Source organism: Euphorbia lathyris, chromosome 4 (assembly GCF_963576675.1).
Source record: "Euphorbia lathyris chromosome 4, ddEupLath1.1, whole genome shotgun sequence".
In the NCBI taxonomy this organism is placed as follows: domain Eukaryota; kingdom Viridiplantae; phylum Streptophyta; class Magnoliopsida; order Malpighiales; family Euphorbiaceae; genus Euphorbia; species Euphorbia lathyris.
Window position 1 is genome coordinate 68,900,435 of NC_088913.1, and position 288,358 is coordinate 69,188,792.

The following is a 288,358-nucleotide window of genomic DNA, read 5'->3' on the forward strand; positions in this document are numbered from 1 at the left end:
TCTGTCTGACAGAAAGCTGGTCTCACAAGCTTCATATATATAGATATATGGACAGTTACATGGATCCGATGAAAGGTAGTTCATTAGGATTGGAGACCCGACTTGAGATAACAGGATGGGTAGATTCTTCCTTGTCATCTGTTCATCTCATTGGTATTAATAGGTATAAATAATCCTCAGACTCAAAGGAATGTTAATTGGTATTCTGGATTACGAAATGTGACGCTTTGACTCTGGTGTAACACGATCCTTAACAGAGATGACTCTGGGGTGTGAACAGCAGACGTTGGGTATCACAGGAAGTGATTGCGGGATCGTTATACATTGGATTGAGCATTTATCACTCCCGATAAATGGGAGATATGTCCATGGATCGCTTGTGGAAGTCTTGACTCTAAATCCTTGCAAGGTGATAGCTTGAGATTGAAATGAGATTTCTCTTAACCTATCTAATTAGAGTTGACTCGGCCAGAACAAGTAAAACGAACGTCTCGCTATATGTGACTTGACATCACCCATAGTAAGATTCAGTTCAAGGATGTAGTTGATAAAGGATCGAATTAAACCGTAACTAATACGGAAAGGTCAACGACAGAATCAACATGTCTTCTTATAGCTCTAGGGGAATGATTACGGACTTGCTAATCACATACTCTGTACATCATTCCGTTATGCAAAGATTAAATATAATTCTTTGAAAATTATTTAATAACGTTGCATACGGCTAGAAGCGATAAGAACCTAATGGGTCACACATAAGACTTGGAACCCAAAAGAGAGACAGATGTTAATTAATTGATGGAAGCCCAATTGAGCCCAATAAGGCCCAATTACCATGGGGGTCGAAATTTATGTATATTAGATACATAAATAATTAATTTGATTTTATCAAATCCTAATTAGATTAGGATTATGAATTAAATTAATTAAAGGATATATAAGTTAAGAGTTTTAATTAGATTATATTACTCCTATTATTATCCAATAAGGTTATCATTATTATCTTTTATATTTAGATATATTAATAGATAATAATTAAGAATTCTATTCCAAATTGAATTCCTATTAAGTAACCTAATTCTATCTAACTAGGGTTTAGATACAAGTGATTATAAATACCCCCTACTAAGGATTTTCGAAATCCACTATTGAATTTGAGGAGAGAGAATTCGAACCCCCCTAACCGAGGATGAGTTTTCACCGCTTCCATCCGTTCAATTGATTTTCATCTCTTTCTCTTCATCCTTGATCATGTGTTGATTAATTAGAGACAATCTACTTTGGTTGTTATAAACGGTTGATTCTAACTTGATCTTCCTTTGTTTTGTTTTGTGCTCGGGAACTCGAAGTAAGAGTTGTGGGCACTTCGTTTGCAACGGTAGATAGAACATCTAAAAGGTATTCCTTCTTATCCCTCTTTGTATGAAATAACGATTAACGGATATTGGGGTTAATGGAAATAGGTTAAAATTTTTATATTTCCGCTGCTATACGTTAGCCTATTTTCCTTCAGTGGTATTAGAGCCTGCGTTAAATCCGTTATTTCATATATGAAAATTTAGAAGTTTTTCAATCAGATTGAATAAATATTTATAGTTAGGTTGATTAACAAAACTGTTTTGATTAATTAGTTCTAAAAGATAGATAAGTTTTAATTAATTGTTAATTAAAATTGGTTATGCACATGTTCCTAATAATTTTGGTTGATAATCATTATAACAAAATCTATTAGTTTTATGGTTAGATTGATAAAATCAATTTTATTCATTCTAAAAGATAAAACGGAAAATCTATAATAGATTTTCCTATTTTCTGAAAATCGTTTTAAAACTGATATATATATATATATATATATATTATAAAAAAAAATATATTACAGCATGGCGCGACCCGACTACTGTCGCGGTTGCTGCCGCTCGGCAGCAACCGCGCGCGGCGCCTGGCCGCCGCTGCCGGCGGGTCAAACGCCCAGGGCTGCTGCCAAACGGCAGCAGCCCACCCTCGGACCCGGCCCGAGACCCACTTAGTTTTTAAATCGTTTAAAAACTAGTTTTAAATATATATATGTATATGTTTCAGAAATTAATAGTTTTCTGTTTTGATTATCGAATGAAAATTTATTTAAAAGTTTGTTTTACCTATTTGTAAATAAAAAATATTTAAATGAATTAAAATCAAAATAATTGGGACGTGCATAATTAAAAGTTTTGTATAGTTATATTAATCTAAAAGTTTAATATAAAAGGATACGAAACTATTAGAAGTAAAATTGGATGAAAGTTAATTTGTTGAGTTAATGTGATTAACCTAAATATTATATAAAATACTTATGTAATCAACCAATTAAATTTATTTAATTGAGCCTATGCATGTTTGGAGTTATGGACATATTTGGACCCTCTTTTAGTCTTTTGGTATTTTTGAAATAGGGCCTGCGAGTCATGCATTTCTACTATCTATTGTAATTTCTCCCCTCATCTAATTCCCTTCAATTCAATTGAAGTTTTCTTTAGTAGTATAGAAATTAATATGTAATTTCAAGGCGCCATGGAGAAGACGGAGGACCTAAAGAGAAATATGTAATAGTTAGTATTTCCTTAGGTTTGCCCTTTTATTTAAATGATATGTCCATAACGCCAATGTATGTGTCTGATGTATGCTAAAGCAAATCAAGATTAAGTTAGATTATGAGACCTAAAATAAAATCTCTCATTAAAAAGTTAAGTAAATAAGCAAGTTATTAAAATCGGTTGCCCCTCCCTAATATTATAAGTACTGAGGGTCTTTGGGTTGTTGAGTAAACTCAAGCTCGGGGTCTTACGGTAACACCTGAATTATCGAAAATCATTTTTCATGAATATGGGGTAATACTTAAATTAGATTATGATAATTGGATGAGTAAACTCATGTTTTCATAAACTAATGGGCAATACGATTGGGATTAATATGAATAGCATATTAGTTACTAATGTAGTTAGTAACCCAATAACCTAGGAATCACATTAAAGATGTGATTGATTACATGAATCTACCTAACGAATGAGACTATCTTGTTGAGTAAACTCAAGGCGAAATCTCAGGAGTTAGGATCCTAGCTCACTAAAGGATTTGTGAAATTCTTCGAATTAATATGGAGGGCTATTAATTTGGTAAAATAGTGGGAGCAATCTGAAATAAACTAAAAGGCCTATAATTTTAGATTGATGTACTTTAAAGCAAATGAATAACATATGTTTACTCTTTCTCACTCTCAGGTTTAATAAAACACTCTTAAAATCATGACTAACACCAATTTGCAAAACATTCTTACCGATAACAAGTTGAACGGTTCAAACTTCACTGACTGGTTTCGTAACCTCAAAATTGTTTTGAAGTTCGAAAGGAAAGGGTATGTACTTGATACACGGATACCCCCTTACCCAACGGATGATGCTCCTTACTAAGAATTTTATGCTTACTTGAAGCATAAGGTTGATGACGATCAAGCAGGAGAAATCATACTTGCATCTATGACACCGGAAGTTAAAAGGCAACTACATTCATATATGGATGCCTATTCCATGGTCAAGCACCTAAAAGAGTTATTTGTGAATCATACTCGGTGCGAACGCTTCGAAATAACAAAGCAGTTATATGGATGCAAGATGCAAGTGGGCACATCTGTAATGGCACATTGTGCCAAGATGATTAGCCTTATCACCAAGTTTTCTAGTATTGGAAATGCGATGGACCATGAACTAAGTGAGAACTTACTTCTTCAGTCCCTCCCCGAGAGTTACTCGCAGTTCATCATAAACTACCAAGCGAGTGGCTTGCAAACCTCTCTTGAAGAGCTTGCACATATGCTCGAGACAGTCGAGCCCAATATAAAAGAAAATGAGGAGATACCAAGCCTTACTATTGAAGGATCAAAGAAAAGGAAAGGGATATCTCCCGATCCAAACCATCCTGAGAAAGGCAAAGAGGCAATGCTCACCGAAACAAAGGGAAAGGAATTAAAGAAACCCAAAGGCAAGTGCCACTTTTGTGGTGAAATGGGGCATTGGAGGAGAAATTGTTTGCTGTACCTAGCTACCCTCAACATCTGGTATGTTTTATATTGAAATAAATACAATTTCACAGTCTGAATCTTGGGTACTTGATACCGGATGCGGATCTCATATTTGTACAAATATGCAGGAACTAAATCAGACTAAGAGCATCTCCAACAGCCTCTTAAGTTGGCTCTTAAGTTAAAATTTGAGGAGGGAGAATGAAAATTCATCTCCAACAGCCTCTTAGTGGCTCCTCAAATCACTAAGAGCCTCTCTCCACCTCTTAGTGCCTCCTAACTTCATTTTTTATTAATAATTTATTATTGATGTGTCTCTCTCCTCACACTATTGGTAATGTAAAAATAAAGAATAATCTTAATAATAAAATAATAAATAAGGAGTGAATATAAGGAGCATTGTTGGAGATGATATATCTTAACCACTCTTAAATCATTAAGAGTCAATTATTTATATTATTTTTAGAGAGCTCACTAAGAGTCTCTTCGAGATGCTCTAAGGAATTAAAGAAAGGAAGCATAAACTTGCGAGTAGGAAATGGAGCAAGAGTTGTCGCCCTCGCAATTGGAGATTATGTTTTAAATTTGCCCTTTGGGCTTGTAATAGAATTAAGGAACTGTTTATACGTTCCACAAATGTCTCGTAACATTATTTCTATTAGCCGTCTCGTTGACGACGGTTTTCATATTTCAATAAAAGAAAACCATTGCGATTTTTATAGAGATTCGATCTTCTATTTTTCAGGAATATCACAAAATGAGATTTATGTGTTAGATGACAAAATTTCTATTTTCTCAATTGATACCAAAAGACATAAGCTAGATAATTCAACTTACTTGTGGCATTGTCGTTTAGGCCATATAAACAAAAGACGCATGCTTAAGCTACATCAAGATGGGCTTATAAATTCAATTGATCCTGAATCATTGGAAACGTGCGAAGCATGTTTAAAAGGTAAAATGACAAAGACACCCTTTAGCAATAAAGGTGAGCGTGTATCAGACACTCTAGGACTCATTCATTCAGATGTATGTGGTCCTATATCAGTCCAAGTAAGAGGAGGATTCCGATACTTCATAAGCTTCATAGATGACCATAGGAGATATGGTTATATCTACTTAATGAAGCACAAGTCCGAAGCTTTTGAGAAATTCAAATGCTTCAAGAATGAAGTAGAAAATCAATTAGGAAAGAAAATAAAGACACTTCGATCAGATCGAGGTGGCGAATATCTTTCAGATGATTTTCTGAATTATCTAACTGAATGTGGGATATGCTCACAATGGACACCTACCTATACACCACAACACAATGGTGTATCTGAGAGGAGGAACCGTACCCTATTAGATATGGTACGATCCATGATGAGCATAGCGTTACTTCCAAAGATATTCTGGGGCTATGCCTTAGAAACCGCCCTCTTCACCCTAAATCGAGTACCAACTAAATCCGCTAGTTCCACACCATATGAATTGTTCGTTGGTAGGAAACCCGTGTTCTCATTCATGAGAGTATGGGGTTGTTCAGCATATGTCAAACGCATCGCGTCTGACAAACTAGATTCTAAATCTGACAAATGTTTCTTCGTTGGATACCCTAAGGAAACTATGGGATATTACTTCTACCATCCAGATGATCAGAAAGTAATAGTATCCAAACACGCAACCTTCTTAGAGAAAGAGTTTCTCGAAGACATAGAAAAGGGAAGCATGATTGAACTTGATGAAGTTCAAGAACAAGAAACACCAACTGAAACAACAGAAATGGTTAAGGAACCCGATGAAGTCCCATTAGATGAGACTCAATTGCCACCCCATTGTAGATCACAAAGAGTTCGTGAACTCCCTATTAGATATGGTTTTCTAGTGGGAGATGATGATCAGGTTCCCGTGTTAGACGATGAACCCGAAAACTACGAAGAGGCTCTTAACAGTCCAGATTCTAAAGCATGGCTTGAAGCCATGGATTCTGAAATGGATTCCATGTATACCAACCAAGTGTGGACTTTGGTTGATCCACCCAAAGGGATAAAACCCATTGGGTGCAGATGGATCTTTAAAAAGAAGACCGACATGGATGGAAAGGTTAGCACCTACAAAGCTAGGTTAGTAGCGAAAGGATATCGTCAGAAACAAGGAATTGATTATAACGAAACTTTCTCTCCTGTGGCTATGTCCAAATCAATCAGAATAATGCTTGCTATTGCCGCTCACTATGATTACGAGATTTGGCAAATAGATGTGAAAACAGCTTTCCTAAACGAAAACCTGCTTGAGGATGTATACATGATGCAACATGAAGGTTTCATATCAGAGGATGCAAACAAAGTTTGCAAACTTCAGAGATCCATTTATGGACTCAAGCAAGCATCTAGAAGCTGGAACAAGCGTTTTGACGAAACGATAAAATAATTTGGTTTCGAACAAAATAGCGAAGAAGCTTGCATTTACAAGAAAGCAAGTGGGAGCTCTATTGCATTTCTGATATTATATATGGACGATATATTATTAATGGGAAATGACGTAGCTCTACTACAGTCGGTAAAAGTTTGGTTATCTGGTAACTTCTCAATGAAAGACCTCGGTGAAGCAGCTTATATACTTGGCATAAAGATCTACAGGGATAGATCAAGAAGACTGCTTGGTTTTTCACAGGCTACATACATTGAAAAGGTGCTAAAGAGGTTTAGCATGCTTGAATCGAAACGAGGTAACTTACCCATGCCACATGGAGTAAAGTTAAACAATCATCAATGTCCTAAAACCGATGATGATAAGAAGCGCATGGCTGTAGTCCCGTACGCCAGCGCAATCGGTTCGATTATGTATGCTATGCTATGCACTAGACCTGACGTAGCGTTCGCGTTATCTGTAACGAGTCGTTACCAAGGAAATCCGGGAGACGAGCACTGGATTGCCGTCAAAAAAATTCTTAAGTACTTGAGAAGAACTAAAGATATGTTCCTAGTGTACGGAGAAGGGGATCTGAAAATAGAATGATTTTCAGATGCAAGTCATCTCACAGATGAGAACGATTTTAAATCCCAATCAGGATACCTGTTTATCCTAAATGGGGGCGCGGTCAGCTGGAAGAGTTCCAAGCAAGGAAGCGTAGCTTTCTTTACGATCGAGTCAGAGTATATCGCTGCTGCAGAAGCAGCAAAGGAAGCAGTTTGGATTAGAAAGTTCATTACTGAACTTGGTGTGGTGCCTGACATTGTAAATCCGATTACACTATACTGTGATAACAATGGAGCCATTGCGCAAGCAAAGGAACCAAGGTCTCATAATGCATCCAAGCATTACCTTAGGTGATACCACATTATAAGAGAAATTGTGGCAAGAGGAGATGTGAGAATAGAAAGAGTACCTACAGAGGACAACGTTGCAGATCCGTTGACAAAGCCCTTAACCCAGAAAGTACATGAGCGTCATCTAACTTCTACTGGGATAAGTTGTAGAAACAATTGGCTTTAGTCCAAGTGGGAGTATGTTGGGGTTTAGTGTCCTATAGACAATTGTTCTAGGATACAGACCTAATGTAAATGAAGTGTTCTTTATATCATTTGTTTTAATGAGATATATGTTTTATAACTATATAAAGGCAAAACCCTTTTAAGCACTAAATAAAGTCTAATAAAAGGAAATCCGTAAGTTTGTTTAAAGTGATTATAAAGTGTTCATACAAGCATGAAGTGAGACAAAACTTTATAATAAACTAATAAACTTAAAACCACCCCAAGTCAAGCAATATGTTTAGGATTGACATATCGCGGTTGAGACTTGCATGTAACAGTGTCTTCTGTCTGACAGAAAGCTGATCTCACAAGTTTCATATATATAGATATATGGACAGTTACATGGATCCGATGAAAGGTAGTTCATTAGGATTGGGGACCCGACTTGAGATAACAGGATGGGTAGATTCTTCCTTGTCACCTATTCATCTCATTGGTATTAATAGGTATAAATAATCCTCAGACTCAAAGAAATGTTAATTGATATTCTGGATTACGGAATGTGACGCTTTGACTCTGGTGTAACACGATCCTTAACAGAGATGACTCTGGGGTGTGAACAGCAGACGTTGGGTATCACAGGAAGTGATTGCGGGATCGTTATACATTGGATTGAGCATTTATCACTCCCGATAAATGGGAGATATGTCCATGGATCGCTTGTGGAAGTCTTGACTCTAAATCCTTGCAAGGTGATAGCTTGAGATTGAAATGTGATTTCTCTTAACCTATCTAATTGGAGTTGACTAGGCCAGAACAAGTAAAACGAATGTCTCGCTATATGTGACTTGACATCACCCATAGTCATAAGATTCAGTTTAAGGATGTAGTTGATAAAGGATCGAATTATACCGTAACTAATACGGAAAGGTCAACGACAGAATCAACCTGTCTTCTTATAGCTCTAGGGGAATGATTACGGACTTGCTAATCACATACTCTGTACATCATTTCGTTATGCAAAGATTAAATATAATTCTTTGAAAATTATTTAATAACGTTGCATACGGCTAGAAGCGATAAGAACCTAATGGGTCACACATAAGACTTGGAACCCAAAAGAGAGACAGATGTTAATTAATTGATGGAAGCCCAATTGAGCCCAATAAGGCCCAATTACCAAGGGGGTCGAAATTTATGTATATTAGATACATAAATAATTAATTTGATTTTATCAAATCCTAATTAGATTAGGATTATGAATTAAATTAATTAAATGATATATAAGTTAGGAATTTTAATTAGATTATATTACTCCTATTATTATCTAATAAGGTTATCATTATTATCTTTTATATTTAGATATATTAATAGGTAATAATTAAGAATTCTATTCCAAATTGAATTCCTATTAAGTAACCTAATTCTATCTAACTAGGGTTTAGATACAAGTGATTATAAATACCCCCCTACTAAGGATTTTCAAAATCCACTATTGAATTTGAGGAGAGAGAATTCGAACCCCCCTAATCGAGGACGAGTTTTCACCGCTTCCACCCGTTCAATTGATTTTCATCTCTTTCTCTTCATCCTTGATCTTGTGTTGATTAATTAGAGACAATCTACTTTGGTTGTTATAAACGGTTGATTCTAACTTGATCTTCCTTTGTTTTGTTTTGTGCTCGGGAACTCGAAGTAAGAGTTGTGGGCATTTCGTTTCCAACGGTAGATAGAACATCTAAAAGGTATTCCTCCTTATCCCTCTTTGTATGAAATAACGATTAACAGATCTTGGGGTTAATGGAAATAGGTTAAAAATTTTATATTTCCGCTGCTATACGTTAGCCTATTTTCCTTCATTTCATCCTTTCCAAAGTTCGTATGGGGTTTTCTTAAGAATAGGTCTAACTAAAGCCCTATTGAGTATGTAGCATGCTGTGTGGACAGCTTCACCCCAGAAATACTTTGGAAGCCTATTTTCACTCAGCATAGTCCTAGCAATTTCGACAATTGTTCTGTTCTTCCTTTCAACGACCCCATTTTGTTGAGGCGTTCTAGGAGCAGAGAAATTGTGGTCAATACCACCAGCTTCACAAAATTCGTCAAACTGTTGGTTTTTGAATTCTCCACCATTGTCGCTTCTAATATGAGCTACTTTTAGCTCTTTGTCATTTTCAAGCTTTTTAATCAATGTGGTGAACATCTCAAATGTTTCATCCTTGCTACTCAGCAAGATAATCCAAGTATACCGAGAGAAATCATCTACAATGACTAAGAGAAATTTCTTACCGCCCAAGCTGAGTGGTTGGATAGGTCCGAAAAGGTCCAAGTGCAGTAATTCCAATGGTCTCTTGGTTGAGACAATGTTTTTACTTTGAAAAGACTTTTTCGTTTGTTTACCTTGCTGACAAGCATTACATAATTGATCTTTTTCAAATTTCAATTTGGACAATCCCTCAACTAGTTGCTTTCTAGCTAATTTGGCTAGGAGGTCCATGCTTACATGACCAAGTCTCCTATGCCATAACCAGGAGTTATCCTCTTTAGACACTAAGCATATATTTTTGGAAAACTGTTTTTCTAAACTCAACATATATACATTGTCAACACGAGGGGCAGTTAAAATCAAGTTATTTGTTTTTCCCTCGAGTATCTGACACTGAGTAGCATCAAATATAACCTGTCTACCGCTATCACAAAGCTGAGCTACGCTCAATAGGTTGTATTTGAGACCCTTAACTAAGGAGACTGACTCAATAGTGGGGCTACCTCCGATAGTACCTGATCCTACTATCTTACCCTTCTTATTGTCTCCAAAGCTTACGTTTCCACCTCGTTTAAGCTCAAGTGTGATGAACTGAGTTTCATCACCAGTCACATGCCTCGAGCATGCGCTGTCAATATACCACAGTTTTGACTTCTCCACGCACCTCAGGCTCACCTGCATTTTGAATCATTCATCTTTAGGTACCCAATTCTTTTTGGGTCCTCATTTGTTAGCATAAACAGGTGCAAAGTCATGTTTTAACTTATGACGGCAGACTTTTATTGTGTGGCTAGCTTTACCACAGAAGTCACAGAATGTTACCCTCTTAGGGTGACTTTGTTTTTGGTCAGCACCATTGTGCTAAGCATGCCAACATACCTTAGTGGTATGTCCTTTCTTTCCGCAGAAGTCACATTGGACAATCCACTTGTTATACCAACACACATCTCTTGTGTGTCCCCTTTTCCCACAATAGTCACATTGAGTGAACTGTCTATGCTGACTAGTACCTGGGTACTCAGCATGGGATTTATTTTTGTTTGAGCCTTTAGTTTGGCTCTGAAGATTTGTGACATCCTTTCTCAGTTTCTTTGAATCTGATTGGACCTCCGAGACATAATTATGCATAATTTCCATGTTGCTATGCAAGGTTGAGTTGTCTTGGAGAAGATATCGGAGGTCACTAAGTTTTACCTCTTCAATCTCGTCACACCGCCTGCTGAGTGCCTTTATTTTCTTGTTACACTTTTTAGTTAGTGCATATAAATCACTCAGGGCGTTAATCATTTCTTTTCTAAGAAAATGTAAGGATGTTACCTCATTTGAGTATTCCTCCTGCTCAAATTCTTCAGAGAGGTCAGCATGCTCAGATTGAGTGTGGTCAGCGGCGTCATCGGCCATGAAGCATATGTTTGCCGACTCAGTGGCTTCAGCTTCTGACGATGTTGAGTCGTCACTGTCACTCCATGTGGCCACCATTGACTTTTTGCTTCCCTTCTTGTATTTCTTTAGATTAGGCCAGCTTGACTTAATGTTCCCAGTTTGATGGCACTCAAAGCATGTGACATATTTGGAGCTGTCCTTTTTGTATTTGTCACTGGACTCAACTTTGTACCTGTCGCTTCTTCTGAATGGCCTCTTGTTGTTCTTTTCATTCTTTCTGAACAGCTTCTTCATCTTCCTTGTGAACATGGCCATTTCCTCATCGTCCGATGAGTCAGCTTCGATTGAGTCAGCTTTCATGACAAAGTGATTTTTGTTTCTTGTCTTCTGACTTTTCTTTTGCTTCGAAATTTTTCATAGAGATCTCATGAGTCAGCAGAGATCTGATCAGCTCGTCATATTTATATGTGGTCAGGTCCTGAGCTTCCTCCACGACAGTTTTCTTAGCTTGCCAACTCTTAGGTAAGCTTCTCAGGATTTTCTTCACCTGTTCTTCTTCAGTGAAGTTCTTGCCGAGCCTTTTTAGCTCATTTATGATGTTGGTGAATCTAGCGTTCATTCCAGAGATGTCCTCATTGTCGTTCATCTCGAACAGCTCGTACAATCTCATATGTTGGTTCACCTTCGACTCCTTGACCTTGCTTGTACCTTCGTAGGTTACTTCAAGCTTTTTCCAAATCTCCTGTGCTGACTCGCAACCTGAAATCTTATTGTATTCTGCAGCATCTAACGCACAGTGAAGCATATTGATAGCCGAAGCATTGTTTTGTAATTTTTTAAAGTCATCTTCTGACCACTCAGTTTCACTCTTAACAATTTTCTCATTGTCAACAGTTTTATATGACACATATGGGCCTTGAACTATTGCAAGCCATGCACTCATGTTTGTGGCTTGAATAAAGTTCTTCATCCTATTCTTCCAGAATGTATAATTGGATCCAAAGAATAGGGGAGACCAACTAATTGATAATCCCTCTGGGAGTATCTGTGTTGTTTGGTTCCCGGGAAGGAAACGAGTGCTGTTCTCAGCCATTTATCGGGATCAGCTCAAGATTGTTAAATCTTTGAATAATGAGCTATTTGCTCTGATACCACTTGTTGGTCCCGTTTGATCAGTTCCAAAGGGCGGGGGGGTTAGGAACTAATGTAACTTTTTTGATTTTAATTAAGCTGACTTAATATATTTTCTTAAGTTTGTCAACTCAGCTTTGGTCAGTACGGCCGATTGTAGCGTAAGATAGCTTTAGCCAGATATTGACTAGAGCTATTTTACATATGAGTTGGGAATTGACACTTTTGTGGTCAGCTTCCAACTCAACACTCTTATTTACTCAATATCAATTTAGACAATTTATATGCTGAGTAAATATAACAAGCAACACATACAGATATATATATATATATATATATTGAGAGAGTTAGAGATTACTCAGCATGACTTATCCTGGTTCGGCCTCTTCGCCTACGTCCAGTCCCCAGAGTCCCTCCGGGCTTTTGAAATCCAATACTGAGCTCTTTAAAGGTAGAGCACAAACCGTTTACAAGGCAGTTGAATATGCAAGAGTACCTTCCTCTATTCGTCTACTCAACTCCCACTAAGTGCTATAACCGAGCACTTAGGTTTCTCTACCACTAAGCACTCAACACCGAGTACTCAACACAGTTCTCTCAATAATACAATTGATACAAACTTGTTCTTTTTCAGACAAAGAACATTTTAGATGATTACAAAGATCACTCTAGCTTTTACACAAGAATAGAAAAGTTGGTGTAAGATCTCTTTTTGTTTTGATGTGCTTTTTGCTTGTATTTTTCTCACTTGTATTTTCTGTTAATCGACAATGATCCAAGAGGTTTACTTGTCTCTTTATAGTTGCAATCTGAAGATCAAATCATTTGAATTTGATTTGCCCGTTGAATCCAAAACGGCTCTTTTGGGAGATAAGGCTCTGGTCAGCTTCAGGCTTGCAGGCTAATCATGTCGTCTGATTTCCTCAGGTGCCAGGCTTGTCCTTTTCTTGCACTTTTGTCTTCTTGTACAGGTTTCGTCTTTTAGCTAACGGACGTTTGACCCATGCATCTCGAAATCATTTTTGTGCGTAATTCCGAGGTTCCTATTATTGGTTCAGACAGTTGTCGGACTTGTCTTTTAGCTAACGGATGTTTGGTGCTGTCCTGAAGATCACTCGGCATGACTTTGTTATTCATTGTCTTCTGATTGTTGTTAATCCAGATACTGACTTCTCTTTTACTCAGCTTCCATGATCAGCTTCATTCTGCAAGACATAGTTCGAAGACTCTTCTATTCTTGATACTGAGTTTCACTCCACTCAGCTTCTTGATCTCTAAGCTTCTGTTCCAAAGATGACTTATCTTCTATTATGCCGAGTTCCACTCTACTCAGCTTGTGATGTGATCTTATGCTGGCTTTGTCATGCCTTACTTTTTATTTCTATTTATATTTATATTTATACTCAACATTGAACAAACATATTAGTATAATCAAATCAAAGCACTTAAGTTTAATTGTCCCTTAATCATGGATTAACTTAAATGATTTTGCCAAATCAAAATCGTGTGGAAAGGTGTTTCAACAGCACTGGCTTCCAATTTCCAAATGTAAGACCCAATTTGGAAGTACCTCGTAGATATTTGAATATCCACTTAACTGCTTCCCGATGCTTTCTACTCGAATTTGACATATAACGGCTAACAACACCTACTACATGAGCTATATCAGGCCGTGTACACACCATAGCATACATCAAATTTCCTACTGCTGAGGCATATGAAACTTTATCCATCTCTTCCTTCTCTTTCTCCGTAGAAGGTAAATCTTTTCGAGTGAGCTTAAAGTTGGTAGTAAGAGGAGAACTTACCACTTTAGCTTTATCCATGTTGAATCTGCAAAGCATCTTTTCAATGTACTTCTCTTGTGACATTTGCAATTTCTTGGCAGTTCTATCCCTGGTAATCTTAATGCCAAGAATATGTTTTGTTGGCCGCAAATCTTTCATAGAAAAAGACTTGCTCAACTCTTTCTTCAATTGGGAAATTCTTCCAGCATTCTTGCCAACAATTAACATGTCATCAACATAAAGCAACAAAATAACAAAGTCATCAGGGTCAAACCTCTGAACAAAAACACAGTGATCTGAAGTAGTCTTTCGGCAACCTTGCTCCCCCATAACTGACTCAAACTTCCTGTACCACTGACTTGGTGCTTGCTTTAAACCATATAGATTTTTCTGAAGTGTACACATACCCCTCTTTTCCTTTCACCTGAAACCCTTTAGGCTGCTCCACGTAAATCTCTTTATCTAAGTCACCATGGAGAAATTCAGTATTGACATCCATCTGCTCAACCTCCAAATCAAGACTAGCTGCTAAACAGAGAACAACTCTGATAGATGTCATTTTCACAACTGGAGAAAATATCTCATCAAAGTCAATACATTTCTTTTGACTGAATCCCTTGACCAGCAATCTAGCTTTGTACCGTGGTTGTGAAAAGTTCTCTTCTTGCTTCTTTCTGAACACCCACCTGTTCTTCAAAGCTCTATTTCCCTTAGGCAACTTCACCAACTTAAAAGCATTATTCTCATACAAGGACTTCATCTCATCTTCCATGGCATCAACCCACTCTTTCTTGTGCTCATCTTACATATCTTCTGCATAACTCTCGGGTTCTCCCCCATCGGTCAACAACACAAACTCATCTGCAGGATACTTGGTGGAAGGATGACAATCTCTAATAGACCACCTAAGTGGAACAAATGGTGGACCATCTGGTACTGGTAACTCATGGATAATCTCATCCATCTCTTCCTGTTGTGGAGCATCAACATCATCAATACCCTATTGGTCATCATTCTGAACACCATCTCCTACATCAACATATCGAGGAGGAACTGGATCCAAGTCAATAAGGCCATCTATCTGCTGAGGAGCTGTCTCAACACTATCAAGAATATCATCAATATGCCGAGGAACTGACTCTACCTTCTCAACATCTTTCAAAGTCTGATCTTCCACAAAGATAACATCTCGGCTTCTCACAATTTTGTTATGAATTGGATCATACAACTTGTAACCTAACTCATCTTGTCCATAGCCAATGAACACAGACTGTCTAGTCTTCACATCAAGCTTAGATCTCTCATCTTTGGGAATATGCACAAAAGCCTTGCATCCAAAGACACGTAAATGATCATAAGAAACATCTTTGCCGCTCCATACCTTGTCAAGAACATCAAATTGTAAAGGAACACTAGGTGTAAGATTTAGTACATATACCACAGTGTTGGGGTTTAGTGTCCTATAGACAATTGTTCTAGGATACAAACTTAATGTAAATGAATTTTTCTTTATATCATTTGTTTAATGAGATATATGTTTTATAACTATATAAAGGCAATCCCTTTTAAGCACTAAATAAAGTCTAATAAAAGGAAATCCGTAAGTTTATTTAAAGTGATTATAAAGTGTTCATACAAGCATGAAGTGAGACAAAACTTTATAGTAAACTGATAAACTTAAAACCACCCCAAGTCAAGTGATATGTTTGGGATTGACATATCACTGTTGAGACTTGTATGTAACAATGTCTTCTGTCCGACAGAAAGCTGATCTCACAAGCTTCATATATACAGATATCTGGACAGTTACATAGATCCGATGAAATGTTGTTCATTAGGATTGGGGATCCGATTTGAGATAACAGGATGGGTAGATTCATCCTTGTCACCTGTTCAGCTCATTGGTATTAATAGGTATAACTAATCCTCAGACTCAAAGGAATATTAATTGGTATTCTGGATTACGGAATGTGATGCTTTGACTCTGGTGTAACACGATCCTTAACAAAGATGACTCTGGGGTGTGAATAGTAGACGTTGGGTATCACAGGAAGTAATTGCGGAGTCGTTATATATTGGATTGAGCATTTATCACTCCCGATAAATGGGAGATACATCCATGGATCGCTTGTGGAAGACTCGACTCTAAATCCTTGCAAGGTGATAGCTTAAGAGTAAGAAATACAGATTTCACTTAACCTATCTTTTTTAGTTGACTCGGCCTGTACAAGTAAAACGAACGTCTCGCTATATGTGACTTGACATCACCCATAGTCATAAGATTCAGTTCAAGGATGTAGTTGATAAAGGATCGAATTATACTGTAACTAATACGGAAAGGTTAACGACAAAATCAACCTGTCTTCTTATAGCTCTGGGGGAATGATTACAGACTTGCTAATCACATACTCTGTACATCATTCCGTTATGCAAAGATTAAATATAATTCTTTGAAAATTAATTTAATAACGTTGCATACGGTTAGAAGCAATAAGAACCTAATGGATCACACATAAGACTTGGAACCTAAAAGAGAGATAGATGTTAATTAATTGATAGAAGCCCAATTGAGCCCAATAAGGCCCATGGACATAAGGGGGTCGAAATTCATGTAGTAATATACATGAATAATTAATTTGATTTTGTTAATCCTAATTAGATTAGGAATATGAATTAAATTAATTAAGAGATAATTAAGTTAGGAGTTTTAATTAGATTAATATACTCCTATTATTATCCAATAAGGTTATTATTATTATCCTTAGTATATTAGATATATAGTGAGATAATAATTAGGAATTCTATTCCGAATGGAATTCATATTCAGTAACCTAATTCTATCTAACTAGGGATTAGATACAAGAGATTATAAATACCCCTTCCCTTGAGATTTTCGAAATCCAAGCAAGCCATACCATACTTGTGATTTTCGAAATTCACCTAGTCCAAGATAGAGAAAATTCGACACCCCTAGTTCGAGGACGAGATTTCTCTACGGCTTCGTTTGATCAATTGATTTTCATCTATTTCTTTTATCTTTGATCTTGTGTTGATTAGTTAGAGGCAATCTACTTTGGTTGCTATTCAACGGTTGATACTAAATTAATCTTCTTGTGTTTTATTTCGTGTTTGGGAACTCGAAGAAGAAAAACAAACAAAAGGGAGAAATTCGTTTTACTACTCCTACATCAGGTCAGTTCACGATTTCGCGGATTCCCGGAGATTGAACCGTCCGATCGTCGTGATATTTGGACAGGAGCTTCTAGACATATTATTCCACGTTTCCACCGAAGGGATTGTCTTTCGGAGTTCTGGAAGTTCTGTTTCGGATAGGGGCCGATTGGTAGACAGTTTCTATCTCTTTTGAAGTTGTGGGCACTTCGTTTGCAACGGTAGATAGAACTTCTAAAAGGTATTTCTTCTTATCCTTCTTTATATGAAATAACGGTTAACGGATCTTGTGGTTAAATGGAAATAGGATAAAAATTTTATATTTCCGCTGCTATACCTTAGCCTAATTTCCAACAGTGGTATCAGAGCCATCGTTAAATCCGTTATTTCATATATGAAAATTTAGAAATTTTTAAATAGGATTGAATAAATATTTATAGTTAGGATTAATTAACAACTTGTTTTGATTAATTAAAACAGATTATGCGTATGTTCCTAATTATTTTGGTTGATAATCATTATAACAAAATCTATTAGTTTTATAGTTAGATTGATAAAATCAGTTTTATTAATTCTAAAGATAAAACAGAAATCTATAGTAGTTTTTCCTATTTTCTGAAAATCGTTTTTATATATTTTAAATACATATGTTTCAGAAATTGATAGTTTTCTGTTTTGATTATCGAATGAAAAAAAAAATTCGTTTAAAAGTTTGTTTTACCAATTTGTAAATCAAAATGTTAAATGAATTAAAATCAAAATAATTGGGACGTGCATAATTAAAGTTTTGTATAGTTATATTAATCTAAAAATTAATATAAAAGATACAAAACTATTAGAAGTAAAATTGGATGAAAGTTAATTTGATATGTTAATGTGATTAACATAAATATTACATTCTTTCAAAAAAAACATAAATATTACATTCTTTCAAAAAAAACATAAATATTACAGAAGATAGTTATGTAATCAACCAATTAAATTTATTTAATTGAGTCTATACATGTTTGGAGTTATGGACATATTTGGACCCTCTTTAGTCTTTTGGTATTTTTGAAATTGGGCCTGCGAGTCCTACCTTTCTACTATCTATTGTAATTTCTCCTCTCATCTGATTCCCTTCAATTCAATTGAAGTTTTCTTTAGTAGTATAGAAATTAATATGTAATTTCAAGGCGCCATGGAGAAGACGGAGGACCTAAAGAGAAATATGTAATAATTAGTATTTCCTTAGGTTTGCCCTTTTATTCCGTCTCTGGCTCGACGGAATAATTTAGATGATATGTCCATAACGCCAATGTATGTGAATGTATGTGTCTGATGTATGCTAAAGTAAATCAAGACTAAGTTAGATTATGAGACCTAAAATAAAATCCCTCATTAAGAAGTTAAGTAAATAAACAAGTTATTAAAATCGGTTGCCCCTCCCTAATATTATAATTCAGCCGGCAGTGCTGAGGGCCTTTGGGTTGTTGAGTAAACTCAAGCTCGGGGTCCTTTCGGTAACACCTGAATTATCGAAAATCATTTTTCATGAATATGGGGTAATACTTAAATTAGATTATGATAATTGGATGAGTAAACTCATGTTGTCATAAACTAATGGGCAAGACGGTTGGGATTAATATGAATAGCATATTAGTTACTAATGTGGTTAGTAACCCAATAACATAGGAATCACATTAAAGATGTGATTGATTACATGAATCTACCTAATGAATGAGACTAGCTTGTTGAGTAAACTCAAGGCGAAATCTCAGGAGTTAGGATCCTAGCTCACTAAAGGATTTGTGAAATTCTTCGAATTAATATGGAGGGCTATTAATTTGGCAAAATAGTGGGAGCAATCTAAAATAAACTAAAAGGCCTATAATTTTAGATTGATATACTTTAAGCAAATGAATGACATACGTTTACTCTTTCTCACTCTCAAGTTTAATTAAACCCACTCTTATAATCATGACTAAAACCAATCTGCAAAACATTCTTACCGATAACAAATTGAATGGTTCAAACTTCACCGACTGGTTTCGTAACCTCAAAATTGTTTTGAAGTTCGATAAAATAGGGTATGTACTTGATACATCGATACCCCCTCTCCCTGCTGATGATGCTCCCATTGAGGAAATTGATGCTTACCAGAAGCATAAGGCTGATGATGATCATGCCGGATGCATCATACTTGCATCGATGACACCGGAATTACAAAGGCAACATGAGGAAATGGATGCCTATTCCATCATCATGCACCTAAAGGAATTGTTTGGGAAACAAACCAGGTGCGAACGCTACGAGATATCCAAGTTGCTATATCGTAGTAGGATGCAAGAGGGCACATCTGTCATGACACATTGTGTCAAGATGATTGGCTACATTACCAAACTTTCTAGTATTGGATTTGCGATGGATAACGAATTAAGTATAGACTTAATTCTTCAATCCCTCCCAAAAAGTTATTCACAGTTCATTATGAACTATTAGATGAATGACTTGAAAACCTCTCTTGAAGAGCTTGCAAATATGCTCAAGTCAGTTGAGCCCAATATGAAGAAAGACAAAGCCATACCGGCTCTTGTCATTGAGGGATCAAAGAAAAGGAAAGGGAGCTATCCCAATCCTAATTATCCCAAGAAAGGTAAGAAAGTCGTGCCCTACAAAGCTAAGGGAAAGGAAGTGAAGAAGCCCAACGAAGAGTGCCACTTCTGTGGTAAAGACGGGCATTGGAAGAGGAACTGCAAGGAGTACCTAGCCTCCCTCAAGAAGGGAAATGGCGGTGCTTCAACATCTGGTATGTTTTATATTGAAATAAATACAGTTTCACTGTCTGAATCTTGGGTATTAGATACCGGATGTGGATCTCATATTTGTACAAATATGCAGGAGCTAAATCAGACTAGGGAACTAAAGAGAGAAAGCATAAGCTTGCGAGTAGGAAATGGAGCAAGAGTTGCCGCCCTCGCAATTGGAGATTATGTTTTAAATTTGCCCTCTGGGCTTGTAATAGAATTAAGGAATTGTTTATACGTTCCTCAAATGTCTCGCAACATTATTTCTATTAGCTGTCTTGTTGACGAAGGTTTTCATATTTCAATAAAAGACAAGAGTTGCAATTTTTATAAAGATTCGATCTTTTATTTTTCAAGAATTTCACAAAAATGGGATTTATGTGTTAGATAACAAAATTCCTGCTTTTGCAATTGATACCAAAAGACATAAGCTAGATAATTCAACTTACTTGTGGCATTGTCGTTTAGGCCATATAAACAAGAGACGCATGCTAAAGCTACATTCAGATGGGCTTATAGATCCAATCGATCCCGAATCATTGGAAACATGCGAATCATGTTTAAAAGGTAAAATGACAAAGACACCCTTTAGCAATAAAGGTGAGCGTGTATCAGACACTCTAGGACTCATTCATTCAGATGTATGTGGTCCTATGTCAGTCCAAGCAAGAGGAGGATTTAGATTCTTCATAAGCTTCATAGATGACCATACCCGATATGGTTACATCTACTTGATGAAGCACAAGTCAGAAGCTTTTGAGAAATTCAAATGCTTCAAGAATGAAGTAGAAAATCAATTAGGAAAGAAAATAAAGACGCTTTGATCTGATCGAGGTGGCGAATATCTTTCAGATGATTTTCTGAATTATCTAACTGAATGTGGGATATGCTCACAATGGACACCTCCCTATACACCACAACACAATGGTGTGTCCGAGAGGAGAAACCTACCCTATTAGATATGGTACGATCCATGATGAGCATGGCCTTACTTCCAAAGACGTTCTGGGGCTATGCCTTAGAAACTTCCCTCTTCACCCTAAATCGAGTACCAACTAAATCTGCTAGTTCCACACCATATGAATTGTTCGTTGGTAGGAAACCCGTGTTTTCATTTATGAGAGTATGGGGTTGTTCAGCCTTTGTCAAACGCATTGCGTCCGACAAACTAGATTCGAAATCTGATAAATGTTTCTTCATTGGGTACCCTAAGGAAACTATGGGATATTACTTCTATCATCCAGATGATCAGAAAGTAATCGTATCCAAGCACGCAACCTTCTTAGAGAAAGAGTTTCTCGAAGAAACACAAAAGGGAAGCATGATTGAACTTGACGAAGTTCAAGAAGAAGAAACACCGACTGAAACAACAGAGGCGGTTGAGGTACCCAAAGGAGTCCCATTAGATGAGACTCCAGTGCCACCTATTCATAGATCACAAAGAGTTTGTGAACTCCCAGTTAGATATGGTTTTCTAGTGGGAGATAATAATGAGGTTCCCGTGTTAGACGATGAACCCGAAAACTACGAAGAGGCTCTTACTAGTCCAGATTCTAAATCATGGCTTGAGGCCATTGATTCTGAAATGGATTCCATGTATACTAACCAAGTGTGGACTTTGGTTGATCCACCCGAAGGGATAATACCCATTGGGTGCAGGTGGATCTTCAAAAAGAAGACAGACATGGATGGAAAGGTTAGCACCTACAAAGCTAGGTTAGTAGCGAAAGGATATCGTCAGAAGCAAGGAATTGATTATGACGAAACTTTCTCTCCTGTGGCTATGTCCAAATCAATCAGAATCATGCTTGCAATTGCCGCTCACTATGATTATGAGATTTGGCAAATGGATGTGAAAACAGCTTTCCTAAACGGAAACCTGCTTGAGGATGTATATATGATGCAGCCTGAAGGTTTCATATCGAAGGATGCAAATAAAGTTTGCAAACTTCAGAGATTCATTTATGGACTCAAGCAAGCATCTAGAAGCTGGAATAAGCGTTTTGACGAAACCATAAAACAATTTGGTTTTGAACAAAATTACGAAGAAGCTTGCATTTACAAGAAAGCAAGTGGGAGCTCAATAGCATTTCTCATACTATATGTGGACGATATATTATTAATGGGAAATGACGTTGCTCTCTTACAGTCAGTGAAAGTATGGTTATCTGGTAACTTCTCAATGAAAGACCTTGGTGAAGCAGCTTATATACTTGGTATAAAGATCTATAGAGATAGATCGAGAAGACTGCTTGGTCTTTCACAGGCTACATACATTGAAAAGGTGCTAAATCGGTTTAGCATGCTTGAATCGAAATGAGGTAACTTACCCATGTTACCTGGAGTAAAGTTAAACAATCATCAATGTCCTAAAACCGATGATGATAAACGACGTATGGCTGTAGTCCCGTACGCTAGCGCAATCGGTTCGATTATGTATGCTATGCTATACACTAGACCTGACGTAGCGTTCGCGTTATCTGTAACGAGTCGTTACCAAGGGAATCCGGGAGACGAGCATTGGATTGCCGTCAAGAACATTCTTAAGTACTTGAGAAGAACTAAAGATATGTTCCTAGTGTACGGAGAAGGTGATCTGAAAATAGAAGGATTTTCAGACGCAAGTCATCTCACAGATGAGAATGATTATAAATCCCAATCAGGATACCTGTTTATCTTGAATGGGGGCGCGGTCAGTTGGAAGAGTTCCAAGCAGGGAAGCGTAGCTTTCTCTACGACCGAGTCAGAGTATATCGCAGCTGCAGAAGCAGCAAAGGAAGCGGTTTGGATTAGAAAGTTCATTACAGAACTAGGTATGGTGCCTGACATTGTCAATCCCATTACACTGTACTGTGATAACAATGGAGCCATTGCGCAAGCAAAGGAACCACTGTCTCATAATGCATCCAAGCATTACCTTAAGCGATACCACATCATTAGAGAGATTGTGGCTAGAGGAGATGTGAGAATAGAAAGAGCACCTACAGAGGACAACGTTGCAGATCCGTTGACAAAGCCTTTAACCCAGAGAATACATGATCGTCATTTAACTTCTACTGGGATAAGTTTTAGAAACAATTGGCTTTAGTCCAAGTGGGAGTATGTTGGGGTTTAGTGTCCTATAGACAATTGTTCTAGGATACAAACTTAATGTAAATGAATTGTTCTTTATATCATTTGTTTAATGAGATATATGTTTTATAACTATATAAAGGCAATCCCTTTTAAGCACTAAATAAAGTCTAATAAAAGGAAATTCGTAAGTTTATTTAAAGTGATTATAAAGTGTTCATACAAGCATGAAGTGAGACAAAACTTTATAGTAAACTGATAAACTTAAAACCACCCCAAGTCAAGTGATATGTTTGGGATTGACATATCACTGTTGAGACTTGTATGTAACAATGTCTTCTGTCCGACAGAAAGCTGATCTCACAAGCTTCATATATACAGATATCTGGACAGTTACATAGATCCGATGAAACGTTGTTCATTAGGATTGGGGATCCGATTTGAGATAACAGGATGGGTAGATTCATCCTTGTCACCTGTTCATCTCATTGGTATTAATAGGTATAACTAATCCTCAGACTCAAAGGAATATTAATTGGTATTCTGGATTACGGAATGTGATGCTTTGACTCTGGTGTAACACGATCCTTAACAGAGATGACTCTGGGGTGTGAACAGTAGACGTCGGGTATCACAGGAAGTAATTACGGAGTCGTTATATATTGGATTGGGCATTTATCACTCCTGATAAATGGGAGATACATCCATGGATCGCTTGTGGAAGACTCGACTCTAAATCCTTACAAGGTGATAGCTTAAGAGTAAGAAATACAGATTTCACTTAACCTATCTTTTTGAGTTGAGTCGGCCTGTACAAGTAAAACGAATGTCTCACTATATGTGACTTGACATCACCCATAGTCATAAGATTCAGTTCAAGGATGTAGTTGATAAAGGATCGAATTATATTGTAACTAATACGGAAAGGTTAACGACAGAATCAACCTGTCTTCTTATAGCTCTGGGGGAATGATTACGGACTTGCTAATCATATACTCTGTACATCATTCCGTTATGCAAAGATTAAATATAATTCTTTGAAAATTAATTTAATAACGTTGCATACGGCTAGAAGCAATAAGAACCTAATGGATCACACATAAGACTTGGAACCTAAAAGAGAGATAGATGTTAATTAATTGATAGAAGCCCAATTGAGCCCAATAAGGCCCATGGATATAAGGGGGTCGAAATTCATGTAGTAATATACATGAATAATTAATTTGATTTTGTTAATCCTAATTAGATTAGGAATATGAATTAAATTAATTAAGAGATAATTAAGTTAGGAGTTTCAATTAGATTAATATACTCCTATTATTATCCAATAAGGTTATTATTATTATCCTTAATATATTAGATATATAGTGAGATAATAATTAGGAATTCTATTCCGAATGGAATTCCTATTCAGTAACCTAATTCTATCTAACTAGGGATTAGATACAAGAGATTATAAATACCCCTTCCCTTGAGATTTTCGAAATCCAAGCAAGCCATACCCTACTTGTGATTTTCGAAATTCACCTAGTCCAAGAGAGAGAAAATTCGACACCGCTAGTTCGAGGACGAGATTTCTCTACGGCTTCGTTTGATCAATTGATTTTCATCTATTTCTTTTATCCTTGATCTTGTGTTGATTAGTTAGAGGCAATCTACTTTGGTTGCTATTCAACGGTTGATACTAAATTAATCTTCCTGTGTTTTATTTCGTGTTTGGGAACTCGAAGAAGAAAAACAAACAAAAGGGAGAAATTCGTTTTACTACTCCTACATCAGGTCAGTTCACGATTTTGTGGATTCCTAGAGATTGAACCGTCAGATCGTCGCGATTTTTGGGCAGGAGCTTCTAGACATATTCTTCCACGTTTCCACCGAAGGGATTGTCGTTCGGAGGTCTGGAAGGTCTGTTTCGGATAGGGGCAGATTGGTAGACAGTTTCTATCTCTTTTGAAGTTGTGGGCACTTCGTTTGCAACGGTAGATAGAACTTCTAAAAGGTATTTCTTCTTATCCTTTTTTATATGAAATAACGGTTAACGGATCTTGTGGTTAAATGGAAATAGGATAAAAATTTTATATTTCCGCTGCTATACCTTAGCCTAATTTCCAACAGACAGTACTCAAAGTTTCGCCCTAAAATGATCTAGGCAACCTTGCATGGGACAAAATGCATCTGACTCTCTCAACTAGAGTCATGTTGGTCCGTTCTACGAAGCCATTCAATTGTGGAGTCTTTGGAGGAGTCTTTTGGTGCCGAATACCCTGCTCTCTACAATAAACATCAAAGGGGCCTATATACTCACCTCTAGGGGTGCACATAAAAAACCGTAAAACCGAAAAACCGTAAAACCAAACCGAAACCATACCGAAATAGAGGTTAACCAAAACCGATGGACTAGTGTATGGTTTTTAATTTTCTAAATTTTGGTTTCGGTTTCGGTTTCGACATTTTACTAACCGTCGGTTTCGGTTAACCGACCGAAATCAATTAAAAAAATTAAAAAATAAAAAATATATTTTAGTCTTAGGGTTTCTCATTTAATTTAATTTAAAGTATAAATATTTTAGTCTAGGGCTTATTTCTTTTTCACTACATTCACGCAGCCACCTTCCTGCTCCACAAAACAAAACCCTCGATCTCTCACTCCCGCTCACCACCGCCGACACCTGCTCTCATCTTCTTCCTCTCTCAACAAGTCTCGATCGGCGGCTGCTTCTCTCTCACTCACTAGCCGGCGACGGCGCTTCCTTTCATCTTCCTCACTGGTATGTTTCTCTCTCACTCACTCTCGGTTGTAGTTCATCTTCCGTTTAGCTTCCGTTCGTTTTCTGTTGTTGTAACTTTTCCTTTTTTGGTATACTCTGTTTAGCTCATTTTTCCGATTGATTTTTGATCTTTGTTTCAAACCAAGTTTGAGAATAAACTGAATGTGATAAAAAATAAATTAAAATATGATAAAATATATATATACATATATATATATATATATATATATATATATATATATATATATATATATATATATAAGAATGTGGAGTTGGAAAGGAATAATAGAATGTGGAAGATCAGTTGGAGATGTTCGTGGTAACAGAGGGGGGGATGGAGGGGCAAGATAATGTCTGATATTGTAGGATGTCAAAGGGCCCAATATTCCTCTGGATATTACTAATATGGTCCCCAATCAATATCTATACATTGTTCATTGCAATTAAAAATGTAAGAAGGAAAAATCATCTCCTTATCCTTTAAATGGAATTAAAATGTAAAAAGGAAAATTAAGAAAACAATTAATAGCAATCCATTAAAAGCATGAATGTTGGTGAAGAGGTGGGTTTGATGTTAGGTATGTCATCAAGTAATGTGATCAAATATTTTTCCAGATGTGACTTTTTTTTAAAAGAACATTTAATTTTATGCTTACACATAGTTTGAGAATAAACTGAATTTTATGTGAGATTTATGCATATGTTAAGTTAATTGTGTTGTCTACTATGAGAAGTATCATAGTTAATTCTATGAGTGAAGTAACTGATTTCTGATAAATTAATCTATATTTTTTATTTTTTTTATCTTCAGATGTCAAGTATCGGAGATAATTCAGGTACAGGTACTAATACTAGTGAACACACTAGTACGAATCCGGAAGCGGAAGAGGAACAAACAAAAACTCCTACTTCTAATGATGTTAATGCATCAAAACCACCACATCCAGAAGAAAAAGTGCGGCAGGGAAGATCATGGGTTTGGTTGCATTTTACCAAAGTTCCTTGTTCAGTTCCTAAAGATCAAAGGGCCACATGTAACTACTGTAAGAGATCTCTTTCATGTCCAACTTCTAGTGGCACAAGTTGTTTAAGTAGCCATTTGAGTAAATGTAAGAAATATCCACCCAATATGAATAAGAATAATCAAGGAACATTAGCTTTTAACCCGGAATCAAGTGTTGATGTTAGTTCACTTGTACCTTGGAGATTTGATCAAGATAAATGTAGAAAATACCTTGCCTTGATGATTATGCTTGATGAGTTACCTTTTAGGTTTGTTGAACACCAAGGGTTTAGAGATTTTTGTCATGTAATGCAACCACTTTTTATTGTCCCTTCACGCACAACAATAGCTAGAGATGTTTACAGTTGCTATAAGGGAGAAAAATTGAAATTGAAAGGATATTTAAAGGATTTGTCTTCAAGGGTTTGTCTTACTACTGATTCATGGACTTCCAATCAAAATTTGTGTTATATGTGTCTCACTCTTCATTTCATTGACGATGATTGGAAATTGCATAAAAGAATTATAAATTTTTGTCCAATTTCTGGTCATAGTGGTGAGGTGATTGGTAAGTCTGTTGAGAAGTGCTTGCTTGAATGGGGAATTGAGAGAGTCTTGACTATAACTGTTGATAATGCAACTGCAAATGATGTTGGTGTGAGTTACTTGAAAAAGAGATTGAATAGTTGGAAAGGGAGTGTCTTGAATGGTGAATACTTACATATGAGATGTGCTGCTCATATTTTGAATTTGATTGTCAAAGATGGTTTATCTGAAGTAGATGATTCTATTGTAAGGATTCGTTCTTGTGTTAAGTATGTGAGTCTTCTCCAGCTAGATTGGTAAAATTTAAAACTTGTGCACTTCAAGAGAAATTAGATATCAACAAACTTTTATGCTTAGATGTGGAAACTAGATGGAATTCCACTTACTTGATGTTAGAATGTGCTTTGAAATTTGAAAAAGCATTTGAATTGTTGATATTTAAAGATGCTAAATATGCTAGTGATCTTAGAAGTAAACATGGTATACCTAGTGATAGAGATTGGGAGTATGTTAGAACTTTGTTGCCTTTTCTTGAAATATTTTATAAGACTACATTGATTGTGTCTGGCTCATCTTATGTTACTGGCAATGAATACATGACACAAATTTATGGTCTTGGGATGATGCTTTCTTCGATGTGTGAGAATGGTGAGTTGGGTTTGAGGTTAATGGCTGCTAAGATGAAGAAGAAATATGATAAGTATTGGGGTGATGTGAATAATTTGAATATTATGATGTTCATTGCAGTAGTCCTTGATCCTAGACATAAGATGGAATTGGTTAATTGGACTATTGATCAATCATATTTGGGTCTAGATGCTATAAGCTTGAAAGAGAAAGTGAAAGTAGTTTTATCTACAATGTTTGATTTTTATTGTGAATCAAAGACCGCAAAAAGTGTTTCAGAAACAAGTGGGATAAGTCAAGTTTGTAGGGATGTTGAGGTTGCAAAAATGAAGGATGGTTCTGCTTATATATTTGGTATGTTCAAGAAACAAAAGGTGAATGTTGGGGGGTTAGAAGTAAAATCTGAATTGGAGAAGTACTTGTCTGAAGATTTAGAGGAAAATAGTCCTAATTTTGACATATTGAATTGGTGGAAGGTGAATTCCATTAAATATCAAGTTCTTGGTATGATGGCTAAAGATGTATTGGCTATTCCAGTGTCCACTGTTGCTTCTGAGAGTGCATTTAGTGCTGGAGGTCGAGTACTTGACTATTTTAGGAGTTCTCTTACTACTCGTTTTGTGGAAGCACTAATTTGTGGGCAAGATTGGGTGAAGCATCCTACAACTGCATGCAATTTAATGGAGCAAAGTTCAATTGAAGCAGAGATTGCTCAAATAGGTATTAATAATTTTGTTACTTTATTTTATTTTGTTTTGATTTTGTCACTATTATTTATAAATATTGATATAAAATATTTATTAACATTTGTATATTTCTTATTTTTCAGAATCTTCTTGTGTGACAGATGATCATTCTATAATCTTGATTGATGAATGAGTTGGCATGTTAGGTAATTTTATATTTGTATTAAAGTTATAAGGTTTTTTTTATTATATGAACTTTGAATTTGATTATTAATTTAATATGCAGATTTGACAAGATTGGTGATTTGAAGAATGAAGATCTTACCCTATTAGTGTTGAACAATATGTGTTATTAATAACTTTTTTTAATTATTATGTCTATTTGAATTTATGAATGTTTGTTTATGTGCCATTTTGAAACATTATCTATAGCTCAAATCAAACATGTTGCTTTCACCATATAATTTTTTAGGCGTTTTTTAATCTTTTATTCATCATGTTTGATTATTATTTGCTAATGGTTAAAAACCGAAAAAAATGGTTAACCGACCGAATAATTGGTTAACCGATTGATGGTTAACCGAATTTAATGGACTAGTGTATGGTTAGTATATTTAAAAAACCGAAAAAATGGTTAACCGACCGAATTAACCATAATGGACTGGTTAACCGACCACGTGCACCCCTACTCACCTCTATTATCTGAATGGATACACTTGAGCTTCTTCCCAATCTGTCTCTCAACCAATGCTTGAAACTGCTTGAAAGCATGTAACACTTGTTCTTTTTTCTTCAATGTGTACACTCACATCTTCCTTAAATAATCATCGATGAATGTAACAAAGTAGAGAGAACCACCAATTGTCCTAGTTGATATAGGACCACACACATCGGAATTAACCAGATCAAGTATCTTCTCCTTCCTGTGAGGAGGATGACTCTTAAATGAAACTCTGGCCTGTTTACAAGCTAAGCAGCAGAACATTTCTTCAATTGTATATTCTCTAACCTAGATAGCTTCTTCTTGTTTGACAAAATAGACATGCCCTTTTCACTCATATGGACAAGTCTTTATGCCACAACTCAACCACATCATAATTCTCCACCGCATTAATAATGCTCTTGGAGACCTTTGGATGTGCCATGTACAACTTAGAGTGCTTACTTCCTCTTGCCACAGCTAAAAAATCTCGAGTGAGCTTCCATTGACCATTACCAAAGCTGTTGTGGTAACCATCATCATCAAGCAAGCCTATAGAAATCAAATTCATTCTCATATCTAGAACATGTCTCACATTATGTAACACCACCTCCATTCCATTATTACCCATATGAACATCACCATGATCACCTGGTGTGTAGGATGAGTAAAAATCTCTACATGATGTAACATGACATGCAGCACCACTATCAATAACCCAACTCGAATCATCATAGGCAACATTAATAACATCACAATCACCACAAATCCGAAAATTATCAGTAGTAGCATTTACCTCAGCTTTCTCATTACCACTGTCATCTTTCTTCTGATTGTTTTCAGCACCCTTCTTATTGTGTTTCTTCAGCTGTCTGCAGTATCTTCTGGTATGCCCCTTCTTACCACAATGGTAGCACTCAACATTAGCAAACTTACCCCTGGAACTGCTGCGCTGTTTCCCTCTGTTACTCGGACCTCTGGTCTGACTTCTCCGCTACCTCTATATGACTAAGACGTCTAACTGTGAAGACAAACCTTGTGAGTTTCTTCTAATCTCTTCATTCAACATGTTTCCCTTAGCCAATTCCATGGAAATAATCCCATCTGGTGCAGTAGGGGTGCACATAAAAAACCGTAAAACCGAAAAACCGTAAAACCAAACCGAAACCAGACCGAAATAGAGGTTAACCGAAACCGATGGACTAGTGTATGGTTTTTAATTTTCTGAATTTCGGTTTTCGGTTTCGGTTTCGGTTTCGACATTTTACTAACCGTCGGTTTCGGTTAACCGACCGAAATCAATTAAAAAAATTAAAAATTAAAAAATATATTTTAGTCTTAGGGTTTCTCATTTAATTTAATTTAAAGTATAAATATTTTAGTCTAGGGCTTATTTCTTTTTCACTACATTCACGCAGCCACCTTCCTGCTCCACAAAACAAAAACCTCGATCTCTCACTCCCGCTCACCACCGCCGACACCTGCTCTCATCTTCTTCCTCTCTCAACAAGTCTCGATCGGCGGCTGCTTCTCTCTCACTCACTAGTTGGCACCGGCGCTTCCTTTCATCTTCCTCACTGGTATGTTTCTCTCTCACTCACTCTCGGTTGTAGTTCATCTTCCGTTCAGCTTCCGTTCGTTTTCTGTTGTTGTAACTTTTCCTTTTTTGGTATACTCTGTTTACCTCATTTTTCCGATTGATTTTTGATCTTTGTTTCAAACCAAGTTTGAGAATAAACTGAATGTGATAAAAAATAAATTAAAATATGATAAAATATATATATATATATATAAGAATGTGGAGTTGGAAAGGAATAATAGAATGTGGAAGATCAGTTGGAGATATTCGTGGTAACAGAGGGGGGGATGGAGGGGCAAGATAATGTCTGATATTGTAGGATGTCAAAGGGCCCAATATTCCTCTGGATATTACTAATATGGTCCCCAATCAATATCTATACATTGTTCATTGCAATTAAAAATGTAAGAAGGAAAAATCATCTCCTTATCCTTTAAATGGAATTAAAATGTAAAAAGGAAAATTAAGAAAACAATTAATAACAATCCATTAAAAGCATGAATGTTGGTGAAGAGGTGGGTTTGATGTTAGGTATGTCATCAAGTAATGTGATCAAATATTTTTCCAGATGTGACTTTTTTTAAAAGAACATTTAATTTTATGCTTACACATAGTTTGAGAATAAACTGAATTTTATGTGAGATTTAGGCATATGTTAAGTTAATTGTGTTGTCTACTATGAGAAGTATCATAGTTAATTCTATGAGTGAAGTAACTGATTTCTGATAAATTAATCTATATTTTTTATTTTTTTATCTTCAGATGTCAAGTATCGGAGATAATTCAGGTACAGGTACTAATACTAGTGAACACACTAGTACGAATCCGGAAGCGGAAGAGGAACAAACAAAAACTCCTACTTCTAATGATGTTAATGCATCAAAACCACCACATCCAGAAGAAAAAGTGCGGCAGGGAAGATCATGGGTTTGGTTGCATTTTACCAAAGTTCCTTGTTCAGTTCCTAAAGATCAAAGGGCCACATGTAACTATTGTAAGAGATCTCTTTCATGTCCAACTTCTAGTGGCACAAGTTGTTTAAGTAACCATTTGAGTAAATGTAAGAAATATCCACCCAATATGAATAAGAATAATCAAGGAACTAGCTTTTAACCCGGAATCAAGTGTTGATGTTAGTTCACTTGTACCTTGGAGATTTGATCAAGATAAATGTAGAAAATACCTTGCCTTGATGATTATGCTTGATGAGTTACCTTTTAGGTTTGTTGAACACCAAGGGTTTAGAGATTTTTGTCATGTAATGCAACCACTTTTTGTTGTCCCTTCACGCACAACAATAGCTAGAGATGTTTACAATTGCTATAAGGGAGAAAAATTGAAATTGAAAGGATATTTAAAGGATTTGTCTTCAAGGGTTTGTTTACTACTGATTTATGGACTTCCAATCAAAATTTGTGTTATATGTGTCTCACTCTTCATTTCATTGACGATGATTGGAAATTGCATAAAAGAATTATAAATTTTTGTCCAATTTCTGGTCATAGTGGTGAGGTGATTGGTAAGTCTGTTGAGAAGTGCTTGCTTGAATGGGGAATTGAGAGAGTCTTGACTATAACTGTTGATAATGCAACTGCAAATGATGTTGGTGTGAGTTACTTGAAAAAGAGATTGAATAGTTGGAAAGGGAGTGTCTTGAATGGTGAATACTTACATATGAGATGTGTTGCTCATATTTTGAATTTGATTGTCAAAGATGGTTTATCTGAAGTAGATGATTCTATTGTAAGGATTCGTTCTTGTGTTAAGTATGTGAGATCTTCTCCAGCTAGATTGGTAAAATTTAAAACTTGTGCACTTCAAGAGAAATTAGATATCAACAAACTTTTATGCTTAGATGTGGAAACTAGATGGAATTCCACTTACTTGATGTTAGAATGTGCTTTGAAATTTGAAAAAGCATTTGAATTGTTGATATTTAAAGATGCTAAATATGCTAGTGATCTTAGAAGTAAACATGGTATACCTAGTGATAGAGATTGGGAGTATGTTAGAACTTTGTTGCCTTTTCTTGAAATATTTTATAAGACTACATTGATTGTGTCTGGCTCATCTTATGTGACTGGCAATGAATACATGACACAAATTTATGGCCTTGGGATGATGCTTTCTTCGATGTGTGAGAATGGTGAGTTGGGTTTGAGGTTAATGGCTGCTAAGATGAAGAAGAAATATGATAAGTATTGGGGTGATGTGAATAATTTGAATATTATGATGTTCATTGCAGTAGTCCTTGATCCTAGACATAAGATGGAATTGGTTAATTGGACTATTGATCAATCATATTTGGGTCTAGATGCTATAAGCTTGAAAGAGAAAGTGAAAGTAGTTTTATCTACAATGTTTGATTTTTATTGTGAATCAAAGACCGCAAAAAGTGTTTCAGAAACAAGTGGGATAAGTCAAGTTTGTAGGGATGTTGAGGTTGCAAAAATGAAGGATGGTTCTGCTTATATATTTGGTATGTTCAAGAAACAAAAGGTGAATGTTGGGGGGTTAGAAGTAAAATCTGAATTGGAGAAGTACTTGTCTGAAGATTTAGAGGAAAATAGTCCTAATTTTGACATATTGAATTGGTGGAAGGTGAATTCCATTAAATATCAAGTTCTTGGTATGATGGCTAAAGATGTATTGGCTATTCCAGTGTCCACTGTTGCTTCTGAGAGTGCATTTAGTGCTGGAGGTCGAGTACTTGACTATTTTAGGAGTTCTCTTACTACTCGTTTTGTGGAAGCACTAATTTGTGGGCAAGATTGGGTGAAGCATCCTACAACTGCATGCAATTTAATGGAGCAAAGTTCAATTGAAGCAGAGATTGCTCAAATAGGTATTAATAATTTTGTTACTTTATTTTATTTTGTTTTGATTTTGTCACTATTATTTATAAATATTGATATAAAATATTTATTAACATTTGTATATTTCTTATTTTTCAGAATCTTCTTGTGTGACAGATGATCATTCTATAATCTTGATTGATGAATGAGTTGGCATGTTAGGTAATTTTATATTTGTATTAAAGTTGTAAGGTTTTTTTTTATTATATGAACTTTGAATTTGATTATTAATTTAATATGCAGATTTGACAAGATTGGTGGTTTGAAGAATGAAGATCTTACCCTATTAGTGTTGAACAATATGTGTTATTAATAACTTTTTTTAATTATTATGTCTATTTGAATTTATGAATGTTTGTTTATGTGCCATTTTGAAACATTATCTATAGCTCAAATCAAACATGTTGCTTTCACCATATAATTTTTTAGGCGTTTTTTAATCTTTTATTCATCATGTTTGATTATTATTTGCTAATGGTTAAAAACCGAAAAAAATGATTAACCGACCGAATAATTGGTTAACCGATTGATGGTTAACCGAATTTAATGGACTAGTGTATGGTTAGTATATTTAAAAAACCGAAAAAATGGTTAACCAACCGAATTAACCATAATGGACTGGTTAACCGACCACGTGCACCCCTATGGTGCAGAGTTAGACAATGACATTCTGAACGTCTCCCAAGAGTCTGGTAATGTACCAAGGAGCCATAAAAGCCTGTACATCCTCTTCAAACTTGATCCCCATTCCAGAAAGCTGATTTATGATTCCCTGGAAGGCATTCCAAAAGCCTGTACATCCTCTTTAACTTACCCTTATATACTCCTAGGATTAAAGCATAGGCCTAACCCAAATTAGGCTCCTCATTGGTCAGAAAAGCTCAACATGTTGTTCTTCTATTTTAGTTTTTGAACGATGGTGTGTATGAGAGAATAGACAAAATAGGTTTTTTTTTAACACATACATACATAAGTATATTAGTATAAGTATTGGCTATTTATTTTTTTATTTTTTTAAGAACTTTATTTTTTTAAAGTACATACAATATATTAATAGTGATGTTATATAATATATTAATTTTTTTAAATATATATTTATTAAACGGTTTAGTTAACCGTTAACCGCAGTTTTTGAACGCTCTAGCCCGAAACCGAAACCAGTACCATTCTATTGTTTAAACCATTAAGAAAACCACCGATTCGGTTAAGCGCTTTTCCGGTTCAGATTATCGGTTTTCGGTTCGGTTACCGGTTTATTTGGTTTTTTTTTCCCACCACTAGATTGGGCTATTTTATATATTAAGGGATAAAGTTTAATGATTGCTTCATTATCACACCATAAATTCATTGGTTTTGTGTGTATAAATCCAAGTTCGTCGAGAAGATGTCGTAACCACACAAGTTCACATGTAGTTTGTGCTAGAGCTTGATATTCAGATTCGGCACTGGACCAAGACACTATACTTTGTTTCTTGCTCTCCCAAGAAATAAGATTTCCCCCAACATCACAATAGCTCGTTGTAGAGTATCTATTTGAAAGATCCCCAACATAGTCTCCATGTGTGAACGCTTCCGCAATATGGTGACAATGATTTCTATACAACAAGTCTTAGCTAGGAGTCCCCCTTCAAATATTTCAGAATATGAACAAAAACATCCCAATGCGATGTCCTAGGTGAGGTAATGAAATGACTTGCACACTCACCAGAAAAGCAATGTTAGGACGAGTGATTGTTAGATAATTCAATTTCCCAATAACTCTTATGTATTTCTCATGTATCCCAGGCAATTCACCTTTATTAGCTTTTAATTAACTTCACATTTGGTATCACATGAGCATCACAAGTCTTTGTTTCAATTAGTCATGCATTTTTTTAACACATCTAGACAATACTTTCTCGAAGTGAGACAAAAAGTCCTTTATTGTTGCGGGATACTTCTATTCCCAAGAAGTACTTTAGAGATCCAAGATCCTTTGTTTGGAAAAGTAGGACTCTTTCAGTTTCATGATTCGAGTACCAACATTCTGAGTGATCAAAATGTCCTCATAGACAACCACTAAAATACAACTAGAGGTAGAAGTGGAAAAGAAAATAGAAGAATTATATGCACTTCGTTGTAAACCAAATACCACTACTAGAGTGCTAAAATCTCCCAAACAAGGCACGAGGAGATTGCTTCAAACCATATAATGACTTCCTTAGCTTGCATACCTTCCCAAACCCCCCTTGAGAAACAAACCCAAGTACCCTTCTTCACATAAGTTTCCATTTAAGAAAGAATTTTTGATATCAAGCTGATGAAGCCAAGTATAAGTAGCAGCTAGAGAGATAAACATCAGAACATAAGCGAGTTTGGCAACAGGAGAGAAGCTATCAAAATAATCAAATGTATGAGCATAACCTTTAGTAAACAATCAAGCTTTCAATCAAGTAACAGTATGCATCTTACTAAGTGAATACCCATCTGCTTCCAATAGCTTTCTTTTGAGCCGGAAGAGCAATAAGATCCCAAGTATGGTTATGTTCTAGAGCCATCATTTCTTCTTTCATAGCTTCTAGCCAACCAGGGTGACCTATAGCTGATGGAACAATAATAAAATCTAAAGAGGCTACAAATGACTTTCAAGAGGGTGATAAGGCAATATATGAAACAAATGAAGAAACTGGATGGGTGCAAGTATGTTTACCTCTCCAGAGAGCTATAAGGAGATCAAGATGAGGTTCAGAGGAAGGTCCAAGATCTAGAGTTGAAACAAATAAGGGAATACTGATGTTCGTACTTGGAGCAGGTGATGTAACCACAGACTGCATACGACGAGAATAAACCTGATGAACAATAGGCCAAAAAGGAGAAGTAACAACATGTTCACTTAGAGTATATATCATAAAGTCATCATAAGTGTTAGCAGAGGATAATGACGAGGTTTAAGGAATAAAGCGTTGGTCCCTAATACGATAGATTAGTTCTAAAGGAGGGTTGGATAGAACTAATGGGTAATTTAAAGCCTTTAGAAACTGTTTTCTTTTAATTCGATATGCAACACAAAGGCGACTTTAGTCTACTGAGTTTTCAGTCTATTAAGATTGGTTCTGCTTCTGATACTTAGACTCAAAGGACTACTCTTTTATCAAAGCTGTTGGTCCCTTGTGAGGTTAGATTAGTTCCAAATGGGGGGGGGGGGAGCATGAGTGGAACTATTGGTTAATTTTAACCTTTAATAAAAAAATTCTCTTATCGTTCAATGGCAAACTATGCCATTTTCCCTTTCACATGACACAAGATACATGACGAACATTTGTTTTTGTGTCGTCTGATTATTTTTCATGGAAGTATATTAAAAGTATGTCATCTGAAAGCGTAAATGTAAACCAGCTCAATTCACATGTGGCCTTCCGATTACACAATTCTGTCATCCAATACTTAAAATTTACTTAATCATCAGATGACACTTGTGATAAATGACTGTCACTGTATGCGGAAATATAAAATTTTATCTATTTTCATTTTTTAAAGATCTGTTAGTCACTATTTCATACAAAAGGGATTAAACAAGTGTAACTTTTCTGATAATCTATCTACCATTGCAAATGAAGTGTCCGCTAACTTGTTAATCGTGTTTCACGAACAATAAAAGCAATAGAAAAGAAAACGTTTATTATCATCTAATGAATAGAAAACTAAATTGGTTGTCTCTAAACGAATCGACACGAGATCAAAGAGAGAGTAAACTAAAGGACTAATTAGACGAGTGGTGTTCGAAAGAATTTATTCGCTTTTATTTAGTTTGGTTGAATTCTATAGCCCTAGGGGGTATTTATACTCTCTTGAATATTAATCCTAATCACATCTATATGTAATATAAAACAGTAACGATGAAGCTGAGGTGTCACTTCCTCCTTTTTTACTGATAAAAAATATAATATATTAACTTTAGTTATATTATTATATTTACTTATAAAAAGATTATTTTATCCGTACTATATCTAAGACTTCTACAGAATTTAAATTAATCCCTAAAATCTCTCTAATTCTCTACATATATATATCTAAAAGTTCTACATAATTTAAATTAATTCCTAAAATCTCTCTAATTCTCTACATATATATATCTATATATAATATAAAACAGTAACGATGGAGCTGAGGTGTCACTTTCTCCTTTTTTACTGATAAAAAATATAATATAAAATATAATATGTTAACTTTAGTTATATTATTATATTTATTTATAAAAAGATTATTTTATCTGTAATATATCTAAGAATTCCACAGAATTTAAATTAATCCCTAAAATCTCTCTAATTCTCTGCATATCTATATCTAAAAGTTCTACATAATTTAAATTAATCCCTAAAATCTCTCTAATTCTCTGCATATCTATATATAATATAAAACAGTAACGATGGAGCTGAGGTGTCACTTCCTCCTTTTTTACTGATAAAAAATATAATATAAAATCTAATATATTAACTTTAGTTATATTATTATATTTATTTATTAAAAGATTATTTTATTCATACTATATCTAAGAGTTCTATAGAATTTAAATTAATCCCTAAAATCCCTCTAATTCTCTGCATATCTGTATCTAAAAGTTCTACATAATTTAAATTAATCCTTGAAATCTCTCTAATTCTCTGCATATCTATATATAATATAAAATAGTAACGATGAAGCTGAGGTGTCACTTCCTCCCTTTTTACTCATAAAAAACATAATATAATATATAATATATAATATATTAATTTTAATTATATTATTATATTTATCTATAAAAAGATTATTTAAGGTAAATGTAAAAATAAAATAATAATATTTAATTTATATAGCACCTTTATATCATTAATTGTAATTATTATATTATATTTTTGTTAATATTTATATGTTAAGATGAATCTGTGCATCGCACGGGTCAAAAACTAGTTAGGTTAAAACTCATAATTAGAATCATATTCGGAATAGGTTTACTAATTAGATAAATAAATATCATTTTTATCTTTATTTATATCTACTATAAGTAAATAATAATCCTAATTAGATATTTATTAATATTAGGAAATTAATTTAAATAGACATATAATCACATTAAACCTCCTAATTAATATTATCATATAATCCATTAATTTAAGCATTACTATAATCTAATTATAATTATCAATTAAATTGAATCAAACCCAATATATAAAAATTTCAGCCCCCATAACTTCCACCCTCTCAATTACTATTCCGTCATCCGATTCCAAGTGCTATGTGCAACCGAATAGGTTCTTACCGCTACTAATTCTCCACAAGAGGCCATGGATATATCTTTTATCTATAAGGAGTGACAAATGCTCAATCTAATATTAACTATCTTGCAAGTACTTTATATACTGCTGAATGCATGCTCACACACACCCTAGTGCCATCCGTGTTATGGATTATGTTTAAACAGAGTCTCAGTACGACACTCCAGAATCTAGAATTAGTAATTAGTGTTTATTTGAGTGCGATGATTACTTATACCTACTAATACCATTTGAGATGAAACAAGTGACATTTAGATAAATTCATTCATCCTGTTATCTCAAGCCGGGTCCCTAATCCTAATGAATTCCTTCACCGGATCCATATAACTGTCTAGATATCCGAATACCTAAACTTGTGAGATGACCTCTCTGTTCACAATAGAATATATTCTTGTATGCAAGTCTTAACAATGTTAATTCCTAAACATATTAATTCACTTAGGGCAATTTTAAGTTTATTGATTTATTATAAAGTATAGTCTCACTTCATACTTGTATGAACACTTTATGATTACTTAAATAAACTTGGGATTTCTTTTATTTAACTTGATTAGTTTTGAATAAAATATCAATGCATTTATATAGTTGAACATACTATATCTCATAAAACAAATGATAACGAATGATTCATTTACAATTAGTTTATATCTTAAAACAATTGTCTTAGAACATAAAACCCCAATAGCTTGATTTCAGGAGTGAGATCAGAGGCTTGATTTGCTGTTATTTGCTCAGTGGGTTCTTTAGGATTATCAGAGGTTTCCTCAATCGTTTCAGCAGTAGTGGTTTTCTCAATTATTTTATTCACATTAGAAGTGGTAGGTTTATTGATGGCTTTGAAGGTCACTATTAGCGCCATATTATTATATAGACTCTAGAGTATAGTGCAAGCCCCATTATATGTTTTTCTAGCCTTAAAACCCTAGTTTATAGCGTGTTCTGCTCATTATGTGTCTAATAAGCGTTTTGAGTTATTTCAGGAACAATCAGGCATGAATCGAAGGAAAAAGGGCAAAATAAAGCAAGAAGCTCGGTGAGCCATCAACTGCTCGGCGAGCTACACCATCTACTCAACGAGTCAAATGTTGAAACAGAGTCAACCTAGAAAAACCATCTAAGAACACATGTTACTCGGCAAGTCGAGACATACTGCTCGGCGAGCTATGATACCTGAATATTCCTTTTGCACGCTTAACCCTTTTATTTTGTTCTCTATTTGTGGAAGAAAGTCTAAAATATTTTTGTACTTTTTCATTACTCACATTCTAAGGTTTATATCATATACATGTCTTAATTATTTCAAAATTGTTCTTAGTTCTTCACAAAAAATAAAAAAATAAAAAAAATATCCTAGAGAATATATTCTTTCTTGAAAAAAAAAAAATAAAGCAAAAGAAAGAAAAATAAAAGAGAAGTAAAAAAAAGAAACAAAAAAATAACGTAGGAATCGAAAATTCTTCCAAATTAGTATGACATGTAAAGCCTATGTTTGTTTATGTTAAAAAAAACTTCAAGTCTTTGTTATCTTTTTGTTGATTTTCTTTTTATAAATAAACAAAAATTTTGATTCATTCACTAGTGGAAAAATGGCTATTTGCATCGGCCTATTTACATCGGCCCTTATAAAATACGATGCAAAAGAGTCATTTGCATCGGCCCTTTATAAAGGACCGATGCAAATGTCATGATATTTAGTATTTGCATCGGCCCTTAATAGGGACCGATGCAAATAACTACATTATTTGCATCGGCCCTTTCAAAAGGGCCGATGCAAATATTAATTGAATTATTTTCATCGGCCCCTTAATAAGGACCGATGCAAATAACTGTATTATTTGCATCGGTCCTTTATAAGAGACCGATGCAAATAGTACTAATATAAATTTAAAAAATCAATAAAAAAATGAGGAGGGTATCTGTAATTAATTATGGTCAATTTATAAAATAGAAAAAGTTAAGTATAAATTTGGATTTTAGGGTTAATTTCTAATTTTCAGCCGCCTCCTCATCTCCCTCTTTCCTCCTCACAGGACCTAAGCCCAACTCCCTTCCACGGCTGGGTTTTCCACCTCCGACTACTTCATTCTCCCTTGTCTTTGTTCGTGCTCTCTTCTTATTTCCTCTCCTCTTGTTTCTTTAATCTACAATACCGTCTTCCTTCAAGAAGGCGCAAGGAGGACTGTGTTCATCCGATCGAAATCAGACAAAGGTTCCCTGGGCGGTTAGGATCTGATCTTCAACTGTGATACTTGTATTTCTCCTATCCTCAGTGATTTTGATTTATTTCATTTGATTTGAGATTTGTGTGTATAAGCTGCTACTCTTTTCTTTTCTCGAATTATTTCTCTTAGGTGTTAGCACTGAATTGGATGATGTGGCTAGTTTCAGTGAGATCGTTCATGATACTGTTATCTTCCATGATTTCCAGATAGGTTTAATTTTCTTTCAATAATTTAAATTCATTTTAGCTAGTATAAAGTGAAGCTTCAGTAATCAGTTTTACTTGTTAATTTTTTTTAGTTGCTTGATTGATTGTTAATTCGCAATTTTGATGCAGGTTTCCTCTAACTGCAGCTATTGTTAGCTCTTGGCTACTTTTAGGAATTTTAATGGTGGATTTTGGTGAGATAAATTTATATTGATTCGTCATTCTTCTATTTTACTATATGTTAATTGTTTGATTCAATCCTCATCTTACAGATCATTTCAGAAGTCTCTCGACCAAATACCTTGACCATTATTTTTCTCCTAATTTCATCTTCAGCTCAAACGACTTCTAAGATCTAATTGTTTTTTTTGTTCAAACCTAACACTGAACTTTAGTTTTTGATTAATCTTTAATTTGATGTTCTTTTGCTTTCCTAGATATGCTTTGTTATTGCTGTTCTGGTGTAACTAACGTGATAAAGTGATAATCGCACGAATAAGTGGATTTGTATATTAAGATTCCTTGGTATTTTTTTCTAATCATACATGGAATTATATCAATTTGCGTTAGCCAATTTTAACATGGCCAATTATTGGCATGATTTTGGAATCATATTGGTTTATTGTACTCAGGTCAATAGCATTCTCATTTAAACAATTCCATATTTATCAATTTACTTCACACTATTAAAGATGCTGATGATTATTATTATGTGCAGTGGCTTTTAGCAAACTTTGACTTTCTTTCTACAGAGGATACCAATTCTTGGCTGGATGTTTCAACAACCTTTTATCAGGTGAATAAGTTAGCTTTATTTCAACTGTAAACATTGCTCTTTAGTGGTATAAAATCTGTCTTTTATTTTCCAAGGAACTATTTTCATGCTGCAAAACACAACGTTCGCTGGAGAGATGTTGATGAATAGCATATGCTCTAAATTTTTCATCTTACAAATTAAATAAATATTATCTATTATCAAGATAGAAGAGATAATTCTTTCATTAGTGTTTAAATGTATATAAAGAGTACAGAGGTTGATACTGTTAGGGGTATTTTACCCATATCTTTTAGCGTGATTTACGGTTTAATTTGAGACTAAATAAATAAGTTTAATTACAAAAATAGAGTGTTTTAATAAAATAACATAGTAAGAATAAAATTCGTAGTGTTAATTAATTATCTTTGTTTTTGGTTGAATTTATGAAATAAAACGTCAAGCTAACTCGGCTCTCAAGAATTGTATTTCAGGTACGAGCAAGGAGTGGAAATCTACCAAAATACGTGGGGCGTATCACTCTTCACGCGAGGCGTGAAACATGAAGTCAGAAATAATTGACCTATCCACGAGCACCATGTGGAATCTAGTCAGCATACGCGAGGCGTATGCCAACCTACGCGAGGCGTATGACACATGTCAGAAATGATAAGCCCAATCCTGAAAGTCAGACTGCATTGTCTCCTAGGTCAATTATCGGTACGCGAGGCGTGTTTTGGGATACGCAGGGCGTACATGATGTATTTCAAGCAATAAAACGCCAGGAGCTCAAACACGCGCGGCGTATATCACTATGCGCGGGGCGTGTTTGAGACAACAAGATCCAAATTGGTCCACATGCAGGAGATTTCTGACGGAATGGGCATACACGCAGGGCGTACACCACCATACGCGGGGCGTATTATGGGATTTCTGCACAAAATGATGTTCCTCCATGCTTGCACATTGTGGAATTACAATCTTGCCCCTAGCTTGATCTATAAATAAGAGTGACTAGCACTCATTTAAAAAACACACACCTTGTACATAGCTACATTTTACTTCTTTTGATAGAATTCTTGTTGTTTTAGTTTTAGATTCAGTTTTTATGTAATAAAACCCTACCACCTTGAGAGCTTGTTCATTTGATCCGTCATTCGTCAAAGTTCCGTTCCATCCTCGTTCACCAAGCTCGAGAGTTCCACCTCCAAGAGCTAAGAGATGGCCTTGAGTCCGGTTAGCTAGTTCCGAGGGCCGATTCTCCCCTCTTCACTTGCTAACTAGCTTGCACTCTTCCTATGTACTAGGCTTGGTTGTACTCCGCATTTACGCTTTCCATATTTATAATATATGATTTGGAATTTCTGTTTCTATATACGTGTTGATGTTTATTGCTTGTTTTGATACTCATAATTGACTATTGTGTAGGAGAACGCGATTTCCGACGCCATTCGGGCTATCTTTAGGGACTCATATAGGTGTTGCCTTACCGGATGTGACAAACCGAAAACCGTAGGAATTGACAAGCCACGGAACTTACGGACCCTAGTTTCTGGTCCCCAGCATTAGACACGCCTTGACTAGGAACCACGTAGTCTAAGTACTTCACGGGTCGGTCGAACTACACGTAGTCGTCTTTGCAAGAGTAAATTGTCAACCGAATATATTCGGAGTTATTGCATATTATATTTATAACTTATCGTCACCCATATCATTCCTTAGAGTTTTCCGTTACATAAATCTGTCTCACCAATAGGTTAGGAGTAGTTTGTAGTTGTGTCTCACACCAACTCAAAGTATTCACCGCTTAAATAACGTATAAAACCGAGTCGTTTAATACTTGCAGTTATAAATCCCGTGGATTCGATACCCGGTCTTAATCGGATTATTACTTGATACGACGGGGTAAACTTGCCCCTAAGTAGTGACGTCTAGTAGATACAAAGCACTTAGAAAGACCACATCCACAGTCATAGCGCAATCATCATAACATACATTTCGTCGTAAAGAAATACGACCACTAGACGGCACGCATCAGATACTAGATAGACTTGTTAACAAACTAAGATATACACAAATCCTATATTTACGGTTAACCAATTTAACAAAAAGATAGAGTTGGACTTTATCAACTCTTATCTCTAATATGCCCCCGCAAGTCGGACGTCCTTTCGGTGAGTCCGATCTTGGCTAGTAAAACATCAAGTCGTGGTCTAGAGAGTGGCTTTGTGAGGAAATCGGCAAGTTGATCCCCAGTTGGAACATGTGTGACCCGTAATGAACCATTTTGCACTTGTTCCCGAATGAAATAAAATGTAATGGCAAGATGCTTCATTTTTTAATGGAACACCGGATTTGCACTTAAGTGAGTGGCGCTTAGGTTATCACAATAAATAACTGGAACTTGAGACACAAGGACAGCCAATTCGGTTAACAAGTTCCAGACCCACATCAATTCTGCTATGGTTGCTGCCACAGCTCTGTACTCGGCCTCTGTGGAGGAGCGAGCTAGTGATTTTTTGTTCTTCGAGCTCCATGAGATGGGGGTTCGGCCTAAGAAGACAACATGACCCATTGTGGATGTATAATCATCTTTCTTTCCTGCCCTGTCAGCATCAGAAAAAGCATGAAGAATAGGTGATGACTCACGATAGATTGTAACCCCTTTATCTAGTGTGCCACACAGGTAACGCATTAGACGTTTTAGAGCACACCAATGATCACTGGTCGGACAATGCATAAATTGTAACAACTTGTTGACTGCAAATGCAACATCAGGTCTTGTCAAAGTGAGATATTGGAGACCACCAACGGCTGCCCGATAATCCTTGGGTACATCGAGTGGAGTACCTGAAGTTGCAGTTAAAGTTTGTGTGACTATCATGGGTGTAGGGGCTGGCTTCGCATCCTGCATGCTGAGTCATTCAAGGAGGTCCAATATGTACTTCCTTTGACTTAAAAATAATCCTGTAGATATTGGCATTACTTCAACGCCTAGAAAGTATGATAGGTCTCCAAGATCCTTCAAAGAAAACCTGTTAGCCAAGTCCCTGATAAATAAATCAAGGTCAGAAGCACTAGGACCAGTTACAATTATATCGTCGACATACACAATGAGATAAATTGGATGAGGCATGGAGTGTAAAATAAATAGTGAGGTGTCTGAAACTGCTCTTTTGAAACCAAGGCCAAGTAGAAAATTTGTCAACTCGGTGTACCATGCCCGTGGAGCTTGTTTAAGACCATAAATGGCCTTCTTTAGCTTGCATACATGAGTAGGGAAATTAGAGTTAACAAAGCCAGGAGGTTGTGACATAAATACTTCTTCATGTAGAGTACCATTCAAGAAGGCATTATTGATATCAATTTGTCGAAGATGCCAACCTTTGGTGACCGCTAAGCTTAGCAATGTGCGAATTGTAGCCGGCTTAACTACTGGACTGAAAGTTTCGGTATAGTCAATGCCCGGTCTCTGTTGAAATCCCTTTGCCACTAACCGAGCCTTGTACCTCTCAATTTCTATGTTCTTAGTGTATTTAATACGAAAAATCCATTTGCAATTTACTTGGTTATGAGTTTGTGTCTGAGGAACCAAATCCCAAGTGCCAAGTTTCTGAAGTGAGTCAAGTTCCTCCTTCATTGCTTTTCTCCAAAGTGGATCTTTTAATGCTTGGGCTACTGTTTTTGGTTCTGTGAGGTGAGGCTAAACCGAGGTATTGTGTGCATACTTAGGATTAGGTTTGCGGATGTTGTTTTTGGACCTTGTAATAGTCCCTGGTTGTGTGGTGTTAGTGGCAGTAGGTTGAGTTGGAGGAGAGGGTAGGTTTGGTGGTGTAGTGAAGTGGGTTGATGGGGTGGGTTGGGAGTTGATAGTGGGCTGCTGTTCAGTAAGAGGTGGAGAGGGCAACGAGGTGGTTTGGCTTTATACATTAGTGTCAGAGCTGGCAGGGATAGTGGGAGGAGTTGGGCTTGTGGCAAGTAGTGTTGGAGGAAGGCTGTGATGATTATGCTGGTGAGGTTGAGGCAGAGGCAGTGGTGCAGAATTTGGAATAATGGGTAAAATGATAGGAAATGGGCACCAAACTTCTGGTGAGGGTGTTGGAGGAATTATAGGAGATGCAGTTAAACGAATGTATAGGAATTCGGTTTCTACAAACCGAACATGACGAGATGTGTAGACCCTATTTGTGGATGGATCTAAACAATGATAAGCACTTTGAGTTTTAGAGTACCCAATAAACACACATGGTTTGGACTTTGGGTCTAGTTTGTGTGAGGTATAAGGTTTAAGCCACAGGTAACACAAACAACCGAAACTACGAAGTTTGAGATAGTTTGGTGGAGTGTTAAATAGACAGTGGAATGGGGACTTTCCTGTAAGAGTAGGTGTAGGAAGTCGATTGATAAGATATGAGGCAGTTGTGAAGGCATAAGACCAAAATTCCATAGGAAGGTGAGCATGAGACAATAAGGAAAGGCCGGTTTCAACTATGTGACGATGACGTCGCTCGGTAAAACCATTGTGTTCGGAAGTGTGAGGGGGTGAAGTTAAGTGACAGACTCCATCAATTGTGAGTAAGGAGGCTAAGTCTTCATATTCGCCCCCATTGTCAGAGTATAGAGTTTTTATTTGTTTTTCAAAATATTTTTCAACTAAGGCCTTGAACCTAATGAACACAGGTTTTGTATCAGATTTCTTTTTGAGGGGATAAAACCAAATGTACTTTGTAAAATGATCAACAAAGATAACATAATATTTGAATCCATCTAAAGAATAAACTGGACATGTCCATAAATCTGTGAAAACAAGCTGAAGAGGAGCATTTGAAGTTAAAGTGGATTGACTAAATGGGAGCTTATGGCTCTTATTACATTGGCAAGCATCACAATTGAATGTGAATGAACTGGAAACATGAAGATTGAATTGAGAAACTAAATTTTTAAAAATAGCTAAAGATGGATGTCCAAGCCTATGATGCCAATCAATGGCTGGAGCTTTGACGGTGGATAAGGCTAGAATAGATGAGGAAACTGACAACTCATACACTCCCTGCCTAGTTGGTCCCTCCAAAAGATGAGTCCTCGTGAGACGATCCTTGATAACAAAAGAATCAGAAGAAAATTCTATTAGGAGGTTATTTTCTGAGCATAATTTAGAAATTGATATGATGTTTCTAGTCATATTTGGAGCACATAAGACATTAGAAAGACTTAAAGATTTAGAAGCAGTAGGAAGTGTGAAGGATCCTATGTGAGAGATGGAGACACCCATACCATTGCCTATGACAATTTCCTCTGAGCCATCATATGGGTGATGCAAAGCAAGATTGGCCATGTCATTGGTAACATGATGAGATGCTCCTGTATCAAGCAACCAAAAGGGGGAAGGGTTCCCTTGAGTGGTCATGGCCATATGGGCCTGAGGGGATTGAGAGGTGTTGGATGATGGTGGTAGAGTGGGTCGAGCTTGAGGAAAGCGCTCCTGGAATATGGTGCAACAATAGAGTGAGTGGCCAAAGGCGTGGCACATTGACATTTGCCTTGATAACCCTGCCCCTTAGTATAGTTTGTTTTATTTTGGTAGTTGCCAGAGGGTTTTGGGTTGTTGTTAGGACGGTAACCATTGTCTAATTGGCGGAGGGCAGCAGGCTGGTGGTATCGAGTGGCAGTAGGATGGGCAGTAGCAGGTAAGGGGGTTAAATTCAAATTGGATTGAGTACGCACACTTACCTCTCGGATGAGTAGTTTTTCATGGAGATCATCAAAGGTAATCAACGTGTCACGAGCATTGACTGCATCTATAACATATTGATAATTAGAATCAGCTTGTAAACCTTCAAGAATAAGTTCAATTAGATCCTCCGGCTTAACTGGATCCCCAAGAATAGCTAGTTGATCGGCACACACCCGGATAGCATTCATAAATTTAGACACTGATTGACTGCCTTTGTTGAGGAGCTTAAAGTTGGCTTTGAGAAGCTTAGCATGACCACGAGATTGGCGAGCAAAGGTGTGTGCTAAGATGTCCCACGCTTCCTTAGCCGTGGAAGCACGAGAGACAAGTGGCACAATTGTAGAATCTAACGTACCAATAATTGGGTGAGATCCATCAAGGAACTTGAACAAACCATAGCCCACCAGTGTTGCTTCAAGCTGCAATTTCCATGACAAATAATTGGTGGTTGTCAGTTTGAGAATGTTTGAGAGGGAGAATATGACCAGAGGATGACTAGGTTGAACATCATTCAGAATAGTATTGTTTGCCATAGTTGAGAAGCGAAGGCAGAGTAAAGGGAAAAAAAATTAGGTTTAGGTTTAGGTTGAAACCTGCTCTGATACCATATCAGGATAGAAGAGATAATTCTTTCATTAGTGTTTAAACGTATATAAAGAGTACAAAGGTTGATACTAGATAGACTTGTTAACAAACTAAGATATACACAAATCCTATATTTACGGTTAACCAATTTAACAAAAAGATAGAGTTGGACTTTATCAACTCTTATCTCTAATATCTATTTATTATTGAGCTAAACAATTTATTTCTCCGTGTTATTAAAGTTTGTAAATTACGCAAGGTACTTGAAAATTGTACTAATGTCCCATTTTTTATTTGCTCTTATTCCAGGAAACAAGGTGGATGCCCAGCCACATTGTTGCTAAGGATGAATGTGGAAATTTTTTAGGTGTTGTTCCGCTCTATCTTTTAGGTGGAAATATTTATGGTATCGTATATTTTAGCAATTCAAATGCATGCTACACGAGCTGTGAATTAGAATCTAATTGCATTATCATATTAGAATCTATAGCATTCACATTAATGTATTATTAGATTCGAAATTCCATGCAAACTATTTGGTATATTTTCAAGCTACCCAATTATACATATGTATATGAAAATTCTCCATTTAATATATATGAATCAAAGCTATTTGCTATATTATAGAGCTCCATTCAATCCAATTTTTTTTTAAATGACATTTGCATCGGCCGTTTAAAAGGACCGATGAAAATGAGACTACATTTGCATCGTCCCTTTAGAAAATGTGATGCAACTGCTACATCATTTGCATCGGCCCTTTTAAAAATGTGATGTAAATGCTACATCATTTGCATCGACCCTTTTAAAGGGCCGACCCAAATGATGTAGCATTTGCATCGGCCAGCGGCCGATGCAAATGTGATGCAAACACATTTGCATCGAGGGCTTTTGCATCGGCCAACGGCCGATGCAAATGGCCCTAAACGGCTGATGCAAATGGTCATTTTTCCACTAGTGATTTTCTCTGTTTAACTTGATTGAGATTATGCACTAGTGGAAAAATGGCCATTTTCATTGGCCGTTTCGGGACTTTTGCATCGGCCGCAGCGCGATGCAAAATCCCTCATGCAAATGAGGTGATCATTTGCATCAGCCCCTTATAGAGGCCGACGCAAATGATCACCTCTTTTGCATCGGCCCTTTGTAAGGGGCCGATGCAAATGATGTATTTTTTCATGCAAATGTTACAATCATTTGCATCGGCCCCAACGGCCGATGCAAATGATTCTTTATTTGCATCGGCCATATTTAAGGGCCGATGCAAATAATGAATTTATTTGCACGAATAAATTTATTTATTTTTCCATAATTTAATTTCAATATCCCGCATTTCAGTATTCTGTAACAAATTAAAAAAAAAAATTGGATTGAATGGAGCTCGGAAATACATTATATTACTAAGAAACAAATCCCAAATTTTAATAACCATAAGAAAAATTTGTAAATGAGTAATTAGTTAATTACCTTGCCTATATGAACATGAAAGAGATGTCCACATATTATTTTTTTGGTTGTAGTCATCTCTTCACGACAGATAATGCAGGTAGCATCACTTCTGCATAATCAGAAGAAATAATTAACGATGTTGATCCATATAAAGGTTTAATGAAATAGAGTTTAAAAATAATAATAAAAAAGTGCAGCATTAAGCTCTTCAGGTGTAGCTTCTGGAAACCAGTCATTCATGTTTGAATTAATCTTGCGGCAACGAATGTAATCAGCGACACGAATTTTGAAGTTCCTGAACATCTGATAAAGCTCCTGTATTAAGCGCAAAGGCACACCATAGTTCCTACATAATAAAAGTCCAATTCATCAAATAAAAACAAATTAGGACTCATGAACCTTATTAAGCTGATACAGCATAATATGCAACAATAAATTTTAGGGTAAATTCCAAAAAAAACCCTTGTGGTTTGATGTTATTCCAAAAAAAATCATTGTGGTTTGTTAATACAAAAAAAAAGGACTGTGGTTTGCACCGTTACCCGAAAAACGAAAATTGACTTAACACCGTTAAAGTGCTGACGTGGCACAGGGGTAAGGTTGGAAATTCAAATTTTTTTTTCCTCTCTCTCTTCTTCTTCCTTCTTCTTCTCCTTCCTCCTTCTTCTCCTTCTTCCTTCTTCTTCTCTCCTTCTCCTTCTTCCTTCTTCTTCTTCTCTCCTTCTCCTTTCCTTCCTCATTCTTCTTCTTCTTTTTTTCTTCTATTCTTTTTTTTTTTAATTTTCGATTTCCAATTTCCAGATTTCTGGATTCCAGATAAGTGCTCCATTATCTGAACCTCTCTTTTGATATCTTCTCTATCACTTTTATTCGTCAATTTCCTTTTCAATATCGATTTGCAGGCATAGCTATTACCAGTTGAATTCTCAGTGCATAAATAAGTAATCCCAAATTGACCTCTACCTAATTCTTTACCTAGTGTGTAAAATTGCTTAATGTCTTCCAACGGTTTCCCCAAAATCGTCGTCTCCGGTTTAGGAACTGGCCGCGGTTGATGGTATTGCGGCGGTGGCTGATTTTTCCTGAAATTAGCTGCTGCGGAAGCGGCGGAGACTGCGGCGGCGGTTGAATGTCGGATAGGTTGTGGATTTGAATGCATCTGTTTGCTTTTAGCACAACCCATCGATTGAAATTAGACGAAGAACTCAGAAAGGGGGTTTTAGCAATAGTTTAATTCAGATGAAAGGACAGATGAAATTTGAAGCTTTTTGAGCTGAATTTAAAGAGATGCCTATTAAGGACAGATGAAATTTGAAGCTTTTTGGTTCATAGAAATAAGAGGGAATAGAAACAGGAAGATATTAAGAATAATTTTTCATTTTTCTTGTTCTTTTTTATTTTATTTATGCATCTTTTTATTCTCCTTTGTTTTGATTGTAATAAAATGTATAATAAAAATATAACTTATAGAAATCTGGAAATTTTTCAGATTTCGACGGAAATCTGAAAATTTCTAGAAATTTGGAAATTTCCTAAACTTAAAAAAAAAGAAAAAAAAAAGGAAGAAGAAGAGGGAGGAAGAAGAAGAAGAAGAAGAAGAAGAAGAAAGAAGAAGAAGGAGGAGGAGGAGAAGAAGAAGAAGAAGAAAAAGGAGAGAAGAGATGAAGAAGGAGGAGGAAGAAGAAGAGGGAGAAGGAAGAAGAAGGAGGAGAGAGAAGGGGGAAAAAAATAAAAAATAAAAAATCGATTTTCCCGTTTTACCCCGTGCCACGTCAGCACTTTAACGATGTTAAGTCAATTTCCGTTTTTCGGGGTAACGGCGCAAACCACAGTCCCTTTTTGTATTAACAAACCACAAGGGTTTTTTTTTGGAAGAACATCAAACCACATGGGTTTTTTTTGAAATTTACCCTAAATTTTAAACATCATTTTCAAGGAAAACTGAAGATACAAAAGTAAAGTATCATGTAAACATTAGTCTTTTCCACATAAACCTCTTCATGCAAGACCATTATTACATTTGAATTTTCTATCTCCATACCTTCAAAATTCTGTAGACAATTAATTGGCTTAATGATGAATTTGTCTAAAAACAATAGTTGCATAATAAAATAAAAAGCTCAGTATCAGCTTCCTCATCTAAGAGTATATGCAAGTGAAAGTTAAGAGTTAAGAGAAGTGAAAAAATTATCCACTACAATAACTAGAGTAATGCTCAATATAAGACCTAAGAAGGTTTCAATACTAAGAAAACTACACACGTGCACTTCCATGTCTTTGTTCTCCCTTAGTCACTTTCATACAATATTAAAGTCATTGGTATGTGTGCTTGCGAACACAACTATCATTAGAAGACAATTAAGAGACAAATAAGATAGTTACCTTAGTGATCAACTATATGACCAGAAAACACAATCAATTAAAACCCAAGTTATTGAGCTACATACCAAAGCAATTCTTACTAGCTCAAAAGTCAAAGCATAGAAAAATTACATGCCCTTGATCACATGTCAAGCAGATGACTATTCATACCAAGTCCATAAAACCACCAGCTATTCATTCCACCCAAAATATGGACAGAAAACTGGACAGGCTGGTAAGTAAAAACAAGAACAAATACATAGGATAAATATGAAGTGGTTTGTGATACCAATTATCCCTTTTGTTCATTGTGTTTATCTTTCCGTCAGGTACACAGATCAAATGATGGGAAGATAATTGAAACTGAAATTGAAATTTAAGTGTTCTGTAGAAGCCACCTAATGGATCACTCTCTACACTGCCAGTCGTGGCTACATTAATATCAGGGCCTCCAACAAACTTGTATCCAAGCCTTGCCAAGCCACTATACTGTTAGAAAGAGATCGCCCTATAGTTGCCCTATAGCTGCAACCATGCATCCATCGCTTGTAGAACTCTACCCCTCTCTTCATGATTCACAAATTTCCTTGTTCCCTTCTCTAATCCAAGTCTCTCAAAAAATTCATCATCAACCATGCCAGAGAAGTCTACCTAGACCTAGAATCAATATACGTATCATCAGTGAACGAGCAAGTACTAGGAATGCAGTAAACTTTTATGAAGTCATTTTTCATATGTTCGAATAAAATATATCAACATCCTTAAATTTCTATCAATACAAGAACAAATTTTCAAAAAGCCGTTGATATACTGAGGGTATAAAATACTAGTAATAAAAATAAGCTGTTAGACCTAATAGAGCTGATGAAATATTAATTGTCTTAACGAAAGCAATCTAGTCTCAAATTGAAATTGTAAATATTTATATATAAGATAAACTAAATTGGAATCATAAAAGACATATAAATCATTTGAAGGAACTTGTTTAGAACATGTAGCAGATGCAATCTAGGACGATAAATGGAGAAAAAGAGAAAGGTAAATTGATGAGGAATCAGCCTCAAGAGTGGAGTTGAACGGAAGAGAGACAAACGAAGAGATCAAAAGCTGAGCCTGGTGGCACTGAGACCGCTTCAGGGAAGTGTCGCTCAAACGCAGAGGTTGCTTGCCAACAGTCTTTAGAATAGCTAGGGTAGAATATGTTCTTCCCAAATGATTATGGTTCTTTAGGCAGACGGAGGTGGAAAACGCAGTAGGGAAGGCAGCTGAGTTTCGATACTGTGAGAAGGAGACGATAGAAATGGGGAGGCGGCTACAAATAAGAAAGTTAACCCTAAAATCCAAATTTATGTTTAACTTTTTATATTTATAAATTGATCCAATTAATTACAACATACCTCCTTCATGTTTTATTAATTTTCAAATCTATACTAACACTATTTGCGTCGGTCTCTTATAAAAGGACCGATGGAAATAATTCAATTGATATTTGCATCGGCCCGTTTAAAAGGGCCGATGCAATTACTACAGTTATTTGCATCGGTCCCTGTTAAGGGGCCGGTGCAAATAATTCAATTAATATTTGCATTGGCCCTTTTGAAAGGGCCGATGCAAATACTAAATATCATGACATTTGCGTCGGTCCTAAATAAAGAGTCGATGCAAATGACTCTTTTACATCGTACTTTATAAGAGCCGATGCAAATGGTCATTTTTCCACTAGTGATGGAACTATTTATCTAATGATTGAAGCCTAATATTTGAACATGTATCAAAGAAGGGAAATGCTCTAATGTCAATGTTTTAGTTATTGTTGTGTTTTTTTTCATGTTTAGTTAAAGTCTAAATGTGGGGAAGTATGATATGAACTTTATAAATTCATATTCGTATGGTTATTATAAGTTTAAATGTAATGATGTATTGTAAATATTAGTATTTTGTCACTATTTTTGTGTGTTTTTATTGTTTAGGTTTTTAGAAAGTTATTGCCCCAAATCATGGTGTTATGCATGAAAGAAGTGAAGATTTTAAGCTTCTTGCGGTGTTTGCTATAATTATGTGTCGTGAACTCTGCCTATATCACGATTATGCCCTATTGCTAAGCCAGTTTTGTAGTCCTATGTTATGACCACTACGTAGAGAGCGGTTGCAAATCACCCAATTTTGCTAAAAATTTGTGTTACGAAAAGGTTTCATCCAAGAGTCATGTACTTCTAGAGGGGTTTCTTGAAGAGTTGCAACCTTATGGAAAGGTGCATGAAATCTATAAAAAGGATGGACTAGCTCAAGTTAAAGGTCACAAATGATTACATTAAAAGATTAAAAGCAAGATCAAATTCATCCTTTGAAGTGGAGTTTGAAGATAGAGATCGATAAGGAAAACTACAAACATGTAAAAGATTGAGAGATCATCATTCTCTTTTCTACATCTTCTTTTCTTCTTGAAATATTACATACATGCATTGTTATATGAGTAAATTACACCAATAGTACCTGAACTTTACCATAATTCACACTTTGGTACCTAGATTACATTTTGTCTCAAAAATATACCCGAAGTAATGATGACCGGACAATTAAGTATATTTTACCGGTTAATGGCTGGTCAATGCGATTTTGACGAGTAAATTACACTGATGGTACCTGAACTTTACCCTAATTCACACTTTGGTACCTAGATTTCATTTTATCCAAAAAATACACTTCAAGTAAAGATGACTCAATATTTTAGTATATTTGACCGATCAGTGATTGATCAACCCGAGTTTGACCATTTTAAATTACAAATTGAGACCAATCATACACTCAATTAACATAAAATTATAATACTGTCATTTAGCTCATAAATGACAATATTATAATTTTATGTTAATTGAGTGTATGGTGAGTCCCAATGTTTAGTTCATGTTACCCGGTCACTAACCGATCAAATGAACTAAACCTTTCAGTCACCTTTACTTGTGTTATGTTTTTAGGATACAATAAAATCCAGGTATCGAAGTGTGAATTATGATAAAGTTCGGGTACCATTAATGTAATTAACTCATGAAACTCGCGTTGACCGGTAATAGCCGGTAAAAATATACTAAATTGTCCGGTCATCATTACTTCAGGTATATTTTTGGGACAAAATGTAATCTAGGTACCAAAGTGTAAACTATGTAAAGTTCAGGTACCATTGGTGTAGTTTACTCATTGTTATATTTATAACTAGTATTGTTCCCGCGCGTTGCGTGGGTCGATTAGATTTTTGTACAAAAATTTAATATTTTAATATTTTTTTTTTAGTTATATATCATTTGTATATAATGATAATAATTTTTTTGTTTTAAAATAATTTAAATTTACAAAATAGAAAGATTATTTAAAAAAATAACTTTGTATAATTTTTTGTTCTTAAAAAAAAGTTAACAACAAATATAATATATATGCATCGTAATTGTATTGAAAATAATATTTTTCATTAATTAGGTTATAAAATAAAGTAATAAGCAGTTAATATTTTATTTTATTAGAAAAAAAACGGAGCATAATGATTCAAACAACATTTTTCTTCATACAACATTTCGCTTCGTAAACTTTAAAATAATAATAACAAAATATGAGATTAATTAAGAAATATATTAGAATACAATGAAAAACCAAAAATTTAATTAAACTACAACTAAAATTCAACATTATATCTACGATACAAAGAATTACAATCTATATTGAAATGGAAGCAACATTCATTTATTATGCTATAAACTATTACAATCAATATTTTTCTAATGTTTTACATGATAAGACTTTATCAATTTAATATGTTACATATATACATTTAGCCTTTGCAATAAAAAACTTCAATTACATACAAAAAAAATTCATAAGAATTATATACAAATTCATCTTGATGATAATCATTTTTCTTGATGAAATTTTATAATCAGCAAAGTATGCGAATTCAATTATTCATTAGGTTACAATAACCTGATATCTCCAATTGAATCAGCTTAAGGTGATGCATTTTCCTATTTTCATCTCATAATACCCCATCAAGATATTCAATCAATTTGTTCTTCATTCTTCCATTGCATGCTATATCAGTTACGCTCGCAGATATCATTTCTTTGACTTTATTAATATTTTATAATAATTATATATTCTTGAATTTTCGAAAGGAAGAACATGAAACAAACAAAAATGAATAGAAAACAAAAATAAAGGGACAAAAAAGAAAATTACGAGAAAATTATTTTTTTATTTCTAAAATAAGAGAAAATGTCAAGATATACATATAAAGAGGAAAGTGCAAATGTTTTTTGTCCATGAATTAAAATTTTCATTTTTTCTTAATGAAGTATTAAGTTCATAAATTAATTTTAGTTAAATAAAATTAAATCACAATTCTAACCAACAGTATAAAAAAACGTTTATAATTAATATGTGAAACTAATTCTATTTTAGTTAGAGCGATTATGCTCAACATTTTTAGAAATTGAAAAGATTCAAATAATAATAGTTTTAATTTCCAACAACTTGTCCTATGATCATGTTTCATTTCCATCTGTTAAAACTCTTGAAATAAAACCACAGTATAATGGTCAATAACTATATAGGTATGTGTTACAAAAGCGATTGTTCCAATATCTCATAATTAATGTACATTTTCGGATTTTGAACATCAAAATTTATTTTTAGTTACCTTCATTTGAGTTCATATCTAGCACAATCTAAATTCTTCAAGAATAATTGTACACTTACAATCTCTCTGTTTAGAGGAATATGCAAAAAAAACTTAATTTCTTGTTGATGATGATAATAATAATAATACAGTAAAACCTCTATAAATTAATAATTTTGGGACTATGAAATTTTATTAATTTATAGAGATATTAATTTATCGAGTATTAATTTATTAAACTGGCCTAAGTTAGGACCAGAAGAAATTATTATTTTAAAGAGGTTATTAATTTATCGAGTATTAATTTATGAAGGTTTTACTGTAATGTAGAAGATTAAAAATGAGAAATAAACTTAGAATGGTAATAATGATATAATATAATTTATATTTGAAATAAACTTCATTGTAATTATAATATTTCAATACCTCTTTAATTATTTTCTTTAATATGTCTCCAACTTCAATGAACCACTATTGTGTGAAACTTTATATCTATTCGTACGAAAATGCATAAAAATAAAAAAATACGATCCCTATCAGTTGATAAACCAAATTTAAAAAAATTTGTGCACTTCACCAGGTTATGAATTTCAAAAATTAATCTAACTTCAATTAAACCTAACAGTTGAGTTCATATTAAGCCGGAAATCTAAATTTTAGTTAGAGTTGACAATCGAAACGACAACACCTAGCAACATAACTAAAAAAGAATGCAAATATACAAAATCTTTATTTTAGTCATTTTGAAAAAAAGACAAATAAAAAAAACATAGACAAGATAGCGAGAGATATGGAACCTGGGTAACGGCAGAAAAGAAATTTCATCTCTCAAGAATGGAACTATAACAGCTATTGTTTTATAAAAATAAAGCAACACTATTGAAAACAAAATAACTACTACATATGAAAAAAAATAGAATAATTACCTTCAGAAATATAAAGATTTCCTGTAATTTTTGACACCTTTGCGTTTCCTGATTTTAGTTGTCCACATATCTTCTATTTCTATCGGATTTCTTCAACTGGAAATATCAAAATTTGAATTCTCCAAAAATTCTTGAAAAAAATGCTACCAAATAATTTATCAATGGAAACCGCTTCTAAATAGATTTGAATCTTTTAATGAAGTAAGAACAAAATTATAAGACTATATTATTTAAAGTAAGAATAAAATTATAAAACTATATTATAAGAGTATGAAAAACAAAACTAATACATTAAACAAAACTAATATATCATCAAAATTAAAAGTTGATGATGACTTATCTATCATGCTTTATATATATGTTTATTTGTGACGTTTAAATTTTTTACTATATTGACAACTTGTTATCGTCGTAATTTATAGCATTTTTAGTATTTAATGACTAGTTATTTTGTACCATTTTAATAAATTTTAATAATGGTTTTTGTATATTTTCTTCATTTTATGTATCTAAGCCAATTTGTGTGTTTTCTAGGCACTTTCGCAAGGTTTTCGGCACAAATAACCAAGTCGGGGCTTAAGGCGGCAACTCGGGAGTAAAAGGGACCAGAAAAAAGGAGTTTTAGTGACACCCAGCGTGCACTTCGTCGCGGATAGGTGCTGTAAAATAAAGTCCAATTGTTCACACTAGGACAGATTTGACACATTTTCGTATTTTCAACTTATCTCCCTCATACGGAGTCGGATTGAGGAGATTCAAAATGCGTTGGAAAGCTGAGAGAAAGATGAACAAATGTCTAGTAATAATCATCTCCAAATTCGAAGTTCATCAGGCCCAGAAAATTGTCCAAATTTGATAAATATGTTGAAGCCTAAGATTCCTTTCACAATTCAACTCCTAAATTATTAAAATCTTCCCCCATGCTCTCTTAAATGCTAAATTCAGATGATAAGGAGTGGGAGGCCATAAGTATGACTTGGTCTTTGGAATTTTGTGTGCCATTTTACTATAACAGGAGGCCTTGGGTGCCATTTGAAGACACACCAAGCTTAGGCTTAACTTCTCCCTCTATAATGTTACTTTGCTGATTTTTCTCTTCAAAAATCAGTTGTTTGTGTTGTTATAATTGTTGTTATTGTGCTCAAGTTGTTGTTTGTGCAAGAGTTCATTCAATAAAAGTAAGTTTTATGTTATCGAAGAAGTTCATTCGACAATCGTCATTACGGTTTCTTCTAAAGTTTAATCTCTTTTATTACTATGAACTCCATTATCTATCTTTCTAAGGTGTGTTTTAATCTAATCATGGGCTAAAACCTCCTTAACTAAGGCTAAAAGCGGATCTTAACCTTAATTATGTGGTAATTATGTTTAACCTATTTAAGTTATCTTTATCCTTTTTAAGAACTAACTTATGATTCTTAATGCTTGTAAGAGATGGGCCAACTCTCTACTTGAATATAATTAATCGTTCATATTGACCGCAATTAGATTGATTAATCGAAATTCATAAGTTGGACCTAATGACCATTTAGTGTGGCTTATTGGTTTTCCAAGGTTTTTCATGAATCTTATTACAAATCTTAGATTTATTACTTGAGCCAGACCAAGGGAAAGTAATAAATTGAAGGTTTGGAAATAAGAAAACTTAATGCTTCTTTGGATTAATTACTTGAGCCGGACCAAGGGAAAGTAATTAATCGAAAGTTTAGAACTAAATACTCGAGCGGTTTTTCTTGAATCTTAAGTAATCACTTTAGCCGGACCAAGGTAAAGTAGGTTAAAAAGGTTTAGATTTAATCTTGTTACAAATCTTAGATTTATTACTTGAGCCGGACCAAGGGAAAGTAATAAATCGAAGGTTTGGAACTAAGAAAACTTAATGCTTCTCTTGATTAATTGCTTGAGCCGGACCAAGGGAAAGTAATTAGTCGAGAGTCTAGAACCGATCTCGAGAACTATTAGTTAATAAGAAAAATCGTCATTTTAAAAAGGATAAAACAACTTAAAAACGGGTTAAGTGTTATTACCAAGCAAAAATGTTAAGTGAAGCTAGAAGCCTTAGTTTCTTTTATTATAAGTAATCTCTCACTTAATTTCTGTAATTTTTATTTCATTTCTTGCTTAAGTCTTAACTTGGTTGTCTAACAAACTCTACATTTCGGTTGTTTAAATAATAGATAGTAAGCAAAGAGATTAGTACTTATAATCACCATCCTCGTGGGAACGATACTCTACTTCCACTTTATTACTTCATACACGACTAAGGTACACTTGCCTTCACATGCACGTATACGTAAAACGCGCATCAAGTTTTTGGCACCGTTGCCGGGGATAGTAGAATTATAATATTAATCTAGTCGAGCTTCTATTAATTTAGACGTTTTATTTTCCTTTTTTTTGTTGTTTTATGAACACAAGAAGTTTAAGTTGGCCTTTATTATTGCCCGATCCTGAAATTGAGCGTACTTTCCACAGGAACTTAGCTAATCGAAGAGCAAACATGGCGCAAGAGGAATGTTCCATCATGGATGTACTCACTCCAAACCGTTTGGACATGAATTCAAGTATCGTGGAACCTACCATTAGAGCAAACAACTTCGAGATCAAGCCGGCAATGATCCAACGTATACAAAACTCCGGTCAATTTGGCGGAGATCCGAGAGAAGATCCAAACTCCCATTTAAATAAATTTGTTAAACATTGTTCTATGCTTAAGCAAAATGGGGTACCACTAGAAGCTATTAAACTAAAATTGTTTTCTTTTTCTTTAATGGATGATGCAGCTGACTGGTTGGATTCTCTCGAGGCCGGATCCATTGGGACATGGGATGAGTTAGTTAAGAAATTCTTAGCTAAGTACTTCCCTCCATCTAAAACGGAGAAGTACAAAAACGAGATAAGTTCTTTTCGCCAAACCGAGAGAGAGACATTATATGATGCGTGGGAGCGATTCCGTCGACTATTGAAGAAATTCCCACATCATGGATTTGAGAAGTGGCAACAGGTTAGTATTTTCTATAATGGTTTATCTTCCGCTAACTGTGCCACAATTGATTCCGCCGCAGGTGGAAACATCTTTAAGAAGACCCAAACGGAGGCTTATGATTTAATCCAAGAATTGGCGGAAAGGTGCTCTCATTGGCAAGCGGAAAAAAACCTCGAAACAAGAGCGGGAACATATTTGGTTGATTCGTCATCGAGATCCGGCATTGATGAGTTAAATAAAAAATTGGATCTATTAATGGCTAATTTGAACCAAAATAATTTGTGTGATTTATGTGGTTTAAGTGGACATAAGAGTGAGGATTGTCAAGCGGCAAACCCATTTCTTGGGGATACCGCTAGTGCAAACTTTATGGAAAATTTTAAGCAATCTAATCCTTATTCCAACACATACAATAATGGTTGGAGAAATCACCCTAATTTCTCATGGACTAATAATCAAAATGTGCAAAATCCGCAAAGACCTCCACCCGGATTTAATCCTAATGAAAAAAGAAATGTTGGTGATGAAGCTTCGGCTATTGTAACAATTCTTGCAAAAATGGAATCTCGTCTTACAGGTATGGAGGAGTGGAAGAGAAATCAAGAGACGTTTACAAAAGGGCTTGAAACGAGCATAAGCCAATTAGCAAAAGCCATGTCCGAATGTCCTATGGGATCCCTTCCAAGCAACACGGAAACAAACCCAAGGGAGCATGTGAAAGCCATCACATTGAGAAACAACAAAGAGTTACAATCGGCTCCGAGCAAACAGGTAAAAGATACCACGGACGAGGTAAGTACTTCTCAACCTCAAGATTCATCTCCTCCTAAGCTTTTTGTGGATCCACTTGTTCAACCTTACAAAACAAAAATTCCATTTCCCCAAAGGTTGAACAAAGAGAAACAAGAAAAGCAATTCTCCAAATTTCTCGACATTTTCAAGAAATTACATATAAATATTCCATTCGCGGAAGCCTTGGAAAATATGCCCATGTATGCTAAATTTTTAAAAGATATACTTTCCAAAAAGAGAAAATTGGAGGATAATGAAACAGTGAAATGAACGGAAGGATATTCGGCTATCCTACTCAATAAATTACCACCCAAATTGAAGGACTCGGGAAGTTTCTCTATCCCGTGTACTATCGGTGGTATGTATTTCGAAAGAGCACTATGTGATCTTGGAGCAAGCATAAATCTCATGCCATTAAGTATCTTTCGAAAATTGGGTTTAGGAGAGCTGAAGCCCACTAAGGTTTCCTTACAATTAGCCGACCGTTCTCTAGCATACCCCAAAGGGTTTGTAGAAGACGTGTTGGTTAAAGTGGATAAATTCATCTTTCCGGCTGATTTTATTGTTCTTGATATGGAGGAGGATGATCGAGTCCCGATAATTTTGGGTCATCCTTTTCTAGCAACCGGGAGAACACTTATAGATGTGCAACAAGGGAAATTAATTTTCCGGTTACAAGATGAGGAAGTGATTTTTAATGTTTTCAATTCTTTAAAGTATCCTTCCGACAATATTGACCATTGTAACTTTCTTGATATAACAGACGAAGTTGTTAAAGATGTTTTTCAGAATGACATGTGTGAAGACCCATTGGAAAAAGTAATGTTAAATGGTCTCGGGTTAAATCAAGAGGAGGTCGTGATAGATCGAGAAATTGCCAACTTGACTTATGACCCCGAGGATTGCATGTGGATCCGTGACCAGTATGAGAAAATCGTTCGAGGGGACAAACCGAGGCCCAAATCATCATTGGAAGCGCCACCCGAATTAGACCTTAAACCCTTACCATCTCATTTGAATATGCATTTTTAAGTAAAAACTCAAACTTACCTGTTGTAATTTCTTCTTCTTTGACAGGTGAAATGGAAGAAAAATTGATTAATGTGCTCAAAGATCAAAAGAAAGCTTTCGGATGGACATTGGCGGACATCAAAGGAATAAGTCCTTCTATTTGCACACACAAAATTTTCATGGAAGAACAAGTTAAACCGACGGCCCAACCTCAAAGACGCCTAAGCCCAAGCATGAAGGAAGTGGTGAAAACTGAAATTCTAAAACTCCTTGATGCAGGTATCATCTATCCAATCTCGGATAGTAGTTGGGTAAGTCCGGTACAAGTTGTACCTAAAAAGGGAGGTATAACTGTTCAAGCTAATGAAAAAAATGAACTAATTCCGGTAAGAAAGGTAACCGGGTGGCGCATGTTTATTGATTACCGAAAATTGAATGATGCCACTCGGAAAGACCATTTTCCTTTACCTTTCATCGATCAAATGCTTAAAAGATTGTCGAGACATGCTTATATGTGTAATTTAGATGGCTATTCCGGATACATGCAAATTCCGGTTGCTCCAAGCGACCAAGAGAAAACAACTTTTACATGCCCATATGGAACTTTTGCCTATCGTAGAATGCCTTTCGGATTATGTAATGCCATGGCTACCTTTCAAAGGTGCATGATGGCAATTTTTGGTGACATGATTGAAAACTTCATGGAGGTTTTCATGGACGATTTTTCCGTGTTTGGAAAAACATTTGATAGTTGCTTGCATAATTTGGAACTAGTGCTTAAAAGATGTGAAGATACTAATTTGATTCTAAATTGGGAAAAATGTCATTTTATGGTTAATGAATCGATTGTTCTAGGCCATAAAGTATCATGTCAAGGCATAAAAGTAGATCCGGCAAAGGTGGAGGTGATTGCAAAATTGCCACCGCCTAATTCTGTTAAGGCTATCCGAAGCTTTCTAGGACATGTAGGATTCTATAGGCGTTTCATAAAAGATTTCTCAAAAATTTCAAAGCCATTGACCTAACTGTTGATGAAAGATGTTGAGTTTAACTTTTCTAAGGAATGTTTATCCGCTTTTGAACTATTGAAACAAAAGTTAATTGATGCGCCAATAACGATTAGTCCCGATTGGAGTTTACCTTTTGAGCTAATGTGTGACGCTAGTGATTTGGCAGTTGGAGCATATTTGTAACAACGAAAAGATAAGAATTTTCAACCGATATACTTTGCTAGTAGGACGTTGAATGAAGCACAACAAAATTATACAACAACCGAAAAGGAGCTACTAGCAATTGTTTTCGCTTTTGATAAATTCCCTTCTTATCTTGTGCTCTCTAAAGTTATTGTTTACACTGATCATTCCGCACTAAAATATCTCTTATCTAAATAGGATGCAAAACCAAGATTGATCAGATGGGTTCTCCTACTCCATGAATTTGATTTGGAGATACGAGACACGAAAGGGGTAGCTAATGTGGTTGCCGATCACCTTTCACGATTGGAGTCTGAACCACATAAAACCGACGTGCAAAGAGAGATCAAGGAGTTCTTTCCAGATGAATCACTGTTTAGCGTATCAATATTACCATGGTTCGCCGACTTCGCAAACTTTCAAGCAGGTAATATACTTCCTCACGGGCTCACATACCAACAAAGACGTAAGTTCTTCGCCGATGCAAAACACTATCTATGGGATGAGCCTTTCCTTTTTAGGGTTTGTGGACACAATGTAATTCGTAGGTGTATCCCAGAAGAAGAGGTTAGATCTATACTTGAGTTTTATCACTCACGTGAACCCGGTGGCCACCACGGTCCAAACCGTACAGCTGCCAAAGTCTTACAATGTGGGTTTTATTGGCCTACGATCTTTAAAGATGCATATGGGTTCGTAAAATCTTGCGATAAGTGCCAATGAACGGGTAACATATCACGTAGACACGAAATGCCCCTATCGAGTATGATGGTTTGTGAAATTTTTGATGTGTGGGGCATTGATTTTATGGGTCCTTTTCCCAATTCATTTGGTAACCAATTTGTGCTTGTTGCAGTTGATTACGTATCCAAATGGGTAGAGGCGATTGCTTCAGCTACTAATGATGCTCGGGTGGTTACGAAGTTCCTAAAGAAAAACATCTTCACTAGATTCGGAACACCCCGAGCAATCATTAGTGATGGTGGCACGCACTTTTGCAACAAGAAATTTGACCAATTGTTGGCGAAATACGAAGTCACCCATCGGGTACCCACCCCGTATCATCCCCAAACAAGTGGTCAAGTTGAAATATCCAACCGGGAATTAAAGAGCATTTTAGAAAAAACGGTAAATTCATCCCGAAAGGATTGGTCGATTAAGTTAGACGATGCTTTGTGGGCCTATAGGACGGCTTTTAAAACCCCTATAGGTACCTCACCGTATCGTCTAGTTTTCGGAAAAGCATATCATCTACCCGTAGAGTTAGAACACAAGTCGTTTTGGGCTCTAAAGTTTTTAAATTTTGATATGTGTTCTGCAGGAGAAAAACGTTTGATGCAGCTCAACGAACTCGATAAATTCCGCCTTTCGTCATACGAAAACGCGAAATTATATAAAGAACGGACAAAACGTTGGCATGACAAGCATATCATTCCACGAACATTCAAACCGGGGGATAAAGTTCTTCTATACAACTCTCGGTTACGAATTTTTCCCGGTAAGTTAAAGTCGAGATGGCACGGGCCATATGAAGTAACCGAAACATTCCCTTCGGGAGTGATCGCGTTTCAACGAGAAGGTGTGTCACCATTCAAAGTAAACGGACAACGAGTGAAACTATACGAGACGGGACACACAAGCATGAACGACTCCGTCGTATACCTCAATGCCCCGACCACGAGCAACTAGCCACTCAATAAAGTCGAGCTAAACGACGTTAAATTTAGCGCTTGTCGGGAGGCAACCCGATATTCTTAACATCTTTATTTCAATTTTTACTTTTATTTTTTTTTCTTTCAAAAAAATATTGTTTTTATTTTTGACAAAAAAGAGAAAAAAAAATAACATATATATATAATTTTCTAAAGTTTATTGTTAGTTATATATATTAGATTAAAAAAAACATTATACAGCTCCATCTCGTCGAGATGGAGTCCATCTCGACGGGATGGTGCCGTCCAGAGAGTGGACACTCTCTGGATTGTCCATCTCAGCGAGTGGAAACTCTCTGGAATGTCCATCTCGCCCCCCCTCCCCCGCTTTAATTTTTTTTTTAATTATAATATTTTTTTTTCGTTTCTATTCCTTATCTTTTTCTTTGGCCGTTCTCATTTTCATTTTATTTCTTTTTTTTTCTTTTTTTCCTTTTATTTATTTCTTTCTTCTTTTTTATTCTTTTTCATTTCTTTCTTTTCTTTTTCTTTTTTTTAATCATTTTCTTCCTTATTTTGTAGCTCTCAAGTCCATCCCTCTCTCCATCTCCGGTAACTTTTCGGGCGACAACCTCCATTAAGCATTTAATTTCTACCCACAATCAACTCCAGACACTATAATCCTCACAGTTGCCTTCGACATGGAGTCTTTCTATCCTTTACTTTCTACTTTAGTGTTAGTTTTTATTTCGTATTTCGGGACTAAATGCTACACTAATGGGGGATGGGAGTAAAGGATAGTACGTTACTTTTATTTTCAGTAATTGTTATTTTCGTACATTTATTTCAGTCATGTGGCGTACGTCTAATTTTAATGTTGTGTTATTTTGCACTTTATTTTCACTTTTGTGTTATTTTGCACCTTATTTTTACCACCTTTATTTTTCTTTTTACTTTCTTTATTTTGCTTTTAAATAAATGTTTTTGTTAAATAATTTTGAATAAAAACCCCACTCTAAAGTTTTTCTTTAATCGAACAAGAAAATCAAACAAAATTTTGTCTAGAATAAATGTTAAATTTTGATAGGATGAAATTTTATTTGAAAATCTTAAATCTTGTAAATGAATTTTGGACTATTTTGAATACGTAAAGTTTTTGATTTCACTTAGTATTTAACAAATCGACATTTACATTTTGAGGAATAAAATTAAGTTAATTGGCACACATTACCTTTTTCAAAGTGAGTTTTTGAGCCTAATTTAAAAAGCATTCACTAATGCTTCAATTTTTCTCCCGAGTGTTCCATAATTACACGAAACTTGAGAATTTGCATCAAATACCGGTCAAAACCTCACGCGTCTAGCTCAAAACACGACATGATTAATGCCTTCCTTGTTTTACCCCCACGTTTCAAACTCGAAATAGTAGCCCACCTTAAACATATTCTCCGTCGTTCACCCCTTTGAACCTAGACATTCCATTCGTTTCACCACGTTACAAGCCGCATTCCCTTCATAAATACCATTTTTGTTCCCCCTAAATTTACGGGTAATTAGTAAACAATATGCTTCAGATGGTGATTCACAATAAATACGAAATTCAGACAAACACTTCTACCGATAAATAACGGTTATACCTCTCTATTTTCGTATATTTCATACTTTCTATATATATATATATATATATATATATATATATATATATATATATATATATATATATATATATATATATACACATATAAATACAATTCATATTGATATCTATATATATATATAAAGTCAAAAATAAAAATCTATATATATAAATAAAAAATAAAAAAAAAAATATATAGTATCATATAAAAGAAGAATTTCCGTTACAAAAATTCTGAATTTCCGAAAGACAAAATTTTTTTTTGTGAATTTACCTACCCACAAAATCTCCTCTTCTCCATACCTTTACCTTCAACCAACGTTACAACCCGTTAAAGACCTTTTGATCGTGTTTATAGTCAGTCGTGTTTGGTAAAGATTTGGATGACCATGCAAATTTTTAATAGTTAGTGTTTTTATCGGATTTGAGCGAAAATTTAATGCCCTAAACACTTGAGCGTAAGAGTGACTTCCATGCGAGGTGTTTAAATTTGTTCAATTTTATTCAACATAATGAAAAATGTCGGTTTGGAAAATAAGAGTGTAAAAACAAATCATTTTATCCAAAGAAATAGTCCGAGATTTGAATATAGAATTTTTGCTCATTTTCGATTAAAATAATTCCTGTCTTTACGTTAACTTATTCGACGATAAATTTTGTTTTCAGCTTTTCTTTGCTTGAGTACAAGCAAAGCTTAAGTTTGGGGGTGTTGTTATCGTCGTAATTTATAGCATTTTTAGTATTTAATTACTAGTTATTTTGTACCATTTTAATAAATTTTAATAATGGTTTTTGTATATTTTCTTCATTTTATGTATCTAAGCCAATTTGTGTGTTTTCTAGGCACTTTCACAAGGTTTTCGGCACAAATAACCAAGTCGGGGCTTAAGGCGGCAACTCGGGAGTAAAAGGGACCAGAAAAAAGGAGTTTTAGTGACACCCAGCGTGCACTTCGTCACGGATAGGAGCTGTAAAATAAAGTCCAATTGTTCACACTAGGACAGATTTGACACATTTTCGTATTTTCAACTTATCTCCCTCATACGGACTCGGATTGAGGCGATTCAAAATGCGTTGGAAAGCTGAGAGAAAGATGAACAAATGTCTAATAATAATCATCTCCAAATTCGAAGTTCATCAGGCCCATAAAATTTTCCAAAGTTGATAAATATGTTGAAGTCTAAGATTCCCTTCACAATTCAACTCCTAAATTATTAAAATCTTCCCCCATGCTCTCTTAAATGCTAAATTCAGATGATAAGGAGTTGGAGGCCATAAGGATGACTTGGTCTTTGGAATTTTGTGTGTCATTTTACTATAAAAGGAGGCCTTGGGTGCCATTTGAAGACACACCAAGCTTAGGCTTAACTTATCCCTCTATAATGTTACATTGCTGATTTTTCTCTTCAAAAATCAGTTGTTTGTGTTGTTATAATTGTTGTTATTGTGCTAAAGTTGTTGTTTGTGCAAGAGTTCATTCAATAAAAGTAAGTTTTATGTTATCAAAGAAGTTCATTCGACAATCGTCATTACGGTTTCTTCTAAACTTTAATCTCTTTTATTACTATGAACTCCATTATCTATCTTTCTAAGGTGTGTTTTAATCTAATCATGGGCTAAAACCTCCTTAACTAAGGCTAAAAACGGATCTTAACCTTAATTATGTGGTAATTATGTTTAACCTATTTAAGTTATCTTTATCCTTTTTAAGAACTAACTTATGATTCTTAATGCTTATAGGAGATGGGCCAACTCTCTACTTGAATATAATTAATCGTTCATATTGACCGCAATTAGATTGATTAATCGAAATTCATAAGTTGGACCTAATGACCATTTAGTGTGGCTTATTGGTTTTCCAAGGTTTTTCATGAATCTTATTACAAATCTTAGATTTATTACTTGAGCCGGACCAAGGGAAAGTAATAAATCGAAGGTTTGGAAATAAGAGAACTTAATGCTTCTTTGGATTAATTACTTGAGCCGGACCAAGGGAAAGTAATTAATCGAAAGTTTAGAATTAAATACTCGAGCGGTTTTTCTTGAATCTTAAGTAATCACTTTAGACGGACCAAGGTAAAGTAGGTTAAAAAGGTTTAGATTTAATCTTGTTACAAATCTTAGATTTATTACTTGAGCCGGACCAAGGGAAAGTAATAAATCAAAGGTTTGGAAGTAAGAAAACTTAATGCTTCTCTTGATTAATTGCTTGAGCCGGACCAAGGGAAAGTAATTAGTCGAGAGTCTAGAACCGATCTCGAGAACTATTAGTTAATAAGAAAAATCGCCATCTTAAAAAGGATAAAACAACTTAAAAAGGGGTTAAGTGTTATTACCAAGCAAAGAGGTTAAGTGAAGCTAGAAGCCTTAGTTTCTTTTATTATAAGTAATCTCTCACTTAATTTGTGTAATTTTTATTTCATTTCTTGCTTAAGTCTTAACTTGGTTGTCCAACAAACTCTACATTTCAGTTGTTTAAATAATAGATAGTAAGCAAAGAGATTAGTACTTATAATCACCATCCTCGTGGGAACGATACTCTACTTTCACTTTATTACTTCATACACGACTAAGGTACACTTGCCTTCACATGCACGTATACGTAAAACGCGCATCAAGTTTTTGGCGCCGTTGCCGGGGATAGTAGAATTATAATATTAATCTAGTCGAGCTTCTATTAATTTAGATGTTTTATTTTCCTTTTTTTTGTTGTTTTATGAACACAAGAAGTTTAAGTTGGACTTTATATTATTGCCTGATCCTGAAATTGAGCGTACTTTCCACAGGAACTTGGCTAATCGAAGAGCAAACATGGCGCAAGAGGAATGTTCCATAATGGATCTACTCACTCCAAACCGTTTGGACATGAATTCAAGTATCGTGGAACCTACCATTGGAGCAAACAACTTCGAGATCAAACCGGCAATGATCCAACGTATACAAAACTCCGGTCAATTTGGCGGAGATCCGAGAGAAGATCCAAACTCCCATTTAAATAAATTTGTTAAACATTGTTCTATGCTTAAGCAAAATGGGGTACCACCAGAAGCTATTAAACTAAAATTGTTTTCTTTTTCTTTAAGGGATGATGCAGCTGACTGGTTGGATTCTCTCGAGGCCGGATCCATTGGGACATGGGATGAGTTAGTTAAGAAATTCTTAGCTAAGTACTTCCCTCCATCTAAAACGGCGAAGTACAAAAACGAGATAAGTTCTTTTCGCCAAACCAAGAGAGAGACATTATATGATGCGTGGGAGCGATTCCGTCGACTATTGAAGAAATTCCCACATCATGGATTTGAGAAGTGGCAACAGGTTAGTATTTTTTATAATGGTTTATCTTCCGCTAACTGTGCCACAATTGATTCTGCCGCAGGTGGAAACATCCTTAAGAAGACCCAAATGGAGGCTTATGATTTAATCCAAGAATTGGCGGAAAGGTGCTCTCATTGGCAAGCGGAGAAAAACCTCGAAACAAGAGCGGGAACATATTTGGTTGATTCGTCATCGAGATCCGGCATTGATGAGTTAAATAAAAAATTGGATCTATTAATGGCTAATTTGAACCAAAATAATTTGTGTGATTTATGTGGTTTAAGTGGACATAAGAGTGAGGATTGTCAAGCGGCAAACCCATTTCTTGGGGATACCGCTAGTGCAAACTTTGTGGGAAATTTTAAGCAATCTAATCCTTATTCCAACACATACAATAATGGTTGGAGAAATCACCCTAATTTCTCATGGACTAATAATCAAAATGTGCAAAATCCGCAAAGACCTCCACTCGGATTTAATCCTAATGAAAAAAGAAATGTTGGTGATGAAGCTTCAGCTATTGTAACAATTCTTGCAAAAATGGAATCTCATCTTGCAGGTATGGAGGAGTGGAAGAGAAATCAAGAGACGTTTACAAAAGGGCTTGAAACGAGCATAAGCCAATTAGCAAAAGCCATGTCTGAACGTCCTATGGGATCCCTTCCAAGCAACACGGAAACAAACCCAAAGGAGCATGTGAAAGCCATCACATTGAGAAACAACAAAGAGTTACAATCGGCTCCGAGCAAACAGGTAAAAGATAGCACAGATGAGGTAAGTACTTCTCAACCTCAAGATTCATCTCCTCCTAAGCTTTTGCGGATCCACTTGTTCAACCTTACAAAACAAAAATTCCATTTCCCCAAAGGTTGAACAAAGAGAAACAAGAAAAGCAATTCTCCAAATTTCTCGACATTTTCAAGAAATTACATATAAATATTCCGTTCGCGGAAGCCTTGGAAAATATGCTCATGTATGCTAAATTTTTAAAAGATATACTTTCCAAAAAGAGAAAATTGGAGGATAATGAAACAGTGAAATTAACGGAAGGATGTTCGGCTATCCTACTCAATAAATTACCACCCAAATTGAAGGACCCGGGAAGTTTCTCTATCCCGTGTACTATCGGTGGTATGTATTTCGAAAGAGCACTATATGATCTTGGAGCAAGCATAAATCTCATGCCATTAAGTATCTTTCGAAAATTGGGTTTAGGAGAGCCGAAGCCCACTAAGGTTTCCTTACAATTAGCCGACCGTTCTCTAGCATACCCCAAAGGGTTTGTAGAAGACGTGTTGGTTAAAGTGGATAAATTCATCTTTCCGGCTGATTTTATTGTTCTTGATATGGAGGAGGATGATCGAGTCCCGATAATTTTGGGTCGTCCTTTTCTAGCAACCGGGATAACACTTATAGATGTGCAACAAGGGAAATTAATTTTCCGGTTACAAGATGAGGAAGTGATTTTTAATGTTTTCAATTCTTTAAAGTATCCTTCCGACAATATTGACCATTGTAACTTACTTGATATAACAGACGAAGTTGTTAAAGATGTTTTTCAGAATGACATGTGTGAAGACCCATTGGAAAAAGTAATGTTAAATGGTCTCGGGTTAAATCAAGAGGAGGTCGTGATAGATCGAGAAATTTCCAACTTGACTTATGACCCCGAGGATTGCATGTGGATCCGTGACCAGTATGAGAAAATCGTTCGAGGGGACAAACCGAGGCCCAAATCATCATTGGAAGAGCCACCCGAATTAGACCTTAAACCCTTACCATCTCATTTGAAATATGCATTTTTAAGTAAAAACTCAAACTTACCTGTTGTAATTTCTTCTTCTTTGACAGGTGAAATGGAAGAAAAATTGATTAATGTGCTCAAAGATCACAAGAAAGCTTTCGGATGGACATTGGCGGACATCAAAGGAATAAGTCTTTCTATTTGCACACACAAAATTTTCATGGAAGAACAAGTTAAACCGACGGCCCAACCTCAAAGACGCCTAAGCCCAAGCATGAAGGAAGTGGTGAAAACTGAAATTCTAAAACTCCTTGATGCAGGTATCATCTATCCAATCTCGGATAGTAGTTGGGTAAGTCCGGTACAAGTTGTACCTAAAAAGGGAGGTATAACTGTTCAAGCTAATGAAAAAAATGAACTAATTCCGGTAAGAAAGGTAACCGGGTGGCGCATGTGCATTGATTAACGAAAATTGAATGATGCCACTCGGAAAGACCATTTTCCTTTACCTTTCATCGATCAAATGCTTAAAAGATTATCGAGACATGCTTATATGTGTAATTTAGATGGCTATTCCGGATACATGCAAATTCCGGTTGCTCCAATCGACCAAGAGAAAACAACTTTTACATGCCCATATGGAACTTTTGCCTATCGTAGAATGCCTTTCGGATTATGTAATGCCCTGGCTACCTTTCAAAGGTGTATGATGGCAATTTTTGATGACATGATTGAAAACTTCATGGAGGTTTTCATGGACGATTTTTCCGTGTTTGGAAAAACATTTGATAGTTGCTTGCATAATTTGGAACTAGTGCTTAATAGATGTGAAGATACTAATTTGATTCTAAATTGGGAAAAATGTCATTTTATGGTTAATGAATCGATTGTTCTAGGCCATAAAGTATCATGTCAAGGCATAAAAGTAGATACGGCAAAGGTGGAGGTGATTGCAAAATTGCCACCGCCTAATTCTGTTAAGGCTATCCGAAGCTTTCTAGGACATGTAGGATTCTATAGGCGTTTCATAAAAGATTTCTCAAAAATTTCAAAGCCATTGACCTAACTGTTGATGAAAGATGTTGAGTTTAACTTTTCTAAGGAATGTTTATCCGCTTTTGAACTATTGAAACAAAAGTTAATTGATGTGCCAATAATGATTAGTCCCGATTGGAGTTTACCTTTTGAACTAATGTGTGACGCTAGTGATTTGGTAGTTGGAGCATGTTTGGGACAACGGAAAGATAAGAATTTTCAACCGATATACTTTGCTAGTAGGACGTTGAATGAAGCACAACAAAATTATACAACAACCGAAAAGGAGCTACTAGCAATTGTTTTCACTTTTGATAAATTCCGTTCTTATCTTGTGCTCTCTAAAGTTATTGTTTACACTGATCATTCCGCACTAAAATATCTCTTATCTAAACAGGATGCAAAACCAAGATTGATCAGATGAGTTCTCCTACTCCAGGAATTTGATTTGGAGATACGAGACACGAAAGGGGTAGCTAATGTGGTTACCGATCACCTTTCACGATTGGAGTCTGAACCACATAAAACCGACGTGCAAAGAGAGATCAAGGAGTTCTTTCCAGATGAATCACTGTTTAGCGTATCAACATTACCATGGTTCGCCGACTTCGCAAACTTTCAAGCAGGTAATATACTTCCTCACGGGCTCACATACCAACAAAGACATAAGTTCTTCGCCGATGCAAAACACTATCTATGGGATGAGCCTTTCCTTTTTAGGGTTTGTGGAGACAATGTAATTCGTAGGTGTATCCCAGAAGAAGAGGTAAGATCTATACTTGAGTTTTGTCACTCACGTGAACCCAGTGGCCACCACGGTCCAAATCGTACGGCTGCCAAAGTCTTACAATGTGGGTTTATTGGCCTACGATCTTTAAAGATGCATATGAGTTCGTAAAATCTTGCGATAAGTGCCAACGAACGGGTAACATATCACGTAGACACGAAATGCCCCTATCGAGTATATTGGTTTGTGAAATTTTTCATGTGTGGGGCATTGATTTTATGGGTCCTTTTCCGAATTCATTTGGTAACCAATTTGTGCTTGTTGCAGTTGATTACGTATCCAAATGGGTAGAGGCGATTGCTTCAGCTACTAATGATGCTCGGGTGGTTACGAAGTTCCTAAAGAAAAACATCTTCACTAGATTCGGAACACCCCGAGAAATCATTAGTGATGGTGGCACGCACTTTTGCAACAAGCAATTTGACCAATTATTGGCGAAATACGAAGTCACCCATCGGGTAACCACCCCGTATCATCCCCAAACAAGTGGTCAAGTTGAAATATCCAACCGGGAATTAAAGAGCATTTTAGAAAAAACGGTAAATTCATCCCGAAAGGATTGGTCGATTAAGTTAGACGATGCTTTGTGGGCCTATAGGACGGCTTTTAAAACCCCTATAGGTGCCTCACCGTATCGTCTAGTTTTCGGAAAAGCATGTCATCTACCCGTAGAGTTAGAACACAAGTCGTTTTGGGCTCTAAAGTTTTTAAATTTTGATATGTGTTCTGCAGGAGAAAAACGTTTGATGCAGCTCAACGAACTCGATGAATTCCGCCTTTCGTCATACGAAAATGCGAAATTATATAAAGAACGGACAAAACGTTGGCATGACAAGCATATCATTCCACGAACATTCAAACCGGGGGATAAAGTTCTTCTATACAACTCTCGGTTACGACTTTTTCCCGGTAAGTTAAAGTCGAGATGGCACGGGCCATATGAAGTAACCGAAACATTCCATTCGAGAGTGATCGCGGTTCAACGAGAAGGTGTGGCACCATTCAAAGTAAACGGACACCGAGTGAAACTATACGAGACGGGAGACACGAGCATGAACGATTCCGTCGTATACCTCAATGCCCCGACCACGAGCAACTAGCCACTCAATAAAGTCGAGCTAAACGACGTTAAATTTAGCGCTTGTCGGGAGGCAACCCGATATTCTTAACATCTTTATTTCAATTTTTACTTTTATTTATTTTTTTTCTTTCAAAAAAATCTTGTTTTTATTTTTGACAAAAAAGAGAAAAAAAAAATAACATATATATATAATTTTCTAAAGTTTATTGTTAGTTATATATATTAGATTAAAAAAAAACATTATACAGCTCCATCTCGTCGAGATGGAGTCCATCTCGACGAGATGGTGCCGTCCAGAGAGTGGACACACTTTGGATTGTCCATCTCGGCGAGATGGACATTCCAGAGAGTTTCCACTCTCTGGAAACCATCTCGCCCCCTCCCCCGCTTTAATTTTTTTTTTATTATAATATTTTTTTTTTCGTTTCTATTCCTTATCTTTTTCTTTGGCCCTTCTCATTTTCATTTTATTTCTTTCGTTTTATTTATTTCTTTCTTCTTTTTTATTCTTTTTCATTTCTTTCTTTTCTTTTTCTTTTTCTTTTTCATTTCTTTCTTTTTCTTTTTCTTTTTCCTTCCCCCAATTTACCTATTTTAATTTTTTTTAATCATTTTCTTCCTTATTTTGTAGCTCTCAAGTCCATCCCTCTCTCCATCTCCGGTAACTTTTCGGGCGACAACCTCCATTAAGCATTTAATTTCTACCCACAATCAACTCCAGACACTATAATCCTCAGTTGCCTTCGACATGGAGTCTTTCTATCCTTTACTTTCTACTTTAGTGTTAGTTTTTATTTCGCATTTTGGGACTAAATGCTACACTAATGGGGGATGGGAGTAAAGGATAGTACGTTACTTTTATTTTCAGTAATTGTTATTTTCGTACATTTATTTCAGTCATGTGGCGTACGTCTAATTTTAATGTTGTGTTATTTTGCACTTTATTTTTACTTTTGTGTTATTTTGCACCTTATTTTTACCACCTTTATTTTTCTTTTTACTTTCTTTATTTAGCTTTTAAATAAATGTTTTTGTTAAATAATTTTGAATAAAAACCCCACTCTAAAGTTTTGCTTTAATCGAACAAGAAAATCAAACAAAATTTTGTCTAGAATAAATGTTAAATTTTGATAGGATGAAATTTTATTTGAAAATCTTAAATCTTGTAAATGAATTTTGGACTATTTTGAATACATAAAGTTTTTGATTTCACTCAGTATTTAACAAATCGACATTTACATTTTGAGGAATAAAATTGAGTTAATTGGCACACATTACCTTTTTCAAAGTGAGTTTTTGAGCCTAATTTAAAAAGCATTCACTAATGCTTCAATTTTTCTCCCGAGTGTTCCATAATTACACGAAACTTGAGAATTTGCATCAAATACCGGTCAAAACCTCACGCGTCTAGCTCAAAACATGACATGATTAAGGCCTTCCTTGTTTTACCCCCACGTTTCAAACTCGAAATAGTAGCCCACCTTAAATATATTCTCCGTCTTTCACCCCTTTGAGCCTAGACATTCCATTCGTTTCACCACGTTACAAGCCGCATTCCCTTCATAAATACCATTTTTGTTCCCCCTAAATTTACGGGTAATTAGTAAACAATATGCTTGAGATGGTGATTCACAATAAATACGAAATTCAGACAAACACTTCTACTGATAAATAACGGTTATACCTCTCTATTTGCGTATATTTCATACTTTCTATATATATATATATATACACATATAAATACAATTCATATTGATATCTATATATATATAAAGTCAAAAAAAATCTATATATATAAATAAAAAATAAAAATAAAAATATATAGTATCATATAAAAGAGGAATTTCCGTTACAAAAATTCTGAATTTCCGAAAGACAATTTTTTTTGTGAATCTATCAAATAATTGCCCGTGAATTTACCTACCCACAAAATCTCCTATTCTCCATACCTTTAGCTTCAACCAACGTTACAACCCGTTAAAGACCTTTTGATTGTGTTTATAGTCAGTCGTGTTTGGTAAAGATTTGGATGACCATGCAAATTTTTAATAGTTAGTGTTTTTATCGGATTTGAGCGAAAATTTAATGCCTAAACACTTGAGCGTAAGAGTGACTTCCATGCGAGGTGTTTAAATTTGTTCAATTTTATTCAACATAATGAAAAATGTCGGTTTGGAAAATAAGAGTGTAAAAACAAATCATTTTCTCCAAAGAAATAGTCCGAGATTTGAATATAGAATTTTTGCTCATTTTCGATTAAAATAATTCCTGTCTTTACGTTAACTTATTCGACGATAAATTTTGTTTTCAACTTTTCTTTGCTTGAGGACAAGCAAAGCTTAAGTTTGGGGGTGTTGTTATCGTCGTAATTTATAGCATTTTTAGTATTTAATTACTAGTTATTTTGTACGATTTTAATAAATTTTAATAATGGTTTTTGTATATTTTCTTCATTTTATGTATCTAAGCCAATTTGTGTGTTTTCTAGGCACTTTCGCAAGGTTTTCGGCACAAATAACCAAGTCGGGGCTTAAGGCGGCAACTCGGGAGTAAAAGGGACCAGAAAAAAGGAGTTTTAGTGACACCCAGCGTGCACTTCATCGCGGATAGGAGCTGTAAAATAAAGTCCAATTGTTCACACTAGGACAGATTTGACACATTTTCGTATTTTCAACTTATCTCCCTCATACGGACTCAGATTGAGGCGATTCAAAATGCGTTGGAAAGCTGAGAGAAAGATCAACAAATGTCTAATAATAATCATCTCCAAATTCGAAGTTCATCAGGCCCAGAAAATTGTCCAAAGTTGATAAATATGTTGAAGCCTAAGATTCCTTTCACAATTCAACTCCTAAATTATTAAAATCTTCCCCCATGCTCTCTTAAATGCTAAATTCAGATGATAAGGAGTGGGAGGCCATAAGTATGACTTGGTCTTTGGAATTTTGTGTGTCATTTTACTATAAAAGGAGGCCTTGGGTGCCATTTGAAGACACACCAAGCTTAGGCTTAACTTCTCCCTCTATAATGTTACTTTGCTGATTTTTCTCTTCAAAAATCAGTTGTTTGTGTTGTTATAATTGTTGTTATTGTGCTCAAGTTGTTGTTTGTGTAAGAGTTCATTCAATAAAAGTAAGTTTTATGTTATCGAAGAAGTTCATTCGACAATCGTCATTACGGTTTCTTCTAAACTTTAATCTCTTTTATTACTATGAACTCCATTATCTATCTTTCTAAGGTGTGTTTTAATCTAATCATGGGCTAAAACCTCCTTAACTAAGGCTAAAAGCGGATCTTAACCTTAATTATGTGGTAATTATGTTTAACCTATTTAAGTTATCTTTATCCTTTTTAAGAACTAACTTATTCTTAATGCTTGTAGGAGATGGGCCAACTCTCTACTTGAATATAATTAATCGTTCATATTGACCGCAATTAGATTGATTAATCGAAATTCATAAGTTGGACCTAATGACCATTTAGTGTGGCTTATTGGTTTTCCAAGGTTTTTCATGAATCTTATTACAAATCTTAGATTTATTACTTGAGCCGCACCAAGGGAAAGTAATAAATCGAAGGTTTGGAAATAAGAAAACTTAATGCTTCTTTGGATTAATTACTTGAGCCGGACCAAGGGAAAGTAATTAATCGAAAGTTTAGAACTAAATACTCGAGCGGTTTTTCTTGAATCTTAAGTAATCACTTTAGCCGGACCAAGGTAAAGTAGGTTAAAAAGGTTTAGATTTAATCTTGTTACAAATCTTAAATTTATTACTTGAGCCGGACCAAGGGAAAGTAATAAATCGAAGGTTTGGAACTAAGAAAACTTAATGCTTCTCTTGATTAATTGCTTGAGCCGGACCAAGGGAAAGTAATTACTCGAGAGTCTAGAACCGATCTCGAGAACTATTAGTTAATAAGAAAAATCGTCATCTTAAAAAGGATAAAACAACTTAAAAAGGGGTTAAGTGTTATTACCAAGCAAAGAGGTTAAGTGAAGCTAGAAGCCTTAGTTTCTTTTATTATAAGTAATCTCTCACTTAATTTGTGTAATTTTTATTTCATTTCTTGCTTAAGTCTTAGCTTGGTTGTCCAACAAACTCTACATTTCGGTTGTTTAAATAATAGATAGTAAGCAAAGAGATTAGTACTTATAATCACCATCCTCGTGGGAACGATACTCTACTTTCACTTTATTACTTCATACACGACTAAGGTACACTTGCCTTCACATGCACGTATACGTAAAACGCGCATCACAACTCATCAAAAAGACCTCTAAAACATTCTCCTTATTTTTCTCTGCTTCCGCTATTATATATAGTATAAATAGATTATGAGTGATTTGTATTAAATGATTTCGAGTGTCTTAATTTGTTTAATAGAATTTGTTTTGCAAAGTTTAATAACAAACTTCCTTTTTTTTAAACCCTGGTCTTGTCAACTACATATTCTTTCGGTTTTTTCTCTCTGAGAATTTTTTGAAATTCGTAACCACCCAAATTCCTTTCTATCTTCTTCCTTTGTTTTGATTACAGATTTATTTTGTTGTTGTTTAACTGAGAAGGAAGAAGGGGGCTTGTCTTCCTTCTTCCTCACTCACCGTTTCTGTTCTTCTAGTTTTTTTTCTTTGTTTGATAAGTTTTTTTCGTTGGATTTCATATATTTTACCGAATCTCTTAATTCGTTTGATCAGTATCTGTTGTTCATCATCTTTTTCGTTTGTAACCTTTTTTGGTTTAGTAACAACGGAAATGGTAGATCTTATCCGTAGAACACTAGATCTACGGGATTGCAAAAGAAAGGATTCTGATCCGAAAATTCCGAATGGGTTAAATGAAGAAATCAGGACTACAGTTCCTTCTCTGCGAATTTGGAATGACAGGCAATATATGTTCCATTTGTTGTCTGTGTTAGTGGTACCTTTAATGGTTTTTTTTTACTCTTTGTAGTTTATTTCTTGCCCTTGTGGATCATGTATTAGGCATAGCCTATACTTATGTAAGGTTTTATTCCTTACCGTTTTCATGTTATTATTATACTAATCTTATTATCTAATGAAATGTTTGCATTCTCAAAAAAAAAAAAATTTATTAATTAATGTATTAATTGATTAATTAATTAATTAATTTCTTTTGTTTATACATGGATGTATTCAATTAATTTATTAATTGACATTCTTATGTTAGGATTTAATTTTGAAATTTATTGTTATTCAAGATTATAAAGAATTGATCATTTGATATTCGCTAGAGAGAATATTTTTACTCCTGAGATTTATATTTTTATTACTACAAGGAAACCGTGCACTTGTATAAATTCTTTAACATTCATCAACTTACAATTTCCACAACACACCAATTCGCTGATATTTTCACAAAAGACTTGCCAGTAAAGTTGTTTAAGTCTTTTTCTTATCAAGTTCGAGGTTCTCACCATCTGTACTCCAGCTTGAGGGGACTAGATAATTAAATGTAATTTAGGTTTTATGTGAAGGGTAGTTTAGACTTTCTATATTTTCGATATAAATAGTTTAGATGCTTCTAGATTTAGGGTTAACTTCTCATACTTTGTATCTTCATCTTCTCAATCAATATACAGAATTCTCTCTAAGAGTTCTTCTTCAATTTTGTTCATTCTTCTAGATTTAGGGTTAACTTCTCATACTCTCTATCTTCATCTTCTCCATCAATATACATAATTCTCTCTAAGAGTTCTTCTTCAACTTTGTTCATCTTCTAGATTTAGGGTTAACTTCTCATACTCTTTATCTTCATCTTCTCCATCAATATACACAATTCACTTTAAGGGTTCTTCTTCAACTTTGTTCATTCTTCTAGATTTAGGGTTAACTTCTCATACTCTCTATCTTCATCTTCTCCATCAATATACATAATTCTCTCTAAGAGTTCTTCTTCAACTTTGTTCATCTTCTAGATTTAGGGTTAACTTCTTATACTCTCTATCTTCATCTTCCCCATCAATATGCAGAATTCTCTCTAAGAGTTTTTCTTCAACTTTGTTCATTCTTCAAATTTAATAGCTTTTCTCTCATAAGTTACTTTCAATTTCACATAGCTTTTGTAGCAAATAAAGTGTTTTCTCAAAAAGGTGAAGAAGAGAAGTTGCTTAGCATGGCTTCTGACAGGAGGAGAAACAATCAACCGCTGTCTGAACCAGAGAGACCTCGGTTTTTTAAGCTAATTCTTGATGATCAAGGGAAATTGGTTAGTGTTTCTGCTTTTCTTAGTCCTGTTCTAACTAATTATAAGTACTCAAGTAGATTGGATATAAATGGTAATGGTTCATTCATTTTATACAATTTATTTGAAATAAACAGGTCTTTCCAAGAAAATTTGTAAGAAATCATGGACATCATCTGTCAAGCCATGTGATGTTGAAGGTCCCTAGTGGTGCAAAATGGGAAGTTGACGTAATAAAAAGTGACGGTCAGATTTGGTTACAAAAGGGATGGCCAGAATTTGTTAAATATTACTCAATTTCTTATGCACATTTTCTAGTATTTGAATATGAAAAGGAGAATGGTGATTTCAATGTTACAATATTTGATAAAACTGCCACAGAGATAGAATATCCATCCAGTTTCAGTCATGAGAAGAATATGGTTGATGAAGCAAAAGAACCTGATGTTTCTGTTCAAATATCGGACCCGCCATCAAGAAAAACATTGACCCGCCATATTCCCAAAGGTATGATATCTCTTATATATTATCCAAATTTTATTTATAGTTAAAATTCTTGATTGAATGCAGGTAATAGAAAGAAATTGATAGAGAAAGAAAGTAGCAGCAAGGAACAAAACCTTGTACTTTCAAATCCTCCTCAAGCTGCCAAAAACTTTAACTCTCCAAATCCATCCTTCAAAGCACCAATTATATCAGACTGTCTGAATCGTGGGAGATTGGTAAGGATTTCATTCTACACAAATTAAGAAATACAATCAATATAGAGTTAAATTAATGAATTTGGCCTAAACCATATGCAACCTCCTGAACTTGTCAATTTGTTGTATCATTTTGCTTCCTAAACTTTCTGGACGACTTATTTTCCATCTTAACTATTTAAAAGTGGTATTAGCAACCCTCTATTTTCATTATAACGGAAACAAAATGAAGTTCCAACATTATTACTGTCACGTCCGTGTCTAAAATTTTTCGATATAGATTTTGGATTATTAATTAATTACGATTTTAGATTTTAAATATACTGTTGGGTTTAATTTAAGATGTTTAGGTGTAAATTAAAAGTTTTGAATGTGTTTGGCTTCTAGACTTTTAAAACTTCGTTACCTTGTTTTCCGTTCATACCCGATGCCTTTTTGGGTCGGTTGTGACATTTTGGTATCACAGCTCTAGGTTATTTTCTTCTGACCTAAAATGGGTTGTGATTTAGAAATAAAAATATTTTGGGATCGAAATTTTGAAAGTTATATAGTTCGATAGTGAGTTAAAAAAAAAACTCGTAATTAAGAAATTGTAACGATTAATTGTATTGAGTAAAACTCGGTATGAATTTCGAGGACGGAATTCTTTAAGGTGGGTAGAATTGTCACGTCCGTGTCTAAAATTTTTCGATATAGATTTTAAAGAATTAATTAGTTATGATTTTAAATATACTGTTGGGTTTAATTTAAGATGTTTAGGTGTAAATTAAAAGTTTTGAATGTATTTGGCTTCTAGACTGTTAAAACTTCGTTACCTTGTTTTCCGTTCATACCCGATGCCGTTTTGGGTCGGGTGTGACATTATTACAAGTGTTTATGGAATTATTGGAACCAGTATGCATATATGTAACCTCATTTGCAGCAACTTTTACAAGAGAACTTGTGTACTGTCATTACTAACCTCAATTGCAGCTTGTTTTAGTAGTGCACAACCCCTTTTTATTATGATCTTGGTGCTTGCAATGAGAATATGTCATAATTATTACATGGGGTTGTTAATACCCTTTTGAATAGTTGAAGGGGCAACTGGGTCGTCCAGTATGTTCAGGGGCCAAAATGACTAAAAGTGACATGTTCAGGGACTGCGTATATGGTTTAGGCCAATGAATTTATATTGGTTAACTAAAAAAATTCTCTCATGTAATGGTTGGTGAATAAGTCTTACAATTTTGAAAACACACATTGACCAAGATAAAAAATTTAATGCTTGCACTGGAAAACTATACTAAAAGTTCTTAAAAAACTACAAAAATTCCGATTTTGAAAAACTCAATTGCTAGAATGACTTATGAAAATGAGTTCTGTATATTTAAAGTAAAATACTATTACGTAAACTGTGCAGTACATTACCAGAACTTTTTTCAAGAACATCGAGCCAGGAACAAAAGCCACAATGTTAGAGGTTAACAATAGATTTTGGCCTGTGAAACTGCTTAATTATCCACATCTTGGGAGAGCGGCACTATCTGCAGGATGGAAGGCCTTTGCAAAGGACAATTCTCTGAATGTGGGAGATGTTTGCTCCTTTGAAATGATTAATACTAGTGATCAAACTCTGCTGATGAAGGTTTCCATTGCGAGGGATTCACCCATATGTTTACTAACTAATGGAGATGATGAAAAACTAGAATGCCCAGTGTCTAAGGTTGAAGAAACCCGAATTGAAATTCCTGATAAGCTATCAAGCAAAAGAAAAGAGAAATCACCATTATCATCTTCTCGGCCTCGTAAGGATATGAAAAATGTAGAGAATTTCACTGACATGATAGGGGAAGGTATAGAGTTTTCCATATTCTTAACAAAAATAATATTCAATCAATAATCCTGATTTCTTTACTAATGATTGATTTGCCTTGTTGATTTGTAGATACTATCGTTGAAGTAAAGAAAGAAAAGGGTATTCATACTGAAATTCCTACTTTAATCGGGTAAGAATTCTAGCTGACAGTCATATATTAATTTGAGTATGTTGTTCTATAATTTATCCATAAATTTGTACACTAGAATATACCTACCACCTATTCAAGGAAATATATGATGAGGAAAGATGGTGATGCATGGCTCCATGTATTGGATGCGAAAACATGGTCTCTTAAGTACTACATTAAACAAACAATAGCAAAGTTAATGTAATCAGATCAAAGACACTGTTGATAGAATCTTACTATTCGATTGGATTCCGTTCTATTTGGAACTGAATAAATTGTAACAGAATCATACAATTCAATTCGATTCTGTTCTATTTTGAGTCTGATCGTCATTAATGTTCATCAAAAACTTCAGCAACACTAACTACTAAATTCACTATGCTTTAACCTTGTTTGGGAGGGGTTAATGGAAGTAACTGAGAGTAATGGAAGGTTAAATATGAAGTTAACTTTGTTTGGGAGTTGTTTTTTTAGAGTAAATGAAGGTTGATGATATTTAAAGATTTACTTCCTCTAACCTCCAAATGGGGGGTTAATTGGAGTAACGTAAAGTTTTTTAAATTTTTTTGGTATCTGCTGAGTAAATTTAACTTTCTTTCCCTCCATATTTAAACTCTCAAACAGTGTTAAACATTTAATCCCATTGGCATTCTATAAATTAATTTTTAACTTTCCTTTCCATCCATTCCCTTCCTTTTCTTTTATCGCCTTTAACTCTCACCCCCATTAACCTCCAAACTCCCAAACAAAGACTTAGTCTGATTGTTCTTTATCATGTAAACTCAAACTAGTTTCAGTTCATCATTATCAAGTTAACAACAAGATAAAAAAAAAGTTGTTCTAAGTACTAGGTTGATATGATTTATTTTTTTGATATTAGAATTTCATTTCTAAACTAATATTTGATAATATTTTAACTTCAACACGGTAAATATTTTTTTTTATATATCATTCCATTAAATCACAAAGTATAAATACAGTAGGATAAGATCCACAAAAGGAAGAAAATAGACTACAAATAGCAATAAAAAAAATTACAAAGAACAATAAAAACTATAAGAGGTACAAATACAATAAAAATAGAAATCATATACTCATCGTAAGTGGAATCCCATTAAAAAATAACTATAATTCATTCTTCATCATTTAGCCTCTTCCGGATATTCGCATCTGAGTCCTTTTCTTTTTGCAACCACGCACATTTATAGATCCATAACAGGTGTAGATCTGACGGAAAAGAAATTCAAAAAAGTATATAGACTTCAAACTAACAAAAAAAGGTAAATCTAAAACTAAAAAACGAAGATTGAAACATAAGTGATCCTTCTTCCCCCTCTAAGGGGACTAAATTGAAAGCAAGAACCGAGAAGGTAATGGTGACATCAGAGGCAACGACGAAAAGCTTGAGAAAAAGATGAAATGTAGAGAGGAGTCTCTCTCTACTATTATCAACATGGTAAATAATTTATTTCTTATAATTATAATGAACTTGAACTGAATCTTGCAATTTGATTCTAATCATTAGTCACAATTCACAAAATGTGGATTTCGATTCACGAGTCAAATTTGTTTTGACAACTATGGATCCTAATGAAGAACCTGAATTAAAATATTTATATCTTGCAGAACACAACTCATGAATTCTATTTCTAATATTTATGTGCATGATTCTCCTAGCTTTCTATTTCAGCCATTATATGTGTATATTCCTACTACAAATTCATTCATGAATATCAGCTTTATGAAATTAGTACAAACAGAGTAAGAGGAATACAATATCTATATATATATATATATATATATAGTAAGACTATAGAGAGGGATTCCCTTACTTCTTATTCTAAGGGAAGAATAACCTTATTCCAATTACCAAACAATATCATTTTAATTTAATTAAACAAATTCAATTTAATTAAAATCCACACCACCTCTCTCTCTCTCCTCCCTTCTCCTAAACGCGACTCTCTCTCTCTCTCTCTAATATCTCCCATTCACGACCGACTCTCTCTTCTATCTTCCTTTGAACGATTTGCGATTCCGAAATTGATGTTTCTTCATGAATAAAAGAAGGATTAGTTAACACTAACAAGAGCATTTAAATCACACCTCAAGTGAGAATTCTAGTTATGATTTTGTAAAAAATAGTAAAACCAAGAACAGCAGAAAAAATAGAATTTTGGACTCTTTAATTCTGGATTCATTAATTCTGGATTTTGGACTCGTTAATTCCACCTAAAAATAGGATTTTGGACTCATTAATTCTGGATTCCACACCAATTAATTATCGATTCCACTACCCTTATTCCTCCTATTTTTACCACACAATTCTTAGATGAGACGAGCTAATTAATCAAGAACAAACCCAATTCATTTTTACCAAGCCAAACTTGTCATGTTTTAGCTCTTCCTAGAGAAATTGCGGAGGGATTATGCTTGAAGTCCGCAGGATTCATATTACCCCCAACAGCAAAAGCAGAAATCAATCGATTATTATGTGCTACATCAAGACAAAATCGACAAAAAAAAAATGCAGAATCTACCATGAATCAAGATGATTAAATTTTGTTTCATTGATTGAACATATCCATAAACATGTGTTTCATTGATGAACAATCAATGGAAGAAAGAAGAGAGTCGTGAATGGGAGATATTAGAGAGAGAGAGAGTCACGTTTAGGAGAAGGGAGGAGAGAGAGAGAGGTGGTGTGGATTTTAATTAAATTGAATTTGTTTAATTAAATTAAAATGATATTGTTTGGTAATTGGAATAAGGTTATTCTTCCCTTAGAATAAGAAGTAAGAGAATCCCTCTCAGTAGCCTCACTATATATATATATATATATATATATATATATATAGAGGTGAAAATAATATTTAGTAATTTGTAGTTTTTATTGATAATTGTAGCTCAAATTTACTGTTCAATACCCTTAAAATCTAATGAAATATCTTTATTGTGCATATTGTTCTAGAAGAGGGTCTGCCTGCTCACTCGTGGTGTTCGAAATGAAGGAAAAGCAATGAAGATGAAGATTAAGCAGGATGAAGGCTGATGACCACTAGTTGGATAAAACATTGACTCAAATTTCTCTAATCAGCCATCATTCACAAAATTCATTTCCTGAAGACCCCTTTAATGAATGATGTTTTGTAGTGAACAATGATGCAATTGGCAGTGTATCTATCTGTTTGTAGACTGTTTTTGTTGTGTTAGAACAATCTGCCAAGCTCATTACTTCCTTTATCAAGACAATTATTTTGTTTCCTTTGATGTACTATTTAAAGGGTTTTTTAGAAGATCTTTATGATCGGATTTTCACAGCTGAGAATCAGCTTTTACTTTATGAAGTACAATTTCCTATGACGATAGTTTATTCTTCCTACTTATTTATGTCTTTATGTTCGGGTATGAGTGAGTAAAAGGACTAATAGGTGGAAGTTGACCTTGAGTAGGTGGTAAATGGGTTAATTTCTATGATAATATCCTAGACAAATAGAAAAGGCTTAGTCAAATTTTTCGAAAATGGTGACATTTAACAGCGGAGTGTCGCCATTAATCAACTCAAACACGTAAACATCTCCAACCCGAAGAGAATTGTAATTAACAAAGTGGATTACTATAACCAGCTCCAATTTCACACTTCCAGCCCTGAAAAAAGACGTAACCGCCCTATAACCAAAAATTGAAAATTTCAAACCCTCACAAACTCTCTCAAACTCTCCCAAATACATTTTGATCCGAAATCAAAGACAACACGTTTGATGGAGAGCGATCCGTTATCACCGCGAAGAGACGAGAATGACGTTGTCCCTGAAGTCGAGGTATTTTTCCGATTGAACTTCCATTGATTTCTGTCAATTTTTTGAAAAAAAAAATCGCTGGTTCGGCTCTCGGGCGTGTGAGCATCACACCTCACCATGTGGTGGGGCGTTTGAATATTACGCCCCACCATGAGGTGGGACGTGATGTGCATACGCCCCGCCATGTGGTGAGGCGTGATGTTCATACGCCCCACCTCATGGTGAGGCGTGATGCTCACACGCCTCACCACAGGCGTGATGCTCACACGTCCGGGCCTATTTGTGGCTGTTTTTTCGGGTTTAGACATCGAAACATCGTACAAATATCGCGTGTTGGAATGTAATGTTCGTTATTTATCATTTGCAGGAGGTTTCGTTTGAAGATTTTGGCGGAAACGACATTGATTACAGTTCACAGTTTTTTCCCAAACAAACGTTTCAAACATATCATGAAGCTATTAACTGGGCAAAATAGACGGCAATTGGGATCGGCTTCGAGTTAAACACAACGTCGCACAAGACAGGGGGCAAGTCAAAATGGATATTGGTTAAATGTGCTCGTGGTATTAAGAATTATAGAAGAAAAAGTGATATGGATATGGAGGAAGTAGTATGGAGGGATACAAAAACACAGTACCGTGGTTGCAAATTCCAGATAAAGGTTCTGGAAATCGTTGAATTAGGCGGTTGGGTGGTGAATGGGATTGCTGGAGATAAAGGACAACACTGTCATCAGTTGGCTGTATATCGTCAGGGCTACAGACAGATGAGCGGACTAAGCCTGGGTTCCATAAAACTTGTTCGTGAAATGAGTTCAGCTCAAGCTAAGCCTTGTGCTATTTTTGCTGCAATCAAGGAAAAACATCCGGAGGATTACCCGACACAAAGACATATCTATAAGTATAGGGAGAAAATCAGGACTGAGAGCTTTGAGGGTCGTGATGTAATTCGGTCAGTTTTATCGGCTTGCTATAGATAAGGAATACGTACATTGGACGCAAATGGTGCCGGACAGCAATGTTGTGACTCACTTATTTATGGCACATCCTACATCGATCACACTGTTCCGATCTTATTACTTGTTTGTTCGTATGGACTCAACATATAAAACAAACAAGTATAAGATGACATTCTTTGAGATCATTGGAATTATGCCTTCAAACAAAAACTTCTTGATCGCCTATGCAATCATGAAGGATGAAACTGAGGGAAGTTATATGTGGGTGTTACAAAAATTGAAGCTTTTGCTCCAACCTGATGTGCATCATAGTTAGGATGTTGCACTATATTGCCGATGCATTCGGATGATGGAAGACCACCAGAGCGAGAGATTGTGATTTGTCATTTGGAGAGTTATCAACACTACATACGTCTTTATTTAAGACCTGAATTTCGTGATCCGAGTGTTCGTCACTTGGACAATCTATACGCTGAAAGGAGAGCGGCTTGGACTAGATTATATTAGTTTTATGTGTTGTAATTAATAATATTTATTCATAAACTTATATTATTGTTACTGATTTTAGTTAAAATTGTATGATATTTTTAGGTTTTAAGTATAATTCTGTAGTTACGGGTTTAAAGGCTTATTTACGGGTTTAATGGCCTATTTTTTTCCCTTTCCTTCATGCGGGCGTGTGGCTATCACGCCTCACCGTATGGTCGGGCGTGTGGCTATCACGCCTCATCGTGTGGTCGGGCGTGATAGCCACACGCCCGACCATGTGGTTGGGCGTGTGGCTATCACGCCCGACCACGCGGTGAGGCGTGATAACCACACGCCCGTGTGACGGAAAAGTAAAAAAAATAGCTTTTTCACCCCATAACCCATGAGAGGGCATTTTCATCCTTTCACGGGGCTAGGGGTGGGAATTTGGGGCTGGATTTAACAACACCCTTAATAAATGCAGGAAATCTGCCAAACGCTTCCTTCGGAAACGCTTTTCAATTTTTTGATAATTACAGAAACGTTCCCGCAAACGTCTCGTTTCCGTTTCCGGACGTTTCCGTTTCCCACATCTGTGAGAAACGTTGAAACGCTGCCGGAGGAACGTTTCCGTGCTTCTCAGCATGTGGTTTCGCCGATTTGCAGACAGGTACCTGTGGTGTTTTTTTTTTACAAACGCAACCCTTGCAATTGTAAAAAAAAAATACCACAAGTACATATCTGCAAATTAGCCAAACCACAAACATATATATGTAATTAACCCTAATTTAAATTACTAAAAATAACCGTTATAAAAGGTACTTGAATCAAATCATATTTTAATTTAAGTTCTTTAGTATGTTATCGAACTAGATCTTACTTTTTATTGGATAAATTGACCTCATGCCAATTGAAATTTACCCTAATTTAAACTTTAAAATGTAATATAAAAATCACTTAATTTTACACTTTTTAACAATATAGCCACTCGACTTTAATTAACGGCTCAACATAATTGTTAACGACCTCAAAATGAAAACTCTAAATAATTAAAGTTGTTTAGAACCATATTTACCATGAAAACATATTTTTTTATTTTAAATAATCACAATTTTCAGAGTTTTCTATCTCTAAACATTCACTATCTCTCTTCTAACGAATCAGCACTTAAATAATCCCAAAAATAAAAGTAGAGGAATTAGAATTGCTTGGAATATTTTACTAACACAAAAACCTAATATTTTTATATTCTTCTGAAATAATAATTTTAATTCATATAATTTTGAATAGAAATATAATTGTCAAAAAGATAATAGTAAATTTAGATTTATTAATTGAACACTTTCCCACTAAAATATAGCTAGATGAATATGTTTAAAATGTTCTATTTTTTTAAAGAAAAAAATAACATTTTTTTAAGTAAAGAGTAAAAACTGGGGGTAAAAATTTCCTTAAGAAAAGATTAATGAATAAGCTAATTGCAAAACTCATAAAACTAGTTTTTTCAAAATTAGAGGTTTGAGTCCAAAAAGTTCTTTCAAATTTATCTTCATCAAACACAGTTTTGACTAGTCAAAACCTCTAATTATACCTCAAACATCTCTTTACAAATAGTTATTGGTCCTGTTTGATAAATAGCTTATTGGAGCAAAATTAGAGTTATGACCCACTTTATAAGTTTTGACTAGTCAAACTTCTAATAGTGGTGTTAGGTGGAAGGAAGTTTGAAAGAGTTTAGACTTTCTATATTTTTGATATAAATAGTTTAGATGCTTCTAAATTTGAGGTTAACTTCTCATACTCTGTATCTTCATCTTCTCCATCAATATACATAATTCTCTGCAGAGTTCTTCTTCAACTTTGTTCATTCTTCTAGATTTAGGGTTAACTTCATACCCTCTATCTTCATGTTCTCCATCAATATACATAATTCTCTTTTGGAGTTCTTCTTCAACTTTGTTCATTCTTCTAGATTTAGGTTAACTTCTCATACTCTCTATCTTCATCTTCTCCATCAATATACAGAATTCTCTCTAAGAGTTCTTCTTCAACTTTGTTCATTCTTCTAGATTTATGGTTAACTTCTCATACTCCCTATCTTCATCTTCTCTCTAAGAGTTCTTCTTCAACTTTGTTCATATTCTTCTAGATTTAGGGTTAACTTCTCATACTCTCTATCTTCATCTTCTCCATCAATATACATAATTCTCTCTAAGAGTTCTTCTTCAACTTTGTCATCTTCTAGATTTAGGGTTAACTTCTCATACTCTCTATCTTCATCTTCCCCATCAATATACAGAATTCTCTCTAAGAGTTTTTCTTCAACTTTGTTCATTCTTCAAATTTAATAGCTTTTCTCTCATAAGTTACTTTCAATTTCATATAGCTTTTGTAGCAAATAAAGTGTTTTCTCAAAAAGGTGAAGAAGAGAAGTTGCTTAGCATGGCTTCTGACAGGAGGAGAAACAATCAACCGCTGTCTGAACCAGAGAGACCTCGGTTTTTTAAGCTAATTCTTGATGATCAAGGGAAATTGGTTAGTGTTTCTGCTTTTCTTAGTCCTGTTCTAACTAATTATAAGTACTCAAGTAGATTGGATATAAATGGTAATGGTTCATTCATTTTATACAATTTATTTGAAATAAACAGGTCTTTCCAAGAAAATTTGTAAGAAATCATGGACATCATCTGTCAAGCCATGTGATGTTGAAGGTCCCTAGTGGTGCAAAATGGGAAGTTGACGTAATAAAAAGTGACGGTCAGATTTGGTTACAAAAGGGATGGCCAGAATTTGTTAAATATTACTCAATTTCTTATGCACATTTTCTAGTATTTGAATATGAAAAGGAGAATGGTGATTTCAATGTTACAATATTTGATAAAACTGCCACAGAGATAGAATATCCATCCAGTTTCAGTCATGAGAAGAATATGGTTGATGAAGCAAAAGAACCTGATGTTTCTGTTCAAATATCGGACCCGCCATATTCCCAAAGGTATGATATCTCTTATATATTATCCAAATTTTATTTATAGTTAAAATTCTTGATTGAATGCAGGTAATAGAAAGAAATTGATAGAGAAAGAAAGTAGCAGCAAGGAACAAAACCTTGTACTTTCAAATCCTCCTCAAGCTGCCAAAAACTTTAACTCTCCAAATCCATCCTTCAAAGCACCAATTATATCAGACTGTCTGAATCGTGGGAGATTGGTAAGGATCTCATTCTACACAAATTAAAAAATACAATTAATATAGAGTGAAATTAATGAATTTGGTCTAAACCATAGGCAGCCCCCTGAACTTGTCAATTTGCCTCCTAAACTTACGGGACTACCTATTTGCCCCCTTAACTATTTAAATGTGGTATTAGCAACCCCCTATTTTCATTAAAACGGAAACAAAATGGAGTTTCAATATTATTACAAGTGTTTATTGAAGTATTAGAACCAGTCTGCATATATGTAACCTCATTTGCACCATAACTAGGGATGGCAACGGGTAGTGTACCCGCGGGTACCCGACCCTAATGGGACTACCCGTACCCTGTATAAAAGGGTATGGGACGGGTATGGGATCAAAACCATTACCCGTTAGGGTAATGGGACGGGTATGAGAATACCCCCTAGGGTACCCGATACCCGTTACCCGTCATAAAAAAAAAATTTATATTAATAAATATCATTGTTTTTTAGATGTAAGACATGAAATTTAAATCCCAACCATTTATTTTTCAACAATTGAGTGATATCACTAAGCTACTTTATTCTTATTAATTAAGGTTCAATTTATTCAATTTTTAGATTGGTGATTTATTAAATTTATAGTTTGTTAAATTTGTAATATTTTTTTTATTTCTTGATTCTTAACGGGTAAGGGTACCCGCGGGTACCCGCGGGTACCCGCGAATTAAATGGGAAGGGTATGGGATGCAAAAAGTATACCCGTTAGGGTAATGGGACGGGTACGGGTAATTAAAAAATAAAAGGGTAAGGGTTTGGGAATGGCATTACCCGCGGGTACCCTACCCGTTGCCATCCCTATGCATAACCGTGTATGTACTAACCTCATTTGCAACTTGTTTTTGATAGTGCGCAACCCCTTGTTTATTATGACCTTATACAAAGGAACGGAGGGAGTTCTATATATTTAAAGTGAAATACTATTACATAAACTGTGCAGTACATTACCAGAACTTTTTTCAAGAACATCGAGCCAGGAACAAAAGCCACAATGTTAGAGGTTAACAATAGATGTTGGCCTGTGAAACTGCTTAATTATCCACATCTTGGGAGAGCGGCACTATCTGCAGGATGGAAGGCCTTTGCAAAGGACAATTCTCTGAATGTGGGAGATGTTTGCTCCTTTGAAATGATTAATACTAGTGATCAAACTCTGCTGATGAAGGTTTCCATTGCGAGGGATTCACCCATATGTTTACTAACTAATGGAGATGATGAAAAACTAGAATTCCCAGTGTCTAAGGTTGAAGAAACCAGAACTGAAATTCCCGTTAAGATCTCAAGCAAAAGAAAAGAGAAATCACCATTATCATCTTCACAGCATCATAGGAAGATGAAAAATATAGAGAATTTCACTGACATAACAGGGGAAGGTATAGAGTTTTCCATGTTCTTAACAAATATAATATTGAATCAATAATTTCTCAAATGAATATTCCTGATTTCTTTACTAATGATTGATTTGCGTTGTTGATTTGTAGGTACTATCGTTGAAGTAAAGAAAGAAAAGGGTATTCATACTGAAATTCCTACTTTAATCGGGTAAGAATTCTAGCTGACAGTCATATATTAATTTGAGTATGTTGTTCTATAATTTATCCATAAATTTGTACACTAGAATATACCTACCACCTATTCAAGGAAATATATGATGAGGAAAGATGGTGATGCGTTGCTCCATGTTTTGGATTTCGAAAACATGGTCTGTTAAGTACTACATTAAACAAACAATAACAAAGCTAATGTAATCAGATCAATGACACTGTTGATAGAATCTTACGATCACGATTCAATTCAGTTCTATTTCGAACCGAATCTATAGGGTGAATCTAAATTGTAACAAAATCTTAATATTCACAATTGGAATCATACAATTCAATTAGATTCAGCTCTATTTCGAGTCTGATCGTCATTACCAATGTTATCAGAATCGGACCGGACATCAAACCGGATTGGTAACTGGGTCACGGGTCACTTGGTCGGACCGGATGATTCAGATTGGTCGAACTGGATGACGTAATAAATAAATAAATAATATTTATATATATTAAATATATATAACTAATTTAAAATTAATTTTATACATTATATATATCCAAAATAAATTATAAACAACATTTGGTTTGTTATTTTTTTGTTAATTTGAGCCTTAAATATATGACAAATAAATTTAGTGTTCATCAAAAACTTCAGCAGCACTAACTACTAAATTCACTATACTTTAACCCTTGTTTGGGAGGAGGTTAATGGAAGTAAATTGGAGTAATGGAACGTTAAATATGAAGTTAACCCTCTTTGGAAGTTGTTTTTTTGAAAGTAAATAAAGGTTAATGGTAGTTAAATATTTACTTACTCTAACCTCCAAACTCTAACCTCTAAACTGCGGGTTTAAACTCCCAAACGGAGACATTTAACCCCATTTACATTCAATAAACTCTCAAACAAGGTTAATTTTTAACTTTCCGTTCCATTCATTCCCTTCCCTTCCCTTTCCATTACATCCTTTAACTCTCACCTCCATTAACCTCCAAACTACCAAACAAATGGCTTCTTCCCCCTCTAAGGGGACTAAATTGAAAGCAAGACCCGAGAAGCTAATGGTGACATTAGCGGCAACGACGGAAAACTTGAGAAAAATAAGAAAATGTAGAGAGAATGAGGAGTCTTTCTCTCTCTACTATTATCAACATGGTAAATATTTTATTTCTTATAATTATAATAAATTTGAACTGAATCTTGCAATTCGATTCGATTCACTAGTCACAATTCGCAAAATGTGGATTCCGATTTACGAGTCAAATTTGTTTTGACAACTATGGATCTTGATGAAGAACCTGAATTAAAATATTTATATCTTGCAGAACACAACTCATGAATTCTGTTTCTAATATTTGCACCTCGAACAACATGATAAAAGACATGCAAGTTATCTGCATGATTCTTCTAGCTTTCTATTTCAGCCATTATTTGTGTATATTCCTCCTACAAATTCAAACAGAGTAAGAGAAATACAATATCTATATTATATATTAATAATTTACATTATCCAAACATCAAATATATATAGGTAAAAATAATATCTAGTAATTTTTAGTTTGCAGTTTTTATTGATAATTATAGCTCAAATTGACTGTTCACTAGCCTTAAAATCTAATGAAATATCTTTATTGTGCATATTGTTCTAGGAGAGGGTCTTCCTGCTCACTGGAGGTGTCCGACATAAAGGAAAAACAATGAAGAAGAAGATTAAGCAGGATGAAGGCTCATGACCACTAGTTGGGTAAAACATTGCCTCAAATTTCTCTAATCAGCCTGTTGAAATAATGAACTTATAATTAATAGTCTTTAATTTGATTAAGTGGATTATCCAAGAGTCATTTCTGTACTTGTGTCTGTATCTGTATTTATAGAGAGTTAATGTGGTTTACTAAGAGTCATGTTTGTAATCTATAAATACCTATCAATACAAAGTAGTAAGGCAAGAGAATCAGAAGAGAATTTCTTCCAGCAATTATACTCTTCCTCTGTACCTCTGAAAGTTTATTTATTTGATCCAACAAATTGGTATCAGAGCCAGACAAAAATTCTCCTGGAAATTGGGAATCATGGTGAAAAGAGAAATCGCCATTGATTCGTGGGAGACCAAGTCTCAGATTTGGAAAGCTATGCGCTTATGCATAGATGACATCAAAGAACAAGTTGATTCTTTGACCTTTGAGGAGATCCGGAGGTTTTTGGAGAAGGAATTGGGATTGGAGAAATATACATTGGATGGACGGAAGAAATTTGTCATGCAATGTTTGGTGGAATCCTTAGAAAATGATGATGATGAGAATTTTGAGGATTTAGGAGAAATTGGTGAAAGACATGCGAAGGTACAAGAACATGTATCTGATGATGAGGAGAAAATGGAAGATTCTCCTGTGATGGGTCTTTTGCCAGAAACTGATCCAGTCAGTAAGAAGAAAGAAGTTCCAAGTAAGTTCAACATTAGCAAGGCCATGATGAAGAGAGTTTCCTATATTAAAGCCAATTGTGAGGAACTTACAACGGTCCGTCTTTGTCGACTGTTAGAGGAAGATATGGGAATTGAGAAATTTGCACTTGATCCATTCAACAAATATATAAGCAATCATATAGATGACGTATTGCAATGGGCTGATGAGAATTCAGAGTCTTCAGACAGAGACCACGATCAGGATGAAGATGAAGAAGTAAAAACAGAGAAGAAAAATGTGCAAAATTCGGAAGTATCTAAGAAGAGGCAGAGGCTTGAAAAAGAAATCAAAGTATGAGAAGAGAAGCAGAGCAAGCATGTGGAAGAAGAAGCAAAAGACAACAGAAGTGCAGAAGGTATTGAGAAATCCTCTGATAAAATCAAACATGTGCCAGAGAACAAATGTGAAGTCGAGTTAATGAAGGAATCAAGTGAGATGTTTCCCAAAGACATCACTGAAGTTGAAAAGAGGAAGGAAATAGTGAAAGAAGTCCAGGGAACTGACATGAGTAGTATTATGTCAATGTCATGTAGAAGGTGCACTACAAGTTATGTGCCACATCCAAACCCCAAAATACAAGTTGACGATAATAATAGTGATGTTGATGGTACTGACGAAGATGATTGGGATGACGATGATGATGAGGAAGAAGAAAAGGATGGAGATAATAATGTCGATGATGGAATACTCCGTGAAAAGGTCAATAACAATCAAATTCGAAGAAAACGATGGAGATAATAATGGGAATGATGAAAGCTCGGAGTGAAGAGGTCAATAACGATGAAGTTCGAAAATGTAGCAAATTAAGAACTGTTCTTAGTGTTACTAAGGGATAAAAAAATTATAAGTTTAAGGGGGTGTGTTGAAATAATGAACTTATAATTAATAGTCTTTAATTTGATTAAGTGGATTATCCAAGAGTCATTTCTGTACCTGTGTCTGTATCTGTATTTATAGAGAGTTAATGTGGTTTACTAAGAGTCATGTTTGTAATCTATAAATACCTATCAATACAAAGTAGTAAGGCAAGAGAATCAGAAGAGAATTTCTTCCAGCAACTATACTCTTCCTCTGTACCTCTGAAAGTTTATTTATTTGATCCAACACAGCCATCATCCACAAAATACCTTTCCTGAAGACCCCTTTAATGAATCATGTTTTGTAGTGAACAATGATCCAATTGGCACTATCTGTCTGCAGACTGTCTCTGTTGTGTTAGAACAATCTGTCAAGCCCATTCCTTCCTTTATCAAGACAATTATTTTGTTTCTTTCGATGTACTATTTAAAGGTTTTTTCAGAAGGTCTTTATGATCGGATTTTCACAACTGAGAATCAGCTTTTTCTTTATCAAGTACAATTTCCTATGACGATAGTTTATTCTTCCTACTTATTTATGTCTTTATGTTTCAGTATGAGTGAGTAAAAGGACTAACAGATGCTGACCTTGAGTAGGTGGTAAATGGGTTAATTTTTATAACAATATTGTTGTGCGGAATTAATGAAAGATAAATAAATAAACAATCGAAAAACACAGATTTACGTGATTCACCAACGTTGTGTTGGCTAGTCCACGGGCAGAAGGAGAATAGTATTATTAGGAGGCGAAAATCAGATTACAATGATTAGGTTTACATAATGGGTATTTATAATACCTAATCTAACCTAATCCCACTGGAAACTCATGATCCCAATCCAACTAGGAACTCATGATCCTAATCCAACTAGAAACCCATGATCCCAATCCAACTAGGAATCCGAAACCCAATACTACTCCGAATAGGAAACAAGATATACTGATTCAAGGCATTACGATAAATTTTTAATCTCAACCTTGACTTGAATCCTCCTGAAAACATAACAGACTTCTCCCTCTGCCTCAGAGTCGCCCCCACAGGGCACCTAATAATCTCTATTCCCAGAATTTTCGATCTTCACGTTCATTGCAGACATCTTTCTCTCTAGAAAACAAAACCCCGATCGAAAACCAAAGCTCTGATACCAGTTTGTTGTGCGGAATTAATGAATGATAAAATAATAAACAATCGAAAAACAAAGATTTATGTGGTTCACCAACGTTGTGTTGGCTAGTCCACGGGCAGAAGGAGAATTGTATTATTAGGAGGCGAAAATCAGATTACTTGATTAGGTTTACATAATGGGTTATTTATAATACCCAATCTAACCCAATTCAACTAGGAACCCATGATCCCAATCCAACTAGAAATACGAAACCCAATACTACTCCGAATAGGAAACAAGGCATTACACAAATATCTTACACTAAGTAAAATAGTTTAAGTTGAGTATAGAACAAAAGAAATAGAAAAGGCTTGGTCAAATTTTTCTAAAATGGTGACATGTAATAGCAGAGTGTCGACATTAAACATCTCCAACTCGAAGAGAATTGTAATTAACAAATGCAGGAAATCTGCCAAACAATTGAAAGTTATGATTTAACAGGTAGCTCTTCCATTTCCACGAGCACACTTTGTTTCCAACTTGAAACAACAATTTCTCTATGAACTGTTTCTTACGTTTTCCAGAAAGTTCATAAATATACATTTTTTAGAATGTAATTTCTTTCATGAATATTACAGTTCAAGAATGTAGAAGGTGACCCTCATGCCCATTGAAATTTACTCATTTTCACATATTATCATTAAACTTCAAAAAGTAACATAAAAGCGACTCAATTTTACACTTTTTAACAATATAGCCATTCAACTTTAATTAAGGGCTCAAAATGATTGTTGACGACCTCAAAATAGAAACTCCCGAGAATTAAAGTTGTTTATAATTAGAATCATATTTACCATGAAACCACATTTTTTTTTATTTTAAATAATCACAATTTTCAGAGTTTTCTACCTCCAAACGTTCACCATCTCTCTTCTAACGAAACAACGCTTAAATAAGCTCAAAACGAAAAGTTGAAGAATTAGAATTGCTTGGAATATAATGTTAATTAAGGTAAAGTTCAGTGGTCATGAGTGTAACTTACCCGGGTTTTATTTATAATGTTACATAATAGAAATATCCATAATAGGAAATATAAGTTATAATTGGTTGTCATTCCTTAAATAAGATTTATCACTTTTGTAGACTATTATTTTCCATTCTCTTTCATTTCCTGGTCTTCGAGCCTCGCGTTTGACTTCGTGATTTTTTTTAGCTGTAATAATATCATTAAAAGATAAATCTTGCATCGTTACAAACATGATGCCAAATAGGAGCGTGACAGTCCTCAATAAAGACCATAGATTCAGTCAAATCACCTGCCCATTCAGCAAGACAATGTGCAATATTATTACTTTTTCTACGCACAAAAGAAAATGAACAGCTATTCTCCAAGCTCGAACGTCCTCATAAACAAAGCAGAGATTAGAGCACGGAACAGTTTTAGACCAAAGTACATTCACCACTGTTTGCGCGTCCGACTCGAGAATAATGTCATTGAAAGAACAATCCCGTGCAAGGATAATGCCTTCCATGATTACTTGAAGCTCCGCCTCCTCAACGGTCTCGAAAAGCCCAATTAGGTCCCGCCAACGCCATAATTTCCCCCACCGAGTTCCTTGCAATCAAACCAACCTTTCACACAAGACCATTCCCACGGAATTTTGCGTCGCAATTTATTTTAACAACACCGCTCGGGAGTAGAGACCAGAACCTTGTAGGGCTCCAATTTGGATTACAGAGGCTCAGATTCTAATCGCATGAGGGATGCTAAGATGATGACTATTAGTTATCTCTTCTCGGAATATCCCGGCTTTATGAAGCAATGTCTTCGTCCCCATCCATCTGTTCTCGTGCAACCAAGTCTTCCTTCTGAACCACCTCGACTAGAGCAAGACTAGATAAAACCGCTTTTCAGACTTGGATAGTGCCAGCTTACACAAGTTCATCCATCCTTGGATATCAGACGAAAGCATTTTATCCACTCGGACACAGAAATCCGATTGCTTCCGAAGCTCCCTAGTTGCCTTACAATAAACAAAGATATGCATTAAATTGTGAGGATCATCATCGTTACATACCTTGCAGTGGTCAAACCTTCTAATTTTACTTAAAACCTCTCTTTACCAAACTGGGTCGAAGAGTAACCAACATGATACGCAAACAATTCATTACAACAAGGTAAAAGATTGAGTGATTTTTGGGTAAATAATTATAAGGTCCCTGTAATTTTGCCTAATACACTACTTAATCCCTGTATTTTTAGAAATAATTATATAGTCCCTCAGTTTTTGTTTTTGTTAACTCCTTAGTCTTTATGCTATGGTCAATGGTCAAACTATACTAAATAAATTTTAAAATACCAAAATTACCCTTTACTTTATGTTTTAATAATAAAATATCTATTTTTTCTATTTTCTTATTTTTTTCTTTTTTTTTCCTACATAATTACAATCTCTTCAACATAAACTCCAATATAAAGTAATTGATTTATTTATTTTTATACAATTATGGAACTTTAATTTAATAACGTAAAATTTATTTATTTATTGATTTATTCAAGGATCGCTTGTGGAAGACTTGACTCTAAACCCTTGCAAGGTGATAGCTTAAGAGTAGAAATACAGATTTCACTTAACCTATCTTTTTGAGTTGACTCAGCCAATAACAAGTAAAACGAACGTCTCGCTATATGTGACTTGACATTACCCATAGTCATAAGATTCAGTTCAAGGATGTAGTTGATAAAGGATCGTATTACACCGTAACTAATACGGAAGGGTTAACGACAGAATCAACCTGTCTTCTTAACGGACTCTGGGGGAATGATTACGGACTTGCCAATAACATACTCTGTACATCATTCCGTTATGCAAGGGATTAAATATAATTCTTGAAGAAATTAATTTAATAGGTTGCATACGGCCAGAAGTAGTAAGGACCTAATGGATCACACATAAGACTTGGAACCAAAAGAGAGATGGATATGATTAATAGATGGAAGCCCAATTAAGCCCAGTAAGGCCCAAATACTAGGAGGGGGCCGAAATTTATATATGTTAGGAAGGAATTAATTTTATTCCATTAATCCTAATTAGATTAGGATTGTGAATTAAATTAATTAAGAGATAATTTAATTAGGAGTTTTAATTAGATTAATATACTCCTATTATTATCCAATTAGGTTATTTATTAGTATCCTAAATGTATTTGATATATTATAAGATAATAATTAGGAATCCTATTCCGAATGGAATTCCTATTAAGTAACCTATTCCTATCTAACTAGGGTTTAGATACAAACTAATATATATATCCCTCCCTAAGGAATTTCGACTAAGCCCATATCCCTCCCCTTTGGTGATTTTCGAAATTGCTATATTAGTGAGAGAAAAGAATTATATTCCCAAGTTTGTGAACAAGAATTCATACGGCATTCCATCGATTGATTAATCTTATTCATCCCTCTTTCTCTTTGATCTTGTGTTGGTTTATTAGAGGCAATCTATTTTGGTTGCATCTCATAAGGGTTGATTTCATCTTAGCCTCATCGTATTAAACTTTGTGGTTGGAATCTCGGAGAAGAATTGTGGGCGCTTCTTTAACAACGGTAGATTGTTCATCCAAAGGTATTCCTTCTTATCCCTCTTTATATGAAATAACGATTAACGGATCCTATGGTTAAAAGGAAGTAGGCTAAAAATTTTATATTTCCGCTGCTATACCTTAGCCTTAATTTCCTACAAGAACAAGCTGACCAGCCTCTTGATGAGCAGCACGAATCTTCTCCTTCTCACTCAGGAGATCCTAGTCAAACTGTCACTCCACCTCGTAGAAGAAGAAAGTTGGTTAAGGCTAGTGAGAAGCCTGTTAGTGAAGATTTTGTGCCACCACCAACTCTTCCTGACTTTGTCATTTCAAAGATAACCAAGGACCCCTCCTCAGTAAAGCTCAAATTTTTCAAACGCCAACCAACCTCTACTGCATCGGCGTCATTAGAAAAGCAAGCCTCTGTTTCTTCTCAACAGGAACATGCCGACCAAAATGCTTCCGCCACCTCAACCAGTCAGGTTGAGCCGATTGCTGTGAATGCTATTTCTTCAAGCATGGTGCTGACTCCACACACTTCTGCCGTCAGCACAGACGGTATTCGGATTACCACTTCTCCAACTCATCTATCTGCCGATCAATCAACTATACCTAAAACTCAAGTGCAGATTGAAAATGCTATTCCAGTCACTGACCAGGTCACTCCTTTCACTCCTCTTCCTTCCGGTCACACTGATGTCCCTAAAGGCTCACAAAGCTATCTGAATGCCACTGAGTCCGGCAAAAAGATCATTGACTCAGTGCAAGCCTTGATCAGAGACCTTCAACAGTCCACTCCTCCTGCTGCTGGGTCTTCAACTTTTGAGAATACTCAGCTTTCCCAGGTCACTCAACTTCTCAACGAAGTTAAGGGACTCAAGGACTTGCTGAATGTAATTATTACCTTTCAAGCACAGCAAGCAAAGCAGGATTCACTCGCCAAGCTGGCTGAGATCCAGCTGACAACCGTGCAACACTTGAACTCTCTACACCAACAAGTTCAGAAATTGTCATGTGTGAACACCGACTATGCCACTTCATATGAAATCAAGATGCTCTTTGCTCAGCTTCGCACCGAGCAACTCAAGACCAACGAGCAAATGGTTTCTTACAATCAGTGCTCAGTAGAGCAAATTGGTGAGGCTATTCGCTTGCTGAATCTGAATAAGCAAGAAATGGATACTGACGCAATGAAACAGAATAAGATGCAGTCTATCATACAACAAACCTTCAACCACATTCGTCATAACAATATTCAACGTCAGTACTACGACACAGCCCTGTTAAAGACCTTTCACCAAATCTTTGCTGGTCTTACTGAAGCTCTCATCTGGCAAGGCAAAGCTCAAGCGTTTAGAGTCAACATGCTTAGTGCTGCTGAACTCCACATACCCGAAGAGGTATCAGCTGATGGAGTTGCAATTTTTGACGACGTCAATGAAAGCGCTGAGAAACTTAAGGAGCTGTCCCAAGAACTGACTCGAGCTGCCTTAATTGATGCCTTTAGACTTCCTCCTCCTGATGCTGACAAAACGGGGGAGAAAGAACAAGCAGCTAGAGCTCAGCATGAGCGAAGTCAGTCGCAACACAAGAAAAAGAAATAGATAGGCTACCTTAGTATAGACTAAGTCAGATGTAATCTATATGCCTTATCTATAAGTTTTGTTGTGTAAACACTGACTACTATCAATATATCATATCTGCATCTTTTATTCCTATTCCTGAGTTATGATATATGCTAATATATGTTACTGTGTACTGAGTCATTATGTATCTTCAATTAAATCAGCTATGTTTAATACTTATAAAACTAATTGACTGAATCAAATGCTGATAACATGTTTGACATTGACCTATGTGTTTATAACAACATTGTCTGTTAAGAACTCATTGAACAACAAATTACTCAGCGCACTCTATATGATTAAACCTTCCGCTGTATACTGAGTAAATAGAATATGTTTAATAAGCTGACCTATATCTAAAAACTAACCTTAGACTTACTCAATTAAAACTTTAAATGTTTAGAGTAAAACTAAGTCAGTAGCTCAACCCTTACGGGGGAGTTTTCTAAGTTGTAATAGGTCAACTATCATGGGGGAGCTCAATACTGAGTTCTTCGCTGAATAGTTTTGCCAACATCAAAATGGGGGAGTTTGTTGAAACATCTTTCCACATAATTTTGATTTAACAAAACTGTTTAAGTATAATTGAAATACATATTCTAAACATACTAAGTTTAAATGCTTTGATTTATTATACTAATGTGTTTGTTCAATGTTGAGTTAAATTGATTATAAGACACAAGAATTAAAAGGCCCAAGCCCAATGCAAGTGTCAAAGCCCAAGTCAAATAACTCAGTACAACTCGGCCCACGTTTGTCAAAACGTTGCTGTTTTGGACAAAACGCAACTCAGCGGAAGAAGGATCTAGAAGACCTTCGTGAACAACTTAAAGATGAAGCTGCTGAGTAGACTCGACAAACGTACAAGACAGCAGCTGGCTAAGGATAACTTCCAGACAAAGTATTTCCTCTTTGGGTAAAGATCAGACGACACAATATGATGTCTAGTTGACTTTACCATAAAAGGAGAGACAGTCTGCTGAGCTGACCGAGGACAGAAGATACACAAATCTGATTGGCCGAGAGCTCTGAGCAAGTCAGGATGACAACGACAGGAAGCCGTTTCCCTCCAACGGTTATTTCAAAATTCGAAATGACCGATGCCCAGACGTCTCTATAAATAGGGCCATCAGAAGCTTCATTCAAAACAGAACTTGATCAAGCCATTACGCTGACCGAATTTCTACACAAGTTCTGCAAGCAAGAAGCAAAGCAAATCTTACACTACAATTCATACATTTGTGTAAAAGTCTAGAGTGATTATTTCAATCGTCTAAAGTGTCTTAGCAAATCTTTGTATAGGACAAACACTTATCATTTATAGAGATAGAAAGGAGAGGCTGAGTACTCGGTTATAGTACTCAGCAAGAGATTAGGATTGAGTAGAGGTATAGAGGAAGGTACTCTTGTCATACTCAGTTGCTAAGATTGTAAAAGGTTTGAGGCTCTACCTTTAAAGAGCTCAGTAGAGGATTCGAAATCTTGGAACGTGTTCCGGGGACAGGACGTAGGCTTAGAAGAAGCCGAACCTGGATAAATCTGCTGAGTAAAGTATTTCTTACCTTTAACTCCTTATATATATTGCTTGCTTAAAATAACCAAAAACTGACCAAGTAAAGAGGTCAAGTTGAGTTGTGCGCGTTAAACGTCTGAGCTCAGGAATAGACTCTAAGTGCTATCTCCTGACTCAAGCTAAGAAACTGACCTAGTCACCAGTTGACTAAGCAAGTATCTTGCTGTTTACTCAGCGCCGCTGTTAAAACCTTTTTCCTTAGAAAAAGAAGTCTGCCCTAATTGCAAAAAAGTTTAAATAGTTCCTAACCCCCCTTGGAACTATACTTGCAACCCTACAAGGGACCAACATAAAGGCCCAAAGGAAAGTCAAAGGCCCAAGACAACTCGGTCCGTGTAAACAAAACGCTGTCGTTGTGGACAAAACGCAGCTCAGCATGAAGAAGGGTCTGGAAGACTTTCTTTATCTACTTCAGAACGAAGCTGCTGAGTTGGACGAAAAAGAGTACAAGACAGCAGCTGAGCAAGGAACAACTTCAGGACAAAGTATTTCTACTTTGGGTAAAGTTCAGAAGACACAGAAAGCTGTCTGGAAGACTTTGCCATAAAAGGCGAAACATTCTGCCTGTCTGTCTAAAAGCTGCTCAGCACTGACCGAAGACAGAAGATACAATAATCTGATTGGCCAACGGCACTGAGCGTGTACTGAGTGACAACGACATCAAGCCATTTCCCTCCAATGGTTATTTCGAAATTTGAAATAACGGATACCTCAAGTGTCACTATAAATAGGCCTTTCAGTTGCTTCATTTGATGCAGATCTTCAACAAGCCATTACACTGACCAAATTTCTACTCGAAGAATCTGTGTGAAAAAGCAAAGCAAATACTTACACCAATTTCCATATTACTGTGTAAAAGTCTAGAGTGATTATCCAATCATCTAAAGTGTCTTAGCAATTGTTGTTTAGGACAAACTTATTATCATTTCTAGAATTAGAAAGGAGAGGCTGAGTACTCGGTTATAGTACTCAGCAATAGAATAGGAGTGAGTAGAGGTATAGAGGAAGGTACTCTTATTATACTCAGCTTCTTGTTGTAAAATGTTTGATGCTCTACGGTTAAAGAGCTCAGTAGAGAATTCGAAAGCTCGAAACGTGTTCCGGGGACAGGACGTAGGCGTAGAGGCCGAACCTGGATAAATCTGCTGAGTAACATCGTTCTAACCTTAAACTCCTTTAATATATATATTGCTTGCTTAAACAAAACTGACCAAGTAAAGAGGTCACGCTGAGTTGTGTGCATTGAGTATCTGAGTTCAGGAATAGACTTAAGTGCTATCTCCTGACTCAAAGAAAGAAGCTGACTTAGTCACCAGTTGACTAAGCTAGTGTCTTACTTCACTCAACGCGCTGTGTAATTCCTTTTCAAAGTAAAAGAAGTCAGCCTGAACGTACTAAAATTTTAAATATTTCCTATCCCCCCCCTTGGAACTAACCTGTTACGTTATAAGGGACCAACAAGAAGCATAGGAGATGCAGTTAAACGAATGTATGGGAATTCGGTTTCTACAAACCGAACATGACAAGATGTGTAGACCCTATTTGTGGATGGATCTAAACAATGATAAGCACTTTGAGTTTTAGAGTACCCAATAAACACACATGGTTTGGACTTTGGGTCTAGTTTGTGTGAGGTATAAGGTTTAAGCCACGGGTAACACAAACAACCGAAACTACGAAGTTTGAGATAGTTTGGTGGAGTGTTAAATAGACAGTAGAATGGGGACTTTCCTGTAAGAGTAGGTGTAGGAAGTCGATTAATAAGATATGAGGCAGTTGTGAAGGCATAAGACCAAAATTCCATAGGAAGGTGAGCATGAGACAATAAGGAAAGGCCGGTTTCAACTATGTGACGATGACGTCGCTCGGCAAAACCATTGTGTTCGGGAGTGTGAAGGGGTGAAGTTAAGTGACAGACTCCATCAATTGTGAGTAAGGAGGCTAAGGCTTCATATTCGCCCCCATTGTTAGAGTATAGAGTTTTTATTTGTTTTTCAAAATATTTTTCAACTAAGGCCTTGAACCTAATGAACACAGGTTTTGTATCAGATTTCTTTTTGAGGGGATAAAACCAAATGTACTTTGTAAAATGATCAACAAAGACAACATAATATTTGAATCCATCTAAAGAATAAACTGGACATGTCCATAAATCTGTGAAAATAAGCTGAAGAGGAGCATTTGAAGTTAAAGTGGATTGACTAAATGGGACCTTATGGCTCTTATTACATTGGCAAGCATCACAATTGAATGTGAATGAACTGGAAACATGAAGATTGAATTGAGAAACTAAATTTTTAAAAATAGCTAAAGATGGATGTCCAAGCCTATGATGCCAATCAATGGCCGGAGCTTTGACGGTGGATAAGGCTAGAATAGATGAGGAAACTGACAACTCATACACTCCCTGCCTAGTTGGTCCCTCCAAAAGATGACTCCTCGTGAGACGATCCTTGATAACAAAAGAATCAGAAGAAAATTCTATTAGGAGGTTATTTTCTGAGTATAATTTAGAAATTGATATGATGTTTCCAGTCATATTTGGAGCACATAAGACATTAGAAAGACTTAAAGATTTAGAAGCAGTAGGAAGTGTGAAGGATCCTATGTGAGAGATGGAGACACCCATACCATTGCCTATGACAATTTCCTCTGAGCCATCATAAGGGTGATGCAAAGCAAGATTGGCCATGTCATTGGTAACATGATGAGATGCTCCCGTATCAAGCAGCCAAAAGGGGGAGGGGTTCTCTTGAGTGGTCATGGCCATATGGGCCTGAGGGGATTGAGAGGTGTTGGATGATGGTGGTAGAGTGGGTCGAGCTTGAGGAAAGCGCTCCTGGAATATGGTGCAGCAATAGAGTGAGTGGCCAAAGGCGTGGCACATTGACATTTGCATTGATAACCCTGCCCCTTAGTATAGTTTGTTTTATTTTGGTAGTTGCCAGAGGGTTTTAGGTTGTTGTTAGGACGGTAACCAGTGTCTAATTGGCGGAGGGCAGCAGGCTGGTGGTATCGAGTGGCAGTAGGATGGGCAGTAGCAGGTAAGGGGGTTAAATTCAAATTGGATTGAGTACGCACACTTACCTCTCGGATGAGTAGTTTTTCATGGAGTTCATCAAAGGTAATCAACGTGTCACGAGCATTGACTGCATCTATAACAGATTGATAATTAGAATCAGCTTGTAAACCTTCAAGAATACGTTCAATTAGATCCTCCGGCTTAACTGGATCCCCAAGAATAGCTAGTTGATCGGTACACACCCGGATAGCATTCATAAATTCAGACACTGATTGACTGCCTTTGTTGAGGAGCTTAAAGTTGGCTTTGAGAAGCTTAGCATGACCACGAGATTGGCGAGCAAAGGTGTGTGCTAAGATGTCCCACGCTTCCTTAGCCATGGAAGCACGAGAGACAAGTGGCACAATTGTAGAATCTAACGTACCAATAATTGGGTGAGATCCATCCAGGAACTTGAACAAACCATAGCCCACCAGTGTTGCTTCAAGCTGCAATTTCCATGACAAATAATTGGTGGTTGTCAGTTTGAGAATGTTTGAGAGGGAGACTATGACCAGAGGATGACTAGGTTGAACATCATTCGGAATAGTATTGTTTGCCATAGTTGAGAAGCGAAGGCAGAGTAAAGGGAAAAAAATTAGGTTTAGGTTTAGGTTTAGGTTGAAACCTGCTCTGATACCATATCAGGATAGAAGAGATAATTCTTTCATTAGTGTTTAAACGTATATAAAGAGTACAGAGATTGATACTAGATAGACTTGTTAACAAACTAAGCTATACACAAATCCTATATTTACGGTTAACCAATTTAACAAAAAGATAGAGTTGGACTTTATCAACTCTTATCTCTAATATCTATTTATTATTGAGCTAAACAATTTATTTATCCGTGTTATTAAAGTTTGTAAATTACGCAAGGTGCTTGAAAATTGTACTAATGTCCCATTTTTTATTTGCTTTTATTCCAGGAAACAAGGTGGATGCCCAGCCACATTGTTGCTAAGGATGAATGTGGAAATTTTTTAGGTGTTGTTCCGCTCTATCTTTTAGGTGGAAATATTTATGGTATCGTATATTTTAGCAATTCAAATGCATGCTACACGAGCTGTGAATTAGAATCTAATTGCATTATCATAGTAGAATCTATAGCATTCACATTAATGTATTATTAGATTCGAAATTCCATGCAAACTATTTGGTATATTTTCAAGCTACCCAATTATACATATATATATGAAAATTCTCCATTTAATATATATGAATCAAAGCTATTTGCTATATTATAGAGCTCCATTCAATCCAATTTTTTTAAATGACATTTGCATCGGCCGTTTAAAAGGACCGATGAAAATGAGACTACATTTGCATCGGCCCTTTAAAAAATGTGATGCAACTGCTACATCATTTGCATAGGCCCTTTTAAAAATGTGATGTAAATGCTACATCATTTGCATCGACCCTTTTAAAGGGGCGACGCAAATGATGTAGCATTTGCATCGGCCAGCGGCCGATGCAAATGTGATGCAAACACATTTGCATCGAGGGCTTTTGCATTGGCCAACGGCCGATGCAAATGGCCCTAAACGGCCGATGCAAATGGTTATTTTTCCACTAGTGATTTTGATTGAGATTATGCGCTAGTGGAAAAATGGCCATTTTCATTGGCCGTTTAGGGCCTTTTGCATCAGCCGCAGCGCGATGCAAAATCCCTCAATGCAAATGAGGTGATCATTTGCGTCAGCCCCTTATAGAGGCCGACGCAAATGATCACCTCTTTTGCATCGGCCCTTTGTAAGGGGCCGATGAAAATGATGTATATTTTCATGCAAATGTTACAATCATTTGCATCGGCCCCAACGGCCGATGCAAATGATTCTTTATTTGCATCGGCCATATTTAAGGGCCGATGCAAATAATGAATTTATTTGCACGAATAAATTTATTTATTTTTCCATAATTTAATTTCAATATCCCGCATTTCAGTATTCTGTAACAAATTAAAAAAAAAATTGGATTGAATGGAGCTCAGAAATACATTATATTACTAAGAAACAAATCCCAAATTTTAATAACCATAAGAAAAATTTGTAAATGAGTAATTAGTTAATTACCTTGCCTACATGAACATGAAAGAGATGTCCACATATTATTTTTTTGGTTGTAGTCATCTCTTCACGACAGATAATGCAGGTAGCATCACTTCTGCATAATCAGAAGAAATAATTAACGATGTTGATCCAAATAAAGGTTTACTGAAATAGAGTTTAAAAATAATAATAAAAAAGTGCAGCATTAAGCTCTTCAGGTGTAGCTTCTCGAAACCAATCATTCAGTCTTTAGAATAGCTAGGGTAGAATATGTTCTTCCCAAATGATTATGGTTCTTTAGGCAGACGGAGGTGGAAAACGCAGTAGGGAAGGCAGCTGAGTTTCGATACTGTGAGAAGGAGACGATAGAAATGGGGAGGCGGCTACAAATAAGAAAGTTAACCCTAAAATCCAAATTTATGTTTAACTTTTTATATTTATAAATTGATCCAATTAATTACAACATACCTCCTTCATGTTTTATTAATTTTCAAATCTATACTAACACTATTTGCGTCGGTCTCTTATAAAAGGACCGATGGAAATAATTCAATTGATATTTGCATCGGTCCGTTTAAAAGGGCTGATGCAATTACTACAGGTATTTGCATCGGTCCCTGTTAAGGGGCCGATGCAAATAATTCAATTAATATTTGCATTGGCCCTCTTGAAAGGGCCGATGCAAATACTAAATATCATGACATTTGCGTCGGTCCTAAATAAAGAGCCGATGCAAATGACTCTTTTACATCGTACTTTATAAGAGCCGATGCAAATGGTCATTTTTCCACTAGTGATGGAACTATTTATCTAATGATTGAAGCCTAATATTTGAACATGTATCAAAGAAGGGAAATGCTCTAATGTCAATGTTTTAGTTATTGTTGTGTTTTTTTCATGTTTAGTTAAAGTCTAAATGTGGGGAAGTATGATATGAACTTTATAAATTCATATTCGTATGGTTATTATAAGTTTAAATGTAATGATATATTGTAAATATTAGTATTTTGTCACTATTTTTGTGTGTTTTTATTGTTTAGGTTTTTAGAAAGTTATTGCCCCAAATCATGGTGTTATGCATGAAAGAAGTGAAGATTTTAAGCTTCTTGCAGTGTTTGCTATAATTATGTGTCGTGAACTCTGCCTATATCACGATTGTGCCCTATTGCTAAGCCAGTTTTGTAGTCCTATGTTATGACCACTACGTAGAGAGCGGTTGCAAATCACCCAATTTTGCTAAAAATTTGTGTTACGAAAAGGTTTCATCCAAGAGTCATGTACTTCTAGAGGGGTTTCTTGAAGAGTTGCAACCTTATGGAAAGGTGCATGAAATCTATAAAAAGGATGGACTAGCTCAAGTTAAAGGTCACAAATGATTACATTAAAAGATTAAAAGCAAGATCAAATTCATCCTTTGAAGTGGAGTTTGAAGATAGAGATCGATAAGGAAAACTACAAACATGTAAAAGATTGAGAGATCATCATTCTCTTTTCTACATCTTCTTTTCTTCTTGAAATATTACATACATGCATTGTTATATGAGTAAATTACACCAATAGTACCTGAACTTTACCATAATTCACACTTTGGTACCTAGATTACATTTTGTCTCAAAAATATACCCGAAGTAATGATGACCGGACAATTAAGTATATTTTACCGGTTAATGGCTGGTCAATGCGATTTTGACGAGTAAATTACACTGATGGTACCTGAACTTTACCCTAATTCACACTTTGGTACCTAGATTTCATTTTATCCAAAAAATACACTTCAAGTAAAGATGACTCAATATTTTAGTATATTTGACCGATCAGTGATTGATCAACCCGAGTTTGACCATTTTAAATTACAAATTGAGACCAATCATACACTCAATTAACATAAAATTATAATACTGTCATTTAGCTCATAAATGACAATATTATAATTTTATGTTAATTGAGTGTACGGTGAGTCCCAATGTTTAGTTCATGTTACCCGGTCACTAACCGATCAAATGAACTAAACCTTTCAGTCACCTTTACTTGTGTTATGTTTTTAGGATACAATAAAATCCAGGTATCGAAGTGTGAATTATGATAAAGTTCGGGTACCATTAATGTAATTAACTCATGAAACTCGCGTTGACCGGTAATAGCCGGTAAAAATATACTAAATTGTCCGGTCATCATTACTTCAGGTATATTTTTGGGACAAAATGTAATCTAGGTACCAAAGTGTAAACTATGTAAAGTTCAGGTACCATTGGTGTAGTTTACTCATTGTTATATTTATAACTAGTATTATTCCCGCGCGTTGCGTGGGTCGATTAGATTTTTGTACAAAAATTTAATATTTTAATATTTTTTTTAGTTATATATCATTTGTATATAATGATAATAATTTTTTTGTTTTAAAATAATTTAAATTTACAAAATAGAAAGATTATTTAAAAAAATAACTTTGTATAATTTTTTGCTCTTAAAAAAAAGTTAACAACAAATTTAATATATATGCATCGTAATTGTATTGAAAATAATATTTTTCATTAATTAGGTTATAAAATAAAGTAATAAGCAGTTAATATTTTATTTTATTAGAAAAAAAACGGAGCATAATGATTCAAACAACATTTTTCTTCATACAACATTTCGCTTCGTAAACTTTAAAATAATAATAACAAAATATGAGATTAATTAAGAAATATATTAGAATACAATGAAAAACCAAAAATTTAATTAAACTACAACTAAAATTCAACATTATATCTACGATACAAAGAATTACAATCTATATTGAAATGGAAGCAACATTCATTTATTATGCTATAAACTATTACAATCAATATTTTTCTAATGTTTTACATGATAAGACTTTATCAATTTAATATGTTACATATATACATTTAGCCTTTGCAATAAAAAACTTCAATTACATACAAAAAAAATTCATAAGAATTATATACAAATTCATCTTGATGATAATCATTTTTCTTGATGAAATTTTATGATCACCAAAGTATGCGAATTCAATTATTCATTAGGTTACAATAATCTGATATCTCCAATTGAATCAGCTTAAGGTGATGCATTTTCCTATTTTCATCTCATAATACCCCATCAAGATATTCAATCAATTTGTTCTTCATTCTTCCATTGCATGCTATATCAGTTACACTCGCAGATATCATTTCTTTGACTTTATTAATATTTTATAATAATTATATATTCTTGAATTTTCGAAAGGAAGAACATGAAACAAACAAAAATGAATAGAAAACAAAAATAAAGGGACAAAAAAGAAAATTACGAGAAAATTATTTTTTTATTTCTAAAATAAGAGAAAATGTCAAGATATACATATAAAGAGGAAAGTGCAAATGTTTTTTGTCCATGAATTAAAATTTTTATTTTTTCTTAATGAAGTATTAAGTTCATAAATTAATTTTAGTTAAATAAAATTAAATCACAATTCTAACCAACAGTATAAAAAAACGTTTATAATTAATATGTGAAACTAATTCTACTTTAGTTAGAGCGATTATGCTCAACATTTTTAGAAATTGAAAAGATTCAAATAATAATAGTTTTAATTTCCAACAACTTGTCCTATGATCATATTTCATTTCCATCTGTTAAAACTCTTGAAATAAAACCACAGTATAATGGTCAATAACTATATAGGTATATGTTACAAAAGCGATTGTTCCAATATCTCATAATTAATGTACATTTTCGGATTTTGAACATCAAAATTTATTTTTAGTTACCTTCATTTGAGTTCATATCTAGCACAATCTAAATTCTTCAAGAATAATTGTACACTTACAATCTCTCTGTTTAGAGGAATATGCAAAAAAAACTTAATTTCTTGTTGATGATGATAATAATAATAATACAGTAAAACCTCTATAAATTAATAATTTTGGGACTATGAAATTTTATTAATTTATAGAGATATTAATTTATCGAGTATTAATTTATTAAACTGGCCTAAGTTAGGACCAGAAGAAATTATTATTTTAAAGAGGTTATTAATTTATCGAGTATTAATTTATGAAGGTTTTACTGTAATGTAGAAGATTAAAAATGAGAAATAAACTTAGAATGGTAATAATGATATAATATAATTTATATTTGAAATAAACTTCATTGTAATTATAATATTTCAATACCTCTTTAATTATTTTCTTTAATATGTCTCCAACTTCAATGAACCACTATTGTGTGAAACTTTATATCTATTCGTACGAAAATGCATAAAAATAAAAAAATACGATCCCTATCAGTTGATAAACCAAATTTAAAAAAATTTGTGCACTTCACCAGGTTATGAATTTCAAAAATTAATCTAACTTCAATTAAACCTAACAGTTGAGTTCATATTAAGCCGGAAATCTAAATTTTAGTTAGAGTTGACAATCGAAACGACTACACCTAGCAACATAACTAAAAAAGAATGCAAATATACAAAATCTTTATTTTAGTCATTTTGAAAAAAAGACAAATAAAAAAACATAGACAAGATAGCGAGAGATATGGAACCTGGGTAACGGCAGAAAAGAAATTTCATCTCTCAAGAATGGAACTATAACAGCTATTGTTTTATAAAAATAAAGCAACACTATTGAAAACAAAATAACTACTACATATGAAAAAAATAGAATAATTACCTTCAGAAATATAAAGATTTCCTGTAATTTTTGACACGTTTGCGTTTCCTGATTTTAGTTGTCCACATATCTTCTATTTCTATCGGATTTCTTCAACTGGAAATATCAAAATTTGAATTCTCCAAAAATTCTTGAAAAAAATGCTACCAAATAATTTATCAATTGAAACCGCTTCTAAATAGATTTGAATCTTTTAATGAAGTAAGAACAAAATTATAAGACTATATTATTTAAAGTAAGAATAAAATTATAAAACTATATTATAAGAGTATGAAAAACAAAACTAATACATTAAACAAAACTAATATATCATCAAAATTAAAAGTTGATGATGACTTATCTATCATGCTTTATATATATGTTTATTTGTGACGTTTAAATTTTTTACTATATTGACAACTTGTTATCGTCGTAATTTATAGCATTTTTAGTATTTAATGACTAGTTATTTTGTACCATTTTAATAAATTTTAATAATGGTTTTTGTATATTTTCTTCATTTTATGTATCTAAGCCAATTTGTGTGTTTTCTAGGCACTTTCGCAAGGTTTTCGGCACAAATAACCAAGTCGGGGCTTAAGGCGGCAACTCGGGAGTAAAAGGGACCAGAAAAAAGGAGTTTTAGTGACAGATTTGACACATTTTCGTATTTTCAACTTATCTCCCTCATACGGAGTCGGATTGAGGCGATTCAAAATGCGTTGGAAAGCTGAGAGAAAGATGAACAAATGTCTAATAATAATCATCTCCAAATTCGAAGTTCATCAGGCCCAGAAAATTGTCCAAATTTGATAAATATGTTGAAGCCTAAGATTATGTTGAAGCCTAAGATTCCTTTCACAATTCAACTCCTAAATTATTAAAATCTTCCCCCATGCTCTCTTAAATGCTAAATTCAGATGATAAGGAGTGGGAGGCCATAAGTATGACTTGGTCTTTGGAATTTTGTGTGCCATTTTACTATAACAGGAGGCCTTGGGTGCCATTTGAAGACACACCAAGCTTAGGCTTAACTTCTCCCTCTATAATGTTACTTTGCTGATTTTTCTCTTCAAAAATCAGTTGTTTGTGTTGTTATAATTGTTGTTATTGTGCTCAAGTTATTGTTTGTGCAAGAGTTCATTCAATAAAAGTAAGTTTTATGTTATCGAAGAAGTTCATTCGACAATCGTCATTACGGTTTCTTCTAAACTTTAATCTCTTTTATTACTATGAACTCCATTATCTATCTTTCTAAGGTGTGTTTTAATCTAATCATGGGCTAAAACCTCCTTAACTAAGGCTAAAAGCGGATCTTAACCTTAATTATGTGGTAATTATGTTTAACCTATTTAAGTTATCTTTATCCTTTTTAAGAACTAACTAATGATTCTTAATGCTTGTAAGAGATGGGCCAACTCTCTACTTGAATATAATTAATCGTTCATATTGACCGCAATTAGATTGATTAATCGAAATTCATAAGTTGGACCTAATGACCATTTAGTGTGGCTTATTGGTTTTCCAAGGTTTTTCATGAATCTTATTACAAATCTTAGACTTATTACTTGAGCCAGACCAAGGGAAAGTAATAAATTGAAGGTTTGGAAATAAGAAAACTTAATGCTTCTTTGGATTAATTACTTGAGCCGGACCAAGGGAAAGTAATTAATCGAAAGTTTAGAACTAAATACTCGAGCGGTTTTTCTTGAATCTTAAGTAATCACTTTAGCCGGACCAAGGTAAAGTAGGTTAAAAAGGTTTAGATTTAATCTTGTTACAAATCTTAGATTTATTACTTGAGCCGGACCAAGGGAAAGTAATAAATCGAAGGTTTGGAACTAAGAAAACTTAATGCTTCTCTTGATTAATTGCTTGAGCCGGACCAAGGGAAAGTAATTAGTCGAGAGTCTAGAACCGATCTCGAGAACTATTAGTTAATAAGAAAAATCGCCATTTTAAAAAGGATAAAACAACTTAAAAAGGGGTTAAGTGTTATTACCAAGCAAAGATGTTAAGTGAAGCTAGAAGCCTTAGTTTCTTTTATTATAAGTAATCTCTCACTTAATTTGTGTAATTTTTATTTCATTTCTTGCTTAAGTCTTAACTTGGTTGTCTAACAAACTCTACATTTCGGTTGTTTAAATAATAGATAGTAAGCAAAGAGATTAGTACTTATAATCACCATCCTCGTGGGAACGATACTCTACTTCCACTTTATTACTTCATACACGACTAAGGTACACTTGCCTTCACATGCACGTATACGTAAAACGCGCATCAAGTTTTTGGCACCGTTGCCGGGGATAGTAGAATTATAATATTAATCTAGTCGAGCTTCTATTAATTTAGACGTTTTATTTTCCTTTTTTTTGTTGTTTTATGAACACAAGAAGTTTAAGTTGGCCTTTATTATTGCCCGATCCTGAAATTGAGCGTACTTTCCACAGGAACTTGGCTAATCGAAGAGCAAACATGGCGCAAGAGGAATGTTCCATCATGGATGTACTCACTCCAAACCGTTTGGACATGAATTCAAGTATCGTGGAACCTACCATTGGAGCAAACAACTTCGAGATCAAGCCGGCAATGATCCAACGTATACAAAACTCCGGTCAATTTGGCGGAGATCCGAGAGAAGATCCAAACTCCCATTTAAATAAATTTGTTAAACATTGTTCTATGCTTAAGCAAAATGGGGTACCACCAGAAGCTATTAAACTAAAATTGTTTTCTTTTTCTTTAATGGATGATGCAGCTGACTGGTTGGATTCTCTCGAGGCCGGATCCATTGGGACATGGGATGAGTTAGTTAAGAAATTCTTAGCTAAGTACTTCCCTCCATCTAAAACGGAGAAGTACAAAAACGAGATAAGTTCTTTTCGCCAAACCGAGAGAGAGACATTATATGATGCGTGGGAGCGATTCCGTCGACTATTGAAGAAATTCCCACATCATGGATTTGAGAAGTGGCAACATGTTAGTATTTTCTATAATGGTTTATCTTCCGCTAACTGTGCCACAATTGATTCCGCCGCAGGTGGAAACATCTTTAAGAAGACCCAAACGGAGGCTTATGATTTAATCCAAGAATTGGCGGAAAGGTGCTCTCATTGGCAAGTGGAAAAAAACCTCGAAACAAGAGCGGGAACATATTTGGTTGATTCGTCATCGAGATCCGGCATTGATGAGTTAAATAAAAAATTAGATCTATTAATGGCTAATTTGAACCAAAATAATTTGTGTGATTTATGTGGTTTAAGTGGACATAAGAGTGAGGATTGTCAAGCGGCAAACCCATTTCTTGGGGATACCGCTAGTGCAAACTTTATGGAAAATTTTAAGCAATCTAATCCTTATTCCAACACATACAATAATGGTTGGAGAAATCACCCTAATTTCTCATGGACTAATAATCAAAATGTGCAAAATCCGCAAAGACCTCCACCCGGATTTAATCCTAATGAAAAAAGAAATGTTGGTGATGAAGCTTCGGCTATTGTAACAATTCTTGCAAAAATGGAATCTCGTCTTACAGGTATGGAGGAGTGGAAGAGAAATCAAGAGACGTTTACAAAAGGGCTTGAAACGAGCATAAGCCAATTAGCAAAAGCCATGTCCGAACGTCCTATGGGATCCCTTCCAAGCAACACGGAAACAAACCCAAGGGAGCATGTGAAAGCCATCACATTGAGAAACAACAAAGAGTTACAATCGGCTCCGAGCAAACAGGTAAAAGATACCACGGACGAGGTAAGTACTTCTCAACCTCAAGATTCATCTCCTCCTAAGCTTTTTGCGGATCCACTTGTTCAACCTTACAAAACAAAAATTCCATTTCCCCAAAGGTTGAACAAAGAGAAACAAGAAAAGCAATTCTCCAAATTTCTCGACATTTTCAAGAAATTACATATAAATATTCCGTTCGCGGAAGCCTTGGAAAATATGCCCATGTATGCTAAATTTTTAAAAGATATACTTTCCAAAAAGAGAAAATTGGAGGATAATGAAACAGTGAAATTAACGGAAGGATGTTCGGCTATCCTACTCAATAAATTACCACCCAAATTGAAGGACTCGGGAAGTTTCTCTATCCCGTGTACTATCGGTGGTATGTATTTCGAAAGAGCACTATGTGATCTTGGAGCAAGCATAAATCTCATGCCATTAAGTATCTTTCGAATATTGGGTTTACGAGAGCCGAAGCCCACTAAGGTTTCCTTACAATTAGCCGACCGTTCTCTAGCATACCCCAAAGGGTTTGTAGAAGACGTGTTGGTTAAAGTGGATAAATTCATCTTTCCGGCTGATTTTATTGTTCTTGATATGGAGGAGGATGATCGAGTCCCGATAATTTTGGGTCGTCCTTTTCTAGCAACCGGGAGAACACTTATAGATGTGCAACAAGGGAAATTAATTTTCCGGTTACAAGATGAGGAAGTGATTTTTAATGTTTTCAATTCTTTAAAGTATCCTTCCGACAATATTGACCATTGTAACTTTCTTGATATAACAGACGAAGTTGTTAAAGATGTTTTTCAGAATGACATGTGTGAAGACCCATTGGAAAAAGTAATGTTAAATGGTCTCGGGTTAAATCAAGAGGAGGTCGTGATAGATCGAGAAATTGCCAACTTGACTTATGACCCCGAGGATTGCATGTGGATCCGTGACCAGTATGAGAAAATCGTTCGAGGGGACAAACCGAGGCCCAAATCATCATTGGAAGCGCCACCCGAATTAGACCTTAAACCCTTACCATCTCATTTGAAATATGCATTTTTAAGTAAAAACTCAAACTTACCTATTGTAATTTCTTCTTCTTTGACAGGTGAAATGGAAGAAAAATTGATTAATGTGCTCAAAGATCACAAGAAAGCTTTCAGATGGACATTGGCGGACATCAAAGGAATAAGTCCTTCTATTTGCACACATAAAATTTTCATGGAAGAACAAGTTAAACCGACGGCCCAACCTCAAAGACGCCTAAACCCAAGCATGAAGGAAGTGGTGAAAACTGAAATTCTAAAACTCCTTGATGCAGGTATCATCTATCCAATCTCGGATAGTAGTTGGGTAAGTCCGGTACAAGTTGTACCTAAAAAGGGAGGTATAACTGTTCAAGCTAATGAAAAAAATGAACTAATTCCGGTAAGAAAGGTAACCGGGTGGCGCATGTTTATTGATTACCGAAAATTGAATGATGCCACTCGGAAAGACCATTTTCCTTTACCTTTCATCGATCAAATGCTTAAAAGATTGTCGAGACATGCTTATATGTGTAATTTAGATGGCTATTCCGGATACATGCAAATTCCGGTTGCTCCAAGCGATCAAGAGAAAACAACTTTTACATGCCCATATGGAACTTTTGCCTATCGTAGAATGCCTTTCGGATTATGTAATGCCATGGCTACCTTTCAAAGGTGCATGATGGCATTTTTGATGACATGATTGAAAACTTCATGGAGGTTTTCATGGACGATTTTTCCGTGTTTGGAAAAACATTTGATAGTTGCTTGCATAATTTGGAACTAGTGCTTAAAAGATGTGAAGATACTAATTTGATTCTAAATTGGGAAAAATGTCATTTTATGGTTAATGAATCGATTGTTCTAGGCCATAAAGTATCATGTCAAGGCATAAAAGTAGATCCGGCAAAGGTGGAGGTGATTGCAAAATTGCCACCGCCTAATTCTGTTAAGGCTATCCGAAGCTTTCTAGGACATGTAGGATTCTATAGGCGTTTCATAAAAGATTTCTCAAAAATTTCAAAGCCATTGACCTAACTGTTGATGAAAGATGTTGAGTTTAACTTTTCTAAGGAATGTTTATCCGCTTTTGAACTATTGAAACAAAAGTTAATTGATGCGCCAATAATGATTAGTCCCGATTGGAGTTTACCTTTTGAGCTAATGTGTGACGCTAGTGATTTGGCAGTTGGAGCATATTTGTAACAACGGAAAGATAAGAATTTTCAACCGATATACTTTTCTAGTAGGACGTTGAATGAAGCACAACAAAATTATACAACAACCGAAAAGGAGCTACTAGCAATTGTTTTCGCTTTTGATAAATTCCGTTCTTATCTTGTGCTCTCTAAAGTTATTGTTTACACTGATCATTCCGCACTAAAATATCTCTTATCTAAACAGGATGCAAAACCAAGATTGATCAGATGGGTTCTCCTACTCCATGAATTTGATTTGGAGATACGAGACACGAAAGGGGTAGCTAATGTGGTTGCCGATCACCTTTCACGATTGGAGTCTGAACCACATACAACCGACGTGCAAAGAGAGATCAAGGAGTTCTTTCCAGATGAATCACTGTTTAGCGTATCAACATTACCATGGTTCGCCGACTTCGCAAACTTTCAAGCAGGTAATATACTTCCTCACGGGCTCACATACCAACAAAGACGTAAGTTCTTCGCCGATGCAAAACACTATCTATGGGATGAGCCTTTCCTTTTTAGGGTTTGTGGACACAATGTAATTCATAGGTGTATCCCAGAAGAAGAGGTAAGATCTATACTTGAGTTTTGTCACTCACGTGAACCCGGTGGCCACCACGATCCAAACCGTACGGCTGCCAAAGTCTTACAATGTGGGTTTTATTGGCCTACGATCTTTAAAGATGCATATGGGTTCGTAAAATCTTGCGATAAGTGCCAACGAACGGGTAACATATCACGTAGACACGAAATGCCCCTATCGAGTATGATGGTTTGTGAAATTTTTGATGTGTGGGGCATTGATTTTATGGGTCCTTTTCCCAATTCATTTGGTAACCAATTTGTGCTTGTTGCAGTTGATTACGTATCCAAATGGGTAGAGGCGATTGCTTCAGCTACTAATGATGCTCGGGTGGTTACGAAGTTCCTAAAGAAATACATCTTCACTAGATTCGGAACACCCCGAGCAATCATTAGTGATGGTGGCACGCACTTTTGCAACAAGCAATTTGACCAATTGTTGGTGAAATACGAAGTCACCCATCGGGAATTAAAGAGCATTTTAGAAAAAACGGTAAATTCATCCCGAAAGGATTGGTCGATTAAGTTAGACGATGCTTTGTGGGCCTATAGGACGGCTTTTAAAACCCCTATAGGTGCCTCACCGTATAGTCTAGTTTTCGGAAAAGCATATCATCTACCCGTAGAGTTAGAACACAAGTCGGTTTGGGGTCTAAAGTTTTTAAATTTTGATATGTGTTCTGCAGGAGAAAAACGTTTGATGCAGCTCAACAAACTCGATGAATTCCGCCTTTCGTCATACGAAAACGTGAAATTATATAAAGAACGGACAAAACGTTGGCATGACAAGCATATCATTCCACGAACATTCAAACCGGGGGATAAAGTTCTTCTATACAACTCTCGGTTACGACTTTTTCCCGGTAAGTTAAAGTCGAGATGGCACGGGCCATATGAAGTAACTGAAACATTCCCTTCGGGAGTGATCGCGTTTCAACGAGAAGGTGTGTCACCATTCAAAGTAAACGGACAACGAGTGAAACTATACGAGACGGGAGACACAAGCATGAACGATTTCGTCGTATACCTCAATGCCCCGACCACGAGCAACTAGCCACTCAATAAAGTCGAGCTAAACAACGTTAAATTTAGCGCTTGTCGGGAGGCAACCCGATATTCTTAACATCTTTATTTCAATTTTTACTTTTATTTTTTTTTCTTTCAAAAAAATATTGTTTTTATTTTTGACAAAAAAGAGAAAAAAAATAACATATATATATAATTTTCTAAAGTTTATTGTTAGTTATATATATTAGATTAAAAAAAAACATTATACAGCTCCATCTCGTCGAGATGGAGTCCATCTCGACGAGATGGTGCCGTCCAGAGAGTGGACACTCTCTGGATTGTCCATCTCAGCGAGTGGAAACTCTCTGGAATGTCCATCTCGCCCCCCCTCCCCCGCTTTAATTTTTTTTTAATTATAATATTTTTTTTTTCGTTTCTATTCCTTATCTTTTTCTTTGGCCGTTCTCATTTTCATTTTATTTCTTTCTTTTTCTTTTTTTCGTTTTATTTATTTCTTTCTTCTTTTTTATTCTTTTTCATTTCTTTCTTTTCTTTTTCTTTTTTTTAATCATTTTCTTCCTTATTTTGTAGCTCTCAAGTCCATCCCTCTCTCCATCTCCGGTAACTTTTCGGGCGACAACCTCCATTAAGCATTTAGTTTCTACCCACAATCAACTCCAGACACTATAATCCTCACAGTTGCCTTCGACATGGAGTCTTTCTATCCTTTACTTTCTACTTTAGTGTTAGTTTTTATTTCGCATTTCGGGACTAAATGCTACACTAATGGGGGATGGGAGTAAAGGATAGTACGTTACTTTTATTTTCATTAATTGTTATTTTCATACATTTATTTCAGTCATGTGGCGTACGTCTAATTTTAATGTTGTGTTATTTTGCACTTTATTTTTACTTTTGTGTTATTTTGCACCTTATTTTTACTACCTTTATTTTTCTTTTTACTTTCTTTATTTTGCTTTTAAATAAATGTTTTTGTTAAATAATTTTGAATAAAAACCCCACTCTAAAGTTTTTCTTTAATTGAACAAGAAAATCAAACAAAATTTTGTCTAGAATAAATGTTAAATTTTGATAGGATGAAATTTTATTTGAAAATCTTAAATCTTGTAAATGAATTTTGGACTATTTTGAATACGTAAAGTTTTTGATTTCACTCAGTATTTAACAAATCGACATTTACATTTTGAGGAATAAAATTAAGTCAATTGGCACACATTACCTTTTTCAAAGTGAGTTTTTGAGCCTAATTTAAAAAGCATTCACTAATGCTTCAATTTTTCTCCCGAGTGTTCCATAATTACACGAAACTTGAGAATTTGCATCAAATACCGGTCAAAACCTCACGCGTCTAGCTCAAAACACGACATGATTAAGGCCTTCCTTATTTTACCCCCACGTTTCAAACTCGAAATACTAGCCCACCTTAAACATATTCTCCGTCGTTCACCCCTTTGAGCCTAGACATTCCATTCGTTTCACCACGTTACAAGCCGCATTCCCTTCATAAATACCATTTTTGTTCCCCCTAAATTTACGGGTAATTAGTAAACAATATGCTTCAGATGGTGATTCACAATAAATACGAAATTCAGACAAACACTTCTACCGATAAATAACGGTTATACCTCTCTATTTTCGTATATTTCATACTTTCTATATATATATATATATATATATATATATACACATATAAATACAATTCATATTGATATCTATATATATATATATAAAGTCAAAAATAAAAATCTATATATATAAATAAAAAATAAAAATAAAAATATATAGTATCATATAAAAGAAGAATTTCCGTTACAAAAATTCTGAATTTCCGAAAGACAAAATTTTTTTTTTGTGAATCTATCAAATAATTGCCCGTGAATTTACCTACCCACAAAATCTCCTCTTCTCCATACCTTTACCTTCAACCAACGTTACAACCCGTTAAAGACCTTTTGATCGTGTTTATAGTCAGTCGTGTTTGGTAAAGATTTGGATGACCATGCAAATTTTTAATAGTTAGTGTTTATATCGGATTTGAGCGAAAATTTAATGCCCTAAACACTTGAGCGTAAGAGTGACTTCCATGCGAGGTGTTTAAATTTGTTCAATTTTATTCAACATAATGAAAAATGTCGGTTTGGAAAATAAGAGTGTAAAAACAAATCATTTTATCCAAAGAAATAGTCCGAGATTTGAATATAGAATTTTTGCTCATTTTCGATTAAAATAATTCATGTCTTTACGTTAACTTATTCGACGATAAATTTTGTTTTCAGCTTTTCTTTGCTTGAGGACAAGCAAAGCTTAAGTTTGGGGGTGTTGTTATCGTCGTAATTTATAGCATTTTTAGTATTTAATTACTAGTTATTTTGTACCATTTTAATAAATTTTAATAATGGTTTTCGTATATTTTCTTCATTTTATGTATCTAAGCCAATTTGTGTGTTTTCTAGGCACTTTCGCAAGGTTTTCGGCACAAATAACCAAGTCGGGGCTTAAGGCGGCAACTCGGGAGTAAAAGGGACCAGAAAAAAGGAGTTTTAGTGACACCCAGCGTGCACTTCGTCACGGATAGGTGCTGTAAAATAAAGTCCAATTATTCACACTAGGACAGATTTGACACATTTTCGTATTTTCAACTTATCTCCCTCATACGGACTCGGATTGAGGCGATTCAAAATGCGTTGGAAAGCTGAGAGAAAGATGAACAAATGTCTAATAATAATCATCTCCAAATTCGAAGTTCATCAGGCCCATAAAATTGTCCAAAGTTGATAAATATGTTGAAATCTAAGATTCCCTTCACAATTCAACTCCTAAATTATTAAAATCTTCCCCCATGCTCTCTTAAATGCTAAATTCAGATGATAAGGAGTGGAAGGCCATAAGGATGACTTGGTCTTTGGAATTTTGTGTGCCATTTTACTATAAAAGGAGGCCTTGGGTGCCATTTGAAGACACACCAAGCTTAGGCTTAACTTATCCCTCTATAATGTTACTTTGCTGATTTTTCTCTTCAAAAATCAGTTGTTTGTGTTGTTATAATTGTTGTTATTGTGCTAAAGTTGTTGTTTGTGCAAGAGTTCATTCAATAAAAGTAAGTTTTATGTTATCAAAGAAGTTCATTCGACAATCGTCATTACGGTTTCTTCTAAACTTTAATCTCTTTTATTACTATGAACTCCATTATCTATCTTTTTAAGGTGTGTTTTAATCTAATCATGGGCTAAAACCTCCTTAACTAAGGCTAAAAGCGGATCTTAACCTTAATTATGTGGTAATTATGTTTAACCTATTTAAGTTATCTTTATCCTTTTTAAGAACTAACTTATGATTCTTAATGCTTGTAGGAGATGGGCCAACTCTCTACTTGAATATAATTAATCGTTCATATTGACCGCAATTAGATTGATTAATCGAAATTCATAAGTTGGACCTAATGACCATTTAGTGTGGCTTATTGGTTTTCCAAGGTTTTTCATGAATCTTATTACAAATCTTAGATTTATTACTTGAGCCGGACCAAGGGAAAGTAATAAATCGAAGGTTTGGAAATAAGAAAACTTAATGCTTCTTTGGATTAATTACTTGAGCCGGACCAAGGGAAAGTAATTAATCGAAGGGTTTAGGGTTTAGGGTTTAGGGTTTAGGGTTTAGGGTTTCGGGTTTAGGGTTTAGGGTTTAGGGTTTAGGGTTTAGGGTTTAGGGTTTAGGGTTTAGGGTTTAGGGTTTAGGGTTAAATACTCGAGCGGTTTTTCTTAAATCTTAAGTAATCACTTTAGACGGACTAAGGTAAAGTAGGTTAAAAAGGTTTAGATTTAATCTTGTTACAAATCTTAGATTTATTACTTGAGCCGGACCAAGGGAAAGTAATAAATCTAAGGTTTGGAAGTAAGAAAACTTAATGCTTCTCTTGATTAATTGCTTGAGCCGGACCAAGGGAAAGTAATTAGTCGAGAGTCTAGAACCGATCTCGAGAACTATTAGTTAATAAGAAAAATCGCAATCTTAAAAAGGATAAAACAACTTAAAAAAGGGTTAAGTGTTATTACCAAGCAAAGAGGTTAAGTGAAGCTAGAAGCCTTAGTTTCTTTTATTATAAGTAATCTCTCACTTAATTTGTGTAATTTTTATTTCATTTCTTGCTTAAGTCTTAACTTGGTTGTCCAACAAACTCTACATTTCAGTTGTTTAAATAATAGATAGTAAGCAAAGAGATTAGTACTTATAATCACCATCCTCGTGGGAACGATACTCTACTTTCACTTTATTACTTCATACACGACTAAGGTACACTTGCCTTCACATGCACGTATACGTAAAACACCCAGCGTGCACTTCGTCACGGATAGGTGCTGTTGGAAAGCTGAGAGAAAGATCAACACCCAGCATGCACGTATACGTAAAACACCCAGCGTGCACTTCGTCTCGGATTGAGGCGATTCAAAATGCGTTGGAAAGCTGAGAGAAAGATCAACAAATGTCTAATAATAATCATCTCCAAATTCGAAGTTCATCAGGCCCAGAAAATTGTCCAAAGTTGATAAATATGTTGAAGCCTAAGATTCCTTTCACAATTCAACTCCTAAATTATTAAAATCTTCCCCCATGCTCTCTTAAATGCTAAATTCAGATGATAAGGAGTGGGAGGCCATAAGTATGACTTGGTCTTTGGAATTTTGTGTGTCATTTTACTATAAAAGGAGGCCTTGGGTGCCATTTGAAGACACACCAAGCTTAGGCTTAACTTCTCCCTCTATAATGTTACTTTGCTGATTTTTCTCTTCAAAAATCAGTTGTTTGTGTTGTTATAATTGTTGTTATTGTGCTCAAGTTGTTGTTTGTGTAAGAGTTCATTCAATAAAAGTAAGTTTTATGTTATCGAAGAAGTTCATTCGACAATCGTCATTACGGTTTCTTCTAAACTTTAATCTCTTTTATTACTATGAACTCCATTATCTATCTTTCTAAGGTGTGTTTTAATCTAATCATGGGCTAAAACCTCCTTAACTAAGGCTAAAAGCGGATCTTAACCTTAATTATGTGGTAATTATGTTTAACCTATTTAAGTTATCTTTATCCTTTTTAAGAACTAACTTATTCTTAATGCTTGTAGGAGATGGGCCAACTCTCTACTTGAATATAATTAATCGTTCATATTGACCGCAATTAGATTGATTAATCGAAATTCATAAGTTGGACCTAATGACCATTTAGTGTGGCTTATTGGTTTTCCAAGGTTTTTCATGAATCTTATTACAAATCTTAGATTTATTACTTGAGCCGGACCAAGGGAAAGTAATAAATCGAAGGTTTGGAAATAAGAAAACTTAATGCTTCTTTGAATTAATTACTTGAGCCGGACCAAGGAAAAGTAATTAATCAAAAGTTTAGAACTAAATACTCGAGCGGTTTTTCTTGAATCTTAAGTAATCACTTTAGCCGGACCAAGGGAAAGTAGGTTAAAAAGGTTTAGATTTAATCTTGTTACAAATCTTAAATTTATTACTTGAGCCGGACCAAGGGAAAGTAATAAATCGAAGGTTTGGAACTAAGAAAACTTAATGCTTCTCTTGATTAATTGCTTGAGCCGGACCAAGGGAAAGTAATTAGTCGAGAGTCTAGAACCGATCTCGAGAACTATTAGTTAATAAGAAAAATCGCCATCTTAAAAAGGATAAAACAACTTAAAAAGGGGTTAAGTGTTATTACCAAGCAAAGAGGTTAAGTGAAGCTAGAAGCCTTAGTTTCTTTTATTATAAGTAATCTCTCACTTAATTTGTGTAATTTTTATTTCATTTCTTGCTTAAGTCTTAGCTTGGTTGTCCAACAAACTCTACATTTCGGTTGTTTAAATAATAGATAGTAAGCAAAGAGATTAGTACTTATAATCACCATCCTCGTGGGAACGATACTCTACTTTCACTTTATTACTTCATACACGACTAAGGTACACTTGCCTTCACATGCACGTATACGTAAAACGCGCATCACAACTCATCAAAAAGACCTCTAAAACATTCTCCTTATTTTTCTCTGCTTCCGCTATTATATATAGTATAAATAGATTATGAGTGATTTGTATTAAATGATTTCGAGTGTCTTAATTTGTTTAATAGAATTTGTTTTGCAAAGTTTAATAACAAACTTCCTTTTTTTTTAAACCCTCGTCTTGTCAACTACATATTCTTTCGGTTTTTTCTCTCTGAGAATTTTTTGAAATTCATAACCACCCAAATTCCTTTCTATCTTCTTCCTTTGTTTTGATTACAGATTTATTTTGTTGTTGTTTAACTGAGAAGGAAGAAGGGGGCTTGTCTTCCTTCTTCCTCACTCACCGTTTCTGTTCTTCTAGTTTTTTTTCTTTGTTTGATAAGTTTTTTTCGTTGGATTTCATATATTTTACTGAATCTCTTAATTCGTTTGATCAGTATCTGTTGTTCATCATCTTTTCGTTTGTAACCTTTTTTGGTTTAGTAACAGCGGAAATGGTAGATCTTATCCGTAGAACACTAGATCTACGGGATTGCAAAAGAAAGGATTCTGATTCGAAAATTCCGAATGGGTTAAATGAAGAAATCAGGACTACAGTTCCTTCTCTGCGAATTTGGAATGACATGCAATATATGTTCCATTTGTTGTCTGTGTTAGTGGTACCTTTAATGGTTTTTTTTACTCTTTGTAGTTTATTTCTTGCCCTTGTGGATCATGTATTAGGCATAGCCTATACTTATGTAAGGTTTTATTCCTTACCATTTTCATGTTATTATTATACTAATCTTATTATCTAATGAAATGTTTGCATTCTCAAAAAAAAAAAAAAAATTTATTAATTAATGTATTAATTGATTAATTAATTAATTAATTTCTTTTGTTTATATATGGATGTATTCAATTAATTTATTAATTGACATTCTTATGTTAGGATTTAATTTTGAAATTTATTGTTATTCAAGATTATAAAGAATTGATCATTTGATATTCGCTAGAGAGAATATTTTTACTCCTGAGATTTATATTTTTATTACTACAAGGAAGCCGTGCACTTGTATAAATTCTTTAACATTCATCAACTTACAATTTCCACAACACACCAATTGGCTGATATTTTCACAAAAGACTTGCCAGTAAAGTTGTTTAAGTCTTTTTCTTATCAAGTTCGAGGTTCTCACTATCTGTACTCCAGCTTGAGGGGACTAGATAATTAAATGTAATTTAGGTTTTATGTGAAGGGTAGTTTAGACTTTCTATATTTTCGATATAAATAGTTTAGATGCTTCTAGATTTAGGGTTAACTTCTCATACTTTGTATCTTCATCTTCTCAATCAATATACAGAATTCTCTCTAAGAGTTCTTCTTCAATTTTGTTCATTCTTCTAGATTTAGGGTTAACTTCTCATACTCTCTATCTTCATCTTCTCCATCAATATACATAATTCTCTCTAAGAGTTCTTCTTCAACTTTGTTCATCTTCTAGATTTAGGGTTAACTTCTCATACTCTTTATCTTCATCTTCTCCATCAATATACACAATTCACTTTAAGGGTTCTTCTTCAACTTTGTTCATTCTTCTAGATTTAGGGTTAACTTCTCATACTCTCTATCTTCATCTTCTCCGTCAATATACATAATTCTCTCTAAGAGTTCTTCTTCAACTTTGGTCATTCTTCTAGATTTAGGTTAACTTCTCATACTCTCTATCTTCATCTTCTCCATCAATATACAGAATTCTCTCTAAGAGTTCTTCTTCAACTTTGTTCATTCTTCTAGATTTATGGTTAACTTCTCATACTCCCTATCTTCATCTTCTCTCTAAGAGTTCTTCTTCAACTTTGTTCATATTCTTCTAGATTTAGGGTTAACTTCTCATACTCTCTATCTTCATCTTCTCCATCAATATACATAATTCTCTCTAAGAGTTCTTCTTCAACTTTGTCATCTTCTAGATTTAGGGTTAACTTCTCATACTCTCTATCTTCATCTTCCCCATCAATATACGGAATTCTCTCTAAGAGTTTTTCTTCAACTTTGTTCATTCTTCAAATTTAATAGCTTTTCTCTCATAAGTTACTTTCAATTTCATATAGCTTTTGTAGCAAATAAAGTGTTTTCTCAAAAAGGTGAAGAAGAGAAGTTGCTTAGCATGGCTTCTGACAGGAGGAGAAACAATCAACCGCTGTCTGAACCAGAGAGACCTCGGTTTTTTAAGCTAATTCTTGATGATCAAGGGAAATTGGTTAGTGTTTCTGCTTTTCTTAGTCCTGTTCTAACTAATTATAAGTACTCAAGTAGATTGGATATAAATGGTAATGGTTCATTCATTTTATACAATTTATTTGAAATAAACAGGTCTTTCCAAGAAAATTTGTAAGAAATCATGGACATCATCTGTCAAGCCATGTGATGTTGAAGGTCCCTAGTGGTGCAAAATGGGAAGTTGACGTAATAAAAAGTGACGGTCAGATTTGGTTACAAAAGGGATGGCCAGAATTTGTTAAATATTACTCAATTTCTTATGCACATTTTCTAGTATTTGAATATGAAAAGGAGAATGGTGATTTCAATGTTACAATATTTGATAAAACTGCCACAGAGATAGAATATCCATCCAGTTTCAGTCATGAGAAGAATATGGTTGATGAAGCAAAAGAACCTGATGTTTCTGTTCAAATATCGGACCCGCCATCAAGAAAAACATTGACCCGCCATATTCCCAAAGGTATGATATCTCTTATATATTATCCAAATTTTATTTATAGTTAAAATTCTTGATTGAATGCAGGTAATAGAAAGAAATTGATAGAGAAAGAAAGTAGCAGCAAGGAACAAAACCTTGTACTTTCAAATCCTCCTCAAGCTGCCAAAAACTTTAACTCTCCAAATCCATCCTTCAAAGCACCAATTATATCAGACTGTCTGAATCGTGGGAGATTGGTAAGGATTTCATTCTACACAAATTAAGAAATACAATCAATATAGAGTTAAATTAATGAATTTGGCCTAAACCATATGCAACCTCCTGAACTTGTCAATTTGTTGTATCATTTTGCTTCCTAAACTTTCTGGACGACTTATTTTCCCTCTTAACTATTTAAAAGTGGTATTAGCAACCCTCTATTTTCATTATAACGGAAACAAAATGAAGTTCCAACATTATTACTGTCACGTCCGTGTCTAAAATTTTTCGATATAGATTTTGGATTATTAATTAATTACGATTTTAGATTTTAAATATACTGTTGGGTTTAATTTAAGATGTTTAGGTGTAAATTAAAAGTTTTGAATGTGTTTGGCTTCTAGACTTTTAAAACTTCGTTACCTTGTTTTCCGTTCATACCCGATGCCGTTTTGGGTCGGTTGTGACATTTTGGTATCACAGCTCTAGGTTATTTTCTTCTGACCTAAAATGGGTTGTGATTTAGAAATAAAAATATTTTGGGATCGAAATTTTGAAAGTTATATAGTTCGATAGTGAGTTAAAAAAAAAACTCGTAATTAAGAAATTGTAACGATTAATTGTATTGAGTAAAACTCGGTATGAATTTCGAGGACGGAATTCTTTAAGGTGGGTAGAATTGTCACGTCCGTGTCTAAAATTTTTCGATATAGATTTTAAAGCATTAATTAGTTATGATTTTAAATATACTGTTGGGTTTAATTTAAGATGTTTAGGTGTAAATTAAAAGTTTTGAATGTATTTGGCTTCTAGACTGTTAAAACTTCGTTACCTTGTTTTCCGTTCATACCAAATGCCGTTTTGGGTCGGGTGTGACATTATTACAAGTGTTTATGGAATTATTGGAACCAGTATGCATATATGTAACCTCATTTGCTTCAACTTTTACAAGAGAACTTGTGTACTGTCATTACTAACCTCATTTGCAGCTTGTTTTAGTAGTGCACAACCCCTTTTTATTATGATCTTGGTGCTTGCAATGAGAATATGTCATAATTGTTACATGGGGTTGTTAATACCCTTTTGAATAGTTGAAGGGGCAACTGGGTCGTCCAGTATGTTCAGGGGCCAAAATGACTAAAAGTGACATGTTCAGGGACTGCGTATATGGTTTAGGCCAATGAATTTATATTGGTTAACTAAAAAAATTCTCTCATGTAATGGTTGGTGAATAAGTCTTACAATTTTGAAAACACACATTGACCAAGATAAAAAATTTAATGCTTGCACTGGAAAACTATACTAAAAGTTCTTAAAAAACTACAAAAATTCCGATTTTGAAAAACTCAATTGCTAGAATGACTTATGAAAATGAGTTCTGTATATTTAAAGTAAAATACTATTACGTAAACTGTGCAGTACATTACCAGAACTTTTTTCAAGAACATCGAGCCAGGAACAAAAGCCACAATGTTAGAGGTTAACAATAGATTTTGGCCTGTGAAACTGCTTAATTATCCACATCTTGGGAGAGCGGCACTATCTGCAGGATGGAAGGCCTTTGCAAAGGACAATTCTCTGAATGTGGGAGATGTTTGCTCCTTTGAAATGATTAATACTAGTGATCAAACTCTGCTGATGAAGGTTTCCATTGCGAGGGATTCACCCATATGTTTACTAACTAATGGAGATGATGAAAAACTAGAATGCCCAGTGTCTAAGGTTGAAGAAACCCGAATTGAAATTCCTGATAAGCTATCAAGCAAAAGAAAAGAGAAATCACCATTATCATCTTCTCGGCCTCGTAAGGATATGAAAAATGTAGAGAATTTCACTGACATGATAGGGGAAGGTATAGAGTTTTCCATATTCTTAACAAAAATAATATTCAATCAATAATCCTGATTTCTTTACTAATGATTGATTTGCCTTGTTGATTTGTAGATACTATCGTTGAAGTAAAGAAAGAAAAGGGTATTCATACTGAAATTCCTACTTTAATCGGGTAAGAATTCTAGCTGACAGTCATATATTAATTTGAGTATGTTGTTCTATAATTTATCCATAAATTTGTACACTAGAATATACCTACCACCTATTCAAGGAAATATATGATGAGGAAAGATGGTGATGCATGGCTCCATGTATTGGATGCGAAAACATGGTCTCTTAAGTACTACATTAAACAAACAATAGCAAAGTTAATGTAATCAGATCAAAGACACTGTTGATAGAATCTTACTATTCGATTGGATTCCGTTCTATTTGGAACTGAATAAATTGTAACAGAATCATACAATTCAATTCGATTCTGTTCTATTTTGAGTCTGATCGTCATTAATGTTCATCAAAAACTTCAGCAACACTAACTACTAAATTCACTATGCTTTAACCTTGTTTGGGAGGGGTTAATGGAAGTAACTGAGAGTAATGGAAGGTTAAATATGAAGTTAACTTTGTTTGGGAGTTGTTTTTTTTAGAGTAAATGAAGGTTGATGATATTTAAAGATTTACTTCCTCTAACCTCCAAATGGGGGGTTAATGGGAGTAACGTAAAGTTTTTTAAATTTTTTTGGTATCTGCTGAGTAAATTTAACTTTCTTTCCCTCCATATTTAAACTCTCAAACAGTGTTAAACATTTAATCCCATTGGCATTCTATAAATTAATTTTTAACTTTCCTTTCAATCCATTCCCTTCCTTTTCAATTATCGCCTTTAACTCTCACCCCCATTAACCTCCAAACTCCCAAACAAAGACTTAGTCTGATTGTTCTTTATCATGTAAACTCAAACTAGTTTCAGTTCATCATTATCAAGTTAACAACAAGATAAAAAAAAAGTTGTTCTAAGTACTAGGTTGATATGATTTATTTTTTTGATATTAGAATTTCATTTCTAAACTAATATTTGATAATATTTTAACTTCAAAAAAGTATATAGACTTCAAACTAACAAAAAAAGGTAAATCTAAAACTAAAAAACGAAGATTGAAACATAAGTGATCCTTCTTCCCCCCTCTAAGGGGACTAAATTGAAAGCAAGAACCGAGAAGGTAATGGTGACATCAGAGGCAACGACGAAAAGCTTGAGAAAAAGATGAAATGTAGAGAGGAGTCTCTCTCTACTATTATCAACATGGTAAATAATTTATTTCTTATAATTATAATGAACTTGAACTGAATCTTGCAATTTGATTATATTCATTAGTCACAATTCACAAAATGTGGATTTCGATTCACGAGTCAAATTTGTTTTGACAACTATGGATCCTAATGAAGAACCTGAATTAAAATATTTATATCTTGCAGAACACAACTCATGAATTCTATTTCTAATATTTATGTGCATGATTCTCCTAGCTTTCTATTTCAGCCATTATATGTGTATATTCCTACTACAAATTCATTCACGAATATCAGCTTTATGAAATTAGTACAAACAGAGTAAGAGGAATACAATATCTATATATATATATATATATATATATATATAGAGTAAGACTATAGAGAGGGATTCCCTTACTTCTTATTCTAAGGGAAGAATAACCTTATTCCAATTACCAAACAATATCATTTTAATTTAATTAAACAAATTCCATTTAATTAAAATCCACACCACCTCTCTCTCTCTCCTCCCTTCTCCTAAACGCGACTCACTCTCTCTCTCTAATATCTCCCATTCACGACCGACTCTCTCTTCTATCTTCCTTTGAACGATTTGCGATTCCGAAATTGATGTTTCTTCATGAATAAAAGAAGGATTAGTTAACACTAACAAGAGCATTTAAATCACACCTCAAGTGAGAATTCTAGTTATGATTTTGTAAAAAATAGTAAAACCAAGAACAGCAGTTATCGATTCCACTACCCTTATTCCTCCTGTTTTTACCACACAATTCTTAGATGAGACGAGCTAATTAATCAAGAACAAACCCAATTCATTTTTACCAAGCCAAACTTGTCATGTTTTAGCTCTTCCTAGAGAAATTGCGGAGGGATTATGCTTGAAGTCCGCAGGATTCATATTACCCCCACCAGCAAAAGCAGAAATCAATCGATTATTATGTGCTACATCAAGACAAAATCGACAAAAAAAAAATGCAGAATCTACCATGAATCAAGATGATTAAATTTTGTTTCATTGATTGAACATATCCATAAACATGTGTTTCATTGATGAACAGTCAATGGAAGAAAGAAGAGAGTCGTGAATGGGAGATATTAGAGAGAGAGAGAGTCACGTTTAGGAGAAGGGAGGAGAGAGAGAGAGGTGGTGTGGATTTTAATTAAATTGAATTTGTTTAATTAAATTAAAATGATATTGTTTGGTAATTGGAATAAGGTTATTCTTCCCTTAGAATAAGAAGTAAGAGAATCCCTCTCAGTAGCCTCTCTATATATATATATATATATATATATATATATATATATATATATAGAGGTGAAAATAATATTTAGTAATTTGTAGTTTTTATTGATAATTGTAGCTCAAATTTACTGTTCAATACCCTTAAAATCTAATGAAATATCTTTATTGTGCATATTGTTCTAGAAGAGGGTCTGCCTGCTCACTCGTGGTGTTCGAAATGAAGGAAAAGCAATGAAGATGAAGATTAAGCAGGATGAAGGCTGATGACCACTAGTTGGATAAAACATTGACTCAAATTTCTCTAATCAGCCATCATTCACAAAATTCATTTCCTGAAGACCCCTTTAATGAATGATGTTTTGTAGTGAACAATGATGCAATTGGCAGTGTATCTATCTGTTTGTAGACTGTTTCTGTTGTGTTAGAACAATCTGCCAAGCTCATTACTTCCTTTATCAAGACAATTATTTTGTTTCCTTTGATGTACTATTTAAAGGGTTTTTTAGAAGATCTTTATGATCGGATTTTCACAGCTGAGAATCAACTTTTACTTTATGAAGTACAATTTCCTATGACGATAGTTTATTCTTCCTACTTATTTATGTCTTTATGTTCGGGTATGAGTGAGTAAAAGGACTAATAGGTGGAAGTTGACCTTGAGTAGGTGGTAAATGGGTTAATTTCTATGATAATATCCTAGACAAATAGAAAAGGCTTAGTCAAATTTTTCGAAAATGGTGACATTTAACAGCGGAGTGTCGCCATTAATCAACTCAAACACGTAAACATCTCCAACCCGAAGAGAATTGTAATTAACAAAGTGAATTACTATAACCAGCTCCAATTTCACACTTCCAGCCCTGAAAAAAGACGTAACCGCCCTATAACCAAAAATTGAAAATTTCAAACCCCTCACAAACTCTCTCAAACTCTCCTAAATACATTTTGATCCGAAATCAAAGACAACACGTTTGATGGAGAGCGATCCGTTATCACCGCGAAGAGACGAGAATGACGTTGTCCCTGAAGTCGAGGTATTTTTCCGATTGAACTTCCATTGATTTCTGTCAATTTTTTGAAAAAAAAAATCACTGGTTCGGCTCTCGGGCGTGTGAGCATCACGCCTCACCATGTGGTGGGGCGTTTGAATATTACGCCCCACCATGAGGTGGGACGTGATGTGCATACGCCCCGCCATGTGGTGAGGTGTGATGTTCATACACCCCACCTCATGGTGAGGCGTGATGCTCACACGCCTCACCACAGGCGTGATGCTCACACGTCCGGGCCTATTTGTGGCTGTTTTTTCGGGTTTAGACATCGAAACATCGTACAAATATCGCGTGTTGGAATGTAATGTTCGTTATTTATCATTTGCAGGAGGTTTCGTTTGAAGATTTTGGCGGAAACGACATTGATTACAGTTCGCAGTTTTTTCCCAAACAAACGTTTCAAACATATCATGAAGCTGTTAACTGGGCAAAATAGACGGCAATTGGGATCGGCTTCGAGTTAAACACAACGTCGCACAAGACAGGGGGCAAGTCAAAATGGATATTGGTTAAATGTGCTCGTGGTATTAAGAATTATAGAAGGAAAAGTGATATGGATATGGAGGAAGTAGTATGGAGGGATACAAAAACACAGTACCGTGGTTGCAAATTCCAGATAAAGGTTCTGGAAATCGTTGAATTAGGCGGTTGGGTGGTGAATGGGATTGCTGGAGATAAAGGACATCACTGTCATCAGTTGGCTGTATATCGTCAGGGCTACAGACAGATGAGCGGACTAAGCCTGGGTTCCAAAAAACTTGTTCGTGAAATGAGTTCAGCTCAAGCTAAGCCTTGTGCTATTTTTGCTGCAATCAAGGAAAAACATCCGGAGGATTACCCGACACAAAGACATATCTATAAGTATAGGGAGAAAATCAGGACTGAGAGCTTTGAGGGTCGTGATGTAATTCGGTCAGTTTTATCGGCTTGCTATAGATAAGGAATACGTACATTGGACGCAAATGGTGCCGGACAGCAATGTTGTGACTCACTTATTTATGGCACATCCTACATCGATCACACTGTTCCGATCTTATTACTTGTTTGTTCGTATGGACTCAACATATAAAACAAACAAGTATAAGATGACATTCTTTGAGATCATTGGAATGACGCCTTCAAACAAAAACTTCTTGATCGCCTATGCAATCATGAAGGATGAAACTGAGGGAAGTTATATGTGGGTGTTACAAAAATTGAAGCTTTTGCTCCAACCTGATGTGCATCATAGTTAGAATGTTGCACTATATTGCCGATGCATTCGGATGATGGAAGACCACCAGAGCGAGAGATTGTGATTTGTCATTTGGAGAGTTATCAACACTACATACGTCTTTATTTAAGACCTGGATTTCGTGATCCGAGTGTTCGTCACTTGGACAATCTATACGCTGAAAGGAGAGCGGCTTGGACTAGATTATATTAGTTTTATGTGTTGTAATTAATAATATTTATTCATGAACTTATATTATTGTTACTGATTTTAGTTAAAATTGTATGGTATTTTTAGGTTTTAAGTATAATTCTGTAGTTACGGGTTTAAAGGCTTATTTACGGGTTTAATGGCCTATTTTTTTCCCTTTCCTTCATGCGGGCGTGTGGCTATCACGCCTCACCATATGGTCGGGCGTGTGGCTATCACGCCTCATCGTGTGGTCGGGCGTGATAGCCACACGCCCGACCATGTGGTTGGGCGTGTGGCTATCACGCCCGACCACGCGGTGAGGCGTGATAACCACACGCCCGTGTGACGGAAAAGTAAAAAAAATAGCTTTTTCACCCCATAACCCATGAGAGGGCATTTTCATCCTTTCACGGGGCTAGGGGTGGGAATTTGGGGCTGGATTTAACAACACCCTTAATAAATGCAGGAAATCTGCCAAACGCTTCCTTCGGAAACGCTTTTCAATTTTTTGATAATTACAGAAACGTTCCCGCAAACGTCTCGTTTCCGTTTCCGGACGTTTCCGTTTCCCACATCTGTGAGAAACGTTGAAACGCTGCCGGAGGAACGTTTCCGTGCTTCTCAGCATGTGGTTTCGCCGATTTGCAGACGGGTACCTGTGGTATTTTTTTTTTACAAACGCAACCCTTGCAATTGTAAAAAAAAAATACCACAAGTACATATCTGCAAATTAGCCAAACCACAAACATATATATGTAATTAACCCTAATTTAAATTACTAAAAATAACCGTTATAAAAGGTACTTGAATCAAATCATATTTTAATTTAAGTTCTTTAGTATGTTATCGAACTAGATCTTACTTTTTATTGGATAAATTGACCTCATGCCAATTGAAATTTACCCTAATTTAAACTTTAAAATGTAATATAAAAATCACTTAATTTTACACTTTTTAACAATATAGCCACTCGACTTTAATTAACGGCTCAACATAATTGTTAACGACCTCAAAATGAAAACTCTAAATAATTAAAGTTGTTTAGAACCATATTTACCATGAAAACATATTTTTTTATTTTAAATAATCACAATTTTCAGAGTTTTCTATCTCTAAACATTCACTATCTCTCTTCTTTTTTTTGGTAAGAATTCACTATCTCTCTTCTAACGAATCAGCACTTAAATAATCCCAAAAATAAAAGTAGAGGAATTAGAATTGCTTGGAATATTTTACTAACACAAAAACCTAATATTTTTATATTCTTCTGAAATAATAATTTTAATTCATATAATTTTGAATAGAAATATAATTGTCAAAAAGATAATAGTAAATTTAGATTTATTAATTGAACACTTTCCCACTAAAATATAGCTAGATGAATATGTTTAAAATGTTCTATTTTTTTAAAGAAAAAAATAACATTTTTTTAAGTAAAGAGTAAAAACTGGGGGTAAAAATTTCCTTAAGAAAAGATTAATGAATAAGCTAATTGCAAAACTCATAAAACTAGTTTTTTCAAAATTAGAGGTTTGAGTCCAAAAAGTTCTTTCAAATTTATCTTCATCAAACACAGTTTTGACTAGTCAAAACCTCTAATTATACCTCAAACATCTCTTTACAAATAGTTATTGGTCCTGTTTGATAAATAGCTTATTGGAGCAAAATTAGAGTTATGACCCACTTTATAAGTTTTGACTAGTCAAAATTCTAATAGTGGTGTTAGGTGGAAGGAAGTTTGAAAGAGTTTAGACTTTCTATATTTTTGATATAAATAGTTTAGATGCTTCTAAATTTGAGGTTAACTTCTCATACTCTGTATCTTCATCTTCTCCATCAATATACATAATTCTCTGCAGAGTTCTTCTTCAACTTTGTTCATTCTTCTAGATTTAGGGTTAACTTCATACCCTCTATCTTCATGTTCTCCATCAATATACATAATTCTCTTTTGGAGTTCTTCTTCAACTTTGTTCATTCTTCTAGATTTAGGTTAACTTCTCATACTCTCTATCTTCATCTTCTCCATCAATATACAGAATTCTCTCTAAGAGTTCTTCTTCAACTTTGTTCATTCTTCTAGATTTATGGTTAACTTCTCATACTCCCTATCTTCATCTTCTCTCTAAGAGTTCTTCTTCAACTTTGTTCATATTCTTCTAGATTTAGGGTTAACTTCTCATACTCTCTATCTTCATCTTCTCCATCAATATACATAATTCTCTCTAAGAGTTCTTCTTCAACTTTGTCATCTTCTAGATTTAGGGTTAACTTCTCATACTCTCTATCTTCATCTTCCCCATCAATATACAGAATTCTCTCTAAGAGTTTTTCTTCAACTTTGTTCATTCTTCAAATTTAATAGCTTTTCTCTCATAAGTTACTTTCAATTTCATATAGCTTTTGTAGCAAATAAAGTGTTTTCTCAAAAAGGTGAAGAAGAGAAGTTGCTTAGCATGGCTTCTGACAGGAGGAGAAACAATCAACCGCTGTCTGAACCAGAGAGACCTCGGTTTTTTAAGCTAATTCTTGATGATCAAGGGAAATTGGTTAGTGTTTCTGCTTTTCTTAGTCCTGTTCTAACTAATTATAAGTACTCAAGTAGATTGGATATAGATGGTAATGGTTCATTCATTTTATACAATTTATTTGAAATAAACAGGTCTTTCCAAGAAAATTTGTAAGAAATCATGGACATCATCTGTCAAGCCATGTGATGTTGAAGGTCCCTAGTGGTGCAAAATGGGAAGTTGACGTAATAAAAAGTGACGGTCAGATTTGGTTACAAAAGGGATGGCCAGAATTTGTTAAATATTACTCAATTTCTTATGCACATTTTCTAGTATTTGAATATGAAAAGGAGAATGGTGATTTCAATGTTACAATATTTGATAAAACTGCCACAGAGATAGAATATCCATCCAGTTTCAGTCATGAGAAGAATATGGTTGATGAAGCAAAAGAACCTGATGTTTCTGTTCAAATATCGGACCCGCCATCAAGAAAAACATTGACCCGCCATATTCCCAAAGGTATGATATCTCTTATATAAAAAAAAAAAAAAGGGCGGCCCGGTCGCATTACGCGTCCCCGCTGAGCGAGGGTCCGGGGAGGGGTCCCACCACAAGGGTGTATTGGGGGCAAGCCTTCCCTTGCCAATTTAATTGGCAAGAGGCCGCTCCTAAGACTCGAACCCGTGACCTCTGGTCACACGACAACAACGTTTTACCGTTGCGCCAAGGCACTATATGATATCTCTTATATATTATCCAAATTTTATTTATAGTTAAAATTCTTGATTGAATGCAGGTAATAGAAAGCAATTGATAGAGAAAGAAAGTAGCAGCAAGGAACAAAACCTTGTACTTTCAAATCCTCCTCAAGCTGCCAAGAACTTTAACTCTCCAAATCCATCCTTCAAAGCACCAATTATATCAGACTGTCTGAATCGTGGGAGATTGGTAAGGATCTCATTCTACACAAATTAAAAAATACAATTAATATAGAGTGAAATTAATGAATTTGGTCTAAACCATAGGCAACAAATTTAATATTTGGACCGAAAAACTATACTAAAAGTTCTTAAAAAACTAGAAATACTTCTATTTTGGGAAAAAAAACTCAATTACTAGAATGACTTATATAAAGGAACGGAGGGAGTTCTATATATTTAAAGTGAAATACTGTTACATAAACTGTGCAGTACATTACCAGAACTTTTTTCAAGAACATCGAGCCAGGAACAAAAGCCACAATGTTAGAGGTTAACAATAGATGTTGGCCTGTGAAACTGCTTAATTATCCACATCTTGGGAGAGCGGCACTATCTGCAGGATGGAAGGCCTTTGCAAAGGACAATTCTCTGAATGTGGGAGATGTTTGCTCCTTTGAAATGATTAATACTAGTGATCAAACTCTGCTGATGAAGGTTTCCATTGCGAGGGATTCACCCATATGTTTACTAACTAATGGAGATGATGAAAAACTAGAATTCCCAGTGTCTAAGGTTGAAGAAACCAGAACTGAAATTCCCGTTAAGATCTCAAGCAAAAGAAAAGAGAAATCACCATTATCATCTTCACAGCATCATAGGAAGATGAAAAATATAGAGAATTTCACTGACATAACAGGGGAAGGTATAGAGTTTTCCATGTTCTTAACAAATATAATATTGAATCAATAATTTCTCAAATGAATATTCCTGATTTCTTTACTAATGATTGATTTGCGTTGTTGATTTGTAGGTACTATCGTTGAAGTAAAGAAAGAAAAGGGTATTCATACTGAAATTCCTACTTTAATCGGGTAAGAATTCTAGCTGACAGTCATATATTAATTTGAGTATGTTGTTCTATAATTTATCCATAAATTTGTACACTAGAATATACCTACCACCTATTCAAGGAAATATATGATGAGGAAATATGGTGATGCGTTGCTCCATGTTTTGGATTTCGAAAACATGGACTGTTAAGTACTACATTAAACAAACAATAACAAAGCTAATGTAATCAGATCAATGACACTGTTGATAGAATCTTACGATCACGATTCAATTCAGTTCTATTTCGAACCGAATCTATAGGGTGAATCTAAATTGTAACAAAATCTTAATATTCACAATTGGAATCATACAATTCAATTAGATTCAGCTCTATTTCGAGTCTGATCGTAATTACCAATGTTATCAGAATCGGACCGGACATCAAACCGGATTGGTAACTGGGTCACGGGTCACTTGGTCGGACCGGATGATTCAGATTGGTCGAACTGGATGACGTAATAAATAAATAAATAATATTTATATATATTAAATATATATAACTAATTTAAAATTAATTTTATACATTATATATATCCAAAATAAATTATAAACAACATTTGGTTTGTTATTTTTTGTTAATTTGAGCCTTAAATATATGACAAATAAATTTAGTGTTCATCAAAAACTTCAGCAGCACTAACTACTAAATTCACTATACTTTAACCCTTGTTTGGGAGGAGGTTAATGGAAGTAAATTGGAGTAATGGAACGTTAAATATGAAGTTAACCCTCTTTGGAAGTTGTTTTTTTGAAAGTAAATAAAGGTTAATGGTAGTTAAATATTTACTTACTCTAACCTCCAAACTCTAACCTCTAAACTGCGGGTTTAAACTCCCAAACGGAGACATTTAACCCTATTTACATTCAATAAACTCTCAAACAAGGTTAATTTTTAACTTTCCGTTCCATTCATTCCCTTCCCTTCCCTTTCCACTACATCCTTTAACTCTCACCTCCATTAACCTCCAAACTACCAAACAAAGGGCTTCTTCCCCCTCTAAGGGGACTAAATTGAAAGCAAGACCCGAGAAGCTAATGGTGACATTAGCGGCAACGATGGAAAACTTGAGAAAAATAAGAAAATGTAGAGAGAATGAGGAGTCTTTCTCTCTCTACTATTATCAACATGGTAAATATTTTATTTCTTATAATTATAATGAATTTGAACTGAATCTTGCAATTCGATTCGATTCACTAGTCACAATTCGCAAAATGTGGATTCCGATTTACGAGTCAAATTTGTTTTGACAACTATGGATCTTGATGAAGAACCTGAATTAAAATATTTATATCTTGCAGAACACAACTCATGAATTCTGTTTCTAATATTTGCACCTCGAACAACATGATAAAAGACATGCAAGTTGTCTGCATGATTCTTCTAGCTTTCTATTTCAGCCATTATTTGTGTATATTCCTCCTACAAATTCAAACAGAGTAAGAGAAATACAATATCTATATTATATATTAATAATTTACATTATCCAAACATCAAATATATATAGGTAAAAATAGTATCTAGTAATTTTTAGTTTGCAGTTTTTATTGATAATTATAGCTCAAATTGACTGTTCACTAGCCTTAAAATCTAATGAAATATCTTTATTGTGCATATTGTTCTAGGAGAGGGTCTGCCTGCTCACTGGAGGTGTCCGACATAAAGGAAAAACAATGAAGAAGAAGATTAAGCAGGATGAAGGCTCATGACCACTAGTTGGGTAAAACATTGCCTCAAATTTCTCTAATCAGCCTGTTGAAATAATGAACTTATAATTAATAGTCTTTAATTTGATTAAGTGGATTATCCGAGAGTCATTTCTGTACCTCTGTCTGTATCTGTATTTATAGAGAGTTAATGTGGTTTACTAAGAGTCATGTTTGTAATCTATAAATACCTATCAATACAAAGTAGTAAGGCAAGAGAATCAGAAGAGAATTTCTTCCAGCAATTATACTCTTCCTCTGTACCTCTGAAAGTTTATTTATTTGATCCAACAAATTGGTATCAGAGCCAGACAAAAATTCTCCTGGAAATTGGGAATCATGGTGAAAAGAGAAATCGCCATTGATTCGTGGGAGACCAAGTCTCAGATTTGGAAAGCTATGCGCTTATGCATAGATGACATCAAAGAACAAGTTGATTCTTTGACCTTTGAGGAGATCCGGAGGTTTTTGGAGAAGGAATTAGGATTGGAGAAATATACATTGGATGGACGGAAGAAATTTGTCATGCAATGTTTGGTGGAATCCTTAGAAAATGATGATGATGAGAATTTTGAGGATTTAGGAGAAATTGGTGAAAGACATGCGAAGGTACAAGAACATGTATCTGATGATGAGGAGAAAATGGAAGATTCTCCTGTGATGGGTCTTTTGCCAGAAACTGATCCAGTCAGTAAGAAGAAAGAAGTTCCAAGTAAGTTCAACATTAGCAAGGCCATGATGAAGAGAGTTTCCTATATTAAAGCCAATTATGAGGAACTTACAACGGTCCGTCTTTGTCGACTGTTAGAGGAAGATATGGGAATTGAGAAATTTGCACTTGATCCATTCAACAAATATATAAGCAATCATATAGATGACGTATTGCAATGGGCTGATGAGAATTCAGAGTCTTCAGACAGAGACCACGATCAGGATGAAGATGAAGAAGTAAAAACAGAGAAGAAAAATGTGCAAAATTCGGAAGTATCTAAGAAGAGGCAGAGGCTTGAAAAAGAAATCAAAGTATCAGAAGAGAAGTAGAGCAAGCATGTGGAAGAAGAAGCAAAAGACAACAGAAGTGCAGAAGGTATTGAGAAATCCTCTGATAAAATCAAACATGTGCCAGAGAACAAATGTGAAGTCGAGTTAATGAAGGAATCAAGTGAGATGTTTCCCAAAGACATCATTGAAGTTGAAAAGAGGAAGGAAATAGTGAAAGAAGTCCAGGGAACTGACATGAGTAGTATTATGTCAATGTCATGTAGAAGGTGCACTACAAGTTATGTGCCACATCCAAACCCCAAAATACAAGTTGACGATAATAATAGTGATGTTGATGGTACTGACGAAGATGATTGGGATGACGATGATGATGAGGAAGAAGAAAAGGATGGAGATAATAATGTCGATGATGGAATACTCCGTGAAAAGGTCAATAACAATCAAATTCGAAGAAAACGATGGAGATAATAATGGGAATGATGAAAGCTCGGAGTGAAGAGGTCAATAACGATGAAGTTCGAAAATGTAGCAAATTAAGAACTGTTCTTAGTGTTACTAAGGGATAAAAAAATTATAAGTTTAAGGGGGTGTGTTGAAATAATGAACTTATAATTAATAGTCTTTAATTTGATTAAGTGGATTATCCAATAGTCATTTCTGTACCTGTGTCTGTATCTGTATTTATAGAGAGTTAATGTGGTTTACTAAGAGTCATGTTTGTAATCTATAAATACCTATCAATACAAAGTAGTAAGGCAAGAGAATCAGAAGAGAATTTCTTCCAGCAATTATACTCTTCCTCTGTACCTCTGAAAGTTTATTTATTTGATCCAACACTGAGAATCAGCTTTTTCTTTATCAAGTACAATTTCCTATGACGATAGTTTATTCTTCCTACTTATTTATGTCTTTATGTTTCAGTATGAGTGAGTAAAAGGACTAACAGATGCTGACCTTGAGTAGGTGGTAAATGGGTTAATTTTTATAACAATATTGTTGTGCGGAATTAATGAAAGATAAATAAATAAACAATCGAAAAACACAGATTTACGTGATTCACCAACGTTGTGTTGGCTAGTCCACGGGCATAAGGAGAATAGTATTATTAGGAGGCGAAAATCAGATTACAATGATTAGGTTTACATAATGGGTATTTATAATACCTAATCTAACCTAATCCCACTGGAAACTCATGATCCCAATCCAACTAGGAACTCATGATCCTAATCCAACTAGAAACCCATGATCCCAATCCAACTAGGAATCCGAAACCCAATACTACTCCGAATAGGAAACAAGATATACTGATTCAAGGCATTACGACAAATTTTTAATCTCAACCTTGACTTGAATCCTCCTGAAAACATAACAGACTTCTCCCTCTGCCTCAGAGTCGCCCCCACAGGGCACCTAATAATCTCTATTCCCAGAATTTTCGATCTTCACGTTCATTGCAGACATCTTTCTCTCTAGAAAACAAAACCCCGATCGAAAACCAAAGCTCTTATACCAGTTTGTTATGCGGAATTAATGAATGATAAAATAATAAACAATCGAAAAACAAAGATTTATGTGGTTCACCAACGTTGTGTTGGCTAGTCCACGGGCAGAAGGAGAATTGTATTATTAGGAGGCGAAAATCAGATTACTTGATTAGGTTTACACAATGGGTTATTTATAATACCCAATCTAACCCAATTCAACTAGGAACCCATGATCCCAATCCAACTAGAAATACGAAACCCAATACTACTCCGAATAGGAAACAAGGCATTACACAAATATCCTACACTAAGTAAAATAGTTTAAGTTGAGTATAGAACAAAAGAAATAGAAAAAGGCTTGGTCAAATTTTTCTAAAATGGTGACATGTAATAGCAGAGTGTCGACATTAAACATCTCCAACTCGAAGAGAATTGTAATTAACAAATGCAGGAAATCTGCCAAACAATTGAAAGTTATGATTTAACAGGTAGCTCTTCCATTTCCACGAGCACACTTTGTTTCCAACTTGAAACAACAATTTCTCTATGAACTGTTTCTTACGTTTTTCCAGAAAGTTCATAAATATACATTTTTTAGAATGTAATTTCTTTCATGAATATTACAGTTCAAGAATGTAGAAGGTGACCCTCATGCCCATTGAAATTTACTCATTTTCACATATTATCATTAAACTTCAAAAAGTAACATAAAAGCGACTCAATTTTACACTTTTTAACAATATAGCCATTCAACTTTAATTAAGGGCTCAAAATGATTGTTGACGACCTCAAAATAGAAACTCCCGAGAATTAAAGTTGTTTATAATTAGAATCATATTTACCATGAAACCACATTTTTTTTTATTTTAAATAATCACAATTTTCAGAGTTTTCTACCTCCAAACATTCACCATCTCTCTTCTAACGAAACAACGCTTAAATAAGCTCAAAACGAAAAGTTGAAGAATTAGAATTGCTTGGAATATAATGTTAATTAAGGTAAAGTTCAGTGGTCATGAGTGTAACTTACCCGGGTTTTATTTATAATGTTACATAATAGAAATATCCATAATAGGAAATATAAGCTATAATTGGTTGTCATTCCTTAAATAAGATTTATCACTTTTGTAGACTATTATTTTCCATTCTCTTTCATTTCCTGGTCTTCGAGCCTCGCGTTTGACTTCGTGATTTTTTTTAGCTGTAATAATATCATTAAAAGATAAATCTTGCATCGTTACAAACATGATGCCAAATAGGAGCGTGACAGTCCTCAATAAAGACCATAGATTCAGTCAAATCACCTGCCCATTCAGCAAGACAATGTGCAATATTATTACTTTTTCTACGCACAAAAGAAAATGAACAGCTATTCTCCAAGCTCGAACGTCCTCATAAACAAAGCAGAGATTAGAGCACGGAACAGTTTTAGACCAAAGTACATTCACCACTGTTTGCGCGTCCGACTCGAGAATAATGTCATTGAAAGAACAATCCCGTGCAAGGAGAATGCCTTCCATGATTGCTTGAAGCTCCGCCTCCTCAACGGTCTCGAAAAGCCCAATTAGGTCCCGCCAACGCCATAATTTCCCCCACCGAGTTCCTTGCAATCAAACCAGCCTTTCACACAAGACCATTCCCACGGAATTTTGCGTCGCAATTTATTTTAACAACACCGCTCGGGAGTAGAGACCAGAACCTTGTAGGGCTCCAATTTGGATTACAGAGGCTCAGATTCTAATCGCATGAGGGATGCTAAGATGATGGCTGTTAGTTATCTCTTCTCGGAATATCCCGGCTTTATGAAGCAATGTCTTCGTCCCCATCCATCTGTTCTCGTGCAACCAAGTCTTCCTTCTGAACCACCTCGACTAGAGCAAGACTAGATAAAACCGCTTTTCAGACTTGGATAGTGCCAGCTTACGCAAGTTCATCCATCCTTGGATATCAGACGAAAGCATTTTATCCACTCGGACACAGAAATCCGATTGCTTCCGAAGCTCCCTAGTTGCCTTACAATAAACAAAGATATGCATTAAATTGTGAGGATCATCATCGTTACACACCTTGCAGTGGTCAAACCTTCTAATTTTACTTAAAACCTCTCTTTACCAAACTGGGTCAAAGAGTAACCAACATGATACGCAAACAACTCATTACAACAAGGTAAAAGATTGAGTGATTTTTGGGTAAATAATTATAAGGTCCCTGTAGTTTTGCCTAATACACTACTTAATCTCTGTATTTTTAGAAATAATTATATAGTCCCTCAGTTTTTGTTTTTGTTAACTCCTTAGTCTTTATGCTATGGTCAATGGTCAAACTATACTAAATAAATTTTAAAATACCAAAATTACCCTTTACTTTATGTTTTAATAATAAAATATCTATTTTTTCTATTTTCTTTTTTTTTTCTTTTTTTTCCTACATAATTACAATCTCTTCAACATAAACTCCAATATAAAGTAATTGATTTATTTATTTTTATACAATTATGGAACTTTAATTTAATAACGTAAAATTTATTTATTTATTGATTTATTCAAGGATCGCTTGTGGAAGACTTGACTCTAAACCCTTGCAAGGTGATAGCTTAAGAGTAGAAATACAGATTTCACTTAACCTATCTTTTTGAGTTGACTCAGCCAATAACAAGTAAAACGAACGTCTCGCTATATGTGACTTGACATTACCCATAGTCATAAGATTCAGTTCAAGGATGTAGTTGATAAAGGATCGTATTATACCGTAACTAATACGGAAGGGTTAACGACAGAATCAACCTGTCTTCTTAACGGACTTTGGGGGAATGATTACGGACTTGCCAATAACATACTCTGTACATCATTCCGTTATGCAAGGGATTAAATATAATTCTTGAAGAAATTAATTTAATAGGTTGCATACGGCCAGAAGTAGTAAGGACCTAATGGATCACACATAAGACTTGGAACCAAAAGAGAGATGGGTATGATTAATAGATGGAAGCCCAATTAAGCCCAGTAAGGCCCAAATACTAGGAGGGGGCCGAAATTTATATATGTTAGGAAGGAATTAATTTTATTCCATTAATCCTAATTAGATTAGGATTGTGAATTAAATTAATTAAGAGATAATTTAATTAGGAGTTTTAATTAGATTAATATACTCCTATTATTATCCAATTAGGTTATTTATTATTATCCTAAATGTATTTGATATATTATAAGATAATAATTAGGAATCCTATTCCGAATGGAATTCCTATTAAGTAACCTATTCCTATCTAACTAGGGTTTAGATACAAACTAATATATATACCCCTCCCTAAGGAATTTCGACTAAGCCCATATCCCTCCCCTTTGGTGATTTTCGAAATTGCTATATTAGTGAGAGAAAAGAATTATATTCCCAAGTTTGTGAACAAGAATTCATACGGCATTCCATCGATTGATTAATCTTATTCATCCCTCTTTCTCTTTGATCTTGTGTTGGTTTATTAGAGGCAATCTATTTTGGTTGCATCTCATAAGGGTTGATTTCATCTTAGCCTCACCGTATTAAACTTTGTGGTTGGAATCTCGGAGAAGAATTGTGGGCGCTTCTTTAACAACGGTAGATTGTTCATCGAAAGGTATTCCTTCTTATCCCTCTTTATATGAAATAACGATTAACGGATCCTATGGTTAAAAGGAAGTAGGCTAAAAATTTTATATTTCCGCTGCTATACCTTAGCCTTAATTTCCTACAAGAACAAGCTGACCAGCCTCTTGATGAGCAGCACGAATCTTCTCCTTCTCACTCAGGAGATCCTAGTCAAACTGTCACTCCACCTCGTAGAAGAAAAAAGTTGGTTAAGGCTAGTGAGAAGCCTGTTAGTGAAGATTTTGTGCCACCACCAACTCTTCCTGACTTTGTCATTTCAAAGACAACCAAGGACCCCTCCTCAGTAAAGCTCAAATTTTTCAAACGCCAACCAACCTCTACTGCATCGGCGTCATTAGAAAAGCAAGCCTATGTTTCTTCTCAACAGGAACATGCCGACCAAAATGCTTCCGCCACCTCAACCAGTCAGGTTGAGCCGATTGCTGTGAATGCTATTTCTTCAAGCATGGTGCTGACTCCACACACTTCTGCCGTCAGCACAGACAGTATTCGGATTACCACTTCTCCAACTCATCTATCTGCCGATCAATCAACTATACCTAAAACTCAAGTGCAGATTGAAAATGCTATTCCAGTCACTAACCAGGTCACTCCTTTCACTCCTCTTCCTTCCGGTCACACTGATGTCCCTGAAGGCTCACAAAGCTATCTGAATGCCACTGAGTCCGGCAAAAAGATCATTGACTCAGTGCAAGACTTGATCAGAGACCTTCAACAGTCCACTCCTCGTGCTGCTGGGTCTTCAACTTTTGAGAATACTCAGCTTTCCCAGGTCACTCAACTTCTCAACGAAGTTAAGGGACTCAAGGACTTGCTGAATGTAATTATTACCTTTCAAGCACAGCAAGCAAAGCAGGATTCACTCGCCAAGCTGGCTGAGATCCAGCTGACAACCGTGCAACACTTGAACTCTCTACACCAACAAGTTCAGAAATTGTCATCTGTGAACACCGACTATGCCACTTCATCTGAAATCAAGATGCTCTTTGCTCAGCTTCACACCGAGCAACTCAAGACCAACGAGCAAATGGTTTCTTACAATCAGTGCTCAGTAGAGCAAATTGGTGAGGCTATTCGCTTGCTGAATCTGAATAAGCAAGAAATGGATACTGACGTAATGAAACAGAATGAGATGCAGTCTATCATACAACAAACCTTCAACCACATTCGTCATAACAATATTCAACGTCAGTATTACGACACAGCCCTGTTAAAGACCTTTCACCAAATCTTTGCTGGTCTTACTGAAGCTCTCATCTGGCAAGGCAAAGCTCAAGCGTTTAGAGTCAACATGCTTAGTGCTGCTGAACTCCACATACCCGAAGAGGTATCAGCTGATGGAGTTGCAATTTTTGACGACGTCAATGAAAGCGCTGAGAAACTTAAGGAGCTGTCCCAAGAACTGACTCGAGCTGCCTTAATTGATGCCTTTAGACTTCCTCCTCCTGATGCTGACAAAATGGGGGAGAAAGAACAAGCAGCTAGAGCTCAGCATGAGTGAAGTCAGTCGCAACACAAGAAAAAGAAATAGATAGGCTAGCTCAGTATAGACTAAGTCAGATGTAATCTATATGCCTTATCTATAAGTTTTGTTGTGTAAACACTGACTACTATCAATATATCATATCTGCATCTTTTATTCCTATTCCTGAGTTATGATATATGCTAATATATGTTACTGTGTACTGAGTCATTATGTATCTTCAATTAAATCAGCTATGTTTAATACTTATAAAACTAATTGACTGAATCAAATGCTGATAACATGTTTGACATTGACCTATGTGTTTATAACAACATTGTCTGTTAAGAACTCATTGAACAACAAATTACTCAGCGCACTCTATACGATTAAACCTTCCGCTGTATACTGAGTAAATAGAATATGTTTAATAAGCTGACCTATATCTAAAAACTAACCTTAGACTTACTCAATTAAAACTTTAAATGTTTAGAGTAAAACTAAGTCAGTAGCTCAACCCTTACGGGGGAGTTTGCTAAGTTGTAATAGGTCAACTATCATGGGGGAGCTCAATACTGAGTTCTTCGCTGAATAGTTTTGCCAACATCAAAATGGGGGAGTTTGTTGAAACATCTTTCCACATAATTTTGATTTGACAAAACTGTTTAAGTATAATTGAAATACATATTCTAAACACACTAAGTTTAAATGCTTTGATTTATTATACTAATGTGTTTGTTCAATGTTGAGTTAAATTGATTATAAGACACAAGAATTAATAGGCCCAAGCCCAATGCAAGTGTCAAAGCCCAAGTCAAACAACTCAGTACAACTCGGCCCGCGTTTGTCAAAACGTTGCTGTTTTGGACAAAACGCAACTCAGGGGAAGAAGGATCTAGAAGACCTTCGTGAACAACTTAAAGATGAAGCTGCTGAGTAGACTCGACAAACGTACAAGACAGCAGCTGGCTAAGGAAAACTTCCAGACAAAGTATTTCCTCTTTGGGTAAATATCAGACGACACAGTATGCTGTCCAGTTGACTTTACCATAAAAGGAGAGACAGTTTGCTGAGCTGACCGAGGACAGAAGATACACAAATCTGATTGGCCGAGAGCTCTGAGCAAGTCAGGATGACAACGATAGGAAGCCGTTTCCCTCCAACGGTTATTTCGAAATTCGAAATGACCGATGCCCAGACGTCTCTATAAATAGGGCCATCAGAAGCTTCATTCAAAACAGAACTTGATCAAGCCATTACGCTGACCAAATTTCTACACAAGTTCTGCAAGCAAGAAGCAAAGCAAATCTTACACTACAATTCATACATTTGTGTAAAAGTCTAGAGTGATTATTTCAATCGTCTAAAGTGTCTTAGCAAATCTTTGTATAGAACAAACACTTATCATTTCTAGAGATAGAAAGGAGAGGCTGAGTACTCGGTTATAGTACTCAGCAAGAGATTAGGATTGAGTAGAGGTATAGAGGAAGGTACTCTTGTCATATTCAGTTGCTAAGATTGTAAAAGGTTTGAGGCTCTACCTTTAAAGAGCTCAGTAGAGGATTCGAAATCTTGGAACGTGTTCCGGGGACAGGACGTAGGCTTAGAAGAAGCCGAACCTGGATAAATCTGCTGAGTAAAGTATTTCTTACCTTTAACTCCTTATATATATTGCTTGCTTAAAATAACCAAAAACTGACCAAGTAAAGAGGTCAAGTTGAGTTGTGCGCGTTAAACGTCTGAGCTCAGGAATAGACTCTAAGTGCTATCTCTTGACTCAAGCTAAGAAACTGACCTAGTCACCAGTTGACTAAGCAAGTATCTTGCTGTTTACTCAGCGCCGCTGTTAAAACCTTTTTCCTTAGAAAAAGAAGTCTGCCCTAATTGCAAAAAAGCTTAAATAGTTCCTAACCCCCCCTTGGAACTATACTTGCAACCCTACAAGAGACCAATATAAAGGCCCAAAGGAAAGTCAAAGGCCCAAGACAACTCGGTCCGTGTAAACAAAACGCTGTCGTTGTGGACAAAACGCAGCTCAGCATGAAGAAGGATCTGGAAGACTTTCTTTATCTACTTCGGAACGAAGCTGCTGAGTTGGACGAAAAAGAGTACAAGACAGCAGCTGAGCAAGGAACAACTTCAGGACAAAGTATTTCTACTTTGGGTAAAGTTCAGAAGACACAGAAAGCTGTCTGGAAGACTTTTCCATAAAAGGCTAAACATTCTGCCTGTCTCTCTAAAAGCTGCTCAGCACTGACCGAAGACAGAAGATACAATAATCTGATTGGCCAACGGCACTGAGCGTGTACTGAGTGACAACGACATCAAGCCATTTCCCTCCAATGATTATTTCGAAATTTGAAATAACGGATACCTCAAGTGTCACTATAAATAGGCCTTTCAGTTGCTTCATTCGATGCAGATCTTCAACAAGCCATTACACTGACCAAATTTCTACTCGAAGAATCTGTGTGAAAAAGCAAAGCAAATACTTACACCAATTTCCATATTACTGTGTAAAAGTCTAGAGTGATTATCCAATCATCTAAAGTGTCTTAGCAATTGTTGTTTAGGACAAACTTATTATCATTTCTAGAATTAGAAAGGAGAGGCTGAGTACTCGGTTATAGTACTCAGCAATAGAATAGGAGTGAGTAGAGGTATAGAGGAAGGTACTCTTATTATACTCAGCTTCTTGTTGTAAAAGGTTTGATGCTCTACCGTTAAAGAGCTCAGTAGAGAATTCGAAAGCTCGGAACGTGTTCCGGGGACAGGATGTAGGCGTAGAGGCCGAACCTGGATAAATCTGCTGAGTAACATCGTTTTAACCTTAAACTCCTTTAATATATATATTGCTTGCTTAAACAAAACTGACCAAGTAAAGAGGTCACGCTGAGTTGTGTGCATTGAGTATCTGAGTTCAGGAATAGACTTAAGTGCTATCTCCTGACTCAAAGAAAGAAGCTGACTTAGTCACCAGTTGACTAAGCTAGTGTCTTACTTCACTCAGCGCGCTGTGTAATTCCTTTTCAAAGTAAAAGAAGTCAGCCTTAACGTACTAAAATTTTAAATAGTTCCTATCCCCCCCCCCTTGGAACTAACCTGTTACGTTATAAGGGACCAACAAGAAGCATAGGAGATGCAGTTAAACGAATGTATGGGAATTCGGTTTCTACAAACCGAACATGACAAGATGTGTAGACCCTATTTGTGGATGGATCTAAACAATGATAAGCACTTTGAGTTTTAGAGTACCCAATAAACACACATGGTTTGGACTTTGGGTCTAGTTTGTGTGAGGTATAAGGTTTAAGCCACGGGTAACACAAACAACCGAAACTACGAAGTTTGAGATAGTTTGGTGGAGTGTTAAATAGACAGTAGAATGGGGACTTTCCTGTAAGAGTAGGTGTAGGAAGTCGATTAATAAGATATGAGGCAGTTGTGAAGGCATAAGACCAAAATTCCATAGGAAGGTGAGCATGAGACAATAAGGAAAGGCCGGTTTCAACTATGTGACGATGACATCGCTCGGCAAAACCATTGTGTTCGGGAGTGTGAAGGGGTGAAGTTAAGTGACAGACTCCATCAATTGTGAGTAAGGAGGCTAAGGCTTCATATTCGCCCCCATTGTCAGAGTATAGAGTTTTTATTTATTTTTCAAAATATTTTTCAACTAAGGCCTTGAACCTAATGAACACAGGTTTTGTATCAGATTTCTTTTTGAGGGGATAAAACCAAATGTACTTTGTAAAATGATCAATCTGTGAAAACAAGCTGAAGAGGAGCATTTGAAGTTAAAGTGGATTGACTAAATGGGACCTTATGGCTCTTATTACATTGGCAAGCATCACAATTGAATGTGAATGAACTTGAAACATGAAGATTGAATTGAGAAACTAAATTTTTAAAAATAGCTAAAGATGGATGTCCAAGCCTATGATGCCAATCAATGGTCGGAGCTTTGACGGTGGATAAGGCTAGAATAGATGAGGAAACTGACAACTCATACACTCCCTGCCTAGTTGGTCCCTCCAAAAGATGAGTCCTCGTGAGACGATCCTTGATAACAAAAGAATCAGAAGAAAATTCTATTAGGAGGTTATTTTCTGAGCATAATTTAGAAATTGATATGATGTTTCTAGTCATATTTGGAGCACATAAGACATTAGAAAGACTTAAAGATTTAGAAGCAGTAGGAAGTGTGAAGGATCCTATGTGAGAGATGGAGACACCCATACCATTGCCTATGACAATTTCCTCTGAGCCATCATATGGGTGATGCAAAGCAAGATTGGCCATGTCATTGGTAACATGATGAGATGCTCCTGTATCAAGCAACCAAAAGGGGGAAGGGTTCCCTTGAGTGGTCATGGCCATATGGGCCTGAGGGGATTGAGAGGTGTTGGATGATGGTGGTAGAGTGGGTCGAGCTTGAGGAAAGCGCTCCTGGAATATGGTGCAACAATAGAGTGAGTGGCCAAAGGCGTGGCACATTGACATTTGCCTTGATAACCCTGCCCCTTAGTATAGTTTGTTTTATTTTGGTAGTTGCCAGAGGGTTTTGGGTTGTTGTTAGGACGGTAACCATTGTCTAATTGGCGGAGGGCAGCAGGCTGGTGGTATCGAGTGGCAGTAGGATGGGCAGTAGCAGGTAAGGGGGTTAAATTCAAATTGGATTGAGTACGCACACTTACCTCTCGGATGAGTAGTTTTTCATGGAGATCATCAAAGGTAATCAACGTGTCACGAGCATTGACTGCATCTATAACATATTGATAATTAGAATCAGCTTGTAAACCTTCAAGAATAAGTTCAATTAGATCCTCCGGCTTAACTGGATCCCCAAGAATAGCTAGTTGATCGGCACACACCCGGATAGCATTCATAAATTTAGACACTGATTGACTGCCTTTGTTGAGGAGCTTAAAGTTGGCTTTGAGAAGCTTAGCATGACCACGAGATTGGCGAGCAAAGGTGTGTGCTAAGATGTCCCACGCTTCCTTAGCCGTGGAAGCACGAGAGACAAGTGGCACAATTGTAGAATCTAACGTACCAATAATTGGGTGAGATCCATCAAGGAACTTGAACAAACCATAGCCCACCAGTGTTGCTTCAAGCTGCAATTTCCATGACAAATAATTGGTGGTTGTCAGTTTGAGAATGTTTGAGAGGGAGAATATGACCAGAGGATGACTAGGTTGAACATCATTCAGAATAGTATTGTTTGCCATAGTTGAGAAGCGAAGGCAGAGTAAAGGGAAAAAAAATTAGGTTTAGGTTTAGGTTGAAACCTGCTCTGATACCATATCAGGATAGAAGAGATAATTCTTTCATTAGTGTTTAAACGTATATAAAGAGTACAAAGGTTGATACTAGATAGACTTGTTAACAAACTAAGATATACACAAATCCTATATTTACGGTTAACGAATTTAACAAAAAGATAGAGTTGGACTTTATCAACTCTTATCTCTAATATCTATTTATTATTGAGCTAAACAATTTATTTCTCCGTGTTATTAAAGTTTGTAAATTACGCAAGGTACTTGAAAATTGTACTAATGTCCCATTTTTTATTTGCTCTTATTCCAGGAAACAAGGTGGATGCCCAGCCACATTGTTGCTAAGGATGAATGTGGAAATTTTTTAGGTGTTGTTCCGCTCTATCTTTTAGGTGGAAATATTTATGGTATCGTATATTTTAGCAATTCAAATGCATGCTACACGAGCTGTGAATTAGAATCTAATTGCATTATCATATTAGAATCTATAGCATTCACATTAATGTATTATTAGATTCGAAATTCCATGCAAACTATTTGGTATATTTTCAAGCTACCCAATTATACATATGTATATGAAAATTCTCCATTTAATATATATGAATCAAAGCTATTTGCTATATTATAGAGCTCCATTCAATCCAATTTTTTTTTAAATGACATTTGCATCGGCCGTTTAAAAGGACCGATGAAAATGAGACTACATTTGCATCGGCCCTTTAGAAAATGTGATGCAACTGCTACATCATTTGCATCGGCCCTTTTAAAAATGTGATGTAAATGCTACATCATTTGCATCGACCCTTTTAAAGGGCCGACCCAAATGATGTAGCATTTGCATCGGCCAGCGGCCGATGCAAATGTGATGCAAACACATTTGCATCGAGGGCTTTTGCATCGGCCAACGGCCGATGCAAATGGCCCTAAACGGCTGATGCAAATGGTCATTTTTCCACTAGTGATTTTCTCTGTTTAACTTGATTGAGATTATGCACTAGTGGAAAAATGGCCATTTTCATTGGCCGTTTCGGGACTTTTGCATCGGCCGCAGCGCGATGCAAAATCCCTCATGCAAATGAGGTGATCATTTGCATCAGCCCCTTATAGAGGCCGACGCAAATGATCACCTCTTTTGCATCGGCCCTTTGTAAGGGGCCGATGCAAATGATGTATTTTTTCATGCAAATGTTACAATCATTTGCATCGGCCCCAACGGCCGATGCAAATGATTCTTTATTTGCATCGGCCATATTTAAGGGCCGATGCAAATAATGAATTTATTTGCACGAATAAATTTATTTATTTTTCCATAATTTAATTTCAATATCCCGCATTTCAGTATTCTGTAACAAATTAAAAAAAAAAATTGGATTGAATGGAGCTCGGAAATACATTATATTACTAAGAAACAAATCCCAAATTTTAATAACCATAAGAAAAATTTGTAAATGAGTAATTAGTTAATTACCTTGCCTATATGAACATGAAAGAGATGTCCACATATTATTTTTTTGGTTGTAGTCATCTCTTCACGACAGATAATGCAGGTAGCATCACTTCTGCATAATCAGAAGAAATAATTAACGATGTTGATCCATATAAAGGTTTAATGAAATAGAGTTTAAAAATAATAATAAAAAAGTGCAGCATTAAGCTCTTCAGGTGTAGCTTCTGGAAACCAGTCATTCATGTTTGAATTAATCTTGCGGCAACGAATGTAATCAGCGACACGAATTTTGAAGTTCCTGAACATCTGATAAAGCTCCTGTATTAAGCGCAAAGGCACACCATAGTTCCTACATAATAAAAGTCCAATTCATCAAATAAAAACAAATTAGGACTCATGAACCTTATTAAGCTGATACAGCATAATATGCAACAATAAATTTTAGGGTAAATTCCAAAAAAAACCCTTGTGGTTTGATGTTATTCCAAAAAAAATCATTGTGGTTTGTTAATACAAAAAAAAAGGACTGTGGTTTGCACCGTTACCCGAAAAACGAAAATTGACTTAACACCGTTAAAGTGCTGACGTGGCACAGGGGTAAGGTTGGAAATTCAAATTTTTTTTTCCTCTCTCTCTTCTTCTTCCTTCTTCTCCTCCTTCCTCCTTCTTCTCCTTCTTCCTTCTTCTTCTTCTCTCCTTCTCCTTCTTCCTTCTTCTTCTTCTCTCCTTCTCCTTTCCTTCCTCATTCTTCTTCTTCTTTTTTTCTTCTATTCTTTTTTTTTTTAATTTTCGATTTCCAATTTCCAGATTTCTGGATTCCAGATAAGTGCTGCATTATCTGAACCTCTCTTTTGATATCTTCTCTATCACTTTTATTCGTCAATTTCCTTTTCAATATCGATTTGCAGGCATAGCTATTACCAGTTGAATTCTCAGTGCATAAATAAGTAATCCCAAATTGACCTCTACCTAATTCTTTACCTAGTGTGTAAAATTGCTTAATGTCTTCCAACGGTTTCCCCAAAATCGTCGTCTCCGGTTTAGGAACTGGTTTTGTTCTTTGCTTCATCAGCGGCGGTGGCGGCGGTGGCGGCCGCGGTTGATGGTATTGCGGCGGTGGCTGATTTTTCCTGAAATTAGCTGCTGCGGCAGCGGCGGAGACTGCGGCGGCGGTTGAATGTCGGATAGGTTGTGGATTTGAATGCATCTGTTTGCTTTTAGCACAACCCATCGATTGAAATTAGACGAAGAACTCAGAAAGGGGGTTTTAGCAATAGTTTAATTCAGATGAAAGGACAGATGAAATTTGAAGCTTTTTGAGCTGAATTTAAAGAGATGCCTATTAAGGACAGATGAAATTTGAAGCTTTTTGGTTCATAGAAATAAGAGGGAATAGAAACAGGAAGATATTAAGAATAATTTTTCATTTTTCTTGTTCTTTTTTATTTTATTTATGCATCTTTTTATTCTCCTTTGTTTTGATTGTAATAAAATGTATAATAAAAATATAACTTATAGAAATCTGGAAATTTTTCAGATTTCGACGGAAATCTGAAAATTTCTAGAAATTTGGAAATTTCCTAAACTTAAAAAAAAAGAAAAAAAAAGGAAGAAGAAGAGGGAGGAAGAAGAAGAAGAAGAAGAAGAAGAAGAAGAAGAAAGAAGAAGAAGGAGGAGGAGGAGAAGAAGAAGAAGAAGAAAAAGGAGAGAAGAGATGAAGAAGGAGGAGGAAGAAGAAGAGGGAGAAGGAAGAAGAAGGAGGAGAGAGAAGGGGGAAAAAAATAAAAAATAAAAAATCGATTTTCCCGTTTTACCCCGTGCCACGTCAGCACTTTAACGATGTTAAGTCAATTTCCGTTTTTCGGGTAACGGCGCAAACCACAGTCCCTTTTTGTATTAACAAACCACAAGGGTTTTTTTTTGGAAGAACATCAAACCACATGGGTTTTTTTTGAAATTTACCCTAAATTTTAAACATCATTTTCAAGGAAAACTGAAGATACAAAAGTAAAGTATCATGTAAACATTAGTCTTTTCCACATAAACCTCTTCATGCAAGACCATTATTACATTTGAATTTTCTATCTCCATACCTTCAAAATTCTGTAGACAATTAATTGGCTTAATGATGAATTTGTCTAAAAACAATAGTTGCATAATAAAATAAAAAGCTCAGTATCAGCTTCCTCATCTAAGAGTATATGCAAGTGAAAGTTAAGAGTTAAGAGAAGTGAAAAAATTATCCACTACAATAACTAGAGTAATGCTCAATATAAGACCTAAGAAGGTTTCAATACTAAGAAAACTACACACGTGCACTTCCATGTCTTTGTTCTCCCTTAGTCACTTTCATACAATATTAAAGTCATTGGTATGTGTGCTTGCGAACACAACTATCATTAGAAGACAATTAAGAGACAAATAAGATAGTTACCTTAGTGATCAACTATATGACCAGAAAACACAATCAATTAAAACCCAAGTTATTGAGCTACATACCAAAGCAATTCTTACTAGCTCAAAAGTCAAAGCATAGAAAAATTACATGCCCTTGATCACATGTCAAGCAGATGACTATTCATACCAAGTCCATAAAACCACCAGCTATTCATTCCACCCAAAATATGGACAGAAAACTGGACAGGCTGGTAAGTAAAAACAAGAACAAATACATAGGATAAATATGAAGTGGTTTGTGATACCAATTATCCCTTTTGTTCATTGTGTTTATCTTTCCGTCAGGTACACAGATCAAATGATGGGAAGATAATTGAAACTGAAATTGAAATTTAAGTGTTCTGTAGAAGCCACCTAATGGATCACTCTCTACACTGCCAGTCGTGGCTACATTAATATCAGGGCCTCCAACAAACTTGTATCCAAGCCTTGCCAAGCCACTATACTGTTAGAAAGAGATCGCCCTATAGTTGCCCTATAGCTGCAACCATGCATCCATCGCTTGTAGAACTCTACCCCTCTCTTCATGATTCACAAATTTCCTTGTTCCCTTCTCTAATCCAAGTCTCTCAAAAAATTCATCATCAACCATGCCAGAGAAGTCTACCTAGACCTAGAATCAATATACGTATCATCAGTGAACGAGCAAGTACTAGGAATGCAGTAAACTTTTATGAAGTCATTTTTCATATGTTCGAATAAAATATATCAACATCCTTAAATTTCTATCAATACAAGAACAAATTTTCAAAAAGCCGTTGATATACTGAGGGTATAAAATACTAGTAATAAAAATAAGCTGTTAGACCTAATAGAGCTGATGAAATATTAATTGTCTTAACGAAAGCAATCTAGTCTCAAATTGAAATTGTAAATATTTATATATAAGATAAACTAAATTGGAATCATAAAAGACATATAAATCATTTGAAGGAACTTGTTTAGAACATGTAGCAGATGCAATCTAGGACGATAAATGGAGAAAAAGAGAAAGGTAAATTGATGAGGAATCAGCCTCAAGAGTGGAGTTGAACGGAAGAGAGACAAACGAAGAGATCAAAAGCTGAGCCTGGTGGCACTGAGACCGCTTCAGGGAAGTGTCGCTCAAACGCAGAGGTTGCTTGCCAACAGTCTTTAGAATAGCTAGGGTAGAATATGTTCTTCCCAAATGATTATGGTTCTTTAGGCAGACGGAGGTGGAAAACGCAGTAGGGAAGGCAGCTGAGTTTCGATACTGTGAGAAGGAGACGATAGAAATGGGGAGGCGGCTACAAATAAGAAAGTTAACCCTAAAATCCAAATTTATGTTTAACTTTTTATATTTATAAATTGATCCAATTAATTACAACATACCTCCTTCATGTTTTATTAATTTTCAAATCTATACTAACACTATTTGCGTCGGTCTCTTATAAAAGGACCGATGGAAATAATTCAATTGATATTTGCATCGGCCCGTTTAAAAGGGCCGATGCAATTACTACAGTTATTTGCATCGGTCCCTGTTAAGGGGCCGGTGCAAATAATTCAATTAATATTTGCATTGGCCCTTTTGAAAGGGCCGATGCAAATACTAAATATCATGACATTTGCGTCGGTCCTAAATAAAGAGTCGATGCAAATGACTCTTTTACATCGTACTTTATAAGAGCCGATGCAAATGGTCATTTTTCCACTAGTGATGGAACTATTTATCTAATGATTGAAGCCTAATATTTGAACATGTATCAAAGAAGGGAAATGCTCTAATGTCAATGTTTTAGTTATTGTTGTGTTTTTTTTCATGTTTAGTTAAAGTCTAAATGTGGGGAAGTATGATATGAACTTTATAAATTCATATTCGTATGGTTATTATAAGTTTAAATGTAATGATGTATTGTAAATATTAGTATTTTGTCACTATTTTTGTGTGTTTTTATTGTTTAGGTTTTTAGAAAGTTATTGCCCCAAATCATGGTGTTATGCATGAAAGAAGTGAAGATTTTAAGCTTCTTGCAGTGTTTGCTATAATTATGTGTCGTGAACTCTGCCTATATCACGATTGTGCCCTATTGCTAAGCCAGTTTTGTAGTCCTATGTTATGACCACTACGTAGAGAGCGGTTGCAAATCACCCAATTTTGCTAAAAATTTGTGTTACGAAAAGGTTTCATCCAAGAGTCATGTACTTCTAGAGGGGTTTCTTGAAGAGTTGCAACCTTATGGAAAGGTGCATGAAATCTATAAAAAGGATGGACTAGCTCAAGTTAAAGGTCACAAATGATTACATTAAAAGATTAAAAGCAAGATCAAATTCATCCTTTGAAGTGGAGTTTGAAGATAGAGATCGATAAGGAAAACTACAAACATGTAAAAGATTGAGAGATCATCATTCTCTTTTCTACATCTTCTTTTCTTCTTGAAATATTACATACATGCATTGTTATATTTATAACTAGTATTGTTCCCGCGCGTTGCGTGGGTCGATTAGATTTTTGTACAAAAATTTAATATTTTAATATTTTTTTTTAATTATATATCATTTGTATATAATGATAATAATTTTTTTGTTTTAAAATAATTTAAATTTACAAAAAAGAAAGATTATTTAAAAAAATAACTTTGTATAATTTTTTGTTCTTAAAAAAAAGTTAACAACAAATTTAATATATATGCATCGTAATTGTATTGAAAATAATATTTTTCATTAATTAGGTTATAAAATAAAGTAATAAGCAGTTAATATTTTATTTTATTAGAAAAAAAACGGAGCATAATGATTCAAACAACATTTTTCTTCATACAACATTTCGCTTCGTAAACTTTAAAATAATAATAACAAAATATGATATTAATTAAGAAATATATTAGAATACAATGAAAAACCAAAAATTTAATTAAACTACAACTAAAATTCAACATTATATCTACGATACAAAGAATTACAATCTATATTGAAATGGAAGTAACATTCATTTATTATGCTATAAACTATTACAATCAATATTTTTCTAATGTTTTACATGATAAGACTTTATCAATTTAATATGTTACATATATACATTTAGCCTTTGCAATAAAAAACTTCAATTACATACAAAAAAAATTCATAAGAATTATATACAAATTCATCTTGATGATAATCATTTTTCTTGATGAAATTTTATGATCACCAAAGTATGCGAATTCAATTATTCATTAGGTTACAATAACCTGATATCTCCAATTGAATCAGCTTAAGGTGATGCATTTTCCTATTTTCATCTCATAATACCCCATCAAGATATTCAATCAATTTGTTCTTCATTCTTCCATTGCATGCTATATCAGTTACGCTCGCAGATATCATTTCTTTGACTTTATTAATATTTTATAATAATTATATATTCTTGAATTTTCGAAAGGAAGAACATGAAACAAACAAAAATGAATAGAAAACAAAAATAAAGGGACAAAAAAGAAAATTACGAGAAAATTATTTTTTTATTTCTAAAATAAGAGAAAATGTCAAGATATACATATAAAGAGGAAAGTGCAAATGTTTTTTGTCCATGAATTAAAATTTTCATTTTTTCTTAATGAAGTATTAAGTCCATAAATTAATTTTAGTTAAATAAAATTAAATCACAATTCTAACCAACAGTATAAAAAAACGTTTATAATTAATATGTGAAACTAATTCTATTTTAGTTAGAGCGATTATGCCCAACATTTTTAGAAATTGAAAAGATTCAAATAATAATAGTTTTAATTTCCAACAACTTGTCCTGTGATCATGTTTCATTTCCATCTGTTAAAACTCTTGAAATAAAACCACAGTATAATGGTAATAACTATATAGGTATGTGTTACAAAAGCGATTGTTCCAATATCTCATAATTAATGTACATTTTCGGATTTTGAACATCAAAATTTATTTTTAGTTACCTTCATTTGAGTTCATATCTAGCACAATCTAAATTCTTCAAGAATAATTGTACACTTACAATCTCTCTGTTTAGAGGAATATGCAAAAAAAACTTAATTTCTTGTTGATGATGATAATAATAATAATACAGTAAAACCTCTATAAATTAATAATTTTGGGACTATGAAATTTTATTAATTTATAGAGATATTAATTTATCGAGTATTAATTTATTAAACTGGCCTAAGTTAGGACCAGAAGAAATTATTATTTTAAAGAGGTTATTAATTTATCGAGTATTAATTTATGAAGGTTTTACTGTAATGTAGAAGATTAAAAATGAGAAATAAACTTAGAATGGTAATAATGATATAATATAATTTATATTTGAAATAAACTTCATTGTAATTATAATATTTCAATACCTCTTTAATTATTTTCTTTAATATGTCTCCAACTTCAATGAACCACTATTGTGTGAAACTTTATATCTATTCGTACGAAAATGCATAAAAATAAAAAAATACGATCCCTATCAGTTGATAAACCAAATTTAAAAAAATTTGTGCACTTCACCATGTTATGAATTTCAAAAATTAATCTAACTTCAATTAAACCTAACAGTTGAGTTCATATTAAGCCGGAAATCTAAATTTTAGTTAGAGTTGACAATCGAAACGACTACACCTAGCAACATAACTAAAAAAGAATGCAAATATACAAAATCTTTATTTTAGTCATTTTGAAAAAAAGACAAATAAAAAAAACATAGACAAGATAGCGAGAGATATAGAACCTGGGTAACGGCAGAAAAGAAATTTCATCTCTCAAGAATGGAACTATAACAGCTATTGTTTTATAAAAATAAAGCAACACTATTGAAAACAAAATAACTACTACATATGAAAAAAATAGAATAATTACCTTCAGAAATATAAAGATTTCCTGTAATTTTTGATACCTTTGCGTTTCCTGATTTTAGTTGTCCACATATCTTCTATTTCTATCGGATTTCTTCAACTGGAAATATCAAAATTTGAATTCTCCAAAAATTCTTGAAAAAAATGCTACCAAATAATTTATCAATGGAAACCGCTTCTAAATAGATATGAATCTTTTAATGAAGTAAGAACAAAATTATAAGACTATATTATTTAAAGTAAGAATAAAATTATAAAACTATATTATAAGAGTATGAAAAACAAAACTAATACATTAAACAAAACTAATATATCATCAAAATTAAATGTTGATGATGACTTATCTATCATGCTTTATATATATGTTTATTTGTGACGTTTAAATTTTTTACTATATTGACAACTTGTTATCGTCGTAATTTATAGCATTTTTAGTATTTAATTACTAGTTATTTTGTACCATTTTAATAAATTTTAATAATGGTTTTTGTATATTTTCTTCATTTTATGTATCTAAGCCAATTTGTGTGTTTTCTAGGCACTTTCGCAAGGTTTTCGGCACAAATAACCAAGTCGGAGCTTAAGGCGGCAACTCGGGAGTAAAAGGGACCAGAAAAAAGGAGTTTTAGTGACACACAGTGTGCACTTCGTCGCGGATAGGTGCTGTAAAATAAAGTCCAATTGTTCACACTAGGACAGATTTGACACATTTTCGTATTTTCAACTTATCTCCCTCATACGGAGTCGGATTGAGGCGATTCAAAATGCGTTGGAAAGCTGAGAGAAAGATGAACAAATGTCTAATAATAATCATCTCCAAATTCGAAGTTCATCAGGCCCAGAAAATTGTCCAAATTTGATAAATATGTTGAAGCCTAAGATTCCTTTCACAATTCAACTCCTAAATTATTAAAATCTTCCCCCATGCTCTCTTAAATGCTAAATTCAGATGATAAGGAGTGGGAGGCCATAAGTATGACTTGGTCTTTGGAATTTTGTGTGCCATTTTACTATAACAGGAGGCCTTGGGTGCCATTTGAAGACACACCAAGCTTAGGCTTAACTTCTCCCTCTATAATGTTACTTTGCTGATTTTTCTCTTCAAAAATCAGTTGTTTGTGTTGTTATAATTGTTGTTATTGTGCTCAAGTTGTTGTTTGTGCAAGAGTTCATTCAATAAAAGTAAGTTTTATGTTATCGAAGAAGTTCATTCGACAATCGTCATTACGGTTTCTTCTAAACTTTAATCTCTTTTATTACTATGAACTCCATTATCTATCTTTCTAAGGTGTGTTTTAATCTAATCATGGGCTAAAACCTCCTTAACTAAGGCTAAAAGCGGATCTTAACCTTAATTATGTGGTAATTATGTTTAACCTATTTAAGTTATCTTTATCCTTTTTAAGAACTAACTTATGATTCTTAATGCTTGTAAGAGATGGGCCAACTCTCTACTTGAATATAATTAATCGTTCATATTGACCGCAATTAGATTGATTAATCGAAATTCATAAGTTGGACCTAATGACCATTTAGTGTGGCTTATTGGTTTTCTAAGGTTTTTCATGAATCTTATTACAAATCTTAGATTTATTACTTGAGCCGGACCAAGGGAAAGTAATAAATCGAAGGTTTGGAAATAATAAAACTTAATGCTTCTTTGGATTAAATACTTGAGCTGGACCAAGGGAAAGTAATTAATCGAAAGTTTAGAATTAAATACTCGAGCGGTTTTTCTTGAATCTTAAGTAATCACTTTAGACGGACCAAGGTAAAGTAGGTTAAAAAGGTTTAGATTTAATCTTGTTACAAATCTTAGATTTATTACTTGAGCCGGACCAAGGGAAAGTAATAAATCAAAGGTTTGGAAGTAAGAAAACTTAATGCTTCTCTTGATTAATTGCTTGAGCCGGACCAAGGGAAAGTAATTAGTCGAGAGTCTAGAACCGATCTCGAGAACTATTAGTTAATAAGAAAAATCGCCATTTTAAAAAGGATAAAACAACTTAAAAAGGGGTTAAGTGTTATTACCAAGCAAAGATGTTAAGTGAAGCTAGAAGCCTTAGTTTCTTTTATTATAAGTAATCTCTCACTTAATTTGTGTAATTTTTATTTCATTTCTTGCTTAAGTCTTAACTTGGTTGTCTAACAAACTCTACATTTCGGTTGTTTAAATAATAGATAGTAAGCAAAGAGATTAGTACTTATAATCACCATCCTCGTGGGAACGATACTCTACTTCCACTTTATTACTTCATACACGACTAAGGTACACTTGCCTTCACATGCACGTATACGTAAAACGCGCATCAAGTTTTTGGCGTCGTTGCCGGGGATAGTAGAATTATAATATTAATCTAGTCGAGCTTCTATTAATTTAGACGTTTTATTTTCCTTTTTTTGTTGTTTTATGAACACAAGAAGTTTAAGTTGGCCTTTATATTATTGCCTGATCCTGAAATTGAGCGTACTTTCCACAGGAACTTGGCTAATCGAAGAGCAAACATGGCGCAAGAGGAATGTTCCATAATGGATCTACTCACTCCAAACCGTTTGGACATGAATTCAAGTATCGTGGAACCTACCATTGGAGCAAACAACTTCGAGATCAAGCCGGCAATGATCCAACGTATACAAAACTCCGGTCAATTTGGCGGAGATCCGAGAGAAGATCCAAACTCCCATTTAAATAAATTTGTTAAACATTGTTCTATGCTTAAGCAAAATGGGGTACCACCAGAAGCTATTAAACTAAAATTGTTTTCTTTTTCTTTAAGGGATGATGCAGCTGACTGGTTGGATTCTCTCGAGGCCGGATCCATTGGGACATGGGATGAGTTAGTTAAGAAATTCTTAGCTAAGTACTTCCCTCCATCTAAAACAGCGAAGTACAAAAACGAGATAAGTTCTTTTCGCCAAACCGAGAGAGAGACATTATATGATGCGTGGGAGCGATTCCGTCGACTACTGAAGAAATTCCCACATCATGGATTTGAGAAGTGGCAACAGGTTAGTATTTTTTATAATGGTTTATCTTCCGCTAACTGTGCCACAATTGATTCTGCCGCAGGTGGAAACATCCTTAAGAAGACCCAAATGGAGGCTTATGATTTAATCCAAGAATTGGCGGAAAGGTGCTCTCATTGGCAAGCGGAAAAAAACCTCGAAACAAGAGCGGGAACATATTTGGTTGATTCGTCTTCGAGATCCGGCATTGATGAGTTAAATAAAAAATCGGATCTATTAATGGCTAATTTGAACCAAAATAATTTGTGTGATTTATGTGGTTTAAGTGGACATAAGAGTGAGGATTGTCAAGCGGCAAACCCATTTCTTGGGGATACCGCTAGTGCAAACTTTGTGGGAAATTTTAAGCAATCTAATCCTTATTCCAACACATACAATAATGGTTGGAGAAATCACCCTAATTTCTCATGGACTAATAATCAAAATGTGCAAAATCCGCAAAGACCTCCACTCGGATTTAATCCTAATGAAAAAAGAAATGTTGGTGATGAAGCTTCGGCTATTGTAACAATTCTTGCAAAAATGGAATCTCATCTTGCAGGTATGGAGGAGTGGAAGAGAAATCAAGAGACGTTTACAAAAGGGCTTGAAACGAGCATAAGCCAATTAGCAAAAGCCATGTCCGAACGTCCTATGGGATTCCTTCCAAGCAACACGGAAACAAACCTAATGGAGCATGTGAAAGCCATCACATTGAGAAACAACAAAGAGTTACAATCGGCTCCGAGCAAACAGGTAAAAGATACCACGGACGAGGTAAGTACTTCTCAACCTCAAGATTCATCTCCTCCTAAGCTTTTTGCGGATCCACTTGTTCAACCTTACAAAACAAAAATTCCATTTCCCCAAAGGTTGAACAAAGAGAAACAAGAAAAGCAATTCTCCAAATTTCTCGACATTTTCAAGAAATTACATATAAATATTCCGTTCGCGGAAGCCTTGGAAAATATGCCCATGTATGCTAAATTTTTAAAAGATATACTTTCCAAAAAGAGAAAATTGGAGGATAATGAAACAGTGAAATTAACGGAAGGATGTTCGGCTATCCTACTCAATAAATTACCACCCAAATTGAAGGACCCGGGAAGTTTCTCTATCCCGTGTACTATCGGTGGTATGTATTTCGAAAGAGCACTATGTGATCTTGGAGCAAGCATAAATCTCATGCCATTAAGTATCTTTCGAAAATTGGGTTTAGGAGAGCTGAAGCCCACTAAGGTTTCCTTACAATTAGCCGACCGTTCTCTAGCATACCCCAAAGGGTTTGTAGAAGACGTGTTGGTTAAAGTGGATAAATTCATCTTTTCGGCTGATTTTATTGTTCTTGATATGGAGGAGGATGATCGAGTCCCGATAATTTTGGGTCGTCCTTTTCTAGCAACCAGGAGAACACTTATAGATGTGCAACAAGGGAAATTAATTTTCCGGTTACAAGATGAGGAAGTGATTTTTAATGTTTTCAATTCTTTAAAGTATCCTTCCGACAATATTGACCATTGTAACTTACTTGATATAACAGACGAAGTTGTTAAAGATGTTTTTCAGAATGACATGTGTGAAGACCCATTGGAAAAAGTAATGTTAAATGGTCTCGGGTCAAATCAAGAGGAGGTCGTGATAGATCGAGAAATTGCCAACTTGACTTATGACCCCGAGGATTGCATGTGGATCCGTGACCAGTATGAGAAAATCGTTCGAGGGGACAAACCGAGGCCCAAATCATCATTGGAAGAGCCACCCGAATTAGACCTTAAACCCTTACCATCTCATTTGAAATATGCATTTTTAAGTAAAAACTCAAACTTACCTGTTGTAATTTCTTCTTCTTTGACAGGTGAAATGGAAGAAAAATTGATTAATGTGCTCAAAGATCACAAGAAAGCTTTCGGATGGACATTGGCGGACATTAAAGGAATAAGTCCTTCTATTTGCACACACAAAATTTTCATGGAAGAACAAGTTAAACCGACGGCCCAACCTCAAAGACGCCTAAGCCCAAGCATGAAGGAAGTGGTGAAAACTGAAATTCTAAAACTCCTTGATGCAGGTATCATCTATCCAATCTCGGATAGTAGTTGGGTAAGTCCGGTACAAGTTGTACCTAAAAAGGGAGGTATAACTGTTCAAGCTAATGAAAAAAATGAACTAATTCCGGTAAGAAAGGTAACCGGGTGGCGCATGTGTATTGATTACCGAAAATTGAATGATGCCACTCGAAAAGACCATTTTCCTTTACCTTTCATCGATCAAATGCTTAAAAGATTATCGAGACATGCTTATATGTGTAATTTAGATGGCTATTCCGGATACATGCAAATTCCGGTTGCTCCAAGCGACCAAGAGAAAACAACTTTTACATGCCCATATGGAACTTTTGCCTATCGTAGAATGCCTTTCGGATTATGTAATGCCCTGGCTACCTTTCAAAGGTGCATGATGGCAATTTTTGATGACATGATTGAAAACTTCATGGAGGTTTTCATGGACGATTTTTCCGTGTTTGGAAAAACATTTGATAGTTGCTTGCATAATTTGGAACTAGTGCTTAAAAGATGTGAAGATACTAATTTGATTCTAAATTGGGAAAAATGTCATTTTATGGTTAATGAATCGATTGTTCTAGGCCATAAAGTATCATGTCAAGGCATAAAAGTAGATACGGCAAAGGTGGAGGTGATTGCAAAATTGCCACCGCCTAATTCTGTTAAGGCTATCTGAAGCTTTCTAGGACATGTTGGATTCTATAGGCGTTTCATAAAAGATTTCTCAAAAATTTCAAAGCCATTGACCTAACTGTTGATGAAAGATGTTGAGTTTAACTTTTCTAAGGAATGTTTATCCGCTTTTGAACTATTGAAAGAAAAGTTAATTGATGTGCCAATAATGATTAGTCCCGATTGGAGTTTACCTTTTGAACTAATGTGTGACGCTAGTGATTTGGTAGTTGGAGCATGTTTGGGACAACGGAAAGATAAGAATTTTCAACCGATATACTTTGCTAGTAGGACGTTGAATGAAGCACAACAAAATTATACAACAACCGAAAAGGAGCTACTAGCAATTGTTTTCGCTTTTGATAAATTCTGTTCTTATCTTGTGCTCTCTAAAGTTATTGTTTACACTGATCATTCCGCACTAAAATATCTCTTATCTAAACAGGATGCAAAACCAAGATTGATCAGATGAGTTCTCCTACTCCAGGAATTTGATTTGGAGATACGAGACACGAAAGGGGTAGCTAATGTGGTTGCCGATCACCTTTCACGATTAGAGTCTGAACCACATAAAACCGACGTGCAAAGAGAGATCAAGGAGTTCTTTCCAGATGAATCACTGTTTAGCGAATCAACATTACCATGGTTCGCCGACTTCGCAAACTTTCAAGCAGGTAATATACTTCCTCACGGGCTCACATACCAACAAAGACATAAGTTCTTCGCCGATGCAAAACACTATCTATGGGATGAGCCTTTCCTTTTTAGGGTTTGTGGAGACAATGTAATTTGTAGGTGTATCCCAGAAGAAGAGGTAAGATCTATACTTGAGTTTTGTCACTCACGTGAACCCAGTGGCCACCACGGTCCAAATCGTACGGCTGCCAAAGTCTTACAATATGGGTTTTATTGGCCTACGATCTTTAAAGATGCATATGAGTTCGTAAAATCTTGCAATAAGTGCCAACGAACGGGTAACATATCACGTAGACACGAAATGCCCCTATCGAGTATATTGGTTTGTGAAATTTTTGATGTGTGGGGCATTGATTTTATGGGTCCTTTTCCAAATTCATTTGGTAACCAATTTGTGCTTGTTGCGGTTGATTACGTATCCAAATGGGTAGAGGCGATTGCTTCAGCTACTAATGATGCTCGGGTGGTTACGAAGTTCCTAAAGAAAAACATCTTCACTAGATTCGGAACACCCCGAGAAATCATTAGTGATGGTGGCACGCACTTTTGCAACAAGCAATTTGACTAATTATTGGCGAAATACGAAGTCACCCATCGGGTAGCCACCCCATATCATCCCCAAACAAGTGGTCAAGTTGAAATATCCAACCGGGAATTAAAGAGCATTTTAGAAAAAACGGTAAATTCATCCCGAAAGGATTGGTCGATTAAGTTAGACGATGCTTTGTTGGCCTATAGGATGGCTTTTAAAACCCCTATAGGTGCCTCACCGTATCGTCTAGTTTTCGAAAAAGCATGTCATCTACCCGTAGAGTTAGAACACAAGTCGTTTTGGGCTCTAAAGTTTTTAAATTTTGATATGTGTTCTGCAGGAGAAAAACGTTTGATGCAGCTCAACGAACTCGATGAATTCCGCCTTTCGTCATACGAAAACGCGAAATTATATAAAGAACGGACAAAACGTTGGCATGACAAGCATATCATTCCACGAACATTCAAACCGGGGGATAAAGTTCTTCTATACAACTCTCGGTTACGACTTTTTCCCGGTAAGTTAAAGTCGAGATGGCACGGGCCATATGAAGTAACCGAAACATTCCATTCGAGAGTGATCGCGGTTCAACGAGAAGGTGTGGCACCATTCAAAGTAAACGGACAACGAGTGAAACTATACGAGACGGGAGACACGAGCATGAACGATTCCGTCGTATACCTCAATGCCCCGACCACGAGCAACTAGCCACTCAATAAAGTCGAGCTAAACGACGTTAAATTTAGCGCTTGTCGGGAGGCAACCCGATATTCTTAACATCTTTATTTCAATTTTTACTTTTATTTTTTTTTTCTTTCAAAAAAATCTTGTTTTTATTTTTGACAAAAAAGAGAAAAAAAAATAGCATATATATATAATTTTCTAAAGTTTATTGTTAGTTATATATATTAGATTAAAAAAAAAAACATTATACAGCTCCATCTCGTCGAGATGGAGTCCATCTCGACGAGATGGTGCCGTCCAGAGAGTGGACACTCTTTGGATTGTCCATCTCGGCGAGATGGACATTCCAGAGAGTTTCCACTCTCTGGAAACCATCTCGCCCCCTTCCCCCGCTTTAATTTTTTTTTTATTATAATATTTTTTTTTTCGTTTCTATTCCTTATCTTTTTCTTTGGCCCTTCTCATTTTCATTTTATTTCTTTCGTTTTCTTTCGTTTTATTTATTTCTTTCTTCTTTTTTATTCTTTTTCATTTCTTTCTTTTCTTTTTCTTTTTCTTTTTCATTTCTTTCTTTTTCTTTTTCTTTTTCCTTCCCCCAATTTACCTATTTTAATTTTTTTTAATCATTTTCTTCCTTATTTTGTAGCTCTCAAGTCCATCCCTCTCTCCATCTCCGGTAACTTTTCGGGCGACAACCTCCATTAAGCATTTAATTTCTACCCACAATCAACTCCAGACACTATAATCCTCAGTTGCCTTCGACATGGAGTCTTTCTATCCTTTACTTTCTACTTTAGTGTTAGTTTTTATTTCGCATTTCGGGACTAAATGCTACACTAATGGGGGATGGGAGTAAAGGATAGTACGTTACTTTTATTTTCAGTAATTGTTATTTTCGTACATTTATTTCAGTCATGTGGCGTACGTCTAATTTTAATGTTGTGTTATTTTGCACTTTATTTTTACTTTTGTGTTATTTTGCACCTTATTTTTACCACCTTTATTTTTCTTTTTACTTACTTTATTTAGCTTTTAAATAAATGTTTTTGTTAAATAATTTTGAATAAAAACCCCACTCTAAAGTTTTGCTTTAATCGAACAAGAAAATCAAACAAAATTTTGTCTAGAATAAATGTTAAATTTTGATAGGATGAAATTTTATTTGAAAATCTTAAATCTTGTAAATGAATTTTGGACTATTTTGAATACGTAAAGTTTTTGATTTCACTCAGTATTTAACAAATCGACATTTACATTTTGAGGAATAAAATTGAGTTAATTGGCACACATTACCTTTTTCAAAGTGAGTTTTTGAGCCTAATTTAAAAAGCATTCACTAATGCTTCAATTTTTCTCCCGAGTGTTCCATAATTACACGAAACTTGAGAATTTGCATCAAATACCGGTCAAAACCTCACACGTCTAGCTCAAAACATGACATGATTAAGGCCTTCCTTGTTTTACCCCCACGTTTCAAACTCGAAATAGTAGCCCACCTTAAACATATTCTCCGTCGTTCACCCCTTTGAGCCTAGACATTCCATTCGTTTCACCACGATACAAGCCGCATTCCCTTCATAAATACCATTTTTGTTCCCCCTAAATTTACGGGTAATTAGTAAACAATATGCTTGAGATGGTGATTCACAATAAATACGAAATTCAGACAAACACTTCTACTGATAAATAACGGTTATACCTCTCTATTTGCGTATATTTCATACTTTCTATATATATATATATATATATACACATATAAATACAATTCATATTGATATCTATATATATATAAAGTCAAAAAAAATCTATATATATAAATAAAAAATAAAAATAAAAATATATAGTATCATATAAAAGAGGAATTTTCGTTACAAAAATTCTGAATTTCCGAAAGACAATTTTTTTTTTGTGAATCTATCAAATAATTGCCCGTGAATTTACCTACCCACAAAATCTCCTATTCTCCATACCTTTACCTTCAACCAACGTTACAACCCGTTAAAGACATTTTGATCGTGTTTATAGTCAGTCGTGTTTGGTAAAGATTTGGATGACCATGCAAATTTTTAATAGTTAGTGTTTTTATCGGATTTGAGCGAAAATTTAATGCCTAAACACTTGAGCGTAAGAGTGACTTCCATGCGAGGTGTTTAAATTTGTTCAATTTTATTCAACATAATGAAAAATGTCGGTTTGGAAAATAAGAGTGTAAAAACAAATCATTTTCTCCAAAGAAATAGTCCGAGATTTGAATATAGAATTTTTGCTCATTTTCGATTAAAATAATTCCTGTCTTTACGTTAACTTATTCGACGATAAATTTTGTTTTCAACTTTTCTTTGCTTGAGGACAAGCAAAGCTTAAGTTTGGGGGTGTTGTTATCGTCGTAATTTATAGCATTTTTAGTATTTAATTACTAGTTATTTTGTACCATTTTAATAAATTTTAATAATGGTTTTTGTATATTTTCTTCATTTTATGTATCTAAGCCAATTTGTGTGTTTTCTAGGCACTTTCGCAAGGTTTTCGGCACAAATAACCAAGTCAGGGCTTAAGGCGGCAACTCGGGAGTAAAAGGGACCAGAAAAAAGGAGTTTTAGTGACACCCAGCGTGCACTTCGTCGCGGATAGGTGCTGTAAAATAAAGTCCAATTGTTCACACTAGGACAGATTTGACACATTTTCGTATTTTCAACTTATCTCCCTCATACGGACTCAGATTGAGGCGATTCAAAATGCGTTGGAAAGCTGAGAGAAAGATCAACAAATGTCTAATAATAATCATCTCCAAATTCGAAGTTCATCAGGCCCAGAAAATTGTCCAAAGTTGATAAATATGTTGAAGCCTAAGATTCCTTTCACAATTCAACTCCTAAATTATTAAAATCTTCCCCCATGCTCTCTTAAATGCTAAATTCAGATGATAAGGAGTGGGAGGCCATAAGTATGACTTGGTCTTTGGAATTTTGTGTGTCATTTTACTATAAAAGGAGGCCTTGGGTGCCATTTGAAGACACACCAAGCTTAGGCTTAACTTCTCCCTCTATAATGTTACTTTGCTGATTTTTCTCTTCAAAAATCAGTTGTTTGTGTTGTTATAATTGTTGTTATTGTGCTCAAGTTGTTGTTTGTGCAAGAGTTCATTCAATAAAAGTAAGTTTTATGTTATCGAAGAAGTTCATTCGACAATCGTCATTACGGTTTCTTCTAAACTTTAATCTCTTTTATGACTATGAACTCCATTATCTATCTTTCTAAGGTGTGTTTTAATCTAATCATGGGCTAAAACCTCCTTAACTAAGGCTAAAAGCGGATCTTAACCTTAATTATGTGGTAATTATGTTTAACCTATTTAAGTTATCTTTATCCTTTTTAAGAACTAACTTATTCTTAATGCTTGTAGGAGATGGGCCAACTCTCTACTTGAATATAATTAATCGTTCATATTGACCGCAATTAGATTGATTAATCGAAATTCATAAGTTGGACCTAATGACCATTTAGTGTGGCTTATTGGTTTTCCAAGGTTTTTCATGAATCTTATTACAAATCTTAGATTTATTACTTGAGCCGGACCAAGGGAAAGTAATAAATCGAAGGTTTGGAAATAAGAAAACTTAATGCTTCTTTGGATTAATTACTTGAGCCGGACCAAGGGAAAGTAATTAATCGAAAGTTTAGAACTAAATACTCGAGCGGTTTTTCTTGAATCTTAAGTAATCACTTTAGCCGGACCAAGGTAAAGTAGGTTAAAAAGGTTTAGATTTAATCTTGTTACAAATCTTAAATTTATTACTTGAGCCGGACCAAGGGAAAGTAATAAATCGAAGGTTTGGAACTAAGAAAACTTAATGCTTCTCTTGATTAATTGCTTGAGCCGGACCAAGGGAAAGTAATTAGTCGAGAGTCTAGAACCGATCTCGAGAACTATTAGTTAATAAGAAAAATCGCCATCTTAAAAAGGATAAAACAACTTAAAAAGGGGTTAAGTGTTATTACCAAGCAAAGAGGTTAGAAGCCTTAGTTTCTTTTATTATAAGTAATCTCTCACTTAATTTGTGTAATTTTTATTTCATTTATTGCTTAAGTCTTAGCTTGGTTGTCCAACAAACTCTACATTTCGGTTGTTTAAATAATAAATAGTAAGCAAAGAGATTAGTACTTATAATCACCATCCTCGTGGGAACGATACTCTACTTTCACTTTATTACTTCATACACGACTAAGGTACACTTGCCTTCACATGCACGTATACGTAAAACGCGCATCACAACTCATCAAAAAGACCTCTAAAACATTCTCCTTATTTTTCTCTGCTTCCGCTATTATATATAGTATAAATAGATTATGAGTGATTTGTATTAAATGATTTCGAGTGTCTTAATTTGTTTAATAGAATTTGTTTTGCAAAGTTTAATAACAAACTTCCTTTTTTTTAAACCCTGGTCCTGTCAACTACATATTCTTTCGGTTTTTTCTCTCTGAGAATTTTTTGAAATTCATAACCACCCAAATTCCTTTCTATCTTCTTCTTTTGTTTTGATTACAGATTTATTTTGTTGTTGTTTAACTGAGAAGGAAGAAGGGGGCTTGTCTTCCTTCTTCCTCACTCACCGTTTCTGTTCTTCTAGTTTTTTTTCTTTGTTTGATAAGTTTTTTTCGTTGGATTTCATATATTTTACCGAATCTCTTAATTCGTTTGATCAGTATCTGTTGTTCATCATCTTTTCGTTTGTAACCTTTTTTGGTTTAGTAACAGCGGAAATGGTAGATCTTATCCGTAGAACACTAGATCTACGGGATTGCAAAAGAAAGGATTCTGATCCGAAAATTCTGAATGGGTTAAATGAAGAAATCAAGACTACAGTTCCTTCTCTGCGAATTTGGAATGACAGGCAATATATGTTCCATTTGTTGTCTGTGTTAGTGGTACCTTTAATGGGTTTTTTTACTCTTTGCAGTTTATTTCTTGCCCTTGTGGATCATGTATTAGGCATAACCTATACTTATGTAAGGTTTTATTCCTTACCGTTTTCATGTTATTATTATACTAATCTTATTATCTAATGAAATGTTTGCATTCTCAAAAAAAAAAAAAAATTTATTAATTAATGTATTAATTGATTAATTAATTTATTAATTTCTTTTGTTTATATATGGATGTATTCAATTAATTTATTAATTGACATTCTTATGTTAGGATTTAATTTTGAAATTTATTGTTATTCAAGATTATAAAGAATTGATCATTTGATATTCGCTAGAGAGAATATTTTTACTCCTGAGATTTATATTTTTATTACTACAAGGAAACCGTGCACTTGTATAAATTCTTTAACATTCATCAACTTACAATTTCCACAACACACCAATTGGCTGATATTTTCACAAAAGACTTGCCAGTAAAGTTGTTTAAGTCTTTTTCTTATCAAGTTCGAGGTTCTCACCATCTGTACTCCAGCTTGAGGGGACTAGATAATTAAATGTAATTTAGGTTTTATGTGAAGGGTAGTTTAGACTTTCTATATTTTCGATATAAATAGTTTAGATGCTTCTAGATTTAGGGTTAACTTCTCATACTTTGTATCTTCATCTTCTCAATCAATATACAGAATTCTCTCTAAGAGTTCTTCTTCAATTTTGTTCATTCTTCTAGATTTAGGGTTAACTTCTCATACTCTCTATCTTCATCTTCTCCATCAATATACATAATTCTCTCTAAGAGTTCTTCTTCAACTTTGTTCATCTTCTAGATTTAGGGTTAACTTCTCATACTCTTTATCTTCATCTTCTCCATCAATATACACAATTCACTTTAAGGGTTCTTCTTCAACTTTGTTCATTCTTCTAGATTTAGGGTTAACTTCTCATACTCTCTATCTTCATCTTCTCCATCAATATACATAATTCTCTCTAAGAGTTCTTCTTCAACTTTGTTCATCTTCTAGATTTAGGGTTAACTTCTTATACTCTCTATCTTCATCTTCCCCATCAATATACAGAATTCTCTCTAAGAGTTTTTCTTCAACTTTGTTCATTCTTCAAATTTAATAGCTTTTCTCTCATAAGTTACTTTCAATTTCATATAGCTTTTGTAGCAAATAAAGTGTTTTCTCAAAAAGGTGAAGAAGAGAAGTTGCTTAGCATGGCTTCTGACAGGAGGAGAAACAATCAACCGCTGTCTGAACCAGAGAGACCTCGGTTTTTTAAGCTAATTCTTGATGATCAAGGGAAATTGGTTAGTGTTTCTGCTTTTCTTAGTCCTGTTCTAACTAATTATAAGTACTCAAGTAGATTGGATATAAATGGTAATGGTTCATTCATTTTATACAATTTATTTGAAATAAACAGGTCTTTCCAAGAAAATTTGTAAGAAATCATGGACATCATCTGTCAAGCCATGTGATGTTGAAGGTCCCTAGTGGTGCAAAATGGGAAGTTGACGTAATAAAAAGTGACGGTCAGATTTGGTTACAAAAGGGATGGCCAGAATTTGTTAAATATTACTCAATTTCTTATGCACATTTTCTAGTATTTGAATATGAAAAGGAGAATGGTGATTTCAATGTTACAATATTTGATAAAACTGCCACAGAGATAGAATATCCATCCAGTTTCAGTCATGAGAAGAATATGGTTGATGAAGCAAAAGAACCTGATGTTTCTGTTCAAATATCGGACCCGCCATCAAGAAAAACATTGACCCGCCATATTCCCAAAGGTATGATATCTCTTATATATTATCCAAATTTTATTTATAGTTAAAATTCTTGATTGAATGCAGGTAATAGAAAGAAATTGATAGAGAAAGAAAGTAGCAGCAAGGAACAAAACCTTGTACTTTCAAATCCTCCTCAAGCTGCCAAAAACTTTAACTCTCCAAATCCATCCTTCAAAGCACCAATTATATCAGACTGTCTGAATCGTGGGAGATTGGTAAGGATTTCATTCTACACAAATTAAGAAATACAATCAATATAGAGTTAAATTAATGAATTTGGCCTAAACCATATGCAACCTCCTGAACTTGTCAATTTGTTGGGTCATTTTGCTTCCTAAACTTACTGGACGACTTATTTTCCCTCTTAACTATTTAAAAGTGGTATTAGCAACCCTCTATTTTCATTATAACGGAAACAAAATGAAGTTCCAACATTATTACTGTCACGTCCGTGTCTAAAATTTTTCGATATAGATTTTGGATTATTAATTAATTACGATTTTAGATTTTAAATATACTGTTGGGTTTAATTTAAGATGTTTAGGTGTAAATTAAAAGTTTTGAATGTGTTTGGCTTCTAGACTTTTAAAACTTCGTTACCTTGTTTTCCGTTCATACCCGATGCCGTTTTGGGTCGGTTGTGACATTTTGGTATCACAGCTCTAGGTTATTTTCTTCTGACCTAAAATGGGTTGTGATTTGGAAATAAAAATATTTTGGGATCGAAATTTTGAAAGTTATATAGTTCGATAGTGAGTTAAAAAAAACTCGTAATTAAGAAATTGTAACGATTAATTGTATTGAGTAAAACTCGGTATGAATTTCGAGGACGGAATTCTTTAAGGTGGGTAGAATTGTCACATCCGTGTCTAAAATTTTTCGATATAGATTTTAAAGCATTAATTAGTTATGATTTTAAATATACTGTTGGGTTTAATTTAAGATGTTTAGGTGTAAATTAAAAGTTTTGAATGTATTTGGCTTCTAGACTGTTAAAACTTCATTACCTTGTTTTCCGTTCATACCCGATGCCGTTTTGGGTCGGGTGTGACATTATTACAAGTGTTTATGGAATTATTAGAACCAGTATGCATATATGTAACCTCATTTGCAGCAACTTTTACAAGAGAACTTGTGTACTGTCATTACTAACCTCATTTGCAGCTTGTTTTAGTAGTGCACAACCCCTTTTTATTATGATCTTGGTGCTTGCAATGAGAATATGTCATAATTGTTACATGGGGTTGTTAATACCCTTTTGAATAGTTGAAGGGGCAACTGGGTCGTCCAGTATGTTCAGGGGCCAAAATGACTAAAAGTGACATGTTCAGGGACTGCGTATATGGTTTAGGCCAATGAATTTATATTGGTTAACTAAAAAAATTCTCTCATGTAATGGTTGGTGAATAAGTCTTACAATTTTGAAAACACACATTGACCAAGATAAAAAATTTAATGCTTGGACTGGAAAACTATACTAAAATTCTTAAAAAACTACAAAAATTCCGATTTTTGAAAACTCAATTGCTAGAATGACTTATGAAAATGAGTTCTGTATATTTAAAGTAAAATACTATTACATAAACTGTGCAGTACATTACCAGAACTTTTTTCAAGAACATCGAGCCAGGAACAAAAGCCACAATGTTAGAGGTTAACAATAGATTTTGGCCTGTGAAACTGCTTAATTATCCACATCTTGGGAGAGCGGCACTATCTGCAGGATGGAAGGCCTTTGCAAAGGACAATTCTCTGAATGTGGGAGATGTTTGCTCCTTTGAAATGATTAATACTAGTGATCAAACTCTGCTGATGAAGGTTTCCATTGCGAGGGATTCACCCATATGTTTACTAACTAATGGAGATGATGAAAAACTAGAATGCCCAGTGTCTAAGGTTGAAGAAACCCGAATTGAAATTCCTGATAAGCTATCAAGCAAAAGAAAAGAGAAATCACCATTATCATCTTCTCGGCCTCGTAAGGATATGAAAAATGTAGAGAATTTCACTGACATGATAGGGGAAGGTATAGAGTTTTCCATATTCTTAACAAAAATAATATTCAATCAATAATCCTGATTTCTTTACTAATGATTGATTTGCCTTGTTGATTTGTAGATACTATCGTTGAAGTAAAGAAAGAAAAGGGTATTCATACTGAAATTCCTACTTTAATCGGGTAAGAATTCTAGCTGACAGTCATATATTAATTTGAGTATGTTGTTCTATAATTTATCCATAAATTTGTACACTAGAATATACCTACCACCTATTCAAGGAAATATATGATGAGGAAAGATGGTGATGCGTTGCTCCATGTTTTGGATTTCGAAAACATGGTCTGTTAAGTACTACATTAAACAAACAATAACAAAGCTAATGTAATCAGATCAAAGACACTGTTGATAGAATCTTACTATTCGATTGGATTCCGTTCTATTTGGAACTGAATAAATTGTAACAGAATCATACAATTCAATTCGATTCTGTTCTATTTTGAGTCTGATCGTCATTAATGTTCATCAAAAACTTCAGCAACACTAACTACTAAATTCACTATGCTTTAACCTTGTTTGGGAGGGGTTAATGGAAGTAACTGAGAGTAATGTAAGGTTAAATATGAAGTTAACTTTGTTTGGGAGTTGTTTTTTTAGAGTAAATGAAGGTTGATGATATTTAAAGATTTACTTCCTCTAACCTCCAAATGGGGGGTTAATGGGAGTAACGTAAAGTTTTTTAAATTTTTTTGGTATCTGCTGAGTAAATTTAACTTTCTTTCCCTCCATATTTAAACTCTCAAACAGTGTTAAACATTTAATCCCATTGGCATTCTATAAATTAATTTTTAACTTTCCTTTCCATCCATTCCTTTCCTTTTCAATTATCGCCTTTAACTCTCACCCCCATTAACCTCCAAACTCCCAAACAAAGACTTAGTCTGATTGTTCTTTATCATGTAAACTCAAACTAGTTTCAGTTCATCATTATCAAGTTAGCAACAAGATAAAAAAAAAGTTGTTCTAAGTACTAGGTTGATATGATTTATTTTTTTGATATTAGAATTTCATTTCTAAACTAATATTTGATAATATTTTAACTTCAACATGGTAAATATTTTTTTTTATATATCATTCCATTAAATCACAAAGTACAAATACAGTAGGATAAGATCCACAAAAGGAAGAAAATAGACTACAAATAGCAATAAAAAAATTACAAAGAACAATAAAAACTATAAGAGGTACAAATACAATAAAAATAGAAATCATATACTCATCGTAAGTGGAATCCCATTAAAAAATAACTGTAATTCATTCTTCATCATTTAGCCTCTTCCGGATATTCGCATCTGAGTCCTTTTTTTTTTGCAACCACGCACATTTATAGATCCATAACAGGTGTAGATCTGACGGAAAAGAAATTCAAAAAGTATATAGACTTCAAACTAACAAAAAAAAGGTAAATCTAAAACTAAAAAACGAAGATTGAAACATAAGTGATCCTTCTTCCCCCTCTAAGGGGACTAAATTGAAAGCAAGAACCGAGAAGGTAATGGTGACATCAGAGGCAACGACGAAAAGCTTGAGAAAAAGATGAAATGTAGAGAGGAGCCTCTCTCTACTATTATCAACATGGTAAATAATTTATTTCTTATAATTATAATGAAGTTGAACTGAATCTTGCAATTTGATTCTATTCATTAGTCACAATTCACAAAATGTGGATTTCGATTCACGAGTCAAATTTGTTTTGACAACTATGGATCCTAATGAAGAACCTGAATTAAAATATTTATATCTTGCAGAACACAACTCATGAATTCTATTTCTAATATTTATGTGCATGATTCTCCTAGCTTTCTATTTCAGCCATTATATGTGTATATTCCTACTACAAATTCATTCATGAATATCAGCTTTATGAAATTAGTACAAACAGAGTAAGAGGAATACAATATCTATATATATATATATATATATATATATATATATATATATATATATATATAGAGTAAGACTATAGAGAGGGATTCTCTTACTTCTTATTTTAAGGGAAGAATAACCTTATTCCAATTACCAAACAATATCATTTTAATTTAATTAAACAAATTCAATTTAATTAAAATCCACACCACCTCTCTCTCTCTCCTCCCTTCTCCTAAACGCGACTCTCTCTCTCTCTCTCTAATATCTCCCATTCATGACCGACTCTCTCTTCTATCTTCCTTTGAACGATTTGCGATTCCGAAATTGATGTTTCTTCATGAATAAAAGAAGGATTAGTTAACACTAACAAGAGCATTTAAATCACACCTCAAGTGAGAATTCTAGTTATGATTTTGTAAAAAATAGTAAAACCTAGAACAGCAGAAAAAATAGAATTTTGGACTCTTTAATTCTGGATTCATTAATTCTGGATTTTGGACTCGTTAATTCCACCTAAAAAATAGGATTTTGGACTCATTAATTCTGGATTCCACACCAATTAATTATCGATTCCACTACCCTTATTCCTCCTGTTTTTACCACACAATTCTTAGATGAGACGAGCTAATTAATCAAGAACAAACCCAATTCATTTTTACCAAGCCAAACTTGTCATGTTTTAGCTCTTCCTAGAGAAATTGCGGAGGGATTATGCTTGAAGTCCGCAGGATTCATATTACCCCCACCAGCAAAAGCAGAAATCAATCGATTATTATGTGCTACATCAAGACAAAATCGACAAAAAAAAATGCAGAATCTACCATGAATCAAGATGATTAAATTTTGTTTCATTGATTGAACATATCCATAAACATGTGTTTCATTGATGAACAATCAATGGAAGAAAGAAGAGAGTCGTGAATGGGAGATATTAGAGAGAGAGAGAGTCACGTTTAGGAGAAGGGAGGAGAGAGAGAGAGGTGGTGTGGATTTTAATTAAATTGAATTTGTTTAATTAAATTAAAATGATATTGTTTGGTAATTGGAATAAGGTTATTCTTCCATATATATATATATATATAGGTGAAAATAATATTTAGTAATTTGTAGTTTTTATTGATAATTGTAGCTCAAATTTACTGTTCAATACCCTTAAAATCTAATGAAATATCTTTATTGTGCATATTGTTCTATAAGAGGGTCTGCCTGCTCACTCGTGGTGTTCGACATGAAGGAAAAGCAATGAAGATGAAGATTAAGCAGGATGAAGGCTGATGACCACTAGTTGGATAAAACATTGACTCAAATTTCTCTAATCAGCCATCATTCACAAAATTCATTTCCTGAAGACCCCTTTAATGAATGATGTTTTGTAGTGAACAATGATGCAATTGGCAGTGTATCTATCTGTTTGTAGACTGTTTCTGTTGTGTTAGAACAATCTGCCAAGCTCATTACTTCCTTTATCAAGACAATTATTTTGTTTCCTTTGATGTACTATTTAAAGGGTTTTTTAGAAGATCTTTATGATCGGATTTTCACAGCTGAGAATCAGCTTTTACTTTATGAATTACAATTTCCTATGACGATAGTTTATTCTTCCTACTTATTTATGTCTTTATGTTCGGGTATGAGTGAGTAAAAGGACTAATAGGTGGAAGTTGACCTTGAGTAGGTGGTAAATGGGTTAATTTCTATGATAATATCCTAGACAAATAGAAAAGGCTTAGTCAAATTTTTCGAAAATGGTGACATTTAACAGCGGAGTGTCGCCATTAATCAACTCAAACACGTAAACATCTCCAACCCGAAGAGAATTGTAATTAACAAAGTGGATTACTATAACCAGCTCCAATTTCACACTTCCAGCCCTGAAAAAAGACGTAACCGCCCTATAACCAAAAATTGAAAATTTCAAACCCTCACAAACTCTCTCAAACTCTCCCAAATACATTTTGATCCGAAATCAAAGACAACACGTTTGATGGAGAGCGATCCGTTATCACCGCGAAGAGACGAGAATGACGTTGTCCCTGAAGTCGAGGTATTTTTCCGATTGAACTTCCATTGATTTCTGTCAATTTTTTGAAAAAAAAAATCGCTGGTTCGGCTCTCGGGCGTGTGAGCATCACGACTCACCATGTGGTGGGGCGTTTGAATATTACGCCCCACCATGAGGTGGGACATGATGTGCATATGCCCCGCCATGTGGTGAGGCGTGATGTTCATACGCCCCACCTCATGGTGAGGCGTGATGCTCACACGCCTCACCACAGGCGTGATGCTCACACGTCCGGGCCTATTTGTGGCTGTTTTTTCGGGTTTAGACATCGAAACATTGTACAAATATCGCGTGTTGGAATGTAATGTTCGTTATTTATCATTTGCAGGAGGTTTCGTTTGAAGATTTTGGCGGAAACGACATTGATTACAGTTCGCAGTTTTTTCCCAAACAAACGTTTCAAACATATCATGAAGCTGTTAACTGGGCAAAATAGACAGCAATTGGGATCGGCTTCGAGTTAACCACAACGTCGCACAAGACAGGGGCAAGTCAAAATGGATATTGGTTAAATGTGCTCGTGGTATTAAGAATTATAGAAGGAAAAGTGATATGGATATGGAGGAAGTAGTATGGAGGGATACAAAAACACAGTACCGTGGTTGCAAATTCCAGATAAAGATTCTGGAAATCGTTGAATTAGGCGGTTGGGTGGTGAATGGGATTGCTGGAGATAAAGGACAGCACTGTCATCAGTTGGCTGTATATCGTCAGGGCTACAGACAGATGAGCGGACTAAGCCTGGGTTCCAAAAAACTTGTTCGTGAAATGAGTTCAGCTCAAGCTAAGCCTTGTGCTATTTTTACTGCAATCAAGGAAAAACATCCGGAGGATTACCCGACACAAAGACATATCTATAAGTATAGGGAGAAAATCAAGACTGAGAGCTTTGAGGGTCGTGATGTAATTCGGTCAGTTTTATCGGCTTGCTATAGATAAGGAATACGTACATTGGACGCAAGTGGTGCCGGACAGCAATGTTGTGACTCACTTATTTATGGCACATCCTACATCGATCACACTGTTCCGATCTTATTACTTGTTTGTTCGTATGGACTCAACATATAAAACAAACAAGTATAAGATGACATTCTTTGAGATCATTGGAATGACGCCTTCAAACAAAAACTTCTTGATCGCCTATGCAATCATGAAGGATGAAACTGAGGGAAGTTATATGTGGGTGTTACAAAAATTGAAGCTTTTGCTCCAACCTGATGTGCATCATAGTTAGGATGTTGCACTATATTGCCGATGCATTCGGATGATGGAAGACCACCAGAGCGAGAGATTGTGATTTGTCATTTAGAGAGTTATCAACACTACATACGTCTTTATTTAAGACCTGGATTTCGTGATCCGAGTGTTCGTCACTTGGACAATCTATACGCTGAAAGGAGAGCGGCTTGGACTAGATTATATTAGTTTTATGTGTTGTAATTAATAATATTTATTCATGAACTTATATTATTGTTACTGATTTTAGTTAAAATTGTATGGTATTTTTAGGTTTTAAGTATAATTCTGTAGTTACAGGTTTAAAGGCTTATTTACGGCTTTAATGGCCTATTTTTTTCCCTTTCCTTCATGCGGGCGTGTGGCTATCACGCCTCACCGCATGGTCGGACGTGTGGCTATCACGCCTCATCGTGTGGTCGGGCGTGATAGCCACACGCCCGACCATGTGGTTGGGCGTGTGGCTATCACGCCCGACCACGCGGTGAGGCGTGATAACCACACGCCCGTGTGACGGAAAAGTAAAAAAAATAGCTTTTTCACCCCATAACCCATGAGAGGGCATTTTCATCCTTTCACGGGGCTAGGGGTGGGAATTTGGGGCTGGATTTAACAACACCCTTAATAAATGCAGGAAATCTGCCAAACGCTTCCTTCGGAAACGCTTTTCAATTTTTTGATAATTACAGAAACGTTCCCGCAAACGTCTCGTTTCCGTTTCCGGACGTTTCCGTTTCCCACATCTGTGAGAAACGTTGAAACGCTGCCGGAGGAACGTTTCCGTGCTTCTCAGCATGTGGTTTCGCCGATTTGCAGACGGGTACCTGTGGTGTTTTTTTTTACAAACGCAACCCTTGCAATTGTAAAAAAAAATACCACAAGTACATATCTGCAAATTAGCCAAACCACAAACATATATACGTAATTAACCCAAATTTAAATTACTAAAAATAACCGTTATAAAAGGTACTTGAATCAAATCATATTTTAATTTAAGTTCTTTAGTATGTTATCGAACTAGATCTTACTTTTTATTGGATAAATTGACCTCATGCCAATTGAAATTTACCCTAATTTAAACTTTAAAATGTAATATAAAAATCACTTAATTTTACACTTTTTAACAATATAGCCACTCGACTTTAATTAACGGCTCAACATAATTGTTAACGACCTCAAAATGAAAACTCCAAATAATTAAAGTTGTTTAGAACCATATTTACCATGAAAATATATATTTTTTTTATTTTAAATAATCACAATTTTCAGAGTTTTCTATCTCTAAACATTCACTATCTCTCTTCTAACGAATCAGCACTTAAATAATCCCAAAAATAAAAGTAGAGGAATTAGAATTGCTTGGAATATTTTACTAACACAAAAACCTAATATTTTTATATTCTTCTGAAATAATAATTTTAATTCATATAATTTTGAATAGAAATATAATTGTCAAAAAGATAATAGTAAATTTAGATTTATTAATTGAACACTTTCCCACTAAAATATAGCTAGATGAATATGTTTAAAATGTTCTATTTTTTTAAAGAAAAAAATAACATTTTTTTAAGTAAAGAGTAAAAACTGGGGGTAAAAATTTCCTTAAGAAAAGATTAATGAATAAGCTAATTGCAAAACTCATAAAACTAGTTTTTTCAAAATTAGAGGTTTGAGTCCAAAAAGTTCTTTCAAACTTATCTTCATCAAACACAGGTTTGACTAGTCAAAACCTCTAATTATACCCCAAACATCTCTTTACAAATAGTTATTGGTCCTGTTTGATAAATAGCTTATTGGAGCAAAATTAGAGTTATGACCCACTTTATAAGTTTTGACTAGTCAAACTTCTAATAGTGGTGTTAGGTGGAATGAAGTTTGAAAGAGTTTAGACTTTCTATATTTTTGATATAAATAGTTTAGATGCTTCTAAATTTGAGGTTAACTTCTCATACTCTGTATCTTCATCTTCTCCATCAATATACATAATTCTCTGCAGAGTTCTTCTTCAACTTTGTTCATTCTTCTAGATTTAGGGTTAACTTCATACCCTCTATCTTCATGTTCTCCATCAATATACATAATTCTCTCTGAGAGTTCTTCTTCAACTTTGTTCATTCTTCTAGATTTAGGTTAACTTCTCATACTCTCTATCTTCATCTTCTCCATCAATATACAGAATTCTCTCTAGGAGTTCTTCTTCAACTTTGTTCATTCTTCTAGATTTAGGGTTAACTTCTCATACTCCCTATCTTCATCTTCTCCATCAATATACATAATTCTCTCTAAGAGTTCTTCTTCAACTTTGTTCATATTCTTCTAGATTTAGGGTTAACTTCTCATACTCTCTATGTTCATCTTCTCCATCAATATACATAATTCTCTCTAAGAGTTCTTCTTCAACTTTCTCATCTTCTAGATTTAGGGTTAACTTCTCATACTCTCTATCTTCATCTTCCCCATCAATATACAGAATTCTCTCTAAGAGTTTTTCTTCAACTTTGTTCATTCTTCAAATTTAATAGCTTTTCTCTCATAAGTTACTTTCAATTTCATATAGCTTTTGTAGCAAATAAAGTGTTTTCTCAAAAAGGTGAAGAAGAGAAGTTGCTTAGCATGGCTTCTGACAGGAGGAGAAACAATCAACCGCTGTCTGAACCAGAGAGACCTCGGTTTTTTAAGCTAATTCTTGATGATCAAGGGAAATTGGTTAGTGTTTCTGCTTTTCTTAGTCCTGTTCTAACTAATTATAAGTACTCAAGTAGATTGGATATAAATGGTAATGGTTCATTCATTTTATACAATTTATTTGAAATAAACAGGTCTTTCCAAGAAAATTTGTAAGAAATCATGGACATCATCTGTCAAGCCATGTGATGTTGAAGGTCCCTAGTGGTGCAAAATGGGAAGTTGACGTAATAAAAAGTGACGGTCAGATTTGGTTACAAAAGGGATGGCCAGAATTTGTTAAATATTACTCAATTTCTTATGCACATTTTCTAGTATTTGAATATGAAAAGGAGAATGGTGATTTCAATGTTACAATATTTGATAAAACTGCCACAGAGATAGAATATCCATCCAGTTTCAGTCATGAGAAGAATATGGTTGATGAAGCAAAAGAACCTGATGTTTCTGTTCAAATATCGGACCCGCCATCAAGAAAAACATTGACCCGCCATATTCCCAAAGGTATGATATCTCTTATATATTATCCAAATTTTATTTATAGTTAAAATTCTTGATTGAATGCAGGTAATAGAAAGAAATTGATAGAGAAAGAAAGTAGCAGCAAGGAACAAAACCTTGTACTTTCAAATCCTCCTCAAGCTGCCAAGAACTTTAACTCTCCAAATCCATCCTTCAAAGCACCAATTATATCAGACTGTCTGAATCGTGGGAGATTGGTAAGGATCTCATTCTACACAAATTAAAAAATACAATTAATATAGAGTGAAATTAATGAATTTGGTCTAAACCATAGGCAGCCCCCTGAACTTGTCAATTTGCCTCCTAAACTTACGGGACGACCTATTTGCCCCCTTAACTATTTAAAGGTGGTATTAGCAACCCCTTATTTTCATTAAAACGGAAACAAAATGAAGTTTCAATATTATTACAAGTGTTTATTGAAGTATTAGAACCAGTCTGCATATATGTAACCTCATTTGCAGCATAACTAGGGATGGCAACGGGTAGTGTACCCGCGGGTACCCGGCGCTACCCGACCCTAATGGGACTACCCGTACCCTGTATAAAAGGGTATGGGACGGGTATGGGATCAAAACCATTACCCGTAAGGGTAATGGGACGGGTATGAGAATACCCCCTAGGGTACCCGATACCCGTTACCCGTCATAAAAAAAAGTTATATTAATAAATATCATTGTTTTTTAGATGTAAGACATGAAATTTAAATCCCAACCATTTATTTTTCAACAATTGAGTGATATCACTAAGCTACTTTATTCTTATTAATTAAGGTTCAATTTATTCAATTTTTAGATTGGTGATGTATTAAATTTATAGTTTGTTAAATTTGTAATATTTTTTTTATTTCTTGATTCTTAACGGGTAAGGGTACCCGCGGGTACCCACGAATTAAATGGGAAGGGTATGGGATGCAAAAAGTATACCCGTTAGGGTAATGGGATGGGTACGGGTAATTAAAAAATAAAAGGGTAAGGGTTTGGGAATGGCATTACCCGCGGGTACCCTACCCGTTGCCATCCCCATGCATAACCGTGTATGTACTAACCTCATTTGCAACTTGTTTTGATAGTGCGCAACCCCTTGTTTATTATGACATTGGTGCTTGTAATGAGAACATGTCATAATTGTTTCCGTTAAAATGAAAACATGTCATTGCTAATACCCATTTTAAATAGTTGAAGGGGCAAATGGATCGTCCCGTAAGTTCAGGGGGCAAAATGATTAAAAATGACAAGTTTAGTGGGCTGCGTATGGTTAAGGCCAATGAATTTACATTAGTTAACTAAAAAAAATTCTCTCATGTAATTGATGGTGAATAAGTCTTATAATTTTGAAAAACACATTTACTAAGACAACAAATTTAATGTTTGGACCGAAAAACTATACTAAAAGTTCTTAAAAAATTAGAAATACTTCTATTTTGGGAAAAAAACACAATTACTAGAATGACTTATACAAAGGAACGGAGGGAGTTCTATATATTTAAAGTGAAATACTATTACATAAACTGTGCAGTACATTACCAGAACTTTTTTCAAGAACATCGAGCCAGGAACAAAAGCCACAATGTTAGAGGTTAACAATAGATGTTGGCCTGTGAAACTGCTTAATTATCCACATCTTGGGAGAGCGGCACTATCTGCAGGATGGAAGGCCTTTGCAAAGGACAATTCTCTGAATGTGGGAGATGTTTGCTCCTTTGAAATGATTAATACTAGTGATCAAACTCTGCTGATGAAGGTTTCCATTGCGAGGGATTCACCCATATGTTTACTAACTAATGGAGATGATGAAAAACTAGAATTCCCAGTGTCTAAGGTTGAAGAAACCAGAACTGAAATTCCCGTTAAGGTCTCAAGCAAAAGAAAAGAGAAATCACCATTATCATCTTCACAGCATCATAGGAAGATGAAAAATATAGAGAATTTCACTGACATAACAGGGGAAGGTATAGAGTTTTCCATGTTCTTAACAAATATAATATTGAATCAATAATTTCTCAAATGAATATTCCTGATTTCTTTACTAATGATTGATTTGCGTTGTTGATTTGTAGGTACTATCGTTGAAGTAAAGAAAGAAAAGGGTATTCATACTGAAATTCCTACTTTAATTGGGTAAGAATTCTAGCTGACAGTCATATATTAATTTGAGTATGTTGTTCTATAATTTATCCATAAATTTGTACACTAGAATATACCTACCACCTATTCAAGGAAATATATGATGAGGAAAGATGGTGATGCGTTGCTCCATGTTTTGGATGCGAAAACATGGTCTGTTAAGTACTACATTAAACAAACAATAACAAAGCTAATGTAATCAGATCATGACACTATTGATAGAATCTTACGATCACGATTCAATTCAGTTCTATTTCGAACCGAATCTATAGGGTGAATCTAAATTGTAACAAAATCTTAATATTCACAATTGGAATCATACAATTCAATTAGATTCAGCTCTATTTCGAGTCTGATCGTCATTACCAATGTTATCAGAATCGGACCGGACATCAAACCGGATTGGTAACTGGGTCACGGGTCACTTGGTCGGACCGGATGATTCAGATTGTTCGAACTGGATGACGTAATAAATAAATAAATAATATTTATATATATTAAATATATATAACTAATTTAAAATTAATTTTATACATTATATATATCCAAAATAAATTATAAACAACATTTGGTTTGTTATTTTTTGTTAATTTGAGCCTTAAATATATGACAAATAAATTTAGTGTTCATCAAAAACTTCAGCAGCACTAACTACTAAATTCACTATACTTTAACCCTTGTTTGGGAGGAGGTTAATGGAAGTAAATTGGAGTAATGGAACGTTAAATATGAAGTTAACCCTCTTTGGAAGTTGTTTTTTTGAAAGTAAATAAAGGTTAATGGTAGTTAAATATTGAGGAAATTACATGAAAAATCACATACCATGAAAAATTTATGGTTATGTCAAATCTTATTTTGAATTTTGTCAATAGAGAAGTTATCAATAACTATTTATTTTGAAGAAGGTTAAAAGATGGTGGTTACCTTTTAGTGTATGACATTTCTAAAATAAAAATGAACCTATTTGATATAATGCAAATAAAAATTATCAATTTGATTAAGCCAAAATATTATTATCATTAGTGATGTTTATGTAATTCACCCTTAAATATTTACTTACTCTAACCTCTAAACTGCGGGTTTAAACTCCCAAACGGAGACATTTAACCCCATTTACATTCAATAAACTCTCAAACAAGGTTAATTTTTAACTTTCCGTTCCATTCATTCCCTTCCCTTCCCTTTCCATTACATCCTTTAACTCTCACCTCCATTAACCTCCAAACTACCAAACAAATGGCTTCTTCCCCCTCTAAGGGGACTAAATTGAAAGCAAGGCCCGAGAAGCTAATGGTGACATTAGCGGCAACGACGGAAAACTTGAGAAAAATAAGAAAATGTAGAGAGAATGAGGAGTCTTTCTCTCTCTACTATTATCAACATGGTAAATATTTTATTTCTTATCATTATAATGAATTTGAACTGAATCTTGCAATTCGATTCAATTCACTAGTCACAATTCGCAAAATGTGGATTCCGGTTTACGAGTCAAATTTGTTTTGACAACTATGGATCTTGATGAAGAACCTGAATTAAAATATTTATATCTTGTAGAACACAACTCATGAATTCTGTTTCTAATATTTGCACCTCGAACAACATGATAAAAGACATGCAAGTTATCTGCATGATTCTTCTAGCTTTCTATTTCAGCCATTATTTGTGTATATTCCTCCTACAAATTCAAACAGAGTAAGAGAAATACAATATCTATATTATATATTAAGAATTTACATTATCCAAACATCAAATATATATAGGTAAAAATAATATCTAGTAATTTGTAGTTTGCAGTTTTTATTGATAATTATAGCTCAAATTGACTGTTCACTAGCCTTAAAATCTAATGAAATATCTTTATTGTGCATATTGTTCTAGGAGAGGGTCTGCCTGCTCACTGGAGGTGTCCGACATAAAGGAAAAACAATGAAGAAGAAGATTAAGCAGGATGAAGGCTCATGACCACTAGATGGGTAAAACATTGCCTCAAATTTCTCTAATCAGCCATCATCCACAAAATACCTTTCCTGAAGACCCCTTTAATGAATCATGTTTTGTAGTGAACAATGATCCAATTGGCACTATCTGTCTGCAGACTGCACTACAAGAAAAACAAGTAGTAATGAGAAGAAAATAATGATAATAAGAAAATTCTCATCGAAAGATAAATATAATGAGAAGAAATAATATCATTAAGTATCATTAAGCAATCAATTTATTTTTTTAGATTGTTTTTTAAATATATTCTCATTAAATGAGAAAAACATAATGAGAATATGAAGTATTTTCATTAAAACATATCATCAATAGTTACAATAAGAATAAATAATATCATAAATACTAAAATAAAATAAGAGTTTATTTATTATATATCTTTATTAAATATTTGTCAATTTTTTTCGAGCCGAAATTTTTACGCGCCATCTATTCCCCAAATTTTCACAAAACCTAATTAATTGTAAAAGAAATAAACACTTTATCCCCGATCTCTCTTCGAGTTCTAGGTTATCTTCACTTTCTTCTCAATCCCATTCGACGTCTTCATCGGACTTTTCAAACTCTGTCTCAGAAATTCATCCAATCACTTCTCCCAGATCAGCTTCTCGTCGTGTGGTAGTTGTATCATCGCGGTCAGCGATTGAAGAATGCTACACCAACAATGGTATCCGTTCTTGCCAGTCGCTCCAAATTTCCAGTGGCGCTAGTATTTTTTGGATGTCGAGAGGATGGAACAACGATTTAGGGCTATGAAAGGGGAATCTTTGAACCATTTCTTGAATGTTTCAAGCTTTAGTGAGCATACTATTGTGGATATTGCTAATGTGGTCAAGTTGAATCCTCATATCCCACTTGATAAAGCCTCTTTGGTCAGTTATGGAATTTCAACCGATCATACATACTCATTTTCAATTTTAGATCTTTTCTTGATTCAAATGGTATATATTTTCTTATGCAGATGTTGAAGATTGGGATTGGCAGGTGTAGGAGCACTGTGGAAGACGGCAGGAGTGGAGGAGGGATCCACGGTGGCCCATCTTGCTGCTCATCTTGGTCATCAGGTCAGGTTTCCTTCTCCCTCTCTCTTACATTTGTACATAAAGTTGTATCGTTTATGATATGGTTCAGACCCACACCTTCACAAAAGTATAGATTTGTTCATTTGAAACAGGACATGTTCATTTGAATTGAATTAATATCATTTTAAAATTTGAAACAGGACATGTTCCTTTGGATATTCTGTGATATTTTCTAAGAGCATTGAGCATGAAATTGTTTACTTCTAGCTATTCATGAAGGAACACGGATTCAATTTCATTGTGTAATTCATAATTTGAGTTTATGCAGTAATGCTTTAATTGGCTAATTTACTTTGAAGTTTTCAGGCATTAAATGGATTTTCATGGCAAAACCAATGACACAGAAATAACTCTTGTTTTGTTTCACACTAGAGACACTAGTATATGCTTAAATGTAAGTTCAACACAATGACTTGGTAATAGTAATAGTTTCCAGTTTAGATTAATCATCGTTGGCAGAAGACTCTCACTGCCTCTCTTCAGATCTTTTCATACTATACATATATATAATCACTTATGTTCAGTACCTCTATAGAGTCTCCTCTGGTTATCTACTCTTCAGCAATTTTGGTTCTCTCTTCTTGAGTCTTCAAATCTAGTAATTTTCTTCTGCATCTTTCATCCTCTCTCTTTGGTTGTTCATGCCATTTCATTTGAGTGTGTTCATTATACGATGTTGCTGATTAATTTTGGGTTGCAGATTGATTAAGTTGGATGTAACTTTTGGGTCTTGACTTTAGATTCATGAACTCGGTGTTATATTATGAGAAATTAATTGCCCTAAATTATGATTTTCTTTTCAAAATTGTTGAAATCATTTGTCCTAAACTATTCTGGCTTTCCTTCGTCAATTATTGATCCATGAGAGGGTGAGATTAAATCGCAGTATGTAAAATTGGTGTGGAAATATGGAAGAGAGTGGCTTGAATGCTTTAGGATTCAAAAGTATGACATTGAAGCCAAGTGAGTTCCATAACCTGCCCAATGGCAGTAGAAGGAAGGTCATATTGCATTTGCTGATAGAATGTGAAAATTTTCATGAGCTATAATGCAACTTTATTTTGAGATGCGAGTTGTCGTGGTTTCTTGGATGGGCCATTACAAGTAGTAGAAACACATTGAGATAAAGAGATGTTGAAAGGTTTTAAGAGGAAGAGAGTAAAAGGAGATGCAGGGAAGAAGAAAGTTAAAAATAATGCAGGGGATTCAAAATAAGTGATAAATGTATGCTCTCTTCAATTCAATTTTGCATAAATTTGACTTAGGACATTTCAAATAACAAGTTGCCAAATCAAATAATAATTCTTATCTTCTTTGGTTAAGGTAAGATCAGATGCAAGTTAGATAATCACTATAATACTTAGACAATATTCAATATACCAATTTAGGGCAAAGACTATTAGATGAGATCATGTATCTACTAGTTTTTCGTAATTAGCTTACACTTACATATCAGTATTTCCCACACTTTTGTTTCTACACGCATTTTTTGTTAATTAGTTTGGTAAGTATTAATTTTTTTGTTAATCAGTATTAAGACGCTATTTACATTTGCCCCTCACTTTCTTATCAAATCCCCAATAGACTTCAACATTAATACCATTTTTTCAATATTCAAGTTGGGGATACGCTCATGCCCCTATCACTAGTTTTTGAAGTAAGAAGCATGTTAACCAGTTCTGTAATAGAACACAGAACTGGTGAACATGCTTCTACATGAAGTATACTTCATGTGAAGGTATGTTTCTTTAGCAGTTGTTGTCTTTTGTAGGTTATTTTGATTTGCTTACAATAGTTGTAGCCCATTTTATTATCTCTATCTAGGTAGAGTGTATCTGCTATATTATCTATGTGCAGGAAACTCATTTTTGTAGCTGTCATACCACAGATAATTTTAAGAACTAAGAACCTTTTGGTTGCTTAATCATGATCTAGAACAATTTTGTCTCATACTCATAATACAGTCTAATTGCATAGTATTCTATCATTTGTGTTGTAATTACAGGAATATCTGTTTCAATTCTGTCAGTTGCCAACCTAGAGATTCCTATAAAAAGGCCATTGACAGTTGATGCTACAACTAAGATTCTGCAGACGCCACAACTAGAGTCTATAGGTATGATCCTTCAAACTCTGGATACTTCAAACTTGCTTACTCTGTTTAAGGTGTGAAAAATGTCATCAACAGATGCATTTGACACAAATATCGATTGATGTCTGTCTCTTTAAAATGAATGTTGAATGTTGTTAAACCGATTTAAGATTAAACGAGATGAAGGACGTATCGAGAAATGGGTTCTAAGAATAGCTTTTGATGATGAAGAACATCCATATCTCCCGAAGCATAATCTGTACAGGCAGAAAGAACAATTTAGTGATGGTTTAGGCTATAACTGGACTGATGGTCTTAAAGCACATGCTGCAAAAAATGTACATAAAAATTGGGCTTATTTTTCGATTTTATATCCTTCTTTTCCGTGATTGTAATCACTTTTTTTTTGGTGTTTTAAAATGTTTCATGTTACAGATAAGGAGATACAAAATGTGCATGTTGCACAAAATTTAGTGATGGCTTAGGCTATAACTGGACTGATGGTCTTAAAGCACATGCTGCACAAATGTACATAAAAATTGGGGTTCATGATTCAGCTTATGAGAAACAGGTACCAGTAGCAGTAGCAGAAGGACAAATTGTAGCACCAAAAATAATTGATAATAAGTAAATGTAATGTTATCCAATGTTAATTGCCTTGAAGTAACAGTAGTATTAAGTACTTAAGTGTACAACTAGGTCCCTTAAATTGCTTAGATATTACAGGCTCCTTTTATGTATTTTTTCACATGTATTCTCCATAAAAATGGTAACTAGTAAAGGATATAAAAGTTATGAACTAACTATTATTGAATACACAATAAGACTTTTATACACCTGACCACTTAGTTATATTGTTGACATAAAGTCCTTCGGTATGTATAGATGTGTTATTAGTGTTAGTTTTCTTTTATCTAATATTAAAGGGCGGCCCGGTGCACTACGTGTCCCCGTTCAGCGAGGGTCCGGAGAGAGATCCCACCATAATTAGTAAATCAAAGCCGAGTTTTATTCTCTACAATCAGGTTTCAGCTCTCGCCTCTTTTTCGCCTGTCCAGCCCTAGGGCCACACCTCCTCTGTTTCCTGCAATTCCAGCCCCAGGGCCACACCTCGTCTGTTTCCTGCAATTTCATAGTGGTTGAATAGATTTAAGTAATTGGGAACTTGGGATTAAAGCTTAGTTGATGTATACAATGTTGTTTGATAATTATGTTTCTTAAATGCAGGGAAATATGCTGCTTGTGAGAAGGAATATCCTCCGTTTACTGCTATAGAAGAGGACGACATTGAAATTCAAGAACAGAATCTTCTATAAGATTCGACTAGTGGTAAAGTTTGGTTCTTTCTGTTCATTTCTCAATTCCATATTGTTATTGATCATCTGAATCTACCACGAAGGGTATTGCATCAAGGAATTGGGACAAGGGGTAATAGGGATGTAAGGAAGGGTGGATCACGAGTTCACAAGCGACATCGAATGCCAAGAGCTGAAGATTCTGATGATTCTCTTCTTGTGGATGAACTGGACCAAGGTCCTGCTATTCCTTGGGCTCGAGGAGGTAGCCCATCTGGTCCACCTTGCCTCTTTGGAGGACTAGACATGCATGGATCCTCAATATGGGGACTAAATGTTGCTGCATCTGGCTGGGGTCATCAGGGTGATACTGTTGCTACATTGACTTCTGGGATCTAAACTGCTGGGCCAAGCTCCAAAGGCAGAGCAGATATCCAACCATTACAAGTTGATGATAGTGTAAGTTTTAATGAAATAGGTGGCCTTTCAAGATATATTGATGCGTTGGAAACTTAATATCCTGTACATGTTGATAGCTTAGTGAATTTTCATAAATTGAACATTATAGTCACAGAATGTCTTTCCATTTTCAGCTATCAAGTGGGCTTACCATTAACTGAAGACGGATCATTGTGTTTTGAACGTTTAATTGAAGCTGCCTTATCAGTCTTCTTAGAGGGAATGAGCAACAAATCTCAAGAATCGACCCTTCCTGAACTTCCGAAGGTGAATAAAGTGGCAAGTGGTCCAAAGGCCTCAGAGTTAAAAGCTAGGATAGAAGCAGAGCAGCATGCCCTTCGTCGAATGAGGATGTGCCTCAGAGATGTTTGCAATAGGTAAGGACCTTTAAATAATTCTGTTCTCTTTTATAACTATTAATTCTATTGTTTCGACTTTGCTTGTATTGATGGATGGTCTAGATTCCAGAGGACAAGTAGTTTTGATTGGAGCAACCAACAAAGTTGATGCTATGGATGGAGCATTGCATCGTCCTGGTCGGTTTGATCGTGAGTTCAACTTTCCTCTCTCTATTGAATAGGATATTGGTACATTGATGTTTTGTTGATTAGTTGCAATTTGAGTTTTAGCTTATATGACAAACTTTGATAAATCAAGGGTCATGATTGTGACGGGCACCCTATTTGTCTGTTTATTGTTTTATTAATCACCAACTTGTTTTCATCATCAGAAGTAATCTGACAATTCAGTCTATTTTTTTGGTGCTCCCCTTATTCCTTAGTTTGTAGATTAAATTCAACATCTGGAGGAAGTTCTATGAATGTAGGCATGTATCTCACTCTGACGGCTTTTGCATGGTTCTCAGGTTAGATTTGCAGCTGGTTTTTAATTCCTTGTTTATCTTAGAAATCGATAAGAAGTTTGACTTATTCGCATTGTGGATGCTTTTCTGGTAGATTGTTTTGTCTGGGGAAAAGAATTGAGTATTATGCTTCATGCACTTCTGCAATTGCCATCTGATATCTTGTAATCATCTCCTATATTTCTGCTATTTGTATTGAATATTGATGACAGAATCCTTTCGTTTCAAAAGTAGTGGCAATGTACTGTGTTGCAATATTGAAGGGTATATGTTGATTCCAGTACTGTGTTGCAATATTGTCCCTATGGTCTTTTAATTAGAACATAGAAGATTTTTTGCCTCAGACACATTTTTCATTTTTTTGGTACTGCTAATTAGGTATATTAATTATAGGGCTTGCATTGTGTAGGTTGTTGTTTGTCCTATGGCGGTTGGAATGTTTGGCTATGCCATGTTTGTTGGAGTCACGCATCCGGCTAGAGCTTTTATATAGGATATTGATGCTAATTGTTTACCAATATGTAAATCCAAGCTATTGTGCTGTCCATGTAATACATTTTGTTTCTCCAAGTTGTGGCTCTTTCTTCTTAGTGAATTGAAATAGAACTTCGTTTTATAATCTATTGTTGAATTGTATTCTTATAATTAATAAGCAGAATATTATTATATAATGTAAATATTTTTTTTATCATGATAAAATCTTTAATGAGGGGTTTTTGAATCATTATAAAAGATTTAATGAGAAGATTTTTAATTATTACATAAAAAATTAATGAGAATAATTCTAATTATTATAAACAATTTAACGAGAAGAGTTTTTATTATTATAAAAATTTATGATGATGAAAATTAATCTCATTATATATGGTGATAATGAGAATGTATTTTATTCTCATAATTACTTTTTGTAAGGGACCCCTGTAATGAAGGGAGCCATGAGAGTAATAATTCTCATTAAAAACTCTTTCATGAGAATATTTGGACTTTTAATGATAATATTTCTTCTCATTAAAAGCCTCTTTTTTTGTAGTGCTGTCTCTGTTGTGTTAGAACAATCTATCAAGCCCATTCCTTCCTTTATCAAGACAATTATTTTGTTTCTTTCGATGTACTATTTAAAGGTTTTTTCAGAAGGTCTTTATGATCGGATTTTCACAACTGAGAATCAGCTTTTTCTTTATCAAGTACACTTTCCTATGACGATAGTTTATTCTTCCTACTTATTTATGTCTTTATGTTTCAGTATGAGTGAGTAAAAGGACTAACAGATGGAAGCTGACCTTGAGTAGGTGGTAAATGGGTTAATTTTTATAACAATATTGTTGTGCGGAATTAATGAAAGATAAATAAATAAACAATCGAAAAACACAGATTTATGTGATTCACCAACGTTGTGTTGGCTAGTCCACGGGCAGAAGTAGAATAGTATTATTAGGAGGCGAAAATCAGATTACAATGATTAGGTTTACATAATGGGTATTTATAATACCTAATCTAACCTAATCCCACTGGAAACTCATGATCCCAATCCAACTAGGAACTCATGATCCTAATCCAACTAGAAACCCATGATCCCAATCCAACTAGGAATCCGAAACCCAATACTACTCCGAATAGGAAACAAGATATACTGATTCAAGGCATTACGACAAATTTTTAATCTCAACCTTGACTTGAATCCTCCTGAAAACATAACAGACTTCTCCCTCTGCCTCAGAGTCGCCCCCACAGGGCACCTAATAATCTCTATTCCCAGAATTTTCGATCTTCACGTTCATTGCAGACATCTTTCTCTCCAAAAAACTAAACCCCGATCGAAAACCAAAGCTTTGATACCAGTTTGTTGTGCGGAATTAATGAATGATAAAATAATAAACAATCGAAAAACAAAGATTTATGTGGTTCACCAACGTTGTGTTGGCTAGTCCACGGGCAGAAGGAGAATTGTATTATTAGGAGACGAAAATCAGATTACTTGATTAGGTTTACATAATTGGTTATTTATAATACCCAATCTAACCCAATTCAACTAGGAACCCATGATCCCAATCCAACTAGGAATACGAAACCCAATACTACTCCGAATAGGAAACAAGGCATTACACAAATATCCTACACTAAGTAAAATAGTTTAAGTTGAGTATAGAACAAAAGAAATAGAAAAGGCTTGGTCAAATTTTTCTAAAATGGTGACATGTAATAGCAGAGTGTCGGCATTAAACATCTCCAACTCGAAGAGAATTGTAATTAACAAATGCAGGAAATCTGCCAAACAATTGAAAGTTATGATTTAACAGGTAGCTCTTCCATTTCCACGAGCACACTTTGTTTCCAACTTGAAACAACAATTTCTCTATGAACTGTTTCTTACGTTTTTCCAGAAAGTTCTACATGCTGCAACAAGTAAGAAAGTCATAAATATACATTTTTTATAATGTAATTTCTTTCATGAATATTACAGTTCAAGAATGTAGAAGGTGACCCTCATCATGCCCATTGAAATTTACTCATTTTCACATATTATCATTAAACTTCAAAAAGTAACATAAAAGTGACTCAATTTTACACTTTTTAACAATATAGCCATTCAACTTTAATTAAGGGTTCAAAATGATTGTTGACGACCTCAAAATAGAAACTCCCGAGAATTAAAGTTGTTTAGAATCATATTTACCATGAAACCACATTTTTTTTTTAAATAATCACAATTTTCAGAGTTTTCTATCTCCAAACATTCACCATCTCTCTTCTAACGAAACAACGCTTAAATAAGCTCAAAACGAAAAGTTGAAGAATTAGAATTGCTTGGAATATAATGTTAATTAAGGTAAAGTTCAGTGGTCATGAGTGTAACATACCCAGGTTTTATTTATAATGTTACATAATAGAAATATCCATAATAGGAAATATAAGTTATAATTGGTTGTCATTCCTTAAATAAGATTTATCACTTTTGTGTAGACTATTATTTTCCATTCTCTTTCATTTCATGGTCTTCGAGCCTCGCGTTTGACTTCGTGATTTTTTTTAGCTGTAATAATATTATTAAAAGATAAATCTTGCATCGTTACAAACATGATGCCAAATAGGAGCGTGACAGTCCTCAATAAAGACCATAGATTCAGTCACATCACGTGCCCATTCAGCAAGACAATGTGCAATATTATTACTTTTTCTACGCACAAAAGAAAATGAACAGCTATTAAAAGTGGTACTCCAAGCTCGAACGTCCTCATAAACAAAGCAGAGATTAGAGCACGGAACAGTTTTAGACCAAAGTACATTCACCACTGTTTGCGCGTCCGACTCGAGAATAATGTCATTGAAAGAACAATCCCGTGCAAGGAGAATGCCTTCCATGATTGCTTGAAGCTCCGCCTCCTCAACGGTCTCGAAAAGCCCAATTAGGTCCCGCCAACGCCATAATTTCCCCCACCGAGTTCCTTGCAATCAAACCAGCCTTTCACACAAGACCATTCCCACGGAATTTTGCGTCGCAATTTATTTTAACAACACCGCTCGGGAGTAGAGACCAGAACCTTGTAGGGCTCCAATTTGGATTACAGAGGCTCAGATTCTAATCGCATGAGGGATGCTAAGATGATGGCTGTTAGTTATCTCTTCTCGGAATATCCCGGCTTTATGAAGCAATGTCTTCGTCCCCATCCATCTGTTCTCATGCAACCAAGTGTTCCTTCTGAACCACCTCGACTAGAGCAAGACTAGATAAAACCGCTTTTCAGACTTGGATAGTGCCAGCTTACGCAAGTTCATCCATCCTTGGATATCAGACGAAAGCATTTTATCCACTCGGACACAGAAATCCGATTGCTTCCGAAGCTCCCTAGTTGCCTTACAATAAACAAAGATATGCATTAAATTGTGAGGATCATCATCGTTACATACCTTGCAGTGGTCAAACCTTCTAATTTTACTTAAAACCTCTCTTTACCAAACTGGGTCAAAGAGTAACCAACATGATACGCAAACAATTCATTACAACAAGGTAAAAGATTGAGTGATTTTTGGGTAAATAATTATAAGGTCCCTGTAATTTTGCCTAATACACTACTTAATCCCTGTATTTTTAGAAATAATTATATAGTCCCTCAGTTTTTATTTTTGTTAACTCCTTAGTCTTTATACTATGGTCAATGGTCAAACTATACTAAAGAAATTTTAAAATACCAAAATTACCCTTTACTTTATGTTTTAATAATAAAATATCTATTTTTTCTATTTTCTTTTTTTTCTTTTTTTTTCCTACATAATTACAATCTCTTCAATATAAACTCCAATATAAAGTAATTGATTTATTTATTTTTATACAATTATGGAACTTTAATTTAATAACGTAAAATTTATTGACTAAAAAAATGAATGAAAAATATTTCAAAATTTATTAAAATAGGAGTAAGACTATCATTGTAAAAAGTTTTTACAGTTCTAATAAATTTTATGAATAAAGAAAAGAAAATATATGATTTTTAAAAAATTATAAAAAAATTATAATAATATTTAATGTTAGTTTAAAGATATTATATTAAGAAATAAAGAACAAAAATTACAATTTAAGAAAATTAATAATACATTTTTCAAATATATTAATTTCGGTGTATATGTAGTTGAAAAATTTCATTAAAACTAATTAGATTAAATTTGAAACTAAAAAATAATTTTTTAATTATATAAATAGGGGCAATTTTGGACTTTCATTTATAAAAACAAATGGAATGACTAAAGAATTTATTAAGATAAAACTTAAGGACCTTATAATAATATAATGGACTTATTAGCGTGTTAAGCAAAAATATAAGGACTTTATAATTATTTACCCTATTTTTTTTATTATGATTGAATAACATAAAAAAAATTGATCATATTCAAATTAATTTGTTTTTTATTGGAAATGTCATGACTTGTTTAATGACATGTTTAACTCCCAATAAGTGAATTAGGTTGACCTATTTATGAGTTGGATTATAAAAGGGTTGATCCACTTAGCCCATATAATAAATGAGTTAGATCACGTTAGTTGGTTTGATATAAAATGTGAAAAAACAAAAAAAAAATAACGGAAATTTGAGAAAACGGAAAAACGAATAAAAAACCATGAAAAGAAACAAAAAGAAGTTGAGAAAACAAAAGAACACGTGAAAAACGAAAAAAAATGTGAAAAAAGGAAAAAAGTGAAAAATGATAAAAAAAATTAAGGTGATCAATAAGGCGGGGAATCCCCCAAAACAGTGGAGACCCGAACCGATAAAAACAGGAATCCCCAGAATATTTGGGTGTGGGGATATGGTGGGGGCGTTTTTCCCCCGAAGTCGAAACATGCACCCTTGTCCTGTCCCCGAATAAATCCCCGTGCAGATCTCAAAAACTCCCCAAAATATTTGTATTATTAATAATTATATATTAATAAGTTAAAGTTTTTTTATCTTAGTTTCATCTCATAGGACAATTTTTTTGAAAGGTCATGGCACCGCTGTTCATCTCTATTTTTTTTCCGATACTACTCTTCTTCCTTCTCTTAGAGTATCGTTTCAATGAATTTTCCTTGCTTAAACGTTTTTTTTTTACTTTCTACTTTTTTTTACTAATGAACAAGGAGGTGAGATTCAGTCATGAATACATCGAACCACCCACAATTATGGTTAAGAGTTAGTTGTTGACGATTGGTCCGTCCATCATATATACTCATAAGTATATGAAGAGGTCCAATTCTTCGTTCTCCCCAACTAGAAGCCTATCTATATGACAATAGTGGATAAAATTCTCATATCCTGTAGACTCGTGTCGGAAACAATCTTTTATAGGAATTTGTCATTGGATTCCCCAGGCTTAGCAATAAGTGTTTCTCTATTAGGATAATAGACAACATCTTTATCTCTACCAAAATCGTTACTACTAATTGCTATTTTAGGAGCCGATGAAGTTATGATGATCTCTTAGCTTCAAGCTCATCGTATTAATGATAAGTTGTTTAGATTTTTGGTGGTCGGGTCTTTAATCCTTCATCAATGTTTGATTGCTTTTTGCGAAACAAAGAAGGTGACAGTTGGCCAATACTGGACTCGCTAATGCCTAAATTCGTAACTTTCTTAAGTAGAGACAAAGTATGCTAGGATTTTTAACGTATCTTAGGGCCTTATCAGCCATACCTTTTGTAGTCTCCCAAAGTTATAAGTAGGACAATACATCACTTATGTTCATGAAATAATGTCCTAACATAAAGTTACCGTTCAAATCGCCTCTCTAGGACCCCACCATGCTCAAGGCATGTGGCTTTAGTTTGTCCTCTTCAATGTAAGACCCAAACCCTCATACATTCGAGCTTAGATAATCCGACTCAATAGGCCTTTCTCAAATGTCAACTAGATAACATATTCGGATTTGTTTGTCACAATTAAAATATCAAGAGTCGAATTCATTTATAAAGGCTGAAAATATATATCACGATCTTCCTAAACTTGATCCTAAAAATTTATTTGCCTAACATTAAATAGTGTTTTATTAGCCCTTATGAATTTAAAGTGGCTTCATTATCTCCGAGTATTGCATGTTAAAGTAACAAAGCAAGTGAAAGAGACCTACAAATCATTTTTAATAAATTGAAGCGGTCAAAATGTCATTTTAAATAAGTTTATGAACTAATATGATATCTTCAAAAGTTTAGCGGCCAGTCTTTTTTTTCTAAGTATAAATAAAGCGTAAAGGCAGTACTAATTAAAACTAAAATAATTACCCTAATGTTTAAATTTAATTTAGGCCTAATACATCACTAGCTCCCTGAACTTGTTCAAAATAGTAGATTGGCTCCCTGAACTTTGCAAGTGTCTTACCAGCTCTCTAAACTTGTTTATTTCGTATCACCAGCTCCTTAAATTTGACCATAAAAATATATTAGCTCCCTGAATTTTACAAGTGTCTCACTATCTCCCCAAACTTACTTATTCTGTAACAACTAAATACAAAAACAATAATACTAACTCTCGATCTTCATCCATTCAATCTCTCAAACCTGCAACACTAACTCTTATAATAGGTTGAAAGGTAGGAGAAGCGAAAAATCACCTTTCGAATAGATGAAGACGTATTTTTAGAATTTAGGTTTAATAAGTTTTTGTATTTAATTGTTACAGAATAAGCAAGTTTAGGGAGTTTGTGAGATGCTTCCAAAGTTTAGGGAGGTTATGTACTTTTATGGACAAGTTTATGGAGCTGGTGATACGGGGGAAAATTACACCCATGGCCACTGAACTTTATCCATTTTCACATTATAGCCACTAAACTTCATTTCTTCCCGGTATAGCCAGTGAACTTTACACTTTTTAACACCTGTGGCCACTTAACGCCTCAAAACGACCATTGACGGCTAAAAAAAAAAAATCCAAAGCGTTAATAATATTCTAAGGAACTTTAATTCTTCAAAATTTTCGTTTTGAGGTCATTTAGGTGTTGTTTGGTTAGGAGAGAAAAAGTGAATTTTTAGAGAGAGAAAGCTCCAAAAAATGTGATTTTAGAAAATAAAAAATATGGTTTCATGGTAAATGTCGTTCTGAACAACTTTAATTCTTGAATATTTTCATTTTAAGGTCGTTAACGATCGATAACGCTCATTTTGAGAAGTTAGTGAAAATTGAATGGCCACCAGTGTTAAAAAGTGTAAAGTTTAGTGACCATACCGAGAAGAAATAAAGTTGAGTGGCCATAATGTGAAAATTGATAAAGTTCAGTGGCCATGAGTGTAATTTACCCGGTGATACGGAATGAGCAAGTTTAAAAAGCTGGTGAGCCACTTACAAAGTTTAGGGAGCCAATCTACTATGTTAGACAAGTTTAGAGAGCTGGTAATATATTAGACTTTTAACTTATTAACCACCAATTTAATATAGGATAAATAACTTATTAATTACCTAAAATACTGTTTCGTCTTTAACTTTAATTCTATTCAACAGTTTGCTTTTTAATTGAGCGACTGTTTAATAATTTAAATATTTAAAAGTTTAAACTTTTGAATATAATAAAAAAAATTAAATATTAAATAATAAATTATTAAAATGTTAGAGCATTAAATAAAAGGGTAATTGATTTATTAGTCTCTATATTTTGACAAAATACACTGTTTAGTCCTTGTATTTTCAAAAACACACACTAAAGTCCCTAACGTTTTTCTCGGTGAACTGTTTAGTCCCTAATGTTTTTCTTGGTGAACTGTTTAGTCCCTGCCGTTAGACTCTCATGAAGATTCTGTTAGTCAATTTGGATTTGTGTTCTTCTTTTCCTTTATTTTGCTTTCCTTTAAACTCTAATGCATCTGAAATCAACTTTGAGTGTTCTTGTTCTTAATTTTCTTCTTAATCGTTCAAATTCGTAAGCGTTGAGTCTGTTCTTTTTATTGTTCTCCATGCAAATAGCTTCTTCTTCTAAATTGGATTACTCTTTTGAAGTTTGAAGGTAAATAGTAAAAGGTAATTTAGTTATTTCCGAAGTCATAAACGGTAAAAAGTGTAACAAACAGACGGAAGGACTAAACAGTTCACTGAGAAAAAGGTTAGGGACCTTACCATGTGTTTTTGAAAATACAGGGACTAAACAGTGTGTTTTGTCAAAATATAGGGACTAATAAATTAATTACCCTAAATAAAAATATAGGATTAATAAATATTTTACCATTAAGTATACAATAAAAGCAAATTAACCCTAGAATCTCGTTTTCTGCCTAAAATCTAAAAGAATGACTTGAACTCGCCGTTCTTGTGGAGTGATCGAAAGGTGTAAATTGGTAGCCGCCGCTTTATAATTGAGATGTCGCTTCGTCTTCCAATTGAAAATTCGTCAAATTGAAGTCACATCTCTAAACCCTACGCAACCGAAGGAGCTGCTCATTCAGCGATGGCTCCTCAACCTTGGAACAAAGATGGAACGATGTTTTATCACACAGAAAGACCATGCTTTTTCAAGATAATTCTTAATGATTCCATTGCGGAAAACAAATTGGTTAGCATTTCTCTTCTTGTGATAATATATATGTGTAGATACTTTTGTTTGTTTTGATTGTTCAATTAATTTTAGTTCTTTGTAAATAGATCTTTCCAAGAAAATTTTTGAGAACTCGTGGAAAGGAATTGTCCAATCAAGTAATATTGAAAGTACCAAGCGGAGTAAAATGGAAAATAGAGATTGTGAAAACTGACAGTGAGATTTGGTTGCAAAATGGATGGTCAGAATTTGCCCAGTATTACTCTATTGCTCCTGGATCTTTACTAACATTTGAATACGAATTAGGTGATTCCCAATTCAATGTTAAAATATTTCGCATGAGTGGCCAAGAAATAGACTATCCGTTCAATATTGATCGACCTCAAGAGAAAAATGTAAAGATGAAAGAGGAAGAAAATGATGCTGGTGTCGAAATTTCGGATCATAGCCCGTTATTGCTTGGTTGGTAACAAATGTAATTCCTAATTCCACTTATTATTCGTTCATGTTTGTATATTTTCATTAACTTTTTTCTTAACAGAGAAACAGCCTAGCAGCAATAAGAGAAAATTTACTTATGGATCTAAGCTGTCTAAGAGTAAGAATCCATCCTTTGAAGTGCAAATTTCACCTCATTGTTTGAAACACAACGTGTTGGTGAGGATCCCTAATTTTGAAAACTCAAATCATTCTCAACTTGTGAATTGAATTAAAGTGAATTCTCGAAATATAGATTGGTGAATTGTATTACATAAATTGTGCAGTATATACCAACCAGTTATATAAGAGACAATAAGCATGAGACAAAATGCATTAAGTTGAAGGTTAACAACAGGTCCTGGACTGTGAAGCTGCTTATGAATCAAGACCGTGTCCGAGGTCAATTTAGTGCTGGATGGACTACATTTGCAAAGGAGAATACACTCAAAGTGAGAGATGTTTGCATCTTTGAGCTGATTAATAATAGTGTTGAAGATCCGTTTTTTAATGTCTCTATTTCCAGGGCAAGATAATTTTCTTTGCTTGTGTCAATATTTGCCCATCCTGGTATGTTGTTGTAGCTAGTAATGTATTAAGTCAGTAGCGTTAACATAGACATTAATGACTAAATGTATTTGGTGTCAATGACCAAATATTACATAGATAAAAAAAACTGTATATTAACTATGTCTATGTTTCTTGCATTTGACAAAAAGTAAGATAATTAGACTTTGCATATAAATATGTTTGTCAATCTAAACTGCGATAATGTTTTTATGTATCCGAGTTTGTTGTTTCGGAACCTGTTTTTATTGGAAACGGGTTAACAATCAAAACTCATGACTTTGCTATGAGCCTGTGCTGTTTCGCTCAAATTCGGGCCTTTATGCCTTGAAGTCTGTGTTCTTGTGTTATGATATTCGGCTGCTTCAATTTCTCTCTCTAATTCTTGGATGAACTTTACTCAACTCTAGTTTCTTGATTCTTTTCTCTCTAGCAATCATATAAATTATGGTTGGTCTACATCTTATCGTTTACTTTAGAACCCGTTTGGCTTAGCTGTTGTTTGCTGTTGTTGTTTAATATTTGCTATTATGGTTTGTTGTTTGATGTTAAACACACACCCTTTTATATTTTTTCCCTTGTTTTTGTGTTCTTCCTTTGTTAATAATGACTTAGTTAGCTGTTAAGTCTGTATGGTAGAATAAGTAGAGATTTGGACAAGATAAAACGTATGTTATTTTAAGCAAATTCAGATGGTTAATAGGTCAATTTAAGCATGTTTAGATGTCCAATAGGTCATTATAGACAAGTTAGTGTGGTGTCAGTGGAATTGTGTTTATGAATCATGTTATTGTGTAAGAAATTGTAAATTGTAAATTTGTTTTACTTGGAAGAATGGTAGGGAATGTTGGAGTAGATGAGAGACTTCAAATACTCATCTGTGCTGTTATTGATATGTGCCCAATATACTACCAGTATCCTCACTGTTGCATGCTTGGAGAAGACATAGTACACAGATATTATCTGTTTGGTTATGTCATCTCTTTTAGTCGAAATTTTTTTTTGTTTGTTTTTTGGTAATCGGGGTTTTAATACTTTCATCTTTCGTTTTCGTTTTGGTAATCTATGCAGTTCATGACAAAAAAAAAATGATGTTTTAGCAGTTGAAGTTAGAATCAGAAACAGTGACCATGAGAAGGATAGCATATTTGAAACCAAAGATTCTAATATTTCTAGAGAAATTATTGAGATGGTTAAAATCTCATTCCATATATAGAAGAGAAAAAAGGCATAATGTAATATGTAATCTGTCAAATTTGGTTTATGAAATTTTATTTCAGGATAATTGGAGCCTTATTAAATGGATTCGTTAAGAGATTGTAATATGGTTCAGTTGTGGTAGTCGGTAGATGTTAGATGGTTTTTTTTTTCCAAAATAGCTAACAACGTTTGTTTCTTAATCCTAAACACTCTTATATCTAATATTTGGACCAAAACAATAAAAGCAATTATAAAAATGAGAACCAAATGGGAACTACGTAATTTTTTTTTATACACATCATTAATTTACGCTAGTGAAAGTAGTCTTTCCATGTAATGAAACAATGTGTCTAAAGCACACTTAGGATAAGGTAATCTACAATTGTTGAGTTTTGGAAACACACCCACATTCCGCCAGACCGGGAGCTTCCATTACTAAGGCAACCGTTTTGAGAATACCCAACTCCACCAACGAGTTCCAAGTGGTGCCTTTTCATGTGTAATCAGCTCGACCGAGAGTGAAAGAGATGTGAGGCTGCTAATCCTAAAAAAATGCATCTATTAGGCGTGGACCAAAGAACCTGAAACACGCACACAATAGCGGCTGTCAAAAGAATAGAAATCTGACTGCTGAAACGCTGAAATGTTACTGTACTATTATTGTTAAGAGGCGGTTATTAAAAAAAACAAAGAGATAATGTTTATTATTATTGTGCACTTTTAATTCCATTTTAACAAATTCTATCATTGTTTCTATATATGAATGAATACTATTAAATTTACATAGAGTAATAAAAAAATTTGAAATAATCTTTAACGATTGATATTTCAATAATTATGATATTGTAATTCATTTTTTTTTTTAATTTTATCAAAAACCAAAAACAAAGGATTGGAGGCTCTCAAAATGAGAGATCCTAGGCGGGTGCCTAAAACGGCTCGCCTATAGCCGCCCCTGTTTTTTTAACACATCATCAGTTGATAATGTATAAGAAAGAACAAAATTCATGAAGTTGAAGGTTAACAACAGCTCGTGGTCTATGAAGCTGCTTATGAATAAACAGCTTGTCCAGGGTAAACTTAGTGTTGGATGGACTGCATTTGCAAAGGAGAATATAGTATGTCTATGTTGTTTCTTGCATTTGACAAAAAAAAAAAAATTAATAATAAGATGATAACTTGTTATCTGAACTTGATTACGTGTCAAAACTATGATGTTGTTCTAACGTCGTGTTTGAGCCTACAAAATAGTATGCAGGTCAGACGGGACTGGAGTCCCGCTCGATGCCTAAGTTAATTTCTGATTTAGGACCAAATGAAAGGGAATGGACTAGTTTAGAGATAATAGTTACCTTGTGTCTATGCCTGTGTATTTACAGTGTTTGATTAGATTTGAGCCGCATTGAACGTTTTCAGACGTGTTAAAGTGAGGCTGGGGCCGCCTAAGACCCGTTTGGGCCCTTATCACCCTTTGGGTTTGGACTCTAATTAGGATAGCGAAGATGTCAAGCATCTGATATAATTTAGTCTGATATATCAATAACATAATTAAACTTTTCATTATAAATATGTTTGAATTTCAGCTGTTAATATATAATGCAGCAAATTAGCTACACTTGTTTTGTTTTACAAAACATGAACCTCATACCATAAACCTGTTTTCAATGATTGTTGGGGTACTTCTCCTTTGATATAAGGTCTAACATGGTCATATAAAATTAAGATTACTTTGTTACACATAGAGCATATTTAGTCAATATAGACTGCGATAGCGGTGGGCAAAAAAACCGGACAAACCGAAAACCGATAATCCAAACCGGAAAAAGCGGTTAACCAAAGCGGTTTTAATGTATTAAAAATCGATAGGTTCGGTTTGGTTAATAAAATACCCGACCGGACCAGTTAACCGAACCGTGCCCACCCCTAAACTGTGATAATGTTTTTATTTCTCCAGTTTGGTGTTTCCATAACCTATTTTCATTGGAAACTGGTTAACAATCAAAAGTCACGACTTTGCTATGAGCCCGTGCTGTTTTGTTCAAATTCGGATGTCTAGACCCTCAAATTTGTATCAGAATTCTATTTTTCTAATTTCTTTTATGGTTCCTTTTTTGAGTATGTGATCTTGTGTTATGATATTCAGCTGCGTTAATTTCTGTCATGGAACCGATTGAACTAAAAGCTCGAACTGATAGTTAAGGCCCAATCATATATCTTATATTAATCTCCAACACACTCCACACGCAAATGCCCCTTGGGCTTGCAGCGTGCACAACACAGGCACATCCCGCCATATGTTTTTAATTCCATACAGTTGCCGGAACTCGAACCCTCGACTGTCTGGTCCAAGCGGCTCTGATATCATCTCATGGCGGGATGAACTTTACTCAACCCTAATTTCTTAATTCTTTTCTCTCTAGCAATGACATATAATTTAGGTTGGTCCACGTCTTGTCCTTTAATTTAGGTTCCTTCCCTTCTTGTTGTTCTTCATTTGTTAATGATGACTAGCTTGTCTCAATATAGGTTTAGCTAGTTTGCCTTCTTGCGGATAGGGCTAGAGGTGGGCTAGAGGCTATTCTAAGTATGTCAACCCAGTTAGTTAGGATGTTTAAAGTTCTTCTTGCTCGGCTTCAATATCGAAAGAAAATTGAAAGTTTAAGAAAAAATTGAGGGGTAAATTACATCTATGGCCACTGAATTTTACCCGTTTAATATTATATGGCCATTGAACTTTACAATTTTTAACATCGATGGTCATTCAACGCCTCAAAACGACCATTAGCAGACTAAAAATAAAAAATCTGAAGCGTTAATAATATTGTAAGGAACTTTAATTCTTAAAAAAATTTGTTTTGAAGTAATTTATGTGTTGTTTTGTTATAAGAGAGAGTGGATTTTTAGAAAGAGAACGCTTCAAAATATGTGATTTTGGAAAATAAAAAAGTGGTTTCATGGTAAATGTCGTGCTGAACAATTTTAATTCTTAAATATTTTCATTTTGAGGTCGTTAACCGTTATTTTGAAAAAGTTAGTTAAAATTGAGTGAACACTAGTGTTAAAAACTGTAAAATGGATAAAGTTCAGTGATCATGAGTGTAATTTACCCAAAAATTAGCGATAAGCTGCTGGTTTGTTTTCACAATAATTGTTTATACATGTACAAACAAGTAAACAATTGTTCTAAATTTGTCTTGTCATTATTGTTTATGTGATTTCTATATTTCATATGATTTGAATTTTGTTTAAAATGTTTAATTAGCCCTAAATCCATATGATAGAATAAGGATAGATTTGCAGAAGGTAAAACGTATATCATTTGAAACAAGTTCCAATAAGATTTCGGCACTATCTATCATGATTGGTAGTCCCAAGTGCCAGATATGAATGTTTTATGAATTTAATAAGGGACTACTTCCTTACCGAAACTGACCTACGGAGATTTAGTCAATTAGGTTTCAACTGAATGAGGGGATAGCACCCAATAGAGAAGGGCGCCTCTAGTTAGGCAAGCACTGATGAGGGGGCGTGTGGGTTAGTCCTTTCTGGTTCCCCTGAAACTAAGTTAACCACCGCAGAGGTCAATTTAAGCAAGTTTTGATGGCAGTAGGTCCAAAGTTAGGGCAATGAAATAATCTGGAAAGAGTACAATGAGCTCCTAATATATTAACCCTTTTTAATCTTTTCATATAATGCAAGAAAATCATCTCTTATCAATTGTGTTGTGTCAGTCAAATTGTGTTTATAAATCATGTTATTGTGTAAGAAATTATATAGCCTAAATTTGTACTTGAACAATTGTTATACTTTTGGAAGAATTGCAGGGTTTGTCAGTTCTTGGGCCATGGGTGCTCACCCCGTTTAAGTTCTGTCTCGTCCCAATTTCTATAAAAAAAATAGTACTCACGGTTTTAAAAACCACTACGCCAAAACCCTCTTCAGACGACGGTTAAAAACCGTCGTCCCGCGAGATATAAATCTGTCACGGGGCTCGCTGCCGTCTATTGCACTTTCAGACGACGGTCAGGTTCTATCATGTTTCGTCATCACACATGACATTAGCCTATTTTCTTACTGTCATTTTACCCTTGTTACGATGCAGCTTATTTATTACTGCCGTCACCTTTAATGTCATCAAATGACATTTTTACAATTAAAACCGTCAGGTTAACGTGTGGGAAATTGGCATATTTAATTTGAGATGACAGTTCGTATAATAATTTCTGCTGTTATACCCTGTTTAGATGGCACACGTCTTAATCAATCATGTCAAAGGATTTTTTTTCATGTGACATAAACATTAATTTTAATGTCTTTTTATTACTGTTTAAATGACATTTTTAAAAATTAAAATATCACTTTATGCCTTTTTTTTCGTTTGAATTTCTGGTTTTTATACCTGAATACAGAAACATTCTAAAATATGAAGATTAAATTTTGTATATCAATGGTTTTAATTTTATTGGAGACCAATACTCATAATATGTTTACATTTGTGCCTAACGTCAATCCATATCTTGAATAACCAATACATTTCTGAATTAAAACACACAAAAATAACCAATCTTCCATAAGTCAATCCATATCTTGGAGTAATAATTAGGCCTATAATCTTAAAGGTCTTGGTATTTGCAAAAGCCAAGCAGGTCATTAATATTACGGGTAAATTACATACGTGGTGTACAACATTTACCTGTTATCACACTTTGGTGTACAACCTTCAATATTGCACACTAAAGTGTACAAACTTCAAGTGACCTCTCACTAAAGTGTATAGCCGGTTTTTATGACCGGTCAACGCTGCCACATCAGTAATTTGACTATTCTAAAAGTCAAAAATTGACACCCTATAATGAAATTACTAAAATAGCCTTATCACCTTCCTTTGCAACTCCTCTCTCACTTTTTTCCTTTCTCTCTCTAGATCCTCTCTCCTTAACTCATCTCTCTCTCATATTTATCTATCAGGTGCTTGCTTACTAAAACCGATGTTTGTAATCAAACTAAATCCAAAAATTCAAACTTTTAAAATCACACAGAAATACCGTCATGCATCGAAACGGGTACAAAATCAACTATGGCACTGTAAATGAAGAATTAAACTGGTGCTAGTGCTTCCCATCTTTGTGTATAATTTCTTCTGATTTTGAATCTTATTCAAATGGAAAAGTATTGTTTTGTTGTTCGATTTACAAAGGGGAAGCCCAATCTAAACGGTGGCGAATGGTTGGTTCCCATTTTACAAATTATGCCCTGTAATGTTGGTCAATTAAGGAAATAAATAGTAATCAAAGCCCTGGATCTCGATTCTGAAAACACATGGGATTTATCAAGTTTGCTTTTTACAAATCGAAATTATAAAAAAAACAGAAAAATTCAGATGATGAACATGAAGGGATTCAGAGAAGCGGGGACTGAGAAAAGGGAGAAATTAAATTAAAATCTAAATCAGAAAACCACTAATGAAAAACTCTAACTTCTGTTCTCTGCAATCCCTCACATCTCTTATTTTATCTTAATTTGGGGGAACTCTCAAACCTCACTTGAGTTTTTCTGGACTTCTTCTTTGGGCATTATATAAAGATTCAAAGGGCTTAATTATTTTAATTAATCTCTTTATCTTCATTAATTACAAGGTTGTACAAGGAAGAGATCCAAAGTTTTTAGAGAGAGATGAGAAAGATAGAAAGAGTTGCAGAAAATGAAATTGAGGAGATCTTTTGGGAGAGAAGTTGCAGAAAAATGAAAAAATGCCGAAGAGAGAGAAGGGAGATAGGTTTTAGAGAGATAATGTTGGACAAAATAAAATTTTAGGTGAGAGAAATGAAAAAAATCTTTTTATTAAGGACATAAAAGTAACTTAATAATATGTGGGGACCACTTTTAATTTTTAAGGACTTAAAATTGATGAGGTGTCACGTTGACCAAGTGGTTAACAGGGTTGACCGGTCACAAAAACCGGTTGTACACTTTAGTGAGAGGTCACTTGAAGTTTGTACACTTTAGTGTGCAAAACTGAAGGTTGTACACCAAAGTGTGATAACAGGTAAAGGTTGTACACCACGTATGTAATTTACTCTTAATATTACACACAATCCTAAACTCAGTAGTAATTACGTGACCCTTCCCCTTTCACGGCCTTTCACTTACCACAATCATATCACTATAAATATATGCATCATAATTCAGAATCATACCTTCAACAGCCAGAAAACTTACCAACAATGGATCCCTTTGTTGAAACTCCAGGAGACATAATTGCTGACTTGAATAAGTTGTACATGGAGAACCTAGAGTGGCTTCTGGCCATCAATGGTATGTATGTCAATCCATAGTTGTTCTGTAACCCTTCCTGGTTTCTTCTGTGTATTTCTAATGATTCTTCTTGGATGATAACGTACAGGTCCTCTCGATGGTAACTTCTTCACATTGTCGACCAGGATGAAAGGCCCCCAATACACCCCATATGAAAGGGGTGTATTTGAAATCAGAATCAGCTACCATTCGAATTTCCCAAACAGCCCTGCAAGAGTAATATTAACTCAGATTAGTAAGATATAATCACATACATGAAACATACACTAATAAATCTCTCCTCTTATTCTCAGTTTTGGTTCCGAAATAGGATATATCATCCTAACGTGGCTCCTCAGGGGTCGATTCATCTTCCCCGTATCCTTAATAACCATCACTTTTCCACTGCCACGGTATAATGCAACCATTTATCTATTTCATTTGATAAACATACAACATCATATTTTTGTTCTAATTATTCTATGCATTTTGTAGTGTCTGTGGCACATATATGATCTACTTCTACAGCCCCATAGTGAGGAGCCATATCCTGGGCAAGAAGCAGTTGCTGAGCAATACCGCAGCAACAGGGAAGAGTATGAGGGGATCGCCCGGATATGGACTGAGGACTATGCAAAGTGGATATGAGGGTGTCAAAATCTCCTAAACTATCTTGGCTAAGAGAAAGGAGAATCGGAAGGCAATGTGAGCTCCAAATGTGGTTCTCATTCCAATTTCAAATTTCCTTTCTATAGTCAAAATAGTTAAGGAGCTTTGGACCTTTAATTTCCCCCCCCCCCCCCCCCCTTTTGTAATATAAAACGTAGAGCTTTGTGCTCCTAAATTGACCCTTTTATAATGCTCTTTCCACTTAGTAATGAGGGTTATGATGCTGTGACCACAAGGGACTCTGTTTGTGCTGAATATGAAGGGTGTTCAAATCTCCTAAGCTGTCCTGACTAAGTGAAAGGAGAATCGAAAGGCAATGTGAGCTCCAAATGTGGTTCTCATTCCAATTCCAAATTTCCTTTCTATAGTCAAAATAGTTAAGGTGCTTTGGACCTTTAATTCCCCCCCCCCCCTTTTGTAATATATAACGTAGAGCTTTGTGCTCCAAACTAACCCTTTTATAATGCTCCTTCCACTTGGTAATGAGGGTTATGATGTTGTGACCATAAGGGACTCTGTTTGTGCTGAATATGAAGGGTGTTCAAATCTCCTAAGCTGTCCTGACTAAGTGAAAGGAGAATCGAAAGGCAATGTGAGCTCCAAATGTGGTTCTCATTCCAATTCCAAATTTCCTTTCACTAGTCATAACAGCTAAGGAGCTTTAGACCATCAATTACAAGCGAAAGGCAATACTCATCCCCCCCTTTTGTAATATAACGTAGAGCTTTGCTATTCAGTTTGTATGTATGTGCAAGTAGACTAAACTGACCCTTTTACAATGCTCCTTCCACTTGGGTTGTACTCGTGGTACTCTAAACTTGGTAATGAGGTTTATGATGCTGTCAAAACAAGGGACTCTGTTTGTGCTGAATGCATCATAAACCTATCACCATGTTTAATGTTGTTGTTACGATATCAAATCGAGTGGAAAGGAACATAGTAAGAGTATGACCAATGCACATACATAACCCTTTATATAGAGCTTGTTATTCAGTTCGTATGTATATGTATATTCTATCTAATCAAAATATATCTTACCATTTGCAAGCCATATCAGTACATGCAATTAGCCTAAATTTACCCTTTAATACATGCTTCATACATGCTTCATAAACAAATTGCATTCAGAATCCTTACTTATCATCATAGGTCATGTTCAAATAAAAATGAGCCAGTTGAGTTCATAACATTTTTAGCTTTAAGAGTATGCCTAACATGCTATAACAAGTAGACAACTTATTCAAGTAGACATGTATATTCAAGTGAACATGCTATAACAAGTAGACAACTTATTCGTGCATGTCTATTCCTTAATTATTCAAGACAACTTATTCCTTACTTATCATCATAGGTCATGTTCAAATAAAAAAGAGTATGGTGATATCTTATCATTTGCAAGCCATATCAGTACATGCAATTAGCCTAAATTTACCTTTTAATACATGCTTCATACATGCTCAATGGCCCTTTTACAATGTTCCTCTAATACTTGATGCATGATTAATAAGCTACATGCCCAAATGAACAATCGTACACATACTCATACAAAACCTCAAATATAAACATGTTTCATACACATACACATACTCAATCACTTCTAACAGTATAACTCATAGGTGTAAGAGTAGTGTCAATCTCAATTAACATTCAAAGCTTTAGAGTATGCCTAATCAGCCACATGCTTAATGACCCTTTTACAATGTTTCTCTAATACTTGATGCATGATGAATAAGCTACATGCCCAAATGAACAATCGTACACATACTCATACAGAACCTTAAATATAAACATCAACAGAACATCATACATAAACATGTTTCATACACGTACACATACACATACTCAATCACTTCTAGCAGTATAACTCATAGGTGTAAGAGTAGTGCCAATCTCAATGAACATTCAAAGCTTTAGAGTATGCCTAATCAGCCACATGCTTAATGACCCTTTTACAATGTTCCTCTAATACTTGATGCATGATGAATAAGCTACATGCCCAAATGAACAATCGTACGCATACTCATACAGAACCTCAAACATAAACATCAACAGAACATCATACATAAACATGTTTCATATGAAGGAAAATAGGCAAACGTTTGCCAGCGGAAATATAAAATTTTTACCTATTTCCTTTTCCCAAGATCTGTTAATCGTTATTTCATATAAGGAGGGATTGAACATAAATACCTTTATGACGATCAATCTACTGTTGCAAACGAAGTGCCCACAACTTCAAAAGAGATGGAAACTGTCTACCAATCTGCCCCTACCCGAACGGACCTTCCAGATCTCCGAACGACAATCCCAATGGTGGAAACGTGGAAGAATATGTCTAGAAGCTCCTGTCCAAAAATCGTGGAGATCCGACGGTTCAATCTTCGGGAATCCGTGAAATCGTGAACTGACCTGATGTAGGATGAACAAGAACAAATTTCTCCCTTTTGTTTGTTTTCCTTCTTTCATGAACACAACAAAACAAACAAGTAAATGATTAGAAATCAACCGATGAATAGCAACCAAAATAGATTGCCTTTAATTAATCAACACAAGATCAAGGAGAAAAAGAAAGATATGAAATCAATTGATTCGGAAGCAATCGGTGGAATTCCGTCCTCTACTGTAGTGGTCGAAATTCTCAGTCTGCGGGAGAGACTAGGGTTGCCGAAATTTGCTAATAGGAGGGGTATAAATAACCTCTTGTATCTAAACCCTAGTTAGATAGAATTAGGTTACTTAATTAGAGTTATATTCGGAATAATACCCTTGTTATTATTATCTATAACTATATCTAAATATAGATATAATGTTAACTTATTAATAGGATAATAATTAGAAGCAATTTTAATCTTATTAAACTTCCTGACTTATTTATCCTATAATTAATTTAATCCATAATCATAATCTAATTATAATTATTAAAATTAAATTAATTTCTTATGTGTCACAACACATAGAAATCGCCCCCCTTTGTTACTGGGCCTTAGTGGACTCAGTTGGGCTTCCATCAATTAATTAACATTTGTTTCTCTTTTGGGTTCCAAGTCTTATGTGTGACCCATTAGGTTCTTATTGCTTCTAGCCGTATACAACTATTAAATTAATTCCTTAGAATTATATTTAATCTTTGCATAACGGAATGAGTACGCGAACTGTGATTGGCAGATCTGAATCATTCCCCTAGAGCCATAAGAAGACAGGTTGATTCCGTCATTGACCTTTCCGTATTAGTTACAGTATAATTCGATCCTTCATCAACTACATCCTTGAACAGAATCTTATGACTATGGGCAATGTCAAGTCATATATAGCGAGACGTTCATTTTACTTGTACAGGCCGAGTTAACTCCAATTAGATAGGTTAAGTGAAATCTGCATTTCAAGTCTTAAGTTATCACCTTGTAAGGATTTAGAGTTAAGTCTTCCACAAGCGATCCTTGGACGTATCTCCCATTTATCAGGAGTGACAAATGTTCAATCCAATGTATAACTATCATGCAATTACTTCCTATGATACCCAACGTCTGCCGTTCACACCCTAGAGTCATCTCTGTTATGGATCGTGTTACAACAGGATCAAAGCATCACATTCCATAATCCAGAATCACCAATTAACATTCCTTTGAGTCTTAGGATTACTTATACCTATTAATACCAATGAGATGAACAGGTGACAAGGATAAATCTACCCATCCTGTTATCTCAAGTCGGGTCCCCAATCCTAATGAACCCCTTTTCATTGGATCCATGTAATTGTCCAGATATCTGCATATCTGAAGCTTGTGAGATCAGCTCTCTGTCTCGACAGAAGACATTATTACATGCAAGTCTCAACAGTGATATGTGAATCCCTTAAAACATATTACTTGACTTGAGGTGGTTTTAAGTTTATTAGTTTATTATAATGTTTCGTCTCACTTCATGCTTGTATGAACACTTTATAATCACTTTAAATAAACTTAGGGATTTCCTTTTATTAGACTTGTTTAGTTCTTTAAAGGAGGTTGCCTTCATACAGTTATAAAACCATATCTTATTAAAACAAATGACATAAAGAACAATTCATTTATATTAGGTTTATATATCCTGGAACAATTGTCTATAGGACAGTAAACCCCAACATCATACACATATGCATACTCCATCACTTCTAGCAGTATAACTCATAGGTGTAAGAGTAGTGCCAATCTCAATGAACATTCAAAGCTTTAGAGTATGCCTAATCAGCCACCTGCTTAATGATCATTCATACATAAACTCTATGAGTCCTAGCTTCCTAAACAGTTATATCTAACCAATCAGTTCATATCAATCATTTCATCATCACCCAAAACATTATACATATCTGTAATCGTTTAGTTCAAACCCACATAACAATATATATACTAAATCAGGCTAGTTTCCTAAATCAATGAGTTCTAGGTTCCAAAACAGTACATCAAACATACACAATCACTTCTAAAGGCATGACCAATCAGTTCAAACCAACTTAACATTAATATATATTCGGTAAGTTAAAGAAATATTCCCATATGCTAAAGACATGAACCGATTGACAATCTCTTCAGTCAGCCTTCCCATGTACTGAAGGATTCTTACTATCCCTGCAAATAGTGTTCAAATAAAAAGGAATCAGATGAGTTCATACCATCTACTGTATCAGGCACTGTCTTGTCCTAGATTAAAAAAGATAAAGACCCAAGTTTTACAGCAGTGAATCTAAATACAATAAAATCAGTGTAGCTAAGCGAGAGATCTAAACCTTTCAATGATAGGTTTGAAAATCACAAAATCATTATACCAGCTGCTGAAATCGACATACAGCAAAGTAAATCGGATGAGGAAAAGATAGAGTAAGGAACAATGATACTCTAATACAGCTAGGAACGAAGAAAATATGGCTTACCAGTACCATGTTTCGAGCTAACCCAGTGATTGCATGTTCAAATCAACCATGGAGATAGAGCGAGATGAGAGGGATGAAGCTTGCGTAACCTAAACTGGGGTTTGGGATTGAGAGAGGGTTTATATATCAGCTGAAATTTCAGTCAAATGATATAGAGCGCCTAAAATTTGGTATGGCCGCGTAAGTGAAATTTAATTTGGCGCTTTTTTGTTTTCGGCATACAAGGACATTCATTTATTAGTAGTGTCATCTGTTGAGCGCATCAAATTTAACGAAAATGCGCATTTTCTTTGGATGACAGGATTCTGTAATCGTAATGTCATCTGAGAATCGAACGCTTTTTTTTTTCGCCTTCAGATGACATACAGTTAAAATACTGTCACGAAAAATATCCAGACGATACGAAAACAAATGTCTGTCATGTATCTTGTGTCATGTGAAAAGGAAAATGTCATAGTGAACGAATATATATATGAAAACCACTTTAATTATATATCACTCTCTCTTCATTTCTAACGTATGATTCAGTTTATTTATATCCTAGCTATTTTATGAAGCCACTTTTTAATTTTTGCAGCCAAAATAACTTTCAGCTTTCGTTTTTGGGCAAATTTAGTTCAACTCGCGAGTTGATTCGTCTAACTCAATACTGTCCACATGCGATTCATACTAATTTGACCCCAAAACGATTGTTTTGAGTGGTAAGATCCCAAGTCACTTAAACTAGAGATCTAGGGTTCAAGTTTATGCAGTAGACTTTAATTTGGAGAGGGATCACTTAAAGAATGTTTCAGCAACCTTGAACCAATTGATTAGACTTAATGATTTGACAAAAATGAGTTTTTTTTAGCAGTTTGAAGTTAGATTTGACAATAATGATTTTAGAGGGTTTCAAGTTTCGGAAACCCATATTCTCAGAATATTGTACCAAAAATTTCGGGTCACATTTCCTAATTCAGAAAAAATGGAAACTCGTTTTTTAGAATGTAATATGTTTTTTAGCTGCCATCCAAATATGCTATCAGAAACAGTGACCATGAGAACCATAACATATTTGAAACTAAAGACTCAAATATTTCTGGAGAAATTATTGAAATGGTTGAGATTTCATTCCATATAGAAGAGAAAAAAGGCAAAATTTAATATGTATTCTGTCAAATTTGGTTTATGAAATTTTATTCCAGCATAATTGGAGCCTTATTAATTTGATTGGCCAAGAGCCTGTAATATGGCTCAGTTGTGGTAGTCCGTACATGTTAGATGGTTTTTTTTTTTTTTTTTTAATAGAAAGCAACTGTTTACTAGCGCAAATTAATGAGGGCGAGCCTTGGCGCAACGGTAAAACGTTGTTGCCGTGTGACCAGAGGTCACGGGTTCGAGTCTTAGGAGCGGCCTCTTGCCAATTGGCAAGGGAAGGCTTGCCCCCAATACACCCTTGTGGTGGGACCCCTCCCTGGACCCTCGCTCAGCGGGGACGCGTAATGCGACCGGGCCGCCCTTTAATAGAAAGCAACTGTTGTTTTTTATCCTAAACATTCGTATATCTATTGTTTGGAGCAAAACAATGAAAGAACTATATAAAAATGATAAGCAAACAGAAATTATATTTTTTTTTTACACACATCATTAATTTGCGCTAGTCAAAGTAGTCTTTCCATGTAATAAAACGAGGGTGTCAAAACGGGTTATCATATTTATATGATCTATATATTTTATATGATTATGTATGATATATAAATGAAAAAATAAAAATGATAATCCTGTCACATGATTTATATAGTGGGTTACTAAACCTAGCCACAAATTCACACCTCTAGCCCCTAGAATTGACCGAACTACCCTTTGCACTAAATTTCAAAAAATCCAAAACCTCTCAAGAACCCTAAACGATTTTTGCTCAAATCCGGACAACACATTGAACCGAATCATGGATGGCGACAGAAGACGTAAAGGAAAAGATAAAGTGGTAAGATTCACTGCTTTATTTCGTTGATTTTGAGCTAAAAATGAATCTGTATGGGTTTGTTAAAATTTGCCGGAATCGCAGGTCGGGCGTATGAGTATCACGCCCGACCTGCGGTTCGGGCGTATGAGCATCACGCCCTCACAATGGTGAGGGCGTGATAGCCATACGCCCGAACCGCAGGTCGGGCGTGATACTCATACGCCCTACCAGTGATTAGGGCGTGATTCCCTTACGCCTACGTGGATTTTTTTAAAAAATTTATATTATTTAAAATTTTAGTAATTTTAGTTTAATTTTAGTATAGTATTAGCATGATTTTTACATTTTTATTAATTTAGGGTAATTTTATAAATTTAGTATAAATTGATTAAAACTTTAGTATAATCTAGTATAATCTAGTATAATTGATTAAAACTTTAGTATAATTTATTATAATTTTATAATTATAGTATATTTACAATTATTTACAATTTTATTAATTTAGTAGTATTTTAGCAAAATTTTCTTAATTTAGTGTAATTTTTTATGTAGACGGAGCAGCCTACTAGGGGTGGGAAATCCATCCCGTCATCTGCTCGTCGTCTAGATATGGACGACGAGGATGATACACCACGCCAAACGAGATTGCGTGGTGTAGATGTATCTAGTCGTAGGCTGAGAGGGGCTGCGACTGACCAGTTGAGGAGGGGATCCATTGTGCAACAGCCCGATATTGATGACAGAGAGCCCGATAGCGATTCTTTTCAGGACTACCTGGATGTGGCAGCCCGGACAGTGCGACAGTCCGCTGTTGCACATGATCGCGAGGTTTCGGAGAGCGATGAGCAGCCGACCCAGCGCGTAGGAGGTCGTTTTGCGAGTATAGGTATTTTAGTATTTTTTAGTATTTTTTAGTATTTTTTAGTATACTTTTAGTATAATTTAGTATTTTTTAGTATAATTTTTTAGTATAATTTAGTATAATTTAGTATAATCTAGTATAATTTTAGTATAATTTAGTATAATTTAGTATTTTTTAGTATAATTTTAGTATAATTTAGTATAATTTAGTATAATTTTAGTATAATTTAGTATAATTTAGTATTTTTTAGTATAATTTTTTAGTATTTTTTAGTATAATTTAGTATAATTTTAGTATAATGGAGTATAATTTTAGTATAATTTAGTTTTTTTTAGTATAATTTTAGTATAATTTAGTATAATTTTTTAGTATTTTTTTCGTATAATTTAGTATAATTTTATAATTATCAGGGACAAGCAAACATCCCAAAGCTAGTGAGGACGAGAGCTGGGTAGTTACTGCACCGGTTGATGGTGGTCCCGTTGATGGTTCCGTGATTCCTAGTTTTCTAGGACATGTTGCCTCACGAATATTGGGAGGAGAGATTCGGTCGTTTCTGACATGCTACAACAGATCAGCAACATACCGAGATTTGTGTCAGTGGTTGTCTGGTGCGTCAGCCGAGGTAAGAATAATATAGTGTGTCAACATTTATTGTAATTTGTATTTTTAACTATAAACATAAAAAACATTCAGTAATTGTATAAATTGTATATGTGTCATTTTACAGCTGAGGGAGATGATCGAGAGGACTGGTTTGTCTCACCTTCCACATGCCATGTTCAGGAACCTCGACACTCCGCTGTTGACTGCGTTCGTGGAGCGGTGGCAGCCTGATACGAACTCCTTCCACATGCCATTCGGGGAGATGACTATCCAGCTGCATGATGTGTGGCAGATTCTTTGGATCCCGATCGACGGTCTGATGGTGTCCGAGTCTCCCCCTATTGACTCGCTTCATGCCATGTGCATGATGATGTTTGGGGTGAGTCAGACTGAGCTTCTGTTGCCGACTAGTCATTTATGGGCAGGTGGAGGTGTATTTGTTGGGGCTGTACAGGGGCTTCTCGCTGAGGGTAGGGATGACGCTACTCGGGGCACAGCGTGGATGTGGCTTATGCTTGGATCCACTCTGTTTATTGACAAAAGTGGAGATAGGATTAGGCCGGCCCATCTTCATGAGGTTTACAGTGGTGTCAGTGGGGCAGCTGGACTATCATGGGGGTCTGCCACACTAGCCATGTTGTACCGGCAGCTGGGGATAGCGAGCAGAGGTGACTGTTCAGGTATATGCGGATGTTTGACCCTACTGCAGGCATGGATATATGAGTATTTTCCGGTTTTCCGGCCGCATAGAGGAGCTCACTTGATCCCAGCTGACCATGCCCGTGCACTGAGATGGGAGGTCGGGGTACCAGGTAAGACGACCGCCCGACTAGATACCTTTCGCGGGCAGCTGGATCGTATGACGGCGGCAGAGGTATTTTATAAAATTTTAGAATTTATTTAATTATTATTTATAGTATATTATTATTTTTTTATTGAGTATTACTTTTTTCCAGGTGACGTGGTTGCCTTATGGTCCTTTCGCCGATGATGATCGGCTTCGAGTGTCCTACGCCGGTTGGATACGGTGTAAAGATATCGTCGAGCCGTATATGCCCGATCGAGCGCTGTGACAGGTTGGATATACTCAGACTATCCCAGCTGAGCGTATTAGACCTGATAAAGCAGTACGACCATGGAAGTCGTTATCGTACAGGCTCACGCATTCCTTAGTCACAGTTGAGGACACCTGACAGAGATTTCCATCGGCTCGGGGCATTGATCGGAGGAGATGCCGACCAGTTGGATACGATCCGACTGCCTGTGATCCTCCTTATATGGATTGGTATAGGCGATATTCGCATCCCCATCTCCTTCATGCACCACAGGCTGGACCGGTACAGCATACTCGCGCCAACAGCGAATTTGTAAGTTTATTATTATTTAATATTATTACTTAGTATTAGTTTATATGTGTTAATTTTTAATATTTATTTGTTACTTTTTTTATTTTTTTTGCAGAGGGTTAGCTGGTTGTGGCATGTCACCCAACTATCGGCTACCCACCGATCTGACGAGGATATTCCACGCATTAAGAGGGAGATGGATGAGTTTATGGATGCGTGGCATCAGGCGAGCTGATTTTTTGTTGTAGACATTCATACATTTAAACACTTTTTGTTATAGATATTAAATTAATAACAAGCAGAGAAATTCCGATCAACTTCCATCCCTGTGGGGGCATCGTTGGGTTCGACGGGGGGAAGCTCCGATGCCAAAGTCAGTAAGGTGAATCAAGGGAACAAACTGAATTGACAAAGGATGTGAGAATGTGTACCTCGATTGCCTAGGGATGTAGGCTATATATAGCTAGGAAGTCGTAACCTTCAGCAACTAGAAAGTCTCCATTAATGCTCCATTAATGGCGGTTACAGGTTACCCTTAACCTGGCGGTTAGCTAATTGATAGCTCATTAATGGTCTTTATGGCCGAGTCGGCGTTCAGCCATTACAGTGGCGAATCAGGTGAATGAGGAGATTCGCCTCCTAGGTTCGCCAACGGATCCCTTCAAACTGGATCAAGGAGATCCGCCCGCCGGATCTCCTTTGGGGATCTGTACACGGCGTTTCTCCAGGTGAATATCCCTTTCGGTCCTTGGGACAATATCTCAATGTTATCAGAAGCCCCCCCCCCCAAAAGTCCCTTAAAGTCCTTTAGGGCTTTTGAGCTTCCGCGCGTCGTCATGAACACCGGTATTAATGCGCACTCTGTTCGATGCCAATCAAGGAGTGACATGTGTAACGGGCGCACTGTCCTAGGAAAGAGAAGACGTCCTTCTTTCTTCCTTGCTTTCTTTCTCTTTTTCATTTCGTCTTCACTTTCTTCTTTACTACTCGAAGCTTTTCCTGGGAATTTCAGAGTTCAAAGCTTTTCAATTTCATGTAAGTTCATCTTTTCTTACTTGATTTGTTCTGAATGTTTAGGAGTTCTTCTTCATCTTCTAGATCAACTTCGGAGCTTTTTAATTCGACCCCCTCCCCTGAAATAGTAGTTGATTTTAGTTGGACCACTTCGTCATCGGAGAACTCCTCTTTCTCCGAGGACACGGTTAGCTCCGATTTAGCTGGGTTTAGTAACTCGGCGTGTAATCGTTACCAAACTCGTTCCACTAGGAATCTAGTTCTTTCTACTTCTGTCTCCGGTACTGCTCCGGCCGTTAAGTCTAGGTGTTTTCCGGGGACAATGGCCTCTTCTTCAATCCAACCTAGGAAAAAGAACCCTCGAGCGGAGTCTACTCCGTCGCGTATGAGTGCCGCGGATCTAATGGATCTGGCGAATCGCTTCCCTTGGATCAATAATTATGAGACTCAGTTAGCCGCAGCCCATCAACGACCCTCCTGTCCGCCTAGCGGTTTTCTAACAGTATATTGCAGTCATGTGGAGAGAGGGTTCCGACTTCCTCTTCCAAAGATGATGGCGGACATCCTCTCCTACTTTGATATTACGGCCAGCCAACTACATCCCAACGGTTGGTTGGATATTGCTTTAGACTGCTACCTCGCCTCAAATTTAGGAGTGGTATATACGGGTCGTGTTTTTAGAGCTTTCCATAAACCCTCGAAACGGAAGTACGAATCATATCTCACTTTCGCCAAATTCGGAGTATATTCGCCATTCAGTGACAAAATGTCCAATGTCCATTGCTGGGATAAGAAATTCTTCTATGTGAAGATAAAAGAGGGCGAATCACTGGGTTTTCCCTCGTTTTGGAATCCCAAGCCTTTACACATGGCGGGCGATATGCGAATATTGACCGATAGTGATGAAGTGGTGGCGGAGCTCATGAAGAAGATCAAGGCGGATGCATGGACATACGCAGACGCTTTAGCCTTCATGATGAGCGATATTCTGTTGATTCGCCGAGAGGGGGAGCAGTTCATTTACTCCAAGATTGCGCAATTTGACAAAGGTAACTGTTATTTCTTCTTGAACTTTGATTACTTTAATGTTTTCTTTGGCAGGGGTTTATCTAAGGCCAATCACGCTATTGCAGAGAAGCGTAGGAAGTTCTTAGAGGCTGAGGCGCGTAAGAAAGATCAAGTGGCGAATCCTCAAAAGGATACTAGAAAACGTCCTGCGGAAACAGTGGTTGAGCCGCCACTAAAAAGGAGGAAACCTGCAGCTTCTGGAGGTTTTAAGCTTATGGCGGATGCCATGAAGTCCGCCATGCCTGTAGGGGAGATGGAACAAGTAAGTTGCCTTTTATTTTTATCTGTTCACCAAGTTTTGGACTTGAGTTTTGACCCTTGAATGTTTGTGCAGATGGCGAAGCCTGATATGGGCGGATACTAGTCCGCTAAGTATGGCGCTCAAGGATCTTTTGAGAATGAATCCATCATAAACGACTTGGATGAGGCCCTGGGTCAGGTGGGCGAAGTGCAAAGGAATCGGAACCAAATTCCTGGTTCCATTCATGCGCAAAAGGGGAAAACGGAGCTCCTTATGGTGAGTCCCTAGAAAGGATTTCTTTTTGTAGAGAAAGTTGTTCCTTTGCTCTTTTCTTTTAACGAAACTGTTTGTTTTTGACAGATGTATACTCGCATACGTGCTATGGAGGCCGAGCTCCTTCAACGTGTGGCGGATAAGGCAACCATTGAAAAATTGGAGAAAGAGGTAGCGGATGCCAATGCGAACATTGCTTCTGCTAATGCGAACCTTGCCTCTGCCACAGCCGCCTTAGTCCTTAGAGATGCGGAGATCGAGAAGCTAAAAGAAAAGATTGTGATAGACGCCAAGAACCATGAGGACGCCCTAGGCGAAGCTGAATATACGGCGGGTGAGCAAGCCTTCTATTATGGCGAACTGCTTATGGCGTACTTTTCCCTGGCGCATCCCGAGATTGATTTTATAGATCCGCAGTTCGCCGTCCCCGAACCAGAAGACGTAGCCAAATATGACAAAATGTCAGACGCTAAGGAATACCTCCGCGAATATGTTCGGAGATGGATGAAGGGACCCATGGAAGAAAGCAAACCTTCCACTAATGTCACTCTAGTGGAGCTTGAGGAAGTGCCCCCCAAGGCAGGTGAAGAACCGATCACTGATAACGCCCTTCCTCTTGGTCCCACATCTATCGTGGAAAAGGAGGTACCTTTGGTTGGCGTATCTGAGGCTGTGGAGAAGGAGGCTTCCCAGGCAAGCACCGTAAGCAAGGATAATGTAAAGGAGGATGCTCCCATTATTACTTAGTTGTTTACTTGTGATTTGTAAAAAATCGTTAAGTACAATTTGTTTTAATCCTTTATGGCAGCTATTTATTTTACCATTACGTTAGCGTAAGTAAATATATAGGCATCTAGGATTTATTTTGAAGTAGGTGGTCAGCCGTACTCCATTGCATGAACCTTTGTGAAGGTTAGAAGCTGTTTTATTCCATTGAAGGAAGTAAAGCTGCCTAGGGGATCAATTCGCTACCTGTCTTTGAGGTGAAGTGATCCGCCCGTAGGACTTGTGAATCCTTTTTTAGGAAGGATATGTAAGAGAGTGTAAAGACCTTGCGTCCAAGGATCGTTTTAACTCTATCGGAGATTGGGATCCTCTCAGAGATGGATCCGCCCATAAGATAGATTTTCTTATGTCTAAGGAGAAAAAGTAGCTATGAGATAGCGATACTTTGTTAATGCGGAGAGCGTTGGATGCCCCCCTTCTTTTTAAGACTGGAATATTGATATTGCTGCAATAAACTTTAAAAAGAACACAGATAATAGAACAAATGATGTTTATTAATGGGAGAAATGCTTTATTACAGCAAGCAGGTCTTATAGGTGAGCCTCATTAAAACCTTTAGTAAGAAAAACCACATGGGAAAAAGCTTACTAAAGGAAAAAGAGTACTCAAGACCGTGTGTACACCTCATTTTCTGACAAAATATTTGCGGAGATTTTGGAGGTTCCATGTGCGCGGCAATGTGTTGCCCTCCATGTCTTGAATTTTAAATGTGGCGGATCCAATCTTGTCTACTATCTGATACGGACCCGTCCAGTTGAGCCCTAACTTGCCCTTGCCTTCTCGAGACTGGATTTTGTCGGCCTTTCGGAGCACAAGATCACCCACATTTAGATCCACAAGCTTGGCATTTTTATCATGGTAAGCGGCGATCCGTTGTTTATACGCCGCCATACGTACATAGGCTTGATCTCTTCGATCTCCTACCTGATCCAAACTTTCCCTTAGCCTTTTGCCGTTGTCCTCCTCACAATAAAAGGCCACTCTATCACTTGGGACCTGTATTTCGACTGGGATCACAGCCTCTACACCATGGGAGAAGGCGAATGGTGTTTCTCCTGTGGCCGTCCTAGGAGTGGTGCGATAAGCCCATAAAACGCTCGTCAGCTGATATGCCCACTTCTTATCATGCTCTCCCAATCTCTTCTTTATCCCCTTTACGATCGTCCGGTTCGTGACTTCGGTCATTCCGTTGGACTGGGGATAATAAACGGAGGCAAATCTGTTTAGAATGCCCAACTCTTCACAGAAAGTTTTGAACTCGCTACAGTTGAACTGTGTTCCATTATCGGTGATAATGGTATACGGAACACCGTATCTTCCTACGATGTTGTCCTTGACGAATTCCACCATTCGTTCTGCAGTGATGGAGGAGACAGCTTCGGCTTCCACCCACTTGGTGAAATGATCTACTACCACTACCACGTACTTCCTCTATCGGCGAGTTGGAGGGAATGGTCCGACGATGTCTATTCCCCAGAGGGCGAATGGTCGTCCTTCTATGATGGGCCTCTAGAGATGTTTGGCAGTATGTGATTCATTCGCATGAATCTGGCAACTATGACAAGATTCTACCAATTTTTGTGCATCCAGTTCGGCTGTGGGCCAGTAGAAACCTGTTAACCTGGATTTCTTTAAGATGGTGGCGGATGCTTCATGGGTCCCACATGCTCCCTCATGTAGCTCCTTGAGGACTTGTTGTCCCTCTTCCGATAGAATGCACTTTAACCAAGGGTGGCTAAAAGATTTCCTATAAAGGCCATCGTTGATTATGGAGAAATAAGCCGCCCTTCTAACTATCCGTCGTGCCTCTTCCTTATCCTCAGGTAAAGTTCCACATAGCAGATATTGGCGAATGACCGATCTCCAATCATCTTCTACTGTTGTGAGTAGGGATACTTCCTCTGAAGCGAAGGCTGGAGCTATTTTAACTTTGAAGGGACAGTCTGGATCTGTCCAGTTTTCCTCACTAGAGGCCATTTTGGCCAAATGATCCGCCTCAGTGTTGGACTCCCTGGGTACATGAATCAGTTCCCATTTGGTTTCTTTAGCCTCAAGGTGATCTAGCAATTTTTTGACTTCTGCTACATATTTGGCCAAAACATCATCTTTTACCTCATAATTCTTGATTACTTGATTGACCATTAGTTTGGAGTCACTATAGATCACAATCCGCTCGGGAGTGATTTCTTTGAGTAGGCGCAATCCCAATACCAAAGCTTCATATTCAGCAGCATTATTAGTTGCATGAAAATTCAATTTTGCTGCGTACCGTAACTTTATGTATTGAGGACCTTTGATCACAACGCCTATACCAGCTCCATCCGCCGAGGAGGCGCCGTCGGTGTACATTGTCCACTCTTCCATTGGAGGCTTAGGATGATCAATCCCCTCTTCAGTGAATTCATTCACAAAGTCTGCCAAGACCTGACTCTTCAAAGCTGACCTGCTTTCATATCTCACATCAAACTCACCAAGTCGGATTTCCCATTCCATCAACCTTCCAGAAGTGTTCGGCTTCTGCAACACCTTTCTCATCGGTATATTCGTTCGAACCACCACAGTATGAGCCTGAAAATATGGCCTAAGGCAGATTGCCGTGGTGACAACAGCCATCGCCATTTTATCAAGCTTAGAATATCTGGTTTCGGCATCTTTCAGAACCTTGCTCACATAGTAAATCGGAAACTGCTGGCCATCCTCCTCTCGTATCATAACCGTGCACACAGCTTTATCCGCAACCGATACATACATGTAAAGGTCCTCACCTTTCATTGGCCGACTCATCATGGGCGGCTCCGTGAGGAACCGCTTGATTCCTTCGAAGGCCTTTTCACAATCCTCATTCCACTCGAACGTCTTTTGCTTCTTGATGACCTCGTAAAAGGGCTGACATCTGCGAGCTGAACAGGAGATAAACCTGCCCAAGGCTACGATCCGCCCATTAAGGCGTTGTACTTCTCTGATGTTCCGTGGTGCTTGCATTTCTAGGACAGCCCTAACCTTGTCAGGATTTGGGCTAACTCCTTTTTCGCTGATCATGAACCCTAAGAATTTTCCATACGTCGCACCAAAAGTACACTTCTCCAGGTTCAGCTTAATATTGTGGCGTCGGAGTACGTCCAGTACCTCCTTTACATCATCTGCATGCTTTTCCACGGTTGTGCTTTTAATGATCATGTCATCCACATAGACAGAATAGTTATCACCTTTACTATCTGCGAATATCTTGTTCATCATCCTCTGATAAGTGGCACATACGTTCTTAAGCCCAAAGGGCATGACTTTGAAGCAATAAGTGGCCTGATGTGTTACGAACGAGGTCTTGATTCTATCCGAGGGCTCCATGGGGATCTGATGATAACTTGACTTCACATCCGTAAAGGAGTACATGGCGTGACCGGCAGTTCCGTCCACGAGCATGTCAATACATGGCAGAGGATAGTTGTCTTTGGGACAAGCTTTATTGAGATCCGTAAAGTCAATACACATGCGGTAGGATCCGCCCGCCTTCTTTACCAGAACAACGTTCGCCATCCATTGAGTATAAAGCACCTCCTCAATGGCGTCCACCCGTTGGAGCTTGGTGATCTCTTCTTCTATCACCTTCTGCCTTTCGAGGCCATGGTTTCTCCGCTTCTGAGCTACAGGAACTGCATTTTTATCAATGTTGAGCTTGTGAGTGATCACGTCTGGACTAATTCTGGGGAGAATCTCATCCTTCCATGCGAAGACATTCTCCGCTTCACGGAGTACCTTGGTGATTGCGTCTTTAATTTCGCCTTTGAGCCCTTTAGCCATCCGTACCTGCTTTTCATCCGCCATAAGGTACATTTCTGTCTCGCCCAAGGCCATTGTAACGAGCTCCTCTTCACCCTCTTCTTTAGATTGGGGGCAAATCATTAGTGATGCCGAATATGTCTCCTGGGCCACCTTTTGGCTACCTCTAATCATTACACCTCCCTTGGCCGTGGGGATGTAAAGCGTTAAGTGGCGTATGGAGATAAGGGCTGCTACTTCAGAGATAAAGGGCCGTCCGAGGATGATATTGTAGGCTAACCGACCATCCAAGATAGAAAATTCCAGATCACCTTTCCAGACCTGATCATCGTCTGTAAGCTCACAATCCAGAGTGACTTGGCCTTTTGTTTGGATAGTGTGTCCCGTCACTCCTAGGATATCAACCACAGTTGGCTCTACCTGGACTGGATCAATCATGAGTTTGGCGAAAGCTCCTCTGGTGATGACATTGCACGAACTTCCAGTATCAATCATCACTCTTTTCATCTCCCGGCCTTCCACCACCATAGTGACGACCAGTGCATCTGCATGGGGAGAGATTTCAGGACCTACATCGGCAAAGGGGCGATTTAACGACGTTCTGTCAAGAGCGGTGGTCTTTGCCTTTTTTAGCATTGGTTGGTATCCAGGTCCGCCTGCTATGACATTAATGGTACCCTTTCCCTTCTTCTTTGGGTCCTCTTTGGATCTATCGCCATCTCCTTTCTTGCCATCACTTTGGATGAACCGATCCAATTTGCCTCTCTCAATGAGACGCTCGATTTCCCGAGCTAACTCCCAACATGCATCGGTGTCATGGCCATTTTTCCTGTGATATTTACAATAATTTTTAGGATTTTTACCAGTATTGGTGTACTCCCCCCCTTTTGGTTCGGGGTATGAAATGCTCCGTTTGTGTTGACTGTTCTCAATCCACATAAGGACTTCACTTTTAGAAGCGTTGAGAGGTGTGAAAGAGGTGACAAACGTTGATTTGTTCTTAGAACCTCTTTGCCTGCTTCTAGAGGAAGAATCCTGATGCTTGTCTTTGTCTCTATCTCGATGGCGAGATTCGCCCTTGTCCCTTTTAGGCGATGACAGTGATCCTCGGTGAATGTCATCCACCTCGATAAAGTCTTTACAACGCTCCATCAATTCTGCCATGCTGGTGGGTTTCTTTCGAATTAGATCTTCTTGCAAGCTTTTACAAGTGGTGTTTCTCACAAAACATTCCACTGCTACGGAGATATCCACATCAACGATTTGTATGCATAATTGGTTAAAAGTGTCCACGTACTCCCGAAGGGATTCGTTCGCCTTCTACTTTAACTCAAAAAGCTTCCCTGATTTAACCACTAGAGGAATACAGCCGGCGAATTTAGCGCAAAATTCCCTGCTCAATTGATCAAAACTGTTTATCGAGCCCGGAGGTAGAGACTGAAACCACCCATAGGCTGGACCCCCTAGCGTGGTGACAAACATTTTGCAGAGCACCGGCTCGGTGGCACGATTGAGTTTAAGTAGTATTCGGTATTTTCTGATGTGAGCTTCCGGATTTTCAACACCTGTGTATATAGCGAGATTAGGTATTTTAAAAGCTCTATATGTTTCCTCCTCCTCAATCCAAGCTGCGAAAGGCGAATATCTATTGGCGAACGGATTATGCCTGACATTTTCCTCATTCATACAGAGTACAAGAGCTCTAACTCTATCATCAAAATTCTCCGGATCCGCCCTTGGGCGACCCCTTCGTGGAGATCTGCTTGGAGAGGAAGAAGAGCTTGACCCAGATGATGGATCTGATGGTGAACGCCTTCCTCCGCTTCCGCGTCCGCTTCCTCCTCCGCTACTACCTCCTCCGCCCCCCCCCCACCTGGGGGAGCTTGCCCACTACCCCCTCCATGGCTTCCCGACGGGATGTGACCAACAGTTCCTGGGGGTGGCGGCGGCGGTGGTCCACTCAAATGGGGTGTCTCCCTTGGCCTTTTACTCCGTCTACGACAGTAGATGGGGGCGATCAGCCACGACGGGAGGATTTCGGTCGTCGAGGCGAAGGTGATTTAGACCGCCTACCTTTCTCCTTCCTATGTTTTTTGTGTGTTCGCCCTTCGGATCTGCCAAGGGAGAGATTTGTCCGTGGGCGCCTCAGAATTTTGGACCCACCTAGATTTAATCCAGGACCCGTAGATCCGCCCGGAAGGGTTGAATCATTCCTTTGACTTCATTCTGCGCCATCAGGGAATAACTCCCGATTGATTTGTCGTTCTCCAACTGCCGCCGTAGTAGTTACCATAGAATCCGTGTTGTGAGCTTGGAGGAATGAAGAACTCTGGGCGCCCAGTCCAAAGTTTAACAAGGGCCAAGATGATACAGCCGATGTGGACGCCATGCTCCAATGCGGAGGGACGGTTATAAACGACCGCAGGCGATTCCCTATCTCGGGTCCAAACCGCTCTCCGATTGCTTGTGCACACATGTTGATGAAAGCATCAGGGTTCATACTACTTTCGACGTGCGTTGCAGGAGTAGTTGAATCTGTGCGGCCAACACTAGACGGTGTAACTAATGGTGTTTCAATCCCTGAAGAGGGATTCTGATCTCCAGTTGTCATAGTTTCTTAATGTGAACGAAAAACCCTTTGTTTGATTAAGGATTCCACGATCACCGCACCAATTGATAACAAGCAGAGAAATTCTGATCAACTTCCGTCCCTGTGGGGGCATCGTTGGGTTCGACGGGGGGAAGCTCCGATGCCAAAGTCAGTAAGGTGAATCAAGGGAACAAACTGAATTGACAAAGGATGTGAGAATGTGTACCTCGATTGCCTAGGGATGTAGGCTATATATAGCTAGGAAGTCGTAACCTTCAGCAACTAGAAAGTCTCCATTAATGCTTCATTAATGGCGGTTACAGGTTGATAACAACCCAAATTATTCTTGAATAAGGAATAAGGGAAAATTAATAGAGATAATGACAAACCATTATTTCTTCTAGAAAGAGATATTTATGCATGATTAATGTGGAATTAATGATAATTAATGCAGGGGTGAATATGCAAATAATGAGGAAAAGGAAGGAGTTTCTAGCATTATGCCACACCACGTGGACCATGGCGAGATACGCCATAACGAGATACGCCCGATGAGAGCGAATAATGGAGACCCGCCATTGTTCTCAAGGAGAGCGTACATACGCCTTGACGGATCCAAGAATACCAAAAGGCGCCTTTATTACCATCCATGAATGGGAATAAATACAATTAAATGGCAATTAATAGTCATTAAAGGGGAATAAGGACTTGACTGTTCGAATACCTCAACTCTGAGGGTTTTAATGATAAATGCTGGGATTAATGGAGAATTGATAGCAATCAAAGATGAGTAATGGCACAACTCTTCATCTGCTTCCCCATTAATGCTGAAGGTTACAAAAACCTATATAAATACCCCAGCTTCCTAGGATCAAAGGTACACTTACTGATTCTCTATTTTTGTACTTACAGTTTATTCTCAGAAATATTACTGACTTTGGCATCGGAGTGTCCCCGACCGATCCCAACGGCGCCTCACAGGGAAGTGCTCCGATCAAGGATTTTTCCACAAGTTATCAATTGGTGCGGTGATCGTGGATCTCTAACAAACAGAAGATCACAAAATCTTGATTGTATAGAGTTTCACAAAGAACAGAACAATGGAGTCAACGGAATAGAAATCACAATCTCAAACCTTGGCTCAATCAGTACAACAAATCTATCCAAAGATACAGTTCTCCATATATTGGTAGGAAAGAGTTTTCTACATTAAATCTGGAACTTTATGATGAAAAAGATAAGTTTCCTCCCCTTTCTTATTCCATTTTTAATTAAAGAAAATTGAGATCCCTCACTCTTATAAAGTGCTATGAATATCATTACATATTATTATGATAAATGCAATAAATTGTGAAAGATAAAGTAATGGACACAAATCTTTCATTAAATCTTGCATGCTTACTATGCCCTCATATTTTTATGCATGACAAGTGTAATATGATATTATCATTGAATTAGTACAAACGCATGTATAAGACCCGTAATCTTGGGATTTACAAAAAAATTCATCCATTCAATGTGATTTTGTCATTTGATATTAAAATATCATAAAAAGGCTCTTGTAATTACAGATAATTTAGGTCTGACCAGTCTTTTGAACGAACATGCATACAACTGTTAGAAGAAATTACAAAAAATCATATTTGGTTTTTCTTGTATAATTCACCATCTATGTATGGCTTTTCTCATATATAGTACTTTTAATATCAGAAATTCATATTTTTGAATATTGTTTTGTCAAACAGTTATTTCATTCCCTTTTTTACAAGGATGTGTTTATTCATAATAAAAACTGTTTATCTGACATTGTTAGAATTTCTTTTACCAACGTAAGAGACTTGAACATATTGAATCTATTTGTGATTATCATGTAATTGTCCCTAACTATTAAAGCCATTATGGACTGATGAATTACCAAATTGGATAAACGAAACTTTCATACCCTGAGCTAACTACAAAATAGTGCAAGTGTCAGTTTCGGATCAGAACATTAATTTATGCAAAATTCTTAGGATATACATGACAGTTCCTTAGAGATTGTTTGGATGATAGTATATGAAGGTAGGTGATGATGAATTTTGAGCAATTTTCCTTACACCCCAAATTGGAGGAGAATCATGGTACATGTATTTTTCTTCCAAAATTACCCTTTGTATTTTATTTTATTCGTACAAATGAAATGATTTAAGAGTAATTTTATATATACCTTTATTATTAAATCATCACGTACATTTCTTTAATTACACCTCATTCAAATGAGGCTTTAATGATCTCTGAATGCCATTAATGTACGGATGCACAATATTAATTGCAAGTAAATAGCAACTATGTAAGATATCTTACCCAATATAGAATGTCATAACTTTTATGACGTTTAAAATAAATATGCTATCTTGGATATTAATGCGCATTGAAATACAAAAGGACATTATTCTTAAACCATTCTCATTATGGTTATTTATTAAGAATTCATTATGATATTCATGTGCAGTAGCAATCTTTATGGTTATGACCGTTATACGTGATATTATTATTAAAACAAGCACGATTAAAATTCTATTATGAATTTGTTTGACATATAATATTTACTCGGTTTTATCCTTTGACTAAGTTCATTCTAGAGTCAGGGACCAACGTGAAGGAATTATTAAGTTGATTCTAAGATGAACTAAAAATTCCATAAAGAGACATTGCATTATACATGATATTTGCCAACAAGGTCAATGCGAACAGTCTTTTGCTATGAAGTATGTTCAGTGGATCAAGCCACTGATCCCCAAGGTAAGTGAATATAGCTTTTATGCCTTACCACAATCTTTTAATAATGGACAGGGTATGCCCCACTTCTGGAGCTCTTTCAGTGCTAACCCACAGGTACAAGGGAATTGCTAATAATGCAACCAGTGCCAAACACTAGCATGAAAAATAAAGCTCAATCCAGAGAAGTGTATATTCAGAGTCACTTCAGAAAAATTCCTTGACTATGTCATTAGCAAAAAAAGGTGAAAAGAGCGCCTAAATAAAAGCCATGCGAGGAAAAAGGTGAAAAAAGCGCCTAAATGAAAGCCCCACTATGGGTGAGAAAGATCCAGAGGTTGAACGAGCGGATCATCATACTAGAAAGATTGTCAACAAGCATATCAAGGTATAAAACAATTCCTAGCAGAACCACCCTTGATGAGCAGACCAATCTGAAGGGGAGACCTGCATTTGTATCAATCTGTCATGGATAAAGCTATGTGCACCGTGGTTATTCAAGAAGAAAAAGGTCAGCAGTTCTCCATCTATTATGTTAGCAAAATGTTGAAGGATGCGGAGACAAGATATTCGAAGCTAGATAAAACGGCTCCCACGGTTGTGACAACATCCATCCGCGTTAAACCATAGCTCCAAGCATAACCTCAACATGATCGAGATCAAGATCAAGAGCCGGCTTCACCATCACGATTCAACATTGAACACATGGATGATGAGATTGAAAGGCGAGTACATGCTGCTTTAGATAGACAAGAGAACAATTCAGAAAGATACGCCATCCAGTTAATAGGAATTCGCCATTCACAGCGCGGATCATGGGGTACGAGGCGGAAAAAACGATTAAAGCTTCCAACTTGCCACAATATAAAAGAAAAGAATCAATATAAGCGGGACATTACATATCCCGAACCCAAAGGAGGGGAGCATGTAACCATTGGAAGAAACGCCAAAGCGTACTACAGGTTGGCCACCATACTGAAGCTTGCTGGGAGCTGGCAAACTAGATAGCAGATGGACCAGTGTATCAGCCACCCATGGAAAAAGCAAAAATATCCGCTCTGGATAAAACATCCCTCCATTGCTCCTTTTGCAGAAACAGGTCCAGTAATCTCTCCACATGCAGATGCATTGGTAGTAACAATGGCGATTCAAGGATGGGAGATAAAAGAAAGCGAGTAAAGACACGGGCAGTTCTCGCAATGTCATCACCAAAGGTGCATTCGCCAAACTAAAGGTTGATCCGATCCAAATAGAAACAACCATTGTTGACATCATTGGAGTGACAGGTCACACTATCCAGACCAAGGGCCAGAGGTTGCAGCCCTAATTTCCATCCGTCGTCTGACAATGTACATTCCCACCAGCAAAGGAGGAGTAATGATCAGCGGGAACCAAAAGGTGGCTAAAGAGACTTATACTCGGCGTCACTATCAATCCGCCCACAATCCAAAGAGGACGAAGGTGAGAAATATTAACTTGTCACTACAGCTTTGGGCGACACAGAAACGCTCCTTATTGCTGATGGAAAGCGGGTGCGGATCGCCAAAGGATTAAAACTTGAGATCAAAGAGGATGTTAAAAAAGTTCTCATTGAGTCTGAAAGCGTATTTACATAGGAGAATGAGATCCCCACAGGAGTAAGCCCAGATGTGATTACTCATAAGTTAAACATCATTAATGGTCTTTATGGCCGAGTCGGCGTTCAGCCGTTACAGTGGCGAATCAGGTGAATGAGGAGATTCGCCTCCTAGGTTCGCCAACGGATCCCTTCAAACTGGATCAAGGAGATCCACCCGCCGGATCTCCTTTGAGGATCTGTACACGGCGTTTCTCCAGGTGAATATCCCTTTCGGTCCTTGGGATAATATCTCAATGTTATCATAAATTTACTCTTTTACGTTTATAAATGTTTATGTTTATTAATGTTTATTTTAATTTTTATGTTTTTAAATTTTATTTGTTAAGTACATTTATGTAGTTACGGGCTTAACGGACTATTTACGGGTTTAACGGCCTATGCACGGGATACAGAAACTATTTTTTTTGCTCTCTCGATACACGGGCGTGTGAACATCACGCCTCACCGTGTGATCGGACGTGACACGTCCGACCACACGGTGAGGCGTGGGGCTATCACGCCCGACCACACGGTGAGGCGTGATGTTCACACGCCCCACCATGAGGTGAGGCGTGATGTCCATACGCCCGTGTATCGAGAGAGCAAAAAAAATAGCTTTTTCCACCCCAAAACCCATAAAAGGGTAATTTCGTCCTTTCACGGGGCTAGGGGTGGGAAATTGGGGCTGGGTTTAACAACACCCTTTATATATTGTTGAAATGTACAAATTTGTTTATGGTTGACCCAAATCTCTCTCTATATATATATATAATACATCAAAAACATCTTAAAAAGAAAATATTGGTCTTTCAACTTGCTCACATGGTTAATTTGTTCCAAAATGATGTTTATGTACACTTAGTGTCATTTTGTAAATAATCAGTTTTAGATTTTACGTGTCTCAATCATAATTTGAGTGGTGATAAGTGTAATTTGAGACTGTTTTAACCTAGATTCTAATTCCCTGAATTTGTTTTATAGGCACTCCCTAAGATTTAATTAAATCAATGTTAGCCTAGATTTTAATGCCATGGATCAGGATTCATCGTGACATTTCCAAACAATCACGATTCATCTTGACTTGTTGAACTTAAACTTTAAACCCGTGCAGATAGATGTTAGGCATGTAAGAGTATCTACAACAATGTAGGGTGTTTGATTGAGATTGATGATTTGGTAACGACTTTCGCAACTTCTAAATAGTGTCATGTATTGAACTAATCGTAAGTGCATGAAATTTTTAAGTAATATTACCATTTTTTTTTTTATAATTTTGCTTAATTTTTTTAATATAAAAAAATGATTTAGTTGCTTAATATTGATGTAATTTTTATGATAATATTTATAACTAAAATAAATTATATATAAAATAATGAATTATGCGCTCATGGAACTTTGGAAGTTGTTTACTATTGTAGCATTTTTTTAACAAAAGTTAAAAAAAAATATGATGTAGATAAGTGAGAATATAAAATATTTTTGTTTGATATGTTAAGTTCTCTGCATATAAACTAGCTATTCCACTCCAGCAGGGCAATCAAGGGCAGGGGCTTTAGCGGAGGTTCCGACGAAGCTTGGGGTAAAACGATGTTGACTCTGCTGCGGGCGTCCCCTCCGCTCTCCCGGCCCACTCCACCTCATCTGAAAGCTTCGAAATATAGCAAATATAAGAAATGTCCATTTTAAGTTGCCTTTCTTTTGAATCCCTTGGAACAACTTTTGTTATTGAATTCTTTTTCTAGTGTATTACACATTGGGTAATTGTTTTGAGTGGGGTGCATTAGTGGTTATAATCACAACCTAATTCCAAAATTGAATTTAAATGAATTTATGAAATGAATTTATTGTAGCGAGATAAAAATCATAAAAAAATACTTTATAAATATGTGATTAGGGATTCTAAACCCTTAGAATTAATTCATTTCGATATATGTGAATTAGATGAAAAATTGACCAGAAATAGTAAACACTACTTTATAACTTTTATTGATGACTGTTCTGATTTTACTTTTGTAGGTTTGATGAAAAATAAAAGTGAAGCCCTTGACATGTTCAAATAACTGCACCATATTCACCAGAGTTGAATGGAAAGGTTGAAAGGAAGAATAGGACATTGAGAGCGTCTGTAATAGCTATAATGCTCAGTTTAGGTGCTGCCTCCCATCGGTGGGGAGAAATTTTGTTGACTATTTGCTATGTGCATAATAGGATCCCTAAGTCAAAAAAGTAAATCTCTTCTTATGAGATTTTGAAAAATAGAACACCAAATTTGTCCTATTTTAGAACTTGCGGCTATTTAGCTTATGTTAGAATTTCTGATTTTAAGAGAGTCAAATTTTCTAATAAGGCTTATGAATGTGTATTTATTGTGTATGCTATGAACAATAAAACATATAGGTTCTATGATTTGAATGCACATGTTATTTTAGAATCAAATGGTGCTGATTTTTATAAAGACACATGTTGTTAGGCCTACGTGCATAATGACAGTGGGAAATCTGAAGCGAGAAGAAGTAAGAGACCTAGAGTTTCTGAAGACTTTAGGCTTGACGTTTATGCTTTCACAATAAAGGAGGATCCACTTACTCTCCAAAAAGCCTTAACTTCTTTAGATGCTGATTTATGGCAAGAAGCCATCAATAATAAAATGGACTCACTAAAGTCAAACAAAACTTCGCACTTATTAGACTTACCACTAGGTTGCAAACCAATAGGTTGTAAATGGATGCTAAAAACTAAATTGAAACCTGATAGTTCAATTGATAAGTATAAGGCGCGCCTTGTAGCTTTAGACAAAGATAAAATGTAGATTTCTTTGACTCCTATCACATGTTAAGTCTATCGATTTTTTGCTTTGGAAGAAACAATTAATGTCGTTTTAAAAGGACACGGGTTGGCACATCAATTTGATGCAACCGCTTCTTTTCCCGTTGAGGAGTTGCCTAACAAGGTTGTTAATCCAACATATAAGACCTATGGACAATAGGACCAATATGTACTCAAATGGATCATATTTCACTGTCTGTGGGCATTTTGCCATAGGTGTTTGGAGCCGAGATAACTTGTGAAGCGTGGATACTAGTTTAGGCTTATTCAATGGGTTCTTGATTCAAATATGAGAATTTAAGCATTATTTACACAATCTCCGATGAAAGAATGACAATATCTTGTCATATTTATAGTTAGCGAAAAATATTAGTGATAAACTCACTTCTTTTGAAAGCCCAATTTCCGAGGATGATTTGGTTAAAGCTACTCTTTAGTAACTTGCTCTGACTTAGTGACCATTTGTACGAGCTCTTGAGGCTCGATTAGAATTCGTAACTTTGGATAATCTCAACGGATTACTTCTAAGCGAGGAGAGGCGACTTGCATTTGAAATAGTTGTGCGATCCTTCTCTCATTTTCTCAAATTTGTGTCTCGCAATGTTGGTAGAGGTTGGGCCGTGAAGGTAATAATTTTTCTACGTAAAACAACAGCCACTTGAGTTCTTCTCTCTTGGTTTCTTTTGAAGTTAGTGCAATAAAATGTCAGAACTACAAAGGGGCTATGCACATTGCTAAACAGTGTCGGCTCCCAAAAAATGAATCATAATTTCAAAAACAACTTCAAACCCACTTCAAACATGGTTGTTACTTCTATTGAGCGACTCATCATCTCATCGTTGATCTATGGAATCTCAATGTTCATACTGAATATGATGGACCCAAAGAAATTGCAGTAGGTAAGTGTTAAACCCAAAATATACCTAAAATATCATCAATAATTACATCAATTTTGCTTCGAATTCATACTATTTATACCTATTTAGAATACTTTTACTTTCGAATATGTTTCTTTCTTACAAGGTACCTAAAATATTTGGTAAAATCCAAATAGGAACGAAAAGAGGTAAAAAACGAAGGAAAAACCCTAAGTTAGGAGCCAAAAGACAAAGAAATCAACACATCAATACAAGGAAGACGAGAACGAAGTCAGAAACGGGAGAAAAATTCCGATTCTCGGTTGAGAATCCAAATTCTCGGTAGAGAATTTATGGGCCGCGACCGAGAATTCAAATTCTCGGTCGCGACACGCGTCGCCAGTCACCTCCTCCCTTTCATCCGAAGACCAAAAATCACTTCCCCATTTTCGGCCGAGAATTAATTATTCTCGGTAAGATCAGCAGCCTTTGCAGCACAATATACACATGTTTAAATTCCAAGAAACGCGTTCGTTCGGGTGGATAGAAACGTCTCTTCGCAGAGGATACGACCCTTCACAACGGACACGACACTTCAATCATGACTCTTCAACATCTATAAATAAAGAGTTGATTGAGAGTTGAAACATGATGAGAGAGTTAGATTTTAAGATTAGTGCAGAGTTTATGCAGAAACTTTGACTCAGAAAAGAGTCAGAGTTTAGATTTCATTTTTGTAAAAAGCAATATGATGTACACACATTGTTTATTCAATAATTACAAACACATTAGCGTTTAGATTTGTTCATATTAGTTTACATTTTGGTAGTAGCCGACCGTATCTCTATTACGAAGTTACAACGAGAAGATTTAGTAGAGGATCCGCCCCTGAGCCTGACAAACTCTAACGAAACCCAAGGAAATGATTGACAACCCGTTCACTTGCAAGCCGTCGAAAGTTTCCATGCTTCTTATTCTCTGTAAACTTGTATCAAATTCATATTTCATCTAATAAAGTTCATTCTATTCGATAGATTTTTATGTAGCACTTTGGTAAAGGATCCGAAGTGAGTTCTGGTGTTTTCATTAAAACGTAGTTAAATTCAAAATCTTTACAAGGAAACTTTGTTGAACACTTAGGCAAATTGATATCATCAGTAGAGTATCAATTTGGTTAAGGTAGCGATCTAACCCGACCGTAGGAGGATTGACTGCAGTTCAAAGCCCTAAAATTAGAGGAATCGACGTTTATTTCATTGTTATAATTTATACAAAGTTTAAAGTTGTTTTCTTTGCTTAATGCAAACGAATACATTTGTTTACTTTTCTAAAGAACTAAACGTTTCTGTTTTGTAAATTTATCCCTAAATCAGAAGTGATTTTTAACATTTGTTATACTCTAATCTAATTCTTATTCTAGCAATTTCAAAACCAAATCCAATTAAACGATTTTCCATATTATAAACCTTAAAAGTAAATTTAACCGATTCAAAATAAGTTTTTTGTTAAAAAGCGTTCCGTGTGGGATCGATATCTTTTATTACTACAAGCGTATACCGTGCACTTGTGGAAATCGCTCAACAAGTTTTTGGCGCCGTTGCAGGAGAACGCCAAATTTTTAACAAAAATTTATGTTTTTCGTGTTTTATTTCGAACATTGGTTTATAATATATTTATTTATTTATTTCCTAGTTTTATTTTATTTACTGAGGATGGTCACTAGGACTAAATCCTCGTTGTTATTTAACGTTTGCATTTAGATGTTTGCAGATAAAAAAAAATCCAAGTTTTTTCAAAGATAAACGGGAGATTTGATCATCAGTATAAATTCACCGAAGGAGTCTACAGAAAAGAAATCCAGTATACAGATACATCAGAAAGGAAGGAAATTTTTTGAAACAAGATGTCAGACGTGACATATAATTTTTTTCCAGAAAATTTACCTTTTCCCAAACACCTTTACCTCTTTTCTATACACTTAATCCTTCACCAAAACATCATATCTTTTTGTTAAGAAATTTATTCAATTCCTACATTAAAACCAAATAATTTCTTTTTCCCTATTTATCACATCCTTAAACACCTACATCTATCTCTCTAAGAAATCACCATGGAAAATCTTCTCAGACAGATATATCAGAAGTAGGATGAAATTATCTTATCCGCCAGGAAGGAATTGTATACTTTTAATATAGTTTTGAAAGTTTCGGTTCATGTGCGTAGTTCCAGTTCGTGCACAAAACTATAAGTTCGGGCATTCAACTGCAATTAGTAGATCCTTAAATTGAGAAAACATAAAAAAAAACATCTTGTTCCAGGTAAGTTAAATGGACAGAACCATTATTTAAAACCGGTCTAGATAATTGATTCTGTCCATGATTTTGATTCTCCTTGAGAATTCTTAAGGATTATCACATTTTTAGTTTTTAGTTTTTCATATTTTAGATTCTTACATTTTATTTTAGTTTAGTTTATACATTAATCTTAAGTTTAGTAATAATGCTAAGATTAGAAATAAATTTTTTTTTATGATCATTGAAAGATATTCAAGATATGTTATCTATCTTAAATATGTGTAATTGATTAGGAAAGTGTTTTTAGATTTAAAAATCTCAATTGAATTAAAATCACACATAATTTAAGTTTCTGATTGTATAGAGATTTTTAAACAAATCTCTACAGTAATTTTTCTTTGAAGTTTTATAAATTCTGAACTTACTGAGAATTTTAAATCTCAACTGAGATTTTTTATTTTTTCAGCCTTGTAGGAATTTCTGAACTTACTGAGAATTTTGATTCTCAACTGAGATTTTCACTTTCAGCCTTATAAATTTCTGAACTTACCGAGAATATGAATTCTCAGTTGAGAATTCAGGATTCTAAAATTTCAAGGGAAAGGAGGAAAAAAAAATTCTGAACTTACCGAGAATCGAAATTCTCGGCCGAGAATTGATAATTCTCGGCAACTTCAGCGAAATCAAGAAATTTTCAGAGAGATTTTCTCTCTGAAAATGACTTGTCGCGACCGAGAATCGCCATTCACGGTCGCGACATGGGCGTGTATCATACCTGTATTCTTTCTTTTCTTCTTCAGTTCATGCAACATTGCTGAATATTTCGAAAAATTAAGCTTCTTCATGATTCAAATGGTGTGAATTTGCACATTTTTGCCACCAACAGACACTTTAATTTATCCTAACATCATTATAAATAATTAGAGAAGATCAGATTTCAATACTTTTCATCTCTTTCAGACAAAATCTGATATTCTTCTCAAACTTGTTAAAAAAAAGTTCCAGAGACTTTTTTTCTTTAAACATAAACATGACTACCAACCATCAATCTTCCAAGAAGATTACTGTTGCACGCCGTATGCGTCCTGATTTATCAGAATTCTATAGTGCACCATTTTCCATTTACAACCAAGATGAAGGCCTTCTGAAGAGTATTTTTAGGGTTGGCCCACGAGTTCTTTCTGCGGAAGAAAGATCGATCTTCGTGCAAGTGAAGATTGCTCGTTATCGGGCTATGTGAATCCCAATTCAACGGGATGAGAAATTAGTTTACTTTGTTTTGTTCTGTTTAATTTTACTTTTTGTTGTATATAGTTTGTATTTGGTTTGTTTTTGTGTTTGTTCTTTCTGTAACTTGTATACATGTCTTCTCATTTTAATAAAACTATCAAGTTTGATTCTTGATTCTTTTTGCTTAAAATACGTTAACCATCCAAGTTATATGAATACATCCAAATCTAAGTTTAAATGAAACAGTATAACTTTTACAATGAATCTGTAATTATTTTTAATAAATCTGTATTCATTTCAGAACTGTTTCTGAACATCTGACTTTTCATATATATTACATACTAATACGGTATAATCATTAATAACTATTGAACAAGTTCATGAATATTCATTTTATATGATAATTCTAAGTTTTGTTCTATACATATGTTTTTCAATTTTGATAACATATCAACTTTGATTCTTTGGTTATTTTTTTATTAGTATATGTTAACTATGCAAGTTATTAGAATGAATCTGTATATAATATTAAAATGAAACTGTATAACCTTCAAACATGAATGTGTATATGATGTTAAAGTGAATCTGTATATCATTTCATTAATCTGCATAAGTTTCAATGCTTCAGATTTAATATGAATAAGTGATTAATAATTTGATTTGTTTAATTTTCATTTGTTTGTTTTTGTATATAGGTTTGTTTTTAATCTTTCTTGTACATATGTTAATATTCATTTATGTAAATATGTGTTATGCAATAAAACTTTGTTTCATTTTCATACTTTAATCTTATGTTCTGGTTTATGTCTGTTAAAATTTATAAACTATTAGCAAATGAATCTGTTCATATATATCTTCAATGCTAATAAGTTATGATCATTATTAATTATTGAACATGATAATCAATTTTCATTTTCATGCAATCATTGATTTTAATTTTAATTATGCTATTATGAACTTATATCGTGTTGATTATTGCATATATCAGTAAGAACTTATTAAAATAAAACATACAATTTTTCATATGAATCTGTATCAATTAGAATAAGGTTAATGTTTAAGGTTAAATGTTTCTTTATTTGAATAAGGTTCATGTTTCCAGTTTTAAGCATGAATAAAAACCTACATGAACTTATGTTCATTATCTCTTAGAAAATTAATTTCCATTCACCGCTTATTCATTTAAACTTATGTGAATTAATGCACATTGTTTATACATATTAAACTCTATTTTAAGTTTTAAATGTTTCATTACCCCAATTTACTAAGGATAAACCTTTGGTTTACCTTGAATTTAATGTTTTAATTTATGTTTTTAAGTTTTAGGTATACATTTACTTAATTATAGGACCTATTTACCCAGAAAATTGCACAAACGGAGTTTTTACGCACATTTTGTCACTGCCAGGTGCATATTCTCGGCCGAGAATTGATAATTCTCGGCAAGTTCAGCGAAAACGTGCAGTTTTCAGAGAGATTTTCTCTCTGAAAATGACTTGTCGCGACCGAGAATCTGGATTCTCGATCGCAACACGCGACCTGTAGACAGGGGGAGATTCGAATTTTGCACACAAATTACCCTTTTTCCTATTCCTACACTAAACTCCTAAACACCTAAATTCATATCTATATATACCTATTCCCAATTACACAATCCAAACTCTTCTCAGTACAATTAATTCCACACCATATCACCTTTACTTTTACCAAATTTTTTAGCCTAACCCTCCAAATACCTAGACATAAGAAGATTACTCTTTCCCATGATAAAAAGGAATGAGAGGATTACATTTAGGAATTAGGTTCCAATTTATGAAGTTGGGGATGACGAGATGCGTATTTAGTTTGGATATCATACAAAATAGTTTATTGTTAAGCCATCAATTTTCAAAGCAATCCGGTTTGGACATAATTTGCCTAGATTGGATGGATTTACTCCTAAGAATGCTACTCGCACGCTCATTAAAGTTCGTTGGTTTTCGTGGTAGATAGCGGTGGATTACTTTTTGACAATTGAGTCCATGTTTCCGTTTCAACCAATAAGCGCGTTGCTATGCGTACTTTGATTACGGGTCTTGTTTTGGATACACATTTTGTTGAGGATGACGATATGCATGATGATCATGATGCTGATAATGGTGAGGAGGAGGGGCGTGTTGAAGCCCAAACACAAGCACAATGTTGATGAAGAGCATAATGTTGATGCTCACGTTACTTTGCACCAAATTTTGAACCACATGCATGCACACAACCGGCGAATAAATTTGCGGTTCGATGCTATTATGGAGAATAACCAAGCGATGAGTTCACGATTAGCGGTGGATCCAATATCCATACTTTACGGAGAGATCACATGTCAACCCGACACCGGTTATTATCATTTTTCCATCGCCGAGGCGTAGTAAACACACCATCTCCACCGGGTTCCCTCCACCAGAATATGTTTTATCTTATCTTTTCTCAACTCATTTATTTCTTATGTTATTTTTGATTAAGTTTGGTACATTTTCAATTTCTACTTATGTTGGATGATTTAATTTCATTCTTTTTCTTTCTTAAATACGTATGATTTATTTTCGTACAAATTTTTCGTGTTTTATCAAGTTTTGCACCAATGAGGACATGGTCCAATTTAAGTGTGGGAGGAGATATTGCATATATCATTTTATTTTTAGTACGAATAAATGCAAGTTATCATTATCGTTATAAATAATATTTCTATATGGGCAATATTTTTAAAAAAATTCACAAATCTCCGATACGATTTTAAGTAAAAATTGTCTCGATTGAATGATATTAAGTAAATAAAATCTTTATTTTGTCTCTATTTTATATCATGCAAATCATGATAGAATAAATCTTATTTTAAATTTTCAATTAGGTTTATAGGCATTAAATTGAACTAACAATTTTAGCCCGGTTTGATTTCATCTTACATTAACACTAATTGAAGTTTTTAAGGAAACTTTAGCCATAATACATGTTGAATTTTAAGTCAATATAGGATGAATGTGCTATCTTTCTTTTTCTCAAGTTACAATTTTATAATTCATATTAATTAATCAATTAGTTGAATTCTTAACTTTTGGCCACGATTGAGACCAACCTTATCACAATCGAGGTATGAAAGGAAAGAAAATTAAGTACCATTTACTTTTGGCCACGGTTGCGACCACCCTTATCACAATCGAGGTATGGAAGGAACGTTTAAAAAAATATAATAATAAAAAATATAATAAGCGTGTTTAAGTTTAAAGTAACGATTGCGTCCACCCATGGTATGGTCGGTACCTCTTAAGCGAACACTAAGCAATAAAATACGTATAAAGTTACGATCAAGACCACCCTTATCTCGGGCGTAACTAAGAAAAAGAAAATTAACCCAAGTACTTATTCATTTAATATATTTCATATTAGTTTAGGTTTGGGAAAGGAAATTTTGTGCTTTGAAATGCCTTGAGACAAAAGACTCAATAACATGCGAGCTTATATCGTCCCGAATACTTCAATGCGAAATTAAAAATACAAGACGAATGATATATCGTCTTTATACTACTTAGTTTGATATTTTGCGTATAAATTTGCCATGCGAAGTTAGTCTTTTTGGCTTAACTAATTTAAAAAGTAATATAGAGATATATGTTTTATTTTCATAAAGAGATTAGTTAAAGAATAAATTCAGTGAAATTTTGCTCGGGACTAGCAAAAGATTAAGTGTGGAGATTTGTTAAGCCCAATATATACCTAAAATATCATCAATAATTACATCAGTTTTGCTTCGAATTCATACTATTTATACCTGTTTAGAATACTTTTACTTTCGAATATGTTTCTTTCTTACAAGGTACCTAAAATATTTGGTAAAATCCAAATAGGAACGAAAAGAGGTCAAAAACGAAGGAAAAACCCTAAGTTAGGAGCCAAAAGACAAAGAAATCAACACACCAATACAAGGAAGACGAGAACGAAGTCAGAAACGGGAGAAAAATTCCGATTCTCGGTTGAGAATCCAAATTCTCGGTAGAGAATTTATGGGCCGCGACCGAGAATTCAAATTCTCGATCGCGACACGCGTCGCCAGTCACCTCCTCCCTTTCGTCCGAAGACCAAAAATCACTTCCCCATTCTCGGCCGAGAATTAATTATTCTCGGTAAGATCAGCAGCCTTTGTAGCACAATATACACATGTTTAAATTCCAAGAAACGCGTTCGTTCGGGTGGATAGAAACGTCTCTTCGTAGAGGATACGACCCTTCACAACGGACACGACACTTCAATCATGACTCTTCAACATCTATAAATAAAGAGTTGATTGAGAGTTGAAACATGATGAGAGAGTTAGATTTTAAGATTAGTGCAGAGTTTATGCAGAAACTCTGACTCAGAAAAGAGTCAGAGTTTAGATTTCATTTTTGTAAAAAGCAATATGATGTACACACATTGTTTATTCAATAATTACAAACACATTAGCTTTTAGATTTGTTCATATTAGTTTACATTTTGGTAGTAGCCGACCGTATCTCTATTACGAAGTTACAACGAGAAGATTTAGTAGAGGATCCGCCCCTGAGCCTGACAAACTCTAACGAAACCCAAGGAAATGATTGACAACCCGTTCACTTGCAAGCCGTCGAAAGTTTCCATGCTTCTTATTCTCTGTAAACTTGTATCAAATTCATATTTCATCTAATAAAGTTCATTCTATTCGATAGATTTTTATGTAGCACTTTGGTAAAGGATCCGAAGTGAGTTCTGGTGTTTTCATTAAAACGTAGTTAAATTCAAAATCTTTACAAGGAAACTTTGTTGAACACTTAGGCAAATTGATATCATTAGTAGAGTATCAATTTGGTTAAGGTAGCGATCTAACCCGACCGTAGGAGGATTGACTGCAGTTCAAAGCCCTAAAATTAGAGGAATCGACGTTTATTTCATTGTTATAATTTATACAAAGTTTAAAGTTGTTTTCTTTGCTTAATGCAAACGAATACATTTGTTTACTTTTCTAAAGAACTAAACGTTTCTGTTTTGTAAATTTATCCCTAAATCAGAAGTGATTTCTAACATTTGTTATACTCTAATCTAATTCTTATTCTAGCAATTTCAAAACCAAATCCAATTAAACGATTTTCCATATTATAAACCTTAAAAGTAAATTTAACCGATTCAAAATAAGTTTTTTTGTTAAAAAGCGTTGCCTGTGGGATCGATATCTTTTATTACTACAAGCGTATACCGTGCACTTGCGGAAATCGCTCAACAGTAAGGGAAAAACAATTTCCATCTCTTATATTGGAAATTTGAAATTTATTCTTTTGAATTCTACCATTCAATTTTGTGATATTCTCCATGTTCTGAAAACAATTTATAAATTATTAGCCTTCATAAAATTTAGGGTAAATTCCAAAAAAAAACCCTGTGGTTTGATGTTGTTCCAAAAAAACCCTTGTGGTTTGGTTTTACAAAAAAAAAAAAAGACCGTGGTTTCGCCGTTACCCGAAAAACGGAAATTGGCTTAACAGTGTTAAAGTTGCTGACGTGGCAAGGGGTAGAGTTGGAAAAATATATTTTTTTTTATTTTTTCTTTTTCTTTTTCTTCTTCTTATTCTTCCTCTCCTCCTCCTTTTCTTCTTCTTCTTCTTCTTCTTCTTCTTCTTCTTCTTCTCTTTCTTCTTTTCTTCTTCTTTTTTCTTCTTCTTCCTCTCTCTCTTCTCTTCTTCTTCTTTTTTTTTATCTTTTTTTTTCTTTTTTTAATTTCCAGAATTCTGGAAAATTCCAGAATTTCTGGAAAATTCCAGAATTCTGGAAATTAAAAAAAAGAAAAAAAAGATAGAAAAAAAGAAGAAGAAGAGAAGAGAGAGAGGAAGAAGAAGAAAAAAGAAGAAGAAGAAAAGAAGAAGAAGAAGAAGAAGAAGAAGAAGGAGAAGAAGAAGAAGAAGACGAAGAAGAAGAAGGAGGAGGAGGAGGATTTCAGACGTTGAACGTCTGGATTTCAGACGTTCAATATCTGAAATCCAGACGTTGAACGTCTGAACCAGACGCTCAATGTCTGGATTTCAGACGTTGAACGTCTGAAATCCAGACGCTCAACGTCTGAATTTTAGACGTAACGTCTCGATTTCAGAAATAAAAAAAAAATAGAAGAAGAAGAGGAGAGGAGGAAGAAGAAGAAGAAGAAGAAGAAGAAGAAGAAGAGAGGAAGAAGAAGAGAAGAGAGGAATAAGGAGAAGAAGAAGAAGAAGAAGAAGAAGAAGAAGAGGAGGAGAGGAAGAAGGAGAAGAAGAAAAAGAAAAAAGAAAAATAAAAAAAATAAAATAAAATATTTTTCCAACTCTGCCCCTTGCCACGTCAGCATTTTTAACGGTGTTAAGTCATTTTCCGTTTTTCGGGTAACGGCGAAACCACAGTCCTTTTTTTTGTAAAACCAAACCACAAGGGTTTTTTTGGAACAACATCGAACCACATGGATTTTTTTTGGAATTTACCCTAAAATTTACTATTGTTTACAAGTTTATATTTTAATATTTAATTTATTTAGAATTTTATATATTGATAATGAAAGTGAATATTTTGGATATCCATACTCAAGCGCATAATCAAATTCTCCTCTTTTACTCGGACGTTCGGTTTGTGATTCTAGAAGCTTATATGTTTCTAAATTGAGATACCTCATTTTATCATGTTTAGCGGCGCATGTACATAGTGCCACCAAATAAAAAAGCTTGCATCTTTTAGAGTTCATTCCTTAATAGAATTCAAAGTCATTTTGTCATAACTAGACTATGAATCTCCACTCATTTAGAAATGGTGTAAACTCCCTTTTAAATGTACATAGTCTTCCTAAGATTATCAAAACTATATCGACCCGGTTGGGTTGACCATTTTAAACCGGACCTAACAGTTAAACTAGTTCGGAGGTACCTAAAATTTGACAATGTTGAAACCCACCATCCCAAAAACCCGGTCACAATTTTTCGGGTCACAACAGTTCCGATTGCAACTGTAAAATATTTTCAAAGGAAATAGAAAATTAAAATTTAAGACTTAAGAGTTAATTACTTAACACAGTGTTAAAAAAAGACCGCCTAAATATTCACAATCAAGAATATGTTATGATATTCCATGCTTAGGCCCTCTGACCGAATTTTTGCGCGTGACTGTTTTTTGGCTGCCTAGGTTGTGCCTAAGCTACCTTGAGGCCTCTTGGATATAAAACTCGCTTAACCGGATGTTATTTATTTCAAATGTATTCAAAATTTGTATTTTTCATAGTTTGAAAGCAGTTTTTGATGTGTTATGAAACTACAAGAAGACGTTATAATGTGGTATTTTTTTTGCAAACGTAAACCCGTGGTTTGCAAAATTTTGCATTTGAGTTCACTTTGTCAGAATTTGATCGATAACAACTTCGAAATGAAAATTTTCAAGAGTTAAATATTTTAAACAATTTTAATTCTTCAACTTTTTAGATTTGAGGTCATTTAAATGTTGTTTTTGATGAGAGAGAAAGATAATGTTTAGAGAGAGAAAACTCTAAAAATGATGATTTTAAAAAATTAAGAATATGGTTTTATAGTAAATATGATGCGAAACAAGTTTAATTCTTAAAATTTTTTATTTTGAGGTGGTTATCGGTCAAATTTGTGAAAGTAAAAAAAACATTGTGTTTGAAAAAGAAATATGACAGATACCAGCAAATCCGCCAAACCACATCCTACTTTTTCTAAAATTTATCTTGCTTTTTGAACTTTAGCTGTGAACCTGTACTTCCCCAGCTGCTAATACGGTCAAACTTATATTTTATCTTAAAAAAAATTAAAAATAAATAATATGCAGATGTAATGATTTGTTGATGGCCCTGACCTGCTTTCTGCAATTGTACGATGAGTAGACTTCAGAAGATATTCTACTGGTGTTGAATCAATTCAAAATCGGATAAACTGAAAAGTTATCAAAAGAAAGAAAACTTATCTTTTCTGCTTATAGAAGATATTTTATTGTTAAATCAATTCAAAATCTTTCCTATATCTTTTCTATTGTGCAGAAATTAAGCTGTTCAACAATGGCTTCTTGCACTAGGAAGAACAAAGCAGAGAGACCTCACTTTTTCAAGGTTATTCTTGCTGATTCCATAACTCAACCAAAGATGGTTAGCATTTAATTCTCTTCTTCTCACGTTAATTACTGAATTAATCATATTGTTATGAGGATTTAAATTCCATATTGAATAAACAGCGCATTCCAAGAAAGTTTGCACACATTTATGGAGATGATCTGTCTAGTGCTGTGATGTTGACAGTCCCTGGTGGAGTAAAATGGAGGGTAGAGATTGTGAAAACTGAAGGTGAAATTTGGTTGCAAAATGGATGGAGAGAATTTGCAGCATATTACTCAGTTGTTGAGGACTATTTTCTTCTTTTTGAATATGTAAGGAGTAATCATGAATTCAGTGTTATCATATTTAATAAGAGTGGCATTGAAATAGACTATCCCCTCATACTTTTGAGCAATGAACGTAAGAGAAGTAATCTTGATGAACAAACCCTAAATCAAAATGATCAAATTGAAGGTATGTTATTTTCATTCTACTAATGACAAGCTTTCTTTTTTATTCTACTACTTATCCAATAAGTGATTTTACTTGTTTCTAAGGGAGCCAAAGGGAGAAAGCACATGAACCAAAAGCTAAGGCTGTTCACAGAGCAAGCTTCAGTTTCCAATCTGAAAATCCTTCTTTCAGGATTGTAATGCAGCCTTCTTATGTTCATGTAAGCTTTCATCATTCTAATTTCAAACAATCTGAAAATTACATATTTCATTAATTTGATCAGTTTCTATCTTTGATTTATGTATAAATTTGCTGGACAACTCTAGACAATACCATCAAGCTTTGCAAGGAAATATCTGAGAAAGAATGGTGATGCAATTCTCAATGTTCTGGATGGTAGAACTTGGTCTATTAAGTACTTTTCTTACATAAACTGTGGAAGTGAGATAACCAGAATTAAGAATTCTGGTTGGAAGAAATTTGCAGAAGATAATGGTTTAGGAGTTGGTGATGTCTGTATATTTGAACTTCTTCTCAAATACATCGACCAGACTATATTCAGGGTTTCCATTTCCAAACATTCCAATCCTTGCACATCACCAGGTCTGTAGAAAATTTTGTTTTTCATTCAGAATTTGGTAATTTCATTCTCTATATTTCCATTAATTTAAATTCCTGCTTAGTTCAGGTAAGAAAGAAAGTTGCAGCAAACAACCAAAGCTTTCATCACACGGTCCGAAACGAGGAAGGGTTGCAGGGAATTGTAATCCGGATGATACTAGGAAGAAGATAAAGTTGCAGAATTCAGTAAGAACCTTGAAGCAAGATAGTCCTAAAGGACAAGTTGAAGGTATGGTGTTTCCATTATTAACTACACAAATTCTAATTTATAATCCCTTAATTATTAATGACTTTCCTTGTCTCATTACAAGGGAGTAAAACATGGACCAAACATCAGTCTATTGGTAGACCGAGATCCAATTTGAGCTCAGAAAATCCTGCTTTCCAAAGTGTTATGAAGTCATCAAATATGGTTTGTAGGGGTCAATATTATCTGGTAATTAACCAATTCAATGCTGAAATTTGAAGCTCTAGGATTTGAAATTCTGCTTTCTTTTATATACAGATTTGATGAATTAAATAAAAAAAATTATGCAGCGTCTGCCAATGAACTTTGTAAAGAACATGGAGCAAGGAAGCCACAAAGTGAAGTTACAATTTGAAAACAAATTGTGGTCTGTGAACCTGAATATTTATCCAAAAGTAGGCAGATTTGGCGAAGGATGGGTTGAGTTTGCGAGAGAAAATTCACTGAAAGTGGGAGATGTATGCAAGTTCGAGCTGATTGACGCTGAAATATTGCTAATAAGAGTCTCCATATCTAGGATAGGTGTGTCTAGTAGTAACTAATGTTCAATTGTAGGACTCAGATAATTTAAGGCTTATGCCTCTGGTTTGGTAATTGTTTTGTGTTTGAGACTTGAATGCTTTTGATTTAGTCTGGTAGAATGACTTAATGACTTCAATTAGTAATATGAAAGTACAATGCGAATGGGTTTTTGACATGTCATTTGCTGATTTGTTATACTACAAGCGTCCAAAAAGTGAACTATCTAAATACTGTACAACTATCTTAAATTTCAACTCAATGCTAGCCTTCTTTAGTTTCTCACTTCTTTTTTCTTTTTTTGTGGGGATAGCATTTTTTTTTTTGGATTTTCCTTCCAATAATGCTAAAAATACAAATTATTCCTTCTTAAATGTTTGGTTTAAAATAATATAGACTGTAATGCTTATTTTTTTCTGACATGTTTAGTAAAAACCGGTCACAATTTGAAAAGATCCAGGTTATTGAAAAACCAGGATCAGAGCAAAACAATTTTGAGAATTAGACACCAGTTAATTAACTGGTGTCGGTTATTGAAAAACCGGGTCAGAGAAAGACATTTATTACTTAAAAAATGAGACATGACTGCCATTATCTCCTTGACATTCTACAATTCACACAATTGCCCAGAAAAATCATATCCCAGCAAACATATACCCATCTTTCATTTAGAACTCTGTAATTCCCAAAAGAACTCAGTCAAGTACTTCCTCTTGTAATTAAAAATGGTTTCTACAATGAAGAGCTTTTTCAAACCAAGCTTATTAGCTTAGTCTGCAAGAATGGTAGCTTACCTGAAGTTGCCGATGTTTTCGAACCTATGTTGCCTGATGTATATAATTTTACTTATCTGTTGAAATTATGCGGTAATAATCCAGATTTTAAAAGGGGTAAGGAGATTCATGGACAATTCATAATAAATGGGTTCTCTTTGAATTTGTTCGCTATGACTGAGGTTGTTAATATGTATGCTAAATATAGGAAAATTAATGATGCCTATAAGATGTTTAATAAAATGATTGAAGGAGACTTGCTTATTAGAACACAGAATTATTTCTGGATAAGCTATGTGGCTTTAGAGCTGGTTCCGTTGATGTTAGAGAGAGAGCATAGGCCAGATTTCATAATAGTTGTTTTAATTTTTCCTGTTGCAGATATAATGGCAATTTTATGGGTATATTGACACCGGTTGTGATTAACCGGTGTCAGACCTACTAACTATGTCAGGAAAAAAATAAGCATTACTGTGGATATTATTTTGAACTAAACATTTAATATGGACTAATTTGTAGTTTTGGCATTATCGTGAGGAAAAATCCATTTTTTTTACAATATTTATTCGTATTACCCAAATTTCAATGATAGGCTGTAAAAAACGCTAGACGCTAGTCGGACGGATAAGGTCCTTAAGAATTAATCGATGATTAGTTGGAGATTAATCGGATTTATATTTTATATTTTTTTATATGTGTAAGTCGTTGTTTTCTATCACTAGCTGATGATGCTGAGTCAACAAGTCAGCATGAGTATTTCAACAAGTCGGTATAATGCTGACTTATCAAGTCGGCATGGCTGTGGTCAGCATGGTACTGAGGTGTTAATACAGGTCAACATGTTCGTGCTGTGTTCAGGACAACATGGTCTTGCTGTGTTACCACTGGTCAGTAGGTCTTGCTGAGTTAGTACATTTTGAGTAAGGATATTTTGGGTATTTTCACAATCTTGTAAAGGCTATAAAAGGTCTGGGTTGGGAAGTAGTTTCATACGAGAGATTATTCTTAGACTAAGTCATTAGTGTACACTGTGATATACTGAGTTGGAGGTTGGGAAAACACGAGGGTTTCTTGAGAGGAAACTGTTTCAATCTTGTTGTAATCTCCATTGATTAGTGAAGTTTTGATTGTTGTTTCAAGATCCAATCTGTGATCTTTGTGAACTTTGTTTATCTGTGTGGTTGATTGATCGTTCGAAGTATAGTTCAACAATTGGTATCAGAGCTAATCAAGAACAGAGCAATGGGTTTTACAAAGATCGAGATCGAGCGTTTCAATGGTAATGGAGATTTTGCTCTATGGAGACAGAGGATGAAAGCAATCTTGGTTCAAATGAAGGTTGCGAAGGCTCTGAAGGGCGAGAAAGAACTTCCGGCGACAATGACGAAGGAGGAGAAAGAAGATCTTCTTGAATTGGCTTACAGTACGATCGTCCTGTATCTTGGCGATAAGGTGCTGAGAGAAGTCTCGAAGGAAACCTCAGCTGCTGGGGTTTGGCTCAAGCTTGAACAGTTGTACATGACGAAGACACTCACCAATCGGGTTTATCTTAAGGGAAAGCTTTTCGGCTTCAAGATGAACGAGGACAAGCCAGTAGAAGAATATATTGATGTTTTCTTAAAGATCATAATTGACCTAGAGAACATAGAGGTAAAGATTGAAGATGAAGATCAGGCCATAATGATCTTGAATTCTTTACCCCATTCTTTCAGTCATTTCGTTGAAACCATGAAGTACGCTAGAGAAACACTAAGTCTGGAAGAAGTTCTTATGGCTCTAAAGTCAAAACAGATTGAGGCCAACACCAACACTGAAGCTGCAGAAGGATTGTTTGTTCGTGGAAGGTCTGAGAAAAAGGACTCTCACAAGCCAAAGAACAAGAACGAGAAAAAGTCCAAAACTCCATCCTCAAGCAATAAAGAAGGCAAGGTCTACAAGTGTTTTCACTGCCATAAGGAAGGACATTTCAGGAAAAACTGTCCTGAGAGGAACAAGAGTCAAGGTCAGCCTAAAGATCAAGGCGAAGCCGCTGTGGTAGAAGAAGGTTATGAGAGCGCTGAGGTCCTTGCTGTCACTGATAAAGATCCAAACACTGACTGGATCTTGGACAGCGGATGTACGTTCCATATGACTCCCAACAGGACGTGGTTCGAAGACTTTCAAGAAGAAGGTGGGAGGGTTCTTCTAGGCAACAACAAGTTGTGCAAGGTACTGGGTTAAGGCTCCATTAGGCTGAAGATGTTCGATGGTAAAGAAAGGATTATGACCGGTGTGAGGTATGTGCCAGAACTGAAAAGAAATTTAATTTCTTTGGGTACGCTTGATAAACAAGGATACAATTATAGAGCCGAAGGGGGTATCATAAGAATAGCTAGAGGATCTTTAGTTGTTATGAAAGGTACCATGAGTAATGGTCTATACACACTCTTAGGTAGTATTGTGTTAGTCTCTAAAGTAAATCTCACCGAGTCTAAAACTGATAGAACCAATCTTTGGCACCTTAGACTAGGTCACGTGAGTGAAGTTGGTTTACATGAACTTAGGAAGCATGGTTGTTTTGGTAAAGATCACATAGGAAAGATAGATTTCTGTGAGAACTGTGTCTTAGGGAAGTCAAGTAAAGTCAAGTTTCCTAAGTCAGCAATACATAGAACCCAGGACATTCTTGAGTACATTCACTCTAACCTATGGGGGCCAACAAGAACTAAGTCTCATGGTGGGAGGACCTATTTTATGACCCTTATTGATGATTACTCTAGAAGAGTATGGGTTTATATTCTAGCTCATAAGAATGAGGCTTTGCAAACGTTCAAGGATTGGAAAGTGTTAGTGGAAAACCAAACAGGAAAGAAAATCAAAAGGTTGAGAACCGACAATGGTTTGGAGTTTCTTGACAAAGATTTCATCACTTTGTGCAAGAAGTCAGGTATAACCAAACATCATACCGTTCCTGGAACTCCACAGCAGAATGGCCTAGCAGAGAGGTATAATAGGACTATCCTAGAAAGAGTTAGGTGCATGTTAATCCAATCCAGTCTCCCAAAGTCTTTCTGTGCTGAAGCAGTGCAAACTGCGTGTTACCTAATCAATAGGTGCCCATCGTCTGCTATAGGTTTTAAAACACCTATGAAAATGTGGTCTGATCACCCAGAGGATTATGAAAAACTTAGAGTGTTTGGTTGTTCAGCTTTTGCACACGTTAGACAGGAAAAATTAGAACCTCGGGCTCTAAGATGTGTTTTTATAGGCTACCCTATAGGAGTCAAGGGCTATAAGTTGTGGTGCCTAGAACCTGGTTATAAGAAATCCATAGTCAGCAGAAATGTTGTGTTCAATGAGATGGATTTTCCTTATCAGAAAAACCAAGAGAAAACTCAGTTAGAACCGAGTAGTCCTGAGTCCATTCAAAACCTTGAGAGTGTTAAGAATGAGGTGGAGCTTGAAGAAAATAGTGAAAACACCCGTAAAACCGAGCAAGAAGTCAGTGATGGTAATTCTACTGAGTCCAGTCAAAGCTATAGACTTGTTAGAGACCGTGAAAGAAGAGTCCCTAGGGCCCCGGTTAGATATGGTTTTGAGGACCTTGTAGCTTATGCATTTAGTGTTGCTAAGGAAGTACAAGAATCTGAACCTGTAACCTATAGGGAAGCTGTAAATTCGGTTGACAAGGAACAATGGCTTAACGCTATGAAGGATGAGATAAAATCCCTTGATAAAAATGAAACTTGGATTTTGGTAGATAAACCTCCTGATAAGAAGTTGGTCGGTTCAAGGTGGGTGTTTAAAAGAAATGAAGGGATACCTGGTGTAGAGAAACCTAGGTTTAAAGCTAGGTTGGTGGCCAAAGGGTTTACTCAGCAGGAAGGTATAGACTTTAATGAAATCTATTCACCGGTTGTTAAACATAGGTCTATAAGGATTATTCTCTCTCTTGTAGCTCGTTTTGATCTAGAATTAGAACAGTTAGATGTCAAAACAGCTTTTCTTCATGGGAACCTGGATGAGGTCATATATATGCAACAACCAGAGGGTTTTGAAATAGGAGATAAAGACCAGCGGGTATGTTTGCTTAAGAAGTCTCTATATGGTCTGAAACAGTCCCCTAGACAGTGGTACATGAAGTTCGATGAGTTTATGATAAGTCAGGACTTTCATAGGTCTAGTTATGACTGGTGTGTGTATAGTAGAGACCTTAGTGATGGCTCTAAGATTTATCTCTTGTTATATGTTGATGACATGCTTATAGCTTGTCACAACAAAGCAGCCATAAATCAGTTAAAGGCACAACTAAACACACCGTTTGAGATGAAGGATCTCGGGTCAGCACGGAAAATTTTAGGGATGCAAATTTCTCGAGACAGAGGAAGAAAGAAGTTGTTCCTAAGTCAGTCAGTTTATCTGAGCAAGGTGTTAGAACGTTTTGGTATGACGAATTCAAAGGCCGTTCTCACTCCACTTGCAAGTCACTTCAAGCTGAGCAGTAAGCAAAGTCCTCAAACTGATGAGGAAAAGGAAGACATGGAGAGGGTGCCATATTCTAGTGTTGTAGGCTGTCTAATGTACGCGATGGTCTGTACACGTCCAGATTTGGCTCATGCTGTGAGTCTCATTAGCAGGTTCATGGCAAATCCAGGAAGAGCACATTGGTCAGCGGTGAAGTGGGTGCTGAGGTATGTCAAAGGCTCACTGAGTAAAGGTTTGAGTTATGGTGGAGCTGAAGCCCTAGTGGATGATGTAGCAGGTTTTGTTGATTCTGATTATGCTGGTAGCATTGACACCAGAAAATCCCAAACCGGGTACGTATTCATTGTGTTTGGAACAGCAATAAGTTGGAGGGCAAGTCTACAGTCAGTTGTGACTTTGTCAACAACCGAGGCAGAGTTTATTGCCGTCACAGAGGCAGTAAAGGAAGCTATGTGGCTGAGAGGAGTCTTAACGGAACTTGGAGTGACACAGATTGATGGTTTGAAGATTTACTGTGATAGCCAAGGAGCTATACATCTGTCAAAACACCAAGTATTTTACGAGCAATCCAAACACATAGATGTGAGAATGCATTTCGTCAGGGATGTGATTAGCACTGGTACTGTTCAGGTGGTGAAAGTGGGAACTGAGGATAACCCAGCCGACATGCTGACCAAATCTGTTTCAAGTAATAAATTTGAACATTGCTTGAAACTGGTTAGGATGGTCAGTGGTCCTTGAGTGTATTTTCTTCACTAGTTGATGGAGTGATTAGAAAGACAAGGTGGAGATTGTAAGTCGTTGTTTTCTATCACTAGCTGATGATGCTGAGTCAACAAGTCAGCATGAGTATTTCAACAAGTCGGTATAATGCTGACTTATCAAGTCAGCATGGCTGTGGTCAGCATGGTACTGAGGTGTTAATACAGGTCAACATGTTCGTGCTGTGTTCATGACAACATGGTCTTGCTGTGTTACCACTGGTCAGTAGGTCTTGCTGAGTTAGTACATTTTGAGTAAGGATATTTTGGGTATTTTCATAATCTTGTAAAGGCTATAAAAGGTCTGGGTTGGGAAGTAGTTTCATACGAGAGATTATTCTTAGACTAAGTCATTAGTGTACACTGTGATATACTGAGTTGGAGGATGGGAAAACACGAGGGTTTCTTGAGAGGAAACTGTTTCAATCTTGTTGTAATCTCCATTGATTAGTGAAGTTGCTGGATGTAGGCAGTTAAGCCGAACCAGGGTAAATTCTGTGTGTATTCTTTTGATTGTTGTTTCAAGATCCAATCTGTGATCTTTGTGAACTTTGTTTATCTGTGTGGTTGATTGATCGTTCGAAGTATAGTTCAACAATATGTTAGTCAATAAATTGTTATATAAATTCAATTAAAATATGTATTATAGTGTCTAAAAATAATAATATAAAATTATTTAATATAGAAAAACATGTATATTTGTAACATATGTTTTTAAAAATGTGCAAACATCAACATTTCAACGATAATATCATTGAAATAACTCAAAAATAAATTATAAGTCCACTTGTACCATGTACTTGGAGAGAAACACGCTCTAATCCATAAGTCAGATTTGAGGATGAACATAATAGTAAATCAAATTTGTAATGTAAGTTTAATGAATGGATGAAATAAAGTACCTTGAGTTGCGACGTGCTTCATGTCATATACTATGATCGAGCTGTAGACGTCCTTCATGTCATATGTTGATAGATGAATTGCGCCTCTATATCGAGATTTGATATCCCTTAAACCCACTAAGCCTGTGATTCACGTGATCGGGCGTGATTGCAGTAATGATTGGATCCTTGACAGGGTCGTTGGAGACTTTCTGAACTAAGACCTTTAAGATGGGGTCATATCAAGCAACTTTGCCGAGGTGACTCCACGTGTTCTTTTTCTCAATTAATGTCCAAGATTTCTCCTTATTATTTTCATTTCTTGTAAGTATATATATACTCTAGTACAATTTCTTCAATTTACCTTCAATTCTCCATTTATTTCGAATCAATTCAGTTTTAGTTTGGAGTATTATTATTTTAAGGGTTAATTTTAAATAAATGTTTTGTGGTTTCTTTTTTTTTTTTTTTTTTTTACAGATCGGTACCAATAGCTGATAAAAAAAATTTATTTTTTCTAATTTGGCCAATTACGACCTCAAAATAAAAAATGTCAAGAATAAAATTTGTTTAGCATAATATTTACTATAGAATGCAATTTTTATTTTTCAAAATCATCATTGTTAGAGTTTTCTTTCTTTAAACATTAGCTTTCTCTCATAAAAAAACCAACACTTAAATAACTTCAAACCTAAAAAGTTGAAGATTTAAAGTTGCTTAAAATATCATTTGATTTTTGAAAATTTTCATTTTGAGGTCGTTATCGGCCAAATTTAGAAAAATGAAAATTTTGCCAACAACATGTGCAACCACATGGTTTTATTTGAAATTAACTCTTCTTTTAATTAATCTTATTCTATAGAATTAATTGCGTACTTGAAGCTTTTTCGTCTTTTCGGCTTTAACAAACTCTTCAGGTTTAAGAAGTCAGATTTAACAAGTATTTGAGTTTTCTTGCAAAATATATGGCGTGCTCGCACTACAAGAAACAAAAAGGTGAAACAGTTAGGTATACAACTAATTCATTAGATGTTCAATGATTTTCACATACTAGAGGTATAGAGGAGGAGTAGGCACCAGAAGCCGGGATGGAGATGGCGAAGACGACATCGACAACAACAAGCTATGAAAGTGAAAACTATATAAAACACCCTTATTAGAGTGAATCATGGATTCGTCACTACAAGAAGAGTTGTTAGTTTTTCGGTTAGTAGCAAATATCTGATTGCTATGTTGGAGCAGTGGACATAGGACCAACTGGTTGCGAAGATGCCTTTACTTACCACTAAGGCCCTGTTCTTTATTACTTAATTTCAGTAACAATCAGTTCAGTTCAGTAGTAATCAGTTCAGTTCAGTTCAGTTCAGTTCAGTATTCAGTATTCAGTTTCAGTATTCAATAATTTATCATTATTTATTATAATTATTATATATTATTATTATTTATATATAATTTATTATTATTATCATTATTTATTTATAATTTCAGTAATTTATTATAATTTATTATATATTAATTTATCTATTTTCATTATAATTATATTTATATATAATTTATGCTTTGTCATTATATATATTATCATTATTTATTATAATTATAATTATTTGGTGCAACTTATTTGCAAATTTTGCGAAAAGTAAATAAATATTATATTAATACGTTTACATTTCAATGCTCTAAAAAATTAACTGGCTCAACTACCTTAATATCTCAAATAGTGCAATTTTATCCCTAATATTAGAAGCCAATAGCAATTTTACCCTTAACATTGATAAATTGAGTCAAGATTTTGTATTCATATGAAAATTCATATTTAGACATTAGGAGTAAAATAACCTCGGACCCAAAACGTTAAAGGTATTTTTGTACCTTAATACTTAATTGTAATAAAAAGTTAAGAGTGTGTATTCATATAAAAATTTGTATTTAATTTCATAGGCTTTAAATTATATATAAATTTGTGTTTGTATGTAATTTATATTTTTAATTTAAATTAGACTCATTTTTATTTAATGTCATAGGATTTTATCGAGCCTAGATTTTATTTGATATTTAATTTAGTTTAATCTTTAATAATATGTTTATTTATTATTGATATTATTTTTTTTGGTAGAAATATTATTATTATTATTATTATTATTATAAGCTTATTAATGTCCAATATTATCATTAAATTATTTTAAAGTCTAATATCATCATTATTGTTACGTTCGATTAAATTCGGTTAAGTTCGGTATCATTCAGTTAAGTTCAGTAGCATTCAGTTGAATTCAGTTCAGTTCAGTATTCAGTATCATTCAGTTCAGTTCAGTTCAGTTCAGTTCAGTTCAGTTCAGTTCAGTTCAGTTTTTTTCAGTAATAAAGAACAGAGCCTAAGACCAACTGTGCAAACTTAATTTTATGTTATATAATCACGTCTTATATTATAAGTATTAATTTTAACTATTTTGGGGGCTGTTCAAGGCTGAACCACTGTTCTTCAAAGATATTACGGCCAGCTTGATGGTCGGCTCACCCTCCTCGCCCCCTCTGGCTCTGCTCCTGTGTTGGAAAGCTAATTTTACACATGCGTATATAAAATTTTACTCATTCTATGTTGGAGGTTCAACTCAAACCAACGAGTGAGCATTAAAGATTGTTATGAGTAATGCTAAAAGGGACAATGGAGATGATCTATAAAGAAGCGAGGTGTTTAGAGTGATTGCACTGCATAGAGAAAGTGTTAGAGTGATTGCAGTGCATCGAAAAAGTGTTAGGGAACAAAACGCATATATGATTAGGCTTTTTCGGTGGGCCAAGACGATTTGTGGAAAATGACAACTTTCTTTTTGAAAATAAACCAAACCTTTATTAAATTAAATCGAATGAAAGAATGTCGTTAAGGAATGGTGGTGGACAATCTCACTCACCACGAACAGACAAGGAAATGCCCGCCTTTACTAAAGCATCAACAACCATATTCGTTGAACGTTTAATAGAGGAGACAAAACATAGTTCTAAATCTCGTAATAAATGAATGCAATCAGCTACAATATCAACTAAGTATGAGGAACCTTTCATTCCACTTCGAATTGCCTTAACAATAACTAGACAGTTCGATTGAATCTGAATCTTCTCCCTGGGGCAGTGTATCTTGATCCAACTCGGTGCTTCCTTGATTTTCATTGCTTCGGCAAGATCTAAACTGAGGTTGCCTTGAAATGCTCCCATTTTAGCTAGAGCACATTCACCCGAACAATCCCGGATTAAAAAACTGAAAGAACAGTAGCCGTTTGCAGGGAAAGTGAAAAGGACAACCTTTACTTTCATTTTCTTATGGACAACCTTTACTTTCATTTTCTTATGTACATGTATATTAAAAACAAAATTCATAAATCATATAAAATATAAAAAAAAGCCTAAATTACACCTAAGGCCACTGAACCTTACCCATTACCCATTTAAAATTATGACAATTCAACTTCAATTTTTAACATTACTACGATTAAATTTTACAATTTTTAATATCGGTGGCAATTCAACTTTAACCAACTCATCAAAATGACGGTTAACAAGCTCAAAATAAAAATATTGAATAATTAAAGTTGTTCAGAACGATATTTATCATGACAACACATTTTTTATTTTTCAAAATCACTTTTTTTGAGCTTTCTCTCTCTAAAAATCTATTCTTTCTCCTAACCAAACAACACCTAAATGATCTGAAAACGAAAATTTTCAAGAATTAAAGTTACTTACAATATGATTAACTCTTCGAATTTTTTATTTTAAAACTGTCAATGGTCGTTTTAAAGCGTTAAGTGATCATCGATATTAAAAGTTTAAAATTCAGTGGTTATACCATTAAGAATTTTGAAATTCGTTGGTACAATGTTTAAAAGAGCATATGGGTATAATTCACCCTATAATAGGTATATAGTAAGAAATATATATAATGACTGTACGGCTGAAAAAGTTCTTTGGACCAAAGTTGAATATCTTGATCAGAAATCCTAATTGAAAATATAATAGTCAATATCACTTGCTCCTCAAGTAAAAGATCTGCATTCGAACTTGTCCTAATTGAATTCCATTTTCTTTTCCTTTCCTTGTGTTTGTAAATAAAATTATAAAATTATCATTATCAGGTCGGTTGTCAAAATTAGTATATGCTTTTATAAATATAAAAATATACTTTTTTTTGTTATAAAATAGAATATATTTACATTTGTAATATTACCAATATAAAATATTAGACTTATTGATATTGATTTTTTTTTTGTGAAACCAATTGATATTGATTTTTGACGTGACATATTTACAATGTTAATTAAATTTATTTTATTAACAATATATTTTTACTTACATTTTATTAAAAATATCAGATAGCAATAAAAAATAGGTAAATTTTTTTTATGTGTTTTGTTCTATTTAATCCGTGATTTAAACAGTTTATAAATAAAAATTTATGATATATTTTGTTAAGAAAATACAATACTTAAAGTTATAGAGTAAAATAATATATTTACATCTTGATAATCAAGGAGATTTTTATTCTTTTTAAAAGAATAACACAAAACAAAACCTCTGGAAATACCGTCCTTTCAAATTGAACTTATAAATAATATTGTAGACGTTTCATAATTTTTTACTAATTTAAAAATTTATGAACTAAATTTATATTAAAATTCATTTTATATAATTGAAATTTGATTTTAGAGTATAATTTATCGATATAAAATGTAATTTTTAAAAAATATAAAAATACACTTATAACTGTAATCAAAATCTAATAGTCTAATTAAAAATATTATATTTTATTAACAAAACATATAACTTATTTATATTTGCATACTTTTAAAACCATAATATTTTTTTATATTTTTTTCTTCTAAAAAACTACTCTTTTTTTTAAACAAACTAAAAAACTACTTTATCTTCCTACTAAAAATGCATAAAACTATAATATTCATTTTTTTCTTTTCACATCTTGGATTTATTGGAATAGACAACCCTTACATTCACTTTAACACGTGCACATAAATATATATTAAAAACAGAATTGATAAATCATATAATAAAATACAAAAACTTAATATAATATTATTAATCTCATCACTTTCTCTCCAAGAAATAAGACTGAAAAAGTGATTCAAGCTACGTCACTGCTTACCAAGTGAGAAATATAAAAAATATATATTGACCTGTAGTCTGTCCTTTCTGGGATATTTTAAGTTGTATGTATGGCTGAAAAGGTTCCTTAAATAACTTGATCAGAAAGCCTATCTTCATAATACAATTAAAATATTTATTGTAAATATAAAATTAATTCGGTTAAATGTATTATATATAAATGGAACTTCTAAATTGTTAGTCTCAGAATCTCTTCCAAAGAAAGAAAAATGAACACTGAAGGATCAAATCCTCATGTTCTGATATTTCCAGCACCTGGTCAAGGTCATGTGAACTCCATGCTTAAACTAGCTCAAGTTCTATACCTTTCTGGCCTTACTAATATTACCTTCCTAAATTACCAATCCATCCATGAAAAACTTGTGCTTTGCTCAGATATTCAATCTCGTTTTCTATCAAAATACCCTGGATTTCGTTTTAGAACCATTCCAGATTGTATGCCAATGAATTCTAGGTCAAAAGATTCAGCTGGTTGGCTCAGAATGTTACTGGAGAAAATGGAATTGAATAGCAAGCCAGCTTTTATGAAAATGTTAAGTGAGATTCATCCAACTGTTGATTTTATTATAGGTGATATGTTAATGTCTTATGTTCATGATGTTTCCTTAGAAATTGGAATTCCATCTATTCAATTCCATACTATCAGTGCTTGTTCTTCCTGGGTTTTTTATTCTATTCCAGACATTGTTGCTGCTCAGGAACGTCCTATCAAAGGTACAATTTTGGGATCCATCTGAATTTGAATTCTTGTAATTTAGTCCATTTTCTTAATTGAATGCATTGTTCCTAAATTAGGAGAAGAAGACATGGATCGATTGATCACAGCAGTTCCAGGCATGGAAGCCATTCTCCGGTGTAGAGACCTTCCAAAGAAGTTCTGCCAAGTTACAGACACAACAAATCAAAATCTATATCTCTGCACAAACATAATGAAGGAAGCAAAATCACTTATTCTCAACACATTTGAAGAGCTAGAAGGGCCAATATTATCCCAAATCAGAACTAAATACCCTAACACCTACACCATTGGCCCTGTCAACGAGCTCTTGAAATCCAAACTAAAAAGCCTAAACAGTCAAGAATCATGCACAAGCTCCAATAGCGTATGGCAAGTCAACAGAAGTTGTATCCAATGGCTAGACGAGCAGCCAGAGAAATCAGTACTATATGTAAGTTTTGGAAGTGTCACATTGGTGACAAAAGACCAAATAATGGAACTATGGTATGGTCTTGCTAATAGCAAGAGGAGATTCTTGTGGGTCATGAGACCTGATTCTCTAATTGATGAAGATGGTAATGTTGTTGAAAATGTTCCAATTGAATTTGAGGAGGGTCCTAAAGAAAGAGGGTATGTTGTGAGTTGGGCACCACAAGAGGATGTTTTAGCACATAAAGCAATTGGTGGATTTTGGACACATAGTGGATGGAACTCAACTATAGAGAGCATAGTTGCTGGTGTGCCTATGATTTGCTGGCCTTATTATGGTGATCAACAAGTGAACAGTCGGTTTTTTGGCGAGGTTTGGAAATTGGGATTGGACATGAAGGATTGTTGTGATAGAGAAATTGTTGAGAAGATGATCAATGATTTGATGGTGGATAGGAAGGAAGAGTTTGCTGAAGCAGCTGCTAGAATGGCTGATTTGGCAAGAATTAGTGTTGAAGAATATGGCTCTTCTTCTAGTAATCTTGATAGTTTGATTGATCATATAAGATTCATGAGCGTCAAAGATAGATAATTACATATGATAGCATTTCAAAAGTGTAATGCATCGATTTGTCGTTTTCTGTTGATTGTGTAATTGTTGAACTTTTGAATTTTGGCCCAACTTTATGGGGGGAATAAGTTTGAATTTTGTTGTTGTATTATTTTTCAATCAATGTGATGTAAGAGACCATGCTTATGTTCTATATGCAAACATATTTTTTTTTGGGAAATGCACGTGACATGAGTTTTTGAGATTGGATTCTAACATATCACTTTTGCTATTTCCACACATGTTTTTTTATATAATTTTATTTCCTTTTTATTCATTTTTATAGAGAAATTTACCGTACTCCTATAATAATACTCCCGTTCAATGAAAACTGTTTTAAATTACACTATATAGATATGATTGGTGGAAAAAAAAAAATACATTTATCTTGAATTCATTGGTCGGGTGTAGTACTCCAGGCAAGAGCGTCTTCAGCTTTTTGGAGGCCCTAGGGTATTTTTATTTTTATTTTCATAAATAATATTATTATTATTTTAAAAATAATAAATATGAAAAAATGAGTATATCATTAACTACAATTCAAATAATATATTAGTCTTGATATAATAATCCAAATCAAATAATAATAATAACCTAAAACTACAAAATTATTATTCTCCTCGCTTTTATATGTGCAAAATCTCTAATTAAATCACTGTAATCTAAGTGAATTGCTCAATACAGCTCCCAAATTAATGTTACTGCCTCCATTTGGACTTTTTTACCCTTATCATAATTTTGATAAAAAAAATTAAAAATTCTTTCTCTAAAATCACAAACTCGAAAAATAATAATTGAAATTATGAAAACAATTGATATGCAACAATTCGAATCTCAAAAATGGATGATTATGAGTCGGAAACAATAAAATTTGCATTTTTTTTCTCAAATAAATCATGAACATAATGCATATTTTTTTGTGACGATTAACATTTTTCGTCACAAAAAATTAGAGAATTTTGAATTTTTCGTCGCTAAAAAGTATACGATTGTGCCTAGGCCCAATTTTGGTCTAGGTGGGTGCTAGATCCGTCCAACCAATGGGCTGAGCGGATCCAGCACCCGCCCAGCCAGTGGTTTGGGTGGATCCAGCATCCGCCCAGCCAATGGCTTGAGCGGATATACCACCCGCGCGAGCCATTGGCTGGGCGGATGCTGGATCCGCCCAGACCACTGGCTGGGCGGGTGCTGGATCCGCCCAGCCCATTGGCTGGGCGGATCTAGCACCCACCTAGACCAAAATTAGCGTTTTTTTTTTCTTTAAAAGGGCAAAATTGTCCAAATGGGAGCGGGAAGAGGTAATTTAGGGGCGGTAAGTAGCAACACCCTAATGTAATTTGGCTAAATTTTTCTTCTCAATAGACAATATGGTCAAACCGTTTAACCTCTCAGGTTAGGTGAATGTTTCGAACAATAGGTGTCTAACAAAACAATACACATACATCGGGTTTGAATAAATTAATAGGCAGAGGTTTCAAAAATAAATAAATTAATAGGAAGTCTACTTAATTAATAGGTAGAGGTTTCAAAAATAAATAAATTAATAGGAAGCCTACTTAATTAATAGGGTAGAGTATAAAAAATATAGAATAAAACCTCCGTGGTTTTACTAATTTTCAGATAAAGGGCCGTGGTTTACTTTTTGTCAAAACGAGGATTGAAGTTTCGCACTTGGATTAATGCTATTAAAATCATCTTTAACGACCTGAAAATGAAAATTTTCAAGAATTAAAGTTGTTCAATGCCATATTTTCTATGGAATTACATTTTCGATTTTCGAAAATCATTTTTTTTGGAACTTTCTCTCTCTAAGCATTAACTTTCTCTCTCTTTACCAAACTTCATCTAAATAATCTCAAAATAAAAAAGTTGAAGAATTAAAGTTGCTTTAGAATATTAGTAGTTCTTAAAATATGTCATTTTTGAAACCGTCAATGGTGATTTTAATAGTATCGATCGAAAAAGTCCTTATTTTGCTAAGTTGAAAACTTCAATCATCGTTTTGACAAAAAGTAAACCACACTCTTTTATCTAAAAATTAGTGAAACCACATGAGTTTTATTTGAAATTTATCCAAAAATATATATGTGATTTGCTTTATTTGCAAACAAAGTCTGTCATTTCAATTTTGCAAATAGAGCTATGCGATATTTTTCTTTTACAAAATAAAGTATTTCAAATTACACTGTCAAGTTCTGATGTCAATTAAGAGCATTTTTATTTTTAAATTACATTATATATTGACAAAACGCATACCCAAAATCAAATTGCACTTGTATAAAATTAACTTAAATATCAATTTAGTTTATAAACTGTTAAAATTAGTAAAATGTCCACCATAAGATTTATGGATTCGATTTAGGAAGCTATATTTTGGAAGGTCTGTATTTTGTCGATACGTAAAAATATTTTTTAAGATAAAAATTTCGTTGGTTTTTAATCAGAACTTAACAGTATAATTTGAAATACTTTATTTTATAAATATAATATACTATAGACAATTATTTGTAAACTTTTCTTTTAATATGTTTCTTTTTGCAAATTAATAAACCACAATCATTATTTTTATATTATTTCCTAATTAATAAAAGTAACAATTTAATACTCCTAGTAAATTAATAGTACAGTAATTTCTCTTTTGTAATCAGTTAAGTACTTAATTAAAATTTGATTAACCTTAGTATGATAGATTTTCTATTGAATAAATGTACTTACAACTTAATTAAGAAAATTTAATAGGTACATGTACATAAGTTACTAAAATTTGTGTGCCTTTTACATTGAGAATAAATTAAGAATAGATTAACAAATGTTGGAAAAGACAAAATAACTTAGGGTTCCGTGCAAGTGATGTAAGTCTTCAAATAAATGTTGCAAATTTAATTTTCAATTACAAAAACACCACTGTACAATGAATGTTAGAAATTTGAGGATTTTACCTCGGTATCGTATGCGAATTTATTCCTTGCAAGGATCCTAATTTAACATATTTTCTACTATAGGCTCTGCCAACTAAGGATGAAATCAGTAATTTTTCTACCGGTTTCATTTTGTAAAGAAACCCGTAGATAAACGTCATATGTAATTTTGTTAAAAGGTAGAGGCTATGCTTATTTTGTTTTTAACAAAGTAAGTCTTACTTTATTTTTTTCACCATTGGATGAACTTACTTTATCAAAGTCCATCATCATCTAATGGTGAAAGACACAAAGTAAGTTTTACTTTGTAAAAAACAAAGTAAGCATAGAAGACACCTTTGTTAAAAATACGTTATTAAATTTATATGTATTTGAAATTATTAAAAATGTATGTTTTCTATAGTTTAAATTAATGTTTTTATAGTTTTCTTATAGCTAATAACACATGTAAAAATGTTTTCAAACAGTGAAAAAATTAGAAATTTCGAATATAGGTGTAATGAATAAGAGCATGTTAACCAAATTTTATGTTCAAAATTATATTTTTTTAGCAATCAATGGCTTAATGAGATAAAAAAGAAATGATCAGATATTTAGGGGGTGTTTGTTTACCTACTTTTCACCTCCTGTTTGCCTTTTTATTTTAAAAGCCAGAGTTTTAGGTGTTTGGTTAGGCTCATCCTGTTTGCATTTTACAGTTAAAAAACAACATTAAGTGTTTGGTTAGTGATCTCCTGTTTGCCTTTTACACCCGAAAAGCAGCCTTTTACAAAAGCAGAGAACCTCTGCTTTTTAGAAAAACAGTTTTTCCCAACAGCAAACAGCAAACAATGTTAAAAATAATAAACATAATTTATATTAAAAAAAGATTAAAAAAAAGAAATTAATTAAATCAGTATGGAAGAGATCACGTGGGTGGACTTTGGAAGATTTTGTTGTGGATTCAACAACATATATGGCAGGTTTAATAAATATGGCAATAATAAAAAAAATGTCTTATGTGAATTGTTGAATGGTTGTATGGAATAGAAATGTAATATTGTGGAAGTGTAGTAGGCATCAATGTGAATGATTTAAAATTGGGTAGAATATATGTATCAAAGCTCTATAAATTAGAGTGGTATTATTTCTTTTGAGTTGTTGTGTGAGTAATAGAAAATAAAAGAAAGTGTGGTGTGCTTTTATTCTATAAATAGTTTCATAAAGTATATTTAGTTCCTCAATTTTCAACAAACAGTAGGTAAAACAAACGGACCCTTAATGTATTCAAATTAAAAATAAATAGTATAATGAATAAAAAATTTGGAAAAATAGCCTAATAATACATTTTGCCTTAACGAATCGAGCCCAAATAGGTGTAAGAGTGAGAGAAAGCATATAAAGCACAATGATGAAGGACTAGCTGAGATTGAGGTTTGTATTAGAGCATTCCTAGTGGGAGAGAAATTATACTATAGGCCTAGCATACCACCTCAAAATCTGAGGTGGTATGCCATAGCCAATAAAAACATAACACATGTCATTAATTTTTTTAAATAATTAATTAAAATATTTTACTCTCTCTAAATGAATATGGATCCATTTTCCCTTTCTCTTTCCTGTTAACAACTACCCTCGACACTCTTTTTTCTGCTCCATGGGTTCTTTCAAGCCACCCACCATCTTTTCAATCTGCTAAGCTTTCCATTTCGTGCCGGCAACCAAACAGATTACTGTAATTTCCCATTTACCAGATCAAAGTTATTTTTTCTTTTTCCAATTTCTTTCTATTCCTTATAATTTCCCCATCAGACAAACATGTAATTTTTTACCCATTTATTCGGATTTCTGACAGGTTTATGAAGCCTAAAAATTAACTATGGAATTTGAATTAAATCTCTCCCTGATATTTTCTCACTCAAAAAGAAAATCGAATTCTATCGACATTTAAAAAAGTTTACATTCTGTAAGTTATTTTGAGAAAAAGAGAAGATAATAGAATTAGAGAGAATAAAAAGGGGTTTAATAACACTCAACACAAACCCAGAAATTTAAGGTTAAGCAATACATAACCCATAAATTTAAGGTTCAAGCAATACATAAGATTAGGAAACCCACAAGAGAAAATCGGAGAGATAAAGAATGGGAAAATTGCTTCTTTTATCAAACACCATAACAAAGGAGAAGATCACCACCAAAGAGAAGATGGTGGTGGACAGAAAGAAAGAACCCATGGATAGCAAGAAAAAGTTTGGCGGTTGTGGTTGTTGAGAGGGAAGAGAAAGGAAAAGGGATGTATATTCTGATTTTGAGTGATTTAGAGGGTAAAATATTTTAACTAATTATTTTAAAAACTTAATGATATATGTTATGATTTTATTGGTTATGGCACACCATCTCAGATTTTGAGGTGGTATGCCCGGCGTACGTATAGTATAATTTCTCGTAGTGGGGACCAATTTCTTTGTTACTTTGTACATTTGGCTGTAACCTAGCACTATGAGAGATGTTACTTATATTAGTTTGTTGCTAATATTGGGTACAAACTTTTCATCTCCAAGATAAAGACCTAAAAGAAATAATATAGAAGAGCGTGCACAATACTTTTAAAAAAAAGCACTAGATGTAAGTGGACAGTACTTTCCAAGAATGGAGAGTGATGTGTCTCACTTATGGGATAAAAGTGATAAACTTTTTGTTTCAAATTTCTTTTTTCATCAAATCTTTTTAATTAAAATTTCTTTTTAATCCTATAAAAATTCAAATAATTAATGGATTCTAATGAAATGTAACTTTTGTTTGTTATTTATACTAGGTGGCACAATTTAGTTGTTACCACCCAATAATCCAATAATTAATGGATTCTAATGGAATGTAACTTTTGGATTCTAATGGAAATTAACTTTTGTTTGTTATAAAAATTTCTGTTTGCCTTTTACACCCGAAAAAGCAGCCTTTTACAAAAGCAGAGAACCTCTGCTTTTGAGAAAAGCAGCTTTTTCCAACAGCAAACAGTGTTAAAAATAATAAACATAATTTATATTAAAAAAAAGATTAAAAAAAAGAAATTAATTAAATCAGTATGGAAGAGATCACGTGGGTGGAATTTGGAAGATTTTGTTGTGGATTCAACAACATATATGGCAGGTTTAATAAATATGGCAATAATAAAAAAAATGTCATTGTGAATTGTTGAATGGTTGTATGGAAGAGAAATGTAATATTGTGGAAGTCTAGTATGCATCAATGTGAATGGTTTAAAATTGGGTAGAATATATGTATCAAAGCTCTATAAATTAGAGTGATATTATTTCTTTTGAGTTGTTGTGTGATAGAAAATAAAAGAAAGTGTGGTGTGCTTTTATTCTATAAATAGTTTCCTAAAGTATATTTAGTTCCTCAATTTTCAACAAAGTGGTATCAGAGCCACGTTACGAGAGTCAGTCTTCCGCCAAACAGACCCTATAAAAAATGTCAGACGTTCTCAAACTTCCTTATCAATACCCTCAGCTCACCAAAACCAATTATTCAAGTTGGTGTATTCGAATGAAGGCGTTACTCGGATGTCAAGATGTCTGGGATATTGTCGAAAAAGGCTACGTAGTCCCAGGCAATGAGGCAGCGTTGACACAGGAAGAAAAAGATACTCTGCAGAAAAATCGCAAAAGTGATCAAAAGGCGCTTACTCTCATCCATCAAGGTTTGGATGAATTAATGTTCGAGAAAGTAGCCGAAGCTACCACCGCCAAACAAGCGTGGGAAATCCTACGAGTTTCTCTTCAAGGGGAGGAGAAAGTTAAAAAAGTTCGTTTGCAGATGCTGAGAGGAGAATTCGAGACGATGAGGATGAAAGAGATGGAGGGCATCAGTGATTACTCATCCCGAGTAAAATCTGTCGTAAATCAGATGCGGCAGTATGGAGAAAAAATTAAAGAGTCTAGAATTGTTGAAAAAATTATGCGATCATTACTACCAAAATTTGATTACGTAGTGGTGGCTATGGAGGAGTCCAGAGACATCAGCGAAATGTCCGTTGATGAGGTTGTAGGGTCACTACAAGCACGAGAGGAGCGGTTTGAGAAACGAAGAGAAGATTCCGCAGAACAAGTTTTAGCAACGAAGACTGTGTTTAAAAATGGCGAAAGTAGTCATTCCAGCAGAGGACGCGGAAGAGGTCGAGGGGGAAATGGTAGAGGACGAGGACGTGGCAGAAGTCAAGGCAGAAATGAAAATTGCAACAACAACAATGACAGAAGCACTCAATTCCCTAGAGGCAGAGGACGCTGTCAAGGAAGAGGAAACTGGAGGCCGAATGAAGGACGCGACAAGTCCAATATCCAGTGTTATAATTGCTCCAAGTATGGTCACTACGCGGTAGAATGTTGGAGTCCGCCTAAGGAGGTAGAGGAGACTGCCAATAATATTCAAGATGAGGAAGTAACTGGAACAGTGTTACTTACCTACGAAGGTAAAGAAAATCTCGAAAATAATATATGGTATCTTGACAATGCGGCAACTAACCATATGTGTGGTGACAAGAAGATGTTCGTGGAGCTCTATGAATCTGTTCGCGGTAATGTTGTATTTGGAGATTCCTCCAAGGTTCCTATTATAGGCAAAGGAACAATTCTTATTCGGCTCAAAAATGGCGCTCACCAATTTATTGATAATGTTTATTATGTTCCTAGTATGAAAAGCAATATTTTGAGTTTGGGACAGTTACTAGAGAAAAATTATGAAGTTCACATGGTGGACCGGAAACTACTCATGTTGAATGAGAAAAAGGAGTTGATTGCACAAGTACCAATGGCGAAAAATAGAATGTTCACAATTAACATTCAAACGGACGTGGCCAAATGTTTGAAAGCTTGTGTGCAAAGTTCCCCCTGGATTTGGCATTTACGGTACGGGCATCTCAATTTTGGAGGACTGAAGCAGTTGGGACAGAAGTAGATGGTAAACGGATTGCCTCACATTGAGCAGCCTCATCAACTGTGTCAAGGATGTCTTGTTGGAAAACAATTCAGAACCAGTTTTCCAAAGGAGTCCATGTCAAGAGCAAAGGCGCCGCTTGAGCTAGTTCACACAGACGTGTGTGGACCGATCACTCCACAGTCCCTGGGAAAAAATAAATATTTTCTACTTTTCATTGATGATTATAGTAGAAAAATTTGGGTGTATTTTTTGAAGGAAAAAACAGAAGTTTTTGAGACATGTAAAAAATTCAAAGTCCAAGTGGAGAAAGAAAGTGGTCATTTTATTAAGGCACTCAGATCAGATAGAGGCGGTGAATACATGTCCATCTCTTTCAAGCAATTTTGTGAACATCATGGAATCCATCATTTCCTTTCAGTCCCCAGATCACCTCAGCAAAATGGCGTAGTAGAAAGAAAGAACAGAACGGTGCTCAACATGGTGAGGAGCATGTTAAAAAGCAAAAATTTACCGAAGGAGTTATGGGCCGAAGCAGTAGACTGTGCTGTCTACCCGTTGAAGAACGCAAGAAGCTAGATGATAAAAGCAAGAAATATTTGTTTGTGGGCTATTCAGAACATTCCAAAGGGTACAAAATGTTCGATCCTCAGACTCAGAAAATCATCATCACTAGAGATGTCACTATTGATGAAGAAGCAGTTTGGGACTGGACCGGTGAAAAAGAAAACAGCTGCAGTTTTTATCCTTTCATGGATGAAGATAATGATCAGGAAGAACCAGCCACAGTCGCAGCCACAACACCAGCAACCAGTTCGACATCAGCAAGCTCATCCAGTTCGAGTTCATCCTCGAGTAATGAAGACAGTTCAGATGAACATCCGCCCGGAAAGCCTAAAAAATTCATACCTATTAAAGATCTCTATGATGTAACAAGAAATCTCGATGATGAATTAACTCTTTATTGTCATTTTGTTAATGATGAACCAACAGATCCAGAAGAAGCAATGAAAGAAGAAAAATGGAGAAAAGCCATGGAAGAGGAGATTCATTCGATCGAGAAAAATAAAACATGGGAGCTGACATCACTTCCGGCCGGTCAAAAACCCATTGGAGTTAAATGGGTGTTCAAAGCAAAGAAAGATGCAAACGGTGAAATCGTCCGACATAAAGCAAGACTGGTGGCGAAAGGGTTCAGTTAACGACCCGGAATTGACTACAATGAAGTTTTTGCTCCTGTTGCCAGAATGGAGAGTATCAGACTGGTAATTTCTGTAGCTGCTCAACACGGATGGAGAATCCATCAAATGGACGTGAAATCCGCATTTCTCAACGGATATCTGGAAGAGGAAATTTATATCCAGCAACCACCTGGGTATGTTGTGAAAGGTCAAGAAAATAAAGTGCTAAAATTAAAAAAGGCACTTTATGGTCTTAAGCAAGCACCACGAGCCTGGAACAGTCGCATTGACAAATATTTTCAAGAAAATTGTTTTGTTAAATGCCCACATGAATATGCCCTGTATGCAAAGGTGAAAAATGGAGATATGTTACTTGTTTGTTTGTATGTGGATGATCTCATTTTTACAGGGAACAATCCTAAGATGTTTGAAGAGTTCAAGAAGACAATGGCTCGTGAGTTCGAGATGACTGACATTGGTCTAATGTCATATTATCTTGGCATTGAAGTGAAGCAGAATGACGACGGAATTTTTATTTCTCAAAGTGGTTTTGCAAAGGAGATCATAAAGAAGTTCAAGATGGAAAACTGTAATTCTGTCAGCACGCCAGTCGAATGTGGAATTAAGTTGATAAAAGATGAAGGTGGAGACAGAGTCAATCCGACATTATTCCGTATCTTGGTCGGAAGTCTCAGATATTTGACGTGTACGAGACCGGATATTCTTTATGCAGTCGTCTTAGTAAGTCGATACATGGAAGCCCCAACGGTGTCACATTGGAATGCAGCAAAAGAATTCTCCGTTACGTGAAAGGTACAACTAATTTGGGATTACTTTATTCAAAAACTGACGATTTCAAATTAGTTGGATACTGTGATAGTGATTGGGCCGGTGACAAGGATGACCGAAAAAGTACAACTGGTTTTGTATTTTTTCTGAGTGATACTGCATTTACGTGGAGTTCGAAGAAGCAGGCGATTGTGACGTTGTGAACCTACAAAGCTGAATATGTTGCTGCAACCTCATGTGTGTGTCATGCGATTTGGCTCCGAAAATTGCTAGAAGAATTTCAGATGACTCAAAATGATCCGACGGAGATTTTTATCGATAATAAATCTGCATTAGCATTAGCAAAAAATCCAGTGTTTCATGACCGGAGTAAACACATTGACAGTAGATATCATTTTATTCGGGAGTGCATTGAGCAAAAGGATGTGACACTGAAGTACGTGAAGACGCAAGATCAGATTGCAGATATTTTCACGAAGCCGCTGAAGTATGATGTGTTTAGTCATTTGAGAGCTCAATTGGGAGTTACAAAAAATTAAGTTTAAGGGGGCATGTTAAAAATAATAAACATAATTTATATTAAAAAAAAGATTAAAAAAAAGAAATTAATTAAATTAGTATGGAAGAGATCACGTGGGTGGACTTTGGAAGATTTTGTTGTGGATTCAACAACATATATGGCAGGTGTAGGTGCCGCGGCCTCGCCCGGGCGGACCGGGGGGTGGACACCATTGACGATAGATGTTGTGATTGGCGCCGAAAGCAACCAATCGCGGAATCAAGCTGCTCGGCAGGGCCAGAGCTCGGAGTATGGAAGAGTCGCCACCCACGAATGGGAAAATGAACACCGATCCTTGCGGGAGACCGGTGAGGGTTCGGGAAACTTAGGTACGAGCCGAGAAGGCTAGCTCCTTTCCGGAGAAAGGCTACTAGACACCCCGACATGGCCCGGTTATGAACCACCGACCTCCTACTTAGCGTGTTAGGCGATAACGAACTAATCGTATATTTCTTTAAGTTTAAAATTCATTTGAAACCTTTTCTTTCTCGCTTTGAAAACTGTTTTGAGCATTTTATTGAAAGCCATTTTAGTAAAGAATCACCCATTTTGCATGAATTTAAAGTATATAGGAGACAGAGGGAGATAGAGGAAAGAATTAATTTATTCACAGTGTGATTTATGCTTCAATTTATATATTAACTCTAAGCTAATCTCACTTCCCAAAACGGATTTATTTACATGGTTCGTACCTTAATCGACGTTGGAACGATTTAGGTACGTTTCAAAACCCCGTTAATTTACATGATATCCACTCGAATCGCCGTTGGAACGACTCGAGCGTTTGAAAACGTTTGAACAAGAAATTTTAACCAAAAAAAACGTGATTAAGCATACAAGTCCATTTATTTTTGTACAAAACTGTTTAGTTGGGAAAACGATTCAAAACTTTATTATTTACAACTAAAAGAAACGATTTTAATTACAAGGTTCACTTAATCCGTCGTTGGAACGAATTAAGGTTTGAAAACGTGATATTTGAGAAATCGTTTGAAAACGATAAAGAATTAAGGAGAAACCTTTTAATTACATTAAGAACCTCTAGAAACCATTAGTTTAAATAATCAAGTTAAAATCTCTTTTGTGGTTTATTTTTCCCGTTTTCACTCAATTTACTCCTTACTTAAACACAATTACAAGGATAAACAAACTAAATCCAAACCCCACCCTAAATACATTTGAAATATATATATATACACGAAAATGAGTAATAATACCCATTAAAACCAAATAGAGAAAATAATACATATTAATAGGTAAAAATAATGGTGAAAATACTATAGACATAATATACTTTTATTCAAATTAAAATCATGTAAAACAATGAACAAAGTTCATAAATGTAGAAAAACAACCTTTAATCCAAAATAGTTTTTACCTAATAAACTCTAAACCAAGGTTTGATACCCCTCAACATCATCTATTAATTAATTATCCCAAAACCCCCAAAAAAACTATACATATATATATACATATAATTTACCAAAGCTAATTTAGTATAAATGGTATCAAAATAACGAATCAATAGATGTATAATTAGTATCTAATAGTTATATGCCCCAAAAATAATTTTGATAAACATATTACATAGCTACACATATACATATATAAGAATCAATTCCAAAAAGGTAAGAAAAAGGTTCAAAAATGGGTTTTTTTAAGTTCCAGCAGATTTACCGACGGAAATTCCGTCGGTAAACCGCCTTTAGCGACAGAAAATGGTAGAATTACAGAAACATCACCTAACTTTCCAGATTTGTTCAAACACTTTAAATCTAATCTATTCTATCGTTTTGGGTCTCCGAACTACCAAAATTGGATCATAGTCAATAACGGAGACTCCTAAAACGATGTTTTATTTCAAAACGTTATTTGGAAATATTTTTAAAATTTATAATTACAACGTTTTGATCCTGAAGTACCCTCAATTCGGGTCACGGTTCGTGTTGGGATGTCAAAACGAGGGTTTTTTATTTAAAACAAAAATATTTGTTTAATACGAGACGGGAATTAAATAAACGCGGAAAAGTAAATAAACGTGATAAATAAATAACTAATTAAAAACTATATCCTAAAAATAAATAAATGAATAGAATAAATAAAATGAATAAATAAAACGAGTCTAGTCCTCGGATAATACCTCAAGATCGGTATTGACAGCTGAAGTCGGTTGATCCCACGAATTATGATTTTTCGGTGTTTTTTGGTGTTTTGGTAAAATATTTAACTTTTAGAAAATTTGGGATTTTTTTTAGGAAAAAAAATATTTTCTCCCAAAAAAATTAACTTTCTCTCTCTAAAAATGTCTAGAGTGAGAAGCTCCCAAAAAATCCCTTTTCTTTTTTCTCTAATGCATGGGGATCCGTAGGTAAAATGGCTCTATATAGCAACCTCGGTCATCGACCGTAGGTAAAATGGCTCTCTCTAGCGACCCTGGTCATCGACCGCGGGTAAAATGGCTCACTCTAGCAACCTCGGTCATCGACCGTGGGTGAAATGGCTCTCTATAGCAACCTCGGTCATCGACCGTAGGTAAAATGGCTCTCTCCAACAACCCTGATCATCGATCGTGGGTAAAATGGCTCTCTATAGCAACCTCGGTCATCGACCGTAGGTAAAATGGCTCTCTCTAGCAACCCTGGTCATCGACCGCGGGTAAAATGGCTCTCTCTAGCAATTCTGAATTTCCAGACCTTATCGTCTGCATTTTTGACTGGAGCTACTGTCTCGTGTACTGGAGTTGTTGATAGGAATGTCCTTATCCTTTCGTTTGGAACACTTTAGACTAAAAATTATTTTTCTGTTGACTGTTGTCTGTATTTTAACTGGCGCCACAGTTCTGTAAATTTCGACTGTCGTTTGGAGTCATCCCCTTGGGGTATTGGCCATCGCCTGGCAGAAACGCAGGCTGAAACGGACTGCAGATCGGAGGTCTGTGCACTCGGTAATTAATTATTTACTTTTTACCTTTGTCACGTCGTAACTTTTTCATTATTACAGATATGCCATTTTCTCTTCCTATAAAAGGTGGTGGGGTTCATTTCCAACCCCACACCTTCTCTCTCTTCTTCTCTCTCTCTCACTAACATTAGAGTATTCTCGTGATGGGGTCGAGTAGATACGATGGCACGAAGGGTATGAAGGCGGTTTTCGAGGACTTGGCTAGAGTGGTTCCTTTCCAGAACCCTGATTCTCACCTCAGTCGGACCAACGTTAACCGGGTAAGTACCTCCTTATTTTTACTTGTCAAGACTTCTAGGCTTTAGCAACCCCATTTGAACGTTATTTGCATGCTAACCCTTAAAACTGGTTATAAGCCTTTTAGTTAGAAACACGAACTCTTATGCATGTGAGCAATACTTTACAATTTTTGGAAAGAATGTGAACTATATACATGTGAATGGTAAAAATGCGAACAATGCATGCCAACAGTAAAAACGTGAATAGTGCACGTGAATAGTGTACGTAAATAGTAAAAACGTGAATAGTAAAAACGTAAATAGTGCACGTGAATAGTAAAAACGTGAATTGTGCACGTGAATAGTAAAACATGAATAGTGCACGTGAATAGTAAAAATGTGAATAATACTAAACCATCCTTAAAAACTTGTATAGGCATAAGCTCTTCGCAAGCACGCGAGAGAGTGGAACCCCAAAGAATACTGAATCAAATTAAACCCTAAACGAATGACCCTATGGACGAAACTCTAGAGAATGACTATCTTAACAACGAGAACTTGCTAGGTTAAATTTAGACGAAATTTAAAGAACGACTAGGTAAACTGAATTTCTATCAGAAGTGAGGCACTTAAGGAATAATGACTTAGGCTTAGTCCATCTCTCACTTGTACCGTTCCTTCTAGAGGAGGTCCCGGTGAGTGCTTGACTTATTTATTCTTTATTTACGAGATAGTTGGGGGTATTCATTTTGCCTTTGTTAGCAGGAGGGTTCCTTGAGGAGCGCTCGGACGTCGGATTTCTTCGATGGTACCCGGACTCGGACATCTGCGAGCGAGCCTTCATATTATGCAGGCGAGTCCTCAGGCGCTGCCCGACCAGAGCGGCTCTACATTGGCGCACCTTTCCCAACCTCAAGGAGAGAGTATTCGGTGGTTCGTTTTGGCGAGGCGGGCGTGGCCTACTCCGACGTTGAGGCAGCCCCTCTAGTTTTTACCTCGATGGTGCCGTTCGACTCCCCTGATGCCCTTCATACTTCGAGGGAGACGTGCACCGACTTTGTGGGATTGTCTGATTATTTGCGAGAGCAGCTCAACCTGCGTTGTGCTAGCCACCTGGTGAGTATTCTTATTCTGT

At 35.1% G+C, this 288,358-nt stretch overlaps 8 protein-coding genes, 1 long non-coding RNA gene, 3 other non-coding genes and 1 pseudogene across 14 annotated transcripts; 10 read left to right on the top strand and 3 right to left on the bottom strand.

Annotated features, from left to right (window-relative positions):
* The first annotated feature begins 41,333 nt into the window (after positions 1–41,333).
* Positions 41,334–42,386, top strand: LOC136226166 (uncharacterized). The gene is made up of 4 exons (XR_010687624.1): positions 41,334–41,411; positions 41,512–41,592; positions 41,718–41,782; positions 42,307–42,386. It is a non-coding gene; the product is annotated as an uncharacterized lncRNA (long non-coding RNA).
* An 18,556-nt stretch (positions 42,387–60,942) lies between these two features.
* LOC136228337 (small nucleolar RNA R71) lies at positions 60,943–61,048 on the bottom strand. Its single transcript, XR_010688663.1, has one exon. It is a non-coding gene; the product is annotated as a small nucleolar RNA R71 (small nucleolar RNA).
* A 1,872-nt stretch (positions 61,049–62,920) lies between these two features.
* On the top strand, positions 62,921–172,252 carry LOC136227223 (uncharacterized; annotated as a pseudogene).
* On the bottom strand, positions 70,524–70,629 carry LOC136228328 (small nucleolar RNA R71). The gene has a single exon (XR_010688654.1). It is a non-coding gene; the product is annotated as a small nucleolar RNA R71 (small nucleolar RNA).
* Positions 80,862–87,536, top strand: LOC136226949 (B3 domain-containing transcription factor VRN1-like). Of its 2 annotated transcripts, none has more exons than XM_066015657.1 (6): positions 80,862–81,519; positions 81,633–82,002; positions 82,066–82,217; positions 83,599–84,031; positions 84,124–84,184; positions 87,156–87,536. In XM_066015657.1, the coding sequence occupies exons 1-6, from the start codon at positions 81,427–81,429 to the stop codon at positions 87,205–87,207; spliced, it is 1,161 nt and encodes a 386-aa protein (XP_065871729.1). In that variant the 5' UTR covers positions 80,862–81,426; the 3' UTR covers positions 87,208–87,536. The 2 variants fall into 2 exon arrangements, with proteins under 2 accessions (XP_065871729.1, XP_065871730.1); XM_066015658.1 differs by having other exon boundaries at positions 87,159–87,536.
* On the bottom strand, positions 117,992–118,097 carry LOC136228340 (small nucleolar RNA R71). Its single transcript, XR_010688665.1, has one exon. It is a non-coding gene; the product is annotated as a small nucleolar RNA R71 (small nucleolar RNA).
* On the top strand, positions 130,013–136,514 carry LOC136225845 (B3 domain-containing transcription factor VRN1-like). 2 transcript variants are annotated; one of them, XM_066013971.1, is made up of 6 exons: positions 130,013–130,938; positions 131,052–131,421; positions 131,485–131,636; positions 133,018–133,450; positions 133,543–133,603; positions 136,151–136,514. In XM_066013971.1, exons 1-6 carry the CDS (start codon positions 130,846–130,848, stop codon positions 136,200–136,202), a joined length of 1,161 nt encoding a protein of 386 aa, XP_065870043.1. In that variant the 5' UTR covers positions 130,013–130,845; the 3' UTR covers positions 136,203–136,514. The 2 variants fall into 2 exon arrangements, with proteins under 2 accessions (XP_065870043.1, XP_065870044.1); XM_066013972.1 differs by having other exon boundaries at positions 136,154–136,514.
* A 7,020-nt stretch (positions 172,253–179,272) lies between the features above and the next one.
* LOC136226815 (B3 domain-containing transcription factor VRN1-like) lies at positions 179,273–185,914 on the top strand. The gene is made up of 6 exons (XM_066015473.1): positions 179,273–179,930; positions 180,044–180,413; positions 180,477–180,628; positions 182,007–182,439; positions 182,532–182,592; positions 185,537–185,914. The coding sequence occupies exons 1-6, from the start codon at positions 179,838–179,840 to the stop codon at positions 185,583–185,585; spliced, it is 1,158 nt and encodes a 385-aa protein (XP_065871545.1). The 5' UTR covers positions 179,273–179,837; the 3' UTR covers positions 185,586–185,914.
* A 3,681-nt stretch (positions 185,915–189,595) lies between these two features.
* Positions 189,596–194,963, top strand: LOC136227535 (B3 domain-containing transcription factor VRN1-like). Its single transcript, XM_066016229.1, has 6 exons — positions 189,596–190,343; positions 190,457–190,826; positions 190,890–191,041; positions 192,363–192,795; positions 192,904–192,964; positions 194,849–194,963. The coding sequence occupies exons 1-6, from the start codon at positions 190,251–190,253 to the stop codon at positions 194,898–194,900; spliced, it is 1,161 nt and encodes a 386-aa protein (XP_065872301.1). The 5' UTR covers positions 189,596–190,250; the 3' UTR covers positions 194,901–194,963.
* A 993-nt stretch (positions 194,964–195,956) lies between these two features.
* On the top strand, positions 195,957–201,298 carry LOC136227602 (uncharacterized). Its single transcript, XM_066016302.1, has 8 exons — positions 195,957–198,163; positions 198,575–198,710; positions 199,367–199,468; positions 199,539–199,893; positions 200,028–200,270; positions 200,355–200,441; positions 200,675–200,758; positions 201,165–201,298. Exons 5-8 carry the CDS (start codon positions 200,258–200,260, stop codon positions 201,233–201,235), a joined length of 255 nt encoding a protein of 84 aa, XP_065872374.1. The 5' UTR covers positions 195,957–198,163; positions 198,575–198,710; positions 199,367–199,468; positions 199,539–199,893; positions 200,028–200,257; the 3' UTR covers positions 201,236–201,298.
* Positions 201,299–209,495: 8,197 nt separating this feature from the next.
* On the top strand, positions 209,496–210,907 carry LOC136227508 (B3 domain-containing transcription factor VRN1-like). Its single transcript, XM_066016194.1, has 4 exons — positions 209,496–209,758; positions 209,848–210,202; positions 210,282–210,397; positions 210,505–210,907. The coding sequence occupies exons 1-4, from the start codon at positions 209,654–209,656 to the stop codon at positions 210,751–210,753; spliced, it is 825 nt and encodes a 274-aa protein (XP_065872266.1). The 5' UTR covers positions 209,496–209,653; the 3' UTR covers positions 210,754–210,907.
* Positions 210,908–258,005: 47,098 nt separating this feature from the next.
* LOC136227224 (B3 domain-containing transcription factor VRN1-like) lies at positions 258,006–259,940 on the top strand. Its single transcript, XM_066015895.1, has 7 exons — positions 258,006–258,092; positions 258,179–258,512; positions 258,596–258,711; positions 258,818–259,094; positions 259,180–259,341; positions 259,424–259,548; positions 259,650–259,940. The coding sequence occupies exons 1-7, from the start codon at positions 258,006–258,008 to the stop codon at positions 259,899–259,901; spliced, it is 1,353 nt and encodes a 450-aa protein (XP_065871967.1). The 3' UTR covers positions 259,902–259,940.
* A 12,175-nt stretch (positions 259,941–272,115) lies between these two features.
* LOC136226607 (7-deoxyloganetic acid glucosyltransferase-like) lies at positions 272,116–273,889 on the top strand. The gene is made up of 2 exons (XM_066015184.1): positions 272,116–272,643; positions 272,725–273,889. The coding sequence occupies exons 1-2, from the start codon at positions 272,139–272,141 to the stop codon at positions 273,666–273,668; spliced, it is 1,449 nt and encodes a 482-aa protein (XP_065871256.1). The 5' UTR covers positions 272,116–272,138; the 3' UTR covers positions 273,669–273,889.
* Positions 273,890–288,358: the final 14,469 nt, after the last annotated feature.

Excerpts from the sequence above, each read along its gene's own strand:
- LOC136227602 (XM_066016302.1), top strand. Across the intron at positions 200,442-200,674 it reads TCGTCCTGGTCGGTTTGATC|TTTGTAGATTAAATTCAACA; the intron begins GTGAGTTCAACT and ends CTTATTCCTTAG. Across the intron at positions 200,759-201,164 it reads GGCTTTTGCATGGTTCTCAG|GTTGTTGTTTGTCCTATGGC; the intron begins GTTAGATTTGCA and ends TGCATTGTGTAG.
- LOC136226607 (XM_066015184.1), top strand. The coding sequence starts at position 272,139 with ATGAACACTGAAGGATCAAATCCTCATGTTCTGATATTTCCAGCACCT. Across the intron at positions 272,644-272,724 it reads TCAGGAACGTCCTATCAAAG|GAGAAGAAGACATGGATCGA; the intron begins GTACAATTTTGG and ends TTCCTAAATTAG.
- LOC136227224 (XM_066015895.1), top strand. The coding sequence starts at position 258,006 with ATGGCTTCTTGCACTAGGAAGAACAAAGCAGAGAGACCTCACTTTTTC. Across the intron at positions 258,712-258,817 it reads TGCAGCCTTCTTATGTTCAT|ACAATACCATCAAGCTTTGC; the intron begins GTAAGCTTTCAT and ends GGACAACTCTAG. Across the intron at positions 259,095-259,179 it reads CAATCCTTGCACATCACCAG|GTAAGAAAGAAAGTTGCAGC; the intron begins GTCTGTAGAAAA and ends TGCTTAGTTCAG.
- LOC136227508 (XM_066016194.1), top strand. The coding sequence starts at position 209,654 with ATGGCTCCTCAACCTTGGAACAAAGATGGAACGATGTTTTATCACACA. Across the intron at positions 210,203-210,281 it reads TCATAGCCCGTTATTGCTTG|AGAAACAGCCTAGCAGCAAT; the intron begins GTTGGTAACAAA and ends TTTTCTTAACAG. Across the intron at positions 210,398-210,504 it reads GTTTGAAACACAACGTGTTG|TATATACCAACCAGTTATAT; the intron begins GTGAGGATCCCT and ends TAAATTGTGCAG.
- LOC136225845 (XM_066013971.1), top strand. The coding sequence starts at position 130,846 with ATGGCTTCTGACAGGAGGAGAAACAATCAACCGCTGTCTGAACCAGAG. Across the intron at positions 131,637-133,017 it reads GTCTGAATCGTGGGAGATTG|TACATTACCAGAACTTTTTT; the intron begins GTAAGGATTTCA and ends TAAACTGTGCAG. Across the intron at positions 133,451-133,542 it reads CACTGACATGATAGGGGAAG|ATACTATCGTTGAAGTAAAG; the intron begins GTATAGAGTTTT and ends GTTGATTTGTAG.
- LOC136226949 (XM_066015657.1), top strand. The coding sequence starts at position 81,427 with ATGGCTTCTGACAGGAGGAGAAACAATCAACCGCTGTCTGAACCAGAG. Across the intron at positions 82,003-82,065 it reads GACCCGCCATATTCCCAAAG|GTAATAGAAAGAAATTGATA; the intron begins GTATGATATCTC and ends GATTGAATGCAG. Across the intron at positions 82,218-83,598 it reads GTCTGAATCGTGGGAGATTG|TACATTACCAGAACTTTTTT; the intron begins GTAAGGATTTCA and ends TAAACTGTGCAG.
- LOC136227535 (XM_066016229.1), top strand. The coding sequence starts at position 190,251 with ATGGCTTCTGACAGGAGGAGAAACAATCAACCGCTGTCTGAACCAGAG. Across the intron at positions 190,344-190,456 it reads TTGATGATCAAGGGAAATTG|GTCTTTCCAAGAAAATTTGT; the intron begins GTTAGTGTTTCT and ends TGAAATAAACAG. Across the intron at positions 192,796-192,903 it reads CACTGACATAACAGGGGAAG|GTACTATCGTTGAAGTAAAG; the intron begins GTATAGAGTTTT and ends GTTGATTTGTAG.
- LOC136226815 (XM_066015473.1), top strand. The coding sequence starts at position 179,838 with ATGGCTTCTGACAGGAGGAGAAACAATCAACCGCTGTCTGAACCAGAG. Across the intron at positions 182,440-182,531 it reads CACTGACATGATAGGGGAAG|ATACTATCGTTGAAGTAAAG; the intron begins GTATAGAGTTTT and ends GTTGATTTGTAG. Across the intron at positions 182,593-185,536 it reads GAAATTCCTACTTTAATCGG|AGGGTCTGCCTGCTCACTCG; the intron begins GTAAGAATTCTA and ends TTGTTCTATAAG.